Source organism: Hyla sarda, chromosome 4 (assembly GCF_029499605.1).
Source record: "Hyla sarda isolate aHylSar1 chromosome 4, aHylSar1.hap1, whole genome shotgun sequence".
In the NCBI taxonomy this organism is placed as follows: domain Eukaryota; kingdom Metazoa; phylum Chordata; class Amphibia; order Anura; family Hylidae; genus Hyla; species Hyla sarda.
Window position 1 is genome coordinate 212,509,165 of NC_079192.1, and position 288,358 is coordinate 212,797,522.

General features: G+C 41.8%; 1 protein-coding gene across 2 annotated transcripts; it reads left to right on the plus strand.

The window, feature by feature from the left end:
* The first annotated feature begins 17,134 nt into the window (after nt 1-17,134).
* Nucleotides 17,135-216,761, plus strand: SEMA3C (semaphorin 3C). 2 transcript variants are annotated; one of them, XM_056573422.1, is made up of 18 exons: nt 17,135-17,175; nt 47,921-48,071; nt 131,661-131,821; nt 138,280-138,342; nt 145,199-145,318; nt 158,326-158,416; nt 163,769-163,888; nt 166,041-166,183; nt 168,313-168,427; nt 169,745-169,814; nt 173,376-173,520; nt 177,006-177,228; nt 188,093-188,181; nt 189,923-189,964; nt 194,353-194,510; nt 197,060-197,127; nt 198,252-198,382; nt 215,013-216,761. In XM_056573422.1, the coding sequence occupies exons 2-18, from the start codon at nt 47,969-47,971 to the stop codon at nt 215,421-215,423; spliced, it is 2,253 nt and encodes a 750-aa protein (XP_056429397.1). In that variant the 5' UTR covers nt 17,135-17,175; nt 47,921-47,968; the 3' UTR covers nt 215,424-216,761. The 2 variants fall into 2 exon arrangements, with proteins under 2 accessions (XP_056429397.1, XP_056429395.1); XM_056573420.1 differs by lacking the exon at nt 17,135-17,175 and adding an exon at nt 41,039-41,299.
* Nucleotides 216,762-288,358: the final 71,597 nt, after the last annotated feature.

Here is a 288,358-nt window from a genome sequence, read left to right on the forward strand (position 1 = left end):
GGAAGGAATAAGAATTGAGTAATCTATAAGTAGGTTCAGAATTTGAGGGAACCAAACTTGGGACCAAGGAGTTATCAAGACTAGGGTCGATTGATGGTTGATTGTCTGGGATAAGACCCTCAAAATCATTGAAAATGTTGGGAATGCGTTTAGATCTCTGAGGGCCTTAATTGAAGGAATGCATCTACTCCCAGAGCCTCTGGATCTGGGTGCCAATGTAAAAAGAGAGGAAGTTGGTGGTTCAGTCGTGATGCAAAGAGATCCATATAGATGGGACCCCAATGAGAGTTGAGGGAATGAAAAATCGGAGGGTCTAACCTCCAGTCGCTGTGGTCCGTAGGGAACCGAGAGATCCAGTCTGCCACATTGTTGGACAGTCCAGGTAAGCATTCTGCCTTGAGAATAATAGTGTTGCCTAAACAAAAGTTCCACAAATTCTGACTAAGGTCTAACAAGGTCTTTGAAGTTGTACCTCCTAATTTGTTGATATATTGGACAGCAGGGATATTGTCCATACGTAGTAAAATACAGCAATGCGATCTGCACTTTGCAAAACTCCTGATGACAAAGAAACCTGCTAATAACGCCAAACAATTGATGTGAAGAAGTTTTTCTTCTTCTAACCATTTGCCACCTGTTGACAGAGTTTTGCAGCATGCTCCCCAACCTAGAAGGCTGGCATTGGATTCTATAATCAGATCCGGATTGCAAATGAAAATCGTCTTGCCATTCCAAAGTTGGATATAGTAAAGCCACCAAAGGAGTTCCTCCCTGGCTTCCGGACTGAGTTAGACTATGTCTGAATAGGATAAACCTTCTCTGAGGTGTTGGATTTTGAGGCGCTGTAAAGCCCTGTAATGCAATGGAGCGGGAAATATGGCTTGTATTGATGCGGACAATAGACCTAAAATGCAAGCAATAGTTCTTAGAAAAGGTTGTTGTTTGTTGAGAACAGACTTTATCTCCTTTCGAATTAGTTGTAATTTCTTGACAGGAAGACAGTGTAGTTAATCGGGTGTTTACAGTAAGACATATAAATACTTCCCTTGAAGGGATCAATAAATATTTTTTCAAGTTGATTGAGAAACCCAGACTGGTCAGAAGGGACAGGGTCCACTGGAGATGACAATTGAGAAGAGTCTGGGATTGAATCATAATAAGGTTATCATCTAAATATATATCATGAGGCGAACGCCTCTGCTCCTGAGTAGGGATACTACCGATTTTGTAGTTTGATGAAGCACCAAGTGGCGGATGAAAGGCTGAGTGGAAGGTAAGTAAATAGCCATTTCCGTTTTTTCCAAAAGAATTGGAGATAATGTTCATGAGAAGGATGAATTGGTACTGTGAGGTAGGCATCCTTCAGGTCTACCTTTACTAACCAGTCATTTTAGATTAAAAGATCGCGAAGAAGATGGATTCCTTCCATCTTGAAATGGTGGTATGCAATGAAGTTGTTGAGAAGTCTCAAATTGATGACTGGTCGATGACCGCCATCTTTTTCTTTACCAGGAAAATATTGCTGATAAAGCCGAAAAGTGAAGTGGGGCTGGAATAATGGCACCTTTTGGGGAAAGATCTCTTGTTTCTGAATCTATAAATTTTTCGTCTAGAGTTGAAAAACGAATTGGAAGAGGGAAAGAAGATTGAACTGGGGGCGATATGAATTCTATCATGTAACCTGAGACTGTGTTGAGAATACAGGAATCTGATGTTATGGACTCCCAGTTGTGGGCATAATGTTTGAGTCATCCTCCTAGAAGAAGAAGAGAAGAAAATAGAGGGATTAAACCTACCTGTAGAAGGTCTTGATCTGGTATAACCACATCCATCGCTAGGTCTCCAGGATCTTGATCTATTGGGGAATGTAGAAGCAGTGAACCTTGATCTGTCTGAGTCGAAGGAGCCTCTAGGATAACCTCTGAAAGAGGATGAGCGGCTGAGAAATTGACTCCGACTTTTCCCAGCCCTCTCAAAAACCTTAGGGGAAAAACTTTCCAAAGTGAGGTTTGTGCTTTGTCCAGAGATGTAAAAATTCCAACAAATTTACCAATTTCTTTAATAAAGCTATCTCTAAAAAGGAGACCTTCAATAGAAGCTTCAAATTCAGCTGTGACTAAGTTAGCCAGCTGGGGGTCCAATTTCATAAGAATAGTTCTCCGCCTTTTGGTCAGAGCGGCATTAGCATTGTCGAAGACGCAAATAGCTCTTTGAGCCCATCCATGTAATACTGATGTGTCAATTGGTTGACCAGAGGATAAAGAGTCTTCAGAAATATCTAGAATCTTGGAAAGCGGGCCCAAAGCATCCAGAAATTTATCCTGGACACTTCTTAGAGATTGATCTAGACCCTTCTTGGGGTTCTTACCCATTTTTAATAAGTATTTGACAAAAATCTGATCTAATTCTGGTGTATATGCAGCTTTATCTGGGAGAACAGGTCTTGGACATTCCGCACAGAGTTGGCTCTGTGAATTCTTATCTAGTGCTTTCTTTATCCTTACTAAAAGATATTTAGCAATTTAAGGGTGAAGGATCCATCCAGAGGATCTAGGATGGGTTATATGGTCTGGATCAAAACATGGTTTACCTTGACTGTCAAGGACTATTGAACTTGAGTTATCAAAGGATACAGGTTCATTTGGGGTATCAGAAATTTCACCCTCTTCATAATCCTTATCATACCAGTCATAATCTGAATCATCAGATTGAGCGTCAGAAGATGAAGACATTACGTGAGAGTCCAGTTTTGCCCTTATATGGACTTTCTTAACCCGACTTTTGGGATCCTCCTCCCTGGTAGAGGGTATAGGCTGCTTGTGTAAAATAGCAGAATTAGGGCCACAAGACTTATGTGGCAATTCACAATAATCTTGACCTACCCTGTCCTGTGAGGGAATGTTCTTAAGGGTATATTGGTTGTCCAAACAAAAACAAAAAAATTATTTTATAGCACATTTACCGGCTCTAAAACCCTTAGCCATTTGTTTAGTGGATTCTGTTGATGACAAAAATTGGTCAGACGGGGTTGAAGGGTTAATATTGGAAGACTGGTTTGGGGACATGGCCAAATTAATAGACTTTGAAATAGTCATTTAAAGTAGACATAGCTTATTTGAGGGCATGTTGTATGGATTTTGACACTGACTTATCTACTATGGATTGAATTTGGGCAGTGTCTAGAACGTTATACTCAGCAGACACCGAAGGGTTAATATCCAGAGCAGTCATATTGGAGTCCATGAAGGAAAAATGATATAGTAGGGAATAATATGTAAAGTATTAAATTAGGCACTGACTTAATTTAGGCACTGAACAATAACTGTATGAATACTGTAAAATATAACCTGATATAGCAAAATAATATGAACTGTCACTGCTTTGTTTTTCAGGAGAGCGAAATGCTGCCGGAGTTTGTGAGGTGAAGGACAGACTGCAGTAATGATAGAGACGCGAGTGAACGCATTAACGTTGAGGTGAGAGGAAATCTAGCGAGAGGCGAGAGTTGAGACGGAACGGAGTTACTGTGTATACAGGCGCCGGGTTACGGTATAGAAGGTGGGCGCGTGGACAAGGAGTTAAACACAGGAACTGGACTGAGAGATACGTTGGGAAAAAAAAGGTGGGGGGGGAGAAGAAAAGATATACTGGAAAGTAATGTGGTGGAATGGGGAAAGGAAGGGGGGATGAGGAAATGGACGTGAATAAGAAGAGTGGGGAAAATATATACTGATAATGATGAAGATATTAAATAATAAACAACGTACTGTATACAATGTACTAGGTATGAATATAGCAGTAAATTATCAAAATACAATAATAATAATAATGCAGAGCACAAATACGCATCCTTTATCATGCAGGAGCAGCGAGAAGGAAAGAAGTGTTCACTGATTACAGATTTTTTAAGGACTATCCCACATTCTGATTGGATACTCTTCCTCACTCATGTTTGGTTGTCATACAAAGTTTTTTCTTTTGATGTATTAACTGTTTCACTTCTGGGAGTTAGTAAAGAGAAATAATTGCATTATATTAGGAGCCTCCTGTCGGAAATAAAAGCTGTAGTTTTAATCGGTACTGTTTTGATGGGACATTTTGATCGGTTTTTACAAAAAAAAATTCTGAGCTTTGGGGGACATGTATCAAAGAGTTTACCCCTGTTTTGTGTGTATTTTTTTGCGCAAAATTTTGCGCAAGCCCTTTTTTTTGCGCATTTTTTTGCGCACGTTTTGGTAGAGCATGTCCTCCAGATGTGGCTGAATCAGGGTACCTTGGAGTGACATCTATAGTACACATGGATTTATTACCTGCGTTTTTTTCCTTTGCACCAAAAATTTTGACGCACATGCGTCTTTTTCCCCATAAATACAAGCCAACTTTAACTGCACGTAGCGATCCTTTCTATTTCTGAAGGAAAGTTCTACTAAGGAACCACCAGAATGTTTTTACTTTCCTATCTCAATTCCTCATTTGGTTTGCTTTATATTGCTTTTTACTCCTTGGTTATTCCAAAGCACTTTTAAAATAATTAGCATATAGAATATTTGTTTACAGTTCAGTTATTCATTAGATCACTTGTATATTGTTATTGTTATTTTATGATCCAATAATTTAATACATTTATATAGGAAATGTTTGATAACTTATCATTGAACAAGCTCCGTCACATTAAAATAGCTTTGTAATCCACTTAACATTGTAGATCATTCTCCTTTTATTTTTACAATTTACTGCTTTCCGTTATACTTTTCCCCAGCGCCCGGTAAGATGGTGGCTATCACTGATAGCCACCATATTACCATGTGACCACGGGGGGTTTCATCCCCCCCCCCCCCCCCAGCTGACAGCAGCGTTTCGCTATCAGAATACTTAGCAGCGCGGTGTGTGAGTCCGGATCACGGGGATCGGGACACACACCGCTCTGCTAAGTGTCCCTTACCCGTCCCCCGGCGTCACTTACCCGGCCATGAGGTGTCCTGAGCAGTCCCAGTGCGAGCGGCGTCCTCCAGGCGGTCCCGGGGGGGGGGGGGGTGCGTCCCCGCGGTGAGTTTGCAGCAGCAGGGCGGCATCTTCATTGGCAGCAGTGAGATCGCCGTAAAGCGATCTCACTGCTGCCTCTGGGAGTTTCAAAACTGCAACTCCCAGCATGCCCAGACAGCCTTTGGCTTTCTGGGCATGCTGGGAGTTGTAGTTTTGCAACATCTGGAGGGCCACAGTTTGGAGACCACTGTATAATGGTCTCCAATCTGTGCTCTTCCAGATGTTCCAAAATTACAAATCTCAGCATGCCCACTCTGTCGAGGCATGCTGGGAGTTGTAGTTCTGTAACATCTGGAAGACCACAGATTGCAGACCATTATACAGTGGTCTACAAACACTGTTTCCAAAATGGAGCCTCCAGCTGTTGCAAAACAACAACTCCCAGTATTGCCGGACAGCCATTGACTGTCCAGGCATGTTGGGAGTTTTGCAACAGCTGGAGGCACCCTGTTTGGGAAACACTGGCATAGAATACCCCTATGTCCACCCCTATGCAAAACCCTAATTTAGGCCTCAAATGCGCATGGCGCTCTCACTTTGGAGCCCTGTCGTATTTCAAGGCAACATTTTAGGGTCACATATGGGGTATCGCCGTACTCGGGAGAAATTGCCTTACAGATTTTGGGGGGCTTTTTCTCCTTTTACCCATTATGAAAAGGAACAGTTGGAGTCTACACCAGTATGTTAGTGTATAAAAATAAAATTATTTACACTGAAATGCAGGTGTTGCCGCATACTTTACATTTTCACAAGAGGTAAATGGGAAAAAAGATCCCCATTTTTTGGGACACAATTTAGCCAGAGTACGGAGATACCACATATGTGGGCGCAAAGTGCTCTGCAGGCGCACAACAAGGCCCATAAGGTAGAGTGCACCATGTACATTTGAGGTGATTTGCACAGGGGTGTCACAGATGTTAAATGAAGAATAAGGACATTGGTATAATTGATGTGTTATAATTGGGTGCAAAAAGTGGTATTATTGTGAGATTAAAACCCTACATAATGAAGAAAAAAAATTATAAAACTAATAACGAGGACACACTTACTGTTTAGGTGCAGATACGCTGCAGACAAAGCTCCTACTAAATAGAGCTGCGGTGTAAATTTATGCTTTGAGGAGAATTCTAAATTTAAACGCAATTCAAGAAAGTAGCTGCACAAGAATGATAAATTTAACGCAGCTGCACCAAATTTACACAACAAGCAGAGGGGTAAAAAACTTCTATTATACACTGGAAATGATACATGTCCCCCTTTGTGTTTTTTTTTTTTTTTACACCATTCACCATGCATTTTCACCATGCATTTTAGATTTTAATAGATATGCCCTAGGCGTAGCATTGATCAGTGTTATCGGTGCTTGACCAAAGCAGCCTGGAGAAGCAGAGAGGAGATCAAATAGCACAGAGGCAGGTAATGACCCTCTTGCCATCATGTCAGCTGATCAGGACCCAGTGATTACCCCACGGGGGGGTCCCCAATCAGCCCTGTCAAAAGTGATTGCCACTGCAGGCTATTTGCTGCGTCCCCTGGTTACTGATATCAGCCAGGGGCCACCCACTCCAAAGCAGGATAAAGAGAATGTGACATTGCAAAGTGATGTGTCATCTACTGTAGACACCAGTCATCATATGTGCTAATAATAAAAGGGCATGTGCCGAGCAAATATTGCACTTGTATATTAGAAAGTTATACAACTTAAGCATGTTCAGCTATATAAAGGTAATTTCATTTGGTTAAGTGCTATTTTAATAGAATCTGTCAAACCCTTTTGCATAAAATACACTTATATGTAATATGTAAATCAGCTGCAAGTGTCCATAGGACTGGGCTAATCATGACAACTTCTCTTCTCTATCCCAGCCCTGTGTCTCCTCCTTTGACTTAATTTAAAACCCTATTTGCGGTTAGGGCATTACTGGCTGTCAGTAATAAAATAAGCAATCTCTTAGGCTGTGTCTTTGATATACAGTCGTGGTAGGTGGAGGGCTTTGGCAGGTTGAGGAGGCAACCTCCTCCATTTGTCTAACTTTGTTGCATTTAAGGAGCCCAGTTTTCAGTTACCGTCAACTTCTGCTGTGATTGTGCGGGTACATGTGCCCATGTAATCAGAATTACATATACATGCATGATTCTGCAGGACATATACCCTATCAATGATGTATATGTACAGCATGTTGATAATCCAAATATATCAATGCTTGTTTGATCTGCTGAAGTGCGATGCTGCTTTTTCCTCTTACTTAAACTAATGTTGGATAACTCCTTTAACCCCTTAAGGACTCAGGGTTTTTCAGTTTTTGCACTTCGTTTTTTCCTCCTTACCTTTTAAAAATCATAACCCTTTTTAATTTTCCACCTAAAAATCAGTATTATGGCTTATTTTTTGCGTCACCAATTCTACTTTGCAGTGACATTAGTCATTTTACCCAAAAATTCACAGCGAAATGGAAAAAAAATCATTGTGCGACAAAATCGAAGAAAAAACGCCATTTTGTAACTTTTGGGGGCTTCCGTTTCTACGCAGTGCATATTTTGGTAAAAATGACACCTTATCATTATTCTGTAGGTCAATACGGTTACAATGATACCCTACTTATATAGGTTTGATTTTGTAGTACTTCTGGAAAAAATCATAACTACATGCAGGAAAATGTATACGTTTAAAAATGTCATCTTCTGACCCCTATAACTTTTTTATTTTTCCACATCAGGGGACTCATTTTTGCGCCATGATCTGAAGTTTTTATCGGTATGATTTTTGTTTTGATCAGACTTTTTGATCACTTTTTATTCATTTTTTAATGGTATAAAAAGTGACCAAAAATACTTTTTTTGACTTTGGAATTTTTTTGCGCATACGCCATTGACCGTGCGGTTTAATTAATGATATATTTTTAGAGTTCGGACAGTTACGCACGCGGCGATACCACATATGTTTATTTTATTTTTTTTACACTGTTTTATTTTTTTTATGGGAAAAGGGGGTGATTCAAACTTTTATTAGGGAAGGGGTTAAATGACCTTTATTAACACTTTTTTTTTGCAGTGTTATAGGTCCCATAGAGACCTATAACACTGCACACACTGATCTCTTGCACAGATCACTGGCGTGTATTAACACGCCTGTGATCAGTGTTATCGGCGCTTGACTGCTCCTGCCTGGATCTCAGGCACGGAGCAGTCATTCGTCGATCGGACACCGAGGAGGCAGGCAAGGGCCCTCCCGGTGTCCTGTAAGCTGTTTGGTCCCGAACAGCCTGACTGAGCAGCCGGGTCAATCTCACTTACACTTTAGAAGCGGCGGTCAGCTTTGACCGCCGCTTCTAAAGGGTTAATACCGCGCATTGCCGCGCTTAGCAATGTGTGGTATTAGCCACGGGTCCTGGCCGTTGTTGAGTGCTGGGACCGACGCGATATGATGCGGGATCGCGGCGCGATCCCGCTTCATATCGCAGGAGCCGGCGCAGGACGTAAATATATGTCCTGCGTCGTTAAGGGGGTAAAACATAAACGACAACGTAGAAATGTGAAGCCCCATTCACATTACATGTGTCATGCACTTTTTACCATATACATTGGAAACATTTCTTGAAATTATTGGCAGCATGCCCAGTGTTCAATAATGAAATGTATGAAACAACAATGTCCTTTTGTCATTTGTGTGGTCAGTATAATAATTTATCTGTATATCTATATATATCTATATATATATATATATATATATATATATATATATATATATATATATATATATATATATATATAAAACTCAATGGGGGAGATTCATCAAAACCTGTGCAGAGGAAAACTTGCCCAGTTGCCCATAGCAACCAATCAGCTTGCTTCTTTCATTTTTATGGAGGCCTGTGAAAAAATGAAAGAAGCGATCTGATTGGTTGCTATGGGCAACTGGGCAAGTTTTCCTCTGCACAGGTTTTGATAAATCTCCCCCAATGTGTGTATGCATGTCATGTATGTGTGTATATTTGTAGGTGTGTATGTTCCAGCATCACGTCCAAATGATTAACGATATTAACATGAAACTTGGCACACATGTTACTTATATGTCAACAACAAACATAGGATAGGTGATTTAACCCTTACTCACCCCCATTTGCCAGGGTTGGGGGTTTTCATTTAAAGTCCCTTACAAGTCTATGGGAAATATGTGTTACTGCATAGCTTCCAAAGGCTGGAGATATTTTGATAATACTTGGCCACATGTTACTTATATGTCCACTTAAAATATAGGATAGTTAATTTAACCCCTAACTACCCCCATTTGTGAGGATTGGGGTTTTTGTTTAAAGTCCCATGCAAGTCAATGGGAAATGTATATAACTTCCATATGGCTGGAGATATTTCAATAATACCTGGTACACATATTACCTATATATCAAATAAAAAGATATGATAGTTAAATTAACCCTTACCTACACTCTTATGTAAAAGATGGGTTTTTGTTTCAAGTCCCATGCAAGTATATGGGACTTCCAGTACATTACTCCACAAGCTCCGCTCTGCATCTCCTGTGAATGTGTCAATCCGGCTTGAAAGCCAAGCCCCATCTCACAAAGACAAGCCCACATTTTAAGCCCCACCCCTTTTATTATATGCCCTTTTTGTGCATCGGTCTGGCTTGCAAATCAAACCCAGTCCCACAAAGCCATGCCCCCTTCTATTTTCAGCTTACAATATCTTCATCACAAATCAATCCCACCTGAGGACAGCATATAAAGATGGGACATAAGGAGGGGATATGAGGTCGGGATATGAGGATGGGATATGATGACGGTATATGAGGTCGGGATATGAAGACAGGATGTGAGGATGGGATATGAGGTCGGGATATGAGGACGAGATATGAGGTCAAGATTGGAGGACAGGATATGAGGTCGGAATAGGAGGTCGAGATATGAGGACTGTTACGCCTAGCGCTCCGGGTCCCCGCTCCTCCCCGGAGCGCTCACGGCGTCTTTCTCCCTGCAGCGCCCCGGTCAGTCCCGCTGACCGGGAGCGCCGCACTGTCATGGCCGTTGGGGATGCGATTCGCTCAGCGGGACGCGCCCGCTCGCGAATCGCATCCCAGGTCACTTACCCGTCCCGGTCCCCTGCTGTCATGTGCTGGCGCGCGCGGCTCCGCTCTCTAGGGCGCGCGCGCGCCAGCTCTCTGAGATTTAAAGGGCCAGTGCACCAATGATTGGTGCCTGGCCCAATTAGCTTAATTGGTTCCCACCTGTTCCCTGGATATATCTAGTCTCCTCCCTTGCACTCCCTTGCCGGATCTTGTTGCCTTAGTGCCAGTGAAAGCGTTTAGTGTGTCCAAAGCCTGTGTACCTGAACTTTGCTACCCATCCTGACTACGAACCTTGCCGCCTGCCCCCGACCTTCTGCTACGTCTGACCTTGCTTCTGCCTACTCCCTTGTACCGCGCCCATCTTCAGCAGCCAGAGAGGTGAGCCGTTGCTAGTGGATACGACCTGGTCACTACCGCCGCAGCAAGACCATCCCGCTTTGCGGCGGGCTCTGGTGAAAACCAGTAGTGGCTTAGAACCGGTCCACTAGCACGGTCCACGCCAATCCCTCTCTGGCACAGAGGATCCACTACCTGGAAGCCGAATCGTGACAGTAGATCCGGCCATGGATCCCGCTGAGGTGCCGCTGCCAAGTCTCGCTGACCTTACCACGGTGGTCGCTCAGCAATCGCAGCAGATTGCCCAACAAGGACAGCAGCTGTCGCAGTTGACCGCCACGTTACAGCAACTTCTGCCTCTGCTACAGCAGCAACCATCTCCTCCGCCAGCTCCTGCACCTCCTCCGCAGCGAGTGGCCGCTCCTAGCCTCCGCTTGTCCCTGCCGGACAAATTTGATGGGGACTCCAGACTCTGCCGTGGATTTTTGTCTCAGTGTTCCCTGCATATGGAGATGATGTCGGACTTGTTTCCTTCAGAACGGTCTAAGGTGGCGTTCGTAGTAAGCCTTCTCTCAGGAAAGGCCTTGTCTTGGGCCACACCGCTCTGGGACCGCAATGATCCTGCCACAGCCACAGTCCAGGCCTTCTTCACTGAACTCCGGAGTGTCTTCGAGGAGCCAGCCCGAGCTTCTTCTGCCGAGACTGCCCTGCTGAACCTGGTCCAGGGTAATTCTTCCGTTGGCGAGTATGCCGTACAATTCCGTACTCTTGCTTCAGAATTATCCTGGAATAACGAGGCTCTCTGCGCGACCTTTAAAAAAGGCCTATCCAGTCGCATCAAGGATGTGCTGGCCGCACGAGAGATTCCTGCCAATCTGCAAGAACTCATCCATCTAGCTACCCGCATTGACATGCGTTTTTCTGAGCGACACCAAGAGCTCCGCCAGGAAAAAGACTTAGATCTCTGGGCACCTCTCCCACAGTATCCGTTGCAATCTACGCCTGGGCCTCCCGCCGAGGAGGCCATGCAAGTGGATAAGTCTCGCCTGACCCAGGAAGAGAGGAATCGCCGCAGGGAAGAAAATCTCTGTCTTTACTGTGCCAGTACCGAGCATTTCTTGGTGGATTGCCCTATCCGTCCTCCACGCCTGGGAAACGCACGCACGCACCCAGCTCACGTGGGTGTGGCGTCTCTTGGTTCCAAGTCTGCTCCTCCACGTCTCACGGTACCCGTGCGGATTTCTGCTTCAGCCAGCTCTTCTCTCTCAGCCGTGGCCTGCCTGGACTCTGGAGCTTCTGGAAATTTTATTCGAGAGTCCCTAGTGAATAAATTCCGCATTCCGGTGACCCGTCTTGTCAAGCCACTCCACGTTTCCGCGGTCAACGGAGCCAAGTTGGATTGCACCATACGTTTCCGCACGGAGCCCCTTCTTATGAGCATCGGATCTCATCATGAGAGGATTGAACTTTTGGTCCTCCCCAATTGCACCTCGGAAATTCTCCTTGGACTTCCCTGGCTTCAACTTCATTCCCCTACCCTGGATTGGTCCACTGGGGAGATCAGGAGTTGGGGGTCCTCTTGTTCCAAGAACTGTCTAAAACCGGTTCCCAGTACTCCCTGCCGTGACCCTGTGGTTCCTTCTGTATCCGGTCCCCCTAAGGTCATTAAGGACTCTGCCTGCCACAGGAAATGCCCTTCCCCCCCTCCCAGTCCCGTCAGCCAAGCCTCTGTGCCACCCCATGGCCCCCGTCCTGGTGTCACACTGCCCCATGCCAGGCCTCGCCCTCTGCCCTCCCTCCCCATTCCCACTCCTGCTGTACTGCCTGCCGTTGAGGAAACCCTCCATTCTTTCCAGGTGTCCTCATCCCAGGGGAGGCAGTTACCGGGCAAAGAGAAGGGGAGACCTAAGGGGGGGGGTACTGTTACGCCTAGCGCTCCGGGTCCCCGCTCCTCCCCGGAGCGCTCACGGCGTCTTTCTCCCTGCAGCGCCCCGGTCAGTCCCGCTGACCGGGAGCGCCGCACTGTCATGGCCGTTGGGGATGCGATTCGCTCAGCGGGACGCGCCCGCTCGCGAATCGCATCCCAGGTCACTTACCCGTCCCGGTCCCCTGCTGTCATGTGCTGGCGCGCGCGGCTCCGCTCTCTAGGGCGCGCGCGCGCCAGCTCTCTGAGATTTAAAGGGCCAGTGCACCAATGATTGGTGCCTGGCCCAATTAGCTTAATTGGTTCCCACCTGTTCCCTGGATATATCTAGTCTCCTCCCTTGCACTCCCTTGCCGGATCTTGTTGCCTTAGTGCCAGTGAAAGCGTTTAGTGTGTCCAAAGCCTGTGTACCTGAACTTTGCTACCCATCCTGACTACGAACCTTGCCGCCTGCCCCCGACCTTCTGCTACGTCTGACCTTGCTTCTGCCTACTCCCTTGTACCGCGCCCATCTTCAGCAGCCAGAGAGGTGAGCCGTTGCTAGTGGATACGACCTGGTCACTACCGCCGCAGCAAGACCATCCCGCTTTGCGGCGGGCTCTGGTGAAAACCAGTAGTGGCTTAGAACCGGTCCACTAGCACGGTCCACGCCAATCCCTCTCTGGCACAGAGGATCCACTACCTGGAAGCCGAATCGTGACAAGGACAGGATATGAGGTTGAGATAGTAGGACGGGATAGGAGGTCAGGATATGAGGATGGGATATGAGGTCGAGATAGGAGGTCTGGATATGAGGATAGGATAGGAGGAAGGATATGAGGTCGAGATATGAGGATGGGATAGGAGGTCAAGATATGAGGTTGAGATATGAGGATGGGATATGACAACAATATATGAGGACAGGGTATGAATAGTGTTGAGTGGCGAATATTCGCAAATATATGGCCGAATATTCGTAATATATTCGCGAATATTGGCATATTCGTAATATTCTCGCTTTATTTTCGCATATGCGAATATTCGCGTATTCCAAAGTTAACACATGCGAAAATTAGCGTATGTAAAAATTTGCATATGCAAATTTTCGCATATGCGAAAATTCGCACACCAGTCTCACACAGTAGTATTAGAGCCTTCTTTACACCACACAAGCTGGAAGCAGAGAGGGAGGATCACTGTGATTTGTACTGTGAAAAAAAAATTCGCGAATATGCGATATTCGCGAATAAAATTTGCATTGCGAATATTCGCGAGCAACACTAGATATGAAGTCAAAAGCTTCCACCTTTGTTGATTTTCCTCCCCAACAAGGATTAGGAAGGAAAAACCGGGCAACGCCGGGTACTCAGCTAGTAATATAATAAAACCATATTAAAACTTGTTTTAATGTTTAACCCCTTCTCGCTATAGGACGTATGGGTATGTCCTGGGAAAGGGGAACAGGCATCGGAGCCCGATTGTGGCATCATCCTGCTCCGTACTGTGCGGCCCAGAGCTGGAATCCTTTAGATCCCCCGATAAAAGTTAATCGTTAGGCTATTAACCCTTTCTAAATACTTTGATCGTGGGACCAAAAAGTCGGTCACTGTGTGTAAGCGGTTGGTGGAGGTTGCTGATCGGGACCACCCCGAAGTAACAGCTTACATGACAGCCATAAGGTTCCTACTGGCCTCTGTGCCTTCTGATGTCTTCTCTGCTTTGGCAGGCTAGAGCAGCAAATCACAGATAACGCTGATCAATGCTGTGCAATAGTACAGCACTAAACAGTGTTAGCAATCTAATGATTGCATCTTATAGTCCCCTATGGGTACTAAAAAAAAGTGTAAAAAATAATAAAAATAAAAATAATGAATGTGAATAAATCGCCCCCTTAAAAAAAAGTTTGAATCACACCCATGTAAACATGGTAATGCCACATGAGCAAATGTTCAGACTAGTAAAATAATAATGTTAATTGACTAGCACAGTGAATAGCATAAATGTAAAAAAAATGCCAACGTCAAGAAGTGCATATTTTTGGTCACTTCATAAATCCGAAAAAATAAACAAAATGCAATCAAAAAGTCCCATCAAAGCAAAAATGGCAAAAACTCCAGATCCTGATGCATAAAATGAGCAATCATACATCCCCATATACAGAAAAATAAAAGAGTTTTAGGGGTCAGAAGAGGATAATTTTAAGCATACTAAGTTCCTTACAAAAAGTTATCATTTTTTCACTAGTAAAATAAAACAAAACCTATATAAAGCATTGTAATTGTGTGGACCTACAGAATAAAGATAACTTGATAATGTTACCCTAAAGTGCACTGCATAGAAACTAAACCCCCTAAAAATTGCAACATGATGAGGTTTTTTTTGTTTAGTTTTGATTTTTTCAATTTTGTTCCACATATTTTTATTTGGCTTCACCATACATTATATGGTAAAATAAGTGATGTATCGTATATACTCGAGTATAAGCCGACCCGAGTATAAGCCGAGACCCCTAATTTCAACCCAAAATCCCAGGAAAAGTTATTGACTCGAGTATAAGCCTAGGGTGGGAAATACCTCATCCCCCCCTGTCATCATCCAGACCCGTCATTAACATCCTCATCATCCCCTTGTCATCATCCCACACATCCCCCCTTCATCATCCCCTTGTCATCATCCCACACATCCCCTTATCATCCCACACATCCCCCCTTCATCATCCCCTTGTCATCATCCCACACATCCCCTTATCATCCCACACATCCCCCCTTCATCATCCCCTTGTCATCATCCCACACATCTCCCCTTCATCATCCCCTTGTCATCATCCCACACATCCCCTTATCATCCCACACATCCCCCCTTCATCATCCCCTTGTCATCATCCCACACATCCCCTTATCATCCCACACATCCCCCCTTCATCATCCCTTTGTAATCATCCCACACCCCCCCCTTCATCATCCCCACCCCCCTTCATCATCCCCACCCCCCCCCCCTTCATCATCCTCTTCTCATCATTCGCCCTCAGTGGTCTTCAACCTGCGGACCTCCAGAGGTTTCAAAACTACAACTCCCAGCAAGCCCGGGCAGCCATCGGCTGTCCGGGCTTGCTGGGAGTTGTAGTTTTGAAACCTCCGGAGGTCCGCAGGTTGAAGACCACTGCGGCCTTCAACATGCGGACCTCCAGAGGTTTCAAAACTACAACTCCCAGCAAGCCCGGGCAGCCATCGGCTGTCCGGGCTTGCTGGGAGTTGTAGTTTTGAAACCTCCGGAGGTCCGCAGGTTGAAGACCACTGCGGCCTTCAACATGCGGACCTCCAGAGGTTTCAAAACTACAACTCCCAGCAAGCCCGGGCAGCCATCGGCTGTCCGGGCTTGCTGGGAGTTGTAGTTTTGAAACCTCCGGAGGTCCGCAGGTTGAAGACCACTGCGGCCTTCAACATCATCCAGCCCCCTCTCACCCCCTTTAGTTCTGAGTACTCACCTCCGCTCGGCGCTGGTCCGGTCCTGCAGGGCTGTCCGGTAAGGAGGTGGTCCGGTGAGGAGGTGGTCCGGGCTGCTATCTTCACCGGGGGCGCCTCTTCTCCGCGCTTCCGGCCCGGAATAGAGCCGTTGCCTTGACAACGACGCATCTGCGTCGTTGTCAAGGCAACGTGACTATTCTGAGGCCGGGCCCGAAGCGCTTAGAAGAGGCCTCCCCGGTGAAGATAGCAGCCCGGACCACCTCCTCACCGGACCACCTCCTTACCGGACAGCCCTGCAGGACCGGACCAGCGCCGAGCGGAGGTGAGTACTCAGAACTAAAGGGGGTGAGAGGGGGCTGGATGATGTTGAAGGCCGCAGTGGTCTTCAACCTGCGGACCTCCGGAGGTTTCAAAACTACAACTCCCAGCAAGCCCGGACAGCCGATGGCTGCCCTGGCTTGCTGGGAGTTGTAGTTTTGAAACCTCTGGAAGTCCGCAGGTTGAAGACCACTGCGGGTGGGGGAGTTCACTCGAGTATAAGCCGAGGGGGGTGTTTTCAGCACGAAAAATCGTGCTGAAAAACTCGGCTTATACTCGAGTATATACGGTAATTATAAAGTAATTAGTCTCACAAACAACAAGCCATATAGATGTAAAATTGATGGAAGATTGGAAGAGTTATGGGTTTTAAAAGGTGGCGATAAAAAAAAAAATCGAGGGATTAACACAATTTTAGACAATAATTCTGATTGCTTCAAATGTAAAGGGAATGAAGCTAAAACATCATTATATGTATATATTTTCCAATATATGTGTTTTTTTTTTTTTACTATTTTTGTAAATCCCTCTAAATCAAGATGAATTGTCACTGGCAATAAAAAAAAAATATATAAGAGAAAGGAATTTGGAGACAATAGCAAACACCCCAATACTTGAGAGCTGAAATAGGTATAGTCCTGTTCCTTAAGTGATAGGAATTAGATTTAGAGAAAACATTCTACAGGAAGCTAAAAAAACACTAAAAAACAATACAAGGCAATAAGTATTCTTGTGAAGGATGCACTTCTTCTTTGTCTTGTTACTTTAACATTTATTTAAGGAAACCTTTCTTTCAAGTGGCTTGTACTGAATGACACATCTATTCATTAAATGATGAAATTATCCTGGGAGCACGTCATGCTTCAATGAGTCGGGGTTCAATAGAGCTGTTAGGTTTAAAGCTATGTAAAGCCATTTAATAGACAACCTACATTGTTCAGTTGTAAAGGAGCTGTCTTCTTTTTTTTCCTTAGGGGGAATGTCATTGAGAGAACAATGTGTTTATGAGGAGACCTATTGATTTAGAGGTAAAAATGCTCAGTAAAGGAGTTTTCTAGAATTTCGACTTGTCCTTACTCTTAACTAGTTTTTAAGGTTACATAGTTAAGGTTCAGGAGTCCTGATACTCTTGGCCAAAATTGTGAATATAAATGTATTCAATTTTTCAGTCATCAATCTACTAAAGAGAGTTAAGCAATATAAAAATATACTAGTAGTCAATGAAATGTAAGGTGACTATGCTTGCTAGATCAGATTTTTAAGAGTAGGGTCATACAAGCTGTATTTCGCTGCATATTTGCTGCTGCATATGTTCCTACCCAATGATGTCAATGGGTAGTACAATACACCGCAGCAAATACGCAGCAAAATATGGCACGTGTGACTCTACCCTTAAATAGAATGCAAAGACATCAGAACAAGCATGTTTTTTTTTTAAAGTAAACCCAAAAATCTGAGTATGCAAGACTGTAATTGGAAGAAGGTTGACATAACAAGATTATAAAAGATACAGTTTGAAGCAACCAGCATGATATGATTGCCTTGATAAAACTTTTAAAACTTACATTTAAGGAAAAAATCCTACCTGCATGTTATACGCCGATAAGTGGCTGGTCACTGATTTAAAGTGGCCGCAGCGCCGGAGTTAAATTGTACCCGTCAGATCCAACAAAAATTTTTTTTTTATGTATCACTCAGTACCTAATCCTGACCATGTACATCTAATTTTTGTGTCTAGCACCTTTATTTATTTTTGTATTATACTTTTAATTTAGCTTACTAGTCTGAATTCCTCTCAAAAGGGGGGGGGGGGGGTGGCCTCACTGTGCATGTCTCCACCCCCTCCCTCAGTATGCTGTCTGCTCACATCTCCCCTAGCATTACCAAAACTACAACTCCCAGCTTGTCCTCACTGACAGTAGCGGGACACAAGCTGACAGTGGGAGGATTTTTCCTCCAGCTGTGAGCCCTGAACTCACAGCTGTCAATCAAGGAAGTGTGTCCATGACATAGGTGATGACGCATGGACACAGCAGGACTAGTATGTGTCCAAGCAGGCAGGGTGGGCAGTTGTTTGACTGTCTTTTTCAGTATGAAATACTGAAAATTTTCTAATGAAAGCAATTGCGTAAACCTATTGGTTTTGCATGCTTTACAACATATCAAAAGTTTTTGTATCTGACAGTGACCATTTAAAGATCAGCACTTTAAAACTGTAAAAGTGACCAGCAGTGGCTGCTGCGGGCCAACACTTCTCTCCTGCTTTTTATATTTTCTTATTTTCCTTACCTGGCCGCGCTTTTGCAGGCTCAGGTCAGGTGGCGGGTTTTGCGGACTGTGCGGCCAGTAAAGAATGTCGAGTGACAGCCCCTGCCGGTGTGAGTCGCAGAACTGTGTCCTATGCAGTTCTGCATTCGCCCCTCCCCTCAGCTGCCTGGAGATTTCTGAACATACAGCGAGAGGAGGGAAGGCAGAGCTGGGCAGGAAACTCTTCACCTCCCTCAGCCCCGTACACACTTCCCTCCTCACACCTCCCTCAGCAGGAGGAACGTAGATTTTCACAGCCCCTGTAACACTCACTTTTCAGAAGACAGGAACCTCGGTGGATGTGGATCCGCTGGACCTGTGTGGCAGATAACTTGGACCGTACCAGGGAGCCGAGTCTAAGGTGCCGCTGGTCTTCACTAGAGTCTGCTACAAAGCGGGATGGACTTGCTGCGGCAGGTGGCACCCAGGTCGCTACCCCTGGCACGGCTCTACCACACAGGCGGCTGAGGAAATGCGTGGCACCAGAGGGATAAGACAGCTCGTAGTCAGGATAGCAGCAGGTCAGGGCAGGCAGCACAGTAGCGTAGTCAGGAATGTAGCAAATGGTCAGTAGGCAGGTGGCCAGCGTGTCTGGCCGGAGTGCATAACGTAACAGTACCCCCCTTTGGTCTCCCCCTCCTTTTACTAGTCATAAAACTCATGAGAAGATCACGGTCCAGCATATTCTCCTCAGGCTCCCAAGATTTCTCCTCAGGACCATAACCCTCCCAATTAACCAAAAAAAAATTGTTTACCTCCTACAGTTTTTGTAGCAAGAATCTCTTTAACCTTGAAGATGTCAGAAGAGGCGGAGACAGGTGTGGGGACAAGATTCTTCTGAGAAAAATGGTTTATGACAAGAGGCTTGAGGAGAAAAATGTGGAAGGAATTGGGAATACAGAACATAGCAGGTAGACAGAGTTTGTAGGAGACAAGGTTGATTTTTTGTAGAACCTGGAAGGGATCAAGGTAGTGTACTTGGATGAAAGCCACACCATGTCACCAGAAGAGAAGGACGGAGGCAGTCTTCAACTTTTATCTGCTTGCGCCTTCATGCATGAAGAAGCCTGGGATAATGACTGTCAGGTCTGTTGCAAGATGGTAGAGGAGTCACGGACCAGCTCATCAACAGCAGGCACACCGCAGGTAACTGGGAGAGGAAGAGGAGGACGGAGATGGAGTTCGTAGACAACAAAATAGGGGGACGACCTTTTGGAAACGGAATCCTTATGCTTATATGAGAATTCAGCCCAGGGGAGAAGGTCAACCCAATCATCTTGGCGAGCTGAAACAAAATGCCGAAGATAAGCCTCTAGGATTTGATTAACCCTCTCCACCTGACTCTTGGACTGAGGGTGGTAGGCCGAGAAGATGTCCAGATTGATGTCCAGATGGTTACAAAGGGCTCGCCAGAACTTAGAGACAAAGTTCACACCTTGATCCGAAACGATATGCTGAGAAAGATCATGTAAACTAAAGACATGCAACAAGAAGTACTTCGCCAGCTGCGGAGCAGAAGGAAGACCTGGTAGAGGAATGAAATAAGCCATCTTGGAAAACCGTTCTACAAGGACCCAGATGACAGTGTTATTATGAGATGGAGGCAAATCGGTGATGAAATTCATGGCGATATGGGACCAGGGAGTCTCTGGAAAGGGTAAAGGCTGTAAGAGTCCTGCAGGTCTCTGTTGAGGAGTTTTGTCACAGGCACAAGTTTCACAGGAACTAAAAAAATCTGAAACATCACATTCAAGATGGGGCTACGAATAGTGCCGGGAGATAAGAAGTAGAGTCTTGCGTATTCCAGGATGCCCTGCTGTCAAGGAAGAATGGCCCCATTTCAGGACCTTGCATCTCAATCTGGTGGGCACAAAGGATTTTCCTGGAGGAACTTGCTGAATCTCGGCAGGTGTGGCAGAAATCAACTATAAGGAGGAATAATATGCCTAGGCGTGGAGTCCAAACAAATTACGTCAGAGGACCTGGAGAGAGCATCAGCCCCGATGTCCTTGTCTGCTGGACAGAAGTGAATGAAGAAGTTGAACCTAGAAAAGAACAGTGACCACCTTGCCTGGCAGGGGTTCAAACGCTGAGCAGACTGAAGGTATAGAAGATTTTTATGGTCGGAGTAGATGCTGACCAGATGAGAAGAACCTTCCAATAAATGTCGCCATTCCTCCAAAGCTAGCTTGATAGCAAAGAGTTCACGATGTACAACGGAGTAATCCTCTCAGCAGGAGAGAAGGTCTTGGTGAAGAACCCACAAGTAAAAGTCTTGCCCTTGGCATTTTTCTGAGTAAGAACGGCACCCGCTCCAGTAGATGAGGCATCAACTTCCAAAGCAAAGGGCCTCTCTGGATCATGGTCTTGTAAGCACGGGAGCAGAGGCAAATACAGACTTTAAATGGGAGAAGGCATATTCAGCCTCTTGAGGCCAAGACTTAGGATTAGATGCATTCTTAGTGAGAGCCACAATTGGAGCAACCAAGGATGAAAAATGTGGGATAAATTGACGATAACAGTTTGCGAATCCCAGAAAGCGTTTTATAGCACGTAGACCTGAAGGACGAGGCCAATCCAATACTGCAGACAATTTATCTGGATCCATCTGCAGGCCCTGATGAGAGACAATGTAGAAACAGAAGACTAGATTTCTCGAACAGGCATTTCTCCAGTTTGGCATAGAGATGATTCTTCTTGCAGAAAATATTAAAGAAATCTTGGTAAAGTGGTGGCAGGCCATGTAAAGGAGGAGTACAAAAAACTATTTTAGACTGAACTGATTGGAGGCAAAGCTTTTCACAGGATTGTCCCCAACGAATAATCTCTCCAGTTCTCCAATCTAGTTGCGGAGAATGGCGGTGCAGCAAAGGAAGGCCAAGAAGAATCTCTGAAGTACAGTGTGGCAGAACATAGAATTCAATCTTTTCTTTGTGCAATACTCCCACTTGCATGATGAGAGATTCTGCACGGAAGTGAACCATACAGTCCAGATTTTGTCCATTAACAGAGGAGATGAACAACGGCTTGACAAGCGAAGTGACAGGAAGAAGCATCAATAAAGTCACCTGCTGATCCATAATCCAAAAATGCTGTAGCGCTGAAGGAAGACTTGGCTGAAGTGAAGACTGGTACAGAAATAGTTAAGCTTGGAGAGGAAGTATTCACACCCAGGGACGCCTCTCCCACGTACCCTAGGTGAGAGCATTTCCCGGACGCTGTGGGCGAGTTGTACAGTCCTTGAGGCAGTGCTCCGGGCTAGCACAATACAAGCACAAATTCTCACTACGTCATTGTGACTTCTGTTGCGTAAGACAAGAATGATCCACTTGAATAGCCTCTTCGGCAAGAGGCGCATGAAACGGAAGAGGTGAACGTTGAAACACAGGTGCTAGACGAGGATATGTCCTTGTTCGGGCAGGTTCCCTCTCTGAGTGCAGTTCTTCCTGTCTCCCAGCAAAATGCACTTCAATGCGAGTGGAAAAGTGGATACGTTCAGTCAAAGAAGATGGAGGATTACATGTTGCGAGGGCATCTTTAATCCTGCTTGACAGTCCTTTTTTGAATGTGGCACACAAGGCCTCATCATTCCATGAAAGTTCAGAGGCAAGAGTGCGGAATTAAGCTGCGTAGTCACCAAAGGAAGAATTCCCTTGACAGAGGTTCACCAAAGCCGTCTCAGCAGAAAAGGCACGTTCGCGTTCCTCAAAGACACTGCAAAATTCTGCCAAGAAGGCCGACAAATTGGAGGATGCCAGATCACTACGGTCTCAAAGGGGAGTAGCCCAGGCCAGGGCTTGTCCGGGCAGTAGACTAATGACAAAGGCCACCTTAGCACGTTCCGTCAGAAACTGTTCAGACATGAGCTCCAAGTTCATGGAGCACTGTGTAAGGAAGCGTCTGCATGACTTGGAATCCCCATCATACTTGCAAGGTAACGGAAGACGTAGCTCAAAGCCAGAAGACACTGCAGGAACTGGTGGTGGGAGTGGGCCGGGTTGCAGTACCTGCTGCTGTTGTAAGGCAAAAAACTGTTGCATCATAGCAGAAAGTTGAGAAAGTTGCTGCACCGGTCGGGCCAACTGCTGCGACTGAGGTACCACAATGGAGGGAAGATCCGCGACTTCAGGGGTTTGTCAGCGGGATCCATATCCGGAGCTTACTGTAACGCTCACGTTTCAGAAGACAGGAACCCAGATGGATGTGAATCTGCTGGACCTGTGTGGTAGAAGACTCGAACCGTACCAGGGAGCGGAGTCTAAGGTGTCGCTGGTTTTCACCAGAGCCCGCCACAAAGTGGGATGGACTTGCTGTGGCAGGCGGCACCCAGGTTGCTACCCCTGGCATGGCTCGACCACATAGGTGGCTGAGGAGGGAAGTGTGTACGGAGCTGAGGGAGGTGCAGAGTTGCGTTTTGCCCAGCTCTGCCTTCCCCTCAGCTGTTCTGAGATTTCCAAAGATACAGCGAGGGGAGGGGTGAACACAGAACTGCATAGGACACAGTTCTGCACCTCACAAAGGCTCCAGCTGGTGATTGTTCTAAAGTGGCCGCGGCCAGGCTGCTGAACTTTAATAAGCAGCCGGTGCTGTGGCCACTCTTACCAGCGGCGGCTGCAGAGAATGATGAGTGATGTCCCTGATGTAGCTCAGAGGAGCAGGCAGGGGACATCATTCGTCATTCTTTACTGGCCACACAGCCCACAAGACCTGCCGCCTGACCTGAATCTGACGGAGTGAGGCCAGGTAAAGGAATTGAAAAAAATATTTAAAAAAGCAGGGGGGCAATGATGAGGCAGAGGGTTAGTGATATGCAAGGGGGAAATGATGTGCAAGGGGGAATGATGAGCAGGGGGAGAATGATGAGCAAGTTGGGAATGATGAGCAGGATGCACAAAGGGAAAATAATGAGGCACACAGGGGCTGATAAAAGGAGAGGAACGATGTGGCACTGGTGGGGGTGGAGGACCAAACTGAGAAGCAGGGGGAATCAAAGTTTGGGGGATGATGAGGCATGTAGTTCAGAGCTTCCTGTTTTTCCCTGTTAAAATAAGGGTGCGTGTTATACGCCAGTGCGTATTATACACTGATAAATATGGTAGACAGGTATTGTGTGATTAAACACTAGACTACTTTTGTGTAGTGTTCCACATGGTCACAGATCATTGACTGCTATACAATGGGTGGGAAGGGGGACAATGCCACTGTCAGAGTTTTTAAAAGGAGTCAGGTGGCTTAAAAAAAATAGGAGATACTCACCTGCACAATTGTCTATCATTAAAGACCCATGATGCTCACTGAGTCTTAGTGACATGTCCCCAGCAGTGACGGTAACCCGCGCTGTGTCAAGACATTTTGATTTTGAGTTTTGAGTCATTTGCAAATTGAAATCTGAAGGAAGATATGAAGGAAGCTAAGGGGCTAAGGGGCTGTTCACAATACTTTTCATCCCTTATATTTGAGGTATACATTGGCATCCTGTCAAAAAGGGATGTGGACGTATACCAGCAGTGTACTGGCAGCAGTCGAACACTTTTCAGTCCTTCAATGTAAACATATACATAAAGGTTATGGGCAGAATGTAGTTAACAGTTGACTACGTTTGGGCTAATGAAGTGAATAGGACTACTGAGAACATGTCATGACATATGTTGTCATCCCTGATGCCAGAGTATATCCTGAATACAAATGGAAAAAAAACATGATGTGAACAGCTCCTAAATCGGAATAATCACTTTCAATTATAGCTTAACTCATTCTCCAGATACTCTCAAAATACTAAAAACAGGATGCTCAAGTACATGGAAGAGGTTTGCAAATCTTACATTTCAACACTCAACAACCAAAGCAGTTTTTTATTCTATTTTAGTCTACTGTTATAATAGTAAGCTAAGCAGATGTGTTTTCATATATAAATGCTTTAAAACAGCTACATACCTGCTAAGTAAATCTATAAAAATTTACAAGATTTGAATTTATCTTTCAAGTGTCTCCACAATAATAAATTAGTTATACCCCAGACATGTATGGCATATCCAGAGGTGGATCCTTACCTATCAGGAGAAAGAGGTATATGTGGCCACAACCTCTCCATTGTTTTCTGCGGTAAATAACTGCTAACCTTGGTTAGAAGACCCCCTCTGCTACTTATATATGTGTGTCTGAGGTGTTGCCCTCAAATATCAGGCATATGTGGCATTCCCAATTGGCAATATGAAATTAAAATTTAAAATAGCACCACTAACTTTACATAAACTAATAATGTGAACACATTACCGTATTTTTTGCCCTATAGGACGCACCGGCATATAAGACGCACCCAATTTTAAAGGTGCAAAATCTAGAAAAAAAAGATTCTGAACCCAACAGTGATCTTCAACCTGCGGACCTCGAGATGTTGCAAAACTACAACTCCCAGCCGTTGGCTGTCCGGGCATTCTGGGAGTTGTAGTTTTGCAACATCTAGAGGTCCGCAGGTTGAAGACCACTGGTATAGGAGGTAGTACTCACGTGTCCTCGCCGCTCCGGACCCATCACCGCTGCCCTGGATGTCGCTCCATCGCTGTCGCCGCGTCCCCGTGGTGTACCCGACGCTCCGGACGTCTTCTTTCCCGGGATCCCCGCTCTCCGTCGCCGTCATCACGTCGCTACACACGCCACTCCTATTGGATGACGGGACGGCGTGCGCGACGACGTGATGACGTCAAAGGAGAGCTCTGGCCATGCAGGGGATCCCGGCACGGAGCAGACACCGAGGAGGCAGGTAAGTTCCCTCCCGGTGTCTTGTAAGCTGTTCGGGATGCCGCAATTACACCGCGGCGGTCCCGAACAGACCGACTGAGCAGCCGGGTTAGTGTCACTTTCCCTTCAGACGCGGCGGTCAGCTTTGATAGCCGCATCTGAAGGGTTAATACAGGGCATCACCACGATCGGTGATGTCCTGTATTAGCCGCAGGTCCCGGCCGTTGATGGCCGCAGGGACCGCCGCGACAGGTGTGTGTATTCGCCTATAAGGCGCACCAACTTCCCCCCCCCCAGAAGAAAAAGTGCGTCTTATACGGCGAAAAATACGGTATATATTTTTTTATACAACAATCACCACCATTTTTGTCTAAAAGCAATGTTGAAATCAGGGCTTGTATCCATAATATAGGAAGACAATATCTATATGCTACTAGTAAATTCAAGCCCCTATGTGTGCCTTATTTTGGACACATAACTTTTGTATCTGTGTTCCGATCTGTTAGACACGGTTATCAGACAGATAAGTAAAGCATCTGTTCCAAACAAGGTCTTCTGACATGTAAGAAAAAGCTGTCTGTGGTCTACTGCGCTAACACATGAATTAGGATGCACTCACACAGTGTTTTGGTTTTTTTGGGGGCAGTTTTACTGGTTACAAAAATACAGTGTAACCATAAGGAAAAGCATGAATCTTAAAATTAAAAAAAGTCAAGTGGTTAAACCGTGAATACACTATATTCTGTAAATACTGCTCCTTAAAATGGAATCCCAGAAAATTGATAACAATGACAACATAACAAGAAATGTTCATTCAATTTTGCTTTTTAAAAGCAATTGCTGATAAATGGATTGGATCAATAGAAGGATCTTCAGTGTTCCTGAGGGACATCCAGTTGCAACCAACCAAGTGAATGATATTGATCTAGAAAAGAGTTCATTAATTTAACAATTGTATACAGGGTTATTTTGACTTGATAAAATACTACTAATAACAGCACTTCAAGATCCTGATATGATATAAAAAATATTTTTTATTTATTTGCTTGATAAAGATGTGTGCTGGTGAATAAACTTTCCAAATGAACAGCTAACCAGAACTTAGTTATTTCTATGTAAATTGGAGGACATCTGGAAACATGGTTGTAAAGATATATAGGGAGAAGGTCTGAGCATATATTGACTTTACAGTCAAAATTCGACAGCTTTTAGAAGTAACTTAATGGGATACATAATAATGACCAAGATTATTATAACAAAACAGAAATAATCACTTTCAAAATAATCAAATAACCAGGTTTTCTTCTTCTACAGCAAGGTTCATATGTGTAAGATTGGTCTTACTTTTTCTGCAGAAACACAGTGTTTACTGTACATGCATCCAATATAATATAACAAAATTAAGTGCAAAAAATTAAAGGGGTACTCCATCCTTAGACATCTTATCCTCTATCCAAAGGATAGGGGATAAGATGTCTGATCGTGGGGGTCCCACCGCTGGGGATCGCCGCAATATAGCACGCAGCACCCTCCTGTTACTGCTCCGGAAGCGCTGGCGGGTCAAGCTCCCGACCACAGGGACGGAAGATCGTGATGCCATGACTCCGCCCCCGTGTGATGTCATGCCCCGCCCTCTCAATGCAAGTCCATGGGAGGGGGCATGACAGCAGTCACACCAGCATACCGCTCATCCCAACAGGCATAGTCACTGGGTTACCTTTGTTCCATGAGCTGTGATCCATGCCCTTCACAGTTTCCATTACCAACCCCTGCCTGGTAGTCCTGGCTCTGCCCATAGGATATGCACATGGTCTTTCTCTGCCACTTAATGGGCCAGCATGCACACCTAAACCTGTCACCAGCAACCTGTAACAAAATCCTCTCTACCTGGCCCTTTACACCCCAATAAAGGTCCTGAAGGCCATCAGGGACCTATACCAGGATTCCGCCAAGATTAGCAACCTGGTAGAGCCCTGAATTAAAGTTGAGATCCCTGTATGGGGATTAAACGGTGAAAAGAAGGGGGTACATAGATACAGTAGGGATCAAAAGTTTGGGCACCCCAGGTAAAAATTTATATTAATGTGCATAAAGAAGCCAAGGAAAGATGGAAAAATCTCCAAAAGGCATCAAATTACAGATTAGACATTGTTATAATATGTCAACAAAAGTTAGATTTTATTTCCATCATTTACACTTTCAAAATAACAGAAAACAAAAAAATGGTGTCTGCAAAAGTTTGGGCACCCTGCAGAATTTATAGCATACACTGCCCCATTTGCAAAGCTGAGACCTGCCAGTGTCATGGATTGTTCTCAATCATCATCTGGCAAGACCAGGTGATGCCAATCTCAAAGGTTTTAAATGCCCAGACTCATCTGACCTTGCCCCAACAATCAGCACCATGGGTTCTTCTAAGCAGTTGTCTAGAAATCTGGAACTGAAAATAGTTGATGCTCGCAAAGCTGGAGAAGGCTATAAGAAGATAGCAAAACGTTCTCAGATGTCAATATCCTCTGTTCTGAATGTAATTAAGAAATGGCAGTCATCAGGAACAGTGGAAGTTAAAGCAAGATCTGGAAAACCAAGAAAAATATCACACCGAACAGCTCGCAGGATTGTGTGAAAAACAATTCAAAACCCACGTTTGACTGCACAATCCCTCCAGAAAGATCTGGCAGACACTGGAGTTGTGGTACACTATTCCACTATAAAGAGATACTTGTACAAATATGGTCTTCATGGAAGAGTCATCAGAAGAAAACCTCTTCTACGTCCTCACCACAAAAATCAGTGTTTGAACTTTGCAAATGAATATATAGACAAGCCTGATGCATTTTGGAAACAAGTTCTGTGGACCGATGAGGTTAAAATTGAACTGTTTGGCCGGAATGAGCAAAGGTACGTTTGGAGAAGAAGGGGAACAGAATTTAATGAAAAGAACCTTTGTCCAACTGTTAAGCATGGGGGTGGATCAATCATGCTTTGGGGTTGTATTGCAGCCAGTGACACAGGGAACGTCTCACGAGTAGAAGGAAAAATGGATTCAATAAAATTTCAGCAAATTTTGGATGCTAACTTGATGCCATCTGTGAAAAAGATGAAGTTAAAGCGAGGATGGCTTCTACAAACGGATAATGATCCTAAACACACCTCGAAATCCACAGGGGATTACATCAAGAGACGTAAACTGAAGGTTTTGCCATGGCCTTCACAATCTCCTGACCTCAACATAATTGAAAATCTATGGATAGACCTTAAAAGAGCAGTGCGTGACAGACAGCCCAGAAATCTCAAAGAACTGGAAGACTTTTGTAAGGAAGAATGGGCAAATATACCTCAAACAATAAATAACTATACAGCTAAATATATACCAAAGGGGAACAAATATAAACGATTAAAACTAAATCCTACATGGCTGACAAATGATGTTAAAAGAGCAATAAACAACAAAAAAAATAGCCTTCAAAAAATTCTAATCTGATGGGTCAGCTATAAAATTTAAACAGTACAAGGAGCTTAATAAAATCTGTAAAAATGTAATAAAAACAGCAAAAATTGTAAATGAAAGACAGGTGGCCAAAGAAAGCAAAACTAATCTTAAATATTTTTTTAGATATATAAATACAAAAAAAACAAGGACAGAGCATGTAGGACCCCTTAATAATGATAATGGGGAGGTTGTCACGGGCGATCAAGAGAAGGCGGAGCTACTGAATGGGTTCTTTAGTTCTGTATATACTATGGAAGAAGGAGCTGACATTGGACAGGTCAGTGCTGGTAACACATCATGTAATGTACTAAACTGGCTTAATGTAGAGATGGTACAAGGTAAGTTAAGTAAAGTAAATGTAAGCAAATCTCCAGGACCGGATGGACTACACCCAAGAGTTCTTAGAGAGGTAAGTTCAGTAATATCTGTACCCTTGTTCATGATATTTAGAGATTCTCTGGTGTCTGGTATTGTGCCAAGGGACTGGCGCAAGGCGAATGTGGTGCCAATCTTCAAAAAGGGCTCTAGGTCTTCACCAGGCAATTATAGACCGGTAAGTTTAACGTGCATTGTGGGTAAATTGTTTGAAGGACTTATACGGGATTACATACAGGAATACATAGGGGATAATAGTATTATAAGTGATAGCCAGCATGGGTTTATTAAGGATAGAAGTTGTCAAACCAATCTAATTTGCTTTTATGAAGAGGTGAGTAGAAGCCTTGACAAAGGAATGGCTGTGGATATAATGTTTCTGGATTTTGCTAAAGCATTTGATACTGTCCCTCATAGACGTCTGACAGGTAAGTTAAGGTCTTTGGGCTTGGAAAATTTGGTTTGTAACTGGATTGAACACTGGCTCATGGATCGTACCCAGAGAGTGGTGGTGAATAATTCGTACTCTGATTGGTCCACGGTTATTAGTGGTGTACCCCAAGGTTCTGTACTGGGCCCGCTGTTGTTTAATTTATTTATCAATGATATAGAGGATGGCATTAACAGCTCTGTTTCTATCTTTGCAGATGACACCAAGCTTTGTAGCACGGTACAGAGGATGTGCAGAAGTTACAAGATGACTTGGATAGACTAAGTGTCTGGACATCCACTTGGCAAATGAGGTTCAATGTGCCAAGTGGATGCTCAGACACGTTTTTGATCAAAAAAGTGCGCTAAGAGCCTCATTCTTTAGGACCAATGTGTGCTGCTGCAATCTTCTTTTTTGTATACTCTGTATCTGCCACAGCAGTGTGCACCCGCGTATTAGGTTGTTGTGCTGGCTATTTTTCTTTTTGCTTGTATTTACTACACAGGGGGAATGGCACCCTCTTTAGCTGTGCACCCCTCCCCCTTTCTCCCAGGTGGTGTTTTAAATTGTATATGGATCCAGCATGTCACCCAGTCAGAGGCTATATGCCCAGCAGAGGTGAGTTGGTATCTGAGTGTTAGGCTCAGAATGTGTGTTAGGGTCCCATCCTAAATGAGGCCACCTCCCCGTGGTGGATGGGGGACGCATTTTTGATCAAAAAAGTGCGCTAAGAGCCTCAATTTTTTGACCAATGTGTGCTGCTGCAATCTTCTTTTTTGTATACTCAATGTGGATAAATGTAAAGTTATGCATCTGGGTACTAATAACATACATGCGTTGTATGTCTTAGGGGGATTAAACTGGCAGAGTCACTGGTAGAGAAGGATCTGGGTGTACTTGTAGATCACAGACTACAGAATAGCATGCAATGTCAGGCTGCTGCTTCCAAAGCCGGCAGGATATTGTCATGTATCAAAAGAGGTATGGACTCAAGGGACAGGGACATAATACTCCCCCTTTATAAAGCATTGGTACAGCCTCACCTGGAATATGCTGTTCAGTTTTGGGCACCAGTCCATAAAAGGGACACTGCGGAGCTGGAAAGGGTGCAGAGATGTGCAACTAAAATAATATGGGGCATGGAACATCTTAGCTATGAGGAGCGATTAAAGGAGTTACAATTGTTCAGTCTTGAGAAGAGACGTTTAAGGGGGAATATGATAAACATATATAAGTATAAGGGTTTGGGTTCATGGAGAACTGGGCTGACTTCGCTGTCGGTTACCGGCTCTACCGTAGGGACGGGCTGCACCTCAATGGGGAGGGTGCAGCTTTGCTTGGGGAGAAGATGGCTAGAAGGGTGGAGGAGTGTTTAAACTAGGGACTTGGGGGGAGGGAACCTACAGCAAAGAGGGGGAAGATAGTGTAGATAGAGAGGTGGGAATTATAAATGTACCTGGGGGTGGAGCGGAGGGAGGGGTTAGAATAGTTAATAGGAATAGGCTTCATAGGAAAATAAAACTTACACCCTTGAATCCCATTAACCCCAATAACATAAAGGATGGAAATGTAAAGTGTATGTTCACAAATGCCAGAAGCCTAGCAAATAAAATGGGGGAGCTTGAGGCCTTGATACTGGAGGAACATATTGATATAGTTGGGGTCACTGAGACATGGCTGGACTCCTCGCATGACTGGGCTGTCAATCTGCAGGGGTTTACATTGTTTCGCAAGGACAGAACGAACAGAAAAGGTGGTGGAGTCTGTCTGTATGTAAGAAGTGGTATGAAAGTCAGTGTGAACGATGCCATAGTGTGTGATGATTCTGAGGATGTGGAATCATTGTGGGTAGAATTACAAAAGGAGGGAAATACTGAAAAAATAATATTTGGTGTAATCTACAGACCCCCTAATATCACTGAAGAGATAGAAGTTCGGCTTCATAAACAAATAGAGAGGGCCGCCCGGGCAGGTACAGTGGTAATAATGGGAGATTTTAACTATCCAGATATAGATTGGGGTCCGGGGTTGGCTAAAACTACAAAGGGGCGACAATTCCTAAATTTATTGCAGGATAATTTTATGGGCCAGTTTGTGGAGGACCCAACAAGAAGTGATGCCTTGTTGGATCTGATCATTTCCAACAACGCAGAGCTGGTTGGTAATGTAACTGTGCGGGAAAACCTTGGTAATAGCGACCACAATATAGTTACTTTTGACTTAAAATGTAGAAAACAAAGACAGGCGGGGAAGGCAAAAACATATAACTTTAAAAAGGCAAATTTCCCTGGGCTGAGGGCTGCACTACAGGACATAGACTGGGGGGAGGTGTTCTCAAATACTGATACAGAAGGTAAATGGGACATCTTTAAATTAACTCTAAATAACTATACAGCTAAATATATACCAAAGGGGAACAAATATAAACGATTGAAACTAAATCCTACATGGCTGACACATGATGTTAAAAGAGCAATAAACAGCAAAAAAATAGCCTTCAAAAAATACAAATCTGATGGGTCAGCGATAACATTTAAACAGTACAAGGAGCTTAATAAAATCTGTAAAAATGTAATAAAAACAGCAAAAATTCAAAATGAGAGACAGGTGGCCAAAGAAAGCAAAACTAATCCTAAATATTTTTTTAGATATATAAATGCAAAAAAACCAAGGACAGAGCATGTGGGACCCCTTAATAATGATAATGGGGAGGTTGTCACAGGCGATCAAGAGAAGGCGGAGCTACTGAATGGGTTCTTTAGTTCTGTATACACTATGGAAGAAGGAGCTGACATTGGCCAGGTCAGTGCTGGTAACACATCATGTAATGTACTGAACTGGCTTAATGTAGAGATGGTACAAGGTAAGTTAAGTGATATAAATGTAAGCAAATCCCCAGGACCGGATGGACTACACCCAAGAGTTCTTAGAGAGGTAAGTTCAGTAATATCTGTACCCCTGTTCATGATATTTAGAGATTCTCTGGTGTCTGGTATTGTGCCAAGGGACTGGCGCAAGGCGAATGTGGTGCCAATCTTCAAAAAGGGCTCTAGGTCTTCCCCAGGAAACTATAGACCGGTAAGTTTAACGTGCATTGTGGGTAAATTGTTTGAAGGACTTATAAGGGATTACATACAGGAATACATAGGGGATAATTGTATTATAAGTGATAGCCAGCATGGGTTTACTAAGGATAGAAGTTGTCAAACCAATCTAATTTGCTTTTATGAAGAGGTGAGTAGAAGCCTTGACAGAGGAATGGCTGTGGATATAGTGTTTCTGGATTTTGCTAAAGCATTTGATACTGTCCCTCATAGACGTCTGACAGGTAAGTTAAGGTCTTTGGGTTTGGAAATTTTAGTTTGTAACTGGATTGAACACTGGCTCATGGATCGTACCCAGAGAGTGGTGGTCAATGATTCGTACTCTGATTGGTCCCCGGTTATTAGTGGTGTACCCCAAGGTTCAGTACTGGGACCGCTGTTGTTTAATTTATTTATCAATGATATAGAGGATGGTATTAACAGCTCTGTTTCTATCTTTGCAGATGACACCAAGCTTTGTAGCACAGTACAGTCTATAGAGGATGTGCATAAGTTACAAGATGACTTGGATAGACTAAGTGTCTGGGCATCCACTTGGCAAATGAGGTTCAATGTGGATAAATGTAAAGTTATGCATCTGGGTACTAATAACCTGCATGCATCGTATGTCTTAGGGGGGATTAAACTGGCAGAGTCACTGGTAGAGAAGGATCTGGGTGTACTTGTAGATCACAGACTACAGAATAGCATGCAATGTCAGGCTGCTGCTTCCAAAGCCGGCAGGATATTGTCATGTATCAAAAGAGGCATGGACTCAAGGGACAGGGACATAATACTCCCCCTTTATAAAGCATTGGTACGGCCTCACCTGGAATATGCTGTTCAGTTTTGGTCACCTGTCCATAAAAGGGACACTGCGGAGTTGGAAAGGGTGCAGAGACGCGCGACTAAACTAATATGGGGCATGGAACATCTTAGCTATGAGGAGCGATTAAAGGAGTTACAATTGTTTAGTCTTGAGAAGAGACGTTTAAGGGGGGATATGATAAACGTATATAAGTATATTAATGGCCCATACAAAAAATATGGAGAAAAACTGTTCCAGGTTAAACCCCCCCAAAGGACGAGGGGGCACTCCCTCCGTCTGGAGAAAAAAAAGTTTAGTCTCAAGGGGCGACACGCCTTCTTTACCGTGAGGACTGTGAATTTATGGAACGGTCTACCTCAGGAACTGGTCACAGCAGGAACAATTAACAGCTTTAAAACAGGATTAGATACATTCCTGGAACAAAATAAGATTAATGCTTATGAAGAAATATAAAATCTCATCCCTTCCCCAATATCGCGCCACACCCCTACCCCTTAATTCCCTGGTTGAACTTGATGGACATATGTCTTTTTTCGACCGTACTAACTATGTAACTATGTATGTAAGTATATAAATGGCCCATACAAAAAATATGGAGAAAAACTGTTCCAGGTTAACCCCCCCCCCCCCCCCAAAGGACGAGGGGGCACTCCCTCCGTCTGGAGAAGAAAATATTTAGTCTCAAGGGGCGACATGCCATCTTTACCATAAGAACTGTGAATTTATGGAACAGTCTACCTCAGGAACTGGTCACAGCAGGAACAATTAATAGCTTTAAAAGAGGGTTAGATACATTCCTGGAACAAAATAACATTAATGCTTATGCAGAATTATAAAACTACATGCCTTCCCCTTATCCCCTTACACTCTTCCCTTCAACCCCCTGGTTGAACTTGATGAACGTATGTCTTTTTCAACCATACTAACTATGTAACTATGTAACAAGAATTGAAAGACTCTTGGCTGGCTACAAAAAATGTTTACAAGCTCTGATACTTGCCAAAGGGGCCAGTACAAGATATTAACTCTGCAGGGTGCCCAAACTTTTGCAGACACCATTTTTTTTGTTTTCTGTTATTTTGAAAGTGTAAATGATGGAAATAAAATCTAACTTTTGTTGACATAATATAAGAATGTCTAATCTGTAATTTGATGACTTTTGGAGATTTTTCCATCTTTCTTTATGCACATTAATACAAATTTTTACCTGGGGTGGCCAAACTTTTGATCCCCACTGTAAGACTGATAAAATCATACTGGTTAGGTGGAACAGGAGTTCCACATTAGCTAGTCATTACAGGAACTTCAGGTTTGTTAATATTTCCCCTAGAAGTGGGTGCCTTGTTAATATCATTACAAAAACACAACAAACAAACCAAGGGTGACCGCAAACAACCAACAGAAAACTTCAAAAACATTTACTCTGGTGTTCACTGTTAGAAAACAAATAAACAAGAATGATGTTGTGGTGTCCCGGTACTGTATTGCAGTACCTAGTGTAGTCAGAGTAACTACGCTCAGGTAGGGTCCCTCAGGTTGGACAGCCCCTAGTCGCCTCTCCTCAATTCTAATTCTCTAATGTTAATACATGTATATATATTTAATAATAATGTATATCTAATATAATGTATAGTACTTACCTTGTTTAGCATCGCAGGACCTTCGGTCATGTGACCATGTTAATATGCTCTATGGTATGTTGGAGGACCTTTGGAGGTCCTTGGGTCACATGTTGCCCACAAGCCTTTGTAATGGTGATTGACACAAGTATGGACCAATTAGCACTAGTCCAGCCCTTGCCCATATAAGGGAGCTGTAGCCAATTATCGCTCTCTTGGGTTGCTGCTCTCGTGGATGCCGGACTAGCAGGATGGATCTGCGCAACTTGCAAAGACACGCTAGGCCTGAAAACCTACCGGCCTCAGCTGAACTAAAACTGATAGTTTTAAACTACCCCCGCTAAAGCTAGCATGACTACTGGACCGCAACTAAATCCCCTAAAGCCAGTGGAACAGCACATAATACCTTAAAGACTCTAAATTGCTTAAGTCCCAACCTTTGTCAATCTCCAAAGAAAGCAGTTGTATGCATAGAGACTGTTCCGTTTATGAAGTTTGCAGAAAATCTTCAGTAAAAGTTACAATTGTTTCAGAAAACTCTCCGGTTGTGGATATTCTATTATTATCTACCTCCCTATCGCTCTTGGGAAGGGTGGAGGTATGACAAGCATTACTGAGGAACCCTCACCCTGGCATCACAAATAGCAAGGGTTAACAAGCACCCTTTTAATCACTGCACAGCTACACTCCCCATACCCTGCACCCCCCAGGCTGTCACATAGCCGATAGACGGACACTGCAATAAAAACGAAATATTGAACCTAAAATTCACATGGTAATAAAAAGTAGATATTCACTTGCTGGACTTCACTAATCCATGTGTTCGATTGCTAAAGAGGGAGTACATATCTGTAGAGGTGTCTGAGTGGCTGTTAAAAGGGTACTCCACTGCTCCGCATTTGGAACAAACTGTTCCGAACGCTGGAGCTGGCACCGGGAGCTTTTGACGACATAGCCCCACCCCCTCATAACTTCACGCCCCGTGCCCCAAACGCTGAGCAGTTTAAGTACAAAAGTCCAAAAGCTGATGGCTTTATATATTGCTCAAAGCAGGCAGGATAATGCCTTAATATCTCCACACTTGAGTACTACAAGTAATATTTGGGGAAGGGGTTTAGGGCTTCGGCCTCCTTCTGGCCAAAACCTAATTTTAATGGTTTATTTACTTGTGGAGTCTCTTCTGCTTGATATGACATGATATATGACGTCAATAATTGTATTTAGAAAAAAATATCAGACTGCATTGTGTACACTGTTGCCAAAGAATGCAGCATCCAGCACATAGCAGGTTCATCATAGCTACTCATTTAATTCAATTCTCCGTCACCATTGCATGAGATTTCCATAAACAACACAAAGACAATTTAATAGAAAATTCAGAGGCGACAGTCTGGTGTCTGGAGGTAATATAAACCTGTGTGACGTGAGATATGTTATAGTAGACTGCGAGACAAGAGGAGTTCAATGTCACAGAGTTCTTAAGTATGTAAAAGAGATTACCTGCACTATGCGTATTCAGGAGACTTTTTGTTAACAGTGTGAGCTATGGAAAATATGTAAGAGATAAGCCAAGAGTTACTTTAAAATATTACTCATATTGTACAGTATAACAAATCGGAGAAAAAAATGGATAAAATAAAATCACCTAGCTGTTACACTGTCACTCCTGACCTTATAAGTCAGTATACAACCCATTGTTTCATAATCAGTGTGTTTCCCGTTGTTGCAAACCAACAACTCCAAGCAGGTTGTTCTGGCAATTGAAGTCACATTGGTTGGAAAAAATACTATAAGGTTGTGTTGACATGTTGCAGTAAATTAGCGGTACTGCAACTAATTGCCGCATGTTTTGCCGCGAATGACCGAAATTTGGCACCTGCACATTTTACTGTGAAATTGTAAATTTACTGTAATCGTGTACATTTTTGTAAAATGCAATATTTTTACTGCGATTTTGGATATTTGCAGCAAAAACTCATGTGGTAATTAGTTGTGGTACCACTAATTTATTGCAACGTGTGAACATAGCCTAAGCTTTAGTCAGAAATGTTATTTCTTCCAAATATTTAAAGCCCTGGTTTCAAGTCACTGTAATTATTATATAAAAGGTTTGCACATATAGTTGTTCTATAAAATAATAGGATTACTGGGCTACTATTTATTTGAAATGGCTAAAATTCTGTAGCACCGCCATATTTCACACACTGGGTCGTTTTGTCAAAGCATCTGTCTTAAGGCCAGGTTCACACTGCAGAATGTCCGCACGGATAATCTCAGGAAACGGGAATGTGCCGCTTCCATGAGGAGTCCACAGAAAGAATGGACAGGACATCGAATTCAATGGAATTCTGTGCTGCACAATCTGCCATGTGAACATAGCCTAAGGCTCTTTTACACAAGATGTTTATCGGGCAAATGAGCATTCCTAGAAGTGTCCATTCCCTGTAATTGGCTTGTGTAAGAGGGCGAGTGATCAGCTGACATAAGAACAAACATTTAAATTATTGTTGGCCACACATCACCCTGGGTACACAGGATATATACGGCCAACAGTGATGCATTGAATTGTGTGGTTTAGACCTATAAAGTTTCTGCAGATGAGTGCAGATCAGTGAGATAACACACTATCCTGTGCCAGTCAGCCCATGTAAAAGGCCCTTAGCCATTCAACCCCCTAGGACTTCTATCAGGAAAGAATAGGTGTCACTGAGGCTTCAGTATGTATTGTTCCTATGCTTGATAACTAGCCTTAATCAAGAGATTGATGGGTTTGTATTTTTCTTCATTTTTTAAACATTGTGTAATAAAGGTTAAAACTTAGGACCTTCCCTCTTTGTTGAACATATTTCACACCTCATCTGCAGAGCCTATGATGACAGCATTCATGGGGTAGATAGGTCGCCACTAGGTTGGTAATCCCCCCCCCCCCCAATTAGAAAGGTGCCCCCAATAGGTAGGTAAGTTCATAGCTGTATGTGTGACATGTACAGTGCAGAGCTGTGTGTGAGTTGTGCAGAGCTGTGTGTGTGACATGTACAGTGCAGAGCTGTGTGTGAGTTGTGCAGAGCTGTGTGTGACATGTACAGTGCAGAGCTGTGTGTGAGTTGTGCAGAGCTGTGTGTGTGACATGTACAGTGCAGAGCTGTGTGTGAGTTGTGCAGTGCTGTGTGTGTGACATGTACAGTGCAGAGCTGTGTGTGAGTTGTGCAGAGATGTGTGTGTGTGACATGTTCAGTGCAGAGCTGTGTGTGAGTTGTGCAGAGATGTGTGTGTGTGACATGTTCGGTGCAGAGCCGTGTGTGAGTTGTGCAGAGATGTGTGTGACATGTTCAGTGCAGAGCTGTGTGTGAGTTGTGCAGAGATGTGTGTGACATGTTCAATGCAGAGCTGTGTGTGAGTTGTGCAGAGATGTGTGTGACATGTACAGTGCAGAGCTGTGTATGAGTTGTGCAGAGATGTGTGTGTGTGACATGTTCGGTGCAGAGCTGTGTGTGAGTTGTGCAGAGATGTGTGTGACATGTTCAGTGCAGAGCTGTGTGTGAGTTGTGCAGAGCTGTGTGTGTGACATGTACAGTGCAGAGCTGTGTGTGAGTTGTGCAGAGATGTGTGTGTGTGACATGTTCGGTGCAGAGCTGTGTGTGAGTTGTGCAGAGATGTGTGTGACATGTTCAGTGCAGAGCTGTGTGTGAGTTGTGCAGAGATGTGTGTGACATGTTCAATGCAGAGCTGTGTGTGAGTTGTGCAGAGCTGTGTGTGTGACATGTACAGTGCAGAGCTGTGTGTGAGTTGTGCAGAGCTGTGTGTGTGACATGTACAGTGCAGAGCTGTGTGTGAGTTGTGCAGAGATGTGTGTGACATGTACAGTGCAGAGCTGTGTGTGAGTTGTGCAGAGATGTGTGTGTGACATGTACAGTGCAGAGCTGTGTATGAGTTGTGCAGAGATGTGTGTGAGTTGTGCAGAGATGTGTGACATGTACAGTGCAGAGCTGTGTGTGAGTTGTGCAGAGCTGTGTGTGTGACATGTACAGTGCAGAGCTGTGTGTGAGTTGTGCAGTGCTGTGTGTGTGACATGTACAGTGCAGAGCTGTGTGTGAGTTGTGCAGAGATGTGTGTGTGTGACATGTTCGGTGCAGAGCTGTGTGTGAGTTGTGCAGAGATGTGTGTGTGTGACATGTTCAGTGCAGAGCTGTGTGTGAGTTGTGCAGAGATGTGTGTGTGACATGTTCGGTGCAGAGCCGTGTGTGAGTTGTGCAGAGATGTGTGTGACATGTTCAGTGCAGAGCTGTGTGTGAGTTGTGCAGAGATGTGTGTGACATGTTCAATGCAGAGCTGTGTGTGAGTTGTGCAGAGATGTGTGTGACATGTACAGTGCAGAGCTGTGTATGAGTTGTGCAGAGATGTGTGTGTGTGACATGTTCGGTGCAGAGCTGTGTGTGAGTTGTGCAGAGATGTGTGTGACATGTTCAGTGCAGAGCTGTGTGTGAGTTGTGCAGAGCTGTGTGTGTGACATGTACAGTGCAGAGCTGTGTGTGAGTTGTGCAGAGATGTGTGTGTGTGACATGTTCGGTGCAGAGCTGTGTGTGAGTTGTGCAGAGATGTGTGTGACATGTTCAGTGCAGAGCTGTGTGTGAGTTGTGCAGAGATGTGTGTGACATGTTCAATGCAGAGCTGTGTGTGAGTTGTGCAGAGCTGTGTGTGTGACATGTACAGTGCAGAGCTGTGTGTGAGTTGTGCAGAGCTGTGTGTGTGACATGTACAGTGCAGAGCTGTGTGTGAGTTGTGCAGAGATGTGTGTGACATGTACAGTGCAGAGCTGTGTGTGAGTTGTGCAGAGATGTGTGTGTGACATGTACAGTGCAGAGCTGTGTATGAGTTGTGCAGAGATGTGTGTGAGTTGTGCAGAGCTGTGTGACATGTACAGTGCAGAGCTGTGTGTGAGTTGTGCAGAGATGTGTGTGTGACATGTACAGTGCAGAGCTGTGTATGAGTTGTGCAGAGATGTGTGTGAGTTGTGCAGAGATGTGTGACATGTACAGTGCAGAGCTGTGTGTGAGTTGTGCAGAGCTGTGTGTGACATGTACAGTGCAGAGCTGTGTGTGAGTTGTGCAGAGCTGTGTGTGTGACATGTACAGTGCAGAGCTGTGTGTGAGTTGTGCAGAGATGTGTGTGTGACATGTACAGTGCAGAGCTGTGTATGAGTTGTGCAGAGATGTGTGTGAGTTGCGCAGAGATGTGTGACATGTACAGTGCAGAGCTGTGTGACATGTTCAGTGCAGAGCTGTGTGTGACATGTACAGTGCAGAGCTGTGTGTGAGTAGTGCAGAGCTGTGTGTGAGTTGTGCAGAGCTGTGTGTGAGTAGTGCAGAGCTGTGTGTGAGTTGTGCAGAGCTGTGTGTGAGTTGTGCAGAGCTGTGTGACATGTACAGTGCAGAGCTGTGTGACATGTACAGTGCAGAGCTGTGTGTGAGTTGTGCAGAGCTGTGTGTGAGTTGTGCAGAGCTGTGTGTGAGTTGTGCAGAGCTGTGTGACATGTACAGTGCAGAGCTGTGTGTGAGTTGTGCAGAGCTGTGTGACATGTACAGTGCAGAGCTGTGTGTGAGTTGTGCAGAGCTGTGTGTGTGACATGTACAGTGCAGAGCTGTGTGACATGTACAGTGCAGAGCTGTGTGTGAGTAGTGCAGAGCTGTGTGTGAGTAGTGCAGAGCTGTGTGTGAGTTGTGCAGAGCTGTGTGACATGTACAGTGCAGAGCTGTGTGTGACATGTACAGTGCAGAGCTGTGTGACATGTACAGTGCAGAGCTGTGTGTGAGTTGTGCAGAGCTGTGTGTGAGTTGTGCAGAGCAGCCAGCAATGATGTATTTTGTAGGCTCCACCATGCAGACAGCCCTCGCACCTGTCTATAAGGCCATGTTCACATACTCAGACTTCCCTCATGAACAGAGAGCCCCTGAACCTGGTGTAAGGACAGCAGCCTGTGTCCCTACAGGTCGTGCAGTCCTACAGGCAGCAGCATCCAGTCCTCCTCCTCGGTGTCACCCGGCGCTGGGTGTGGCTGACACTCTCCTCAGCAGCCAGAGGGCAGCACTTCTCCCCCACTGACTGACACGGCTCCACGCGCTGTGAGCCTCACCACACACTGCAGGCTGAATAGAGTCGTCCTGTGAGCCGGGATTACAGGAGCTCTGCTAGAAGAGAGTGTCTGTGATGGGAAGGATCAGCGGCTGTGCCCCATGAGCTGTGCAGGCTGCCTGAGCCCCCGCCATCCCCTCCAGAGTTTGGTAAGTTACTCTCCATGTGCAGCAGTGACAGCTGTGGGGCTGAACTTGTGTCAGGATAGTCCTGGATGTGTAGAGAGGGCACCTGCCCCTGCCCCTCTACAGCCCCGGGGGAGACCCCCTACCTGTGCAGCACGTTACTCACAGAGCATTGCTCACTGCTGGGTTACACATTGTAGAACCTGTGAGGCGAGATGGCTATACTAGTGACTTCTATGCTTCCTATGAACAGTAGCAGATATGGGGGATGAATTAGTATAGCAGTGGAATAGATACAGTAGAGAGATTTCCATGTGCTCTGGCAGATGTAGGGTTAAGCTGGCTACACATGTTGCAGTTTTGTGGAAACATAGTATTAGACTTGTGGTTTAGTATCTAGTTCATATATAGTTTATTATAGTCCTAGTGATGGTAGAGGGACTGCTGGAGATCTTGTCAGTGATCAGTGTTTCCCAACCAGGGTGCCTCCAGCTGTTGCAAAACTACAACTCCCAGCATGCCCGGACAGCCTTCGGCTGTCCGGGCATGCTGGGAGTTGTAGTTTTTCAACAGCTGGAGGCACCCTGGTTGGAAAACACTGCTAGCTCATTGTTTTATCACTGCAGACAATAGGCATTCTAACAATGTCTGGGACATAGAGACATGTGACACGTGCAGAAGATGTGACATTATTTATGGATCCTTTGTGACATTCTATAGTAAGTTTCTTCATCCTAGGAACCAGTTGTGTCACTAATGTAGTAAATAAAATGATGGGTTATAGCAGTGGTCTCCAAACTGTGGACCTCCAGATGTTGCAAAACTGCAACTTCCAGCATGCCCAAACACCCAGCTGTCTGGGCATGATGGGAGTTGTAGTTTTGCAACATCTGGAGGTCCACAGTTTGGAGCCGGTTGGGTTATAGCAGAGAAAGCTATGGAATTGTGTATTATATGCTGTACTTTCAGCTGGTAGGTCTCAGCTATATACTTTCCTTATCACTTTGTTCTCCAACATGACATTTTGGATCTTTATTTTGTCCATTCAGACACTTGTATCAATAGGTCCATAAGGATAGTGATGCAATATGTCATTTAGAAACCACCTGCACTGTTCTTATTTGTATAATGCAGTGTTTCCCAACCAGGGTGCCTCCAGCTGTGGCAAAACTACAACTCCAAGCATGCCCGGACAGCTTCGGCTGTCCGGGCATGCTGGGAGTTGTAGTTTTGCAACAGCTGGAGGCACCCTGGTTGGGAAACAATGGTATAATGTATGGGCTACAGCAGTTATGGAAAATAATGCATGCATGTGACCAAAATTTGCTTCAAAATGAAAGTGTGCCAATATAAAAAATGGGTGTGTTTCTATAGCAGCTATAAAATGGGGCATGGAGGAAAGGTCTGGCTATTTTCTGCATGTCACTGAAAAAAAATCCGATGAATGACATGTAATGTAAAGTGTAATTTTTACAATGTTAAAGATCAATGTGCCTCCTGCGGAGTGTACCCACTGTGTGTATATTGAAGTTTATGCAAATGCTTGTGTATTCTCATTAACCTGATACTGACCCAGCTAGGGTCCCCTGTGAGATTTGGCATAGTGGGGGCTTGGAAGTGGAGCTTATTCAGAAGTGATAATCCAGTGTCCCTTTGCTCATACCAGTGTTTCCTAACCAGGGTGCCTCCAGCTGTTGCAAAAGTACAACTCCCAGCATGCTGGGAGTTGTAGTTTTGCAACAGCTGGAGGCACCCTTTTTGGGAAACACTGGTTCATACAGTGATATAAAGAAGGATCTCAGATGGGGAATCTACTGGGCACATCAGCATTATTGCATTTATTTAACATAGAAAACCCCCTTTGAATAGATCATTGTACATAATGATGACAGGTAAAAAGGCTGCACATTAAAGAAAAATTTTTAAAGGAAAACTGTCACATATTTTCTCCCGCACTGATTAAAATTAGCCCTACCTTGGTCTGATCCACGCTGCCGTTCGCCCGCACTTGTAGTTTTAATCTCTGTGTATATCCGGCTGTAACTGGCAAAGGCGGGGCATCTGCGGGCGCTGACGTCAGTGTCCGTTAGCCTGCAGAAGCATCGCCTTTGCCAGTTACAGCCGGATATACACAGAGATTAAAACTACAAGTGCGGGCGAACGGCGGCACGGATCAGACCAAGGTAGGGCTAGTTTTAATCAGCGTCTCCCGCACTATCCATCAATACCGGTGGATAGTGCGGGAGAAAATATGTGACAGTTTTCCTTTAATATAAAAAAAACTGTTAAAAAAAATGTCTGCACATATCACTAGTTCTACATTTCCATTTCAGCATCAATCACGTGTGACATACAGTATGTCCTTTTATTTGTTGCCTTTATATAGTGTTACTTTGGGGTTTGCTCCTCAGTAACACCTGTTTGAAGAGGGCTGGTGTTTGCTTTCTTTTAGCTTACGGTATGTGACTTATGGATGATGAGACTTGAATGTCTTTGTGCTGTTTGAAGAGAAGTCCCCACAATGGGGGTTATTTATCAATAACGGTCTTGTCTAGATAATTTTTGTAGTTTGTCTAGATGTGTTTTTTTTTTTTTTTTGGGGGGGGGGGGGGGGCGGTGCTGCTCCAAATTTATCATATTGTCGCAGATCTGCACCCAGATCATTTTCTACCGCTGCTTTCAGATCATGTCTACCCTGCTCTTTAGAAGCTTGTTTGTCTCTGTGTTTGGCTTTATTTGTTTTAGTTTTAATTTTAAGGCAAATTAATGTCTAAAAGAAGGTCTACAAAGAGAGTCTCACATTTTTAGTAGTGGTTTATCCTGCCGCAGGCCAGGAAAACATTAAAAATTATTGTTCGAGAGATGGAGGTTTTAGTTGAACCAGTGGCGTTGCTAGGGTTGGTGTCACCCGGTGCGGTAGAAAATGGTGTCACCCCATACCTCCCCCCCCCCCCCCCCGAGTAAGTTTTTAGCCTGTTGTGACAGACACCACTGTTGTAGCGCATTGTGAGAAATTCCAGTATAATAATCAGATATACCAGTTGCCTCAGAATGGGAAAGTGTTAAAGAAGTTTTCACCATTTAAATATACAGCTCCCAGAATTACTTAAAGGGGTACTCCACTGGAAAATATTTACTTTTATATCAACTGGTGCCAGAAAGTTAAACAGATTTTTAAATTACTTCTATTTAAAATCTTAATCCTTACAGTACTTATAAGCTGTTGTATTCTCCACAGGAAGTTGTGTAGTTCTTTCCAGTCTGTCCACAGTGCTCTGTCTGTCCATGTTAGGAACTGTCCAGAGCAGGAGAGGTTTGCAATGGGGATTTGCTCCTACTATGGACAGTTCTTGACATGGACAGAGGTGTCAGCACAGAGCACTGTGGTCAGACAGAAAATAAATTAAAAAAGAAAAGAACTTCCTGTGAATCACGTATACAGCAGCTAATAAGTACTGGAAGGATTAAGATTTTTAAGTAGAAGTAATTTATAAATCTGTTTAACTTTGTAGCACCAGTTGATTAAAAAAATTTTTTTCCAGTAGAGTACCCCTTTATGCAGTGGTGAGGTTATGCTGGGAGTTGTAGTTTCACTCATCATAACTGTAGAACTGACAAGTGACTCCAGCTCTGATAGGACATAGTGAGGAGAATGTACAACGATATCAGTGACTACAGGTGACGTCTTCTCTATAGTCTTCCCTTATCTAATTCAGATGGTACATACCGCCTGGTCCAGCTAAAACTTCTGTCTGCAGAATGTGACGCCCAGACGTCTCCTCACTATGTCAGCGCATTCTCATCCTCTATATGAAAATAATAATTATTATAAACCTGCCAGACACTGTATCCTCTAAATATAATACTACTATACACTATACTCTTTGATTATAAACCTTCCATACACCGTACCCACTGAATATAATACTACCACACACTGTACATTCTAAATATAATACCAACATATACTGTACCCTCTGAATATAAATCTGCCACATACTGTACCCCTGAATATAATACCGCCACACACTGTACCCACTGAATATAATACTACCACATACTGTACATTCTGAATATAATACCATCACATACTGTACACTCTGAATATAAATCTGCCACATACTGTACCCTCTGAATATAATACTATCACATACTGTACCCTCTGAATATAAATCTGCCACATACTGTACCCTCTGAATATAAATCTGGTGGTGTTGCTAGTTGATGATGGGGGTGCTAGTACTGGGGAGGTGTTGCTGGAGGATGATGAGGGTGCTACTGGCCATCCCCCCTGGCAGTATCACCCCCATCGTCCATCGGCAGGATCATCCTCCTGGCAGGAGCACCCCCATCATCCACCATCAGGATCTGCTGATGGAGGTGCTGCTGCTGGGGGGGGGTTGCTGGTGGATGATGAGGGTGCTACTGCCAGGGGGGGGGGGAGCATTAGGTAGGCAGCAGTTCCCCCACTTAAGGTAGGTAGCAGTTCCCCCACATTAGGTAGGTAGCAGTTCTCCACATTAGGTAGGTAGCAGTTCCCCCACATTAGGTAGGTAGCAGTTTCCCCACATTAGGTAGCATAGATTCCCCACATTTGGTACCAGTTACCCCACATTAGGTAGTAATTTCCCCACATTAAGTAGCACAGATTCCACACATTAGGTAGCACAAATTCCACACATTAGGTAGCACAGATTCCACCTATTAGGTAGAAGTTTCCCCACATTAGGTAGCACAGAATCCCCACATTAGGTAGCAGTTTTCTCACATTATGTAGCAGCCTTCGCACATTAGGTAGCAATTTTCCAACATTAGGTAGCAGTTTCCCCACATTAGGTAGCATAGATTCCCCACATTTGGTAGTAGTTTCCCCACATTAGGCCGCAGGTTCCCTTGCATGTTCCCCACAATAAGTCAAAGTCTCCCCACATTAGATCGCTGGTTCAAACAAACCCCCCCTTCCCCCACACAAAAAAAACACACACACACAACATAGACACACACACACACACACACACACAGATAGATAGAGAGAGACACACACACACACAGTCAGAGAGACACACACTCACAGAGAGACACACACAGAGTCACACACACACAGAGTCACACAAAGACAGAGAGTCACACACAGACAGAGAGCCACACACAGACAGAGATTGCGACAGACACACACAGTCACACACACACAGAGACACACACTCACAGACACACACACAGTCACACACAGACAGTCACACACAGACAGAGAGAGACAGACACTCACTCACCCATCCAGCGCAGCGCTCCTTCTCTCCGGTCGCTCTGCGAGTGACGTCACGTCCTCCTGCGCCGGCCCTGCGGAGGGACGTCGGACCGGCGCAACAGAAGACGTGGGGGCGCAGGCCGCTTCACTGTGCAGGTGACGGGGGGGGGGGGTGCTAGTACATTGACGCAACAAGTGAGGACCGGGGGGAATGCTCTTACAGAGGCAGCGCAAGTGGGGGCCGTGGGGGGCTGCTAGTATGGAGACAGGCAGCGCAACTGAGGACCGGCGGCGTACCTGGTGTCACCCCATCAGGATGGTGTCACCCGGTGCGGGCCGCACCCCCCGCACCCCGGTCGCAACGCCACTGAGTTGAACATATATATATTTTTATTTTTTTTTACCTTTCACTTTTTTTATCTTGTTATCATCACTTTGTCAGATATTTTTTTAAACTTGGGCACATGAAATTATTAGATTTTGGCCATTGCTAACAATCTTGTTGTTTCTTACGTCTTTTCCATTCCATTTTTGCTCCTTAAAAAATATATCTGATTGTTTCGTATGGAAAATTGCTTTACCTTTCATTTGCACGTTTCTTAAATTTTTTCTTTTTGTGTCTTAAAACGTTCTTATTCTCTGCCTTATTCCCTCTCTCTCTCTCTCTCTCTCTCTCTCTCTCTCTCTCTCTCTCTCTCTCTCTCTCTCTCTCTATCTCTCTCTCTCTCTCTCTCTTTCACTCTTTCTGATGATTTTTTATTTTTTGCAAACAGACAGGAGTAGTAATGTAGTAATCTTTTTTAGACCTGGTCGGGAGGTGGTCTAGATATGCAGGTTTTTCTGCACCAGTTGTGGCAAAATTTGAGCAAAAATCAAAATCAGATAATAAATTTATGACCACTGCATCCGTCACTTTAAAAAAGGGTCTAGCAACACCAAAAGGTCAAAATGATGGATTTTAGAACTTTGAAAGAAAAAAATAACAAAAATTTGCAAATGTAGACCAAAATAAAGCAATAGAAGACAAAGATAAATAACCCCCTGTGTTATCACAGCTGAGAAAGTGTGGGAGAAGCTCATGGTGTTTTGTTTTTTTTTAGCGTATAATTCAGTTCCAGGCAGGAGAAGGCCTGTTCAGACTATATGTGAGACAGGTACTTCTGTAGTACCTGCTTATTTACAGCGATAGGGACATCCTGTGATAACACCTGCTGACTATTGGGGAATGTAGGCACAGCGGACATAGCCTTCACATTCTAACTTGGCTGCGCTCCATGGTTCTCCCTCTAGCAGGTGGAGTTGCTATTCACATGATACAACTGTTCTGTTTCCTGTCTCGAAGTATCTTAATACAATGGATGATGTGAGCGATCTAATGGGATAATCTTCTCCTCTTACAGGTTACACGGACTGGATTTAAATATAGAAATACATAACATTCAAGCAGCATGGCATCTGTGGCCCTCCATGTTCTCATTGGGCTAGCTGTATATATCAGCTGTACCACAGGATCTTCACAGCCGCAGGCAAGGGTGTCTTTGACATTCGATGGTAAGAAATCTATTCTTTATCACATAAACTTAATAGCACCAGCCATTTATTTTGAATGCTTTATGCACATGTCAGTTCTGGAACCGAAGCTAATCTGTGAAGAATGAGGATATGAGATATGAAATTGAGCTATAGATTTATGTATAAATCACTATGAGGGTAAAAGTGCAGAGCACCATGCCAGCCGCACAGGCTTAGTCATTGTTCTGTCTGGGCCTGATTGATTCATCTGCTACTGCATGCTGGACTGTAGTCAAGCTTAGATCTGGTTGTATAGTTTACATACTATGAAAGACATATGAGAACCTAGTGCAGACTTGGCAGCGTTTAGACTTATTAAAACCAAACGTATTCTTCTGAATGATCAAAAATTCCTTGCAGAATAAATGCATAATGGAAAATAGCATGATGTGTAAGACTGAAGAATAGTGATACGGTTGTAAATACTGAATGGAAAAATATATTCATGTTTGTGTCTGAAAACACCTAATAAAGTAATGAAGACTATTATATTTGGGGATTCGGCACTTTACCGTATATACTTGAGTATAAGCCTAGTCTATGCTGCAGGGACCGTCTGGTGGGGAGGGTTAGTCGTTCCAGGCTGTCCATTTTCTCCACATTCCAGGCCGGCCCCGGACTAGTGACGTTGCCTTGACAACGACGCACAGGGACGTTCATGCGCTTTCACCCCCCAGTGAAAATGGACATCCCGGAATGACTAATCCTCCCACCGGACGGTCCCTGCAGCATAGATGGCACGGACTAGCTCACCTTTCCTTCCCACCGAGGGGAGGTGAATAGAAAACTAAAGGGGGTGTCTGGATGATGACGAAGGCTGCAGTGGTCTTCAACCTGCGGATCTCCAGAGGTTACAAAACTACAACTCCCAGCATGCCCGGATAGCCGATGGCTCTCCAGGCATGCTGGGAGTTGTAGTTTTGCAACTTCTGGAGGTCCGCAGGTTGAAGATCAATGATGAAGGGATTGACAGGCGGTGATGATGAAGGGCGGGGGCATGATGATGGGGGTCTGGATGATGACGAAGGCCGCAGTGGTTTTCAACCTGCGGACCTCCAGAGGTTACAAAATTACAACTCCCAGCATGCACGGACAGCCGATGGCTATCTGGGCATGCTGGGGGTTGTAGTTTTGCAACATCTGGAGGTCCGCTGGTTGAAGACCACTGATGAAGGGATTGACAGGCGGTGATGATGAAGGGGGGGATGATGATGGGGGTCTGGATGATGACAGGGGGGGATGATGTATTTCCCACCCTAGGCTTATAGTCGAGTCAATAACTTTTCCTGTGTTTTTGGGGTGAAATTAGGGGCCTCGGCTTATATTCGGGTCGGCTTATACTCGAGTATATACAGTACTTAAATGTGACCCATATGCAGCAGATGTAGCGCATGGCTTCACAATATTATGGGATTTTGTGTGTTAGTTCATTTCTAGTATTCTGTAGAAAGTGTTGTTTTCTGGGTAAGAATACCAAGAAGTGTTTATTATTGATTTATTTGTATTGTAATTATTTACTATAGAATGATGATGTTTTCTATGCTTTCCACTATAGTCCAAAGCTGATATCTGTTTCCATCAATGCTGTATATTCTCTTGTAAATGAATAACCCAGCATGTGGTGGGAGTGATAGATGTGAAGATGGAAAACCCCTATGATCCAACGTATTGGCTCAGCTGGGTCAATGTGCACCTTTCTCTTCTTTTAAATGAATGTGACTTGGCAGACACACACAAATCCACATGCACATCCACACATAAGGTTTATAGGAAAAATAATCATCTCACGGTCTGAGGATATAATGGAAGAATCTATTTCAGTGAAAGGGTCTTCTAATGCTGCTGAGTCATTTGACCTTGTGGTTTTACTGTAAAATATGTATGTGTAATTTGCTACCATTTACTGCTATTGTGCTTTTCGATATTCACGTGAGTCTGGGGAAGGACTAGAGCCAATGCCAGGTTGGTTGCCAAAAAGAAGAATTTTTCTCTACATTCTGAGCTGAAGAGTGCAGCCATGCACAGCAGAATAGTAGACTAATAGACAGGACTATATATTTAAGGTGGCTTCTACACGCAGCAGGATAGGAAGCTGTTATTTAGGGCGTGAATGTCTTAGTGACTGCCATATAGGGCCTGTATTCAAATCCTCATGCACAGTGAAATATCTGGTTGTCACAAGAGCCAGGCTGTATGTTTAATGATAGTCCAATACATGCATAGCTGGATAAATAGCTTTTTATACAGGATCAAACTGATGCACTAAATGCACAATGGGGACTTTTACATAAGAAAGTATATTTAATGATGGATACCATGCACAGTGGGATTGGTGCTTGTTGTCAAATCTAAACATTTCTTTTTGCTTTTGGCTGATTGATAGTAGTCGAGCAAGTGCTTAGGTCTTGCTTTCTGAACGGAATGTATTTCCCAGGACATTGAACTCTTAAAGGGGTTCTCCACTGCTCAGCGCTTGGAAGAAACCATTTCGAACGCTGGAGCCGGTGCCGGGAGCATGTGATGTCACAGCCCCGCCCTCCTGATGTCACGCCCCGCCCCCTCAATGCAAGTCTATGGGAGGGGGCGTGACGGCTGTCACGCCCCCTCCCATATATTGCATTGAGGGGGCGGGGTGTGACATCATGAGGAGGTGGGGCTATGACATCATGAGCTCCAGGCACCTGCTCCAGCGTTCGGAACAGTTTGTTCCAAACGCTGAGCATCGGAGTGCCCCTTTAAGTCTAGTCCCTTGCTAAATATAATATTCTCCAAGTAAAGGTTATGTACCATTTAGGGTATGTACAGAATAGCTTTTATGTTTTCCGCCAGTCAAGTCCTATTGATATTTTAAAGCCTATAGTTTTCTATTCATTCTATTACTGCCTTAGCAGCATCAAAGCTGCCATAAAAACGTCATTTTAGCTTTTTTTTCCATGAAAATAAGCTCAGTGGTTCCCCTCTGGTTCATGCATTTATGAGCTGCAAAGTCTGCTACCACATAAGGTGAGGTGAGAATAGTAACACAGGTTATTATTTTAGGAGCTTAAATAATTGTATCATTCTGTCTTTGTTATAGTACAGCTTGTAGGACAAAGCTATATTTGGAGCGTACATTGATGCACTCTAAATCAATTTGGTTTGTTGTTAGGAAAATAAGAGAGAAGACTAATGGGAAAAATAACTATAAAGCTTATGTTTGCTCCATCATGTTCATACTGTACCATAGTCGGATGTGACTCACTGCTCCAGAATCTATTGCCCTTGTCATGTGTACTTTTCTCTTTGTCTTCAAATCCTATCATATGGATTGTATTAAGAGCACCTGGAGGAGATCCCAAACTTTCTTTTCTATATAGTAGTCCTTGTTTTTGTATCTCTAGTCACAGTTCTGTTTACACAGCTTTGTGCCTTTAAATCTATTGCCACAGCATATATTCATGTGTTATTGACAGACTGCATAAAATTCTATGTAGTTAAATGTAGTTCTTACCATCAGTTTCCGTTCAAGGTTTTTATGTGAAGTTTTGTAACATTGAATGGTGGTGTACATTGGTGGTGTGAATTTGCAAGAATCTGGCGATACAATACATATCATGATACACATATGACAATACAATATATCCCGATATATCATTGATCTGACTTTTTCATCTCTTAACTTTTTTTTCTAGGATATTATACAAATTGCAATTCTGTTTTTTTTTTAAATTATTATTACATTTACATCATTTATCATACAGGATACATAATGTTATATTTTAATAGGTTGTACAATTACGCACGCAGTGATACCAAATATGTTTATTTTTATTATGTTTACATGTTTTTATATAGGAACAGGGGGTGATTTGAACTTTTAATATGGAAGGAGTTAATGTGTGTCTTTTAAACTTTAATTAGAACATTTTTATTATTATAATTTTTTTTTACACTTTATTAGTCCCTTAGGGGACTTTTAGGAGGAATCATTAGATTCCTCATACAGATCAATAGAGTTCTATTGAACTCTATTGATCTGTGTGCTCTGCGATCCATTGATAGAGCCTAGTCCAGCCAGGCTCTATCAATGACAGAGCCACGGACACCAAGGAAGCAGAGGTAAGCCCTCCTGCTACCTCTATACCTGCTACCCCACTGGCCCACTAGGGAGCATTCACAGGTCCCTTTAGACGCCACTGTCAGCTTTGACAGCGGCGATCTAAACGGTTAATAGCCAGCCGCAATGATCTTCGCATGCTGGCCATGAGCGACGGCCTGGTAACTGCCGGGGGCTGCAGAGTAGGAGCGGGCGGGAGTCCAGAGCCCGCTCCATACAGACTGCTGAGCGCTGCCGCGCTTGTCAGATCCGGCCCTACTTGCCCAAAGCCGGGCTAAGGGCCGGAGAAATTCACCTGCCCAGCACCCGAAACTGCAGGTCCCCGGCGTCGGGAGATAGGAATTCCACATCCCTAGAAAGATCGATTAGAAAATATTTTGAATTAATACAGTATTGTCAAATGAAATATCGCAATACTTGACTGAATCTATTTTTTTTCTTACACCCCTAGTGTACCTGCATGTAGTGAAGTTTAGTACAGTCCAACAATATTGTGCCTGACATGTTTATTTTGGAAATACATATGGTGGACAATTGGTCTCATGATCTCAGGTATTGCCCGGATTGCATTGAGTTTTATCTTATATATAGATTAAAATTAAATAGTTTTTGCTGCTAATGTGCCAGTAGAATTTCTTGCACTACAGTATACAGTGTCCAAGGTTGGACAGATCTCTCTCTAACTGGTGATGTTGGTTAGATATCTCTCTGTCTATGACCATCCTCGGATTATATGGATCAGCAGCCAATCAGTAAATGACTCAAATTTAGAGTTAAAGCCTCTCACCCATATATCCCACCCTAAACTGTTTTATTCTAATCTGGTGGAATTTTTGAAAAGGTAGGACAAATGAATCAATGGCATAGTCTGAAACTGATAACTTTTATGGGCAGATCTCTAAATATACCCCAACATTTAACGTTACAGGAAAAGTAAGGTAACTCTTTAGAATTACCTGAATTTATGAAGTCTAATTGTTGTCTTAGCCACAAAAATAGATACGCAGATGCAGTGTAACTAAACTAATAACATGCAACTAGAGTAAACATCCATAGTGCAGGGGGGTAAACTAACAGGAGCTCTATGATAAAGATTTCTCCCGGGGGCTAATTTGCAAAAAGTGTTTCAGTTAAAGAGTACCTATCATCAAACCATATTTTCTAAACTAACTAAGATTACTACTCCTAACACCTCTCCTGCCCTTAAAAATTTTTTCCGAACTTTAAAAATCTCCGTATCATACCTTTCCCCTTGCTCACATTGTGTGAGCTTCCGGAAGGAGAAAGCAGAAGTTCCCGAGCAGGCTCAACGTTACTGAAGCCTGTGAGAGCTGTGTCTTGTTAAGCCCCGCATGCACTTCCTGAGTTTGGTCTCCTGCCTGGATTCATTGGTTACATTGCTGAGACCCCCACTGATAAGAAGTATAATTAGGGAGAAAAATGTGGTTCACTTCACTCCCCGGCCAATAGATCACTCTGCAAACTTTAAAGGAAAAACTTTGAAGAGAAGAATGGTATTCAAGACGTTTACAAGAGAGGCCACTATTGTCCAAAAAGAACAGTTTGTCACATCTCAAGCTTATTGGAGACCACCTGGATGTTCCACAGTTCTGCACAGAGAAGACAAAAGGGGAGCTGTTTAACACTAATACATATTGCTTTGCTTAAAAACATAAGAAACAATGTACATCAACACGAATCCCAACTTATCCCAACTGTGAAGCATGGTGGAAGGAACATCATGTATTGGGGCTGCTTTGGTGCCTTAGGGCCTGTTCACCTGGCAATCATTGAGGAAACAATGAATTCCAAGGTGTATCATAACATTTTATAAGAGAATGTAAGGGCAACAGCACATGACCTCAAGCTGAAGAGACATTGGGTTATCCAACAAAAGTGCAAGTAAATCAGTAAATCAACTAAAGAATGTCTGACAAAGATGTGGCCAAGTCAGAGTCCTGACCTTAACCCTAAGGTGGCATGACCTTAACAGGACTGATATTTGTGAACTGAACTGATATTTGTGAACTGAAACACGTTTGCAGGAAAGAATAGTCCAAAACCCTTTCTGTTATGCAACTCTGGTTGGCAGCTACAATAAATGTTTGGTGGAAGTTGTTAACAATTTATGAAATTCACAGCTTTATTTCCTTTTTTTGCTGGTTGTTTATAGTACAACTGTTTGATTTATTGGATCGTTTTTATTTATAACTGTGACATAGCTTAATCAAACCCCATTTTATTTGCAATCACTGTAGAAGCCCATAGGGTAATTCCAAAGGGTTCACTTTCTCTTGGAAATATATTGGTGCAAAGAGCTTAAAACCTGCTAATAAAGATTTAGATCTGATAGAGATTGTCCTAGATTTTTTATGTCTGTGCTTGTTATAGGAAAAAGACTATGAGCGAGACTAAGAACAGATAGTGATGCATTGACAACAATATAAATATTAATAAGAATCTATGTAAAATGCACCTAAATGTTATTAATTAAGTAAATGCTGCACAGTAGATGACTGACACAAGTATCTGAGTTTAGAGGTCTGAATAGGTAGAACTTGAGATCCTAGCTACAAATTGGATTATGGGTTTGAACAATTCTTTGGCACAGCTATTGAATACAGAAATCTGGGATGCTGCTTTTCCAATGAAGAGAAAGGAAGACAAAGGCTTTTAATTTAAAAGTTGCTTTAGTGTCAGAATGGTATTCTATCTATAATTCACTATGACTTGGGGAAATTCAGATTTTGTAAGATCAGACCTTGAATATTTCATAAATCATTTTAAGCCTTTCTGCTCAAATTATATTGGCAACATTTCTAATGAGAGTCAGCAGCCCCATAAGTGATATGTGTGTTCTGTAGCTGCAGAGAACAAGCGATGGGGGAAAGGTCAGCCATATCTGCTACTGCTATTATGCTGAGTAAGTTGGGCATTACTAATTCTAGCAGGAACTGTCTTCCTTTCTTCTTGTTTCCAGGCTTTTTTAGTGATCAGGGTTATCTTGGGGTCTATTCATCATTGTCATCTAGGCATAAAATTGGTGCTTCAGTTTTCAAGGTTTTAGTTGAAGAAACGGCACAGCATTTTCATGGTTAATTGCCTGAAATATATAGTTAAGTGCACATTTAAATAGGTCACTGCATATTGTTCACTTCTCCCGCTGGTCTGTAAATTTCTTCAGTTTAAAGAATCTTTCACGAAAGAAAATGTCTGTTCCTGCAGTGATTTCCGAGTAGGAGTGATTACTTACTATTGTTACCATTCTGAGTAGTAAAACACCAGGGGGAGAGCTTAGAATTGTGTGTATTTACCTAATAAAAACTAATGTTTTCCAAATGATATTGACACATAAAGCTGCAGTGGATGTGGGCAGAATAACTGAACGGATTAATTCCGTGTAGTGTATCTGTATGCATAGTACACTGTGAATGAAAGGAGAATTCTGCATTTCATTACATTAATTTCTCCCCTCTTGTTGATCTTTCCCACATAAGTATAATTAAAGGAATTAGCACTTGCATAATTTCACATAGCAAAATTTCATTAAATTCTTCTAAGCAGAGGGAGAATACACTTGATCTGTGGCCTTTCCTAAGCCTGGGTGTGTGAGCAGTATGTGGAATCAGCAACCGGGTGGGTGTCTAGGCCCAAATGCCACTCTGTAATATTTACTTTATGTATTAGGTGCACTATGGACTTGGCTGTGTGCCATAACATCCTGAATGTATGCCTCTCTGCTTAGCAATAGTGCTATTTATTTCAGCTTCACTTCTTATCAAAACCTATAAAAGGTTGCATCCTAGGTATAATAGTTCAATGCACAAGGGGTTGTATCAATGTGTGGAGCATGTGAATTGGCTTTTAATAAAGAATACCATGTATTACTGGCAGTTAAAGGAGTACTGCAGTGAAAAATTACTTATCCCCTATCCAAAGGACGGAGAATGGGGTCCCAGCAGTCTGCCGGAAGAGGCTGTAACGATGCCGCAGAAAGCCGCAGTCGACACGCCCCTTCCATGTATCTCTACAGGATACATGGAGGTGAGTATAGCAGATTATTGCACCAAAAGCCGTAGACTCAGGATCTTGATGGGATGTAACTTTATTAGCTCCCCAGTGTGCAGTATTTCAGTAACAAACTGCATTTCTCAAGGCTACATGGAGGTGGCGTGTAGGCCACCACTCCGTGCGGGGGCCGGCACGCCCCCTTACAGCAGACTGCTGGGCCCCATTCAAGAGATCGTGGGAGTCCTAGCGGTTGGACCCTCCATGATCTTTAACTTAATCCCTATGCTTTGAATAGGGATAAGTTATCTTTCATTATAGAACTCCTTTACTATTTGACATAATAGTGACTTAGAATGAGGAGGTAAGGAGAACATCTGGTTAGTTAAGGGTAGAGATGGTAAATTGGGAAGATTTTCAGAAGAGTACCTTGGACACGTGACTTCAGCATCTGTTAACCTGGGAATTTAGCAGGTCTCCACCATTCACCCTTGCTGATGACCATTCATTGTTCCTTGATCCTTAGCAACCAACAAGACATAAGGGCTGACCATGTATGTTTGAGTCCCAAGGGACTTTCTGACTCTGCTGTCCCTTCAACACCCATAGACTTTATAGTTCCTTTAATAATAATTATGTCTTTATTTATATTGCACCAGCATATTCTGCAGCACTGTACAGAGATTGTCATCATTCACATTGTAAGCTTCATTTGTAAAGAAATCAATCTAAATTCCAAATTAATCTGGAGAGAACTGAAGCACAAAAACAGGCAGAATATACAAACTCTTTGAACCCAAGATTTCAGAGGTGCAAGGCAACAGTACTAACCACTGAGCCGCCAAGTAACTAAATGGTAGCTCAGTGGTTAGCACTCTAATAGAGGGTGAGGTGTACACCTGGCCATCTATCTTACATGTGGCTACAATAAGGAATCAGGTGGTATCCAGGTCTGAGAGATGACACAAGTGTTCCCACCATCCATAATACAACCATATGGGTAGGCAGGGATTTCTTGTCGTGGATTGACTTTGTTAGTTTATGAACGGTGTAATTGCACACTTCCTATGTGGCTGTATTGTGCCATGTATATCAGATATGAGGTCACTGACCTTCAGTGCATGCTGCTCTTACCTCTCTTACCCCTGTCTCTATAGAGCAGACAGTCAGTTGTCTCAGTGCAGCTGCTATCACACAACTCCAGCAATACTCTCACTATAAGGTTTCAGGAAACATTTGTTGATTTCATAAGAGCCTGTACTGGGAGCCCGTACTGTCCCCCGGGGCTGGTAGCCACAGTATTTTGTCAAATATTACATTTTGTGGTCTACATTACACATGGGGTTTGTGCTTTCTTTTATTTACTTTTTATCTTACTGCCAATTTCTAGAACTGCTATGCAGCATGAATGGAGTGTCTATTCACATGGAATACTATTTAATATTTCACTTTTTTTTAGCACAGTAATAAAATGCCTACATGTGTGCACGCAAGATATGTTTCCTCACTGCTGAGTTCTTAGATGTCTGGAAAGTAAAAATACTGTATATAACAATGTTATTTCAAGAACCTTCTTAACTGTCTGCCATATCCATAACGTGGGCTTTGTTCTTTGATTCCTGGGATTGACGTTGTACTGAGATGTCTGGAAAATAAATAAAAAATACTGTATATAACATTGTTACCTCCAAGATTTTCATAACTTTATGCCATATACATAATGTAAATTTATGTTAAATGCCCAGGAGTGACATTGAAGAAATTATGATGCCAATATTTAAAGTAGATAGTGGGGGAGGGGTTGGGCACCCAGTATATTTATCTTTATTTTCCACTCACCTCTAAAATGTTTACCAATGTATTCATATTTGGAACCATGGCTGCAGGACTATAGGTACTTCTTGGCTGTATGTTAATGTGGGTCTATGAATGAATCCTACATCCATAGATAAGCAGATGGATCTGTCACATGGGTTAAGCAAACAAAACTGCCGACATAGTGAAATAACTATTAGAGTAAGGATGCATGCCATACCTTTATATTTGGTATTGGTGTTTTTATTAAACAGAAAAAAAACTATGGGGATCAAAATGTCAAAGAGGTGAATCCCTGAGTACACAGTGGGTTCGGGCTTTAACGCCTCTCCTCTGTGATTTCACCTCTGTGATTTCATACCTGTTTGATTGATACACGGCTTACTGACAGTGACAAGCCGTATGCAGAGCCTGTGCATCCATGGTGAATGTGGCAGGTTAGGAATTGGATTCACACACCCACCATGCATAGTCAACAATCCTCATTGATGGCACATGCATGGAAACTCCACAGGAGTATGCCAATCAAACAGGTATTGGGCCTGACTTCATAGGGGAAAGATATTGGAACTTTTTGACACAAGAACATACATAAAGGTATGTCATAAAAATTAACTCTAACAGCTATTCCACTGTGTTGGCAGTTAAATTTGCTTAACCTATGTGATAGATGCACTTTAAAGTGCATCTCTCATCTGTGTATGCTTCCCAATGCAAGGGCAACATATAATAACTACGGGTCCATGCTCGTGATAGCCAAAAGAGCATACAAACTAGTTCTGTTTAAGTAATAGGAGCGTTAAAAGAATACAGCAGATTTATGGTTATGGTGTATTTAGGAAGGGATTGCTTACCTGCCTCCCCCTACCTCCTTCTACCTCCCTCAGCCCCTTCATACTGCTCTGTACACAAGTGTACACCGTTCCATAACTCGGAGTCCCCTGTATTCTTTCAGCACTTCAATTGGCACAACATTTTTTTCACCGTTTTGCCCCTAGAAGCAATGATGTGTTGCGGTGATATGCTTCCCCTACATAAAGAAGCATATATAGCAGACAGATCTGGTTAGGTAACCCTAACAACCCATGTATTTTAAATTAAAAAAACTTGCATTTTTCATTATGCTTTATACTACAAAACTTTTGCGGAAAAACATTTCCATTGAAATTCAGAATTTTTGTTGTCCAAATTGTGATGCTGATCATTTGGTTGCTGTAGCTGGCCATACTTTTATCTTGCTTAAAGGGGTATTTCGGGCAAAAATATTTTATCCCCTATCCAAAGGATAGGGATAAGATGTCTGATCGTGGGGGGCCCGCTACTGAGACCCCCCGCGACCTTCCTGCAGCACCCGCACTCTATGCGGGGACTGCGTCTCTAGTTTCGGAAACCTCCGGGTTTCTGGGACTGGGGACGTGACGTCACGCCACACCCCCTCCATTCATGTCTATGGGAGGGGGCGTGTCGGCCAACACAAAACTACCTGTGCCTCCATAAATCTCATAGAAGAACTTTGATTTTGCCATAAGTGTATGCTAACATTGTGGCCTGTGGATAATATTTCCTTTGGCGCTGTACAGTCAGCCACAGTTATTTATCAATCTAGATAAGAATACAAACATGGTTATTGTTGCCTCACCCAAAGCTAGAATCAGAAGAGTAACATCATGTGCTTCCAAGCCACAAACATTTATGTATGATAAGAACTACTTAATTGCTGTATTATGTAAAGGCCATAGCCTAGAGCTGAATCTGTACTACATCGAGATGGGATCAAAGTACACTTCTTTAAAAGGTGGATTTTTTATTTGATATATGACGCCAGTACACACTTGGAAAAGATCTAATAAGGACCAGTCACTGTTTATGTCTTTGCCATATAGCAATTTTAAGGGTAGACACACTTTCTATAGTTCCAAAGTCTCTTGCCTTTCATAAAGTCAGATTGAAGCCCCCATGAACCAGAACATGATGAATACATAATGTGACAATATGGATCTATTTATTTAATCACTGCTTTTACAAGCAACAGCCATTGCTGGGGATGGCAGCTACAAGGAGGTCAAATTCCCTGTGGCTGCTCTCCTGACACCATCAACAAATTTCAGTCACCATTTACATTACATTCTATGAATGGGGACAGCAGAGGGGTTTCTCATTCTATTCACAAGATGCACCTGCGGCTATGGATAAGTCTGCTGTGGTTGAAAAATCCTTTTCAGGGAATTTGAGATCCCTGTAGCTTCTCCTCTAGTACCCGTATTGCCTCATAAAGGATAAACACACACACACACACACACACACACACACATATATTAGTGAACTGAAGAAAATATTGTTCTTACTACTTTTTTTTTTACTTATAATTGGTTAGACTAAATATATCCAGGGGATATCCAGCTAAATAATATTAATGTTATTTATATTACATTTTTAAGTGTCTTTCTGATTATTATAGAAAACAACTCACATATAGCTAAAAATTCACCTTTATTAGTTCCAAAAAAAAAAAGTAGCAATATAATCAACAATTACTATAATAAAAAGACAATATACCAGGAATAACCCTGAGTATGATAAATCTCTTGATACACTTCTAACCCTCACTTTCCAACGTGTTTCCCTGTGTATCAAATCCAATGACATGGTCCATCAGAGGACTACAGGTAGGATAACAGACAAGTTAGGGAAATACACATTTATGCATACACATTTTCAGACAGATATTAATACATATAAAGCAGCATGAATACTAGTGCAGTTAGTGCTTCACATAGATCAAACACGTAGAGTAAGCAAATTGCTTGAAGTCTCTTATTTGCAGATATTAAATATAGACCTTCAGTGATCAGTGGTTTGGTAAGAGGTGATGAAGAGAGGAATAGATATAGCAGATAATGACCCATAAATTGAGCACAGTGGTCAGCACAAGGCATATTTCATAGTTCATAAATCCAAAAATGGAAATAGAGACTGTATAAAGGGTCTCCAGATATCATGTATAGCCCCCCAGCAGGCATGCATCTACCATCTAAAGGTAAACAAATCATCTTCCAAATGCGATTCTCATATTCCGGGATATTACTGGTTCTGTCGCTGATAGACAAATCCACTCATTAGGAGGAGACTATAAATATATTCCCTATGAAGCTATAAATCCAGATGTAACTGCACATATGCACAGCTCACTAGTACAAAGATATTCACAATAGCTTCTTTCATTTTCATTCCAGTGCAAAATTCCCCATGTCTACATCCATAGAGATATCCAGAAGTGCAGCTGCCGATCCACTCGCTTTTTTTTACACAGTACACATCATTGTTGTGATGTGTACTGTGAAGAAACAAAACAACGAATATTCGTCATTACGAATGTATATATCGCTGTATTCTAAATATCCTCAAAATCGCGAAGTGCCGATATTGGTGGTAAAAATTAGCATTTCTAATATTCATGCTGTAAGTGGATACATGATAAAGGGAATCTATGGTACATTTAAATTGCTATCTTACCTTCCAAGATTTCTTCATTTTGAGGACACTCATCCTATTGTTACTACAAATCTATTCTAAGTGATGAGTATTTGTGTAGAAAAAGAAACTAAGGGAACTCTTCCAATAATGTCATCTGTTTACTTTTAAGGCTCTTTAAATTTGCATGAAGATTTTCACCAGGGATTCTAATGCATTTAGTTCTTTTTCTTACAGAACATTATGTTATGTAGTAATTGAATTACACACTTCCATGGAATGTGTATCCTTAAAGTCAAGCTTTCTTTCTGTGTTTTCTAAGCATATTTTTTAGTGATTTGTTGTTTAGATGTTTGGGATAATGTTAGCGTAAACAGTTCCACATATAATAAGGTTCAGAGACATCTGTGTGGAGTGTAAATAAAATATATTGTTCAGCTGTTAGACAAATGAGCGTGTCAGGTCAAGTCCAGCTTTCTTCCTTTGGGAGAAGTGTTCATTTGCATTCCATTGACTTAAGAAACATCATATTTTGTGCATACCTGATGGAAAATGATGTGATGCATAGCTTCCATTTTTTGGCATATCTGAAGTATGTGAGCCAGACCCTTTTTCATCTTAACTGACAGTCGAGTACTCCCTCAAAGACATTATTACATTTTTATGTTGTCATTACATTAAGGTGTCAAACAGAGATCCACTGGATTGCTCATTTTACTTGTCATTATAATTTGCCTGGAGTATAACTTGATAGCTATGGAGAATTTTGCACAGATTTTTCTTTACTGTAGAGTTTCCTGAATACACAATGAGGCAACTTTCCAAATAGTCTTCATTAAAGATTTATACCCATTTTGCTGCTACTCAGACAAAGATAAGCCAATCAGATGGCAAACTTTCTGCTGTCTAAGTGTTAGAGACAGCAGCACAGAGGGGAGATGAGTTACACACCAGCTCAAAGAAAGGACAGAGGAAGAGGAACCTTGGAGGACAGCTCACACAGGCAGGAGAAAGAGAGAGTGGATAGCTTACAAAAGACAGATTGCAGGGGAGTATTACCGTATATACTCGAGTATAAGCCGACCCGAGTATAAGCCGAGACCCCTAATTTCAACCCAAAATCCCAGGAAAAGTTATTGACTCGAGTATAAGCCTAGGGTGGGAAATACCTCATCCCCCCCTGTCATCATCCAGACCCGTCATTAACATCCTCATCATCATCCCCTTGTCATCATCCCACACATCCCCCCTTCATCATCCCCTTATCATCCCACACATCCCCCCTTCATCATCCCCTTATCATCCCACACATCCCCCCTTCATCATCCCCTTGTCATCATCCCACACATCCCCCCTTGTCATCATCCCACACATACCCCCCCTTCATCATCCCCTTATCATCCCACACATCCCCCCTTCATCATCCCCTTATCATCCCGCACATCCCCCCTTCAACATCCCCTTATCATCCCACACATCCCCCCTTCATCATCCCCTTATCATCCCGCACATCCCCCCTTCATCATCCCCTTATCATCCCACACATCCCCCCTTCATCATCCCCTTGTAATCATCCCCACACCCCTTCATCATCCCCACACCCCCCCTTCATCATCCTCTTCTCATCATTCGCCCTCAGTGGTCTTCAACCTGCGGACCTCCAGAGGTTTCAAAACTACAACTCCCAGCAAGCCCAGGCAGCCATCGGCTGTCCGGGCTTGCTGGGAGTTGTAGTTTTGAAACCTCCGGAGGTCCGCAGGTTGAAGACCACTGCGGCCTTCAACATCATCCAGCCCCCTCTCACCCCCTTTAGTTCTGAGTACTCACCTCCGCTCGGCGCTGGTCCGGTCCTGCAGGACTTTCCGGTGAGGAGGTGGTCCGGGCTGCTATCTTCACCGGGGGCGCCTCTTCTCCGCGCTTCCGGCCCGGAATAGAGGCGTTGCCTTGACAATGACGCAGAAGTACGTTGGCAATGAACGCACCTCTGCGTCGTTGTCACGGCAACGTGACTATTCTGAGGCCAGGCCCGAAGCGCTTAGAAGAGGCCTCCCCGGTGAAGATAGCAGCCCGGAACCAGTATCCCACCGGACCACCTCCTCACCGGACAGTCCTGCCGCACCAGACCAGCGCCGAGCGGAGGTGAGTACTCAGAACTAAAGGGGGTGAGAGGGGGCTGGATGATGTTGAAGGCCGCAATTGTCTTCAACCTGCGGACCTCCGGAGGTTTCAAAACTACAACTCCCAGCAAGCCCGGACAGCCGATGGCTGCCCGGGCTTGCTGGGAGATGTAGTTTTGAAACCTCTGGAGGTCTGCAGGTTGAAGACCACTGCGAGTGGGGGAGTTCACTCGAGTATAAGCCGAGGGGGTGTTTTCAGCACGAAAAATCGTGCTGAAAAACTCGGCTTATACTCGAGTATATATAGGCTGTGTAAGGTATAGAGCAAAATAAAAATTGACACAACTGTAGAGGCTGTGAATGAAAAAGTAAGCAAAATTAACATAACATAACTACAAAGCAAGAATAAAAAGAAAAAGGTTTTTTAAAAGTATCCATAGCCTCAAGACTTCCATTGTCAACATAGGTATTACATGCATACTTGGGGTGAGACAAACAGGAATGAATTCTAATAGAATACATGAGGTAAACAGAATAGGAATTCTAATTTGATGATTGTAATAAAAAAATATTTTTGTACATTATTATGGTGGCTGCCATCTTGCATTTTTTAACAGCATTTAGTGATATCCTTTACAGCAAGCCCCATGGACATAGGTGCAATGAACATTTCCAGACCCTATCTTTCCAGTAGCCATCTTCTTATCATCACAGACAGAACAGGAAGGCTCAGTTTAGTTTAGCCTCTTGGGAACGCAGGGCGTATGCATACGCCCTGCATCCCCGATCCTTAAGGACTCAGGGCGTACGTGTACACTCTGGTCCAGTTTAACGGGTTTAAACCGTTCTCACCGACGGCAGCCAGAACCCACAGCTAATGCCAGGTACGGCCGATCAGGCCGATGCCCGGCATTAACCCTTTAGATGCCGCGATCAAAGTTGATTGCGGTGTCTAAAGCGAAAGTAAAAGAATTCCCAGCAGCTCAGTGGAGCTAATCATGACTATCGTGACAAAATTGCGATGTCCCGATCAGCTTAACGGATGATGGGAGGGTCCTCACTTGCCTTTCCGTTGTCTGATCAGTGATCTACTGGTCCATGCCTACGCAGCAGGATAGAGCAGCAGATCGCCAGTTACACTGAGCAGTGCTTTGCAAGGGTATAACACTGATCAGTGTATGCAATCAGAAGATTGCATGTTTTAGCCCCCTATGGGCTAAAAAAAGTGTAGCATTTTTTTTCAATAAAAGTTTATTAAACCCTTCCCTATTAAAAGTTTAAATCACCCCCTTTTCCTATTTAAAAAATAAAATAAAATAATGTAATAAAGAATAAAAATAATCATATGTGGTACCACCGCGTGCGTAAATGTCCAAACTATTAAAATATAGGATTAGCTAAACCACACGGTTGAGTCCAAAATTGTGACTTTTTGGTCACTTCATATACCATAAAAATATTAATAAAAAGCGATCAAAAAGTCCCATCAAAACTAAAATGGTACTGATAAAAACTACAGATGGCGGCGCAAAAAATTTGCCCTCATACCTCCCCATACATGAAAAAAATAAAAAAGTTATAGGGCTCAGAAGATGCCAGTTTTAAATACTAATTTTGGTGCATGTAATTTATAATTTTTTTAAGTAGTAAAATAAAGTAAAACCTATATAAATTGGGTATCCTTGTAACCATATGGACCTACAGAATAAAGAGAAGGTGTCAGTTTCACCAAAAAGTTTACTGCGTGGAAACAGGAGCCCTCAAAAGTTAAAAAATGCTGTTCTTTTTTTATTTCACCGCACAAAAAAAAATTGTTGGTTTCGCCGCAGGTTATATTATAAAATAAGTGATGTAATTACAAGCCCTTATATGAGTCTATAGGTGCAAAATTGAAAGTGTTATGATTTTTAGAAGGGAAGGAGGCAAAAACAAAAATGAAAATATGCTGAGTCCTTAAGGTGAAAATAGGCCCTAAGGGGTTAAAGGGGTACTCCGGTGGAAACCTTTTTTTTTTTTTTTTTTTTTTAATCAACTGGGGCCAGAATGTTAAACAGATTTGTATATTACTTCTATTTAAAAATATTAATCCTTCCAGTACTTATCAGCTGCTGTATACTACAAAGGAAGTTCTTTTCTTTTTGAATTTCTTTCCTGTCTGACCACAGTGCTGTCTGCTGGCACCTCTGTCCATGTCAGGAACTTTCCAGAGAATAAGCAAATCCCCATAGCAAACCTCTCCTGCTCTGGATAGTTCCTGACATGGACAGAGGTGTCAGCAGAGAGCACTGTGGTCAGAAAGAAAAGAAATACACAACCTTCTCTGTAGCATACAGCAGCTGATAAGTACTAGAAGGATTAATATTGTTAAATAGAAATCATTTACAAATCTGTTTAACTTTCTGGCACCAGTTCATTTAAGAAAAAAAAAAAAAAAAAAAAAGCGCATCTTTAGTGGCCAGACTGAAAACTGCACAATTTCTGAATTATTTTAAAATATACATACCGTATATACTCGAGTATAAGCCGACCCGAGTATAAGCCGAGACCCCTAATTTCAACCCAAAATCCAAGGAAAAGTTATTGACTTGAGTATAAGCCTAGGGTGGGAAATACATCATCCCCCCCCTGTCATCATCCAGACCCGTCATTAACATCCTCATCATCATCACCGCCTGTCATCATCCAGACCCTCATCATCATCACCTGTCATCATCCCCTTGTCATCATCCCACACCCCCCCTTCATCATCCCCTTGTCATCATCCCCACCCCCCTTCATTATCCCCTTGTAATCATCCCACACCCCCCCCTTCATCATCCCCTTGTCATCATCACCACCCCCCTTCATCATCCCACACCCCCCCTTCATCATCCTCTTGTCATCATCCCACACCCCCCCTTCATCATCCTCTTGTCATCATCCGCCCTCAGTGGTCTTCAACCTGCGGACCTCCAGAGGTTTCAAAACTACAACTCCCAGCAAGCCCGGGCAGCCTCCGCTCGGCGCTGGTCCGGTGCTGCAGGGCTGTCCGGTGAGTAGGTCGTCCGGTGGGATAGTGGTTCCGGGCTGCTATCTTCACTGGGGGCGCCTGTTCTCCGCGCTTCGGGCCCAGAATAGAGGTGTTGCCTTGACGATGACGCAGAAGTACGTTGGCAATGAACGTACCTCTGCGTCGTTGTCAAGGCAACGTGACTATTCTGGGGCCAGGCCCGAAGCGCTTAGAAGAGGCCTCCCCGGTGAAGATAGCAGCCCGGAACCACTATCCCACCGGACGACCTCCTCTCCGGACAGTCCTGCAGCACCGGACCAGCGCCGAGCGGAGGCGAGTACTGTACAGAACTAAAGGGGGTGAGAGGGGGCTGGATGATGTCGAAGGCCGCAGTGGTCTTCAACCTGGGGACCTCCGGAGGTTTCAAAACTACAACTCCCAGCAAGCCCGGACAGCCGATGGCTGCCCGGGCTTGCTGGGAGTTGTAGTTTTGAAACCTCTGGAGGTCCGCAGGTTGAAGACCACTGCGGGTGGAGAGTTCACTCGAGTATAAGCCGAGGGGGGTGTTTTCAGCACGAAAAATCGTGCTGAAAAACTTGGCTTATACTCGAGTATATACGGTAGTAAAATGAAAAATTTGAAAAAATAACAGCAAAAATTATTTAACATAAAGAAATAGATCATTTTCGGATGATCTTTGTGTGATGCAGGAGAAGAGGGGGTGTTGGTTTAGTAACTTCTACAGTACAGCCCAGAAGCATGCCGCAGTAGTTGTAATTGCATCTGGTGTCAGGGACCTGTAGTGTTCATAGCACCTTAAATAAACAAATTAATAGCTTTATTATGTAATGTGACCCTAATGTGACCCTAATAGGCTTATTTTACTGATTCTGAAAAATGTCCAATAAGTAATTACCGTATTTTTTATCTTTCACTGCATGTGATCCTGCCATTGTATGGTAATCTTGAATAAGTTAGAGATGTGCTTTTTATGATGATGGAAAATTTCTAAAAAATCTAATGATACCCAAGATGTTAGATCCAGAAAAGAATTACAGGGGTATCACTAGTGAAAAATAACAATGTCTTGAATAAGGATATGCTTTTATAGCTGTATTTACAGGATGGTTAAAACAAATAATAATGTTTGTATGTTTAGCTGGGATTCCTTGATTTTACTGTTTATAGTTTACTCTATATGTGATGTTTAAATTGTTTGCCGTGTAGATGGTTATAATAAAAAGTTATTGTCAAACTGGAAGGATTCAACGGTCTCACATTGCTGGAAGACGGAAATAATTTTCACAGCCTGTGACGCGTGACAACAAAACCAGCTTTCCATCATAAACAGATAACCAGAACAATAATAAAATCCCTAACAATTACAAGTACTTTCCCATGGAAACATGAGCAAATGAGCACAGTGTGTATAGGCAGGGTTCTATCGAACTAAGTATAGAGATAATAGAGCGGCTGCAGCAAGGTCTTATGGAAAATACATTTAGTTTTATTTTCTTAAATAATGATATAAAATTGCAGACCATACAGCTTTATGTAAAGATGTTCAGTAATCCTCTGAAAATATGTTGTGCTATTTTAAAATAAAAATATATTTTCATTTTAGTTGGATATCTGTCTTATGAACACATGTAACTGTTTATTGTATACATCTTCAGACAAGAATAAACTTGGAATGTGTACAGATCAGAGATTGTTTGAAGGTAATCCATGAATTCTTATGGTTCATTGCAATAGGATATATACAGTGTGCTAGGCTCATTTCAATAAAATATGTTGTAATAAATGATTTCTTCCTGTTGTCTATTTGCAAATGTATCTTTTTTTTATTCTAGATTTCATTTCATCACACCTTTTAGGCTGGGTATTTTGGTCAGAATTTTGATCAGTATATAATACCAAAACCAGAAGTGAAACAGATATAGATAAAACTATAATGTAAAGATTTGTGTACAGACAGGCTAAAAAGACTAACCAGAATACTGACCAAAATACTGTGTGTTAACCCAGTCTTAAAGTTTAGTATCAGGCTGGTGCCACAGCTAAGGCTTCACACTTTTTAAATGCAGAAAGTGTGCAGAGGAAGGAGCTATACATGACATGCTCAACTTTGACTACGTGGAGCACTGTTGGAAGAAGTGTCGGTCCAGACTGTATAGAGCAGAGGTCACTACCAGAACATCCAAGCAAAGACACAAGTCCAGTCAAAAAGTAGGAAGGTTGTGTGGGGTATTGCAGCTCAGTTCCATTGAGGGGAATGGAGCCAAGTTGTAATACCCCGGACAATGTGAGAACAGGGGTGGTGCTTTCAATAAGTCCCCTTCGTGATATCACTCAGACTGTAGTGACAAGTTTAATGCATAAGCTTAATTAGGTTCTTAACTCGTTAAGGAGGCAGGGTGTACCTGCCCCTTCTATGTCGCAGGTGCAGGAGCTGACCCCGTGTCATAGCTGGGTGGTCCCAGCCCAGACATAACCAATCGCGGTGATGCCCAGTATTGATTGCGGAGTCTAAAATAAAAATAAAAAACAGTCCTGGCAGCTCAGCAAGGCTGATCGGGACCACCGCGGTAAACCGTGGTGTCCCGATCAGCTGAGGGGACCGCAGCTGAGAGGACATACCCCCTCGTTGTCTAATTGATTATCTGATGCTCCAGCCAGCCATGGCAGGCTGGAGCAGTAGAGCACCGATAACATTGATCAATTCTATGCTGTGGCAATCTGAAGATTACATTTAATTGTCCCCAGTGGGGACTAAAAATTAGTCTAAAAAAGGTCAAAAAAAAGTTAATAAATGTGAATTAACCCCTTCCCTAATAAAAGTTTGAATCAACCCCTTTTCCCATTAAAAAAAAATGTAAACAAAAATAAACATATGTGGTATCGCCACAAAATATAATGTTAATGAAACCAAACGGTCAACCAAATGGTCAGTTTTTAAACAACAGTAAAACATAATCAAACCTATATGAATTGGGTATCATTTTACTTGTATGGCCCTACAGAATAAAGATAAGGTGTCATTTTTACCGAAAAAGTGCACTGTGTAGAAATGGAAGCCACCAAAATTTTCTAAATGGTGTAATTTTTTTTTTCTTCAATTTTGTCCCACAAATAATATTTTTTCGGTTTCACTGCTGATTTTGTGGTAAAATGATTGATGTCAGTACAAAGTTAAATTGGTAACACAAAAAAAGCCCTCATATAGGTCTGTAAGTGGAAATCTAAAAGCGTTATAATTTTTAGAAGGTGAAGAGGAAAAAAGGAAAGTGTCCTTAAGGGGTTAATATATTAATACATACCTAATGAATGCTCCTAGCTTGAGCACCATATTACGATATCGAGAAGGATATCAGTGTGTAAAAGTTAAAACTGAACAACTATTTGTTGTGGCGTTCCTAATGGAGTTTCACAAGAAGAAAGATAGTAAAGGTGTTGGGTATAGCAACCTGCACGGAAAACAGTTTCCTAATCAATTCCTATAGGCAACACCTCCCATCACTGTTTGCAGTTGTCTCATATATGAGGCCTTCAGAGCATAGTACAAGCCAGTTGTCTTGGCAAGTTCATGGCCTTTATGTAACTGTTGTTTCTTATCCAATGCATGTGTGATAGATGAGAATGTGTTGAATGTATGCGAACATGCTTGTCATTAGCACACAACATCAACATTGTCAGGCTGTAAAATCCCCAGCTTGTTAAAATATCAGCTTCTGTACAATGTATCTTACCTAAATCCCTGCTAGAACTCTAGAAATGCTTATTTCCTCACAGTAGACTAGCACTGTGCTTTAGATTTCACTACTATATATATATATATATATATATATATATATATATATATATATATATATATATATATATATATATACATATACATACACACAGTCATGGCTGTAAATGTTGGCACCCCTGCAATTTTTCTATAAAATGAAGTATTTCTCACAGAAAAGGATTGCAGTGACACATAAAATAAGATTGTTTCAAGCATGTGATGTTCCATTAAAATCACCTGTGGAAAATAACAGGTGTGGGCGATATAAAAATCAAACCTGAAAGCAGATAAAAAGGAGAGAGGTTCACTTAGTCTTTGCATTGTGTGTCTGTGTGTGCCACACTAAGCATGGACAACAGAAAGAGAAGAAGAGAACTGTCTGAGGACTTGAGAACTAAAATTGTGGAAAAATATCAACAATCTCAAGGTTACAAGTCCATCTCCAGAGATCTAGATTTGCCTTTGTCCACAGTGTGCAACATTATCAAGAAGTTTGCAACCCATGACACTGTAGCTTATCTCCCTGGGCGTGGACGGAAGATGATAGTCCGGATGGTGGATAAGCAGCCCCAAACAAGTTCCAAAGATATTCAAGCTGTTCTGCAGGCTCAGGGAGCATCAGTGTCAGCGCGAACTATCTGTCAACATTTTAATGAAATGAAAAGCTATGGCAGGAGACCCAGGAGGACCCCACTGCTGACACAGAGAGCCACAGATGAACTTGAGTAAGCTAAAATCCTTCTGGGAAAACGTCTTATGGACAGATGAGACTTTGATAGAGTTTTTTTGTAAAGCACATCATTTTACTGTTTACCGAAAACGAAATCAGGCCTACAAAGAAAAGAACACAGTACCTACAGTGAAATATGGTGGAGGTTCAATGATGTTTTGGGGTTGTTTTGCTGCCTCTGGCACTGGGTGCCTTGAATGTGTGCAAGGCATCATGAAATCTGAGGATTACCAACGAATTTTGGGTCGCATTGTACAGCCCAGGGTCAGAAAGCTGGGTTTGCGTCAGAGATCTTGGGTCTTCCAGCAGGACAAGGACCCCAAACATATGTCAAAAAGCACCCAGAAATGGATGGCAACAAAGCGCTGGAAAGTTCTGAAGTGGCCAGCACTGAGTCCAGATCTAAATCCCATTGAACACCTGTGGAGAGATCTTAAAATTGCTGTTGGGAAAAGGCGCCCTTCCAATAAGAGAGACCTGGAGCAGTTTGCAAACGAAGAGTGGTCCAACATTCTGGCTGAGAGGTGCAAGAAGCTTATTGATGGTTATAGGAAGCAACTTATATCAGTTATTTTTTCCAAAGGGTGTGCCACCACATATTAAGTTAAGGGTGCCAATAATTTTTTCCAAAGCTTAGAAGATGAGGGTTGCAGGGTCGGATTAAGAAACATGTTAGTTTTAGATCATAGACAGAGAGTAGAACCAAAGTGTGGTGGTAGACAGAGATGAGGATAAAGATGGGGGAGGGGTGCAGTACTAAATTATTAACCCCTTTAGGACTGACCCATTTTTTACCTCTATGACCAGGCTAAGTTTTTTTAAATTGGACATGTATCTCTTTAAATGGTAATAACTTTAGAATGCTTTTTCTGAGTTGAGCGATTCTAAGATAGTTTTTTTTGTGACATATTGAACTTTATATAACTGGTGCATTTTTGTTGACACATGAAGCATTTTTTGTGAAAAACTTCAAAATATTGTGAAAAACTGGAAAATTTCTGTCGTTTTATTTTTTATGGTGTACACTGTGCCATAAAAGTGATGTTATATTTATTCTGTGAGTCAGTACGATTATGGCTATACCAATTTTATATAGCTTTCTATGTTCTTTTTCCTTTTCTGAGCAAAATTATTTTTCTGCCATTCAATTTCCAACAGCCGTAACTTCTTTATTTTTCGTCCGACGCCATTGAGTAAGGGCTTATTTTTTGCGGGATGAGCTGTACTTTTTATTGGTATCATTTTTGTGCTACTTGCTACCTTTTGATCTTTTTTATTCCACTATTTGTACCAAAATTGACGAATTTTGCGCTTTTTTTTAATGTTTTTTTTTACAGCGTTCACCGTGCAGGATAATTTACATCATAGTTTTATAGTACACATCATTACGGACGTGGCAATACCTATTATGTATATGATTTGTGTTTTTGATCTTTTTTGGCGGCTCCGGCAGCTGCAGCGGGACAGCCGAGTCCCGTCACCGATCTCCTGTGCTGCCCGCGGCAGTGCCAGAGATCGCTAGGACGTATGCATACGTCCAATTGCACGAACGTGTCAGATGTCCTATAGCGGGAAGGGGTTAAAGATTATGCTAACTTTCACACCATGTACAGTAAGGTTGGCATTAGGGAACCAGTAGACTGAAGTTTACTTATGCCACACTTCATTGTCCCAGAGAACTTCAGACTCTTAGCACCATGCATGGTCTCAAAATCAATAGTGTCCTTTGTTTTGTACCATAAAAATTATTGGCAAAAAGGAAGAACAGTATAGACATTCAATTTTAAAGATGTTTTTTGTTTTAATCTTGAATATAAATAAAATTTAATTTCAACAGGCTAGAAGAATATGGTGTTACCATAGAACTAGACCCTATTCATACCATGTTTTTGCATCTTGTTGACAAGTACTATATTTTTCAAGAGGTGCATTAAATCAGGATGCCTATGATGTTCCATCCTGTTGCCATTCACTTCTATCTTACAAAAAAAAAAAAAAAAAACACAGAATTCAAATGGATCTTAATCTTAAACAAGCAGAAAAAATTAACCAGAATCATTATTGGTAAGCAAACATAGGAAGTGTTATGCCTTATCCATAGGATAGGGGATATGTTGCTGATTGGTGGCTTTCCAACTTCTCTGATCCCACCTTTTAGAAGAACAGAGGTAAAATGTCCTCCATAATGAAAAGAGTATATTTTGCATGCGATGGCAGTGCTCCATTCATTATCATAGGGCTCCCATGGGGATCAGACACCCACCAATCAGCTAGTTGTCCCCTATCCTATACATAACGGATAACTTTGAATTGGGATAACCCCTTTAACCTAGCCTTACACAAATGCTATGGCCAATGTCATATGATTCCAAGTAACCTATAAGTATGTTGTTGGAATGTCAGAAGAAGTCAGAGCACGTGGAGGAAACTGACACCATAACAATTGTGAAAATAAAGGTCATGTAATAAGTTACTTACAAATCAATAGTCAACCACATTCCTTGGATTTTAGCATCTATATGGATTTACAAAGTGAATGAACTTTAAAGGGTAACTCCACCAAAGTGAGTTCTTCACAACTGTCTGTTCTATTTCCATTGGCAATAGTCTCTCATGGAAATAAAATGGATCACTTTAAACACTCATCCTTTGTGTTTATCTAAATAGATAAGAAAGTTTTGTCTGTGGTTTTTTCATAGTAGAGCTAACATCCTAGAAGGAGATTTATCAAGCTCAGTAGTAGTTTTTTTTTTTTTTTTTGCTTAAAAAAATTGCACGTATTGCACACGTGCAACTTTTCTATACATGCTGCATCTTTTTGATTTTTGTTTATTCCAAAGCACATCTCTGAAATCTGCTCACGTAGTGTAGTGGTCATGTATTTATCATATGCGATAGTCGCTATTTATGAAGAAAAAAAGTTGCATCTCCATTTAAAAGTCTCATATGTATTCCAGGTCCAACCTGGCTTACAGAAAGTGCATACCCTATCGCGGCGATTTCACCGCGGCGGTCCCGAACAGCCCGACTGAATAGTCGGGTTAGTGCTTACAGGACACCGGGAGGGACCTTACCTGCCTCCTCTGTGTCTTCTCCATTCAGGGATCCCCTGTATGGCCAGCGCTCTCCTTCCTCGTCATCACGTCGTCGCGTACGTGCGTCGGCGTGCGTAACGACATGATGGTGGCGACGGAGAGCGAGGATACCCGGGCCGGCAGCAGAGACGTTCCAGAGCGACGGGGACACGGCAAGCAATGGAGCGACATCCAGGGCAGCGGTGACGGGTCCGGAGCGATGGGGACACGTGAGTATTACCTCCTATGCAGTGGTCTTCAATCTGCGGACCTCCAGATGTTGCAAAACTACAACTCCCGGCATGCCCGGACAGCCAACGGCTGCCCGGGCATGCATGGAGTTGTAGTTTTGCAACATCTGGAGGTCCTCAGGTTGAAGACCACTATTGGGTTCATAATCTTTATTTTTTTAGATTTTGCACCTATAAATTTGGTGCGTCTTATACGCCGGTGCATCCTATAGGGCGAAAAATACGGTATGTCTTTAGAAAAGGACATTAACACTTTAACAACTGTTCTTGTTTTGCATCATGAAACAAAGCTACTACATTAATGTTAATGTTCATTATAGAAAAAATTAATTAAATAACTAATAACTCCATTCATTTTAAGATTGAAAATACACACTACACACCTTGTTAAATTTAGGACACGTACATACTGGTGTACCCATTAAATTGAAAAATTGATGTTGTGTTAAAATAGAACAAGGCACAAAATAATTGTGTAAGAATTTTTACAGACTACGTAAATAACCCATATGTGGCACTAAAATTTTTCCTTAAAAAAAAAAAAAAAACATAAATAGTAATGAGCCGTTTTTTTTTTGTGTGGCTTCACTATTATGTGCCTGTTGGTGCTGCGCTGTCTTCCTTCCTGACGTAAACTCCGGCTTCAGCGCAGCAACACAAGACTCCGCCCACCAATGTCACAAAATGCGGGCTCAAAATAAAACAAAAAAGCCTCCAGAGTACAGATATTCATGGAGCGGCATAGGATGTTTTTAATATTTTTCAATTTCTGAGGATGGTGAATGGGTTGTTGCGGGATAGTTGGAGTGCAGCTATTTGGTGCCAGGCAGGCCAATCGGGATGTCACCCGATGCGGTACGCCCTCCCCTCCCCATCACTCTCTAGCAACGATACTGGTAATAAAGAATTTCGGCTATTAACATAAGGGAAAACTTTTCTGCTTTAAAATATGCTTTTGTAAGCGGGTTTCCCAGGTTTTGCAATTTATTCATGAAGTTTGTGCGACTATTTGATAAATAGGTCGCATGTAAGCAAAGTAAGTAAAAAAATAATTGTCATATAAAAGCCATACGTTTGAAAAGAATGATAAATCTCCTTCCTAGTCATTTAGATATGAGGGAAAGCTACTTGAAGTGCCATCACTGTAACAGGACCCAGAGAACATTGAGGCTGGAGTATTCACATTTTTGCAACCTCACCCACCAATGATTTACAGCATCTCACATTCTTGTAGAACATTTTTTTCATTGATGTTGCCGATGGTGATATCTTTTTTGTCACCAACAGACCATACTTTGTGAGTGTAATTTACATCCGCAGCATTATATTAACATTGTGCCTTGTGAGTCCTGGTTCCCGAATTCTTTTCTTCTCTAAATCCAGATCTTATTTAGATGCTTTCTAGATGTGTTTGTTTCTTGCAAAGAAAGATGACTATTAAAGTGGGCTCCATTATAGCTCCCTAGCTCTGGCACATGGCATACATGTGAAGTTATGCAATGATTCATGCGTTCCTTATAGCTACATTACTAACGTGTCAGTCTGGTAATGGTGAAGAAAGAAAGGGAGGGGGGCTCAGCTAGAAAAATATAAATGAACCTGGGTGCTTAACCAACATTATATAGAACCAACACTGCAACAAACCCAGAAATAATGTACAAATGGAAGCACACCAAAGATTTTCAATTAATGCAAAATCTAACAATCTTTATTAGGAGCACATGATTGACATAGCAGAAAAAACAATAATGACAGACACAGAAAAAATGAATTAAAACCACTTAAAAAGGCCCATATCGGGCCACACCACACAGATGAGACATGGTATGTGTCTCATCCAGACCAGGGCTAAAAAAATTTAGCCCTGGTCCGGATGAGACATACACCATGTCTCATCTGTGTGGTGTGGCCCGATATGGGCCTTTTTAAGTGGTTTTAATTCATTTTTTCTGTGTCTGTCATTATTGTTTTTTCTGCTATGTCAATCATGTGCTCCTAATAAAGATTGTTATATTTTGCATTAACCCCTTCCCGACCTATGACATACCTGTACGTCATGGGTGGCAAGGTGTTCCCGACCCATGACATACAGGTACGTCATGGACATTACTGCCGCTACTCGCGGCATCCCGCAGCGCCCGGAAAGATGGTGGCTATCACTGATAGCCAGCCATCTTACCGTGCGACCACGGGGGGTTTCGTCCCCCACCCCCCCCAGCGATCGCTGCTATCAGCTGGTCAAATCTGACTAGCTGATAGCAGCGTTCCGCTATCAGAATACTTAGCAGCGCGGTGTGTGAGTCCCGATCACGGGGATCGGGACACACACCGCTCTGCTAAGTGTCCCTGTCCCGTCCCCCGGCGTCACTTACCCGTCGGAGCGGTGTCCCGAGCGGTCCCGGCGTCCTCCGTGCGGTCCCGACGTCCTCCGTGCGGTCCCGGCTGCGCTGCGTCCCGGAGGTGAGTTTCCGGCAGCATTGCAGCATCTTCATTGGCAGCAGTGAGATCGCCGTAAAGCGATCTCACTGCTGCCTCTGAGAGTTTCAAAACTGCAACTCCCAGCATGCCCAGACAGCCTTTGGCTTTCTGGGCATGCTGGGAGTTGTAGTTTTGCAACATCTGGAGGTCCACAGTTTGGAGACCACTGTATAATGGTCTCCAATCTGTGCTCTTCCAGATGTTGCAAAACTACAAATCTCAGCATGCTCAGTCTGTCCAGGCATGCTGGGAGTTGTAGTTCTCTAACATCTGGAAGAGCACAGATTGGAGACCATTATACAGTGGTCTCCAAACTGTGGACCTCCAGATGTTGCAAAACTACAACTCCCAGCATGCCCAGACTGCCCAGGCATGCTGGAAGTTGTAGTTCGGCAACATCTGATCCTTCAGATATTGCCGAACTACAACTTCCAGCATGCCTTGGCAGTCTGGGCATGCTGGGAGTTGTAGTTTTGCAACAACTGGAGGCACACTAGTTGGGAAACATTGTCCGTTTCCTACCTCAGTGCCTCCAGCTGTTGCAATTGTTGCAAAACTATAACTCCCAGCATGCACTGACAGACCATGCATGCTGGGAGTTGTAGTTTTGCAACAGCTGGAGGCACACTGGTTTGGAAACACTAAGTTTGGTTGCAAAACACTTGAAAGTTTATTACTTAACTTAGTGTTTCCAAACCAGTGTTCCTCCAGCTGTTGCAAAACTACAACTCCCAGCATGCACGGACAGCCAAAGGGCATGCTCGGAGTTTGCAACAGCTGGATGTTTGCCCCCTCCCCCCAATGTGAATGTACAGGGTACACTCACATGAGCGGAGGTTTACAGTGAGTGCTGCAAGTTTGAGATGGCGCAAATTTTGCGCTGCAGCTCAAACTTCCAGCGGCAAACTTGCTGTGAACCTCTGCCCATGTGACTGTACCCTAAAAACACTACACTACACTGACACTAACCTAAAATAAAAAGTAAAAAACACTACATATACACATACCCCTACACAGCCCCCCTCCCCCCAAAAAATGAAAAACGTCTGGTACGCTACTGTTTCCAAAACGGAGCCTCCAGCTGTTGCAAAATAATAACTCCCAGTATTGCCGGACAGCCATTGACTGTCCAGGCATGCTGGGAGTTTTGCAACAGCTGGAGGCACCCTGTTTGGGAATCACTGGCGTAGAATACCCCTATGTCCACCCCTATGCAAATCCCTAATTCAGGCCTCAAATGCGCATGGCGCTCTCTCACTTTGGAGCCCTGTCGTATTTCAGGGCAACAGTTTTGGGACACATATGGGGTATCGCCGTACTCACGGAATGTAATAAGGGGTGCAGTGAGCATTTACACCCCACTGGCGTATGACAGATTTTTGGAACAGTGGTCTGTGAAAATGAAAAATAAAATTTTTGATTTGCACAGTCCACCGTTTCAAATATCTGTCAAACGCCAGTGGGGTGTAAATGCTCACTGCACCCCTTATTACATTCCATGAGGGGTATAGTTTCCAAAATGGGGTCACATGTGGGGGGGTCCACTGTTCTGGCACCATAGGGGCTTCCTAAATGGGACATGCCCCCCAAAAACCCTTTCAGAAAAACTCACTCTCCAAAATCCCATTGTCGCTCCTTCCCTTCAGAGCCCTCTACTGCGCCCGCCGAACACTTTACATACGCATATGAGGTATTTCCTTACTCGAGAGAAATTGGGTTACAAATTTTAGGGTGATTTCTCTCCTTTTACCCCTTGTAAAAATAAAAAAATTGGGTCTACAAGAAAATGCGAGTGTAAAAAATGAAGATTTAGAATTTTCTCCTTCACTTTGCTGCTATTCCTGTGAAACACCTAAAGGGTTAAAACACTTACTGAATGTCATTTTGAATACTTTGGGGGGTGCAGTTTTTATAATGGGGTCATTTATGGGGTATTTCTAATATGAAGATCCTTAAAATCCACTTCCAACCTGAACTGGGCCCTGAAAAATTAAGATTTTGAAAATCTTGAGAAAAATTGGAAAATTGCTGCGGAACTTTGAAGCCCTCTGATGTCTTCCAAAAGTAAAAACTTGTCAATTTTTTAATGCAAACACAAAGTAGACATATTTTATATGTGAATCAATATGTAATTTATTTGGAATATCCATTTTCCTTTCAAGCAGAGACTTTCAAAGTTAGAAAAATGCAAAATTTTCAAAATTTTCATGAAATTTTTAGATTTTTTACCAAGAAAGGATACAAATATCAGTGAAATTTTACCGATAAAATAAAGTAGAATATGTCACGAAAAAACAATCTCGGAATCAGAATGATAAGTAAAAGCATTCCAAAGTTATTAATGTTTAAAGTGACAGTGGTCAGATTTTCAAAAAATGCCCAGGTCATGAAGGTGAAAATGGGCTGGGTCATGAAGGGGTTAATTAAAAATCTTTGGTGTGCTTCCATTTGTACATTATTTCTGGGTTTGTTGCAGTCTGGTAATGGTGGGCGTCAGTCCCTGTAAGAAATGGTAGTGGTGGGTGACAGTCTATACTGATACTTTGATTAGATTTGGTATGAAAACTTGGCACTATAATAACCAATGTATTTTGGGACACTATTATAAACAGCTTATTATTAAGGAAACTGATTTTTAAAAGAAAACGGAATCATAGAAGATCCTTGCATGCTATACATTTGTTGATTTTTTTTATATTTAACCTAATTTTATCTATATGATTTATTTATTTATTATATAAGGTATAAGCAGTGTAAGGAATGCATATTTAACTATCTTGCTTTCTGCGCTGAAAGCCATCTGCTGCATTGTCTTCATGCCAGTAAAAGAGGCTGCCAACAGGGTGGGACAGAAGCTGACTGCACCAAGTATACATGTAATTGTTTGGCTGCTTTCTTAGATGATGATCACTGCACTTTATTCCTCTTGAGATGCACTCCTGGTATCCAAGATTCTTATATCACAGATAGTATGTAATACAGCAAGGACTCTTCAACATGTGCCTTTCTGAAAAGGAATATTTTGTGGTAATTCTAGCATTTTGTAGCCATTAATCTTGTATGGTTGTTTCTTTGGTATAAGTCACTCTAAGTAAACACTTTTCTACTTCAATTTCCAGAAAGCTTTGTTTTCCAGTAACTTTGTTTTTTAAATGGAGAAATCACTTACATCTATGAAAACTATTTAAAAACTGTGTCATCAATTTTATTCTGCCCAAACCACAGGCAGCATGACACAGGGAACAGTTCCCTTATTAGAATGATAAAAGATTTACTCTGAAATACTGTGACATTTGAGAGGAATCATAGTTACACTGAGAAGAGAAAATCCACTCAGAAAATCCAGAGCAACAGCCTCCTATTATCTTCAATGGCATTCTGCTGCACAGGGCAAACTGCAGAATATCACATTCACATTATTTCAGTAAAAATGTTTGCAGACTGCATTGCCCTCAATAGTAACAGTACATGCCCAATGCTTCAGGAAATTCCATAGTGCCAGCTGACGATGGGCCTCTGTATCACCAGGGCAGTCCTCAAGGGCCGCTCTCCATCCCACTGGTCTAAAATGATAGATCACTCTTCATTTGGTTATAGGGAGAAATCTATCAATCAAAGCCCATGGGGAGGAAAGAAGAGGTAGAACACTGTCCTATTAGTCCTAGACTCTTATATAACTATAATTCTTCAAAAGTGATGTAGCACTTCAGAGTGAATCTTACATCATTATAAGAAGAAAACCTGCTCCTGTCTCATGCTGAGTGTGGTTCAGAAACGGATGGCAGGTTCCCTTTAAAGGGGTACTCTGCCCTAGACATCTTATCCCCTATCCACAGGGGATAAGATGTATCATCATGGGGGACTCCCACGATCTGTGTGCAACACCCGGCGTTCGTTTAGAGCTCTGGGTGCGCCTGGTGGGGGTCATGACGTCACAAGGGGGCATGGCAATGATGTCACGACTCCCGCCGCACGCACCCGGCGTTTGGAATAAAATGTTCTGAACACCGGGACAGTGGAGTACCCTTTTAAACAATTTGCTGGTGTGTTCAGGCAAAAAAAATAAAAGCCTTAAAGGTAATCTTCCCAATGCATATAATATTTTAGTTTAACCTTAGTTTACCTGTGACATTTTATCCAATGTTGATGAGATTGACCATGTTAATGAACTAATTGTACTATTCTTCCTAAAATAGCAAGATTGAAAATGGCAGAGGGAGAGATTGGGAAGGGGGATATAAAATGTATACTCTCCCATTTTGGGCTCCAATTCCGGCTTCAAAGTCCCCAGTGGAAATGCCCTAGGTGACATTATTGTACACCGTGCATGGGAGGCAGCAGCCAGTGACTATTTCAGTATCATGTACAAGATGCCGTGCCTATGAAAGCTGAGGCCTGTGATTGACTGCAGCGTTCAGCATTATTTTACTTAGATTTTTTTTTGTATATAGTTTACAAGTGATCTATTTTTTGTGCTATACACATCTGTTGTATGCATGAATACCTCTGATACATTTAATAAAAATATTTACAATAACAATAATGATATCTTATAATAGCTTGGTATAGCATGGAAAAATGTAGCATAAGTGGAAAGAGCCTTAAAATATTTACATACATTTTATAACCACTATATTTTCAGCTTATTGTTGTCTTCTTATTATGGATTCTCAAGAGGTCATCTAGATTACAGATCTTGGATCATACGGACATCATATGGTCTATTTCTTAAAATGCATTATGTGATACAGTAATAATGTTTGACTGTTGTAGAAAGATGAATTCTCCCAGAATACAGTAGAGAAGATCACCTTACATTGTAGGGGCTCAGCTGTTGGGCATCTGTCTGTCAACAAGCTGCTGACTGATTCCAATAGCAATTAGCACATTTCTAAATGTAGTTGTGGGTTATAATACAGTCTGTGCTAAACCAGTGCAGATCATGTACGGCAATGAACTGTTATAAAAAATGGCAACTTTTAGGTAGATGGGGGGAAATTTTTCAAAACCTGTGCAGAGGAAAAATTAACCAGTTGCCCAAAGCAACTGATCCCGTAATGGCGGACATCCGCGATTGCACGGATGTCCGCCATTAACCCCTCAGATGCCGTGATCAATACAGATCACGGCATCTGAAGCATTGCGGTACTTTGAATGGATGATCGGATCGCCCGCAGCGCTGCCGCGGTGATCCGATGATCCAGCATGGTAGCCGGAGGTCCCCTCATCTGCCTCCGCTGCCTTCCACGGGTCTCAGTGCTATGTCCTATGCAAAGCACTGAACAGTATTAGCAATGGAATGATTGCTATAAATAGTCCCCTATGGGGACTATTAAAGTGTAAAAATAAAAGTAAAAAAATGTAAAATTAAAAGTAAAAAAAAAATGTGAAAAACCCCCTCCCCCAATAAAAACGTAAAGTTTCCCTATTTCACCCCCAAAAAGTGTAAAAAAATTTATATTTATATACATATTTGGTATCGCCGCATGTGTAAAATTCCCAACTATTAAAATAAAATGTTAATGATACCGTACGGTGAACGGAGTGAACGTTAAAAAAAAAAATTTCCAAAATAGCTGCATTTTTATAACATTTTATTCCAATTTTTTTTATAAAAAAAAGTATTAAAAGTTATATTTATAAGCAATTATGGTATCAATACAATACAGATCAAAGTACAGATCACGGCGCAAAAAATGAGCCCTCATACCACCGCTTATACGGAAAAATGAAAAAGTTATAGGTCTTCAAAATAGGGGGATTTTAAATGTACTAATTTAAACAGTTTGCGATTTTTTTTTAACCGCAACAGTAATAGAAAAGTAAATTATTATGGGTATCATTTTAATCATATTGACCCAAAGAATAAAGAACACATTTTTACTGTAAATTGTACGGCGTGAAAACAAAACCTTCCAAAATGTGCTAAAATGCAGTTTTCTTTTTAATTTCCCCACACAAATAGTATTTTTTTGGTTGCACCATACATTTTATGGTGAAGTGGGTGATGGCATTACAACGGACAACAGGTCGCGCAAAAAACAAGCCCTCATACTTGTCTGTGGATGAAGATATAAAAAAGTTATGATTTTTTTGAATGTGAGGAGGAAAAAAACGAAAATGTAAAAATGTTATTGTCTGAGTCCTTAAGGCCCAAATGGGCTGAGTCTTTAAAGGGGTACTCCACCCCTAGACATCTTATCCCCTATCCAAAGGATAGGGGATAAGATGTCAGATCGCCGCGGTCCCGCTGCTGGGGACCCTGGGGATCGCCACTGCGGCACCACGCTATCATTGCTGCATAGAGCAAGTTCGCTCTGTGCGTAATGACGGGCGATATAGGGGACGGAGCAGCGCGACGTCATGGCTTCGCCCCTCGTGACATCACGGCCCGTCCCCTTAATCCGTCTATGGCATGGGGCGTGATGACCGCCACGCCCCCTCCCATAGACTTGTATTGAGGGGAGCGGGCCATGACGTCGTGAGGGGCGGAGCCGTGATGTAACGATGCTCTGGCCCCTGTATTGCCCGTCATTACGTGCAGAGCGAACTCGCTCTGTGCAGCAATGTTAGCAGGGTGCTGCAGCGGCGCTCCCCGGGGTCCCCAGCAGCGGTACCGCGGTGATCTGATCTCTTATCCCCTATCCTTTGGATAGGGGATAAGATGTCTATGGGCGGAGTACCCCTTTGAGGGGTTAAAAATGAAAGAAGCGATCTGCAACTACACCACAAGGGCAACTACACCACTCTTACAGTTGCCCAGTCTACAGTCTGCCGAAAGGTATTTAACCCATCATCGTGATTTCTGGCAGTGGTGTTTATATTCGTTATTCCTTCCCTCGAAGAAGCATAACTTTTTTTTTCATCAACATTGCTGCATCACATTTATTTTTTATTTTTATGATACCATATAATATATTTGGAGACATTGAAACTATTATTTGTGGGCAGGATGTAGAAGACATGTGATTGTGCCATTGTGTTTTGTTTTTCGTTTTTACAGAAATTACCATGCCATATAAGTAACATTTTAACATGAACAGAAAAAAATGGTTTCTGTCACCATATTCTGACCCCCGTAACTTTTTCATTTTTCCAACAATGGCTTTTTTTGTTGTTGGCCAATCTGTAGTTTTTGTTGGTACCAGATTTAAACTTTTGTGAAGTATGTGAGATTTTATAGACTTTTGTGACTTTTTGATAAAGTTTTATTTGACTTAATCATGTTGGATAATAAACATGATATTGTAATAGTTTGGATCAGTTAGCAGAGGGGGCCCTCCCCATGTAATGATTTAAGTATTCATATTATCCGGAAATTTATATGTTATGCCATGTGCAGGGCTTGACCAAAATGATTTGTCTTGCTTGAGTGTTCAAGAGAATCTTTGTAAGGATTGCGTCAAGCTGCTCAGGATACCAGAACAATGGCATTGGAATAATGGACAGGGTGGTCTGTGAGGAAAGAATACATTCTAGGCAAAGCAACAATGCAGGAGTTTACTTCCTTACCAGTGGTTGGTCTGATCTCAGGACTGTCAGACAAAAGGGGAAGCAAATCGGATGCTCCTTGAGATACATAAAGAAAAGAATAATCCAATTGTCGGTCTTGCTAGTCATTCATGGTTTACTTAAGTATGACCAGAGGCCTAGCTAGGCTTTTCCGCACCCAGACCAATGATTCCGTTTAGTTCCCCCCTCCCATCTTAAACTTAACACTGTTAATACACTTACTTCATAATGATGGTAATTTATCCCTACATTTATTACTGCTGGCCTTAAAAATAATAAAACCAATATCTGGAAAAAATCCCCTGCACAGGCCAGTGTGATACATCGAAGCTGCAACCACCAGCAGAAACTACCTGGCTCACTTAGGCTGGGCTCACATATATCATGCATCTGGCATAGTTTCCCTCTGGCATGCATCGGCGGAAAACTGATGCAAGAAATGATCCCATTCATTTGAATGGGACAGTTCACAATCATCCAGCGTCTCAATTTTGATGCTGGATGGTTGGACACACCGGAGGGAACCGGACAGGGGAACGCAGCTTGCTACATTCCCCTGTCTGCCATCCAGAAACAATGGACACGGATGCCATACAACTGATGACAACTTGTCATCAGTTGTGGCATCAGTTGTGTCAAGATCTAGGTCGAGTTCATCTATGCTGGATGCTGGATATATGTGAACCCAGCCTTACAGATGGCTGTGCTAGCCCTGTTGGTGCATTTACAAATTAGTGTAGTGTAAGCGTGCCAGGTAGCTGCTGCATCTACTTGTTTCTTATACTGATGGCAAGTGCCCCCTAGCTTTCTTCAGTTAAACTTCACCCCGGCCACATGGACCCTCTACCCCCACTAGCTATGTCTCTTCTGTAACATTAAGCATCCCTTTACTTCTATTGGTTACAATATTTTGGTTAATGGCCCAATATATATACAGTACTTTGTGTACCCTATGAGAGGACAGATTGTTAAAGTGCTTGTAATGCATAAAATTATTAATACAGAAGAAATGCAGTAGAAAATAACATTTTATATATTCATGAGCAGGTGGCACAAACTTTGGCACAAACTCTTTTTATTTTATTGCTAATACTGTACTTGGCCAATAGCAGATGTATTCCAGATGTTCCCTCTCAGGCTGTATATCACACCTTGTCTGTGGATTGTAGGATCATTGTATTCAGAGTACTGCTTAGTTTAAATAGGTTACTCAATAATTTGTACTTTCTTTTAAAGTAAAATACCTTTTTATTAGGTGTATTTTAAATTCAACACTATTTGGACTCAACAGACTCAGCCAGTGACTTGTTTTTTCTGTTTTCTGATTCTGGCCATGTAAAATTGTAAGCTTAAAGAAGAAGTCCAGTGCTAAGAAATTTAAATGTCTGACCTCCGATACGAGGCCTCAACTTACTGAGCTGCTGTGTGTGACGTCTCGCACACAGCAGGTCAGCTGGTACAAGCACATCCCCTCCATTCATCTCTATGGGAATGGCGGAGAAACAGCATTCTTATTTCTCCGTCTCTTCCTTAGAGATGAATGGAGGGATGTTTCTCGACCAGCTTACATGCTAGGTATGAAACACGCTCTAGTAGCGCAGAGCTGGGGATGATCCGGGGCCCCTTACGGGGGCAGTTGGACCCCCTGGTGATCAGACATTTATCCCCTATTCTGCGGATAGGGAGTACATTTCTTAGCACTGGACTTCTTTAATAGTGGAACTCTAGTTTATCAATTGGGGATCAATTTGGTCAACCAATAAAGGATCTGAAAAATAAGGTGATGTTTCTGTATTGTCAACTGGGCAGATCATCAGTGTTTCATGGTTAGAGAATTGAAGAATAGAAACAAAAGGATTAAAAACAGAAAGAGTGTGTGTGTGGGTCTTATATCCCCATGTGTAGAAAGCAGTTTAGGGACATAACTATGGTGAGCTATTGTCCATATCTCTTTTTCCTCTTCATAATAAACATTTAACACACAGAAAGAGACACTAAAGATGAGATTTATCAAGGCTTGTGTAGAGGAAAAGTGAACCAGACTCCAACATTTGTTTTTATAAGGCATTTTTAAATATGAAAGCTGGAATCAGATTGGTTGCTATGGTCAACTCCAATGTTTCTGTTATATCCCTTTAAAACTTTTTATGTTGCTCACAAATGCTGACTTCGAGTGTTGTGCCTGGAATATAACATCTAGATAGAATATTCAGCCTTGTATTAAATTCTATGATTTTTCTCTTTATATTTTAGATGTGACAAGCATTAAAATGAAACTGTGATTGACTGATAGGGTGGGGCTTAGCCAAGGAGGTTGGGGCTTAAAGGGGTTGTCTGATGAGAAAACCTATCTTTAACTGTCTAAGGCTCCTTTCATACTACTGTTTTTGCCCAGTAGGTGACGTCCGTTAGGAAGATAGCGGGAGAAAAATTTGTGCATGACATGTCTGTTTCTCCCGCTATCTTTGGCAGGCAATAACGTGAGTTATAATGGACGTTAGAGGAATCCCATTCAAGTGAGTTGGATCCTCTTTGCCTGTTATGACTCCCGTTAGGCTCCGTTAAAATAGCGGACGTTAAGAGTGGTCAAAGTGAAAAAAAATAAAAATAAGAGCCCTTAACGTCCGTTTGTAATGGAGCAACTTTAACAGTGTGAAAGTAGCCTAATAATTAACATATATTGGTAAATAAGGTTATACCCAGCAGGTGTCGGCTGCTATCTTCAGCTAATACTTGCTAGTAATGACCGAAATCGGAGATCATTGGGACTTAACAGTTTAGTAGACAAGTGATCGCTGCATTTGAACAGTTTTTAGAGGTGTTATTGGTGGCTCAGTAGCCTCACATCTCCCCCCCCCCCCCCGCCCTAAGTGGGTTGCCAGGACTGCCAGAGGCCATAGCTAGGTCTTAAAGTCAGCTATGGCTCGGCTATTGATATATTAGCCAATAGTACGTAAGAAGAGGAAGAAAACATAAGCCAAAAATCTAAATTATGAGAAATCTTGGGCATCGGGAAGAGGTTAACAATCTCTATAGCTCTACAGAGCACCTGTTGCAGCCAGTTGTATCATAGCTTCATACACAACATTGAGGAGGAGGAGGGGAACATAGTTCTCAATTTTAATTGTAATATGAGACATGATAGGATCAAAGGCAAGAAGGAGATTAAGAAAGGTGGGATGCTTGTATTTTTTGTGTCTAGTGTTCCTTTAAGGGTTTTGATCTTGAAGGGTACTGCTGGATTGTTTTGCTTTTCTGCACACAGCCAGGGATTGTGAAAGCTTGTTTGACATGGAGCAGCATATATTATACTTGTGAAGTGAGCAGAACAGTGGGCATTATTGTCTATATACACTGGGAGATTATTAATGAGCCTGTAGAGAAATTCTATCTGCGGTGTCACAGTGTTTTTCTGACCATTCACACATCTGGAAAAACAGAAGCAATGGCCTGACATTCACACTGCAAACCTGGCCTCCTCACAAAGACCACCTGCAGACCACTCACATATACTACTTGTTACAACAAATGTGACAGATTTATAGGACACCAGTAAGAATCCAGACACTCGCGGACAGATTTTTCTTTTATTACATCCTTTTCAGTATATTTATTTAGCACAGTTCTTTTTTTTTTTTTTTTTTATTATTATACTGACTTCTACAATATAGATCATGTAAAGAACTCCAGTATAAAAGCAGAGGGGAAAGTTTTTCTCACAATGGAGCTTTTATATTTGTGTTGCCTTTCTCTATGCAGGTTATATTAAAACTGTTAACTTTTGCTCTGTTAATTCCAAAATCCTTGATACATGGATTTCTCAAAGTTCAAAGTGAAATGGAACTTTATTTTACTATCTTGAGGGGCTGTGGCTCACTCCCATGTGCTAGGTTATGTATAGGGATCTATAGGGCTTGAAACAGTTGAGAGAAGGGTATAGCATCATTGCACATGTAAAAAGACTGCTATGACTATAGTAAACTATAAAACTGAAACAGTATACACATCCCATTATTTGTGAGCTGGGATGAAAGCAGATAGTTCATGGGGGTGACCTTGGTATTGGTGGGTTATCTTTTTCAGCATCAAATGTTATGTTATGATGCAGTCTTAAATTTTTAGATTACATATTTTTTTTTTTGAAAACCCCAATAACTTCTTCAGTAATACAGCATGTAAAAGTACATCAAAGAGTGGGCCCTGTTTCGCCTAGATACAAATTAATATGACCACTTTGAGCTGAGGTTAGGAGCCCCAGAACATGTTTATCCTCAGAAAAGTCCATCAATATAGATTGGAGGGGTTTGGATCCAGTACCCCCACCAGTCCGTTATTTGTGGAAGCCATAATGCTTGGAAAAGGAACACAATTGCAGTACACAGTTCAGCCACTAGTGTGTGTTAGTATGAGCACATATAGACAGAGAAGAGCTGGCTGTGTTTAACTCAAGTAGCATTGCCTCTTCAAACAGCTTATCGGTGATGAAGGTTGAAGGGTGGCAGGGTTGGGGGGTTTAGACCCCCTCCTATTAAGTTTTGATGGTGGATAGGTCATCCATTTTTTTTATCCAGATACTCCTAAAATTGTAGAATATATTATTGATGACATACTTAATAATTAAGTTCTCTAGGAATAATAGGAACAGCACTAGGTCCTTAACTAGTTAAGCCTTAGTGAAGTGTTTTGGTTTTGTTATCATAGCTCTTGTCTTCCACAAGGCCTCTTCAGATAAATGCTATTTGTTTTAGCTTATGCCAAGTTATGATATACAAGACGGAGAACATTTAAAGCACCATAATCAGATTTCACTACCTACTAAGGAGTCACCGAATGCCTGAGCTAAGAGTCTTAGATGAGGTCATTGAATTCTATATATCTACACCAAGTGTCCATGCTGCTGAGTGTGACGGCACATTGGATCAAAGTTGAGTCAAAGTTTCCATAGAAGATAAAGTGTTCTATAAGACAGAAAATCCCTATGGAGCAAGGTGTTTGAAAGGTGAAGTGAAAGGAATGTAAACTGTGAGATTCCTTTTCACGTTTTGTGAAGAATTGACCTCTGGCATCATGAGATCCTCAAATTATCAACATTGATCTTAACCTAGTGCTGTCTAAAGATCTGTCATTCATGACATTCTTCAAAGACTTTCATGTCCTGCATTGCATTTATTCTTAGATACTGTTACCTTATTGAAGAACATGTATTCTGTAACTAAGGCTCTAAATAGTGACCTGAAGTAAGCACATTAAAAACAAAGGGGAGAACATCTAAATGTGCATGGTGCAGACCCCCACTATCAGTTTTGTGCAACATGGGAAATCCAAGCCAATAGTAATGCTGTTGGACTTATTCGATTAACCCCTTAAGGACTCAGCCCATTTTGGCCTTAAGGACTCAGACAATTTAATGTTTACGTTTTTATTTTTTCCTCCTCGCCTTCTAAAAATCATAACTCTTTTATATTTTCATCCACAGACTAGTATGAGGGCTTGTTTTTTGCGCGACCAGTTGTCCTTTGTAATGACATCACTCATTATATCATAAAATGTATGGCGCAACCAAAAAAACACTATTTTTGTGGGGAAATTAAAACGAAAAACGCAATTTTGCTAATTTTGGAAGGTTTCGTTTTCACGCCGTACAATTTATGGTAAAATTGACATGTGTTCTTTATTCTGAGGGTCAATACGATTAAAATGATACCAATTATTATATACTTTTATATTATTGTTGCGCTTAAAAAAAATCACAAACTTTTTAACCAAATTAGTACGTTTATAATCCCTTTATTTTGATGACCTCTAACTTTTTTATTTTTCCGTATAAGCGGCGGTATGGGGGCTCATTTTTTGTGCCATGATCTGTACTTTTTTTATACCACATTTGCATATAAAAAACTTTTAATACATTTTTTATTATTTTTTTTTAATAAAATGTATTAAAAAAGTAGGAATTTTGGACTTTTTTTTTTTTCGTTCACGCCGTTCACCGTACGGGATCATTAACATTTTATTTTAATAGTTCGGACATTTACGCACGCGGCGATACCAAATATGTCTATAAAAAATGTTTTTTACGCTTTTTGGGGGTAAAATAGGAAAAAACGGACGTTTTACTTTTTATTGGGGGAGGGGATTTTTCACTTTTTTTTTACTTTTACTTTTAATTTTTTTTACATTTTTTTTTACACTTGAATAGTCCCCATAGGGGACTATTCATAGCAATACCATGATTGCTAATACTGATCTGTTCTATGTATAGGACATAGAACAGATCAGTATTATCGGTCATCTTCTGCTCTGGTCTGCTCGATCACAGACCAGAGCAGGAGACGCCGGGAGCCGCACGGAGGAAGGAGAGGGGACCTCCGTGCGGCGTTATGAATGATCAGATCCCCGCGGCAGCGCTGCGGGCGATCCGATCGTTCATTTAAATCGCGCACTGCCGCAGATGCCGGGATCTGTATTGATCCCGGCACCTGAGGGGTTAATGGCAGACGCCCGGGAGATCGCGGGCGTCGGCCATTGCCGGCGGGTCCCTGGCGATCAGCAGCCGGGATCAGCCGCGCATGACACGGGCATCGATGCCCGCGGTTATGCACAGGACGTAAATGTACGTCCTGGTGCGTTAAGTACCACCTCACCAGGACGTACATTTACGTCCTGCGTCCTTAAGGGGTTAAGCTAAAGGTCTATAAAGAGCTTCTCACTTTCTTTTCTATGGTTGCTCTATGGTTGCTCTATGGTATTTCCAAACTTACTTCTGAGTGTTTCTATTACTTTATTGTTGTTCACCACTTTTAAGCATTATGTGACTGTGATATCAAATAAAAGTCAGTCTTTTAATGTCATGAGTCAATTTCAACAGTATCCATGTACATCCATCTTGTGGTTTATTGCACACCAAAAATCAATGCTGTCTATCTTTGTTCCTATGCTGGCAGCATTTTGGTCGGAATCTGGCAGATGCAATAGATATAAGAGGAGGTTAGATTACAGGAAACACAATCTGGGCAGTTATGGCTAGTATAAGACTCTTTAAAGGGGTATTACAGTGAGATAAAATTATTGTAAAATAAGTCCCATGTGCAAAGTTATTGTTACTGTATGATATACATGTATTTGAAAATAAAATAAAGCATGTGTGTGTGATCTCAGTGTATTCACCCTTTCCCCAGATCACCCTTCCGTGGGAAGCAGTGTACTTCCATCTTTTTATTGCATGTTGTACCTACTCTGCAACCTGTGCTCACTCCCTTTCCCTTCAGGTTTCCGCACATCATACATTGTTCAGCCTTGCTGTGCACACTGAGTCTCCTGAGCTAAAAAGGTGACATATTATCACCAAAGGGAGGAGGAGCAAGGAGTAACAGTAAAGCAGCTGGGATGACACAGAAAAAAATATATATAGTATATTACACCGTACAATAATTTTGGTCAAGGAACATATTTAATTATATTGTTATCTACCTAAAATACTAAATCTGGTGTTTCTTTGTAATCATCCTAAAAAAATTTAGTAAGTTTTTGGTTTGGCATTTATGATCTGTTTGTGTGTTACAATGGGAATTAAAGGGGTATTTTAATCCCAATTAAAATTGTTAAACCTGTAGGGCATGCCAAGTTAAATATTTTTGTTAATACATGAATTTAGTAAATTGGCCTTCTCCTTATATTTTTGCTCTTTTCCTTCTCTTGTTGACAGCGCGTTGGCTAGGTTACAGACCACTGCTCCACTCTAGTGGTGATCAGGCTGATAAGTGTGTGTGTGTTTGTATATGTATATACACACACACACACATACACACAAGCCTTACCACTGCTGCTAGAGTGGGGTAGTGGTTGGTAACCTAGACAATGACCTGTCGACAAGTGGAGGAGAAGAACAGGAATATCAGAAGAAGGCAAAATTGCTAAATAAATGTATTTGCAATTATATTTAACTTGGTGTGCCCTACAGGTTTAACTACATTGGTTAAGATTGTTATACACCTTAAAGGGGTAGTCCAGTGGTGAAAAACGTATCCCCTATCCTAAGGATAGGGGATATGTTTCAGATTGCGGGGGTCCGACCGTTGGGGCCCCCCATGATCTCTCTCTATGGGGCCCCAGCTCGCTGGCCAGATAGCAGGTGTTGACCACCGCACGAAGTGGCGGCCGACACGCCCCCCTCAATACAACTCTATGGCAGAGCCGGAGATTGCTGAAGGCAGTGCTCCTGCTCTGCCATAGAGTTGTATTGAGGGGGCGTGTCAGCTGCCACTTTGTGCGGGGGTCAACACACCCCCTTCCCACGGGTTGTCAGGGCCCCGTACAGGAGATTGCGAGGGGGGCCCAGCGGTCGGACCTCCGTGATCTGAAACTTATCCCCTATCCTTCGGATATCTTCTTTAAATGCTGCTGATGTTTAGAAAGTATTGTAATGAGAAAGGATGGTTTCTCTTTTAACATGTGTTAGGCTGTGATGCAAACAGGTTCTAGGACACTAGCACTAGTTGTTTTTTTTCCAAGTAATGCCCATTCTATTTATTTAAGTTTGGTCTTGCAGTTCCAAAAAATAATGTAAGAATAAATTCTGCTTAGCAGGACATCCTGCAGCAATAAATAAATAAATAATTTAATGCTCAAGTTACCTGGCTAAGAAAAAATAAGCGATTTGTTCGAAAGAAAAGAGAACTTAAGAGCGGCCAACTCCTCAGCTCCATGTAACCAATCACATATTTATTCTTCTAGCCTGATAAGTTATTGAGAATTATTTACACATAACTTTGCTTTTACATTGTTATGTATTAGATCCTGTTAAGCAATTTACTTGAATTTTCTGGCATATTAAAGACACATATATTGTTGCAAGTAACACCTGCTCATAGGTTGCACCACTTATTTGCACTTTTTATTTCTGCTTTCTTGGGCTGAAGACCAGACTGTGAAACACCAGTGAATTCCCTACTATGTTTTAAATATGTAATAAACTCTTTACTTCCCACAATTATACAGAATTTCACTAGCACCCCACCCCAGACCAAACTGATAAATTGTATACAGGTTTAAGAAAATAAAATAAAAAAAGAAATATAATGAAGTTACGCTGCATATATGACTTTGGCTCTGGAGCCTTATAACATTTCATAGGTCCAGGCCAGTCCTGTCCCTGCAGAGTGGTAGCTAGACTTTCCTTCACTCGAGAATAAATATTTAGCTTCTGCCCTAACCATGCATTTAACTTCATTTTTGGCAGAGTGACTTGTTGGTGCCAACTTTCATCATGGCACCCAGCACACCAGATTACCTCTAGCTAGGCCCCAGGTTTTCCCAGGTAAACATGCTATGGATAGAAACATGCACTTCACCTTACTTATTAAATTACACATAGCAGTATAAAAATTCCAGAAATTTCTGTGATCTATGAGTCTCTTATGATTCATTATCAGGGCTGCCAGATGATGCTTGTAAATGGGACTTCAAATGTGTCCTTTGTACCGTGGCCAACAATATAGACACAGAATAAAACTACATGAGTGGGAGATGATGTTAGTCTACTCTTTAAAGGGCTGTCCCATGATGTATATTATCTTTAAGTGCACAGGGCCAAGTTATTGGGAATTTCATTAGTGTTGCACCAAGAGGGAATTCATTTATTTAACAAGACCAATGAATAATGTGAAAAAGTAGCAAAATATTCTGCTTTAACTCATTTACAGCACACACTGGCGCGTGACTGGGTGTAACCCTGGAACCTAGTCACTAGGAACATTCTTTTGGACTCTCCAGAGGTTCCCGGCACACGTGGAATAACGCAATCCTTCTCCTTTGTTGGTCTTTGCTGGGAATTCATCTTCCAAGTACTTTAGCAGCAAGTGCTCTCTCGGTCTATTTCATACATGAAAGAGTGCCAGTGAAATAGCTCAGTGCCGTTGCTGCCTTTGTACATTTCCGATCCCTTTTGAAGACTTTGTATAGGGACATGACTGAAAGCTGTTGATAGAAAATAAACTGCATTCATAATTATTATGAAGGACTGCAGAGGCCATGTCTACATGTGTTCCCATATTCGACTAGTGCTGCCCAGCAAACACTTCAACATCCAGCTGTGAAGCAAGTCCTTTATTGTCGACACATTTGTCCTTTCACAGTTTATTTGTAGCTGTCACTAAAACATTAGCCCCTTTGACCAGGCAGATTTTGAGCTTAAGACTTCAGAGCCTTTTACCGTACATGTGAAAAAAACAGCAAGCTTGACAACCATATAGCCACTATCAGCTGACATGATGAATATTTACTTAAGAGCCGTTCTGTTGTAAAGTTATAATTTCATTTCCATTTGTTTAGAAAACTTTGATAGGGAGTAAGTACGATAAGCTAAGCTTATTGCTCAAGACTTTCACCTTTAAAGGCAAAGTTCAAAGACTGAGCAGAATGCCAAGTGAAATGAGTTTGATGGTATCAAGCTGACTTTTAATTAAATGTGCAGACATTTTAAGGAAGAAAAAATGGTCCAGCAAAGTCCAGCATGATAAAGCGGAGAGAAAAACACTGAGAACAGCCATAAAGCAAACTTCACTTGTTATTGATAGAGATACATAACCCATTTGTAGTCATTTACATTTTACAGGCCAATGGAATCACAATATCTGACACCAAATTGTTTATTTTGCACCAATAAACTTTATTAAATCATACACTTTGCAATAATCTTCTTTTATAGTCCGTATTGCAAAACTTGCAAAATATATTTGTTTTATATGTTTTATGTTTTATTATGGTTCTGTTTTCTTTTCTTTTTTTCTTTTTTTTTTTACTCTGACTTGTGTAACAATGGAGTGAAGTGATTTCATGTGATGTGATATAACAAATGTGAAATTATCCAGATCAGTATAGCCTAAAGAGAATGCATTTTAAATGCAGGATTTTGTGCTGCAGATCTCAATGTAAACTTAATGGATGAACACAGCTTCAAATCCTGTGCATCAAATCTGTGCAGAATACTGTACGTGTGAATAGGCCCTTACAGGGATAAAGTCACGCAGTAACACTAGGTTGTTCCTTACATATAATGAATTGTTTGGAGACTTCTAAGTGTCTGTTTTTCCTTTATGCCTAGTTTTTTGTTGAATGCACACCAGGATGAACCAAGAAGAGTAGGATGATTGATGTGTTTTAGGGTCCCACGTGGTCACAAGTCACAGGTCACTGACATGGGAGCTGGTCCCCTGGCACGCATACTTTCTAAAATCTTCTTAAAAACCATTAAGAAAAAAGTGGCCACTAAGGCTAAATGGCACCACCATTTGGCCTTAGTGGCCACTTTCTTCTTCATGTTTTTTTTTACAAGCATAGGAAAGCTAAGTAAAATAAAGAGCTAAATTCAATTTCCTATAATGCATTGCACCCAATGGCTACTAAATACCAATCAATTTCACCTCTTGGTTATGTATGTCTAAATACGCAGACACTGTCAGGTGTGTTATACATATCATATGTCATGTTGTACATAGGCCACCTAAAGCTGTCTCTTGGACTGCACATGCACAGTCTATATCAAGCACACATATGCTCTTAACCTGTAGCACTACAGCCATGTATGTGGCATCACACACATTGAGGAAACTGGGACAGATCACATGTATGATGCACCATTTTAAATGATGGTATAATTTACTGCAGAAATGCTTTGTACTGGCCACTCTGCCATAAGTGCTGGAGAAGTGCTGCATTGATGGTTGACCTTCTTAAAGGGGTAGTCCAGTGGTGAAAAACTTATCCCCTATCCTAAGGATAGGGGATAAGTTTGAGATCGCGGGGGGTCCGACCGCTGGGGCCCCCTGCGATCTCTCTGTACGGGGCCCCGGCTCTCGGCCCAGATAACGGGTGTCGACCCCCGCACGACCCCTCAATACATCTCAATGGCAGAGCCGGAGATTGCCGAAGGCAGCGCTTCGGCTCTGCCATAGAGTTGTATTGAGGGGACGTGTCGGCCGCCGCCTTGTGCGGAGGTGGACACGCCCCCTTCCCCTATCCTTAGGATAGGGGATAAGTTGCTCACCACTGAGTCACCACTGGACTACTCCTTTAATGTTTCTCCCATCTGCACACAGAGACTGTGTAGCCAGAGTGACCATTGGGTTCTTGTTCACCTCTTTTACAAAAGCCCTTCTCCTTGGATTACTTGGTTTGGTGAGGCGGGCAGTTTTTAGGAAGAGCCCTGTCCTTGTTGTTCCAAACTTCCCAGTTAAGGTGTAGAAACATTTTAAAGTTGAACATAAAAAAAAAGGAAGCCCTCCCCCCCCCCCCCAAAGCTTAATTTAAGGGTCAAAGCAGAGGGTCAAAATTTTAATGATGGGAAAAACATTTTTTATTTTAGCAAAAGGCCTCAAGATGACAAGATGTGAAAAAGTCAAAGGGTCCAAAACACATTCCAAATGTATTGTGTATGGTATGTCTAAATGAGAATCCAGCTTGATAGTGATCTTCAATACCCTTAGCAAAAAGTCAAAAACTCCATTGTTGGCCTTGTTGCTTATAGCAACCTATCATACTGCAGGTTTTATTTGTAACAGCTTAAGAAAATTTGAAAATGTTCTTCTTTGTTTTACTCGAATAGCTAGTCTCTGACTAGGTTCACGCATCATAAAATTACATAAAAAAATATGGCAAAAGTTATGGTAGGTATTAAAATGGCCATATTTGTGTGTAATTATATTTAATAATGTGTACTATTAAGTCTATGGATTAGCAACCATTATTGCACACACTGGCCCTGAATTACTTATAGTGTTGGGTTTTTATTAGTATTGAATGTTGTTTGAGACTTGCATGATTCCTATCTATTCACTATCAGGACACACAGGTCAGGAAAGTTCTAAACAGCTTTTTCTTGTTTGGAATTTACAGCCATTTATTCACAGGATTTTGTGTATAGTCAATAGTAATTAGGTCGGGTTGTTAGAATATGCTCCTTTTTCGGATGGGCATGACCCTTTTTTGAGTTTGTAGGTTTATTTTTGTACATTGGACCAGGAATTCTGGCACATACAGAGAAAGAGAGATTACAGTTGTTCTCTTAAGCAGACAATAAAGAGATAAATGAGCTTGTATCATGTATAAGGTATTCAGAATGGCTTAAAGTCTGTCTTCCTGTATATAATTTATTCTAAATATGTAGAGTGTAAATGTTGTTTGTACCATGGCACAATACAATATAAACAGAGTTAATGGGTTCTTTGAAAACAACAGAAATAAAATTCACTCCTCCATTTTTTTTTCATGTTAAGCATATTCTTGTGTTCGGTTCACATAGATAAATTTTGTTACTTAGTGAAAGATGACAGAGCAAAACCTTACAGGAAATCTGTCACCAGTGTCACCTGCACTAACCTGTTGGTACTGACAGATAGTGACACTGATGACAACGGTACTCACCTTGTCCCGTTCTGTGGTGGGGATCTACGGTAATCTCCTCTGTTAACTCCGCTCTGGGCACCCGGCTTGGGGCATGGGCAGAGCTTACTGATGTCATTGCTGCTGTTCTCTCACAGTGGGAACCAGCAGGAAGAAGCAGCAATGATGTCATTAAGTTCCACCCATGCCCTAAGCCGCTGCTGCTCTCTGCTGGGTCTCGCAGCAGCGGTGATGTCAGTAAGCTCCGCCCGTGCCCCAAGCCGGGTGCCCGGAGTGCAGCTAACAGAGGAGATTACCGGAGAATCCCGCCACGGAATGGGACAAGGTAAGTACCATTGTCATCAGTGTCACCTGCACTATCTGTTGGTACCGACAGGTTAGTGCAGGTGACACTGGTGAAGGATTTCATTTAAGCCTTCCGAGACTTGGCAAAAATATTAATTTTTTTAGCACTAAATATAGATATGAATAATGCCTCAATTTTTTTACACTTTCTAGTTATATCTACAGGTACCATGACATTAAGTTCTATGTGTTTTTCCAGTCACTGCCCTTACCGTCTTCCCCAAAATGAAGACCTGTGTAGCTTGTACTTTGATAATGGAAATTTAGAGTTTTAGACTGTAACATCATTTGAAGTGTTTTCTCTCTAAGGTCATATCCAGACCTACATCATAGCTCCAAAGAAAAGAAAATGTTTTTCTTCTGTTGTTTTAAAACAGGTTTTCGATTTATTCCAGCAATTTCTTTTTGTAAAGGTAACATTTTTCTAAAGAAGCACATGTGTTTTCTTCTGTTTCAGGATAAAGCTTTTGTTGTCTTAGCTCCAATTGTATTAATTACAAATGTGTTAAAAATGATATAGTGTCTCTAAGTAATCTGTCTGATACAGTCTGCCAGGCAATGTTAGGTTGGAATAAATTAATAATTAGGAAATATAATCAGTTACATGAATATTCAGAATCATGTCCGCAGTGAAAGAAAGGCTGATGATAAATATAGCACAGATTGTAAGGAAATGAAATCACATTATTCTCATCTTATCAGTTCAGTAATAAGAACTGTCTGGTCTGGGGAGATTGTTTAACAGTACTTTGCTAATCTTGCTCTAAAAATGTAAAAGTCCTTTTTTTACTTTGTGGTGGTGCGGTTTCAGAAAGGTTAAATCCCCTCTAAAAGAAACAAGCCACAATTTTCTAATACAGCAGGCAGTACATAGACTGGTTTCAGTCTTTGAATTTTATATCTTATACCAAGGGTGGACTTTCCCATTCTTAGTGTTATCTTTCCCTCACCATGGCTTTCCCATTCTTTAAGTGATTGTACTAGGCTAAGAAGACTTCAGTAATTAAAGCAAACCTGTAATTTTAAGTTACGTTTCCAGATGAGCTGCCCTGTGTGTGTGTGTGTGTGTGCTCATAAGGTGCATCACTATTTCTGGCCATTATATAACTTGTACCTGGCTTTTTTTCTGCAGAGTTTTGCTCTGCAGGCTTCATCTAAAAATTGCAGTTCTCCCAGAGCTGATGGGCAGAGCTCCCCCTCCTCACTCCATAGACTTGTATTGACTTGTCATGCAGACACAGGACAAAGCTTAGCTGGTTTTCTAGGTGGAGTACAGTCTCACAGTAGAGGGGAGGAAAGAAGCAAATACAAATAAAGAAATCACAAGGTGTTTTTTGCGGTATAAAATAGCTTTTTTCTTACTTGAGAAAGGGGGCGTGACCTCCGAAACGTCGGAAGTGTCCGGCACTCACTCAGCGGTTCCCCTTCGTGAGAGGAAGGTGTCTGTCCTCTGAACTCTGCATGCCCGAAGAACGGTGAAGATTGGTCGGAGTTCACATGGACTATGGCGGATATCAGTGAGCACATGTGGTGACTATTTTTGTAATTTGTCTATGCTTATTGCCTGAAGGCAGCTACTAAAGAAAGAAAAAAGCAATTTTATACTGCAAAAAACGCCTTGTGATTTATTTATTTGTATATGCATCTGAACATGGATTGAGCCTCCATTGCTGTATCACATTCACCCATGTGCGCTTTCAAGGTACCATTTTTTCTATATATGAGGAAAGGAGCAAGCCTGTCAACAGGACAAAGAAACATTTTGTATAATTAAATATAATACAAAGTTTGTTATATTCGCTTGTACAATTGATCTATCCAAAGTTTGTTCAAATGACATTGCCTATTTAACTAGTTGAAAATACATGAGAAAATTTCAGTCAGTATGTAGCGTATTTCTCCCATCCAGGGAAATGTATTAACACTCTTACAATTTATTTGTTTTTCCTTCAAAAAAGGTAAACATGGTTATGGAAACAGCATAGATCATGGTTGGTGCTAGACTTTTTGTGAAGCTACAATTAGGAGTTACATAAATCAGACGGTTTAGCTTGTTTAGAAAACTTAGCCACCTCTGAATGCCACAACCATGTGGCCCTTGTTCTAGAAATTGGGGCATGTTCAGAGGTGGAGACCGAGTCTTGTGAATGTCATTGTCATTGTTTGAATCAAGTTTATATGTTAACCATGTTTTTTAAAGATTTTTGTTAATGTCTTTTTCTAGTTTTCTATTTTACTACGTACTATGTATATTTTAAAATTATTCTGAAATTTGCAGTTCCAATTCTGGCCATTAGGCCTAAAATTAAGATGATATTTGCTGTACTGTACAAATCATTTCCCACCATGTCCTTCCCATCATCACAAACAGAAGTGCAGTAAACAGTGACACCATAACACTGGATTCACAGCAGAGATCAGCCTCCAGTAAAATGACCTCTGAAAAGGTCACAGAGATTGCCCAGTAACATTTCCAATTCACATGAATGGGACAGGTCCCATCTATTGTAGTCTATGGTCCAAACATTTCCTTTAAGTTACAATTTGTACTTCATGGAGTTTGTATGTTTTTCCTGTTTTTGTGTGGTTTTCTGCCATGTCACTGGTTTTCTGACACACATCAAAAACAGACAGATTGTGAGCCCCATTGAGGACAGACTGATGTGAGTAATGACAATTTCTGTACTTAGCATATGTTGGTGTAATATGAACAAACAAATTATTATTATGTAAGCTATAGATAATATTTTTTCTGAAGATCAAGATGCCTTTGGCATGATCAGTTGTTGATCTTATATTCACCATTAGATTGTCTGGCTGTCACTCGTTTCTGTCAAGAACGTGAGCATCAGCCGAATCATGAATTTGGTATAAATGAGAATTTATAGCCTAACACTGTAACAAGGCCCTACGTTTTGATTAGTCAGGGTCTGGATGTTCAGACTCCCACTAGAGCCAGCTATATGTTTTATGAAGGAGTTTACCCAGGGTGCAAAAAACATCTCATAAAGCTATCATACAAATAGTAGTGAACCAGGCTGATTAGCGTCCTATTGGTCATGCCCCTACTATGGCATCAGGTGGGTTGCCCAGCTCCTTCTAAGTTTACCGCAAGAGGCTATTACTAAGGACCCATTCCATTCACATGGCAGAATATCCAACCAGAACATTTCTGGATGGACATTCTGTGTGTGGCTGGTGGCAACAAATTAGTTGGCGCTTTGACCGTTCAGAAATGCGCTGTCTCTATAAACAGCAATGCATTTCCAAGAGGACTCCGCTGTTCTTTCTGCAAAGCCCATAATTTAAATTTGGAGACATCGAAAAATAGAACGTGTCGAAAGATAAGAACCATTCGGCCCATCTAGTTTGCCCAATATACTGAATACTGTCAATGGTCTGTGGCAGAGTTTTTATATGTATGTTATATCTGTGGCGTTCCCTTATGATATAGATTTCCTGGCAGGACCAGCATTCTGTATTCAAGCCCTGTAAAATATGGTTGATCACTATAAACAGATTTTTTAGTTTTACTAGTTAGCCATTTATAGCTGTCTTGTTGTTTTACACTAGCTTGGCTGGGTGTTCGGGAGATTTTATGAAGCTTTTACAATTTGAAGCATTGTGTTGTATAGAAATTATTCACTAGGGATAATTTAGGCTGAAATAGTTTGCAAACCAATTTTTTTTTACTTTTACCCGTCAACTAATCCATGAGATTGCTTTCTGAATGAACGCCAAGGGATTTACTCCTCCATTCTTATCAATACTATTAGATATTGATTTCCGGGTAATTGAATGTAGCAGTTTTGTTCTTGTTTGAATTGCTCTATTCTGCAGGGAATACTAAAACACTGGCAGCAGGTTTACATTGCCTTGGATCAATTGGAAAGGTTATCTGAGATATTTCATATTTAACTGCATGTCTTGAGAAAGAATTGGAACTTTTTCAGAATTGTTAAATAATAAAGAAATTTTTTTATATGAGTGGTAAGGTTAGCCAGTTTACCATCACCATTAAATGGCAGTTTGTGGAGCCAAACATGATTCCTTAGTTTTATTGCGAACAATAAGTCAAAGTGGTCACTTTCCATTTTGTTTCCTTTTTTGAATGGTGCTTTGTTATATATCGAAACAGACAGAGGTAGAGGATACAGATCCAAGAAGTAGAGGGAATTCAATGATTCCTACTGCCAGGAATGTACTGGAGAATCATTTATAGAACTTGCCTCCCCAGTAACCAGCCTATATGTTTCTCAATACCGTATGTACCCCAAATTGGTACAAATTACAATTTGAACCACAAAAACAAGCGCTTGTATTACAACATTAGTTGAATTCAAATATTTTGTCACCCAAAAGGCATTTATGTTACATTAAAGTCTATAGTGAAACGTAAAATGCACCACATATAATGAATATATATATATATAATATTTTATTTATTTATTTTTTTGATCAGTGGTGTTTTTTCTCTCAACCCAGCATGTTATGGATATGAATTTTGGCGGGTGTTTTTTCCTAAGGCACCTTTGTAGGAGGTTATTTCTCACTTACAGATGCATATACACTGCTCAAAAAAATAAAGGGAACACTTAAACAACACACTGAAACTCCAAGACAATCACACTTCTGTGAAATCAAACTGTCCAGGAAGCAACACTGATTGACAATCAATTTTACATGCTGTTGTGCAAATGGAACAGACAACAGGTGGAAATTATAGGCAATTAACAAGACACCCCCAATAAAGGAGTGGTTCTGCAGGTGGTAACTTCACTTCTCAGTTCCTGTGCTTCCTGGCTGATGTTTTGGTCACTTTTTGAATGTTGGCCGTGCTTTCACTCTAGTGGTAGCATGAGACGGAGTCTACAACCCACACAAGTGGCTCAGGTAGTGCAGCTCATCCAGAAAATTTGGCACCCTGTGCTCTTCACAGATGGAAGCAGGTTCACTCTGAGCATGTGACATAGTCTTGACACGCCATGAAGAATGTTCTGCTGCCTGCAACATTATCCAGCATAACCGATTTGGCGGTGGGTCAGTAAGAGGAGATCCTCAGACCCCTTGTGAGACCATATGTTGGTGCGGTTGGCCCTGGGTTCCTCGCAATGCAAGATCTCATGTGGCTGGAGTGTGTCAGAAGTTCCTGCAAGAGGATGGCATTGATACTATGGACTTGCCCGCCCGTTCCCTAGACCTGAATCCGATTGAGCACATCTAGGACATCATGTCTCGCTCCATCCACCAACGCCGCATTGCTCCACAGACTGTCTAGGAGTTGGCGGATGCCAACCTCATCAGGAGGATTCCCAGGCATTATAGGGAGGTCATACAGGCATGTGGAGGCCACACACACTACTGAGCCTCATTTTGATTTGTTTTAAGGACATTACATCAAAGTTTGATCAGCCTGTAGTGTGTTTTTCCATTTTGATTTTGAGTGTGACTCCATATCCAGACCTATATGGGTTGATAAATTTGATTTCCATTGATAATTTTTGTGTGACATTCCCATTATTACAGTCCTTTTTTCATTCAGTGTGTGCACGCATCCCCTAGGCCATAAGATGTCTATGGCCTTAATACCCCTTTAAGGGGGAGTCTCACATACTGGTCTAAATAAATGTCTACCAGTGCAGGAGTGCACTGGATTTAACAAGACTCATACACCTCTTGATAAATCTAGGTGCATGGGAGACAGGTGAAAATTTTGTGAAGGAGAATCTGACAGCTAATTCACCCACACTAAACCCAGAATATGCTATTAAACATCTTCACTCTCAGGTCCATGATGTGAGAGACTGCAAGGGATTGGTGGGGGTTATGAGCATGCTCTGCTCCTCACTACACATGACTTCAAGGTTAAGCATGGTAGCTCTCATGACATTGACGTGAGAGTGAAGATGTTTGATAGCATATTTAGTTAGGGGGCGGGCCGGAGGCAGCATAATGAGGCAGGGGAGCTGGGGGAGCCGACCCCCCGCCTCCATTGCAAACAGGAGCACAATAGCCATGGATAGATAAAGGTCCAGAACACAAAACATATCTAACTAATAAAAGTGACACCGTTTATTAAAGCTCTTCATCCGAACTATAACCTGGGTTTAGTGTGGGTGAATTAGCTGTCAGATTCTCTTTAAATCGGATGCACAGTATCGCCATGCCCCCATCAACCATAAGGCGCTTCCCCTCAATGAATGCAGGTGAAAACAGCTTAATATCACTATATTTTTAGCTAAGCTTAGCTGGATAAAGATATAGATTTTTTTTTTTTTTTTTTTTTGCAGTTTTTGGCCAATAGCAAAAAAAAATCTGCCTTGAGACTTCTTTTTTAAAATCCGTTCCTGGCTTCATATTCATTTGTTGCAATTAAAAACCTGACTGTGAAAACACAGCCTAAGATATTTGCCCTTTGAAGATTTAAATGTCTTGATTTTATCCTTTTATTTCACTCCCATGCAGTCATGCTTTGGAGGATCCTATGTAAAACTTGTCCACACATTCAGTAACACTCAGTAGTGTTCAGTACATGTAGAACAATCTTTTCTAGTGAACTTTACTGGCTCCCTTTTTGTTGCTTTGTATCAGATGAGTGAATAACAAGGGCGAGTCTTCAAAGGCCAGCAGAATCTTGAACTTAAACGCCTCTGGGAGCACAGCTGTTGGGAGGTCTCATGTTTTCACAAGAAATGCTTATTTACCGAGACTATATCTCATTTAGAATTAAAATAAATTACTGTTCCGCAGAATTATACTTTCTATTGTTTACTAACACTTCCTTTAGTTATATACTGATTGCATCAAGTTTTCATCCCTTTGCCCTGAAACTTGGTTGGGTTCACACAACGTAAATTTTTCTGCTCATATTTAATTTTGACTTCTGTCGCTGTTATCTAATGCTAATACAGAAATATATCTGCATGAATGGTTGATACATGTTATGCACAGTAAATATAATAGTCTAACATTTGCCTAGGCCAGTGTTTCCCAACCAGGGTGCCTCCAGATGTTGCAAAACTACAACTCCCAGCATGCAGGCTGTCCAGGCATGCTGGGAGTTGTAGTTTTGCAACACCTGGAGGCAGCCTGGTTGGGAAACACTGGCCTAGGCATAGGAAGTACTTTTTGAAATAGTTTTGTGTAAATGGAGGGGTGTCCCAAGTTCAGGACCCTCATCTATCAGCCGAAGTGAAAGGCAGCTAAAAAAAAGCATCTTATGCTCTTATGAAACTACCTCATATGTGCTATGGGGTACAGGTTCACTGCAAAATCTATATGTCTTATATGTAGTTTTACTTCATACATTGCAAAGGGGCAAATCATACATTGCAAAGCAAATCCACATCAAAATCTTAATGTAAAAGTATGGAAAGTGTAAATCACAACCACACAGACAGCTCATTGATGTAAGTGAAAATATATTCCCCTGACATCGGAGCACCGGCAGAACATGTTGGCACTAGGAATGCGCCATCTCATAGACGGCACTGCATTTCCATGTGCAGTCCGCAGAAAGAATAGACATGTCTATTCTTTCTGCCGACACCGGAATTTGATTGAGAGCAATGGGACTCTGCTGCTGCAGAATCTCCGTGCGGAATTCCTCATGGATTCCTCAAAAGTTACAAAATTCCTAAAAAATTACAAAATTGTATTGTTTCTCAATTTTCCCCACAAATAATATTTTTTGTGATTCACCATACATTTTATGTGAGGAGAAAAAACTTAAATGCCAAAAAATGAAAAGTGTCCACAAGGTCATAATATTGCAGTGTCCTTAAAGGGGTACTTTGCTGCCCCGGCGTTTGGAAAATTTTGTTCTGAATGCTGGGAGAGGGTTGTGATGTCACCGCCATGCCCTCTCATTACGTCATGACAAGCCCCCTCAATGCAAGTCTATGGGAGGGGGCATGATGGCTGTTTTTTTTTTTTTAAATCAACTGGTGCCAGAAAGTTAAACAGATTTTTAAATTACTTCTATTAAAAAATCTTAATCCTTCCAGTACTTGTTAGGGGTTGTATACTACAGAGGAAATGCTTTTCTTTTTAGCTTTCTCTTATGTCACGACCACAGTGCTCTCTGCTGCCCTCTGCTGTCCATTTTAGGAACTGTCCAGAGCAGCATATGTTTACTATGGGGATTTTCTCCTCCTCTGGACAGTTCCTAAAATGGACAGCAGAGCTTAGCAGAGAGCACTGTGGTCGTGATATAAGAGAAACCCAAAAAGAAAAGCATTTCCTCTGTAGTATATAGCCCCTAAAAAGTACTGGAAGGATTAAGATTTTTTAATAGCAGTAATTTACAAATCTGTTTAACTTTCTGGCACCAGTTGATAAAATAAAAAATAAAAAAGTTTTCCACGGGAGTACCCCTTTAAGGGGTGAAGGTGATACCTTGGGTTCGCAGCAGTGGGACTCAATGTAAAATCCTTTTGCACATCAGCAGCATTGTGCAATCTCCTAACAAGCTATTTGAGAGATCGTAAAAAAAAGGAAAAAGGTCACAAAATTTATTTAAAGGGGTACTCCGGCGCTTAGACATCTTGTCCCCTATCCAAAGGATAGGGGATAAGATGTCTGATCGTGGGGGTCCCGCCGCTGGGGACTCCCGTGATCTTGCACGCAGCACCCCAGTTAAAATCAGTCCCCGGAGCATGTTCGCTCCGGGTCTGATTACCAGCGACCAGAGGGCTGGTGGCATGTGACGTCACGCCTCCACCCCCGTGTGACGTCACGCTCCGCCCCTCAATGCAAGCCTATGGGAGGGGGTGTGACAGCTGCGACTGGGGACTGATTTTAACTGGGGTGCTGCATGCAAGATCATGGGGGTCTCCAGCGGCGGGACCCCCGCAATCAGGCATCTTATCCCCTATCCTTTGGATAGAGGATAAGATGTCTAAGAGCCGGAATACCCTTTAAGTACTTGGAAAGCTAATATAGTTCTTAGGGTCTTTGTAAGGATTGATAACATTGGGGGAAATTTATCAAAACCTGTCCAGAGGAAAAGATGCCCAGTTGCCTATAGCAACCAATCAGATTGCTTCTTTCATTTTTAATCTCTGCAAAATAAAAGAAGCAATCTGATTGGTTGCTATGGGCAACTGGGCAAGTTTGCCTTTACACAGGTTTGGACAAATCCCCCCCATTTTTCTTGGCTGAGATTTGTCTCTTTATATAATAGAAACATTGCTGTCAGCTATAAGAAACTATTGTGAGGGTGAAACCCCACATCCCCTAATACAAATCATGTATTTTGTATGAAAACAAAATAAAAGGAAATTTCACAGGAAAAAAAAGGATTTCCAGCAAAGCTAATAGGTCCCATTGCTTTAATAGAATTGTACATCGAAGAAATTAGTTTTCTAAAATGTATGGGTTTCCAAAGTCTATTGTTATTTTTTGTTTGTTTGCTGTAACCCTGTCTGTCCAATTGTATCCTTCTAGACAACAGTGTAAATTGAGTGTTTCAGTATCAGAATAGCAGTGTTCAAATCAGACAAATAGAATGTTCAAAGGACCCTCTACCACATAGGAAACAACTATGTATAAATGACACATGGTAGGTAGAGAGAGCTATTGCAGTCATGCATTGGAATAAATGAGATTCACGTTTCAGGCTAATAGAGCTGACTCAAATAGTTAGTTGGTACATCCATTCCACAGCGATGTTCCTAAAGGAGTATTTTATGTCATGATGATGATAATGCTGTCATTGTAAAGGCACGACATGGTAAGAAATAATGGCTTTAGGTAAGTACTGTACGCATAGAGATCTCATTAAAGGATATATCCCCTTCTAAATCCTTAAGCATTCGTGTAGTGTTAGTCCCTGTTTGCAGTTATAACAGTTTTCACTCCTATGAGAAGAATTTCTATAACCTTTGCCTGTGAGAGTTTTTGCTCATAGGTCCGGAGCAATGTTGTGAGGCCAGACACTGATGTTGGATGAGAAGGCCTGGCTTGCAGTCTTCATTTTAGTTCATTCCACAAGCGGTCAGTAGTATTGTGACCAGGGCTCTGTGCGAGCCTGTGAAGTTCTTTTACACCAAACTCACTCAACCTTTTTAGACCTTGCTTTGTGCACTGGGACGCAGTCATGCTGGAACAGGAAAGGGTCTTCCCTAAAGTTGGAAGAATGCAAATGTCCAAAATGTCTTGGTATACTGAAGAATCAAGATTTCTCTTAGCTGGAACTAAGTGGCCTAAACCATACCATAAAAAGCAACCACCATTATATCATAATTCCTCCAAACTTAACAGTTGGCACAGTGAAGTCAGGCAGGTAACGTTCTGGTATCCTCTAAACCCAGAATGAAACACCTGAATTTCTTGATTAAGAGGTGTACCCCAATACTTGTGGCTGTCTATCTATCTTTCTTTCTGTCTATCTAAAATACTATCTGTGTAAATTAAGATCTTCAACATTGTGGGCAGCAGTCGTGCACAGCATACATATTATCTTGAAGTAACTTGAACAGTTCGGCACATGTTGGTAACGCTTTATAGTGTTTCTTTTCCTACCATGTGAATGGAAAAGCCTGCTTGTCTGGACATGACATAACTCTATCTCAAGCTCTGTCACATAACCACTCATTCAGATCCTCTTCTGCTGTTTCTAGTATTTTTACACCATCAGACGTGTGAAAAAGATGGATGACTGTAGCTTACATTACATTTCTACATCAATTAGGGTACGATGTATTTTTCATTTCCATCCTTTGTGCAATCTCTCTAAGTCACAGCTTGGTTTGACAATCTTTAGGCATGATCTTTAACAAATGTGATGCTGTCACCGCCTGGACAGCTGTGTGTATGATATGTGTGACCATCAAGGTATGATGTAATCGCTGCTAATAATGAGACCAGACAGGACCTACACTGTAGTACATGAGCAGCTGGCATATTGCAACTCAAGAAATGGCATGAGCTGTATTCCACCTCATTTATAAGACATTTTCTCCAGCCTTAAATGGACTTAGATCAGAGGTTCTCAACCGGTGGTATGGTAACTGTGCTGGGGTACGCAATGCGCTGACAAATACAGCCATGCATTAGCCAATATTTGCCGGTGCATTGCGGGGAATGGCCGCGGCAGCTCTCAGTAAAGTAGAGCGTCCGCAGCTCCGGCCACAGCTACTTTACAGGAGCTGTGTGGTTGCTGGGGAGACATGTGACGTCCCCTGACGCCGCACGGAGGTGCCCCACAGCGCAGGAGGACGTTACCCTTCTGTGCGGCGCTGAACGGGACTCTGGTAGCAGTACCTGAACAAGACGGGTAATGTAAAAAAAAGTAAAAACTAAGTGTATGGGAGGGAGGGATTTTACATACATATATACAGTATATATATATATATATATATATATATATATATATATATATTAGCCCAGGGGGATCAGAGGGGGGATGGGGGGGAGAAAATTATGGCACAAGGGCTTTAAGATGGAGGTGGAGGGAGAGATGCATAATGGCAAAAGGGGATCAGAGGGAGGGGGGGATTATGGAACAGGGGGATTAAGGTGGAGGGGGGTTAATTATTACCCCCCCCCCTCCTCCATCCTTATCCCCTTGCACCATTATTCCCCCTCCCTCTCATTCCCTTTTGCCATATCGGATAATAATTGCACAAGGAGATTAAGAGGGAGGGGGGAATAATTGCACATGGGATGAAGATGGAGGGGAGAATAATGGCACAAAGGGATCAGAGGGAGGGGGGAATAATGGCACATGGGATTAAGATGGAGGGGAGAATAATGGCACAAAGGGATCAGAGGGAGGGGAGAATAAGGGCACAAGGGGATAAAGATGGAGGGGGGAATAATGGCACAGGGGATTAAGTATTGCAGTAGTATAAAGGTAAGTACACGCCTTTTGTCCGCGGGTGCCCCTTGCGTGTAAATTCCATGCAAATTTACAGACAAGGGGTACCCGCGGACATACTTTCAGCCTTTGGGGGTACAGTCGCCAAAAAGGTTAAGAACTACTGACTTAGATGATCTGTGGAAGTCACACTTTGTTATTGTCGCTGCCTCAGATGCATGTGTTTGTGTGGGAATAGAAGGAGGCAATTAAGGGAAAGTTATGGGGAAACCACTGGTGGCTTTGGAACACATCCGCGCCTGGAATCTAATTTAAATCCTTGGAATGATCCGCTATTTGAGGTTTTATAGATATCTTGTTAGTGCAAACAAAAAAGAGGTGACATGGTCCCAGCATGCAATATACCGGTGTACAGATAAAACAGTCTATATTTGCTTCTTAAGATCCATATTTTTCTCATCCCTTATCCTTCCTTCCTGGAGGTCTGAACAGAACAATAGTCACAAGTGTGACACAGATTAAAGTTCATCCACAATAGCTTCTTCAAATACTTTTTAGAGTTCTTTTTAATGCAAAAAAAAAAAAAAAAGAGGAGATTTTCCTTGGCTTGTTCGAGGAAAGAAAGAGATAGTGGTATAATCTGCTATATGGGGACCAGTCATCATCAGCAGAGTTTAGACACAGGATGTCACTGGAATCATTAAAACCCTATCCTAAAGACATATGTGTCTGGTGTGGTGCCCACCTTAAAAGACAATGTTCAGTTCCTGGTCTTTCAAGTATAGATTATGTCTGGCCATTTCTCTGTATTTGTGCTGAGATCACAGCCTTCATTTAAAGTCAGTGGATGCATTCATTGTGGAATTTAATAAAGACAAGTATAATAATTTTGGTTAATGGTCAAGGGCATCTAAAAAGTCAATGTAATATCTATAATAAGTTTAAGTTCCTGTGTGCTTGATAGACTGTGCAAACAGGAAATAGATTTATCAGTTGGTCCTTGCAGTAAATTTGTATCTTGTATTTAACCAATTAATGTATCTTTTTGTCACAAATCCAAATAGTGCAGCTCTATATAAATCAGATTTATGATGGATCATTCTCGGATTTTCCACAGAAGGAGGAAATGTGATAAGGACATCTTCACTCCCTTACGGAACAATGCCCAGATTTTAGCCTTCAGCAATTGTGTTGAAATTGCTTTTTGTACGCCTATCAAAAAATCTTTTTAACTTTCTTGTAGTCTATAAAAACTTTATTGTTCAAAAACTGTTTTCTTCTGTCACCAGCCAGCATATTAAAGGGGTATTCCAGGATTTTTTTTTTTATTTGACTATGCTACAGGGGCTGTAAAGTTAGTGTAGTTCATAATATAGTGTCTGTACCTGTATGTGATGGTTTTCTCACAATTCTTATGTGATTTTCACCCCAATATTTATTTTTAATAGCATACAAAATTACTGTTGTCTCAGATTTTTCCCTGGTTGTAATGCGGCCGAGACCTGACTCAGTAGTCAGCTGATGACAGGGAGCCTGTCTGCTTCAATGGGTGGAGAGAGCAATCTGCAAGTAATGCAACAGCTGTAGGCACCATGATTGAAAACCACAGGTCTTTGATGTGTGGTAAGTAGGAAAATGGAATTATGGGATTTGTAGTCAAAAAAGAAAAACTCAAACAGGAAATTCCAGTTCACAAAAAGATAGCAACAGTGTTATGGTAATATCACAACATAGCCATTTAGCCCCAAGACAAGCGCAGATCCTAAGCATGTCCATTACTGTCTGCTAGGTACGTACTAAACATACGGTGGATAACCCCTTTAACTCTTTCAGTGTCCTGACACTAAGGGGGACAATTACTAATAATAATAATAATAATATATATATATATATATATATATGTATATATATATATATATATATATATAACCCCTTCTCCCATTCTCACCTTAAGGACTTGTACTTTGTAATGACATTACTTATATTATAACATAATCTGCGGCAAAGCAACAAAAAAAAAACTATTTATGGGGTGAAATGAAAAAAAATGCAATTTTTTTACATTTTTAGGGCTTCCGTTTCTACGCAGTGCACTTTTCGGTAAAAATTACACATTATCTTTGTTTCGGAGGTCCATACGGTTACAGGGATAACCCATTTATATAGGTTTTATTTATTTTACTACTTTAAAAAAATTATAACTACATGCACCAAAATTTGTATGTTTAAAATTGGCATCTTCTGACCCCTATAACTTTTACATTTTTCCGTGTACGGGACTATATGAGGGCTAATTTTTTTGCACCATGGTCTGTAGTTTTTATCGATACTATTTTTGTTTTGATGGGACTTTTTGATCGCTTTTTATTAATATTTTATGGTATATAAAGTGACTAAAAATTCCCAATTTTGGACTTTGGCATTTGTTTACGTATACATCATCGACCGCGTGTTTTAGCTAACCTTATATTTTAATAGTTTGGACATTTATGCACACAGCAGTATCACATATGATAATTATTTTTATTATTACATTATTTTATTTAAAAAATAGATTCTGTCATGATAGTCCCAATTAGCTCCCCTGAGCTGCCGTGATTGTTTTACTTTCACTTTAGATTCCGCAATCAACTTTGATTGCGGCGTCTAAAGGGTTAATTCCGGGCAGCCGGGACCCACGGGGTTTAACCCATTCTCCGCTTGTGAGAATGGTTTAAACCCTGTTAGCGGGACTCAGGCCGTAGTGGGACGCCCTGAGTCCTTAACCCCTTAAGGACCCGGGCTTTTTCTGTTTTTTCATTTTCAATTTTTCCTCCTTAACTTTAAAAAACCATAACTCTTAAAAATCTTCACCTAAAATTATATATAATGGCTTAATTTTTGCGTCACTAATTCTACTTTGTAATGACATTAGTCATTTTACCCAAAAATCTACGGTGAAACGGAATAAAAAATCAATGTGCCAAAAAATTGATGAAAAAACACTATTTTGTAAGTTTTGGGGGCTTCTGTTTTTACGCAGTACATTTTTTGTCAAAAATGATACCTTATCTTTATTCTGTAGGTCCATACGGTTAAAATAATACCCTACTTGTATAGGTTTGAATTTGTATCACTTCCGAAAAAAATCATGAATACATGCAGGAAAATTTATACGTTTAAAATGGTCATCTTTTGACCCCTATAACTTTTTTATTTTTGTGTGTTTAGGGTGCTTTGAGGACTCATTTTTTGTGCCGTCATCTGAAGTTTTTAGCGGTACCATTTTTGTTCTGATCAGACTTTTTGATCACTTTTTATTCACTTTTTTGTGGTATAAAAAGTGATCAAAAATGCGCTATTTTGGACTTTGGAATTTTTTTGCGCGTACGCCATTGAACGAGCGGTTTAAAAAGCGGTATATTTTTATAATTCGGACATTTCCGCACGTGGCGATACCACATATGTTTATTTTTATTATTATTTACATAATGTTTTTTTTTTATTTTTGGAAATGCCGGGTGATTCAAACTTATTAGGGGAAGGGATAATTGAAAGGGTTAATGATTTTTTTACACTTTTCTTATGCAATATTATAGCTCCTATAGGGGGCTATAACATTGCATGTACTGATCTTTTACACTGATTGATCCATCTCCATAGGAATGGATCAATCAGTGTTTTCGGCAATTGAATGCTCAAGCCTGGATCTCAGGCTTGAAGCATCCATTCGGCGATCGGACAGCACAGGAGAAGGTAAGAAGACCTCCTCCTGTGCTACAGCTGTTCGGGATGCCGCGATTATACCGCGGCGATCCTGAACAGCTCCCTGAGCTAGCCGGGCACTTTTACTTTAGTTTTCAGCTTTGAGCGCGCGGCTAAAGGGTTAATAGCGCGCTGCACAGCGGTCAGTGCCGTGCGCTATTAGAGGCGGGTCCCGGCTTCACTATGATGCCGGGCCCGCCGCGATATGATGCGGGGTGACCCCGCGTTATATCGCAGGACCGGGACTCATGACGTACGCATACGTCATGGGTCCTTAAGAGGTTAAGGACTCTGGACCGGGGCGTACCTGTACACCCTGCATCCTTAAATGGATATACACAGGCTGTACTCACATTGTCAAACATTTTAAACCATGCCCCCTTTTTGGAAAAAAGGTAAAAAGGACAAAGTGGTCAGAAAGATAGGTATACTTAGGTCCATGTTTAGTACATGCCATTAATAATTATAGTTTTTAAGCTAAATTGACATGGAAATCCAATAGTTTATGAGGGCCTGAAATGTGCTCTGGCTAGCAGAGTACCCAGCATGGCCCGGTCTTCCTACCGAAGCCATGTGGAAGATGAAAAGCAACAATGTTCTTGTTCTTATATCCCATCCTCATATCCCGATCTCATGTCCCACCCTCATATCCTATCTTCATTCCCTGTTTTCATATCCTGTCCTCATATCCAGACCTCATATCTTGACCTCCAATCCCGTCCTCACATCCCGCTCTCATATCCCAACCTTATATACCGTACTGGCTTATATACTGGCTTCATATCTCGTCCTCATATCCTGTCTTCATATTCTGATCTGATTTCCTGTCCTCAGGTGGGGCTGAGCTGTGACAAAGAGAGTTTAGGCTGAAAATGGAATTGAGGGTGGTTTTTGGGAGGAAGCATGGCTTGCAAGATGGACCAGCACATTACCCAGTGATGCGGAGCTTGCAAAGGAAGGTGGGGCTGAGCTGTGATAAAGAGATTGGGGATATTTATCAAGGGATTTAGAGCTTTTTTTTTTTGCTTACAAAAGTCGCACAAAAAGTTGCACGTGCACCTAAGCAAATTTTTGTGAGACTTTTGGCTGTAAGCAAAAATGAACAAAAGAGCTTACCAAAGCAAATTTCAGCTTTCATTTTGCAGTGGTCAGGGATTTTTCAAGTGCAAAAGTCGCACAAAAAGTCGCAATCGCCTCCAAAGTAGCGTAAATGTAAGCAAGCCTGGAGCTGGCTTACAAAACTTGCTTTGGAGAGGGGGATTTCATATTTCCTGCCGGGAGCCAAGATCATGGGAAATATGAAATCACATCTGTACAAAGGAGCCCGGGCTGGCATCACTGCGCAGCTGCCGGGGCTCCGTTTACCTCCCACCCCAGGGTCATCTCCTGCCGACTCCCCCCCACCCCATATCTCCCCCTGGTCATCTCTCCCCCACCCCCGTTCATCTAACCCCCTGCCTGGTCATCTCCCACAACCCCCCCCCCCTTACACTTATCTTTCCTCCGCCGCCGGTCCCCCCTGCTCGTCTGCCCACTGCCTGGTAATCTCCCGCAACACCCCGCTTATCTTTCCGCCGTGACTTATCTTTCTTCTGCAGCTCATCTTTCCTCCACCACTGGTCAGCTTCATCTTACTGCCTGTACATCTTCCACCTCGCCGCTTGCTGTTACAGGACTACAACTCCCAGCATGTCCTTTCAGTGAGGACATCCTGGGAGATGTAGGTGCAGCAGTGAGCGGGCCGGTGGTAGATGCAGGCCGGCCGGCTCCCCGGAATATGAAACTACAGTGTAATCTCATACTTCCTGATCTGAGCTGTGATTGGCTGGTCGGTTTACTTGAGGTGGGGTGACAAAGGGCTGTTCTGAAGTAATTTATTGTTTTTTGCTTATGTGTGCTAAATTTTTTTATTCAAAAGTGATTTATTGGTTTTTGCTTATGTGAGCCAAATTCATCAACCCCCCTATGATAGTTTGATGTAGATGCATCGGGCGAAAATAATGTTTTTGACCTTTAGGGAAACAAAAAAATGGTGCTCTGTGTAATGACCATACAGCTTTCCTTACAGTTTTTCATCCAAACACTTGAATAACCCTTTAAATTTGTAGAGAAGAATGCTGCACTATCCATTCAGTGTTCATTTTTGTGTAAGCATTTACTTTAAATCTATTACTATGCAAATGTATTAAGTAAATGTACAATTAGTGTTGATGTATGTATAAAAACCTTAACATCATGGAATAATAACCCTTGATACTGCAATGGCAGTGATTAATAGTAGGATTTTAGACTTATGTGATGTTTAACATTCTTGATGAAAGGTATTTTCTCTAGATGTGGGACAATCATTGCAATGTGTCATCATGGTTGAGGTCCGGCTATCACCACATCCTCGGAGAGCGACAAAATAAACATGTGCTGATGTAGCTGTGAGCTGTGCTCCTTTACTTTCTTCACCAGGTGCTAAGGACACATCAGCAGACAGGGTTTAGTTTTTGACATCTTCTCTTCTAGTAAGATCAGGTTTGCCAAGTAAATATTGATCAGAATGTTTTAAGAGTAGATATTTTGATCAACATTTATTTGTGACTCCAATATACCTTCCTTAAAGGGGTACTCCACTGGAAAACATTATTTTTTTTTTAAAAAAATCAACTGATGACAGAAAGTTAAACAGATTTGTAAATTACTTGTATTAAAAAATCTTAATCCTTCTAGTACTTATAGGCTTCTGTATGCTCTAAAGGAAGTTCTATTCTTTTTGAATTTCTTTTCTGTCTGACCACAGTGTTCTCTGCTGACACCCCTGTCTGTCTCAGGACCAGGAGAGGTTTGCTATGGTCATTTTCTCCTACTCTGAACAGTTCCTAAAATGGACAGAGGTGTCAGCAGAGAGCGCTGTGGTCAGACAGAAAGAACATTTAAAAAGAAAAGAATTTCCTCTGGAGCATACATAAGCTTGTAAGTACTAGAAGGATTAAGATTTTTTTTAATAGAAGTAATTTCAAAATCTGTTTAACTTTCTGGCATCAGTTGATTTAAAAAAAATAATAATGTTTTCCAGCGGAGTACCCCTTTAAGTAATTTGATACAACCTTTTTTGTTCAGGCTCCTTCCATATCTTTTTTGGCTATATTGGAGGATACATTTTCTCCAGGGGATCAGGGGAGGAATATATGTCCCGGTCATGTGATAGACACAGGTGTAGGACTGGTTACAGTTACCATATGTTCAGGGCAGTGAAATGAGCTGTATACTTGTGTGTGGAACACCATAGCGAATTGATACAGAAAATATTTTGAACATTGTGTAACTTTTCTTTATACAACTAGTAACCTTTATTTGCTGAAAACAAAAATATATTTAAAGGAGTTGTCTGGGTGAAACATGTTTTTTTCTAAAAGCCTAGTCAGGGGTTAAGTTAAAAAAAAGAAAAGTCTCTTATATTCCTTGTTTTTGCGCCACTGGTATAACTGAGCTCTTTTTCCCGCCACCCGAAGCCTCTGGGTGTGGTGACAAGATGTCACACAACAGCTCATCCAATCAGCAGCCACAGCGGCTCAATCACTCTAAACCCTGAAGCGCCATCTGCAAACAGAGCTCTGTTATACTGGCAACAGTGTAGGGGCAGGGAAGGTACGAAACAGTTCTTTTTTTTATTGTACATCCTATACCAGGCTCTTATAAAAAAAAAATCTCCAGACAGACAACCACTTTAGGTTACTGTTCATTTGTATTTAATTTTTTTCTCAGTCTCCACTTGTCTAGCTGGTTAGATTCCAGCATGCACTTTCCAAAACAATGGGCCTCCACAAAAAAAGGTATACTGCACAGTGTACTGTTTTCCCCCTATCTATGTAGCCATTGGTTGGCATGTGGCTATACATTGGCATACACTACTGTATATGTCAGAGAATACTCCCAACATATAGATTTAAACAGAACCCATCCAATGAAATAATTAGGGGATATTCAGCCATGACTGGCATTGGAAGTTGGTGAAACTATACAAACTGTTTCAAAAGAAATCAGACATAGCAACTTGTGGCTTGGTTTACATTTGAGATGTTTTATTTATAGTTCCCAAAGGCCAAGAGTTAGAACGGAAACATACTTCTCTGACTTCTGACACAGTTTCAAAACTGAGGTGATTTAAGTTCACATTGTTCTAAATACTGAACCTATGAGCCAATTTAAAAGGTGATATCTAGGCACCATATAAAGTCATAGCCATGCATTTATAATCGACCATTTAGGAAAAATCTTCATTAACTTATATAACAAAGTCCTCTGACGCCCAGCTTAGATCATCAAATAATGCTAGAAACAAAAGGGAAATATAAATTGTGAGTTTTAACAACTTTACAACATTGTTCTGTTCATTAAAGGGATACTCCGGCCCTAAGACATCTTATCCCCTATCCAAAGGATAGGGGATAAGATGTCTGATCGCAGGGGTCCCGCCGTTGGGGACCCCAGGCAATCTCTCATGCAGACACCCTCCTGTGGCAGCTGCACAGAGCGATGTTCGCTCCGTGTCTGAAGGGTCACGACTACGGGGCAAGAGTTTTGTGACGTCATGACTCCACCCCTTTGTCAGGTCACTCCCCGCCCCTTCAATGCAAGTCTGTAGGAGGGGGCATGACGGCCATCACACCTCCTCACATAGGCTAGCATTGAGGGCGTGGGGCATGACGTCACAACGGGGTGGGGCCGTGAAGTCATGATATCCCATCCCCTGTATCGCCCATCATCAGCCACGGAACATACATAGCTCCAGGCTGCTGATGAATGGGGGTGCAGCAGTGGTGGGACCCCTGCGATCAGACACCTTATCCCCTATCATTTGGATAGGGGATAAGATGTCTGGGGCGGAGGACCACTTTAAGTAAAATTCACATATGGAAACATTATTAGGACATCAATGTTGACACTTAAGAAAAACTTGTTTACAAAACACATTAGGTGGAATTTACTAAGACTGGCATTTCATATACCATATGTTTTGAGTAAAACCCCGCTAGTGTAAGATCTCAAAGGATTTATCAGAAGGTGCATACCTCTTGATAAATTTGGGCGCATTTAAGGCTGCCTGTGCGGTAGCCTCAGAGATCTACCTCAGCTCAGAGCTTAGTTGTAAATTGTAAATTTGTCATGAGTGAGAAAGAAAATGGAGTCATGCACAGTGCAGGGACACGCCCCCTCCCTATGAGAAGATAAAAACGACAGTGAGAAGGTTTAATGTCATTTTTTTTTGTAAAATATGGATCATATAGACATAAAAATTAAATGTACATGATCAGGATTAGTTACTGAGTAACATATACCAGTTTTCTATACCTAGTGTAGAACAAATGTCTTGGCAACAAAGACCAGAAACATGCACGACATAAACACAATGGAAACCACTGCTCCAACTTCACTTCCAGAATTACCCATTCCACGATGCTCATATAACAATTTTGTTTTGTTGTGGGATATGACAGGTACGCTTTAAAGGGGTTATTCACCATAAGGTGATTATGGCACTTACCTGCCAGACAGTAATGGACATGCTTAGGGAAGATCTTTGCTTGTTAAATGGCTATGTTGTGAGATTACCATAACGCTGTGGCTTTCTTTTTGTCAACTGGCTTTTTCCTGTTGGATTTTTCTCTTTTTACTGCAAATCCCATAATTCCACTTTTCCCCCTCTCACACATAAGTCACCCCACCCAGTGAGCCAAAAACGAGCCGAAATCTATGCAAAAGATCAGTTCTTTCTAACCAGGGTGCCTCCAGCTGTTGCAAATTACCTGTGCTCGCTCCACCTATTGAAGCAGAACAGGCTCTCTGTCATCACCTGACTAGTGAGGTAGCGTCTCGGCTGCACTGCATCCTGGGAATACCTGAGACAGGAGTCATTTTGTACGCTGTTAAAAATGAACATCAAGAGCAAAGATCACATAAGAATGCGAGATCAGCCATCAGAGACAGGTACAGACACTATAATATGAACTACACTAAATTTGCAGCCCCTGTAGCATAGTCAAATAAAAAAGAAAAATTCCTGGCATACCCCTTTAACCAGTCCAGGACGAAGGGCGTACAAATATGCCCTTGCGTCCTGGTACTTAAGGATCGAGGGTATACCTGTACGCCCTGGTCCCGTTAACAGGGTTTAATCCATTCTCATGAGCGGAGAACGCTTTAAACCCGGTGGGTCCCGGTTGCTACGGGCAGCCAGGACCCACAGTTAATGCCTTAATGCATTAACCCTTTAGACGTCCCGATCAAAGTTGCGGAGTTAACGGTGCCAGTAGCTCAGTGGAGCTGATTGGGACATCCGGGGCAACATGGCGGGTCCCGATCAGCTGACTGGTCGGCGGGAGGGTCCTAATCTGCCTCCTCACCATCCGATCGGTCTTCTGCTGCTCCTAGCCTGCTATGCAGGCTGGAGCAGCAGAGCACCGATAACATGATCAATGCTATGCTATGGCAATCAGAAGATTGTATGGTATAGCCACCTATGAGCTTTGCCATACAAAAAAATAAAATAAAGTGTAAAAAAACGTTAATAAAAGTGAATTAACCCCTTGCCTATTAAAAGTTTGAATCACCCCCTTTCCCATTTTTTAAATAAAATAATGTTATAGAAATGAAAATAATCATATGTAGTACCGTCACGTGCGTAAATGTCCAAACTATTAAAATATAAACCACACGGTTGATGGCGTACACATAAAAAGATACCAAAGTCCAAAACTGTGGATTTTTGGTCACTTCATATACCATGAAAATTAATAAAAAGCGTTCAAAAAGTCCCATCAAAACAAAAATGGCACTGATAAAAACAACAGACTGCAAAGAATTAGTCAAAATATAGCCTCGTATACAGAAAAAGTTATAGGGGTCAGAAGAAAATTTTAAACATACTAATTTAATTTACAGAATAAAGAGAAGTGTTGTTTTTACCGAAAATGACACTGTGTAGAAACGGAATTCCCCAAAAGTTACAAAATTAAGTTTTTCAATTTCATCCCACAAATATATATTTTTTTGTTTTGCGGTAGATTTTGTTATTAAATGATTGATGTCATTACAAAGTACAATTGGTTGCACAAAAAACAAGCCCTTATATGGGTCTGTAGGTACATATTTGAATGCGTTATGATTTTTAAAAGGGGAAGAGGAAAAAACGAAAGTGCAATAACAAAAATTGGCGGGGTACTCCGGTGCTTAGACATCTTATCCACTATCCAAAGGATAGGGGATAAGATGCCTGATCACGGGGGTCCCGCCGCTGGGGACCCCAGTGATCTTGCACGCAGCACCCCAGTTAAAATCAGTCCTCGGAGCATGTTCGTTCCGAGTCTAATTACCGGGCATGCTCTGGGGACTGATTTTAACTGGGGTGCTGCGTACAAGATAACGGGGGTTCCAAGCGGCAGGACCCCTGCTATCAGGCATCTTATCCCCTATCCTTCTGATAGGGGATAAGATGTCTAAGCGCCGGATTACCCCTTTAACCCCTTAAGGACCCAGCCATTTTACACCTCAGGACCCGGCCATTTTTTGCACATCTGACCACTGTCACTTTAAACATTAATAACTCTGGAATGCTTTTAGTTATCATTCTGATTCCGAGATTGTTTTTTCGTGACATATTCTACTTAAACATAGTGGTAACATTTTGTGATATCTTGCATCCTTTCTTGGGGAAAAATCCCAAAATTTGATGAAAAATTGGAAAATTTAGCATTTTTCTAACTTTGAAGCTCTCTGCTTGTAAGGAAAATGGATATTCCAAAGAATTTTTTTTTTATTCACATATACAATATGTCTACTTTATGTTTGCATCATAAAATTTACGTGTTTTTACTTTTGGAAGACACCAGAGGGCTTCAAAGTTCAGCAGCAATTTTCCAATTTTTCTCAAAATTTCCAAACTCACAATTTTTCATGGACCAGTTCAGGTTTGAAGTGGATTTGAAGGGTCTTCATATTAGAAATACCCCACAAATGACCCCATTATAAAAACTGCACCCCCCAAAGTATACAAAATGATATTCAGTCAGCCTTTTAACCCTTTAGGTGTTTCACAGGAATAACAGCAAAGTGAAGGAGAAAATGTACAATCTCCATTTTTTACACTCGCATGTTCTTGTAGACCCAATTTTTGAATTTTTACAAGGGGAAAAAGGAGAAAATGTATACTTATATTTGTAGCCCAATTTCTCTCGAGTAAGCACATATGTCTATGTTAAGTGTTCGGCGGGCGCAGTAGAGGGCTCAGAAGCGAAGGAGCGACAAGGGGATTTTGTTGAGTACGTTTTTTTGAAATGGTTTTTGGGGGGCATGTTGCATTTAGGAAGCCCCTATGGTGCCAGAACAGCAAAAATCCCCCACATGGCACACCATTTTGAAAACTAGACCCCTTGAGGTACGTAGCAAGGAATAAAGTGAGCCTTAATACGAATTGTGCATATGTAAAAAAATAAAAATAAAATTTCACAAAAATGTGTTTTTCCCCCCAAATTTCACATTTTTGCAAGGGTTAATAGCAGAAAATACCCCCCAAACATTGTAACCCCATCTCTTCTGAGTATGAAGGTACCCATAAGTTGACCTGAGGTGTACTATGGGTGAACTACAATGCTCAGAAGAGAAGGAGTCATATTTGGTTTTTTGAGAGCAAATTTTGCTCGGGGGCATGTCGCATTTAGGAAGCCCCTATGGTGCCAGGACAGCAAAAAAAAAACACATGGTATACCATTTTGGAAACTAGACCCCTTGTGGAACGTAACAAGGAATAAAGTGAGCCTTAATACCCCACAGGGGTTTCACGACTTTTGCATACGTAAAAAAATAAAAATAAAATTTCACTAAAAGTTGTGTTTCCCCCCCAAATTTCACATTTTTGCAAGGGTTAATAGCAGAAAATACCCCCCAAAATTTGTAACCACATCTCTTCTGAGTATGGAGGTACCCCATAAGTTGACCTGAAGTGCATTACGGGCGAACTACAATGCTCAGAAGAGAAGGAGTCATATTTGGCTTTTTGAGAGCAAATTTTGCTCGGGGGGCATGTCGCATTTAGGAAGCCCATATGGTGCCAGGACAGCAAAATAACCCCCACATGGCATACCATTTTGGAAACTAGACCCCTTGCGGAATGTAACAAGGTTTAAAGTGAGCATTTACCCCCCACTGGTGTCTGTCATATCTTTGGAACAGTGGGCTGTACAACATTTTTAATTTGCACAGCCCACTCTTCCAAAGATCCGTCAGACACCTGTGGGGTGTAAATTCTCACTGCACCCCTCATTACATTCCGTGAGGGGTGTAGTTTCCGAAATGGGGTCACATGTGTTTTTTTTTTTTTTGCGTTTCTCAAAACCCCTGTAACAATCAGCCACCCCTGTGCAAATCACCTCAAATGTACATGGCGCACTCTCCCTTCTGGGCCTTGTTGTGCGCCCCCAGAGCACTTTACGCCCACATATGTGGTATCTCCGTACTCGGGAGAAATTGCGTTACAAATTTTGGGGGGCTTTTTTCCCCTTTACCTCTTGTCAAAATGAAAAGTATAGGGCAACACCAGCATGTTAGTGTAAAAAGTTTATTTTTTTACACTAATATGCTGGTGTAGACCCCAACTTCACCTTTTAATAAGGGGTGAAAGGAGAAAAAGACCCCCAAGATTTGTTAGTCAATTTCTCCCGAGTACGGCGATACCCCATATGTGGCCCTAAACTGTTGCCCTGAAATACGACAGGGCTCCGAATTGAGAGCGCCATGTGCATTTGAGGCCTGAATTAGGGATTTGCATAGGGGTGGACATAGGGGTATTCTACGCCAGTGATTCCCAAACAGGGTGCCTCCAGCTGTTGCAAAACTCCCAGCATGCCTGGACAGTCAACGGCTGTCCGGCAATACTGGGAGTTGTTGTTTTGCAACAGCTGGAGGCTCCATTTTGGAAAGAGTGGCATACCGGACGTTTTTCATTTTTATTGGGGAGGGGGGCTGTGTATGGGGTATGTGTATAGGTAGTGTTTTTTACTTTTTATTTTTATTTTGTGTTAGTGTAGTGTAGTGTTTTTAGGGTACAGTCACACGGGCCGGGGATTACACCCAGTTTCCCGCTGCATCGCAAACTTGCAGCCTGATAAGCTGTAAGCCCCCTGCCCATGTGAATGTACCCTGTACATTCACAGGGGGGGGGACCTCCAGCTGTTGCAAAACTACTACTCCCAGCATGCCTGAGAATGTTTGGGAGTTGTGGTTTTGCAACAGCTGGAGGCACACGGGTTGGGAAACACTGAGTTAGGAAACAATGTTTCCCAACCAGTGTGCCTCCAGCTGTTGCAAAACCACAACTCCCAAACATTCTCAGGCATGCTGGGAGTAGTAGTTCGGCAACATCTTTAGAGCCAGATGTTGCTGAACTACAACTCCCAGCATGCTTGGAGTTGTAGTTTTGCAACATCTGGAGGACTACAGTTTGCAGACCACTAATACAGTGGTTCCCAATCTGTGCCCTTCCAGATGTTGCAAAACTACAACTCCCAGTATGCCAAAACTGTCCAGGCATGCTGGGAGTTGTAGTTCTGCAACATCTGAAGGGCCAGATGTTACAGAACTACAACTCCCAGCATGCCTGGTCAGTAAGGACATGCTGAGGATGTGTAGTTTTGCAACATCTGGAAGGGCACAGTGGTCCAAAAACTGTGGACCTCCAGAAGTTGCAAAACTACAACAGGGTTTACAGGGTCCTATTACAGCAATGCATGTCGCTTTACGGCGACGTGCATTGCTGTAAAGAGCCCCACCGCGGCTGAAGATATACTCACCTGTTGCCGCCGCCGCCGCCGTCTTCATCGTCTGGATCCGGGTCTTCAGGGACGAGGTAAGTACCGGGGCCGGTCCCCAGCACTCCCCCGTCCCCCGCCGCGTCCTCCGGTCTTCCTCCCGTCCTCTCCGGACTTCAAGGGGCCGGGCAGGACGGGAGGAAGTAACCGCCCCCCCTCCTGCAATTGGTCGGTTAACTAACCGACGGATCGCAGGGAATAGGAGGAGGTGGCAGGCTTGCCACCTCGCTCCTATTCTTTAGCATGGTCCTGGCTGTCTGTGACAGCCGGGATCATGCGAAATGACCGGGTGGTCGGGTCCCAGAGACCCGATCAGCCCGGTATCACCGGAGATCGCAAGGGCCATTTCCCTTGCGAATTGGGGCAATCGCCGACATGGGGGGCCTACATGGCCCCCCTCGGCGTTTGCCCTGGATGCCTGCTGAAGGATTTCAGCAGGCATCCGGTTCCGATCTCTGCCCGGCGAGCGGCAGAGACCGGAAAACGCCAGGACGTACGGGGACGTCCTGGGTCCTTAAAGCCCAGGGTGCGAAGACGTCCCCGTACGTCCTGGGTCCTTAAGAGGTTAAGGCTAAAATGGGCTACGTCCTCAAGGGGTTAATGACTCCCCCCATTATATTAAAGGGGTTATCCAGCAAAATATTATTATTATATTAATTAATTAATTTATTCATTTTTATTAAAAGGGCCCAGACTGTGTGATAACTTAAATCATCCTGTACTTACCTACTTTGCTCCCCTGTAGTCTCAGGTATCATGGTGCCCGGTCTCCGCTGAACTCTGCAGTAAATCACTGGCTGAGGTGGGACACCTCACCAAGCAAGAAAGCGTGCAGGCTATGGCATTTAAACAGCTTTAGCAACCATCATCTCTTATTTAAATCTAATTTACAGTTTGCTTTTATACCCTACAGCTATCCAATGGTGTCTGCAGCTCTTAGTAGCACATAGAGCTGGCAGATTCCCAGTTTACCATTACTGTATTATGAGGATTGTCATGAACATATCCCCTTCCTGTGTGCCCAATTAAGGCATATGGATATCATAGAGTTGATGGCCAGATTAAGGAGTTATATGTATGAAACAGCCCTTGTAATACTGGTTTCCGAAAAAGGTGTTGAAAGGCCAGTGGCCATGGTTCTAGCAACTAGGTGTTAGACATACTGCAAAATGATTTACAGATTATTTGCACTATAAAATATGTGCACCTGAACACATCGATATGCTGCACATATTTCAGTTAACTTTCTGGAGATTAATAGTCACACTTTTCCAATGCTAAGGCAGCCAGTTATAGTTCAACTCCTTCTACTGGCAGGAAGACTAGAGCAGAATACCAGTACAGAAAATATAATCCTTCCCAGCTGCTGAGGGGATGCACATTAAAGTTGTGGTTACCCAAGACTGGAAATGCGTAAGTAGGAACACCTGACGGAGCAGAGTAAATGGAACATTGGGAACGTAAACAGATACTGTATCATTTTTAGTGTAAGGCATTGCTGACTTCATAGTGTAACTTAATGTGATAACGCTAAGACTCTGACCTTCTGATACTTGATGAGCATTTCTGTTAGTAACTATTTTATATTGTTCTGTACATTCTGATCTAGAAGACTTTGTGTTAGGAGAATGCACCTTTTAACATCATAAAAAAAAAATACTTATACTTAATAAAAATAATGCACTGTTTAAATGGGTACTCCACTGCCCCAGTGTTTGGAACATTTTGTTCTGAACGCTGGGTGCGTGCTGTGGGGGTTGCGACATCATGACCATGCCCCCTCAATGCAAGTCTATGGGAGGGGGCGTGGCTGCCGCCACGCCCCCTCCCATAGACTTGCATTGAGGGGGCGTGGCATAAAGAGGGATGTGGCTGTGACATCACGACCCTTGCAGCCCGCACCCAGCATTCAGAAAAAATGGCTGTATTTTCCGAACGCTGGAGTAGTGGAGTACCCCTTAAAGTGGTTTGTTTTTCTAGCTTTAGGAAAGATTTTAATTCTTCAAGCTGCTGGGATCATATTCAGTTATTACTACAAATAAAGAGGACTCATAGACTGAAAATACAGCCATTTTAAGAAGCCCTAAGGGCCAGAGTAGAAATATATACCTAAAGACCATTGTATGGATTATGTAACGACTAAAATTGTGCTGAGCACGTCTGACAGGCAGAGTGGATGTTAGGTGTCTCGTTATCTCTGTTAAAGGGGTTATCCAGTAATAGAAAACCAGAGTTAATTTCTGCAGTAACAATACCGGATTAAAAATAAATAAATAAAGAAGCACATAGGCCCAGATTTATCAAACTGTGTGAGAGGGAAAAAATGGAGAGATTGCCCCACAGCAACCAATCACAGATCAGCAAAGGAGCTCTGGTAAAGTGAAAGCTGAGCTGTGATTGGCTGCTGTGGGAAAATCACTCCACTTTTTCTCTCGCACAGTTTGATAAATCTGGGCCATAGAGATTTGCATTGTGTTTAAAACATTGCTAAAACCTATTTAAAAGAAATATCAGTAATTCATCAGTTTTTAATACATTTCTGTTATTTATGTTTTTTGAGTGAAAACCCCAACAATTTGTTATACGTTTAACTTTTTGTAAACATTTTGCAAACAAGAACTAGGGCCCAGATTTATCAAACTGTATGAGAGAAAAAGTGGAGAGATTTTCCCACAGCAACCAATCACAGCTCAGCTTTTACTTTACCAGAGCTTGTTAGCTGAGCTGTGATTGGTTGCTGTTGGAAAATCACTCCATTCTTTCTCTCACACAGTTTGATAAATCTGGGCCTAGATGTTTCATCCACATTCCTATTCGCTAACATCTGAATGTCGTCTTTTCTCACTTGGAATAAATATACAATAAAAAAAATTTACATGACTAAAATGTGATCTGTATGGGCCTAATATATGAAATTTGTATGTCAAATTGTACCACAATACACAACTGTGACCATACTATAGGCCTTAAATAAATGGAAACATGTTTAGGGTAAAGCTAAAAAGTTGATTGTTAAAGGGGTACTCCACTGGAAAAAAAAAAAATTTAAATCAACATATGCCAGAAAATTAAACAGGTTTGTAAATTACTTCTATTTAAAAAATCTTAATCCATATACTTATTAGCTGCTTTAGGCTCCACAGGAAGTTCTTTTCTTTTAGAATTTCATTTCTGTCTGACCAAAGTGCTCTCTACTGACACCTCTGTCCAGGTCAGGTACTGTTCAGTGCAGGATAGGTTTGCTCTGGGGAATTGCTCCTACTCTGGACAGTTCCTAAAATGGACAGAGGTGTCAGCAGAGAGCACTGTGGTCAGAAAGAAAGGAAATTCTAAAAGAAAAGAACTTCCTGTGGATCATACAGCAGTTGATAATTACTGGAAGGATTAAGATTTTTAGATAGAAGTAATTTACAAATCTGTTTATCTTTCTTGCACCAGTTGATTAAAAAAAATATTTTTTTTTTTCAGTGGAGTGCCTTTATAAGTTACAAACCCAAACATGTTGCTAAATGGTTCTTGGGAACCATGGTGCTCATCTTATCTAGAAAATATACAGGATGGAAAAATAACCATAGAGAGAAAAGTGTAGATATAACAGAAACCAGGCCTCGGCAGAGTGATGAGAACAGCTTCAAGTACAAAGGGAAATCTTTTGTGTGGTCTAAATAAGATCCAGAAACAAAGTTTTGCACTGCTGTGAAAAAATACATGAAGAGCTAACCTGTCAATCATGCACAGCTATACTAATACTGGCATGTAGCAAATATTTACCCAATCTTATATTGGCTGTTCATTACAGAATTATCTCAGAAATTGTTGACTTTTTAAAATCTTATTTCAATATAAATTATAACATTTTTTTTTTTTTTTTTTTTTTTTACTGTCATATGCAACCTACATAAGCAAATTGAGTATGGATAACTTGACAAGACTTGTCAAGTGCTGGGATACGAGTTGTAGTTTACAGTAGATCAACATACATTAGACCCTTGTTAAGTGCAATAAGCCTAAACAATAAATAAAAAAAACATTGTTGAGATTAAGTTAGGCAAACACTGCATTAAAGATGTACTCCACCTCTAGACATCTTATCCCCTATCTAAAGGATAGAGGATAAGATGTCTGATCACGGGGGTCCTGCCACTGGGGCCCCCCGGGATCTTGGCTGCAGCACCCCGCTGTCATCACTGCACAGAGCAAACCTGCTCTGTGCGTAATGATCGGCGATACAGGTGCCAGAGCATCGTGACATCACGGCTCCACCCCCTATTGATGTCACGACCCGCCCCCTCAGTACAAGTCTGTGGGGCCGTCACACCCCCTCTCATAGACCTGCATTAAGGGGGCAGACTGTGATGTCACAAGGGGGTGGAGCCATGACATCATAATGCTCCGGCCCCTGTATTGCCCATTATTACACACAGAGCAAGTTTGCTCTGTGCAGTGATGACAGCGGGGTGCCGCAGCCGAGATTCCGGGGGTCCCCAGTGGCGGAACCCCAGCGATCAAACATCTTATCCCCTATCCTTTGGATAGGGGATAAGATGTCTAGGGGTGGAGTACCCCTTTAATAATGTTTAGTAGGTGAGAAATGGAAGGATAATATAAGAATATATCGGTTGGCCAGGCAACCTTTGAATTGTTTTATAATAAGGCAAGTATAGGCCATTTCAGCCATTTGTTTTTCTTATCGGGATTCATTAAAGTGGTTGTCTGGGAAAAACAAAAATTTTCTCTACAGCTGTGGGAAGTAAAAATAATAAACATGCTATACATACAACCTCCTGTCCCTGCAGTGCCAGTGCTCCAGGTCCTTCACTGGTCTCCTTCAATTCCAGGTTCACCACTCTGTCCACTGATTGGCTGAGTGGGAAGGTCCTGTTGGATCAGGACGACAAAGAACCTTGGATAAGTGGAGACCATCAAAAGACTATGCGCATCAGCTGCAGGGGACCAGAATAGGTAAGAATAGCGTATTTATTGTTTTTACACTACCCCGAGCTGTGGAAAGGTGATGCAGTGGACAAAAGTGCCAGCTGGTTGGTGTAAAAAAAGTGTGACTGGGCTTGTTACTGCTTTTAAAAATAGGACAACAGTATTTGGCATGTGAGACTTTTGCGTTGTTCATAAATCACAATTTATTATAGAGTTGGATCAGTTCTGTGGCTATGGACCTGTCCAGAGAGCATTTGTGTGATTGATCTAGTGTGTGAACTTTACTGATAAACAGAGAGTGGAGGTGTGTTCCTTTTTGACATGGGAGCCAATACAGATAAGGAAGTATCTGATGTCGCATTTGTGGCGGATATCTATTATTACATTTGTTTAAAAAAAAAAAGAAAAAGCATAGGCAATTCTTAAAGTCTTTCTGTCATTAAAAATTATTTTTGAAATGTTGATCAGACATATCAAAAGTTATTGATCGCACCAGATCTCAGGGGATATTGCGCTTCCCTTCCTGGCCAGCCAAAAGACCAATTGATTTTCATCTACACTTCTATGGTTTTAATGACAGTTACAATTTAATTTTATTCAAGACTTTTGAGACTTGTCTTAAAAAGTACCTGTCACCAAACAAACTTTTCTAAACTAACTCAGGCTATAACTCAGGCTATGTTCCGTAATTACTCTTAACACTTCTCCCACCTTTTAAAATAGATTTCAGAGCTTTAAAAAGCTCTGTATCATACCTTTCTTCTTGCTCACATAGTGCAATCTCCCAGCAGGAGAAAGTTAGTGTTTGCCAGCAGGCATGACATCACTGAAGCCTGTTGGGGGACCACTTCTGCCCTCACATCACTGCAGTGCTGTGATGAATAGAAGACCTCAGGCTCTGTGCAGCTTTCAATGAGGCTCTATGCATGTTTCCAATATTTGATAGAATTAGATGGCACTCACGGTTACAATGCCGTCTAATTGACTTGGCTTGAAAAATGAAATAAATGGATTGCATTGTAACCGTGAGTGCCGTCTAATTCTATCAAATATTGGATTTCAGTTGTAATCCTTGGGATTGAGCACCACGTACGCATCAGTGTAGTTATAACAGGCAATGGTGTATGCTGCAGCACACATAGTGTGATATTGCCATGTGCAAGCAGTGCCAATGGTTTCCAATTTCTATTGGGACTTCTATGCATGTTTCAGTGAGGCTCTTTGCAGCTTTCAATTAGGCTCTCTGCAGCCTTCAGTGAGGCTCTGTGCATGTTTCAGTGAGGCTCATTGCAGCTGTCAATCAAGCTTAGTGCAGAGAAGCACTTCCTGAGTTTGGTCTCCTGCCAGGCCGGGAGGAAACCAAACTCACTGTATTAATTATTGCAGGGACAAGAACAGCTCCACCTAGTGGCCGTTTTTTCTATTCCATTAAAAATATTTATGTTGATAATTTTAACAGCAAGTGAATGGGAAAGTGTCTGGTAATCACACAAGGAACACTATATTAAAATTTTTATTTGGTGACAGGTACTCTTTAATGTTTCATTAAGGTGTTACTATCATTCACATGTAATAGAGACATGTCACAACTTTTGATCAGTCAAGGTTCGAGTCCTTAGACCTTCCCCCACCAATCTTTAGAACAACCAGTAAGAAACGCACAGCTACTTGCTCTATAGTCTTTCTATAGAATCTCTATCCTGCGGCAAGGAGACAGGCAGGGAGTGGAGCGTTCAGCTGAGCTCTTCTCCCCACTCATTCTAGCAATTAGTGTGTGTGTGTGTGGGGGGGGGGGGGGGGGGGGAGATGGTCTTAGCTTTCAAACCATGACACACCATGACATGTCACTTTAAACACCAATGATATTGTTAAGGTTGAGTGGATGGAATTATGATCATTATATGATCAGAGATTGACATGCAATCTATTGAAGATGTTGAGAGGGTTGAGAGCTGAAAGTGGTGAAGGAGGAAATAGTTAATGTAGGACAAGCAAGTAGTCTCTCATAGTTACATGAAGAAGGTGCCAATGTCTGTAAGTCGGTGTGTAATGAAAGTAGGGTATATAGGTTTGGTTGTTGAAATATTTTTTTTCCTAGTGTAAATATTTGCAATAGTAATCTCTTTCTTTTTTTCTTTCAGAGCTTCAGCAAACAAAGACATCAGAGTTTTACAGTATATCCCAGAGCCCCCTGGACTACAGGATTTTGTTCATGGATGAAGATCAGGACAGAATCTATGTCGGCAGCAAAGACCATATTCTGTCCCTGAACATTAACAACATAAGTCACAATCCTCTGACTGTAAGTGAACAAATATATTTGCTGCACTTACCCTTGACAACCTGCATAAACCTACCCTTTTATTGCTACATTAACAACTGCACTACACGTCCTTAAAGGGGTACTCCAGTGAGGGGGAAAAAATCATGTCAACTGGTTTGAGAAAGTTAAACAGATTTGTAAATTGCTTCTATTAAAACATTTTAAGTATTTCAGTACTTATCAGCTGCTGTATGCTCCAGAGGAAGTTGAGTTGCTCTTTTCTCTCTGACCACAGTGCTCTCTGCTGTCACCTCTGTCATTGTCAGGATCTGTCCAGAGTAGGAGCAAATCCCCATAGCAAACTTATCCTTCTCTGGACAGTTCCTGACATGGACAGAGGTGTCAGTAGAGAGCACTGTGATCAGACAGGAAAGAACTACACAACTTCCTCTGTAGTATACAGCAGCTGATAAGTCCTGGAAGGATTAGGATTTTTTAGTAGAAGTAATTTAAAAATCTGTTTAACTGTTGATTTCATTTTTTTTTCTACCCACGTACCCCTTTAACTCTTGGGGAGTCCAATATATGGGTATTTGCCATCCTAATACAGTGCTGCATATTACAGTGCTACAGTGTTGCAATAAAAAAAAAAGTATTCTGAGACCATAATGCCTCAGAAAACCAGAAATAGTTTGTGAACACTCCAAAATGTCGATAACTAAGCCAGATAAAGCAAGATCTTATGTATAACAGACAGAGCTGCTGAATGGGAGCAAAGCGGAGTGAAGGGGCACCTGGTAGTGGAGTAACAGCATGATGAAGGCGTTGGAGCCCCCTTCACCTAATTTTGGCTTAGGTAAAATAAGGGGCTTTAAGGGGTAGCTGGCCCTTTAAGGGGGAATTGTACATGAGGTGACATGAGGGGCATAAGGGGTCAAAAGTTTAAGGGTGTGAAGCCTGCAGTTTTCATCAGTGGCCAGAGGGGAGGAGAGCTCACTCCAGCGGGTGAATGAACAGAGTGAGGAACCCTGTGCCTGCTGTGCTTACCTGACTGACTATGTACGTGGAGGCTCTGATGAGGCAGCTCCGGGCTGCTGCGGAGAATTGTGGCGGGGACTGGCTTCAGGAGCGGGCAGTGCTGGCATCAGGGCAGCCGGCGGAATCTGAGCCTTGCGGACCTGCGGCATGGCTCTCAGCGCTCGCGGGCATCGGACCGGCTGAGCCCTGGCTCTGTACCCAGGTCTCAGTGGCACCTTAGAAGCCCCAGCAGGGACCCTCGGGAGCCTGTGGATGTTGTTCCTTCTCCCACGGTGCCGCGGGTGTCCTGGAGGAATTCTAATCGGCAGTCGAGTTCCAGCATGGAGGAGAGGCTTGCATCTGGGTCCCCTTCACTGGTTCTCCAGGGCAGCAGCAGTCTGATTTTGGCGGCCGGGGCTCCTGCTGATGTGCTGGGCAGGAGTGTGGCCTTGTGTGGGAACAGTTCTGTGACAAGGGGGGGCCAGTTCCAGCCGGTCAGCCCCCCTCCAGCATTAGGATGCCGGGGGAGAGTACAACGAGGCGGCGCTGTCGGTGGCGTTGGAGGTATGCTGTGGAGTCGGCTTTTGCCGGAAGTGCAGCTGCACGCTGCTTTGGATCGCCCTCCAGATGTGCGGGTAGAGCATTTGGGGGGGGGGACAATCTGGGGGTCCAGCCTTCAAGGGAACTGATTGGAGACATCAAGCTTGATTTTTTTGCATCTCTAGTCCACTTTTCCGGGGCTTGTGTTAGTCTGGCCGGACATGGTGGCGCGGAGGGTGTGGCACCATTCTCGGTCGATTTCTCGGTTGAATAAAGCTGAGGTAAAGGCGAATAAGGAGGTGGGGTGTTTTGTTTGTTGCACTGGGGGTTTTGTGGTTAGGCATCGTGAATTGGAGGGGGAGCCTAGGGAGTTCCTTCGGTGGCACGTTATCCACTTGAATGCCATTGGCATTGACTTGTGGGCTTTTGCTTTGCAGGAGGGTATTGAGAAGGCCATTCAGGTGTGGCGGGACGGAAGTGGGTGCGGTGTCAAACACTTCCATTCTGTGGCAGGTAAAAGGGGTCCTTGGTGGGAATAATTGCTGGATATTGCAGAGTTTGGATTAGATGAATGGTGTTGACACCTGTGGGGGACACAGCTGAATGCGCCTCCTGGTGGTGTGTCGGGGCCCCAGGAGTTGTTGGTAGCAGGCACTAACACTTGTGGGTTCCCCTGGGTCAGGCGAATGCGGCCAGGGGTAAATTGTTAGTGCCTAGGTTGGTGAAGAAAATGTTTTAAATAAATATTGGTTTATGATAATACTGTTATGTATATTTAAGTATTTGTTTATAAAGGGGCTTGACCGGCCCATTTTCACTACAGCCTGTGTTGGGTTTATTATGGGGAGAATGGTGGGTGGTGGAATGTTTGACGGGCTTGGGAGGTACTTTTAATAGGGAAGGGGGCGATTCTAACGTTCCTCCAGTCAAGCCAATGTATCACTTTCTGTGTTCTTCAGGACATTGTACAATGCACACCGTCTACAGCAGTCTTTCCCAACCAGTGTGCCTCCAGCTGTTGCAAAATTACAACTTCCAGCATGCTGGTAGTTGTAATTTTGCAACAGCTGGAGGCACACTGGTTAAAAAAGTATAGCAGTACAGCAGTAGAGCACAGTACATAATTTATGGTACAGGTGGTTGTACATGTACTTCCGCAATATAATACCTGATGAAAGGCCCCCATTAAGTGTATAACTGAATATGATCATTTATTTAAAAATGTCATTATTTTCCTTTGATAGTTATGAGAGATATTAAAAAAACAGGGAGCTCTGGGAGTGAACAAAGGGCTCCTTCAGTGATGCAGACTGCAGTATTTCATGTCTAAATGAGCCCTAGCACCAGGTTTCAATAAGGGCCTCTCCCTTTTGAAGATTTATGATGAGAGAATGTTACAGATGTTTTACAATAGAGTTTTACACTAAATGCTTGTACTCTTTTAGCTAGGTTCTACATGTCACATGGTATTGTCGGTTTCAGCAAAAAAAAAAAGAAGTTTTTACACCTGTTTATATTAATATTACATGGATAATGTACCATAGGTTTATGGGCTCTGCAATATAGTGTTAGCAGTAATGAAAGAGGATGGTAGGCAGGCAGGTAATACAATTATTATATTGTGCTGACTTGTGCAGTGAATGACAGTGTCACATAAATACTAATAAATGCATTTAAAAACACATTGGGGGTGAATAAATGAAAAATGTTGACCAGCCTATTTGTCGGCCCTACCTACATGTGGCATCTTTCAAATTAAAGCATTAAAAATTTTGTGCATTTTTTTGGTGCATCATGTACAGAATAGCCCATGCACCAACATTTTTTTTTACAGATTACCCAAAACACACCAAAAAATGTCGGACACAAAGGGTATACATTAGTTTCTATTTTAAATGTAAAATTTTGTATCAAATTTCAAAAAGTATATCTACAAAATCTATTATATGACATATAAATTCAACGTTAGACCAACTGAGTTTGGCTTTAGTTACATATTTTGTTTTTATTGTTATGCCTTCGCTCTGACATGGCTGAAAATATAGGGGGGGGGGGGATTTATCAATGCCTTTACCACAAAACGTCACACTTTGAAAAAGTCACACTTTTTGGAGCAAGACTCTCAGTTTTTGCACTAAACACAGCAAAATGAGACTTGCACAAAATGGTTTGACTTGATATCTTTTCCCCGTAAATCCTAAAGTGGCTGTCTAATTGTATGTACAATCGATTTATGCAACATTCTATTACTGTATATCTAAAGTGACCATCACGAAGCCTGAAGACAGACACATAACTGTTTCTGCATGGGAGGATGTAAAGGTGACACTGTGCAGACAATGTGCTAAATAAAAAATGCTGGGATATTAAATACAGTCATGGCTGTAAATGTTGGCACCCCTGAATTTTTTTCAAGAAAATGAAGTATTTCTCACAGAAAAGGATTGCAGTAACATATGTTTTGCTATACACATGTTTATTCCCTTTGTGTGTATTGGAACTAAACCAAAAAAGGGAGGAAAAAAGCAAATTGGACATAATGTCTCAGCATACTCCAAAAAAGGTCTGGACAAAAATTATTGGCACCCTTAACTTAACCCCTTAACGACAAAGGATGTATATGTACGTCCTGGTGACATGGTACTTAACGCACCAGGACGTACATTTACGCCCTAAGCATAACTGCGGGCATTGGAGCGTCCTTAAGGGGTTAATATTTGGTTGCACACCCTTTGGAAAAAATACCTGAAATCAGTCGCTTTCTATAACCATCAATAAGCTTCTTACACCTCTCAGCCAGAATGTTGGACCACTCTTCCTTTGCAAACTGCTCCAGGTCTCTCTTATTGGAAGGGCGCCTTTTCCCAACAGCAATTTTAAGATCTCTTCACAGGTGTTCAGTGGGATTTAGATCTGGACTCATTGCTGGACACTTCAGAACTCTCCAGTGCTTTGTTGCCATCCATTTCTGGGTGTTTATTGATGTATGTTTGGGTTATTGTCCTGCTGGAAGACCCAAGATCTCGAACGCAAACCCAGCTTTCTGACACTGGGCTGTACAGTGTGACCCAAAATCCATTGTTAATCCTCAGATTTCATGATGCCTTGCACACATTCAAGGTACCCAGTGCCAGAGGCAGCAAAACAAGCCCAAAACATCATTGAACCTCCACCATATTTCACTGTAGGTACTGTGTTCTTTTCTTTGTAGGCCTCATTCCATTTTCAGTAAACAGTAGAACGATGTGCTTTACCAAAAAACTCTATCTTGGCATCTGTCCACAAGACGTTTTCCCAGAAAGATTTTGGCTTACTCAAGTTCATTTTGGCAAAATGTAGTTTTGCTTTTTTATGTCTGTGTCAGCAGTGGGGTCCTCCTGGTTCTCCTGCCATAGTGTTTCATTTCATTTAAATGTCGATGGATAGTTCGTGCTGACACTGATACTCTCTGAGGCTGCAGGACAGCTTGAATATCTTTGGAACTTGTTTGGGGCTGCTTATCCCCCATCCGGACTATCCAGCGTTGACACCTTTCATCAATTTTTCTCTTCCGTCCACATCCAGGGAGATTAGCTACAGTGCCATGGGTTGCAAGCTTCTTGATAATGTTGCACACTGTGGACAAAGGCAAATCTAGATCTCTGGAGATGGACTTGTAACCTTGAGATTGTTGATATTTTTCCACAATTTTGGTTCTCAAATCCTCAGACAGTTCTCTTCTCCTCTTTCTGTTGTCCATGCTTAGTGTGGCACACAAAGACACACAATGCAAAGACTAAGTGAACTTTTCTCCTTTTTGTCTGCTTTCAGGTGTGATTTTATATTGCCCACACAAGTTACTTGCCCCAGGTGAGTTTAAAGGAGCATCACAGTCTTATTTTTCCACAATTTTGAAAGGGTGACAATAATTTTGTTTTGGAGTTTGGTGTGACATTATGTCCAATTTGCTTTTTTTGCTGCCCTTTTTTAGTTCCAATACACACAAAGGGAATAAACATGTGTATAGCAAAACATGTGTTACTGCAATACTTTTCGGTGAGAAATACTTCATTTTCTTGAAAAATTTAATGGGTGCCAACATTTACGGCCATGACTGTATTGTACAATTCTAAAAGCAGCTCTTAATAAAAACCAATGTGCAGGTTACAGTTTAATTCAAATTTTTTATCTAAGAATTCATATTTTTATGGTGGCCAAACAGGTCAACGGTTATTTCTCTTGACTTCCCTATACACATGAACAGCCGAATGTTCATGAAGTCCCATGTGTCCTGCCAGAAGAATAGGATCAGATAGTTAAAATTCAACATTCCAGACTGCCAGACCATTCCTTCCACCAATATCATCTGTCAAGGAAAAGTTGTGAGGCAGCCATATGATTTAGACAGTCGGCAGGTTCAGCTGACTTTTGTCTAAAGTGTATGGCCACCTTTAATGTTCTATGGGTCTTCAGTTGGCTAGGGAGTTAAAAGGGTTCCCTCCCTCACCTGCCACTCTTACCATTGACTAATGGCGTGCATTTCTACATGCAGATACATGGCTGCCCATAAATCACTAGTAAGAGGGAAAGGCTCTCTCCATGGAGACAGACGATTCCTACCATTTGAAATAGCTTTATTAGCCAGTCTGCACAATATATTTTGTGCTTTTTAGATAATAGTAGAATCTGCAATAATGATAAAAGTGCATTATACCACATATCTAAAATGCATTAAGATATTTTATGTCCATATGAAAGATTATCATTGACAATGCAGACCATATAGAGTACATATATAGACGTCTGTAACAAAATAAGGAATTTATGACATTCGTTTCATATGCTGTTCTCAAACTGTTATAAAAGCAACACCAAATTGCACCAAGACACATGTTGTTGATGCACAGTGCAGTTTTGTGTAATGATGTTGTGTGTGTTCTTTCTTTTTCGTTTGCAATCAGGTTTTCTGGCCGGCTTCTACAAACAAAGTTGAAGAGTGCAAGATGGCTGGCAAAGATCCCACAGTAAGTCAGTGAGGAAAATGCTTGTCCTGTGAGTCAGGTTGAGGCCAGTGCAGCCAAAGGAAAATTACATAAAGGGTGTAGTTTTTACTGGTTATCCCCTGTGGAGTGATAGCATTCGAGAACAACCTGTGGGTTAGGATGCCGTTCTGCACACATAATTGGTGAATTATTATGTACATATATCAGGCAGAACAGATGGCATTTTTTAATTCCTGAATTAATTCTCATAAAATGTATCCTAATCCTTATGAATATTAATGTGTAGGTATGTTAGCACATTTTATGTTACTGTTATAACATGTAAACTACACTGTTAAAAAAAAAAACTGCTACTTCAATATTTTCCTTTAGTAGGTGTCCTTTCCTTATTTGTAAAAGCAGCTCGGGATGTCACCCTGCAGAGACAATATGTTTTTTTTACATGAATAGATGTATGATAAACTACATATTTTCTACCAAGAGCGAAAAGCACACAGCCAAACAGATGGAAACCACTAAAGATCGTTGTACAATGAATTTATTATTTCCTCATTGTAAGGCTTTACTGTCAATCTGTCTCTATCACTGCATAGTCAGTTCTTGTAGGCCTATTGCATATGGATGGTAGCTGTACAATAGCACATAGTCCTATTCGGCTCTTTATACTGCTCAGTTATCACTAACTAATGGCTCAGGACTCCCCTCTATTTGGCTCTCCATAAAAGTTCCATGTTATAAACATTTGTACTTGCTGCATTATGAAATATACCTTAAAGGGATGATCCAGAGACCTAAGAAAAAGTCAGAAGGGGCGTGCCTTGAAGAGCTATGATAGAGAGGGGGTGGCTTGGTTGGACAATGTTAGAAAAGGAGCATAGCTTGTCGGCTTGATGTCAGAAAGGAGTGAGGACATTGAAAGCCAGTACAAAGTGACTTATTATCTCTGGTCCGGTGAAAAGGTTATTCCGCTGATTAGCGTTTGGAACAAACTGTTGGGCGCTCATAACAAACGCTGGGAGCTCATAACGTCATAGCCCTGCCCCTCATGATGTCACGCCCCACCCCCTCAATGCAAGTCTATGACAGCCATCACGCCCCCTCCCATAGACTTGCATTGAGGAGGCGGGGTGTGACATCATGAGGGAGTGGGGCTATGATGTCACGAGCCCCCGGCGCCGCCTCCAGTGTTCGGATCAGTTTGTTCCAAACGCTGAGCAGTGGAGTACCCCTTTAAGGGTGGGGGGGGGATCTGTTAACAAGGTGGACAGAGGATGGCAGGCTTTTTTTTCACTTATGCCTGTCACAGCATATTTTAACAGGGAAAGGTAATAAGTGTATATTACAATACAGTTGGTCTGGCCATGAGATGACAAAATATGTATAATTTTGTTACCCGGAGTACCCCTTTAACAATATTACGCATATACTGTATCTTATACCTAAAACATTGGCAATGTGGGTGGTATGATGCCAGTATGTCAGATTTCAAGGTAGAAAATATATCTGTTAATTGAAATGTCATAATCTTCAGTTTTTCCTTATTTAATATGTTTGAATATGTGACTTGAATGTGGCTTTTCATCATCCCTAAAGTTGAATATTGATCACAAAGTATAAAAGCTTCAATAGATGATGCCACCATTTGCTTTCTATGGAATATAGAAGATAAATGTATGTCCTCCAGAGAAATGCAGATTTAGAAGGGGTGCCATGCATTCTTAAAAGTGCACTATTGCGTATAAACAAAGCCACCATACAGTTTTATGGCACTGATATCAGTGCTTCTGTTGGGGGGGGGGGGGGCTGTTAGTAAAACGCATGCTGTCTAGATGTGTATGTTGCTACAGGTCACAAAACAGGATTTTAGTTGTATTCAGTAATTTCGGTGGCACATTTATAACTTCCCATTAATTTGTCATGGAGCACAGTTGTTACTACCAAACAAATACCTGTCAGTTCTGTAGCAGAAGTAGTAAATTTCACAAACACCTTGTAAAAACGCAAGTTATTAACCTTTAACTGTTTATGCTAATTTAAATGTTTGGAAGCTGGGAACATAAAGACCCTCATTTGTATATTGTATACCATTGATGTGCATGAAAATATCTGTAATCTTACCTGCAGGGATGTGTAGAATATGAAAACCTGCATTGCAGATCTCAGTATAGACAAGTTATTCATTACATATACAGGATAAACTGTTAAGGTTTTATGTCCCTATAAAGAACAAGCTTGAACAGTGCAGTGTTAGTAATAGCAGACAGCTTACCTCATATTACTGTAATGTCTGATTTAAGTCATTACTGTTTAACTTCAATGGAGCAATGTAAACAGGTCTGCCATTACACATACCTGCTTGACATAACACTGGAAGTCCCCAGTAATTCCGGACTACAACATATCCTCCTTCCAAAGTACTGTTCCTCTTATCTAATATCAACATCGGTATCAGAAAGAAATTATCAGTCAAAATTATAAAAAAGGGTGAATATTTCTTTGTTTGGGGGGGGAAGGAGACTTCAGAATCATTTACCGATATATCTTTGCTATAATGGGATAAATATATAGAAAGGGAACAGAAAAGGGAAGAGGCGCTTTGTAAGTGTAACAATTTCCCAAATAAATGTCAGATATGTGCTGTTGTATATACGGTGAGATTGCACACTCACCTTTCAGTGTTGCGCTGCAGGCACAACACTGTGATGTGCATGGATGAATATATATACTCAAGATAAGTCCTTGTGGCAGCCTTGCATCCTTGTCCCGGTCAACAAGGATGGCGGTCTGGCAATCAAAGGTGTGGATCTCAATTCGATGCTACAAGGTGGCTGCCTGTCACAAATGTATGGAGGGCAGCGGAGGTAAAACCAACAGATTTATTAAGTGTAAAAACATACAGAGACAACGCGTTTCGCAAGGAAGCCCTTGCTTCGTCAGGTCTCCTCCGCTGCATTTGTGACAGGCAGTCACCTTGCAGCGACAAATTGCGATCCACACCAGCGAGGGGTTTACACCTCTCCACCCCTTTGATCTTTGCTATAATGTCAGTTATACAATGTACAAAAGCATTTTGTTTGGGGATCGAAGTATGAGTTATCCAGACAAATATTTACACACTTGCCCATGAAACATTTCCAGGAATTTCACTGGAATTGAATTCTTGTTTTTTTTCTGTAGAAGGGCGGTGTCTAAGTAAAGAGTGACTGTAATGTGACCAATTTCCTGCCTGAACTCATTTACAAATTACACATGACATTTAGCAGAATAGTTATAAAGAAATGAAGTTATTTATCATGTTCTAATGTTGAAATCATCATAACAAAGCACCTAACTATGTGTTCAGTGACAGATTGGCAGAATGTGTTAATACCTTACAGTATATGGTCCTGCTGTGTGTCAACAGTGCATCTGAGATCCATGATGCATTGCAGGGAGAGATTTCCAGAAAACTCCATTACCCTTTTAATAGTTTCACTTATTTTCCAATTATTTTGTATTTCGTGCTATGTGGACATAATATGGAAACCATTAACAGCTCATTAGCACACAAGTGTTTGATAGCTATTAACTGATCCAAATAGTCTGGGTATGAATAACTAATAGGTAAATTACTATACATTAACAATGATCTGCAGGCGGTATTAGGGCCCATCCGCACTGCTGAATCTGTCTGCAGCATGTGCTGATAAAATCATCGCTGGTAGGACTGTGCGAACATGCTCCGTCTCCATAGACAGCAATGCAGTCTGGCAGAATTCCACCAAAAGAATGAACATGTCCTGAAACTTTAATTTCCTCTGTGAAAATTCTGCAAAATTCCCATTGAATACTGCTGCAAGAGGAATTCTGCAGCCAACATGATCCACAGCACATATGATGTAGTATACCAGTATGATTTCAAAGTGTTATAAGACATATAATAAGAAAAGCAGTTGAACAATGACAAGTGCAAAATATGCTAGTGCATGGCTATTATGAAAGAACAGTTTGCTACTGCACATTAGGCACTCAATAAGTCTGTATAGTAGGAGAAAGAAGCGGTATAACTGCATACTACAGAGCCATGTGCATGAGGCCTAACATAAACGTACAGTCAGTGTCCCCAGAGAAAAGACACAAGTCTCATTGCAAAGGCTTATGAAATGGCTGACCATGCCTGAAATCTGAGAGACACATTTTTTTAAAGGCTTAGCCTACAGTTTTTTGAAACAACATACACTACAATGTGTGAGGAAAAAAGAAAAAGGCCTTTTATACATCACTCATATGCCGCATACTGATTTCTTCTTGAAAACTGAAGGGGTGGTATTGCACGATAAGGAAACATGAACCTTAAAGGGATACTCCGGCACTAAACATTTCGTCCCCTATCAAAAACATAAGGGATAAGATGTTAGATCACGGGGATCCCGCCGCTGGGGATCCCACAATCTCTCCTGCAGCACCCCCATTTTTCAGCTTTACAGAGCAAGGATCGCTCTGTGGCTGATGACGGGTGGTGCAGGGGACGGAGTATCATGACGTGGAGGGGGCAGAGGTGGCATAGACTTGCATTGAGGGGGAGGAGCGGGATCCCCGCGATCTAACAACTTATCTTCTATCCTTTTAATAGGGGATAAGATGTTTAGCGCCGGAGTACCCCTTTAAAGAGTACCTCTCATGATCTTATTACATTTTATAATCCTCCCAGTTTCCTGCCCCCATCATGATAAACCACCCCCTGCCTTTATTTTTAAGTTTTTTTACCTTGATGTTGCTCTGTATTTTCTGCTCAGTCTCAGTCAAATTCACAGGCTGGGAAGGGGTGTTACCCAGCAGGCATGACATCATCTGAAGCCATACAGGGGAGAACTTCCTCCCTCTCTCTGCTACACACAGCCAACAGCAGTTCATTGTGTGATATGAGCTCTGATTGGATAAGGCTGCACACACCGCCCTTAGCATTTCCTGATTTTGGACTTCTGACAGGCCAGCAGGAGTCCAGAGTCTGTGCAAAAGATGGGGGGATATGTGCTCTGGACAAGTAGGGAGACTTAGTGGCAGCTTTTTTAAGCACAAATAAAACATAGAAAATTTCATTTTTTTTAAACAAAGTACATTAGAAAGATTTTTTTATTTACCGTAAGGTAAAGAGTGCCCATTTAAGTAATGAATTCTTAAAGGGATTATCCAGGAATAAAAAATAAAAAAAACATCTAGTTTGTTCCAAAACCAGCACCATATCTGTCCCCATGTTGTTTGTGGTATTACAACTTGGCTCCATTTACTTCAATGGACCTGAGCTGTAATACCACACACAACCTGAGGACAAATGTGGTGCTGTTTTTGGAAGAAATTAGATCATTTTTTTTTCTATTTCTGGATAACCCCTTTAACCATACATACTTTTACATGACCCCAAATGGGGATATCTTTAAAATGCAACAAAAACTGGACAACTGCACCAAAATGCTATATAAGTCTCTGGTAATAACATTTTTGGTACAGTTTTTGTTACAACTGGTGTCTAGGAAGAATTGCATAGTGTGATCTTCCAGTTTGATGGGGGTTTTCATAAATAGTGATGTAGGTGAATGTCTTTTTGCCTCATTAATTCATGTGGTGGAAACTGTGTACCTGCACCAGATTTATTACATGGTGCAGGGCAAGTGATAAATCTGGTGCTGATCACATTTCTTACTTCAGTACATCACTTTGTATGTTGGCCCACTGTGACTTTTTGTGCAACTTTTTATTCCGTGCAACAAAATGTGCTACATGCTGTTTGCCGTCAGTTTTGTAAGCCAAGTCAGGGCTGGTGTAGATTTGCACCTAATTTAGCGCAGTTGCAACAAAAGAAGTGACAAACTGAACAGTCGCATATCATGAATTCCTGACCACTGCATGATGTCAACTGAAATCATGACTTGGTATGTTCTGTTAGAAAAAACTTCTAAAGTAAAAGTCGCAATGAAAAGTCTCAAAACAGCATCTGAGACAAACTGTGAGACAAATGTACACCACAAAACCAGGGTAAACCAGTGATAAATTCCCCCCATGGTACCCTCTATTTTCCCCCTCCTTGATAACCTACGTTCTGTTAGGGGACAGAAGGGAAGGGGATATGACTGCAGAAACAGACTGTTACTATGAAGCTGTGGTTCTGTATAGTCTTTTATAAGATTTAGGTAGCAGAGCATTTAAGTAGCAGGGTTTGCGAGGCATATTGGCTGTGCACAGCTATTTAGGGGGGGGGGGCAGCAGGATTCTAGTTGTGTTTAGAGCTGTGGGATTACATAATGCTAGCACATTAACTGTATGATAGGGCTACATGTAATTATTTACCTAAAGGGTATTATGGCATTAGAAAAAAAGTTCTTTAAAGGAGGGGCTGTGCTTACAAAACAATAAACCATCCTCACTTGCCACTATCCCTAGCAGCTGCCGTTGCAATGACTTCCAGTCCATGCTGCTTTCTTCTTATTTGGATCATCATCGTGGCCGGTCATTGACTGAAAGGCATTACCTGCAGGGTTGTCACCAGAAGAAGGAACCAGAATGAAGCAGCTTGGATCGGGAGCTGTAAGAACGGCAGCTACAGGAGGTCAGGGCAGGTGAGTATGGTCATTTTGTAGGCATCCCCACTCCTTAACATTTTCTAATGCTTTTAACTACAGAGAATATTATTTACATTGCTTTGCTGTGTTGAGTTTAATGTAAACTCATTAAAATAAAATCTATTTACATTTGTATAAGCATTTAACCTATTATAACAGTGATTTGTATAAATCGGACCAAATGTAGTGTTATGTGGGTCATATTCACTTGTTTGTTCTGGATAGAATGCACTAGATATTCAATATAATCCTATAAATTATATTTCTTATCATTCTTTCAGCATGGCTGTGGCAATTTTGTACGTGTTATTCAAAGCTTCAATCGAACTCATTTGTACGTTTGTGGAAGTGGAGCCTTCAGTCCTATTTGTACATATGTGAACCGAGGCCGGAGGTCTGAGGTATAGTATATGCTATACTTTAATTATTAGCTATGATTAAGAAAATATTGTTTATTGAACTTTGGACATCTACGTTTTTAGGCGTTGTATAAATTATATATACATTTTTACAAAACTAAACTACTCATATAGGACAGTTTTAGATAAACTTAAAACAGTTGCATTTTGCATGCATATTGCAGCCACAAGTCCCAGTCTGACTGTGGCCCTAAGAGTAAAAACACACAGTCCATTGTGGTGCAGTTGCAGTTGTTCATATGCAGTAAGCACTTCTAAAATGCTGCATTTTTTATACTTGCCAGGTATAACAATTATACTCTAATTGCTAAGTATCTAAAACTGGAAAGTATTAAAATAAATTAAGTATTGCAACGCAATGCAACTGTACCGAAACTCTAATAAGGCCATGTTAATACCAGTAAAATTGGTCATTTTTTGAGCAGTAAACCTAGTGAATCTAGCTTTATGTTGACCTAGAAGGAGATTTATCATTCTTTTCAAACATATGGCTTTTATATGAAATGTTTTTTTACTTACTTTTGCTTACCTGCAACCTATTTATTAAATAGTCGCCCGAATTTGATAAATAAATCGCACGTAAGCAAAAACCGGGAAACCCACTTACAAAAGCATTTTTCCCTTATGTTAATAGCCAAAGTTCTTTATCAACCCTGTATGAATGTCTGTGTCTGAATGTATGACTACTACTACTACTCCCATCATGGCACAGACTCCTTTCCATGATGGGAGTAGTAGTTCCCTGGCTGCGGGAGTCTGCAGGTGGCTGGGGAGGCTACATTAGTGTTTGTACTACTACCCCCATCATGGAACAGAGTATGTTCCATGATGGGGGTTGTAGTACCGGGGATAAGGGACTGATCGCACAGTGTTTCACTTCTGAGACCCGATGCGATCAGCAGTTATAAAGCAGGAGAGCGGGCGGCATGCCCTGCCACATTGTGATGTATATACTACTGTGTAAACTTTCATTTTTAAATCCGCCGCCAGGAGCCCTGAATGGCCGGCACTGAGAAGCCATTCAGGGCTCTCGGCAGGGTTTTTAAACTACTACTTTGTCCCTCACATTTATGCCCACATGCATGTTTATAATAATTCATTGGCCCCAGTGTATTTATAATAATTCATTGGCCCCAGTGTGCTTATAATAATTCATTGGCCTCAGTGTGTTTATAATAATTAATTGGCCCCAGTGTGCTTATTCCCCCTCCCGCTCCCTGCTCCTCATAGTTACATAGTTACATAGTTAGTATGGTTGAAAAAAGACATACGTCCATCAAGTCCAACCAGGGAATTGAAGGGAAGGGTGTAAGGGGATAAGGGAAAGGGATGTAGTTTTATAATTCTGCATAAGCATTAATGTTATTTTGTTCCAGAAATGTATCTAACCCTGTTTTAAAGCTGTTAATTGTTCCTGCTGTGACCAGTTCCTGAGGTAGACCGTTCCATAAATTCACAGTCCTCACGGTAAAGAAGGCGTGTCGCCCCTTTAGACTAAACCTTTTCTTCTCCAAACGGAGGGAGTGCCCCCTCGTCCTTTGGGGGGGTTTAACCTGGAACAGTTTTTCTCCATATTTTTTGTATGGGCCATTTATATACTTATATACGTTTATCATATCCCCCCTTAAACGTCTCTTCTCAAGACTAAACAATTGTAACTCCTTTAATCGCTCCTCATAGCTAAGATGTTCCATGCCCCATATTAGTTTAGTTGCGCGTCTCTGCACCCTTTCCAACTCCGCAGTGTCCCTTTTATGAACAGGTGACCAAAACTGAACAGCATATTCCAGGTGAGGCCGTACCAATGCTTTACAGGGGGAGTATTATGTCCCTGTCCCTTGAGTCCATGCCTCTTTTGATACATGACAATATCCTGCCGGCTTTGGAAGCAGCAGCCTGACATTGCATGCTATTCTGTAGTCTGTGATCCACAAGTACACCCAGATCCTTCTCTACCAGTGACTCTGCCAGTTTAATCCCCCCTAAGACATACGACGCATGCAGGTTATTAGTACCCAGATGCATAACTTTACATTTATCCACATTAAACCTCATTTGCCAAGTGGTTGCCCAGACACTTAGTCTATCCAAGTCATCTTGTAACTTATGCACATCCTCTATAGACTGTACCGTGCTACAAAGCTTGGTGTCATCTGCAAAGATAGAAACAGAGCTGTTAATACCATCCTCTATATCATTGATAAATAAATTAAACAGCAGCGGGCCCAGTACTGAACCTTGGGGTACACCACTAATAACCGGGGACCAATCAGAGTATGAATCATTGACCACCACTCTCTGGGTACGATCCATGAGCCAGTGTTCAATCCAGTTACAAACTAAAGTTTCCAAGCCCAAGGACCTTAACTTACCTGTCAGACGTCTGTGAGGGACAGTATCAAACGCTTTGGCAAAATCCAGAAACACTATATCCACAGCCATTCCTCTGTCAAGGCTTCTACTCACCTCTTCATAAAAGCAAATTTGATTGGTTTGACAACTTCTATCCTTAGTAAACCCATGCTGGCTATCACTTATAATACTATTATCCCCTATGTATTCCTGTATGTAATCCCTTATAAGTCCTTCAAACAATTTACCCACAATGCACGTTAGACTTACCGGTCTATAATTGCCTGGCGAAGACCTAGAGCCCTTCTTGAAGATTGGTACCACATTCGCCTTGCGCCAGTCCCTTGGCACAATACCAGACACCAGAGAGTCTCTAAATATCATGAACAAGGGTACAGATATTACTGAACTTACCTTCCTAAGAACTCTTGGGTGTAGTCCATCTGGCCCTGGAGATTTGCTTACATTTACTTTACTTATCTTACCTTGTACCATCTCTACATTAAGCCAGTTCAATACATTATATGATGTGTTACCAGCACTGACCTGGCCAATGTCAGCTCCTTCTTCCATAGTATATATAGAACTAAAGAACCCACTCAGTAGCTCCGCCTTCTCTTGATCGCCCGTGACAACCTCCCCATTATCATTATTAAGGGGTCCTACATGCTCTGTCCTTGGTTTTTTTGTATTTATATATCTAAAAAAATATTTAGGATTAGTTTTGCTTTCTTTGGCCACCTGTCTCTCATTTTGAATTTTTGCTGTTTTTATTACATTTTTAAAGATTTTATTAAGCTCTTTGTACTGTTTAAATGCTATAGCTGACCCATCAGATTTGAATTTTTTGAAGGCTATTTTTTGGTTGTTTATTGCTCTTTTAACCTCATTTGTCAGCCATGTAGGATTTAGTTTTAATCGTTTATATTAGTTCCCCTTTGGTATATATTTAGCTGTATAGTTATTTAGAGTTGATTTAAAGATGTCCCATTTACCTTCTGTATCAGTATTTGAGAACACCTCCCCCCAGTCTATGCCTTGTAGTGCAGCTCTCAGCCCAAGGAAATTTGCCTTTTTAAAGTTATATGTTTTTGCTTTCCCCGTCTGTCTTTGTTTTCTACATTTTAAGTCAAAAGTAACTATATTGTGGTCGCTATTACCAAGGTTTTCCCGCACAGTTACATTACCAATCAGCTCTGCATTGTTGGAAATGATCAGATCCAACAAGGCATCACTTCTTGTTGGGTCCTCCACAAACTGGCCCATAAAATTATCCTGCAATAAATTTAGGAATTTTCTCCCCTTTGTAGTTTTAGCCAGCCCCCTGCCCCAATCTATATCTGGATAGTTAAAATCTCCCATTATTACCACTGTACCTGCCCGGGCGGCCCTCTCTATTTGTTTATACAGCCAACCTTCTATCTCTTCAGTGATATTAGGGGGTCTGTAGATTACACCAAATATTATTTTTTCAGTATTTCCCTCCTTTTGTATTTCTACCCATAGTGATTCCACATCCTCAGAATCATCACACACTATGGCATCGTTCACACTGACTTTCATACCACTTCTTACATACAGACAGACTCCACCACCTTTTCTGTTCATTCTATCCTTGCAAAACAATGTAAACCCCTGCAGATTAACAGCCCAGTCATGCGAGGAGTCCAGCCATGTCTCAGTGACCCCAACTATATCAATATGTTCCTCCAGTATCAAGGCCTCAAGCTCCCCAATTTTATTTGCCAGGCTTCTGGCATTTGTGAACATACACTTTACATTTCCCTTAAGTTTTACACATATAGTCTCACTAATGGGATTTTCAGAGTTATTGGGGTTAATGTTATTTTTTGAGTTATAAGGGCTAATTGTACTATTTAAGTTATTGGGGCTAATGGTATTTTTTGAGTTATTGGGTCTAACGTTATTATTTAAGTTATTGGGGCTAATGGGATTTTTTGCGTTATTGCGTCTAACTTTGTTATTTAAGTTATTGGGGCTAACGGTATTTTTTGAGTTAATGGGGCTTATTGTAGTTATTGAGTTATTGGGGCTAATGGAATTTTTTGAATTATTGGGATTACAATTTTTCGGGCTACATTTATTTTTACAGCTGGTTTGTAACGCATGAATCTCCTTATCCACTGCTCTTAACCTCCCCCCACAGGACTCCTCTCCACCCACCATTATGTCCTGACCCCTCTCTAACCTATCCATCCCACTGTCTGCTTTCTTTGCTTTATTATCCTCCCCCCACTCACCTAGTTTAAATACTCAGCCACCCCTTCCAGGATTCTCTCCCCCAGCACAGCAGACCCCCTTCCATTCAGGTGCAAATTATCCGTAGAATAGAGTTTGTACCCCAATGAAAAGTCAGCCCAGTGCTCTAAAAACCCAAACCCTTCCCCCTCACACCACGACTTAAGCCATGCATTTAAATCCCTAAGCTCCCGCTGTCTTTCCTGCGATGCGCATGGCACAGGAAGTATTCCAGAGAACACAACCTTAGAGGTCCTTCCCTTCAGCTTGGCACCTAGTTCCTTGTAATTATTCTTCAAGGACCTCCACCTCATCTTCTTAGAGCAGGGCAGCAGCGGGAACCGGCACAGTGAATGAATGAAGCCAACATTCCCGCATGTAGGCTTCATTCATTCACCACCGCCACCTTCCAATACATCCCCGCTGCTGCCCTGCTTCTAGCGCAATCAGCACACTGCTGGGACAAGTCTTTTCTCTGCTGCTAATCTCTGTACCCGACAGAGATGACCAGCAGAGAATAGACATGTTCCGGCAGTGTGCTGATTGCGCTAGGAGCAGGGCAGCTGCGAGACGCATCGGGCGGCTGAATAAATGAATGGATGAAGCCTACATGCGGGACATGTCGGCTTAATTCATTCACCATCCCTGGTTCCTGACATGTCCCGCTGCTACCCTGCTTCAAGAAGATGAGGAGCAGGCAGAAGGAGGGGGAATAAGCACACTGGGGCCAATGAATTATTATAAACACAATGAAGACAATGAATTATTATAAACACACTGGGGCCAATGAATTATTATAAACACACTGGGGCCAATGAATGGAATAATGAATAATGGGTTATTTTCGTAGTCTATCAAAATTCTTACACAATTATTTTGTGCCTTACTCTATTTTAACACAACATTAATTTTAAAAATTAGAGGGCACACCAGTATGTACGTGTCCTAAAATTAACAAGGTGTGCAGTGTGTATTTCCAATCTTAAAATTAATAGTTAATTAATATATATAATTAATATAATATAATTATAATTATATTAATATAATATAATAAACATGTTAACATTATGTAGTAGCTTTGTTTCATGATGCAGAACAAAAACAGTTATTTAAGTGGGTGTTAATTTCATTTTCTACGGACGTATGCACTTTCTGTAAGCCAGGTTGGACCTGGAATACATATGCAACTTTTAAATGTAGATGCAGCTTTTTTTCTTCATAAATAGCAACTATCGCATTTGATAAATACATGACCACTGCAAAGTAAAAAAAAATTAAAAATACTACGTGAACAGATTTCAGAGATGTGCTTTGGAATAAGCAAACATTTAAAAGTTGCAGTATGTATAGAAAAGTTGCATGTCCACAAGTACATGCGACTTTTTTACACAAACAAAATCTACTACGGAACTTGATAAATATCCTTCATAGTGTATTTTTATGTGTATGCTTCTGTATTTTTACCATTATTTGCTCTATGTGATTCTATTATGTGTTCTATGTGAGTCTATAGGAAAGAAAAAACTGACGTATTCTTCCATGTAACTTATTCACACATATGTACAAAATAAATCCATTTACTTTATATATTGTGTGCATAGACAACCATTAAGGGTGAAAACACACAATGTGGTTGCATTGCATAGTGATGCAGTTGCTTTGTGGTTAGCCATATGTAGTAAATACTTCTGAAATGCTGATGTTAATCTACATTTTTTAGAATTGCCAGTTTTTAGCAATAACATCCTAACAGTTAAATAGCAAAAACTGGCAGGTGATAAAAAAAAAAAAAAAAACAACAGGTTAACAGCAGCATTTCAGAAGTACTTACTGCATATGGCCATTCGCAACACAACAACAATGCAACCACATTGTCACGATGCCGGCTGGCAGGTGGTGGATCCTCTGTGCCAGAGAGGGATTGGCGTGGACCGTGCTAGAGGATCGGTTCTAAGTCACTACTGGTTTTCACCAGAGCCCGCCGCAAAGCGGGATGGTCTTGCTGCGGCGGTAGTGACCAGGTCGTATCCCCTAGCAACGGCTCAACCTCTCTGGCTGCTGAAGATAGGCGCGGTACAAGGGAGTAGACAGAAGCAAGGTCGGACGTAGCAGAAGGTCGGGGCAGGCAGCAAGGATCGTAGTCAGGGGCAACGGCAGAAGGTCTGGAATCACAGGCAAGGAACTCACAAGGAACGCTTTCACTGGCACTAGGGCAACAAGATCCGGCGAGGGAGTGAAGGGGAAGTGAGGTGATATAGGGAAGTGCACAGGTGTAAACACTAATTGGAACCACTGCACCAATCAGCGGTGCAGTGGCCCTTTAAATCGCAAAGACCCGGCGCGCGCGCGCCCTAGGGAGCGGGGCCGCGCGCGCCGGGACAGAACTGACGGGGAGCGAGTCAGGTACGGGAGCCGGGGTGCGCATCGCGAGCGGGCGCTACCCGCATCGCGAATCGCATCCCGGCCGGAGGTGGTAACGCAGCGCCCCGGGTCCGTGGAACCGACCGGGGCGCTGCAGTGAGGGAAGTGTAGCGAGCGCTCCGGGGAGGAGCGGGGACCCGGAGCGCTCGGCGTAACAGTACCCCCCCCCTTGGGTCTCCCCCTCTTCTTGGGGCCTGAGAACCTGAGGATCAGACTTTTGTCCAGGATATTGTCCTCAGGTTCCCAGGACCTCTCTTCTGGACCACAACCCTCCCAATCCACTAAAAAAAAAGTTTTTCCTCTGACTTTTTTAGAGGCCAAGATTTCTTTGACAGAGAAGATGTCCGAGGAGCCGGAAACAGGAGTGGGAGGAACAGATTTAGGAGAAAAACGGTTGAGGATGAGAGGTTTAAGAAGAGAGACGTGAAAGGCATTAGGGATACGAAGAGAAGGAGGAAGAAGAAGTTTGTAAGAGACAGGATTAATTTGAGACAAAACTTTAAAAGGACCAAGATAGCGTGGTCCCAACTTATAGCTCGGGACACGGAAACGGACATATTTAGCGGAGAGCCATACCTTGTCTCCAGGGGAAAAAATGGGAGGAGCTCTTCTTTTCTTATCTGCGAATCTCTTCATGCGAGAAGAAGCCTGTAAGAGAGAATTTTGGGTCTCTTTCCATATGGTGGAAAGATCACGAGAAATTTCATCCACAGCGGGCAGACCAGAGGGCAAGGGGGTAGGGAGGGGGGGAAGAGGGTGACGGCCGTACACCACGAAAAACGGAGATTTGGAGGAAGATTCAGAGATTCTGAAATTATACGAGAATTCGGCCCAAGGTAGAAGATCTGCCCAGTCATCCTGGCGGGAGGAAACAAAATGTCGTAAATAGTCACCCAAGATCTGGTTAATTCTCTCTACTTGTCCATTGGATTGAGGATGGTATGCAGAAGAAAAATTTAATTTAATCTTGAGTTGTTTACAGAGAGCCCTCCAGAATTTAGACACAAATTGGACGCCTCTATCCGAGACGATCTGTGTAGGCAACCCGTGAAGACGAAAAATGTGTACAAAAAATTGTTTAGCCAACTGAGGCGCTGAAGGAAGACCAGGAAGAGGGATGAAATGTGCCATTTTGGAGAATCGATCAACGACCACCCAAATAACAGTGTTGCCATGGGATGGGGGTAAGTCAGTAATAAAATCCATACCAATCAGAGACCAAGGTTGTTCGGGGACAGGTAGAGGATGAAGAAAACCAGCGGGCTTCTGGCGAGGAGTCTTATCCCGGGCACAGATAGTGCAGGCTCGCACAAAGTCCACCACATCAGTCTCTAGAGTCGGCCACCAATAGAAGCGAGAGATGAGTTGCACAGATTTCTTAATGCCCGCATGACCTGCGAGATGGGAGGAGTGACCCCATTTGAGGATCCCAAGGCGTTGGCGTGGAGAAACAAAGGTCTTTCCTGGAGGAGTTTGTCTGATGGAGGCTGGAGAAGTGGAAATCAGGCAGTCAGGAGGAATGATGTGTTGAGGAGAGAGTTCAATTTCAGAGGCATCTGAGGAACGAGAGAGAGCATCGGCCCTAATGTTCTTATCAGCAGGCCGAAAGTGAATTTCAAAATTAAATCGGGCAAAGAACAGAGACCACCTGGCCTGACGAGGATTCAGCCGTTGGGCAGACTGGAGGTAGGAGAGGTTCTTGTGATCGGTGTAAATAATAACTGGAAATCTTGATCCCTCCAGCAGATGCCTCCATTCCTCAAGTGCTAATTTAATGGCTAGAAGCTCTCGATCCCCGATGGAGTAGTTCCTCTCCGCCGGAGAGAAGGTCCTGGAAAAAAAACCACAAGTAACAGCATGCCCGGAAGAGTTTTTTTGTAGAAGGACAGCTCCAGCTCCCACTGAGGAGGCATCAACCTCCAATAGGAAGGGTTTAGATGGGTCAGGTCTGGAGAGCACGGGAGCCGAAGAAAAGGCAGACTTGAGTCGTTTAAAGGCGTCTTCCGCTTGAGGAGGCCAAGACTTGGGATCGGCATTTTTTTTGTTAAAGCCACAATAGGAGCCACAATGGTAGAAAAATGTGGAATAAATTGCCTGTAATAATTGGCGAACCCCAAAAAACGTTGGATGGCACGGAGTCCGGAGGGGCGTGGCCAATCTAAGACGGCAGAGAGTTTATCTGGGTCCATTTGTAGTCCCTGGCCAGAGACCAAGTATCCTAGAAAAGGAAGAGATTGGCATTCAAACAGACATTTCTCTATTTTGGCATAGAGTTGATTATCACGAAGTCTCTGAAGAACCATACGGACATGCTGGCGGTGTTCTTCAAGATTGGCAGAAAAAATCAGGATATCGTCCAGATATACAACAACACAGGAGTATAGGAGATCACGAAAAATTTCATTAACAAAGTCTTGGAAGACGGCAGGGGCGTTGCATAGACCAAAGGGCATGACCAGATACTCAAAGTGTCCATCTCTGGTGTTAAATGCCGTTTTCCATTCATCCCCCTCTCTGATGCGGATGAGATTATAAGCACCTCTTAAGTCCAGTTTGGTAAAAATATGGGCACCTTGGAGACGATCAAAGAGTTCAGAGATGAGGGGTAGGGGGTAGCGGTTCTTAACCGTGATTTTATTAAGACCGCGGTAGTCAATGCAAGGACGTAGAGAGCCATCTTTTTTGGACACAAAGAAAAATCCGGCTCCGGCAGGAGAGGAGGATTTACGGATAAAGCCCTTTTTTAAATTTTCTTGGACGTATTCAGACATGGCAAGAGTCTCTGGGACGGACAGAGGATAGATTCTGCCCCGGGGTGGAGTAGTGCCCGGGAGGAGGTCAATGGGACAATCATAAGGCCTGTGAGGAGGTAGAGTCTCAGCTTGTTTTTTGCAAAAAACGTCCGCAAAGTCCATATAGGCCTTAGGGAGACCGGTTACATGAGGAAGCACAGGGACACGGCAAGGTTTACTGGGAACCGGTTTTAAGCAGTCCTTGGAACAAGAGGGCCCCCAACTCTTGATCTCCCCAGTGGACCAATCCAGGATTGGGGAATGGAGTTGAAGCCAGGGAAGTCCAAGAAGGATTTCAGAAGTGCAATTGGGGAGGACCAACAGTTCAATCCTCTCGTGATGAGATCCGATGCGCATTAGAAGGGGCTCCGTGCGGAAACGTATAGTACAGTCCAATCTTTCATTGTTTACACAATTGATGTAGAGGGGTCTGGCGAGACTGGTCACCGGGATGTTGAACCTGTTGACGAGAGAGGCCAAGATAAAATTTCCTGCAGATCCAGAGTCCAAGAAGGCCACAGCAGAGAAGGAGAAGGCAGAGGCAGACATCCGCACAGGCACAGTAAGACGTGGAGAAGCAGAGTAGACATCAAGGACTGTCTCACCTTTGTGCGGAGTCAGCGGACGTCTTTCCAGGCGGGGAGGACGGATAGGACAATCCTTCAGGAAGTGTTCGGTACTAGCACAGTACAGGCAGAGATTCTCCATGCGGCGTCGTGTCCTCTCTTGGGGTGTCAGGCGAGACCGGTCGACCTGCATAGCCTCCACGGCGGGAGGCACAGGAACAGGTTGCAGGGGACCAGAGGAGAGAGGAGCCGGGGAGAAGAAACGCCTCGTGCGAACAGAGTCCATATCCTGGCGGAGCTCCTGACGCCGTTCGGAAAAACGCATGTCAATGCGAGTGGCAAGATGGATGAGTTCATGTAGGTTAGCAGGGATTTCTCGTGCGGCCAGAACATCTTTAATGTTGCTGGATAGGCCTTTTTTAAAGGTCGCGCAGAGTGCCTCATTATTCCAGGATAATTCTGAAGCAAGGGTACGGAACTGTACGGCATACTCGCCAACGGAAGAATTACCCTGGACCAGGTTCAACAGGGCAGTCTCAGCAGAAGAGGCTCGGGCAGGTTCCTCAAAGACACTTCGAATTTCCGAGAAGAAGGAGTGTACAGAGGCAGTGACGGGGTCATTGCGGTCCCAGAGCGGTGTGGCCCAAGCCAGGGCTTTTCCAGACAGCAGGCTGACTACGAAAGCCACCTTAGACCTTTCAGTGGGGAACTGGTCCGACATCATCTCCAAGTGTAATGAACATTGGGAAAGAAAGCCACGGCAAAACTTAGAGTCCCCATCAAATTTATCCGGCAAGGATAGTCGTATTCCAGAAGCGGCCACTCGCTGCGGAGGAGGTACAGGAGCTGGCGGAGGAGATGATTGCTGGAGGTGTGGTAGTAACTGTTGTAGCATAACAGTCAGTTGAGACAGCTGTTGGCCTTGTTGCGCAATCTGTTGTGACTGCTGGGCGACCACCGTGGTGAGGTCAGCGACAACTGGCAGAGGAACTTCAGCGGGATCCATGGCCGGATCTACTGTCACGATGCCGGCTGGCAGGTGGTGGATCCTCTGTGCCAGAGAGGGATTGGCGTGGACCGTGCTAGAGGATCGGTTCTAAGTCACTACTGGTTTTCACCAGAGCCCGCCGCAAAGCGGGATGGTCTTGCTGCGGCGGTAGTGACCAGGTCGTATCCCCTAGCAACGGCTCAACCTCTCTGGCTGCTGAAGATAGGCGCGGTACAAGGGAGTAGACAGAAGCAAGGTCGGACGTAGCAGAAGGTCGGGGCAGGCAGCAAGGATCGTAGTCAGGGGCAACGGCAGAAGGTCTGGAATCACAGGCAAGGAACTCACAAGGAACGCTTTCACTGGCACTAGGGCAACAAGATCCGGCGAGGGAGTGAAGGGGAAGTGAGGTGATATAGGGAAGTGCACAGGTGTAAACACTAATTGGAACCACTGCACCAATCAGCGGTGCAGTGGCCCTTTAAATCGCAAAGACCCGGCGCGCGCGCGCCCTAGGGAGCGGGGCCGCGCGCGCCGGGACAGAACTGACGGGGAGCGAGTCAGGTACGGGAGCCGGGGTGCGCATCGCGAGCGGGCGCTACCCGCATCGCGAATCGCATCCCGGCCGGAGGTGGTAACGCAGCGCCCCGGGTCCGTGGAACCGACCGGGGCGCTGCAGTGAGGGAAGTGTAGCGAGCGCTCCGGGGAGGAGCGGGGACCCGGAGCGCTCGGCGTAACACACATTGTGTATTTTCACTCTAAGAATTTAAACTGAAAGCATCATAGGGATATTGGGGGAGATTCAGAACCAATGGACGTTGGATGCCATACAACTGATGACAACTGATGCACGTTGTCATAAGTTGCAGCATCAGTTGTGTCGAGATTTAGGCTGAGTTCCCGGATGCCTGACATATGTGAACCCAGTCTAATACCACACACAAGCTGAGGCAGGTGTGTTTTTTTTTTTTTTTAATAAATTACCTCTGCTTTTCAATTCCTGAAAGACCCCTTTAAGTAAAGTTTAGGATTTTATTAATTTAATAAGCTGACTTTTATATATGTAGAAGCAGCAACATAGACCACAACATGGGTCACTACTATTCATTAAATAGGCTGTTATATAAAAAAACACATTTGGAATAGTGAAAACAACTTTACACACCACAGTTATTAGTTTTTACGCCTAGATTGATCTATACAAAAAAAATAAAAAAATACATACTGCCTGGTTAAATAATTCCATTAGGAGACATAGGAGGCATTTACCAGTTTGCCTTCGACAAGAATGTAAAAGGTCACAGGAAGCATTCTTTCTGCACAGTCACGCTAAAAATCAAAGACGCTATTCATAATTTCATGAACAAAAGCCTATTTAAAAGCATGTGCTGCAGATTTGTTGTCTACAAAGTAGCAAACGTAGTAATTCAGTGACGTTAAATCACTAGGGATTTCCATGTACTGATTCAGACGATCCGTTGACATATGGTTATTTGTGCTAAAAGGCAAGATAAGAATTGAAAGAAAGTTTCACAGCTCATGCCTTCTGGAGGTCAATGGTAACCACCCAACCTGTCTTCAGTACAGTAAAAAAGAAATTCTATCATTTTCTAGGATCAAATATTTGTCATTGATTCCAAGAATGAATCTGGAAAAGGGCGCTGTTCTTTTAACCCAAAAGTGAACACTGTTTCGGTTATGATCAGTGAGTATTCTTTTGATTTACATATTTACAGTATGCAGTACAGTATATTCGTACGTTTTAGTGCAAATGTATTTTAAGTTGTTTTGCTATAAAAAAAAAGTTGCCAAAATAGGAGAAACACAAGCAGTACCACCTATGATAAAAAACAAAAACTCTTTAAGATTACTCTAAGAGTGCCTGGTGATATGAGAAATCACTAGAAAATAGACCACCATGACAGGAATCTGGAAGCAGTGCATTATTATGCTTATGTTTTATTTCTGCTGCATATAGTAAATTAAAACAGTTGTCTAATATACCCTGAGATATGCCCTGGGTCTCCAACTGAGGACATCTACCACCACGTGCTCCATGAGCCACAGGAGATAAAATCTCACAACACGGGCTAGCTTGGCTAGCTGTAAAACATCATTATAAAAGGAAATAAATAAAAAAAATAGGGGATCACTTTGCATTAGGCAACTTTCTTTTTCCAGGCAGCTTCCACTATAGGGACCTGTTTACATAGACCTGTGTAAATGCTTCCCTAATGTACAGGCTATTCAGAAGTAAAAAAAAATACGTAAGTATGTAAATAAAGCTTAAAGGATATGAACACCTTTGAATGTTTTTATTTTTTATTATTGCATTGTACATATTCCGGTGTAAAATCATATTGCGGATAGGTCTTTACTAAATGTTTTCTTCATCAGCTTGCAAGTTTTTACATACAATATATTGCAGGTTGCTCTATCCCATTTAGAGTGAAATTCATCAGACGGACAATGGATAAATGTTACACCAAAGCAAATACAATGCAATACTAAAAAATACACTGCTCAAAAAAATTAAGAGAACACTAAGATAACACATCCTAGATCTAAATGAATGAACTAATCGTATGAAATAATTTCGTCTTTACATACTTCAATGTTGACAACAAAATCACACAAAAATTATCAATTTTATCAAATTTATCAACCCATGGAGGTCTGGATATGGAGTCACACTCAAAATCAAAGTGGAAAACCACACTACAGGCTGAAACAACTTTGATGTACTGTCCTTAAAACAAGTCAAAATGAGGCTCAGTAGTGTGTGTGGCCTCCACGTGCCCGTATGACCTCCCTACAATGCTTGGGCATGCTCCTGATGAGGTGGCATCCGCCAACTCCTAGACAGTCTGTGGTTCAACGTGGCGTTGGTGGATGGAGCGAGGTTGATGTCCCAGATGTGCTCAGTCGTATTCAGGTCTGGGGAACGGGCGGGCCAGTCCATAGCATCAATGCCTTCCTCTTACAGGAACTGCTGACACACTCCAGCCACTTGAGGTCTAGCATTGTCTTGCATTAGGAGGAACGCAGGACCAACCCCACCAGCATATGGTCTCACAAGGGGTCTGAGGATCTCATCTGGGTCATACACCAAAGAAAAACAGACAGTATCACAAAGGTCTGTCAGAATAACATGAAGTGAAATGTCATAATACACATAAAACCCCAAAACAAAAACACTATCACACAGTACTCCAAGAAAATATAGTAATCTTTATTGATGAATACATAATATATGAAAACAAGTAAAAGATGGCACCAATAACTACTCTATGCGTTATATGGCATGATAAAGCTACTAAAATATAAGTGGCATGATGTAAAGGGCATCACAGAGTCTATAGCAGCATAAATTAGCAGCACAATTGTAACAAGATGGAAGATAAACAATATAGCAGCATACACAAAGCATTAAAGAGTCCCCGCATTCATAGATTGAGCCTTACCAGACATATAACAGACCCCAACATATGTTTCGCTACATAAGCTTCCTCATCACGCCCCCCGAGGAAGCTTATGGTAGGGAAACATATATTGGGGTCTGTTATATGTCTGGTAAGGCTCAATCTATGAATGCTGGGACTCTAATGCTTTGTATATGCTGCTATATTGTTTATCTTCCATCTTGTTACAAGTGTGCTGCTAATATATGCTGCTATAGACTCTGTGATGACCTTTATATGTTGCCCTTATCTCTTGCTCTAATATAATTGAGTTGATATTATAAACTACTATAGACACTAGTTTACTTTCTTCACAGGCTGCTAGTGTTTTTTTTACCCTACTACTAATGGAGCACATTTAGGATATATATTATATAACAATTTTGCTGCTTAAGTGTCTGTATTACCTCATGCTGCTATTTGACCTGCTTGTACATGTACATTGAGTATGGTATGTATTACATCTTGCCACTTATATTTTAGTAGCCTTATGATGCCATATAACGCATAGAGTAGTTATTGGTGCCATCTTTTACTTGTTTTCATATATTATGTATTTATCAATAAAGATTACTATATTTTCTTGGAGTACTGTGTGACAGTGTTTTTGTTTTGGGGTCTTATATATATTATGACACTTCACTTCATGTTATTCTGACAGATCTTTGGGATACTGTCTGTTTTTCTTTGGTGTATGACCCAGATGAGATCCTCATTACTGACCCACCGCAAAACCGGTCATGCTGGAGGATGTTGCAGGCAGCAGAAAGTTCTCCTAGGTGTCTCCAGACTGTCATGTCTGTCACATGTGCTCAGTGTGAATCTGCTTTGATCTGTGAAGAGCACAGGTGCGCCAGTGGTGAATTTACTGACTGTTTGAGTGGACACATGCACATTTGTGGCCTGCTGAAGGTCATTTTCAGGGCTCTGGCAGTTCTCCTCCTGCTCCTTCTTGCACAAAGGCGGTCCTTGCCCTCCTACGGCCTCCTCCACGTCTCCTGATGTACTGGCCTGTCTCCTAATAGTACCTCCATGCTCTGGACACTACACTGACAGACACAGCAAACCTTCTTGCCACACCTCGCATTGATGTGCCATCCTGGATGAGCTGCACTACCTGAGCCACTTGTGTGGGTTGTAGACTCCATCTCATGCTACCACTAGAGTAAAAGCACCGCCAGCCTTCAAAAGTGACCAAACCATCAGCCAGGAAGCATAGTAACTGATAAGTGGTCTCTGGTTACAACCTTCAGAACCGCTCCTTTATTGGGAGGTGTCTTGCCAATTGCTTATAATGTCTGTTCCATTTGCACAACAGCATGTGAAATTTATTGTCAATCAGTGTTGCTTTCTGAGTGGACAGTGTGATTTCACAGAAGTGGGATTGACTTGGAGTTACATTGTGTTGTTTAAGTGTTCCCTTTATTTTTTTGAGCAGTGTACATTCAAAGCCTACAATCACCAAACATAAATAACTTATACCACTATATAGTACACTTTATGGGGGATAATTACTAAGCCATGCCATCGATTCACATCCTCAAAAGTTGCTAATTTTTGGTGCAGATATGGTGATTTTTGCTGAAAAAAAAATGCCATTTCTGTGCAAAATATGTAACTTTTGAGAATGTGACCATCTGTGCCAAGAGAGAGGGAAGAAGGCAGGAAGAGTACTTGACTTTGCATGGAGAGGGTGTGCAGGGGGGCGCTCCTCACATGAGCTGGGTATATTTCTGCAACTTAAAGGGGTACTCTGCCCCTAGACATCTTATCCCCAATCCAAGGATAGGGGATAAGATGTTTGATCGCAGGGGTCCCGCTGCTGGGGACCCCCGCTATCTCTCCTGCAGCACCCAGAGTCATCAGCTCTCCAGAGCTAGGTTTGCTCTGTGGCTGATGACTGACAATACAGGGACCGAAGGTTTGTGACGTCATGGCTCTGCCCCTAATGATGTCATGCCCCACCCCTTAATGCAAGTCTATGGGAGGGGGCGTGACTGTTACCACACCCCCTCCCATAGACTTGCATTAAGGGGGCAGGTGTGATGTTATGAGGGAGTGGAGCCATGACATCACACACCGCCGGCCCCTGTCATCAGCCACGGAGCAAACTTAGCTCCAGAAAGCTGATGACTCGGAGGGCTGCAGTAGAGATCGCGGGGGTCCCCAGCAGGGGGACCCCTGCGATCAGACATCCTATCCCCTATCCTTGGACCCCTTTAAGGTGTTGCAGGTCATCCCTAAGGTCACAGAAATATACACCAGCTCATATCGGCTGCCTCAGAGCCACTGGATTTATTAAGAGGGTGCCTTTTAGTAAATCCAGTGAACTAGATATCTGCAGAGATTTATCTACAAGCAGTGCACCAAAAAGCAGCACATAGTAAAACTTTTTTGTTATTTACAATAGTGTGGTCAGTTATGCGTTTACATACAGATAAATGAAGCCTAGCTGAGAGATTTGTGCAGCTGCTGCTGTATTTAGCTTAGATGGCATTGCCGAGACTGGATACAACTGTATCCATTTCTCATGTGAGAGCAGAACTAGCTATGCACAGGTTTGCAGCTTCTAAATCTAAACAAGAGTGTTTTTATTCACTTAATATAAAGAGAGTAATAATGTATTAAGCTGCGAGGCTTAAATCAAATAAATAAATAAATAAAATACAATGATACTCACCAGAACTCAGGCAGAAAAACTTTGTGGCTACAAGTTAACAGCCCCAGGATATGTTCTGTCTTGTTTTTGCATTCTGCAACAATCAGCATTAAAAATAGGAATAGATGCCTGGTACTTGTGCCAACTCTTTTGTTTCGGCATGACAGTATATTCATAAGTTTTAATTAATGTTGTGTAAAAGCAGTAATCTCTGGACAACATTCGGCAAGAGATTCATCCAGAACTGCCACAGGTAAAATGATAGCACATGTATAGTCAAACTTGTTGCTGTCGAATTTGGATGGCTTCCTGCCATCGTTCAACACTAGTAGTTATTAACTTAAAGTCAGATGTGTCAAAGTTGTGTTCTTATAAAATAGGACAACTTTCTATTAATTCTGTAGATTGGTGCTATATCTTACCTGTGATCGTGTGATGCCATGAGGGATTCTGAGAGTTGTAGTGGAACAGGCGGAGAGCCATTAAAATACAGTAAATTGGCTACTGCCCCGCATGAAACATTGATAATGATAAAAATGATAAAATCCACAGTAATGGCTATAAACACCTGTGCTATGGATCTCATCATTTTTTTTTATCTTTTTCAATGTTGCGAGAAGAGTATGTTTCATGCAGGGAAGTAGACAATTGTCTGTATTTACATGACTGTAGATTATTATGTCATAAGACAAATTACCAACATTAAATAGCAATTGAGAGTTAAAAACCATCAGCAAAACTTGCTGTTTTTCTTTTAACCATAGGTTGGGTTAGTAAAAAGGGAAATGTGTCTGTCGTGTATAGTCTAGATGAATAGTTTGAGTTTTGGATGATTTATGACATGTAGGATATATAGTTGTGTATTGTAAATCACTTCACATCTGCCCTCCTTTTTATGAGTGCTATTTCTTTTTTTTTATAACATACTATTCTTTAGATGAAGAGCTCTTTTCTGGTATGTATATTGATTTCATGGGCACTGATTCGGCCATTTTTCGCAGTCTTACAAAACATAATCCGGTGAGAACGGATCAGCACAACTCCAAGTGGCTAAGCGGTAAGGTTCTTTGGCATTTTCAGCCCATTTTAAATGCTTTTAATGTTACATGACACCTTAAGTTTACTACTGTGATTTTCCACAGTCTGAAATTTGTAACATAATATCAAGCAAGTACTAGGTAATATTTACACAAAGGTAAATACAGGCATTCATGTTACTGCGGAGAAGCAAAAATTCCATAATCACTTGCATAATTATGTAGAAAACCTGCAAGGGGTCCAATACTCCCAGCTTTTCAGAAAACAAAAAAGTACTAAACAAAAAAGTACAGGGGGGAGGTACCTAAAACTTAACTTTTAATGTCTATGGTAAAACACACCACACTGTGCTCTAAATTCCATACCAAAGAATAATCAAAACTTTCTAACTGACCGGGTTGTGTCAGTAAGTAATATAAATGATGTTGTTGCCCTTAGCAACCCATATACAGTAAGCACTAGGTTAATATCAGACACTATAATGGTCTTACATATGACCCATTAGTTTACAAAACGTATTATCATTATGTTGTCCTTAGCAACCAACTCAAATAGACACTGTTTATGTCAGGCTGCCGTCACCCATGGCAACCAACAAAGGATCATGATAACATGTCCATATTGTACCCAAATGGCATTTATCTCATGCACCCTTGCTTATTGTGTCCAATAAATAGGACTATAAAACAAATAAAGTGATTTACGTTGTCACAATAACACTTTCATTTATCTCACACACACTTGCTTATTATGTCCAATAAATAGGACTATAGAGCAAATAAGGTTTATGTTGTCATAGTAACACTCTCAACGCGTTTCTGTCACAATTATGTGACGTACTCAGGAGAGATTCAATTATTAATCACTGTTAAATATCACATATATAAACCATCATGCAAAGTACATAGGTAGCAAATTAGGTATATATATATATATATATATATATATATATATATATATATAAACTGAGCACAGATATATTGAACTTGGTCTTATAATCCGGCAGGAACCGTGTCTTCCTTCATTCAGGTTCCTTGCCCGGTCAGGATCCTCGGACGGAGCACAACCCGCAGTGGCGGGGAGCTGTCTGGTTACTGTGGCTTCCTGTGCTTCAGTTTACACAGCCTGACATAAACAGTGTCTATTTGAGTTGGTTGCTAAGGACAACATAATGATAACAATAAGTTTTGTAAACTAATGGGGGATATGTAAGACCATTATAGTGTCTGATATTCACCTAGTGCTTACTGTATATGGGTTGCTAAGGGCAACAACATTGTTTATATTACTTACTGACACAACCCATCAGTTTTAAAGTTTTGATGAATCTTTGGTATGGAATTTAGAGCACAGTGTGGTGTGTTTAACATTAAAAGTTAAGTTTTAGGCACCTCCCCCCTGTACTTTTTTGTTTAGTACTTTTTTGTTTTGTGGAAAAGCAAAGAAATGTGTTTACAACTTTTTTGAAATCTACAAATAAAATAGGCGTTTGAAATAAAATAGTTCACCTATAGGTTCCCCATTCTCTTGACCTTGATGGAGATTATGGGGTTCTGATGGTTCTAGAACTACAACCCAAGATTTTTCCAGAATTTTATTCTTTAAATGAACTGAGAAGATGCATGGCAATGTAAATGTCTCTACGCCATGTGGTTACCCATGATATTGGTGCTGAAAATGAAGTCTTGTGGTCTGTTAGTAAATGCTGGTCAAGGTCAATAATTAGAGGTACAAAATGATGTACAGAATTGACAAGATAGAAACAAGTTTCTGGGAGAATATTGGCAACACTCAGATAAACAACGTACCAGAGGGCTAGATGGTAAATGGTCAGGACCAGTCTAGGTCTGAAATTATAGGCCAAATAGTTAATACTCCGGCAAGCAAGAATACAAACAGGTAAACCACTTTATCTGCTGCCAAGTGGTCATTTTGTAGTGTATAAAACCTTACACTTTGTTACCTTATGGCATGTCACATGAATTCATGCAGGAAAGTGCCTTAAACACACAATGCATTATGTCTATTCACTATCTGAACTGCTGCAAGATACACTCCTTTGTGTACATGATCTTTTCAATACTTAATTATAGTTTATTCCACAGAACCTACAGTGGATATGTACATGTTAAGTAAATATCTTTGAATATCTAAAATATTTTGTGTTGTAGAACCAATTTTTGTGAATGCTCAGCTCCTGCCAGATGGAACAGATCCAAATGATGCAAAAGTTTATTTCTTTCTGAAAGAGAGGTTGACTGACAACAGTGGAAGCACCAAGCAAATCCATTCCATGATAGCCAGAGTGTGCCCTGTAAGACTTGCTTTCTTCCTCATCCTTAGCAGCGACAGATAATATATTCTAATAATTACATTTGTCCTAAGTGCATTTCCTGTTCATGACAAGGTCTAGAATGAAGGCATGGACAAGTACACCTAATGTGCTTCATAACTCTTCCTCAATGTCTAGTCATTTCCATCTGGACTATGTCCAATTTAATTACATTTAATATGAGATTATGAGAATTTTGCCAGATCCTGCTGTTCAGAGCATCAGAGCACTGGTATGTCATCTTCTGTCACACAGCTGACGTACTACAATTTTCCTGTTTTATTTAAATGGATACTGTTAGATACAAAAACTTTTGATATGCTGTAAAGCATTCAAAACCAATAAGTTTTGCAATTGCTTTCATTTGAAAATTTTCAGTATTTCATACTGAAGAAGCCAGTAAAACAACTGCCCCCCCCCCCCGCCTGCTTGGACACATACTAGTCCAGCTGTGTCCATGCGTCATCACCTATATCATGGACACACTTCCTTGATTCGCATCTCACAGCTGGAGGTAAAATCCTCCCACTGTCAGCTTGTGTCTCGCTACTGTCAGTGAGGACAAGCTGGGAGTTGTAGTTTTTCTAATTTTAGGGGAGATGTGAGCAGACAGCATTCTGAGGGAGGGGGTGGAGACCTGCACAGTGAGGCCACGCCCCCTCCCTTTGGGAGGAATTCAGACTAGTGAGCTAAATTAAAAGTGTAATAAAAAATAAATAAAGGTGCTATACACATAAAAATTAGATGTACATGGTCAGGATTGGTTGGATCTGACGGGTACACTTTAAGAAAGATTTCTTCAGTGCTAAACATAATGGCACAAAAATGTATTCTTCAGTTAATAAACCTTTATAAAATGCTTGCCACTATGCATGCAAGTTACTGCAAAAGTCAAGCAAATTTTAACATACAGAATTTTCTATATTTATACATAAGTTTGACTTAGTCTTAAAATTTGAAAAAGTCTTAAAAAAAAGGCAAATGAGTCAGAAATATTAGACTTGGCCATTTATTTATTGAGAAAAAGATGCAATATCACTTATCTGTGAGTGAATATGTGAAAAGCATTCCAACTTTATTCATAAATATAGAATATTCAGGAGGGTTCACAAACTTTCAAGCACCATTGTGGACATCTATTCCAGTCTAAGAATATCTACCATCTTTTTTCCAACTGTTTCCATGTCATAGTGATAGGTTTTGATTGGTTAGGGTCCGGGTGCTGAAACCAGTCACTTAAACAATGGAACTGGTTGTTTTGTCTCATAGACTTTGTATAAATCTGTATACTTCCTAAGGAAAGCTAAGCCTCGGTTCACAAATATCAGGCGTCCGGCATAGTTTCCCTCCGGTGCACGCTCGGTTCCCTCTGATGCTAGAACTGATCCCATTCATTTGAATAGGACACTTCACAATCATCCAGCATCTCAATTTTGACGCCAGATTGTTGGACATGCCAGAGAGCACGGGACAGGGGAACCCAGAAACAATGGTTGCCGGATGCTATACAACTCATGAAAACTTGTCATCAGTTGTGGAATCAGTTGAATCCAGATCTAGGCTTAGTTCACCTATGCCGGATGCTGGACATATGTGAACCCAGCCTAAGACACTGAGTTACAGTTTTCAGCAGAGCACTTCTGACCCTTCATTTTAGAGGTCAATGGGGGTCTCAGCACCCAAACTCCCACAGATTAGAATGAAGTCATAAAAAGGAGATGGTAAATGTACAGTGAAATGAAAACATGTTCGCTGCTGGGTGCGTATGACAGAAACTGTACTGTTTGATCATGGCAATACATTATATTTTTCCTGTTGATTCAAAGAGATTATGATTGAAATAATATCAGATAAGTTGTGTTCTACTAAAGGGATGTGTACTGTATTAAAAAAAAAAGATTAAATTAATGCTTCTTAGCTGCTGTATTGTAAATATTCACTAATGGTTTCCTTTTTAAGGTGGCTAGTCAGTCTTTTATAATATAGTATTTTTTATTTTATTTTTTACTAGGTTACTTTATACTGTTCTACTAATTTGTTGTGGTAAAACGTATTTTGCTCCAATCCAACCACCATCAGTTATCATGAAATATTATGACCTCTCTTTCTAGAATGATATTGGCGGACAAAGAAGCTTAGTTAACAAGTGGACAACATTTTTAAAGGCACGACTTGTGTGCTCAGTGATGGACGAAGATGGGACTGAGACTCATTTCGATGAGTTAGGTAGGTAATTTATTTGTGTGGTATAATAGATGTGCAATATCTGACAAAAACAGATTTTTTGGGAACCTATGCAATAATACCAAAGTAAATTGCACGCTTTCATTAGTGACTAAAGTTAATAATTTGATGAACAGTTTGTGTATATATATATATATATATATATATATATATATATATATATATATATGAATATGTTATCTTTATTTCTTTTTCTTATGCTGTCAATAATAGTTAAGGTATATTTTTCTTTAGTGATTATAGCATTTGTTCATAGGTCTGTATTAAAAGGGTATTCCGGCCAAAGACATCTTATCCCCTATCCAAAGGATAGGGGATAAGATGTCTGACCGCGGGGGGCCTGCCGTTGGGACCCCCCGCAATCTCACTACAGCACCCACATTCTATGCGGCGGGCAGGGCCCCCCACGATCAGACATCTTATACCCTATCCTTTGGATAGGGGATAAAATGTTTTTGCCAGGAATACCCCTTTAAAGCTCCGTAAGACTTGGAGCTTGTATGGAGCTGCTATATGGCAGCATGCATAAGCACTTATTATGGAATAAATGCAATGTACCCAGAGAATACTGTTTTTTTTTTTTTTTTTTTTTTAAGATGGCACTGAATAAAAAAATGCCAAAACAATACCACAATGCATTGTATGTAGATGTTAATGTAACATCTGCCCAGAGTGGTTTTAAAAAATACTTACAAAAAACACTGTGTGAGAATAAAGCCTAAACAGTAGGGCTGGGTTCACATATATCCGGCATCCGGCATAGGTGAACTCGGCCTAGATCTCGACACAACTGATGTCACAACTGATGACAAGTTATCATCAGTTGTATGGCATCCGGCGTCTATTGTTTCTGGACGGCGGACAGGGGAACGCAGCAAGCTGCATTCCCCTGTCCGGTGCCCTCCAGCATGTCCAACCATCTGGCATCAAAATTGAGACGCTGGATGATTGTGAACTGTGATTGAAATCAATAGGATCAGTTCTAGCATCAGTTTCCCTCCAGTGCACTCCAGAGGGAAACTGTGCCAAGCAAGTGATATATATGTGAACCCATCCTAAGTGCACCATTATATGTCCTAGCATATGTCTGCTTAACATTGAAAAACCCTGCTATTCTCTCTCAAGTACTTCCTTTGTTCACTGCACAGAGCTCTCCCCAAAAATGTTCTGTATTTGCATTTGCAGACAGAGAAAAGAGGAGATCTTTTTTTCTCTCTCTATCTCAGTCTCTATCTCAGTCTCTCTCTCAGTAATTTACAGATGTTTACATAAAAAATCTTTTTTGTTACTTTTTAATAGAGGATGTTTTTCTTATGGAAGCAGACAATCCTCGATCAAGCCTTGTCTATGGAATTTTCACAACTTCAAGGTATAACATCTTTTAGAGCGGCACATAGAATCTACAGTATTTACACATTTCTGTTATACCAACAAAACCACACATAGGTGAAGTGAATGACATCGATTATCCTGTGACAATAACATCTGTCAATGGATGAGATATACAGTATACTGTACCGTAGCAAATTACAAGTCAGTTCTTGTAGTTGATATGTTGGAAGCAGGAAAACGGGTGAGCATAAGAATCTGCGTGACTTTGACAAAGGCCAAATGGTAACAGTGAGACAACTGGGTCAGAGAATCTCCAAAATGTTTTGTTAAGTGTTCTCAGCATGCATTGGGTTGTGCTTACTAGATGCGTAGCTTTAGGGGGTGCAGAGGTCGCAGTAATTCCGGAGCCCTGGTGCATAAGGGGGCTCAAAATCACATCTGCCCCGTAAGAGACCAGTGTTCTAATTTGCACACGGGGCCCTGTTGCAGATTTTGCATTGGGCCCAGAAGTTACAAGTTACGCATCTGGTGCCTACCAAAAGTAGTCCAAGGAAATACAAATAATGAGCCAAGGCACATTGATGCTTGTGGAGGTGAGGAATACCTTATCAAGCCTAGTCCCACTGAAGTTGATGCAGACTGCTCAGAATGCCTATGATGACCCATGTCCATTGATAAAATGACTTGCAATGGACAAGTGAAGTTTAAAACTAAATCACGGGGTAGTAGAAGGAGGACTCCTGACCGAGGAGACATTGTGAAGTCTGGGTAGAGCTCATTTCTACAAAAAAATAGCACCACACCTGTCCTCAGGTTGTGTGTGGTATTGCAGCTTAATTTCTTTGAAGTAAATAGGACAGGTATGTTGCTTTTTTTTTTAAAGAAATTAGCTGTTTTTCTATTCCTGGACAACCTGGATTCAAAAGATCTGCATCTAATTTCTTGCCAGATACCAAAGAAGAAGTTCAAAAGTTTTATGTAGTCCATGCCTTAACAGGCAGAGCTGTCGTGTTGCCACAGGAGGAACTTACACAATGTTATGCAGCTAGTTTATTGTCCATTTAAAATGTACCATTTGCACATGTAAAACGATTGAGTAATATAACGTCTAGTGCCCTTATAACATTTTTAAAGATTGGGTAAAAATAAGGTTATTATAAAGCCATGGTCATATTGTTCACTAAATTGAGCTGTTCTAAAACAGTTTGGACTGAATCACAAGTGCAGCCAAACTACATTATTATCTCTTTTAGAGACAGGATGATTATTTTTAACTAACCTCCCGTTCTGTTTATGTCCAATTTGATATTCCTATTTATTCTATCAGTTCCAAATGTTAATCGGTAGAGAACTACCTTGTACTTGGAGGAGTAAAGAACTTTTAAAGGCCTTAAGAGCTTATTAGCACACATCGGATTTCCCAACATGTTGTCCAGCCTCACTGCTATGTACTTAATCTTTCTTTCACAAGAGTAAAAGAAAGAATGGCCTTCATGTCTCGTGCCCGTTGGTGTAATTGATCAAAATGCTTAGGGTGTTTGAGAACAGTCAGATATCGTATGAACCATATCTATCCATTTATTATCACAAACACATATAGATCAACTGATTACTCCGAGTCTGGAGCCCAGTACTGCCAGCAAAAAGCTGATTTTCCTAGGGAAAAATGCTTTTATCTCCTACCAGCTGACAAGGATAATGTAGAATTTTATGGTGGCCCCAAAGATGAACGGGACCCCCCCTCTATGATGTCCATGTGCAATAAGAAGAATGAGACCACACCTTTAACTTCTTAAGTCAAGTGTTTTGATAACTTTATATTTTATGTAATGTTTGGAGCTGGTTTATTGGTAAAGAAAATTTATTTTAGATATCTACACTTGCCAATCCTTCCTGGTCCTGTCATTTGTTTTATCTAACCATAAAATTCCTATACAAACATAATATACTTGACACTTGGTTTTCTTGTTGCGGTCCCAAAGAGAATATTTCACTTGTGGGAGAAGCAAAGCATTGAAGTATATCGTCCTAAGCAGTGGGTGGCTCGCACTGGCTGAAATGTCTTATATTATCTGACCACTATAATTAAGATGTTTCTGGGCAGAAATTCATACATTCCTAGGCTGATGATATTCAGAATTACTTGCCAGTTCCAACAGAAGTCTGTTAAAGTCAGAATTTATTATAAAGAGATAAGAAAGCAAAAAAAAAAGAGAGAGCAAAGTTTCAGGCAAGCAATTGCATATGGTATTAGTATTGGAAACAAATGTTCTCTTTAAAGGGGTACTCCACTGGAAAACATTTTTTTTTTTAATCAACTGGTGCCAGAAAGTTAACCAGATTTGTAAATTACTTCTATTAAAAAATCTTATTCCTTCCAGTACTTATGAGCAGCTGTTATGATCCACAGGAAGTTCTTTTCTTTTTGAATTTCCTGTCTGCCTGACCACAGTGCTCTCTGCTGACATCTCTGTCCATTTTAGGAACCATCCAGAGCAGAATAGGTTTTCTATGGGGATATGCTCCTACTCTGGACAGTTCCTAAAATGGACATAGGTGTCAGCAGAGAGCACTGTGGTCAGGCAGAAAGGAAACTCAAAAAGAAAAGAACTTCCTGTCGATCATAACAGCTGCAGAATGATTAAGATTTTTTTAATAGAAGTAATTTACAAATCTGGTTAACTTTTTTGCACCAGTTAATTAAAAAAAAAAAAGTTTTCCAGTGGAGTACCCCTTTAATTCTATGGAAATGATCTGAACTTTGGTTTAAATGACTTCTTACTAAAAAAAATCATAATGTTTTTCCTCCAACTACTTCACTTAAAAGCCTAAGTCATAAGGCACAGAACTCTTCAAGGCATTAGAAGGTCCATGTGGCACATTGCCAGCGATGTTATAGAAAATAGCTCAATAAATATATTTCTTCAATTAGCCTTTATCCTTCCACAGTTTTAAGTGTGTTTGGAAGTTTGTACAGGAAGCTTATCAAGTACACCAATAAAATATTAGCTATATGCCATTTGCAGCTGTGTGTGGCCTGGTTGAATAGATTATATAAAGCATATGATTTTTTTGTTATGGAATGTCTATTTGGAGCGCAGTGAGTGCTTTTCCAGTATATGCTCTAAAGTGAAGTTTATATAAGAAAGTCAACCTCCAAAGTCTGACAAATGTAAATAGAAACTGTTTTAAATGGAGAAAAGATGGAATTGTTAAGAATTACACATTGGTTTCTAGCCAGTAGGTAGGATTTCAGGTTTTGCTATATAATCCTTTAAACATGTGGATTGAAAGCTACAGGGAATTATAATGTGAATGAAACAAATGCAGAAAAGAGTAAAATGAGCTACTGTTTCCAGACACAAGTCTTGTGGCACTTTTGAAAAGTTGTCCTTGGAAACCTATAGAGCCAGTTGGAATAAATGACCTATTCTATGAATTTCCTCCTGTATCTGGAGTTATTGCTTATCGTTTCTTTGCTGCTTTCATTTTCTGATCAGTAACTTGGCATTCTTGGGGTAAAGGGTCTTATAAACTTGTGGTTTGTTTATCACTATTTGTTCATTTGTTTATAACTTATTGTTATATTGTTTTTCAGCTCGGTTTTCAAAGGATCTGCAGTATGTGTTTACCACATGTCGGACATTCAGACTGTTTTTAATGGTCCATTTGCTCACAGAGAAGGTCCGAATCACCAGCTAATTCCTTATCAGGGTAGAATTCCCTATCCAAGACCTGGAACGGTAAGTTACCAGAACTGCATTGTACCGTACTATGAATGTGTATATACTTGCTTGCCTTTTACGTGTGGTACTGTCTATGACTAAAAGAAGCTGTAGAATCACATACAGTGCTACATAATCCTTCTTAGTCAATCATTAGCAATAACAGAAATCTTATAATACCTGCAGTGACTCTACAATTCAGGCCCCCGTCTGGCAAATTAGGGTCTGTTAAGTGGGTGTAATTATTGCAACTAGAGATGAGTGAACTTACAGTAAATTTGATTCGTCACGAACTTCTCGGCTCGGCAGTTGATGACTTATCCTGCATAAATGAGTTCAGCATTCAGGTGCTCCGGTGGGCTGGAAAAGGTGGATACATTCCTAGGAAAGAGTCTCCTAGGACTGTATCCACCTTTTCCAGCCCACGGGAGCACCTGAAAGCTGAACTAATTTATGCAGGATAAGCCATCAACTGCCGAGCCGAGAAGTTTGTGACGAATCAAATTTACTGTAAGTTCGCTCATCTCTAATTGCAACTACTAGTATGTCTGTTAACCTGTTATATTTATATCAATAATTTAATAGGATTGTCACGGTAATAGCTTTTTTTAAATAGACACTTTGCTATTACTTTAAAGAAACAAAACTAATTTGATCTATTAAAGGGGTACTCCAGTGAAAAACATTTTTTTGTTAAATCAACTGGTACCACAAAGTTAAACAGATTTTTAAATGACTTCTATTTAAAAATCTTAATCCTTCCAGTATTTATCAGCTGCTGCATGCTCCAGAGGAAGTTGAGTTGTTCTTTTCTGTCTGACCACAGTGCTCTCTGCTGACACCTCTGTCCATGTCAAGAACTGTCCAGAGCAGGAGCCAATCCCCATAGCAAACCTATCCTGCTCTGAACAGCTCCTGACATGGACAGAGGTGTCAGCAGAGAGCACTGTGGTCAGACAGAAATTCAAACAGAAAATAACTGGAAGGATTAAGATTTTTAATAGAAGTCATTTACAAATCTGTATAACTTTCTGGAACCAGTTCATAAAAAAAAAAAAAATCCACCCCTTTAAGCCAATGCAGATCTTTGATGTATTTTGTTCACCTTATCACTTTTTATAGAAGTATATCTGGTAGGGCAGAATAGGCAGAAGTAAGCATTTTTTTTGCTCAGAGGAATTGATGTATTCAGACCAGTCCCAGTATTGGCCGCACATCTCTTCTGGATGCTGGGGCCCAATACATTATATTGCCGCTCAGCCAATCACTTGTTCAGGCAGAACACCACTGCGGCCAGTGATTGGCTGAGTGGCAATTGATGTATTGGGCCAAAGCACCTGGAAGAGAAGAGCACCAGAGACCAGGAGCAGTGCTACTGGAGTTAGTTGAGGAATGTGGGATTTATGTATAACTTTTTTATCTTATAGCAGACAGCCTGGGCATCTTGCTTTAAAAATAAAATAAAAACCCTTTCTGCCAGAGTACCCCATTAATGTTATGGCTTATTGCAAATATGGTGAAATATTCTAAAGCAGTTATTTGGGATGCATAGGGTCTATGTGACTAAGAAGCACATCATTGTAAACATTCATTATGCTCAGCAGGCATTTCTTTGGCTAAGGCAATAGAAGTCTGGCATACAAACTTGTGGTTTTTTGTTATTTTAAAATGTTTTGGACCTGAATATTAAATGAGCACTAAGGAAACCTCAGAGTGACGTGGGCTTGTATATCTTAAGGAGCAAATTACTAGCAGATTTTCTTTTCCAAAGTAATGTACTAAGGATGACCCTTTAGGTTGGTATGGAGGTACTATACTGAAGGTTTAAAGGGGTACTCCGTAGCTCAGCATTTGGAACAAACTGTTCCGAACGCTGGAGCCGGCACCGGAAGCTCATGACGTCATAGCCCCACCCCCTCATGACATCACTCCCCGTCCCCTCAATGCAAGTCTATGGGAGGGGGCGTGATAGACTTGCATTGAGGGGGCAGGGCATGATGTCATGAGGGGACAGGGCTATGACATCAGAGCTCCCGGCACCGGCTCCAGCATTCGGAACAGTTTGTTCCAAACACTGAGCAGCAGAGTACCCCTTTAACGGTTCAGCAATCTCCCTATGAATAGTCATAGTGAGAGTCCTCCTCATTGGAAGCAGGAGAGATTCAGATAAATAAGGATATACATCTGCATTATAAAGTGGCTCCAAGTAGATGGCATTTGGCAGGTCCCATCTGCTATCAGCAGTCAGGAACCTGCCTGTAATGGCAGACAACAGCGATCGCGCTGATGTCCACCATTAACCCCTCAGATGCTATGATTAATACAGATCATGGTATCTACGGCAATGTGGGCATTTAAATGGATGATCGAATCACCCGTGGCAAGGCAGTGAGGATCCGATCATCCAACATGTGAAAACTTTTTCTGTTTTTTATTCAGTGTTGTTGCACTAAGCAACCAGTCATATAACTTTAGAGAAATGTGGCGCAAAACTTTTAAATCCCTTAGCCCGGGCTGCAAAAACTAAAAAAACTAACTTTAACTCACCTTCCTACGTTCCCCTGTTGCACTGGTATTGGCATCCCATTCCTCTGGCACTCAGAACATCACACTGCAGTCGGCGTATGGCCAGCCGCATCGATGTCCTGCCTCGGCCAGTAATAGGTGTAAGGAGCTCGGGCCCCACCTTCTGCCTGCTGCATGGACTCCTTACATGACAGTGCACTCAGCCTATCACCGGCCGAGGCGGGGCACCACTGCAGCTGGCATTACGCTAAGCCTAAGAAGCAGGGCCCGAGCTACGCCGGAGGAACAAAAAACCAATACCATGGCAATGGGGGACATAGGAAGGTGAGTTAAAGGTTTTTTTAAGTTTTTGCAGCCCGGGCACAGGGAGACTTAAAAGTTTTGCGCTGCATTTCTCCTTTAAGAGTATTGATAAAATGAAATCAAGGAAATGACTGGAAAGTCGCTGAAAATTTGTTTTTCTTACATCCTTTATTGTCTTTTATAGCAGTCAATAATTTGTTAAGCTTGAAAGACCCAATTTAATGTTTAAACTATTGGAATTTATATTTCAATGGGGCATTTCTCCATCAGATAGCTGTCATTCATTTTATATTGTATAGTAAATAGCCATTCTTACTGGAATCTCTCCATAACCTTGGCAACCATATATTTCTAAAGTTTAATATGCAGTAAGATGGTCATCATAATGCAGCATCTACATACAGTACAAAAGCTGTCTATTCTGACTTTTAAAATACTATTCTGTTAATAGGAGAAACTAATGGATTGTGGTGACTTTCATCCAATTCATTCCGCTTTTTTCCGCTACATAAACTGTCCCCAGCCTTTTTGCTTTTGCATGAACTTACTTCCAGTCATTCCTTGTGCTTTGCGCACTTGCTGCCATAAGATCTCTGCCTAGATCTGTGTTAACATTATTCTCGATACCATATACAGCCAATATGCGGTAATATCATCTATCACTTTTCTTTTAGTGCCCAGGGGGTGCATTTACGCCAAATGTGCTCACAACTAAGGAATTCCCAGATGATGTTGTGACCTTCATAAGAAACCATCCACTTATGTTCAACTCGATTTATCCAGTGCATAAGAGACCGCTCCTGATAAGAACAGGCACTGACTACAAGTATACAAAAATAGTGGTGGACAGAGTAAATGCGGCAGATGGAAAGTACCATGTCTTGTTTCTTGGGACAGGTAAGAAGAATAAGTAAAATGTAATAAGTAAATTCAATTCATACAATACCAGAGTCCAACTGGACTACCTCGAGGCCGAAGAGCTGAGAGAACAGGTGCTTGCATCTCAAACTCTTCAGGACTTTTTAGGTCCATTATCATCATGGGCCAGACTAACTCTGTATAAAGTACTGTATAAACTCTGAGCTGGTGTAGATTTATGACTTTTGTGTGGCAAATCAGCCCTAAAGTTGCATGTGAGTAGCATGTGCCCCCTGCATGCCCCCCTCATGCAAAGTTGTGTCCTTTTCCAGACCCCTCTCTGCCTGCTTTTTACTTGTATATCCTTAAAAGTCCCACATTTTGCACAGAATCTGCACCTTTTAGGGATATATATGGACATTTATCAATGGGTTTAGTCAGGTTTTCTTTACTATAAGTGTCGCAAAATTGGCGCAACTGCGACTACGCGATCTTTCGTGCGACATTTTGACTGGAAAGCGAGAAAAGCAAGTTTTCCAAAAATTAACTACGTAGTAATAATTTTAAAATGGACTACGGGTAGTCAGGTAATTATTAACTGCGACAGTCGCAACTGCGCAAAAAAAAGTCGCAACAGGGTTAAAAATTGACTAAATTTACTCCAGCTCAAACATGGAGCAGAAAAAGCTACTACCAAAGTAAAAAAGGAAAAATTGCTTACGTGAAAGAAAATTATCAACAGGCTGAAACCAGTTGATAAATAAGTGACACATAAGCAAAAAAAAAGTAAGGAAAAAATTACTAAAAAAAAGAATACATAAGCAAACATTGATAAATGTCCCTCATAGGCTCCTGGCACAGCTTAGACGATGAGAATAAGGGGGACATTTACTATGTCGGTTTCTCTGTTTTAGCAACAATACATGGCAACTTTGACTTGTACAATGGCCTCCCATTCCTTTATGTGGGAGGACACAATACCTGTAGGAGGCGCTTTGTGTTTTGCAACTTTGGCTGACAAGTGACCTCCACCACCCTCTCCATAAGATATCTCTGTAAGATAAGACATTATACTAGTGTCCTGTCACTATGCTCTTGTATTCTATTATTGCTTTTAATGTACTATTTGTTATCCTTACAATTGCAGTGATAATCTTTACTTGTGTAATCAGACAATGATAGAAATTGTTGATAAAAAAAATGGGGCGCAGAAAATATTTAGATTATAACTCTCTAGCTAAGATGTGTATGGCCAGTGCATGAATGACTATGGAGTATGTTTAATTCTCTATGGCCCACTATTTAAAGTGATAATTTAGACCACATTCAGTAAAACAGTAGCTGGCTCAGAAATGATCCCATCTTTTACACACATGTAAAAGTTTCATTTTTGGACATATTTGTAAATGGGTGTGTGGTTTTAAGCACATCAGAGGATAAAAGTGTCTGTGATGTTTTGCCATCCAAAGCGTTTGATTCTGCATATCATTGTACATTGTAATCTGCAAAACCACTCTCTATTGTTAAGTAAAGCGTATTGCTGTTTATACACAGAATTATAGACAACAGAAACAAATGCATTCCTCTGGCATTCAAATATATGAGATGACAATGTCCTAGATTAACACTGAAAAGGAAAGGTATTTTAATAGTGAGGACCTACATAGATGTAATACATCTCTACAGCTGAGAGGGGGGCTACAATTGGATCATGTTAAAACAATTCTCTAGGGTCCAAATACATTAGGAGCACACATCTTTCCTTTTTGTTCTTTTCTCCTTCTCCCCGTATTAAGATACTGTAGATATTATAGTGTATTGATCCGACTTTGGATTCTGTTCCGGTAAGGTAGGTAAATGTAATACTGTATGTAGTGGGGGTACACTTTCCTCAAGTCTGGGCTTGATTAAAACCAATGTAAAAAAATATATATGATTATATATATATATATATATATATATATATATATATATATTAATGTAGATCCAGTAATACAACAATAGTGATATTTCTTGTGGTGTCCTTTGTAGGGCCCTTACATCGGACTTACCAAGATAAGACTGGTAGTAGATGTACATAAATTAGAAAATAAAAATAAAATAGGTATAACACAATAAAAAGTAATAAGTGCTGGTATCCCAGTTAGGCAAATAATAGGTAGAGCTATAGGTGCATGCACGGGGATCGTGCTATGCCGGATGGAATACAATGTCTTATGATCTGAGCATCGATGTCTCTGTGGCTCATATTTGCTAGAGATATTGCGCGTGGAAGCGTGCTGGTAAGCGAGTGAATTCAGTGCGCTATGCAGCGCTGGAGATTCCTTATATGTGTCCCACACTACCCTGACAGCACAGGGATAGAGATTAGTGAGTGAGATATAGATAGTCTGTTATTTGTAATCCTGTGGGTGCATCAAGCTGTGCTCTGCAGCGCTGGAGACCCCTCAAATGTGGACCACTCTACCCCTGCGGCATGGGGAAAGTTTGAGTGGGTTTAGTGGTTTGGCACACTATGCCTCTTACCAGCAATGTCCTGGAGCGAGGCCACCGGGCATACTTTTTTGTTGATTGACCGTTGCAAATTTATGTAGGTTTTTCTTCATTGCCTTCGGTGGGGAAGTAAAAATTCACAGTGTTTCTGGTTGTACTGCAAGACTGTGGAAAAGGACTGTAAATTAGAAAACTGTGCAGAAAATCGGAAAATCAGACAGTCATTGCCCTGATATGCTATTGTAAACCCAACCCGCTTTTATCAGATCGTGTGCCAAAATTTGGCAATGTGTCTGCACCACATTTTTGGCGCATTGCGCTAAAATAAACCTTCAAACCCGATAAAGGGTTAGGGCCAACCAGAAATGTGTGTAACTGGCGGCAAAAGGGGCATTTTCTCACAACCCAACCTATTTACTATTCTGTGATTCAGAAAATCCTGTGACTAAATGGCTGAAAATTTCCACCAAGAAAAAGCTTGTCAGAACTTTCCCGACCTCTGAATCTGTGAATCCACTTAGTAAATAGAGAGGAACCCTGAAAGTCTGAAACAACATTCCACACCAGTAAAAACCCAACACTCTTAGGCTGGGTTCACACTACAGACTTTCCAAGCGGAATTCCGTTTTGAAATTCCTCTCAAAAATTCTGGTGCAGCAGAGTCCCATTGTTAGTAATGGGATTCCACTGCACAGTGCACACTAGGGAATTTTATCAGCAGATATTCTGCAATCATAAGGATTGTCTCGTCCATTCTTTAGGCAGAATTTTTCCATTTAGAGCTTTGTAAGGGTGAACCTAACCTTGGTAAATTATGGCCATTATGCACAGATTTTGAGATTTTTTATATTTCCCTTTTTGAGAACTGCCATAGCAGTTTTTGAGCCATAGTCAGAAGTAAATTCTAAAGGAATAGGAAATATATAGATTGCATTTAGAAAAAAAAAAAAAACAACTGCCATGTGTGACCACAGCCTGACACTGCTTTTTCCATCTCCATCAGTCTAAGTAAGGCCGGGTCCAGTTGTCCGCCATAGTTTCCCTCTGGCGTGCACCGGAGGGAAACTGATCCTAGAACTGATCCCATTCGTTTGCGTTCCCATGTCTGGTGCCATAAACAATGGATGCCGGATGCCATAAATCAGATGACAACTGATGCATGTTGTCATCAGTTATGGCATCGGTTGCATTGAGATTTAGGCTGAGTTCACCTATGCCGGATGCCAGACATATGTGAACCCAGCCTAAATAGTTATGCTATGCTAATGAGGCATTGGTATGAGGGGAGGCAATTCAATTTACAGCCAAAGCCGAGTTGTCAGGATAATGTATTGTTGGTTGCCGGTTCCATTAGCACAATGTAATAGTACACATTGTAGGACAACTATTTAGTCTGCCTTTTCCCCCTCTCTGTCCTTAATGGTCGAGTCAAACAACCCTGACTGTTTAAAAAGAGTTACATCGAGGTAAAGTAGATCACATTACACTATATCAGTTCTTAGATAAAAAAAATACAAAGAAAACTGCCTGAGTGTGAATGGTGAGTATTTATTTTTACAGTGGATTGTTAATCACTGTGACACTTCTAGTTGTTTCTCTTGTAAAAGACATGACATAGTCACACTGAATAGATGGAAGAGAGTCGTTCCCATCTCAGTCTGCATTTGCTTTACAGCTAGTCACACATGTTTATTGCTGTGTCTGCCAAGGCATTATAGCTCTGCCAGGTTAACATTCTTATTGGATAGCTTTATAGTTCTGGGCTAGTGTTTAAGTTTTATGGAATTACTATCTCAGGGAGATTTTCACCAAAATAAGATTCATATAAACTCAGTATATGCTTATTTGACATAGATTTATCAAGTGCTGACAAACTCGCTGTTGTGAATAGATCTTCATAAGCTCTTTGTTCTAAGGAAGCTGCTTTCACACGCAATGCTTTTCACACAGACGCCTTATGGTGATGAATGTGTTTTACACAAATGAGTACAGTTTATCTCTGGAAATATATCATACTTGTATGCCAAACTTATGCAGTGGTATCTTTGATGTATGGCTAAAATTTACCAAAGAGACCAACAAAATGCCCAGTACTGAAACTGTAGTGAAAGTCCAGACTTTGTACAGTAGCAAAACACATCTTAGTACATGGTTTAGCACATCCGTGGTCTCCAAACGGTGGACCTTCAGCTGTTGCAGAACTACAATTTCAAGCATTCCCAAACAGCCAATGGCTAGTTTTGCAACAGCAGGAGGTCCACAGTTAGGATACCACTGGTCTACAGGGGGGAGAATTATCATTGTATTTAGAGTAGGTTTTTTGCTTACATTTGGCGCATGAAATGTTGCACATGCCCCTAAGCAACTTTTTTTTGCGACTTTTGTCTGTACGCCCCTAAATAAAAAACAAAGTCAATTTCAGTTTTTACTTTGCAGTGGTCATGTATTTATCAAGTGTGAATGTCACCCTGCCACAGGCCCCTACCCCCTTCCCCATTCCAACACTGTAATTTCATATTCCGCACCGTGAGCCGTGGTTGGCAGTGCCGACCCATCTTGGCTCCAAGAGGGGAATATGAAGTAACAGTGCCATGATTTCATACTCTCTTCTGGGAGCGATGATTGGTCGGTGCAGACTATCCTAGTACTGCAGAGTTTGTGCTATACATGCTACGGTCAGTAAGACCGCAGCATCTATAGGGTGACAGAGGGAAGAGACTCCCTCTGCTTTTCATTGGCTCCCTGCAAAATGATTGCAGGGTGCTGATGGTAGCCATGGCAACAAGAGGTCAGACAATGGCCTCCGTAGTCATGGTTTTCAAAAGCCAATCAGACTTTTTTGTGAAAAAAAAAGAAAGAAAAATGTAAAAAAAAATCAAAACATTGGAAAAAAAATAGAAATTTAGAAAAATGGAAAAAAGGACAAAAGGGACAAAAATATGAAAAATGGTATTTACCTTTGGTTTTCAGCACATAAAAATACATTAAATGGGGCATACTACTATTTACTGAAATGCCAGTATTACAATTTACAAAAAATCTCACTCCCATTGATTTGCAAACTGCAGTTTTCTGAATGATACAAAAAAGCAAAACGCAGCCTGAATTTAGCCTAATATGTAAGGAAAAGTTTGCTTTTATGGTATGTTCACACGTACGCAGTTTTGATGCACAGGATTTGATGCACAGGATTTTCTGCTGCAGGTTCTAATGTAAATTAAATGACAGAGCACAGCTTCTAATCTGCAGTTACAAATCCTGCACATCAAATCTGCACAGGATAATGTATGTGTGAACATACCCTTAATGGGATAAAAAGTAAGGATTTCATGAAGGACATTCCAAATTCTGACAGTTGCTTCATAGAAACTGGCCATAAAGCTCCAGCTTGTAGCCAGGAGCCCTTGTGGTTGAAGTGGCAGTTGACAGTCTGTTGTTGGAAGACGAGGGAAAAACACACTTATGTTACAAAGGACACTGTTCACACTGCCCTTAATGGGAATCTGCCAGGACAGTCTCTTTTATGTCTAAATAAAATAAGTCAGCATGAACGACGGCCTATGACATGACATGAAGTGCTGCTATTTCTGTGAGTTAAATAATTACAGTAATTAAGTTGAAGGAAATGGTTTAAATAGATTTGACTCTGTTATAGAGAAAGAAACTGTACAAAGTTGCCAACTACTATTTGGACTTGAACTGCCTTGCAGGGGACCGCACTCTATATCCTAGTTATTCAGTAAAAGAAAATTGCAAAGAGTGTGCATTTATAGACCTGCGAGTTCTCTGCAGGGCATGAAATGACTATCGTGTGGATTCCCCTGTGTAAGACTAGATTATATTTGTCTCTCTGGGCCCAAGTTGTCATTTTTCAATGAGTGATAACTTATTAAAGGGGTATTCCAGGCAAACACTTTTTTATATATATCAACTGGCTCCAGAAAGTTAAACAGATTTGTAAATTACCTCTGTCTGTTTCAGGAACTGTCCAGAGCAGGAGAAAATCCACATAGCAAACTTATCCTGCTCTGCACAGTTCCTCTTGACAGTTCCTGACATGGACAGAGGTGTCAATAGAGAGCACTGTGGTCATACAGAAAAAAAATTCAAAAAGAAAATAACTTCCTGTGGAGCATACATCAGCTGATAAGTACTGGAAGGATTATTATTTTTAAATAGAAGTGATTTACAAAAAATGTTTAACTTTCTGGCACCAGTTGATTAAAAAAAAAATGTTTATTTTCCACCGGAGTACCCCTTTAACACAAAAAGCCAGGGAAAGTCTCCCAAAAACAAGCGCACTAAGTTTACTGAAACAAACTTCATTGTGCCGGTTAAATGTGTAGTAATATAGTGGAGAGATCATATTACTTTTGTACATAGTAAAAAGTAATAATCTGATTTTAAATTAACAATCCAAAATATCCTAAATTAGATTGTTCATTTTTTATGTACTTATATGGTAAAAACTGTAAAAAATCTCATAAAGAATGTATCCATGCTTTTAATCCTACATGCGATTTTAGTTTAACCAATTTGTTACTTTTGATTTAGCAGAAATAAAGCTTGATGTACAAAATAATGAACCAAACACCAGGTTTCTAGTGACCTTACAAATACTGTTGCCATATTATCAATTAAGATTCCAAGATTATAATATGTCATATATGTTTTTTAATGATCTAATACATATATTTTAAGGACCCTTTCTGAATTAGTGTCTGTGTAGGAGGTTTACCAAAATGGGTTCAAAGAAATAGAGAGCTGGAATCTAATCTATTTGGCTACTGGTCCACTTTTCCTTTACTTTTTTTTTGCTAAATCTATTTCTGTGTTTCATAAATGAAAATGTTGCCATAAGTATATTCATGATGGTTTCTGTCCTGTAATAATTTAACAGTTTCTTATAGTTATTGGCAGACTGGCCATCTCTATAACCTCTTGAAAAGTAGTTTATGTGATTCCTCAAAACTGAATAAGTCTATAAGCTCCACCTCATAGACTTTTTCAGGAGTTGTCAAATCCCTTAGACTTAAAGGAAATTTGTCAGTAGTATCACCCGCACTAAACCTGTCACACAGACTTGTAGTGCAGGTGATGCTGATTAAAATGGTACTCAAATTGTCCAGATTTGCACAGCCGTTCCGCCGCAAATCACGTTTTTCAATTTATGCTAATGAGGGGCATGGGTAGAGCTCCGATCCGAGCTTGGGGCATGCTGACGTTATCTTCGCCGAGCTGCAGCTCCGCCCAGCTCATCAAAACTCATAACCCCCCTCCCTGCTCCTTCGCCCGTGTTAGTGTATGGTGCATGCACCGCTTACTGTGTACTCCCGGAAGCATTGTTCCCCTTGGCTTTACTGCCGCAACCATCTTTGATAAGAAAGAAGCCTGGGGGGGATGCCGCTTCCAGGGGGCACACAGTAAGCAGCGCATGCACTGTACACTAACACGGGCGAAGGAGCAGGGAGGGGGGTTATGAATATTGATGAGCTGGGCAGAGCGAAGAGGACGCCAGCGTGCCCCAAGCTCGTATCGGAGCTCCACCCATGCCCCAAGGCCCTCATTAGCATAAATAGAACAACGTGATTTGCTGCAGAACGGTTGTGTGAATCTGGACAATGTGAGTACCGTTTTAATCAGCATCACCCGCACTACAAGCCTGTGTGACATGTTTAATGGGGGTGATACTACTGACAGATTTCCTTTAAGTGTTTGTTATAGAAAAATGTTACAGACTGTTAAATTGTGTAAAACATAACTATTGACGTAATTTGATTATTTACAAAATAATGTTCCTGTTGCTGTTACACACTTGCTATGGTGCCTCTGTTTTTTTTTTTTTTTTTGGATTCCCTCTTAGAATGTCCACCTAATGCATCTAGTAATTTAGGAAGAGGCACCTTCACTTTGACACCATGCACAAGAGGACCTAGGGGTGGGACTAAGATATTCGATATCAGGGGTGGACTGACAACTCATGGGGCCCCCGGGCAATAGAGCATCATGGGGCCCATGCATCTTTCTATGTATAAGCCACACCCATATAGTTTAACCCCTTAAGGATGCGTGGCGTACATGTACATCCTGTGACAGCTCCCCTTCATTGTTGTGCACTCAAGAGCTGAGACCTAAGTTATTTTATTTTACTAATTTTAAAACATTATAAAACCTATTTAAATTGAGTAATATTTTAACCAAATGGACCTACAGAATAAAGATAAGGTGTTATTTTTACCAAAAAGTGCACTGCATAGAAACGGAAGCCCCCAAAACTTACAAAATGGCGTTTTTGTTTTGTTGGTTTGTTTTAAAATTTTATAAATGATAACTTTTTGTAAGGCATTTAATCTGCTTAAAATTGTAAATTTCTGACCCTTATAACACTTTCATTTTTCCGTATCTGTGTGATCTGTATTTTTTATCACCACGATTATTGTTTTCCTGGGGCTTTGTGATTGATTTTTATTAATTTAGATTTTTTTTTTGCATATGAACTGACCAAAAATCAGCAATTCTGGACTTTTTTTATGTTTACACCATTGACATGCAATTTCATTAACATTACATTTTAATAGTTCAGACATTATGCACGCGGCAACACCTCATTTATTTTTGTTAACTTTTGGGTCCCAGCATGTTGCACCATAACCTTTACTGTTCTACTATATAGTGCAACACACTGGGAGTTTTATGTTTGGTTTGGGTTCAGCTGCAGAACCATAAGCTGTGTCAGGGCATGATGGGAGTTGCAGTTAGTTCCTAACTACAGCTCCCAGCATGCCCTAATACAGTCTGGGGATCTGCAGCTGAATCCAAACCAAACTTAAAACTCCCAGCGTGTTGCACTATATATAGTAGAACAGTAAAGGTTATGGTGCAACATGCTGGGAGTTGTAGTTTTAGGTCAGCTGCAGAGCCGTAGGCTGTGTTAAGGAATGCTCGGTGTTGCAGCTACTAAGTACAACACCCAGCATGCCCTGATACTGTGTATGGCTCTGCTGCTCATCCAAGCTAAAACTAAAACTCCCAGCATTGCAGGGCCATAGGCTATGTCAAGGAATGCTGGGAGTTGCAGTTACTAACTACAACACCCAGCATGCCCTGATACAGCCTAGGCAGAAAGTCATTTGCAGGCATTATTTCCCCTTACTCACATTTGGCAGCAGGCAAGAACTCCCCCGGGCTCCTCTTCAGTAGGAACTTCATGAGGTCTCTCTTCCTGGTAACAGACGTGCCTGCACGGGGAGCACACATGTCAGTTACCAGTAGCCCTGCACTAATGTTTTAAAGAGTCCTGCCCGGCATATAGGCTCTTTAACTGCTGGGGGGGGGGGGGGATTTCGGTCTGATGATGCTGCAGTGGCTAGGTTGCAATTCAGGTCTACAGGGGATGGGCCTAATGTGAAAAAAAAAGAAAATGGTCCATGCGGCCCCCCCCTGAGACCCGAGCCCTCGGGCAATGTCTGGGTGCCCGACCTGTCAGTCCGCCCCTGTTCAACATGTGTGACCATCAACAATAGACACAGATGGATGTTCTTCAAGGGCATTAGCGCTCAGTGTGAGAGGTCGACGGTTATGCCCTCTCCTGGCCCTGTCCCCATACAGTTCTATGGGAGAGGCGGGGAGGCAGCGAACGCTGCCTCCCCGCCTCTTCCAGAGAATTACATGGAGGAGGAGTGTCGGCCGCCGCGTCATGCTGCAGCCCGCATGCCTCCTGCACGGAAAAGCTGTGGCGGAGCCGTGACCCCGTGCAGGATATCGTGGGGGGGTCCCAGCATTCGGACCCCCCGCGATCAAACACTTACACTTATAAGTGTTTTCCGCTGCAGATGTCCTTTAACAGTATCTACAGAGGAACATTTTTACCAACTCCAGGAAATAATGCTTGACATCCTCAAAGTATTTTTTGTCACTTAAAAACTTTTAACACATCACACAGGCTTTGAATCAGTCGAGATCTGGGTGCTGAAACCCCCCACCAATCGCTAGATAGAGAGGGGAGAAGTGAACGGCTCAGTGCTTCTGTTGTTGTGACATTAGTTGCATTGAGATCTAGGCTGAGTTCACCTATGCCGGATCCTGGACTTATGTGAACCCAGCCTAAGTCTGTGGTGTCCATCATATGCAATGAGTCAGGGCACGTCGGAGTGAGCCAAGGAAAGAAATGCTCAGCCATGCTCTTCTCCCAGATCTAGTGATCAGTGGAAGACTGAACACACAGAGCCCAAATGGTCAAAACTTTGACATGTCTATGTGAGGTGTGAACATTTTGTAAAAATAAATACAATACATCTACTGAGAATATGTATATATATATATATATATATATATATATATATATATATATATATATATATATATATATAGTTTTAAATAAATAAGAACATTTTTTGTATGTTTTTTCCAGATAAGGGGATTGTACAGAAAGTGGTCGTCCTCCCTGGTAACAGCTCCACAAGTGGAGAGCTCATCTTAGAAGAACTGGAAGTCTTTAAGGTTTGGCACCATCATCTACTTTCCAGAAGTGAACATGTTTACATACAGTTTTGATCTGACAGACTTGGCAATATAAATAAAACTATAGATAAAAGATCTGGTGTTGTAATGTGTATTTGGGTTAGCTGGGACTAGCACTGAAATAACGTAATGTTTGGTGAACTCTGTAATTTCAGTGACTTCACATCAGACGTGATAAATATAGCTGGCAGCAGACATAGACGGGTAACTAGCATTGAAAGTAAACAGAAGTTTGCTTGTTTTCCTACTATAGTAAAGGGATGATCTCGCTATATTGTATTGTTGCCAGCATTTCAAAACCATTTCCAAGGACACGTTTGTATAAGAGTAAATTTATATTCAAGAAAAGAGCCAAACTTTTTTTAGGAAATTGAAGACTAAATCAGGACATTCATGCTGAGATTTTTAATTATAACACATACAGAAATATGTAAACAAAAATAAAATAGAAAAATAATAATAATAGAAAAAAAAAGAAGTGATTCTTGTTACAAATACTCCAGAGGGGGCATTATTACTCCTTTGAGGAAAGTCATGTTTTTTCCTAAGGCAATGAATGAACAATTCCCGGAAGTAATCTGTCACTAGTCACAAGTCACTAGACATAACGGATTGCTGTCTGTATACTAGTCCTTTTCAGCTTGTAGCATTGAGCTGATTCTTTAAAGCATTGACAGTTACCACAACAAATATCTCGGTAGCAACTCTCAAGTGCATGAGGAACAGAAGCCTGTAGAGCAATTGGCTACTTGCCAACTCTCCTCTTAAGGAGACCAAATGTTTCAATGGATGGGCAAAATGTAAAATGCGCTGCAAATTAAGTAATGGTACTTGAGATGGAAGCACTAGATTTTAGTTTTCAGATCTAATATAGACAATCTTTAGTAATATCAGTGACATTTTTATTTAACATTTTTCGATTTCTATCCTATTTCTAGGCTTTTTGATGATAATGTTGTTATGGCAATGTTGAAAGGTTATAATAAATTACAAGAAAGTAAACACAGCATTTAAAGGGGTACTCCGGCGCTTAGACATCTTATCCCCTATCCAAAAGATAGGGGATAAGATGCCTGATCGCGGGGGTCCCGCGGCTGGGGACCCCTGTGATCTTGCATGCCGCACCCCGTTAGAATCAGTCCCCGGACTGATTACTGTCGATCACGGGGATGGAGCACTGCGACATCATGGCCCCGCCCCCATGTCATATCACGCCCCGCCCCCTCAATGCAAGCCTATGGGAGGGGGCGTGTCACGCCCCCTCCCATAGGCTTACATTGAGGGGGCGGAGCATGATGTCACATGGGGGCGGAGCCGTGACATCACAATGCTCCGTCCCCGTGATCGAACAGTAATCAGACCCGGAGCGAACACGCTCCGCTCCAGGGACTGATTCTAACGGGGTGCGGCATGCAGGATCACGGGGGTCCCCAGCGGCGGGACCCCGGCAATCAGGCATCTTATCCCCTATCCTTTGGATAGGGGATAAGATGTCTAAGCGCCGGAGTACCCCTTTAAGAATCTGCATTCAAATACCACATGTATCACAGTCCGTGATAGACCCCACAGTTGTCCTATACTGTTACATTTAGAGATAGACTGTCTAAAACCTTACTTTGATGTAGTTCAGGTTTTAATTAAGCGATTCATAGCTTTACTGAAGATTTTATTAAATGTAACATAGGTATTTAATTTTCCTGTTTGTGTTTCCTTGGTTTAGAGTCATGCTGCTATAAAGTCAATGAAGATTTCTTCAAAAAAGGTAATAAGCTTTACCTTGCATGGGTTACAAAAAAATGTACAATCTGAAAATTGTATTTCGACTTATCAATGTTTGGAGTTTGATAAGATAAAGACATTTTTGAGGCACTTGTACCATCATTTAGGCACAAACAAGATTTAAAGTGCCCTTGTCATTTGCAAAAACATTTATATAATGTAAATAATAGCATTATATGTATATTTGTAATATACATTGGTTAGAACATTTGTATATTTTTGGGTGAAAAATTGCCTGTGTGTCTTTGTGTGGGCAGCACAAGCAGGGCACCTGTAAGTGTGAATATATTGTTAGGGTTAATATCCTTCAAAACTATATTTTAGGTTTGGTTTGAAATTAGGCTTTAAGACAGAACATGGAGATCAAATAACTTGTTTGTAGGTAGCCTTACTTCAAGGGGTTATTCATGTATAAAAAACATAGTTGCTTTATTCCAGAAACAGCACCACACCTGTCCACAGGTTGTGTATGGTATTTCATCTTGGCCTCATTCACTTTAACAAAACGAAGCTGCAATGTCACACACAACCTGAGGATAAGAGTGGTGCTGTTTCTGGAAAAAAAGCTACTATGTTTTCTAATTCCATATAACCGCTTTATATAAAGTATACCATATAATATATATTATATATATATATATATAATTGCAGGTTGCTGAACAATAACATTGTATTTATCTACCTAGTGTTAAAGGGGTATTCCGGCTTTATACATCTTATCCTCTACCCAAAGGATAGGGGATACTGTAAGATGTATGATCACAGGGGTCCCGCTGCTGGGGACCCCTTCAATCTTGGTGCAACCCCCAGAATTCTATGCCGAGTGCTGCCTCCGAGACGGGGACGTGACGTCAAGCCACTCCCCCTCCATTCATGTCTATGGGAGGGGGCGTGATATGAATGGATATGAATGGAGGGGGCATGACACGTCCCCATCTCAGAGGTAGCACCCGGCACATAATTTCAGGGGCTGCGGCAGCACTCTTGCGATAGTTAATTTTATCCCTATCCTTTGGATAGGGGATAAGATGTATAAAGCCGGAATACCCCTTTAAATGTTTCTCAGTTCCTTGTATGGCTCTTTCATTAAAACTTAATCTAATTTTATATGCTTGTAGCTGAAGTTATACCCAGAAGCTTAGCATTACGCAACTATACGTTTCAGTACTTACTGAATGAAGATCATTGCCAGATTAAACTAATTTTTTCCAGCCGCTGTAATGACTGTAATTACACTTTGCACTCCAAAAATTAATTCCCTAATCCATGAATAAAATCGCAAAAATGCGTCTCACGGCAGGCATGTAATTTCAGTTTCCTTAAGTGACATTTTAAAACCTTGTCTCTAGTTACTTATAAATCCCTTCTAGGAGGAGGACTGTAGGGGAGCTAGAGATTACGTTCATTAGTAATAGCACGCTTAGAATCAATTGAGTAGACACATCCTATCGCTCTGATTATATTATACTACATTAACATTCAGAAATTGCACAGAGCCTGAATACTCATTCATTTATGGAAAGTCAAGTATCAAAAAAAAAAGTCAGAATTTAAAAAAAGGATTAATTTGAAAAAGTAGAGAACATGCATCATTTGCAACTGAATAAACAGTATAGTAAGTAAAGTAGTTAGACCTACAGTATAATATGCAGCAGGGTTCCAGAGGTTTATAAAATAGATTATTTAGCAATTAACAAATGTATAGATGAATAAGATTATTTAAAGGAAATCTGTCTGCTTTATGTATAATGACCTCTGGTACCCTGAGATACAGTCATGGCCATAAATGTTAGCACCCCTGACATTTTTCTTGAAGTATTTCTCACAGAAAAGGATTGCAGTAACACATGTTTTGCTATACACATGTGTATTCCCTTTGTGTGTATTGTAACTAAACCAAAAAAGGGAGGAAAAAAAGCAAACTGGACATAATGTCACACCAGACTCCAAAAATGGGCTGGACAAAATTATTGGCACCCTTAACTTAATATTTGGTTGCACACCCTTTGGAAAAAATAATTGAAATCAGTCACTTCCTATTACCATTAATAAGCTTCTTACACCTCTCAGCCGGAATGTTTGACCACTCTTCCTTTGCAAACTGCTCCAGGTCTCTCTTATTGGAAGGGCGCCTTTTCCCAACAGCAATTTTAAGATCTCTCCACAGGTGTTCAATGTGATTTAGGGTCATTGTCCTGCTGGAAGACCCAAGATTTTGGCCGTAAATCCAGCTTTCTGACACTGGGCTGTACAGTGCTACCCAAAATCTATTGGTAATCTTCAGATTTCATGATGCCTTGCACACATTCAAGGTACCCAGTGCCGGAGGCAGCAAAACAACCCCAAAACATCATTGAACCTTCACCATATGTCACTGTAGGTACTGTGTTCTTTTCTTTGTAGGGCTCATTCCATTTTCGGTAAACAGTAGAATGATGTGCTTTACCAAAAAGCTCTATCTTGGTCTCACCTGTCCACAAGATGTTTTCCCAGAAGGATTTTGGCTTACTCAATTTCATTTTGGCAAAATGTAGTCTTGCTTTTTTATGTCTCTGTGTCAGTAGTGGGGCCCTCCTGGGACTCCTGCCATAGTGTTTCATTTCATTTAAATGTCGACGGATAGTTTGCGCTGACACTGATGCTCCCTGAGCCTGCAGGACAGCGTGAATATCTTTGGAACTTGTTTGGGGCTGCTTATCCACCATCTGGACTATCTTGCGTAGACACCTTTCATCAATTTTTCTCTCCCGTCCTCGCCCAGGGAGATTAGCTACAGTGCCACGGGTTGCAAACTTCTTGATAATGTTGCGAACTGTGGACAAAGGCAAATCTAGATCTCTGGAGATGGACTTGTAACCTTGAGATTGTTGATATTTTTCCACAATTTTGGTTCTCAAGTCCTCAGACAGTTCTCTTCTCTTTCTGTTGTCCATGCTTAGTGTGGCATGCATAGACATACAATGCAAAGACTAAGTCAACTTCTCTCCTTTTTTATCTGCTTTCAGGTGTGATTTTTATATTGCCCACACCTGTTACTTGCCCCAGATGAGTTTAAAGGAGCATTATATGCTTGAAACAATCTTATTTTTCCATAATTGCAGGGATGCTAATAATTTTGTCCAGCCCATTTTTGGAGTTTAGTGAGACATTATGTCCAATTTTTTTTTCCCTCCCTTTTTTGGTTTAGTTCCAATACACACAAAGGGAATAAACATGTGTATAGCAAAACATGTGTTACTGCAATCCTTTTCTGTGAGAATCTGTAGAGAAAAGAAAAGAAAGGACCGACGGACGGCGCCTCGTGTATTTACCCTCAATAGATCGGGTGGTGGGTGGGGGGCAACCCCACGGGGCTTATAGATGGCCGCTCAACTTGAGATCTATGCAAAAAAGCATATCACCCACGATATAATCGGGGTACTGTAGTGTGAGTCGCTGCTATGCCGATGGGTTGCAGGAGGAAACAAGTCGTCCTGGTAATCAATATTAGAAGTAGAGCAGGAAAAAACCCTCAGGTATGGCGCTGCAGACTCTTGTAGACAGATGTGGCGGATGCCAAAGGTAACAGGAAAGTCCTCAGCAGGACATTTTATTAGAAAAAACAATAAAACGGACAAGATTACGCGTTTTGGTAGGATCCCTCCCTTCCTCAGATCAGGATAAGGACAGTACAATAATAGCAGTTTTATATGGCCCAATAATGGGCGCCAAAAACACATGGGAGGAGTAACAATCCAAACTTGAAAATCAAAGTACAGGAACAGAAACAGCACTTACATATAATATACAGTATGAATATGCATTAGGAAGCAATACAATTGCAAATTGTGGTAATATAAGGTCAGGTTATGTGTTGGACCGTGGCTGGCAACTTCTGGAGAACCGCAGTGGGCAGCTGCAGCATGTGAACAGTTTGGATTGTTACTCCTCCCATGTGTTTTTGGCGCCCATTATTGGGCCATATAAACCTGCTATTGTTGTACTGTCCTTATTCTGATCTGAGGAAGGGAGGGATCCTCCCAAAACATGTAATCTTGTCCGTTTTATTGTTTTTTTTTAAATAAAATGTCCTGCTTAGGACTTTCCTATTACCTTTGTCATCCACCTCATCTGTCTACAAGAGTCTGCAGCGCCATACCTGAGGGTTTTTTCCTGCTCTACTTCTAATATTTTCTGTGAGAAATACTTCATTTTCAAGAAAAATTTCAGGGGTGCCAACATTTACAGCCATGACTGTATTTATCTTAGTCTTTATGTATACTTTCTATGCATAGGGTGTAGTGCCAATGAAGTACTACTATTATTATTGCTAACTTGCTAGTCCTAGCTAAAAAAAAAAACCTGTTTGTTCACTAAGTTGTTATTTTACAGCAACAATTGTATGTTAGCTCAGAGGAAGGAGTCACCCAGCTCTCTCTACACCGATGTCACATATATGGACCTGCATGTGCAGACTGCTGTCTGGCGAGGGACCCCTATTGTGCTTGGGATGGAAACTTATGTTCTAAGTTTTACCCATCTGGGAAAAGGTAAAGCATTTTTATGTTGTGACTTAGGTTTTATAAGTTAATGCTTTGTCCTAATGCTTCTGCCTTCAGGCTGTTGTTAGGAAACCCTTTGACATCAGTAATGACATCACAGGGAATCCTTAGGCTGAAGAAGCTTAAAGGAATGTGATGTGATCTGCTTTTTCTGTGTGTACAGATCACTGATCTAATGGGTTGTTACCACTGCTAACAATCATCTCTATAATGTTTCCCCTGCACACCTGTGCCCCATAGAATAAGAAAAAATAAGTAATGAATAAATAAATAGATATAGCAAAAAATAAATAGAGAAAGTTAAAAGAAGTGAACTTTGCACGCTCAAATTCTCGTGGCTCGGCAATTGCTGACTTTAGCCTCCATAAATTATTTCAGCTTTCAGGTGCTCCGGTGGGCTGGAAAAGCTGGATACAGTCCTAGGAGACTCTATCCTAACTGTATCCACCTTTTCCAACCCACCGGAGCACCTGAAAGCTGAACTAATTTATGCAAGCTAAAGTCAGCAACCGCTGAGCCGAGCAGTTCGCGACGAATCGAATCACTGTAACTTCGCTCATCTCTAATACACACATACATATATACGTATATATATATATATATATATATATATATATATACAGTGGTCCCTCAACATATGATATTAATTGGTTCCAGGAGAACCATCATATGTTGAAACCATCATATGTCGAGTACATATGTCTATGTAAAAATGGTAATTGGTTCTGGGGCCTCGGAACCATTGTATGTTGAATACATATCTCTATGGGAAACTGCTAATTGGTTCTGGGATGACCATTGTATGTGGAGTGTATGGGGAGTGTTTAACAAACCACGGTGCCTCCAGCTGTTGCCCAACTACAACTCCCAGCATGCATGTACAGCCATTGACTGTCTGGGCATGCTGGGAGTTATAGTTTTGCAACAGCAGGAGGCACACTGATAGGGAAACATTGATGTATGGGGTGTATAGTGTGTATATGTATTGTATGTGATGTGTGACATCGCATACATTACTGTACAGTTCTTTAAATACCTTCAGGGGGGACAGAATGTCCTCCATTACGATCCTGCCGACTACAGCTCTATAGGAAAGGAAGGGGAGGGCAGCCAGCAGCTCATTGGATGCCTGCAGCAAGATGCTACAGGCTATTGGCTATGGCTGCACTGGGGGGCGGGGCTTACACGGAGTTCACAGTGGAAGCCTGCGTGAGGTAGCAGGACAGCATGTGAGTAACAGGAGGCAGAATGGGGCACACGGGCACATTAAACAGCTATCTGTCAGTTGCTGAAGTTGTCAGCGCTGTCAGATAGCTGTTTGTATGATGGCCCCGACACACAGCAGCATCATATGTCGATGCTGCCTTCAACATACGATGGGCTCTGCGAGGCCATCATATGTTGAAATGATAATATGTCGAGGCCATCATAAGTCGGGGGGTCACTGTATATATATATATATATATATATATATATATATATATATATATAATGTATATGTATGTATATATATATATATATATATATACATATAAATGCAATCTCCACCACAGCACAAATAATCAGAGGTCCAGGATCAAGTGGAAAGGCTTCCAAGTTTATTCACACCATAAATGTGATAGCGGTGCAACGTTTCGGCAAACTGCCTTTGTCAAGCATGCTTGACAAAGGCAGTTTGCCGAAACGTTGCACCGCTATCACATTTATGGTGTGAATAAACTTGGAAGCCTTTCCACTTGATCCTGGACCTCTGATTATTTGTGCTGTGGTGGAGATTGCATTTTTATGGACTGCTGACCTGCCAGTTGGCTGACCACGTGCACTTACAGAGGGGGTCTTTGCTGGCTCTTTCGCTTGGAGTTATATATACATATATATATATATATATATATATATATATATATATATATATATATTATTTATAATTTTATCTTCTGTACAACAGCTCCCCCTAGTGTCTGCCTTGCCAAGCACAAGATGCAGTAGCAGGTTTAGGACACTAGGGGGAGCTGTTGTACAACTAAACAGCTCATTTACAAAAAAAAATTACTGCACTCGCTTCACCCGGAAGTGAAGCATGCAGAAGGGCACAGCTGCGGGAGCTCGGGACAGGTAAGGGACATCAGAGAAGGGGGACGGGACATTGGGGAAGGGGGACAGGACACTAAACAGAGAAGTGTGTGTGTGTGTCCCAATCCCCGTGGTCGGGACACACACACTGCTCTGCTCAGGATTTTCATTGCGAAACGCTGCCATCGGCTAGTCAGATTTGACTAGCTGATAGTAGCGATTGCGGTAGGGGGGACCGGGACGAAACCCCCTAGGTCCCAAGGCAAGATGGCTGGCTATTAGTGATAGCCACCATCTTACCGGGCACGGCGGGATGCCGCGAGTAGCTGCCAGTATCTGCATGACGTACATGTACTTCATAGGTCGGGAAAACCTTCCCAGTCATGACGTACGTGTATGTCATGGGTCAGGAAGGGGTAAAACTGTTGACAGATACATTTATATTTGTTTTTTTTCTGATTTGATAGGAGAAGCAGAAGACAAGATATAAAACATGGAAATCCAGTCACTCAGTGCCGTGGATTTAATCTGAAAGGTATTTATAAGCACCATTTTATATATATATATATATATATATATATATATATATATATATATTTATATTTATAATTTTAATACTATGTAGTATATGGATCAGCTTGAGCTGTGCTATAAGACAGATATAAAAATACATATTTTAATGCAATAACATTTGTTGTTATAATTACAAATAAAAAAAACAACTTTTGATTTTTTATACATTTTGTCTATTGGAATTAGGAATTATGGCAGTTTTTTCCGCTGTGTGTGTGCACCGACAGCCACTTTCCCATAGACTTTCATAGTGAACATTATTAGATTAGATTTAAAATATGGCTGTATTTTATTCCTATTTTATGGCCTTATTTTGCTATTCTTTTTTTAATGTGTGAACATAGCCTTGTATACTTGCAATGCATTAACTGTCTTATCGCAGCATGCAAGACTTCTATCCTGTCATGGCCAGAACAGCAAGATTAGTAATTACTAGTTTATTTTTACCCGTTCTAATTTAAGATGCGAGCTGACATGTCACTTGTGCTCACAGCTTCTTTCCTTCCATGCTGTACCTTTCAAGAGAAATTGACAAGACTAGTTTGCATGTGGACACACTTACTAAACAAATATACTTCTGGTTAATGTAATAAGAACATGTCAGTAGCATCTTTTTATTTATTTTTTCTCTATATATTTGAAGATACCATATATATCATGATAGGAGGTTAGTTCCTTATTGAAATACAAAATGACTAGTCCTGCAATGATTAAACAACTACAGAGAACATACTGATATACAGTCTTCCAAGTGACCACAAGATATTTCCTTTTTCAGATGATGTAATATAAAAAAATATATGGAGCTCCACATTTCTCTGTTACTTGATTGTGTTTCCAATTTACAGTGCTGGTTTCAGTTATAGATGTTTCCAGTGTAAACTCATGGTTTACTAATAATTGGTGATTTATATCCTTGAAACCAGTGGCTATGTAAGCCGTGGTGGCACAAAACCTGTGATGTGGCTTTAGTACGTTGACTTTTCTTCCATTTGGCTCAGATTTAGGTAGCTAAATATATTTAGCAGTTTTGGAAATATTGGTGTTTTGGCACAGTTTACAGGCCCTTCCTTTCTTCCCTTGCAGAGTATAGGAACACTGAAGAGATTATTCAGTATGGAGTCAGAAATAACACCACTTTCTTGGAGTGCATCGCAAAATCTCCACAGGCTTCTGTCAAATGGCTCCTGCAGAAAGATAAAGATCGAAGGAAAGAGGTGAGTTATAGTTCGGACCTAAAAGCCAAGCAAAAAAGCACATTATTAAAACAATCATCAGTATTGCTACAGAACAATCATCAGTATTTCTAAAGAAGATTCTTGACACAACTTCTACAACAGGGATCTCCAACTTCTTTCTCTAGCTGTCCAAAACTACAATTTCCCAGCATTCCCCAGGGGCCATGATAGGTGTAGTTCTGCAACAACTAAAGAGCCAAAAGATACTGGTTCCTGCCATAAGGTCTTAAGTTATACAAAATACAAGTATATCTTTAGACAAACAGAATCTTTGTAAGGCTGGGTTCACATATGTCCGGCATTCGGCATAGTTTCCCTCCGGCGTGCACCGTAGGGAAACTGATGCTAGATCTGATTACATTCATTCGAGTGGGACAGTTCACAATCATCCAGCTTCTTAATTTGACAATGGACACTGGATGCCATACAACTGATGACAACTTGTCATCAATTGAGGCATCAGTTCCTTAGAGATCTAGGCTGAGATCACCTATGCCAGATGCCGGACATATGTGAACCCAGCCTTAGTTGGCTCTCGTTTTGCAATATATAGTTTGAAATGTCCTTATAATATTTGGCTTAGTGTCTCACTTGGGACTTTAGAGGTAGTGGTAAACAAAAAAAATCTTGGCATATTCCACAGTATAAAATACAGTATGGAGCAGTACTTCTGGTGGACTTGTATTACCAACTTTTCTTATCTACTTTTCTTGCAAACACATAATTGCAACATGGTTGTCTACTAAGAAGAATATGTCCTACCTGTTCTGCTCCCCAGTGCTCCACTTCCGTGCCCTTGTCGTCTTGGAAGCATGGTGACAAGAGTTTTCTAATGTGGCAGGGTGGTCTTTAGGGCCACTCCGATATTCAAGCCCAGGTGATTTTTTTCCTTGCAAAGGGTTTGTTTGTAGTCTGTAACCATTGAGACACCTAGATTTGCATAGTAGCTGTGCACACAAAGCAATGGCACAATTTTCAATTAGGCAAGTTTTTTTTAAAATCTTTTGCTATTTTTGCAAAGCATTGAAAAAGCATTGAAGTACTGAAAGTTGTAAATGTGGTCAGATTTTGATTCCAAATGCTCCAGATTTCTGACTTGATTTGTGCCAAAAATTTGGCGGCATACATACTTTGGACCTTGTTTTAAACACTTTTTGGACTTTGCTTTACAAAAGGTGTTGTTTAGGAGCATGTCTTAACATGTATTATGGTCGACAAAAATAAAAGTACAAAATAATATTGTAAGGCATACCAACCAATTATAAAGTTAGACAACATTTTCTATGTATACTTTAAAATGTACTAAATGTAAAGGGGTACTCCGGTGGAAAACAATTGTTTTCTAATTAACTGGTGCCAGAAAGTTAGACAGATTTGTAAGTTACTTGTATTTAAAACTTGTAATCCTTCCACTACTTATCAGCTACTGTATGCTCCAGAGGAAGTTGTGTAGTTCTTACCAGTCCTATCTCACTGCTCTCTGCTGACACCTCTGTCCGTGTCAGGAACTGTCCAGAGTAGAAGCTAATTCCCATAGCAAACCTCACCTGCTCTGGGCCACCAGTTGATTTGAAAACATTTTGTTTTTTTCCCACTGGAGTACCCCTTTAACATACAGCATGAGCTTCAGTGATAAATATGGACATTTTAATTTTCATTTTATACCATACATTAATGATGTCTAAATGTTAGACAGGACAAGTAAATATAGCAATATTAAAGGACTTATACCAGGATTTAAAGGATAGGGGAAAGCTTGCTAATCAGTTGGGAACGGGTCACTGGGTCTGACCGATCATGAGAACGGAGGCCCCTGTAGAAAGGGGATGCATTTAATTTTAAGAATAACCCCTTTAAGAGTCAGTTCCCTTCAATCCTTTCTCTTGTTGGTTCAGTTGGTTCAGTAGATCAGATGGATTTGTCATTTTCTGGAAAAACAATCCATAAAGTATTATAAAGGTAAATATTGTACTCAGCACTCACAGCTAATGGTGTATTGGATATTTGTTTTTCCTCATGGCACTCTTCTGACGTCTGGAACTATTGACAGTGTTTCCAGCAAGCTGCATTTCTTTCTCTATAAATAGACATTTTGGCTGGCATTCATCATTGTGTTTAGAGAGTTTTTTGTGTCTACGTTTGGCGCTAGTTTGGTGCTCATACTGAAGTTTGCACCTTTTGTGTTCCTTTTGATTTATACGCTACACTCCGCTTTTTTTTTATTTTGCGATGTAGTATTCATGATTTTATCAACTACGCGTTTTGCGGAAAGGTGCAGACATATGCGCATTAGCCTGTTTAGAGCATAAAACCTACACCATCTCGAATGTGCTGTGGGAAAACTTCCATAATGTAGCTTCACATCTCCTGAGTCAAGGGCGCCATGCACTTTTCTGCTCCTATATATTCTCCATGCTTGCGACATTGCATTTGCCATCCCCCCCCTCAGCATGCTAGTGACATTTCTTTATCCATTCAACATGCTTGTTCCATTTCATTACAACCCTCCCCCCTTTCCCACTGTGCCATTTCCTTCCCCACCCCCTTCCCCCCTTGTTCCCTTAACCCCCCTTTCCCCCTTGGTCCTTTTCCTTAAACCCCTTTTTCTACCCCCTTGGTCCTTTTCCTTAACACCCCCTCCCCCTCTTCCTTAAAACCCTAAATCCATTGTGAAATTTACTTTCCCCCACAAAGAAAAATCACAAACTCTGTCCATTTCATTAATCCTACCACTCCTCCCCATGTAACATTTTTAAAAACAGCCTTAATCGGCAGACTCACCTGCACACGCCTGGTCCCATTTACACACAGCCGCCATCTCATCTTTTTTCTGCTGGCGGGCTTCGGAAAGTTAAGTGACGTACCCATGCACAATCTGAGGGGCATCACACGTTATCTGGATTCAACCAGCCACAGGCCATCACGGCGGAGAGTTAAAACGGTGGGTGAATCTGCAATGCGCAGGGATGGGGTAGGGGGTGGTTGTTGAAGGGAAATGACTGTAACATTGACTCCCAGTGGGAGTAGTGGGAACATTTTTTCAGTACATTATATTGACACATCATGATTCATAACCATGATGGGGTAATACAAAGTGCAGCATCTGAAAATTGGCCCACCGGGACATGATATAAAAATATACTCAGACAAAATTATAAAGGAAAATAATTACCATATCAACTATTATTTCGGTCTCTCTTTCTGAAAATTGCCTATGTTTTAAACCTCTATGTCGCCCTCTGGTAGCCCTGGGAGAGGTATCTGTAAGGTCATCCTAGACTTCATCCTCACAATTCTCGTCAGCAAATGAGTCAATCTCCATACTATCATGGTTAGGATTTGCAATTGAGGTTGACGGTGTCGGCTGTGTACGTCTTGTTCCAGACTGTGCCATAACCTTTTCAACAGTAACTAATATATTCACTAAGAAGATCCTAGGTAAACTTGCGGGCACTAATTTTATTAAAGAAAAAAAAACAAAAAACGTGAAGAACAGGAAAAAAGTTGGTGTGAAGGACACTTTCCCAGCCAGACGTGTGGTGCAGAAAATCAAACAATTTTGTTGCGCCATAGTGATAAATTTGGCGCACGGTGCACAAAAAGAATAGCGCCAAAAAGGTGTAAAAGAAAGAGTAGTAGAAATTCTGCTTGATAAATGCCAGCCATTATCTTCATAATAATGGGCCATTATGAAACATTGTTTATAATGAAGCAGACTAAGCCTTTTGAAATACATTAGTGCTTGTAAGGGCTCACTGTGTTTACATATCTTCCTAAGCATTATTATAATCATTTTTAGTACATTTTTTTTGTTTACCTTTTGTAAAATCTGGAAGGTAAATAGTTGGTTCTTCTTTGTTTGGAACATACTTTTCCCTATTAGCTGATCTGTTTTATATAATGTAATAAAGGTTAAATGATCATAATCTAGTAATTGACAAGTCCAAACTCACAACAGTTTGGTGCATGTACCATTCTGGTCATTGTAGATGTTTTCTGCAGTTGGCAAATCATAGGTGCCTGCCATTGCTGAACTGACCTGACAAAGAAATACAGAAAAAGGTGTTCCTATTTATTTATGTACAATACTTTATGCACATAGGGCCATACTCTACAGTGCTGTAGAGAGATAATCATCATTCACATCAGTCCCTGTCCCTTCCCAATGTGGCTCAGTTTCTAACTTACCTATCTCAATGACACACACACATTAGGGTAAACATCATGAGACATTAATAAACCTATCACCATGATTTTAGACTGTTGGAGTTAAAATAGCAAGCAAAAATGGGGAGAACAAACTCAAAGCAAGTATTGTCCTTGGTTAGATTTGACCCTGGTGTCTGAAGTGTTTGTGCTTACTCTTGAGCCTTATATGTTGAACATAAAAAACTATAAGATTATATGCATACACCTTGCATCCAGAGTCCTTAAGGACGTAGGACGTATGGATATGCCCGTGGAAATTCCAGTCCCTGCCGCTAGCCGGTCAGGGACCGGGATGCCTGCTGAAATCATTCAGCAGGCATCCCGGCACATCCCGTCAATTCAGACATGCAATTTTCTGCTATTTCGGGCTGATCGGGTCTCTGGTGACCCAATCGCCTGGAAAATAGGGATGATTGGAGCTGTCAGTGACAGCCCCAATCATCCTAAGGGATAGGAGCGAGGTTGCAGTGGTGCCACCCCCTCCTATCCCCTGCCATTAGTCAGCAATGAGTACTGACCAATGGCAGTTGAAGATGGGGGGTTGCCATGGAAACCCCCGCTCTGCCCACCCCTGGATGTCGGGCAGAACGGGGGGAGAAGATGGCGGCCGGTACCTGTGAAGAAGATGCGGTGGGGACTGGTGATCATCGGTGGCATCAGCGGAGATCAGCGGCGCAGGTAGGGAGGTGACGGCGTGGAGCATCAAGGAAGGTGGCAGTAAAGCGATCTTTACTGCTGCCTTCCTAGTGGTTGCCAAACTGCAACTCCCAGCATGCTCAGGCAGCCAAAGGCTGTCTGGGCATGCTGGGAGTTGTAGTTTTGCAGCATCTGGAGGGTCACAGTTTGGAGACCACTATTACAGTGGTGCACAAATGGTAGCCCTCCAGATGTTGCAAAACTTCAACTCTCAGCATGCCTAGACTGCCCAAGCAGCTGGGAGTTGTAGTTCTGTAACATCTGTCCCTTCAGCTTTTGCAATTTTCATGAAAATGTTGAAAATTGCTGCTATACTTTGAAGCCCTCTAATGTTTTCAAAAAGTTAAAATATGTCCATTTTATGATGCCAACATAAAGTAGACATATTGTATTTGTGAATGAATATATAATTTATTAGGAATATCAATTTTCCTTACAAGCAGAGAGCTTCAAATTTAGAAAAATGCTAAATTTTCAAAATTTTCATGAAATTTGGGGATTTTTCACCTAGAAATGATGCAAGTAACGATGAAAATTTACCACTAAAATAAAGTAGGATATGTCACGAAAAAAAAGCATCCCAGAGTTATGAATGCATAAAGTGACAGTGGTCAGAATTGCAAAACATGGCTCTGTCCTTAAGGTGAAAATGAGATGCGTCCTTAAGGGGTTAAGAAAAAAAAAAGAAAGAAAATACTGCCGGTCACTTCAAACCTATGGAAAGTGACATATACATATGTGGCCTTGGAGTCAGTAGAGGTTTATATCTGCTCCTGTGTGGTGATCGGCCATCTGAGACCAAATGGAAAAGTGAGCTTGTGTGTTTTGTTCACTAGCCAGTAGCCATGTGTTTTGTTGCTGTAGTGCTGTTTCTGTTAGGTGGGGTGGCCCAGTGCGAAGGGGGCTAAGCCTGGTAGCAGGGGCGCTGGGATGCTGGGTTGCTCCCTCTGCAGGTGATGTCTTGTGGCTGTGGTGGTCAGCAAGCAGTTGAAGAGTTTGCTATTAAAGGGGGTACTCCGGTGAAAACCTTTTTTCTTTTAAATCAACTGGTGGCAGAAAGATAAACATTTTTGTAAATGACTTCTATTAAAAAATCTTAATCCTTCCTGTACTTATTAGCTGCTGAATACTACAGGGGAAATTATTTTCTTTTTGGAATGCTCTCTGATGACATCACGACCACAATTCTCTCTGCTGACGTTATTATAATAATAATAACGCTTTATTTATTGTTGTCCTTAGTGGGATTTGAACCCAAGTGCCCAGCACTGCAAGGCAGCAGTGCTAACCACTGAGCCACCATGCTGCCCTTAGCGTACATCTGCTATGCATGGTTACTAAAATGGACAGAGATGTCAGCAGAGAGCACTGTGTTCGTGATGTCATCAGTGTTCCAAAAAAGAAAGGGATTTCCTCTGTAGCATTCAGCAGCTAATAAGTACTGGAAGGATTAAGATTTTTTAATAGAAGTAATTTACAAATATGCTTTTAGTAAGAAACAGCGTTCGGCACAGCCAACCATGCAGCCTGATATTCGCTCTTGATGGAACAGGTGTGTATGTATGTCGCTGCTTGTGGGGTGCTCAGCCAGGACAGAGTCATGAAACAAACATTTGAGAGAGCATGGAAAATAAGCGGCACTCACCACAAACAGCTAGCGACAACTTCTTTATTTCTTAGGCGTGCAGTAAAACATGCAGGTGCAGGGAGACAAGGACCCCGGGGAATCCGGCTGACTGGTCACAGCCGTATCGTGCTTCCGCACTTCGTCAGACCCTTCGTCAGAGGTCTGACGAAGTGCGGAAGCACGATACGGCTGTGACCAGTCAGCCGGATTCCCCGGCGTCCTTGTGTCCCTGCACCTGCATGTTTTACTGCACGCCTAAGAAATAAAGAAGTTGTCGCTAGCTGTCTGTGGTGAGTGCCGCTTATTTTCCATGCTCTCTCAAATGTTTAATTTACAAATATGTTTAACTTTCTGCCACCAGTTGATTTAAAAGAAAAAAAGGTTTTCACCAGAGTACCCCTTTAAGTGGCATGTGGACTAACACAGTTTGATAAAAATGCTCACTTTTAAAAATCTTTGTCCTGTTTATGTCTTTTTTTTCTACAGTTGTGTCCCATTCATAAATAGCTTGCATATGAATATTGCCTTTCGTTGTTTGCAACATCATTTAAACATATAGAAAACACACAGGAAAAAAAGTTTTATTTTCAGGATTCAAAGCTACAGTACTTGTTCCGGCTTCTTATTTGTGTTCAATGTTTTAGCTGAGAATGAGACCTATGCTTTAAACGCGCCTAGAAATTGCTCACTTCTCAGGAAAGTAGTTCCTCTTGTGTAGATTTCAGTGATTCTTTACAATTTGGAACTGCTTTAACCTTCACAGCATGACCAAGATTACCAGCTGTGGAGCTTTGCTTCTAGACAATACCGGCATCATTGTCTGGAAATGAGTCTTCCGATTGCCAAGAAGCAAATGTTACTTGGGCTTATTTTACAGTGAAGAATATTTCCAAGTATGTTTTGGTCTTTGGAGTGAATATTCAGATAAGGGATTTTTCAGAACCAGTTATAGTGATGAAGCTGACCATATTAGAGCCTTTTCTTATACAATGAAGTCATTGTATAGAACAGACAGAAACACATGGCATTAAAACAGTTAACCATTGAATTATTTCTCTACCATAAGTCCTGAAATGCTTTTAAAGTTTGAGTTAATGTACAGTGTTTCTAGCTTGAAAAATATCTTTTTCATTATGTTTTGCTTCAATATGCCCCCCTTGGTGCCACTGCTAATCCATGCTTCTGGGGGGTAGCACTGAACAGAATCAGCCTTGTTCCTTCACTGGCAGCAGACAATATAGTTCCTTTTTACCATCCAATCCAGCTTTACAATCCTTACAGACATAGAAGCAGAAGCAGCTTTCTCAAGTTTACTGCCAAGTAGAAGACGTAGAAGCAGAAGTAGCTTACACCACTATACTGCCAAGTCACTGCAGCGGCTCTGGTTCTTCCCAGACAAGATATTTCTCTTGGCTGTTCTGCAGTGAATAGAGGATCAGTATGCAGAGACCAAACTGTAGGTAAACTGACATAGTGCCCTTTATGTGGGCACTGAGGAGAGCTGTTCTTAGTGATCTGCAATTGTTTGTTGAGCTCACAAAATCAGGCACTCAAACAATTTCTGAATCATATGTGTAGCCCATTAAATTAATCTCTGTTAGCCACACATCCCCTGCTTACACAGGAGATGTGGGTCTGTTAGCGATAATTTAAATGGCTGCAAAAAGATCCAGTCAGATGACAAATGAAGCTGATCGCTGTCTCTTTTATACCGTCGATTTTTGCAAACCAGCATTCTAAGGAATGCTCATTTCATGATAATGGCCTGTAGGAAAGAGGCTTAAAGGGGTACTCTGGTGGAAAACCATTTTTTTTAATCAACTGGTCCCAGAAAGTTAAACAGATCTGTTAAAAAATCTTAATCCTTCCAGGACTTATCAGCTGCTGTATTTTCCAGAGGAAGTTCCTTTCTTTTTGAATTTCCTTTCTGTCTGACCACAGTGCTCTCTGCTGACACCTCTAGCCATGTCAGGAACTGTCCAGAGCAGCATAGGTTTACTATGGGGATTTGCTCCTGCTCTGGACAGTTCCTGTGCATGTTGCTATACAATTTGATCACCAGCTGGCACTATATACCAGGAGGCAGTCTGCTCAAAATTGTGCTACTGTAAAAAGCAAAATACGCAACATACAGTGGGGCAAAAAAAGTATTTAGTCAGCCACCAATTGTGCAAGTTCTCCCACTTAAAAAGATGAGAGAGGCCTGTAATTTTCATCATATCAGGTATATTTCAACTATGAGAGACATAATAAGTAAAAAAAAATCCATAAAATCACATTGTCTGATTTTTAAAGAATTTATTTGCAAATTATGGGGGAACATAAGAATTTGGTCACCTACAAACAAGAAAGATTTCTGGCTTTCACAGACCTGTAACTTCTTCTCCTCTGTCCTCCACTCATTACCTGTATTAATGGCACCTGTTTGAACATGTTATCAGTATAAAAGACACCTGTCCACAACCTCAAAGAGTAACAGTCCAAACTCCACTATGACCAAGATCAAAAAGCTGTCGAAGGACACCAGAAACAAAATTGTAGACCTGCACCAGACTGGGAAGACGGAATCTGCAATAGGCAAGCAGCTTGGTGTGAAGAAATCAACTGTTGGCGCAATTATTAGAAAATGGAAGACATACAAGACCCCTGATAATCTCCCCCGATCTGGGGCTCCATGCAAGATCTCACCCCATGATGTCAAAATGATCACAAGAAGGGTGAGCAAAAATCACAGAACCACACAGGGGGGGGGGGGAAGGGGTCCTAGTGAATGACCTGCAGAGAGCTGGGACCAAAGTAACAAAGACTACCATCAGTAACACACTGTGCCACCAGGGACTCAAATCATGCAGTGCCAGAATTAAAGGGGTACTCCGCTGCTCAGCATTTGGAACAAACTGTTCCAAACGCTGGAGCCGGCACTGGGAGCTCGTGACTTGCATTGAGGGGGCAGGGCGTGATGTCATGAGGGGCGTGGCTATGACATCACGAGCTCCCGGCGCCGGCTCCAGTGTTCGGAACAGTTTGTTCCAAATGCTGAGCAGTGGAGTACCCCTTTCAGCCCTGCTTAAGCCAGTGCATGTCTGGGCCCATCTGAAGTTTGCTAGAGAGATCCAGAAGAGGATTGGGAGAATGTCATATGGTCAGATAAAACCAAAGTAGAACTTTTTGGTAAAACCTCAACTCATCGTGTTTGGAGGAAAAAGAATGCTGAGTTGCATCCAAAGAACACCATACCTACTGTGAAGTATGGGGGTGGAAACATGCTTTGGGGCTGTTTTTCTGCTAAGGGACCAGGACGACTGATCCGTGTAAAGGAAAGAATGAATGGGGCCATGTATCGTTAGATTTTGAGTGAAAACCTCCTTCCATCTGCAAGGGCATTGAAGATGAAAAGTGGCTGGGTCTTTCAGCATGACAATGATCCCAAACACACTGCCCAGGCAACAAAAGAGTGGCTTCGTAAGAAGTATTTCAAGGTCCTGGAGTGGCCTAGCCAGTCAACCCCATAGAAAACCTTTGGAGGGAGTTGAAAGTCTGTGTTGCCCAGCGTCAGCCTCAAAACATCACTGCTCTAGAGGAGATCTGCATGGAGGAATGGGCCAAAATACCAGCAACAGTGTGTGAAATGTTTGATCTCTGTCATTGCCAACAAAGGGTAATAACAAAGTATTGAGATGCACCTTGTTATTTACCAAATACTTATTTTCCACCATAATTTGCAAACAAATTCTTAAAAAATCAGACAATGTGATTGTATGGATTTTTATTTCTCATTATGTCTCTCATAGTTGACGTATACCTATTATGAAAATTACAGGCCTCTCTCATCTCTTTAAGTGGGAGAACTTGCACGATTGGTGGCTGACTAAATACCTTTTTCCCCACTGTATATCAATGATAAATTTCCCCAAATGTATTTATAATCTAGTGCTTTATTTTTTTTTTTTAACTGATTTGCTATAGTAACACCTTCCCACTGCAGCAATTTTCTTTTTTCATTTCCACTTTTTTTTTATTCTGAGCATTCCAAGAGTCTTAATTTTTCCATAGACAGAATCATATGGGGGGTTATGGGGGGAAAAGTTGTGATTATTTATTTCCCCATTTTTCTTCCAAACCTTTTAAGACCAATTTTTCTTTCAAATGAGCCATATGAGGTTTTTTTTTTTTCATGATAAGTTGTACTTTTTAATTGCACCCTTCATGCTACTATATAATATATTGTGAAACCGAGGAAAATAATTTGTGGGGTAAAAATTGGAAAAGAACCCACCATTGCGCATTTTGGTTTTGCGTTTTGTTTTTCTGAGTTCACTGTATAGTAAAAAAGAATGTATTATCTTTATTCTGCAGGCCAGGATGATTACAATCATACAATCGTTTTCGTTATTCTGTACTATTTCAAAAGGTGGAAAGGCAGGAAAAAAGACCGAGTTTCAGGCGCGTGCCGCAGGAACAGACAGGCATCCAGTTATGGATATAGATTCTTTATTAGCCAATTCAGACGCGTTTCGAGGCTGCTGCCTCTTTTTCAGTGAACAGTGGCTTCTAACTCACATGAACATGCAGGTGCTATATCAAACAGTAAAAGCCTGACCCGTTCGCCTGTCTGTTCCTGCGGAACGCGCCTGAAACCCGGTCTATTTTCCTGCCTTTCTACCTGATGTTCCAAGATAGCTGGGGGAACCCTACCCTGATCCCCGGAAGGCAGCTCCGCATCCTATACCATACAGTTCTCCTTGGTGGTTGTGTCTGGCACACAACCCTGCAGGGTGAGCTCACATCTAATTGGTGCAACCTCTGTATTTGCCTCACACCTCCACGGATATACTGCCCTTAAAGGAAGCTCTGCTCTATCATTTTCTGCATTAGATTGTACTATTTCAAAAAAATTTGCAAATGGGTTTGCTGAAGTTTTTTTTGGTATTATTTGGGATTTGTTGGGAGATTTTGATCACCTTGTAGCCATTTGGGGGGAATGTAAGGCAGTCCTGGCATGATGACTTTTACATGTGGTGTAAGTAACATTATATATTTATAGGCCAGCCACAATATCAATTATGTCAATTTTTAGTAGTATGCATTTATTTTTTTTTTTTATAAAATAGGGGGGTGTTTAGAATTCTTAATATGAGGAATTTTTTTCCAGATCCTTGGCTATCATGATAACCAGTGATAGGTGGAGGACCGTAAGGGACCAGCACACAGTTTCTAACTGACTAGATGTTGCAGTCACTATTGACTGCAGCATCTAGAGCAGTGGTCTCAAACTGTGGCCCTCCAGATGTTGCAAAGCTTCAAGTCCCAGCATGCTGGGAGTTGACTTTTTGCAACATCTGGAGGGCCACAGTTTGAGACCACTGATCTAGGGAATTAAGCAGTTGAGATTACTAGTTATTAGTTATCTCTGATCCTGGCTGCTGATGTTAGCACATTGCAGCTGGCACCCGCTCTGTATGGAACAGGCTCAGCTCCTGACTACATCATCATTAACATAATTGGCTTTACTTTGACTTATTTTGCACTGATTAGTTAGATCTCTCCAGGCTTAACTGTACTATGTGTGTCTTTCCTGGCCAAATACTTAGCATAATAATTCCTGCCTGGTGATGTATAGATATAATACTTTTCCCAACTCATTCTCAGTTCCCAGTGCAGTACTAGATTGAAGGGTTTCCTAGTGATTTTAAGTGATTTGCCCACTGCTTTGCATAGTGTAAAATAAGAGCTATATTCACCAGTTCAGTCCTCAGCTGCATTCATCCCCACTGGCTTTGTTCACGTGACTGCAGCCATAATCTATCTGTGTACCCATGTCACAGCTTTAGCTGATCATTGGACATTGGTGGTATAAGGCACATGACCACAGAAGCCAATAATGGGTGTCAGCAATGATGTTAATTTACTGGTATAGCATTACTGGAGCCAGGGGAACAAATCCATGCTGGAAGAATTGCTGGTGGAGCTAAGAGCAGGGAGAGTAGTCGCCAGTTTTTTCATTTAAATTTATTTGAACAGCAAGAAAAAAAATGTGGTTTCAAATGGCAGGAAATGCTCAACCCCAAATGCAGTTGTGCATTTATGCTGGGGGAGCAGATTGCTGCGCTTGTGATCCATTGCTAAGGGCGATCCCCAGCATAAAATGCTTACAATGGGGGATGCCTGCAGCAGACTACAAGTTACAAAATGGCATCCTACACCAGATAAAAGGTGTGGATGTGTAACATATAGAATAATACATAAATTTAGGTGCACTACTGTGGTAGATGAAGACAGTAACATACAGTCATGGCCGTAAATGTTGGCACCCCTCACAGAAAAGGATTGCAGTAACACATGTTTTGCTATACACATGTTTATTCCCTTTGTGTGTATTGGAACTAAACCAAAAAAGGAGGAAAAAAAGCAAATTGGACATAATGTCACACCAACCTCCAAAAACGGACCGGACAGAATAATTGGCATCCTTTCAAAATTGTGGAAAAATAAGTTTGTTTCAAGCATGTGATGCTCCTTTAAACTCACCTGGGGAAAGTAACAGGTGTGGGCAATATAAAAATCAGACCTGAAAGCAGAAAAAAGGAGAGAAGTTCACTTATTCTTTGCATTGTGTGTTTGTGTGTGCCACACTAAGCATGGACGGCAGAAAGAGGAGAAGAGAACTGTCTGAGGACTTGAGAACCAAAATCGTCCACAGTGCGCAACATTATCAAGAAGTTTGCAACCCATGGTACTGTAGCTAATCTCCCTGGGCATGAACAGAAGAGAAAAATTGATGAAAGGTGTCAATGCAGAATAGTCCGGATGGTGGATAAGCAGCCCCAAACAAGTTCCAAAGATATTCATGCTGTCCTGCAGGCTCAGGGAGCATCAGTGTCAGCACGAACTATCCGTCAACATTTAAATGAAATTAAACGCTATGGCAGGAGACCCAGGAGGACCCCACTGGTGACACAGAGACCTAAAAAAGCAAGACTAGAGAGATTTTACCAAAATGAATTTGAGTAATCCAAATTCCTTCTGGGAAAACATCTTGTGGACAGATGAGACCAAGATAGAACTTTTTGGCAAAGCACATCATTCTACTGTTTACCGAAAATGGAATGAGGCCTACAAAGAAAAGAATACAGTACCTACGGTAAAATATGGTAGAGGTTCAATGATGTTTTGGGGTTGTTTTGCTGCCTCTGGCACTGGGTGCCTTGAATGTGTGCAAGGCATCATGAAATCTGAGGATTACCAATGGATTTTGGGTCGCACTGTACAGCCCAGTGTCAGAAAGCTGGATTTGCATCTGAGATCTTGGGTCTTCCAGGAGGACAATGACCCCAAACATACATCAAAAAGTCCCCAGAAATGGATGGCAACAAAGCGTTGGAGAGTTCTGAAGTGGCCAGCAATGAGTCCAGATCTAAATCCCATTGAATACCTGTGGAGAGATCTTAAAATTGCTGTTGGGAAAAGGTGCCCTTCCAAAAAGAGAGACCTGGAGCAGTTTGCAAAGGAAGAGTGGTCCAACATGCCGGCTGTGAGATGTAAGAAGCTTATTGATGTTTATAGGAAGTGACTGATTTCAGTTATTTTTTCCAAAGGGTGTGCAGCCAAATATCAAGTTAAGGGTGCCAATAATTTTTTGTCCAGCCCATTTTTGGAGTTTGATGGGAAATTATGTCCAATTAGCTTTTTTTCCTCCCTTTTTTGGTTTAGTTCCAATACACACAACGGGAATAAACGTGTATAGAAAAACATTTGTTACTGCAATCCTTTTCTGTGAGAAATACTTAATTTTCTAGAAAAATTTCAGGGGTGCCAACATTTACAGACATGACTGTCAAAATGATGTTAAAACTGAGACATTAGCCAGTATATCCTTATATGAAGGACATACCTGAGCCTGCACACCAACGCCAAGGTTTCTCAAGTAGCACGGGACCTAACACTAACCTACCTGTGCCATATGGGCAATACCAGGAGCCAGTAGGCAATTACAACAGCATTAGGTCCGACTCTCATAGCCTGCTCCCAGTTCACTTCAGTGTGGCTAAGCACACATACAGTGGGAGGAGGGAGGAAGGCTATGAGCCCCACCCAAGTTGGCTGATATGTTGCCGGCCTCACAGGTGCACCAAAATGCTGCCTATAATAGTGATTAAGGTGCAATAAATTTGGAGTTTATACACCTCCAAATATAAGATTTGAATGACAAGAAAAAAAAACATCATCTCTCAAATGGCAGGAAATGCTCAACCCCAAATGCATTTGTGCATTTATGCTGGGGGAGCAGATCCTGCGCTTGTGGTCTGTTGGTAAGGGCAATCCCCAGCATAAAATGCATACAATGGGGGATGACTGCAGCAGATTACAAGTGCCACAATGGCATCCTACACCCGATGAAAAGTGTGGAAGTGTAATATATAGAATAATACATACATTTAGGTGCACTACTATAGTAGATGTAGACAATAACAAACCCTCAAACTGATGTTAAAATTGAGACATTAGCCAGAATATCCTTATATAAAAGACATACCTGAACCTGCACACCAACGCCAAGGTTTCTCAAGTGGCATGGAACCTAACACTAAACCAACCTGTGCCGTATGGGCAATACCAGGGGCCAGTGGGCAATTACAGCGGCATTAAGGATATACTGGCTAATGTCTACATTTATACATCATTCTGGGGTTAGTCATGTGTTATTGTCTACATCTACCACAGTAGTGCACTTAATTTATGTATCATTTAAATTTATAAAAGTAATAATTACTCATAAGCAGTCATTTACATCAGTAAATTAATAAATTAATAAAAACTGTTGACTTATCCCGGGAACATGTCAAATGTTTGAATTGGTCGGGGTCTGAGTGTTTAGACCCTAACCAATGACAAGAACGAGCAAGGAGCCACACTGCCATGTCTCCTCCCTGTCCTGACCTGCTCCCAGCATGGAACCCAGTATATCAATCATGCAGGGCAAGGCAGTGAAAGAGACGTACCGCTGCATTTCAGCTGACCTTTCCAACTATTTGGCTGGATTAGAAAACAGACGCGATATAAGTTTACAAACTGCAGTCACAGTCAAGTTACCTTCTGTCCCATCTCCTTATGCCCTAACTGTTGAGTTTTGCAGCCTTGTACCTAATACATGGGTGACAGCTACACTATAAGAGACTGGTTGAATTCAGATGCCTCTTTATCCCGGATCACTGGAACTGGAAACCAGTTGTTTTTTGAATATTTATAGTAAATAACTTTTTGTCAAGACTGATACAAACACAATCACACTAATAGGGATAAGGGAACTGTAGTGTAGAGGACCGGGCACTGCAGGACTAGGGTATGATACAGGAGCGCGGACTAATGACAGTGCAGGTGCGGCATAGGTGTGGACATCGGTGGTGCAGCTCAATGTAAGTAGCAAAATCCACAAAGAAGAGTCAAAGAGAGATTGCACTCACCATCCACAGATTTTATTCACTGGAGTACAGGCATGTATAGCGGAGGCAGGGGCACAATGGAACAAGTTGTTTCGCGCTAGTATGCGCTTCTTCTAGCCATACCCCAAAAAAACTTTAACTAAAGACTCCCCTAACAAAGTTAAAACTAAACTTTGTTTCTATAAAATAACTGAAAAAGAATGTGAGTGCAAGTGAATGTTAAAACTACGTACACTGTGTGATATTGTAATCTCTTTGATTATCATGTATCTCAAAAGTAATATTGTTTTGTGATTATAGCTGTGATCAGAGTTTGACGCTAGTGACAATCTAAAACTTTAACATTATTCTCCGTGATGTTTCGCCAGTATATTATTTTTAAATATATATTATATTATTTATCAAAGGCTTTAGTCAAGGTGTTTTTGGGGGGTTTATCCCTATTAGTGTGAATATGTTGAGCCCTAGGAACGTCTGGGGAATTTGTGGTAAGATGTTACAAACACATGCACAGTCTAGTGAAACAGCCTAGTATTGCAATAATGAAGAACCAAATGGACCAGAGCAAATATGTAACTCTATGATGTTATATACCCAGTTTGCTTATGTGCTTACTTACATTTTTTTTCACACACAGGTAAAACTGAATGAAAGAATCATTTCTACTGGTCAAGGACTGCTTATCCGCTCTGTTCAGGACAGTGACCAAGGATTGTATCACTGCATAGCAACAGAGAATGCATTTAAGCAAACGGTAGCAAAAATTAATTTAAAAATCTTGGAACCGGAGCTTGTGACTTTCATGACTGATAAATCTCAGTGGATCTGGGCCAGCACATTAAGTGGACTTCAGTTTCACCCCAAGGACCTCACTGGATCATTCAGTCACTCCGAGATGCAGATAATAAACCAATACTGCAAAGAGAGTAGGCAGAAGAAAACCCCCGTTCAAGAAATTCCCAAGCACAAAGGAGAATATAGCAAGTTAAAACTCCTTATGAATACCAGAAAAAGCAGGAACCGAAGAAATCAGTTTCCTGGTTCTTAAGGATTTGCTGCCCTTCTAACTATAGATATGAGTTGTGTTACATGCCACCTAGGTGCAAACAATATGCAGAAACAAAATTAATCACAATTGGCCTGTTTAACCATAACATCAAGTGAACTAATAATATTGAAGTCCTTTTCTAACAACAACTATATGTCTGAGCAATTTAGCATATTCCACCGAAAATGAGTTGGTTGGTGGTAGATGCCTTCACCTTATTTTTTTGTTTTTTTGTTCGTGTTAACATACATAAGTCAGATTTTTTATTATTAAACCTTATTTATTAGATTTTTATTCAGACAGTAATTAAAATAAACATAACAGATGAGGTTCTGTGTTGTCACTCACCGTTGGTCCAGTAGAAATGTAGAGCATACTTACTAAATGTAACAGAGTGATCCAGGAACATGTCTTAATACATTAGCTAATGGAGGACATATAAATCCACCGAGCTTTTGACAAGATATAGCAATAGAGAGTTTTCAGCCAATGTTGTAATTATCTTGATACATACACAAGGCTCCATTTAAAGATATTGGAGCCCATATCCAACGTATGAGTAAGAAGGAAATATGAAAGTAGCTTTAATCATGGTTGGGAAAGCATAGAGATGGTTTTAAAGAAGGGACTAATGTTAGAAGATATTTATAGGCTTCCATTTCAAAGAAAATGCTGAAGTCCTTTAAACCAACTGTTTTAGTATCAAAAAGGGAAAATATGAAGTTGTAAAAGTATTCTAAATAATTGGAGAGGTTTCCTAAAGGGGTACTCCAATATTTTAACACTTGTCCCCTATATACTGAATAGAAGATAAGTGTCTGACCGCAGGAGGTCCAACCTCTAAACCTCTAGGACCCCCACAACCTACTGAATGGTTCCCCGGCTCTCCTCGCACATGGATTTTCCTCTCCATGCATTCTCTATGTGAGCTATGTGGACTCAGCCAAGAGACACTTATCTGTGGATAAGTGTCTCTTTAGGGGTTAAGTGTTAAAATGCTATAGTACCCCTTTAAGAATTCTTTTTTTTATTTTTTTTATTCTAGGGACAGGAGCTCAGTTTGCCATGCACTTGTCTTAGTTGGAGAACCTATTGTAATTATGTTATTTTAGTACATTGTTTAAATCAAACAGCAAATCCTTAAGCTAAAGTGTAAAGATGATGATGTGTGGTTAGATATGTGAAAATCCAAATTTGTTATTTTTATATTTCGCAGTTTTTTAACACATATTTAAAACCTGTACATTGGAACATAGTTATTGTAACTTAAAAATAAACATGTTACATTTTTGTTTTTATTTTTTTTACATTTTGACAGTAAAATAAGTTTCAAGTTTGCTTACAGAGTATCATTTTAAGGAAGCTTACTTTTATATAAACCTTTGCTTTCATCATATTAAGGCCTTATATTTATATGATAATATTTGGGTTATCTATAAGTTCTGTACTCCAATGAATGATCACTTCAAATTGGAAGATTTAAAGGAGTATTCTGGTGAAAAACATCTTATCCCCTATCAAAAGGATAGGGGATAAGATGTCTGATCGTGGGGGTCCCGCCGATGGGGACCCTTGCGATTTCCGGACCAGCAACGGTGGCATCTGGAACACGGAAGCTTGGAGCTTCTGTGTTCATGACATCACACCACGACCCCTCCATTCACGTCTATGGGAGGGGGCATGAAGGCTAGTATGTAGCCATCACGCCTCTTCCCATAGACATGAATGGGGGTGGCGTGGCGGCTCTAGTTGCCAGTAATCCTGCACAGAGCAGAGTTCGCTCTGTACCGGGATACCGCTCCGGAGATTGCTGGGGTCCCCAGCGGCTGGACCCCGCCATCAGACATCTTATCCCCAATCCTTCAGATAGGGGATAAGATGTTTTCGCCAGAGTACCCCTTTGATATAGTTCTTTCTTCTAATTTTCTACGTAGAAGCCACTGGACCCTGAACATATCCATATTTTACATCCCTATTACGTCTGAATTTAAACCATGTTTTTATCTAAAATATGGAAGAATATGTGTTTCAAAGTACAGAAAAAGATGCATAAAAAGAAACAACATGTATGTCAAGACATATGTTAGATATGTGATGTATGTGTATGCCACTTATTTTAACCATACTTAATGACTCTACAATACATTGTTGACCCATCCATAAAATGATCGCCATGGCATCAGCTGCATCTACCGCTAAAGTGTGCACTTTGTCAAAGGTAGGTGCAGCATCAGATAGGTTATTCTATAAAGACCAATCCACAGTGTCATCACAAACTATGGAGCACCACAGCCCCTTCAGTGTTTATCTAGACACAGTGGTTCAACCAATGGTCCAGCCACTTTTTTTCCTATATGGCGGGGTTCCTGGGGTTTGGAAGATCATGTAAGGAGAGGTTCATCCCTGGAAATCTCTTTACAGGCCCACTCATTGCAACCTGTTTAATTTTTTTTCTTAAATGAATGTTATGAAAAGCAATTCTCATATGTGGATACTGTTTATAGACTGTGGTATCTATTGAATATTGTGGTGTGTATCATTTCATTGTCACTTGAGTTAATTCAATAATATCAAGGATTTGAATAATATCCACAATTATACTGTGCATTTTTAGTGTTATTTATTGCAGCTATGTTGCCCACATGCATACTTTATCGATAATATTAGCCATAATGAAAAAAAGCCATATTTACTATAAGCAACCAGTGGCTTGTCTAATTCTTCTTGCTTCTAAAATGCCTTTCATTTAATATAAAACCAACAGTCTTAATTCTGGGTCAATATTATTATGTAATGAAGAGATTTCATAGCTGATCTGTAGGATTTGCCCATTACTTACACTACCGCACTGTCATTGGGATTGTAGGTTTCAGCAATGCATTAGAAAAGCCTCATAAATTACACATTGCCATAGATTCTCCTTTTACTTGTCTTTTTTTAACTAATATTTTCAAGTCTGTTTCCGAAACGGTAAGATCATTTCATTTTTGCTATCTCAGTAACAGAGTTTTATAACAATTTTGATACATTACCTGCTAATTATTGCATAAATAATGTTTGATGTAGTAATAAGGCAATTTCAGGGAGGTGAAGCTGCCTTTTAATGTTTAATATGGACCATTTTGCCTAAAATATACACAAGGGAAGCCACAATATCTCTAATACATTGACTGTCACAATTGGAAATCGAAAATTTATGGGAGTGTAAGGCTGTTATATGGTATGACATATTGGGTCTCAGCAAAAGAAAGTGCAGTGTGGGGGAGACCAGAAGCAAAAATACTAGAGGCAACTTTTTTTGTTTGTTTTTTGTAGCCTGGGCATGTTTTTAGAAAAACCTTTTTTGACAGATAAACCCTTAAAGGGGTACTCTAGACATCTTATTGCCTATCCATAGGCGGCACCCCGCCCTCATCACAGCACAGAGTAAAATCTCTGTGCATGATGACGGGGCAATACAGGGGCTGGAGAACCGTGACGTCACGGCTCCGGCCCCTCGTGCCATCACGTCCCGCCCCCTCAATACAGGTCTATGGGAGGGGGCGGGGTGGCTGTCATGTCCCCTCCCATAGACTTCCATTAAGAGGGAGGGGCATGGCATCAGGAGGGGCCAGAGCCGTGTCGTCACAGTTCTCCCACCCCTGTATTGCCTGGTCGTCACACACAGAGGAAAATTTTCCTCTGTGCTGTGATGATGGCGGGGGTCCCCAGCAGAGGGACCTCGCGATCAGCCATCTTATCCCCTATCCTTTGGATAGGGGATAAGATGTCTAGGGGCAGAGTACCCCTTTAAGCATATTTTGAAAATGCAAGTAACTACCATGAAAATTCATTTCTGGTCCAGATAAATTCTTAGTTTGTCATTTTTACAAAACAGCAAAATGAAGACCATTGTCATATAACTTCTAAAATAAGCTGCAGCATAATATCAAGATTGACATCTATTACTACAGTTTTTTATTTTTTATAGCATTTGTTTTAGCAATTTCTAAGCAAACATGCCATTCATGTTAAGCATATTAAAAAAAATTTCAGTTGCAGAAATTTCAGCAACGAAACTGCTTCATGTGAAGTCTGGATTAAACACTTTTAGGATGTGTTTACGCGCTGGAAATTAGCAGCGGGTTTCCCGTTGTGGGAAACCCACTACGAGTTCTGCTACCATTCATTTCAATGGGATCACATTCATTTCAATGGGTTCGCAAATCTGACACTATTGCGAACTGTCCGCGGAGCGATTCAAATGAATGGTAGCGTAACAACCTTAAAGGGGTACTCCGGTGCTTAGACATCTTATCGCCTATCCAAAGGATAGGGGATAAGATGCCTGATCGTGGGAGTCTCGCCGCTGGGGACCCCTGTGATCTTGCACGCGGCACCCCGTTTGTAATCAGTCCCCGGAGCGTGTTCGCTCCATGTCTGATTACCGGCGACTACAGGGCGGGCAGCGTGTGACGTCTTGCCTCCGCCCCTGTGTGATGTCACGCTCCACCCCTCAATGCAAGTCTATGGGAAGGGGCATGACAGCTATCACGCCCCCTCCCGTAGGCTTGCATTGAGGGGCAGAGCGTGACGTCACAGGGGGCGGAGGCGTGACGTCACACGCCGCCCGCCCTGTAGTCACCGGTAATCAGACTGATTACAAATGGGGTGCTACGTGCAAGATCACGGGGGTCCCCAGCGGCGGGACTCCCACGATCAGGCATCTTATTCCCTATCTTTTGGATAGGGGATAAGATATCTAAGCACCGGAGTACCCCTTTAAGTTTTTATTAAATTTAATTCTTTAACTACAAAGTCATTCAGATTCATTGTCCTACAACCCAGATCATTTTTAAGTTCATTTTTAAAACATATAACAGGATAAAAAAAAAAAAAAATGTTGGCTAAATTTTTATTAGTTAATTTGTTTTGGTATAAAGAACATCTAATAGCTCTTCTAGGTTAATGCCCCAATTAACTCATACATTTCCAGGGAGAACAACATTCGCATGGCAAAATATCCGCCCAAGTGGATATTCTGTGCCGGCGCTAGGACTGCCCGGACATGCACCGTCTCCATTGATGGCAATGCTTGTGCGAGCGGATTCCACTGATAGAATAAACATGTTCATTTTTTCAGTGGAATCTGGAATTAGAATTTCTGTGGCAGAATTTTCAGCCGAAATACTGCTATGTACACATTGCAGCAGATTTCCAATAATAGGAGGCTGCTGTATCAGAGTTTGTAAGGGGAATTTTCCCATTGGATTCCACTTGGAAATTCCACTGTGTGAATAGCCTCTTAGGGTACTCAGGCATAGCCACTTTAAGTATCGTTTTAAATAGACAGGAGATTTGACATGTTATTTTAAATAAAAACAGTGTATCTCCCTTATCCATATTGTGAGGCTTCTTTCCAAATAAAGGAAAATTGTGCTAGAAATTAAAATATGTATACCATACGCTGCGGAATCTGTAGGCGCTATATAAATAAAATTATTATTATTATTACCACACACAGTCCCTGTGTCACAATTCCAATACGAGATAACATTTTGTCTTAATAACAGACCATTCTTGCATGAAGACCTGTTAAACCACCTGGATGTTATTGTATTTGTGCTATGCACATGTGAAATAAGCTCACATACCGTAAGCCACATTTTGCCCTAACTTAGGTAAGAATTTCGCACTGACTATTTCTTCAATGTTAGCAGAGAAGGAACAAAACGTGTTGTCTGTCTTTTATTTTTTTTTCTTTCAGTTCGATATATTTCATATTGTAATATAATTGTTTTTGTTAATGCTATTTAATTTGTCTGTTTCACATTTTAATTGATGTACATAGATTTATGGTTTTTATTGCATAACATCTACCAAATACAGATATTATGCTGTTGGTTATATTATATTTCTACACTAGGTACTTAAGGTTTTGCTTGTTGTTTGTCTACACTGTCTCTTCATGTTGTATATACACTATCTACAGAATGGAAATGTATAGCCATTAGCATGATGAAACTGTTACTACGGTGAATATGAATGTGTTTACAGTATATATAGCAATTCAATATTTAATAATGGTATTCATTGCTAGTCTTAATAAAAGGTAGTTACATTTATTACATTGTTTAATTTTTTTCTACCAAAAATGTGTTAATGCTTATGTTTAACTTCTGTTTCCAGTTTTAAGACCACTTTGGTAGTAGAATTGCTGGTCTTGTCAATATTGGCATGTTTGGCTGACACAAGTGTAATGTGTATGGCCAGCTTAAAGGGGTACTCCACTGCTCAGCATTTGGAACAAACTGTTCCAAATGCTGGAGCCGGCACCGGGAGCTTGTGACCTCATAGCCCTGCCCCCTCATGATGTCACACCCTGCCCCTTCTATGCAAGTCTATGGGAAGGAGCGTGATGGCCGCCACGCCCACTCCCATAGACTTGCATTGAGGGGGCGTGGCTATGACATCACAAGCTCACGGTTCGGATGAGTACCGATTAAAAGCAAAATGTGTTAAAACAATAGGCTGGAAAGCTTTTAGTGAAGTTTTCCAAAAAGATACATATAGGGAAGATAGTATAAACAATGAGAAAAAACTTTGGAAATACAAATGGGAGAAATCAGCTAAAGTTAATTTAAAAATACTGGCACAGATAGTACCAAAACACTTATAGCAGGTGTCAAAATTGCATCAAAATTGTGGTATAAAGTAAGCCAACCACTAGTTGAGATAAGTTTAAACAGTAGTGCCTAAAAAGTCTCTTAATATGCACCAAATCATACAGTATGAAACACTGTGAAAATTTGAGTGCATCTTAACCTCTTAAGGACCCAGGACGTATGGGTACGTCCTGGGTCCCGGTCCTGCGATATAACGCATCATATCACGGCGGGCCCGGGGTCATAGTGAAGCCGGGATCCGCCTCTAATAGCGCGCGGCACTGATCGCGGTGCCGCGCACTATTAACCCTTTAGCCGCGCGCTCAAAGCTGAGCCGCGCGGCTAAAAACTAAAGTGAAAGTTGCCGGTTAGCTCAGGGAGCTGTTCGGGATCGCCGCGGTATAATTGCGGCATCCCGAACAGCTGTAGCACAGGAGGAAGGTCTCTTACCTTCCTTCCTGCAGTCCGTACGCCGATTGAATGCTTCAAGCCTGAGATCCAGGCTTGAGCATTCAATCGCCGAAAACACTGATTGATGCCGGGTGATTCAAAAGTTTGAATCACCCGGCATTTCCAAGAATAAAAAAAACACAGTGTAAATAAAAATAAACATATGTGGTATTGCTGCGTGCGGAAATGTCCGAATTATAAAAATATACCACTTTTTAAACCGCACAGTCAGTGGCGTACGCGCAAAAAAATTCCAAAGTCCAAAATAGCGCATTTTTGATCACTTTTTATACCACAAAAAAGTGAATAAAAAGTGATCAAAAAGTCTGATCAGAACAAAAATGGTACCGCTAAAAACTTCAGATCACGGCGCAAAAAATGAGCTTTCATAGCATCCTGAACACAGAAAAATAAAAAAGTTCTAGGGTCAGAAGATGACCATTTTAAACATATACATTTTCCTGCATGTATTCATGATTTTTTTCTGAGGTGATACAAAATCAAACCTATACAAGTAGGGTATCATTTTAACCGTATGGACCTACAGAATAAAGATAAGGTATCATTTTTGCCAAAAAATGTACTGCGTAAAAACGAAAGCCCCCAAAACTTACAAAATAGTGTTTTTTCATCAATTTTGTCGCACATAGATTTTTTTTCCCGTTTCACCGTAGATTTTTGGGTAAAATTACTAATTTCATTACAAAGTAGAATTAATGACGCAAAAAATAAGCCATCATATAGAATTTTAGGTGAAAATTTTAAAGAGTTATGATTTTTTAAAGTTAAGGAGGAAAAATTGAAAATGAAAAAACGGAAAAAGCCTGGGTCCTTAAGGGGTTAAAGGGATATTCCGGGATTTTTTTTTATTTAACTATGCTATAGGGGCTGTAAAGTTAGTGTAGTTCATATTATAGTGTATGTACCTTTTTATGGTGGTCTTGCAATTCTCCTGTGATTTTTGCCCCAAAGTTTACTTTTAACAGCATACAGAATGAATGTCGTCTCAGGTTTTCCCAGGTTTCAGTGCAGCCTGAGACATTACATCACTAGTCAGGTGATCAAAGGGAGCCTGCCTTTGCTTCAATGGGTGAAGCGACCGCTGGGTGGTAGGAAGATCATTCTGCAAGAATGATGGGAATTGTAGTTTGAGGGAACAAACTCCAACAGGAAATAGCCAGTTCACAAAAAGATAGCGTCATGGTAATCTCACTGTCACGATGCCGGCTGGCAGGTGGTGGATCCTCTGTGCCAGAGAGGGATTGGCGTGGACCGTGCTAGAGGATCGGTTCTAAGTCACTACTGGTTTTCACCAGAGCCCGCCGCAAAGCGGGATGGTCTTGCTGCGGCGGTAGTGACCAGGTCGTATCCCCTAGCAACGGCTCAACCTCTCTGGCTGCTGAAGATAGGCGCGGTACAAGGGAGTAGACAGAAGCAAGGTCGGACGTAGCAGAAGGTCGGGGCAGGCAGCAAGGATCGTAGTCAGGGGCAACGGCAGAAGGTCTGGAATCACAGGCAAGGAACACACAAGGAACGCTTTCACTGGCACTAGGGCAACAAGATCCGGCGAGGGAGTGAAGGGGAAGTGAGGTGATATAGGGAAGTGCACAGGTGTAAACACTAATTGGAACCACTGCACCAATCAGCGGTGCAGTGGCCCTTTAAATCGCAAAGACCCGGCGCGCGCGCGCCCTAGGGAGCGGGGCCGCGCGCGCCGGGACAGAACTGACGGGGAGCGAGTAAGGTACGGGAGCCGGGGTGCGCATCGCGAGCGGGCGCTACCCGCATCGCGAATCGCATCCCGGCCGGAGGTGGTAATGCAGCGCCCCGGGTCCGTGGAACCGACCGGGGCGCTGCAGTGAGGGAAGTGTAGCGAGCGCTCCGGGGAGGAGCGGGGACCCGGAGCGCTCGGCGTAACAGTACCCCCCCCCTTGGGTCTCCCCCTCTTCTTGGGGCCTGAGAACCTGAGGATCAGACTTTTGTCCAGGATATTGTCCTCAGGTTCCCAGGACCTCTCTTCTGGACCACAACCCTCCCAATCCACTAAAAAAAAAGTTCTTCCCCTGACCTTTTTAGAGGCCAAAATCTCTTTGACAGAGAAGATGTCCGAGGAGCCGGAAACAGGAGTGGGAGGAACAGATTTAGGAGAAAAACGGTTGAGGATGAGAGGTTTAAGAAGAGAGACGTGAAAGGCATTAGGGATACGAAGAGAAGGAGGAAGAAGAAGTTTGTAAGAGACAGGATTAATTTGACACAAAACTTTAAAAGGACCAAGATAGCGTGGTCCCAACTTATAGCTCGGGACACGGAAACGGACATATTTAGCGGAGAGCCATACCTTGTCTCCAGGGGAAAAAATGGGAGGAGCTCTTCTTTTCTTATCTGCGAATCTCTTCATGCGAGAAGAAGCCTGTAAGAGAGAATTTTGGGTCTCTTTCCATATGGTGGAAAGATCACGAGAAATTTCATCCACAGCGGGCAGACCAGAGGGCAAGGGGGTAGGGAGGGGGGGAAGAGGGTGACGGCCGTACACCACGAAAAACGGAGATTTGGAGGAAGATTCAGAGATTCTGAAATTATACGAGAATTCGGCCCAAGGTAGAAGATCTGCCCAGTCATCCTGGCGGGAGGAAACAAAATGTCGTAAATAGTCACCCAAGATCTGGTTAATTCTCTCTACTTGTCCATTGGATTGAGGATGGTATGCAGAAGAAAAATTTAATTTAATCTTGAGTTGTTTACAGAGAGCCCTCCAGAATTTAGACACAAATTGGACGCCTCTATCCGAGACGATCTGTGTAGGCAACCCGTGAAGACGAAAAATGTGTACAAAAAATTGTTTAGCCAACTGAGGCGCTGAAGGAAGACCAGGAAGAGGGATGAAATGTGCCATTTTGGAGAATCGATCAACGACCACCCAAATAACAGTGTTGCCATGGGATGGGGGTAAGTCAGTAATAAAATCCATACCAATCAGAGACCAAGGTTGTTCGGGGACAGGTAGAGGATGAAGAAAACCAGCGGGCTTCTGGCGAGGAGTCTTATCCCGGGCACAGATAGTGCAGGCTCGCACAAAGTCCACCACATCAGTCTCTAGAGTCGGCCACCAATAGAAGCGAGAGATGAGTTGCACAGATTTCTTGATGCCCGCATGACCTGCGAGATGGGAGGAGTGACCCCATTTGAGGATCCCAAGGCGTTGGCGTGGAGAAACAAAGGTCTTTCCTGGAGGAGTTTGCCTGATGGAGGCTGGAGAAGTGGAAATCAGGCAGTCAGGAGGAATGATGTGTTGAGGAGAGAGTTCAATTTCAGAGGCATCTGAGGAACGAGAGAGAGCATCGGCCCTAATGTTCTTATCAGCAGGCCGAAAGTGAATTTCAAAATTAAATCGGGCAAAGAACAGAGACCACCTGGCCTGACGAGGATTCAGCCGTTGGGCAGACTGGAGGTAGGAGAGGTTCTTGTGATCGGTGTAAATAATAACTGGAAATCTTGATCCCTCCAGCAGATGCCTCCATTCCTCAAGTGCTAATTTAATGGCTAGAAGCTCTCGATCCCCGATGGAGTAGTTCCTCTCCGCCGGAGAGAAGGTCCTGGAAAAAAAACCACAAGTAACAGCATGCCCGGAAGAGTTTTTTTGTAGAAGGACAGCTCCAGCTCCCACTGAGGAGGCATCAACCTCCAATAGGAAGGGTTTAGATGGGTCAGGTCTGGAGAGCACGGGAGCCGAAGAAAAGGCAGACTTGAGTCGTTTAAAGGCGTCTTCCGCTTGAGGAGGCCAAGACTTGGGATCGGCATTTTTTTTTGTTAAAGCCACAATAGGAGCCACAATGGTAGAAAAATGTGGAATAAATTGCCTGTAATAATTGGCGAACCCCAAAAAACGTTGGATGGCACGGAGTCCGGAGGGGCGTGGCCAATCTAAGACGGCAGAGAGTTTATCTGGGTCCATTTGTAGTCCCTGGCCAGAGACCAAGTATCCTAGAAAAGGAAGAGATTGGCATTCAAACAGACATTTCTCTATTTTGGCATAGAGTTGATTATCACGAAGTCTCTGAAGAACCATACGGACATGCTGGCGGTGTTCTTCAAGATTGGCAGAAAAAATCAGGATATCGTCCAGATATACAACAACACAGGAGTATAGGAGATCACGAAAAATTTCATTAACAAAGTCTTGGAAGACGGCAGGGGCGTTGCATAGACCAAAGGGCATGACCAGATACTCAAAGTGTCCATCTCTGGTGTTAAATGCCGTTTTCCATTCATCCCCCTCTCTGATGCGGATGAGATTATAAGCACCTCTTAAGTCCAGTTTGGTAAAAATATGGGCACCTTGGAGACGATCAAAGAGTTCAGAGATGAGGGGTAGGGGGTAGCGGTTCTTAACCGTGATTTTATTAAGACCGCGGTAGTCAATGCAAGGACGTAGAGAGCCATCTTTTTTGGACACAAAGAAAAATCCGGCTCCGGCAGGAGAGGAGGATTTACGGATAAAGCCCTTTTTTAAATTTTCTTGGACGTATTCAGACATGGCAAGAGTCTCTGGGACGGACAGAGGATAGATTCTGCCCCGGGGTGGAGTAGTGCCCGGGAGGAGGTCAATGGGACAATCATAAGGCCTGTGAGGAGGTAGAGTCTCAGCTTGTTTTTTGCAAAAAACGTCCGCAAAGTCCATATAGGCCTTAGGGAGACCGGTTACATGAGGAAGCACAGGGACACGGCAAGGTTTACTGGGAACCGGTTTTAAGCAGTCCTTGGAACAAGAGGGCCCCCAACTCTTGATCTCCCCAGTGGACCAATCCAGGATTGGGGAATGGAGTTGAAGCCAGGGAAGTCCAAGAAGGATTTCAGAAGTGCAATTGGGGAGGACCAACAGTTCAATCCTCTCGTGATGAGATCCGATGCACATTAGAAGGGGCTCCGTGCGGAAACGTATAGTACAGTCCAATCTTTCATTGTTTACACAATTGATGTAGAGGGGTCTGGCGAGACTGGTCACCGGGATGTTGAACCTGTTGACGAGAGAGGCTAAGATAAAATTTCCTGCAGATCCAGAGTCCAAGAAGGCCACAGCAGAGAAGGAGAAGGCAGAGGCAGACATCCGCACAGGTACAGTAAGACGTGGAGAAGCAGAGTAGACATCAAGGACTGTCTCACTTTTGTGCGGAGTCAGCGGACGTCTTTCCAGGCGGGGAGGACGGATAGGACAATCCTTCAGGAAGTGTTCGGTACTAGCACAGTACAGGCAGAGATTCTCCATGCGGCGTCGTGTCCTCTCTTGGGGTGTCAGGCGAGACCGGTCGACCTGCATAGCCTCCACGGCGGGAGGCACAGGAACAGATTGCAGGGGACCAGAGGAGAGAGGAGCCGGGGAGAAGAAACGCCTCGTGCGAACAGAGTCCATATCCTGGCGGAGCTCCTGACGCCGTTCGGAAAAACGCATGTCAATGCGAGTGGCAAGATGGATGAGTTCATGTAGGTTAGCAGGGATTTCTCGTGCGGCCAGAACATCTTTAATGTTGCTGGATAGGCCTTTTTTAAAGGTCGCGCAGAGTGCCTCATTATTCCAGGATAATTCTGAAGCAAGGGTACGGAACTGTACGGCATACTCGCCAACGGAAGAATTACCCTGGACCAGGTTCAACAGGGCAGTCTCAGCAGAAGAGGCTCGGGCAGGTTCCTCAAAGACACTTCGAATTTCCGAGAAGAAGGAGTGTACAGAGGCAGTGACGGGGTCATTGCGGTCCCAGAGCGGTGTGGCCCAAGCCAGGGCTTTTCCAGACAGCAGGCTGACTACGAAAGCCACCTTAGACCTTTCAGTGGGGAACTGGTCCGACATCATCTCCAAGTGTAATGAACATTGGGAAAGAAAGCCACGGCAAAACTTAGAGTCCCCATCAAATTTATCCGGCAAGGATAGTCGTATTCCAGAAGCGGCCACTCGCTGCGGAGGAGGTACAGGAGCTGGCGGAGGAGATGATTGCTGGAGCTGTGGTAGTAACTGTTGTAGCATAACAGTCAGTTGAGACAGCTGTTGGCCTTGTTGCGCAATCTGTTGTGACTGCTGGGCGACCACCGTGGTGAGGTCAGCGACAACTGGCAGAGGAACTTCAGCGGGATCCATGGCCGGATCTACTGTCACGATGCCGGCTGGCAGGTGGTGGATCCTCTGTGCCAGAGAGGGATTGGCGTGGACCGTGCTAGAGGATCGGTTCTAAGTCACTACTGGTTTTCACCAGAGCCCGCCGCAAAGCGGGATGGTCTTGCTGCGGCGGTAGTGACCAGGTCGTATCCCCTAGCAACGGCTCAACCTCTCTGGCTGCTGAAGATAGGCGCGGTACAAGGGAGTAGACAGAAGCAAGGTCGGACGTAGCAGAAGGTCGGGGCAGGCAGCAAGGATCGTAGTCAGGGGCAACGGCAGAAGGTCTGGAATCACAGGCAAGGAACACACAAGGAACGCTTTCACTGGCACTAGGGCAACAAGATCCGGCGAGGGAGTGAAGGGGAAGTGAGGTGATATAGGGAAGTGCACAGGTGTAAACACTAATTGGAACCACTGCACCAATCAGCGGTGCAGTGGCCCTTTAAATCGCAAAGACCCGGCGCGCGCGCGCCCTAGGGAGCGGGGCCGCGCGCGCCGGGACAGAACTGACGGGGAGCGAGTAAGGTACGGGAGCCGGGGTGCGCATCGCGAGCGGGCGCTACCCGCATCGCGAATCGCATCCCGGCCGGAGGTGGTAATGCAGCGCCCCGGGTCCGTGGAACCGACCGGGGCGCTGCAGTGAGGGAAGTGTAGCGAGCGCTCCGGGGAGGAGCGGGGACCCGGAGCGCTCGGCGTAACACTCACAGTCACTCTAAACACAGGCATTTAGCTCCAAGACAAGTGTGGATCCTTCCTAAGCATGTCCATTCCTGTCTGGCAGGTATGTATTAAAATCACCTGATGGTGGATAACCCCTTTTAGACTACATGGTTGAAGTTTTTGCTCTCAAAGTTTTATACAAGAGCATTAAATCTGACCCAATTTATCAGTAAGATGACATATGCTACCTTTACACTAGGGCGACCTCTAACAATGAATACTACTTCAGAGTTAGGTAACCACTATCCTTTGGCATGGGGCAACTCTACTGTGGGCTAGTAAAATCTATCCACCAAAGCTCCAACTGGGATGCTTCTGCTGTTCTCCTTAAAAAAGAGGCAGAATCGAAATCCAAAATGTTGCACCCATACAAGCAGGATACAATTTTGCAATCAAATCACAAGGACTTTAGGAGCATGGATAGACTCTCAAGTATTTATTGACAATCATACAACATGTTTCATCCAGGGGCGGACATATCACTTGTTCAGCCGGTTCGGCTGCACAGGGGCCCAGCGTGTTAGGGGGCCCACCTAGTAGCCCAGGTCACAGCCTGGGCCTCACAGTCTGGGCCCCTGTAGGGCCCCCTTCCAGTACTTCATACTAAATGCTGCAGCAACAGGTCCCGGACCTGCCGCTGACAGCAGTAATTTACCTTTAAACCGGCCGGGCCAGGGGCTGATGGGAACAGACGTGCCCCGCGTAGGCACGCACGTCTGTTCCAAGCCCCTGACGTCACGTGTCATGGTCTCTGACCCCGGCAGAAGCGACAGGAGCAGAAAACCCTCCCGTCTCACAGCCGCATCGCTGAGCAGATAAGGTGAGGAGAGCGACGGTCGGGTGCAGGGCGGGAGGGGGGGGGGGGTTGGGGGGGAAGGGATTGTAATGATGATGAAGAGGACAGGAGGGGTGTTGAAGAGGTTGGTGGTGTAATGATAAGGAGGATTGGGGGTCTGGGAGAGCGTAGTGTTGATAAGGAGGACCAGAAGGGGGGTCAGGGGTGTAGTGATTAGGGGGTTTAATGTTGATGAGAAGGACTGGGGGAGTGTCAGCTGTGTAATAATGATGAGGTGCTTAAGGTATATGAGGTGATGAGGAGACTGAGGATGGAGTGCATGGGGTGATGAGGAGACTGAGGATGGAGTGCATGGGGTGATGAGGAGACTGAGGATGGAGTGCATGGGGTGTATGAGGTGATAAGGAGACTGAGGATGGAGTGCATAGGGTGATGAGACTGAGGATGGAGTGCATAGGGTGATGAGGAGACTGAAGATGGAGTGCATGGGGTGATGAGGAGACTGAGGATGGAGTGCATAGGGTGATGAGGAGACTGAGGATGGAGTGCATGGGGTGTATGGGGTGATGAGGAGACTGAGGATGGGGTGATGAGGAGACTGAGGATGGAGTGCATAGGGTGATGAGGAGACTGAAGATGGAGTGCATGGGGTGATGAGGAGACTGAGGATGGAGTGCATAGGGTGATGAGGAGACTGAGGATGGGGTGCATGGGGTGTATGGGATGATGAGGAGAATGAGGATGGAGTGCGTGGGGTGTATGGGGTGATGAGGAGACTGAGGATGGAGTGCATGGGGTGATGAGGAGACTGAGGATGGAGTGCATAGGGTGATGAGACTGAGGATGGAGTGCATGGGGTGAGGAGGAGACTGAGGATGGAGTGCATGGGGTGATGAGGAGACTGAGGATGGAGTGCATGGGGTGAGGAGGAGACTGAGGATGGAGTGCATGGGGTGATGAGGAGACTGAGGATGGGGTGATGAGGAGACTGAGGATGGGGTGCATGGGGTGATGAGAAGACTGAGGATGGGGTGATGAGGAGACTGAGGATGGGGTGCGTGGGGTGTATGGGGTGATGAGGAGACTGAGGATGGAGTGCATGGGGTGATGAGGAGACTGAGGATGGAGTGCATGGGGTGATGAGGAGACTGAGGATGGAGTGCATGGGGTGCATGGGGTGATGAGAAGACTGAGGATGGGGTGATGAGGAGACTGAGGATGGGGTGCGTGGGGTGTATGGGGTGATGAGGAGACTGAGGATGGGGTGTATGGGGTGATGAGGAGACCGAGGATGGGTTGTGCGGGGTGTATGGGGTGATGAGACTGAAGATGGGGTGCGTGGGGTGTATGGGGTGATGAGGAGACTGAGGTTGGGGTATATGGGGGTGATGAGGAGACCGAGGATGGAGTGCATGGGGTGATGAGGAGACTGAGGATGGAGTGTGTGGGGTGTATGGGGTGATGAGAAGACCGAGGATGGGTTGTGTGGGGTGTATGGGGGGATGAGACTGAGGATGGGGTGCGTGGGGTGTATGGGGGAGATAAGGAGACTGAGGATGGGTTGCGTGGGGTGTATGGGGTGATTCAGTGGTGTATAGTGGTTGGCAGTATTAAATTAATAGAATACAGTGGTTGGCAGTATTATATTCATGGAGTACAGTGGTTGGCAGTATTATATTCAGGGTACAGTGGTTGGCAGTATTATAGTCAGGGTACAGTGGTTGGCAGTATTATATTCATGAAGTACAGTGGTTGGCAGTATTATATTCAGGGGTACAGTATTTGGCAGTATTATATTCAGGGGTACAGTGGTTGGCAGTATTCAGGGGGTACAGTGGTTGGCAGTATTATATTCAGGGGGTACAGTGGTTGGCAGTATTATATTCAGGGGTACAGTATTTGGCAGTATTATATTCAGGGGTACAGTGGTTGGCAGTATTCAGGGGGTACAGTGGTTGGCAGTATTATATTCAGGGGGTACAGTATTTGGCAAGGTTATAATGATTATTGTCATCATACAGAGGATGAGGATCTACTGACAAATTAAGGAACCAATTATGTCCAGGTGTCAGACTCTGCAGAGAAGATGGAAGAAATCCTGGTGTCTGGACCAGATGAAGAAGAAAAGTAAAGACAACAGAGAAGACGTCACTCAGGTCAGTGATATCATTGTGTATTCTCCTGACTGTCCCATCAGAGCTGTAGTCACTGATATCATTGTGTAGTCTCCTGACTGTCCCATCAGCTGTAGTCACTTCAGACATGATGGGAGTTTTAGCTTTCCAACATCTGGGGAGCCACTTGAACCAAGGTGATTGGTGGGGGTCCCATGAGTCAGACCCCCACCATAAAAATGGGCTGTTTATTTTAAAATGCCTGGGCCTATTTTTGGTCCCAGTCTGGCCCTGTCTGTAAGTCACTTCTATCACTAAGGATAAGAAGCCAAGGAACCAGGGGGTGCCAAGGGGTGTCGTGCTAAGTCCAGGGGTGCGAATGTAAAGGGGAGCACTGCCCTCTGCCTCCCAGCTAGATACGGGTCAGGCTGACCTGGGGGAGTACTCACGGGTCCTGGGCCGCACACTGAGAGGGACAGGGCCACCCGGAGCCCACCTCAGGAGCCGTTCCATCCACCTGTGCTGGACAAGGCAAGTGGCGACACTACACGGGCGGGGTAAGTGGAGGCACTCCGGTGGGGTCTAGGTACATGAGGGGGCACAGTGCTGGGGGGGGGGGGCCCAGGCACATTCTTTGCACAGGGGCCCTCTGCTGTCTGTGTCCGCCCCTGATTTCATCCCCCCAACTGGGACCTTTATCAGACATGAATTAGTTTTGTGAGGCAAAACCAAAAGTGAATTTAAGAGAAATTGCTTGATCCACTTCTTGTTTTGGCATTAAAAAAATGGATAACAATTTGTCGTAAAAGCTGTGTGTGTGAAATCACTCTTAGGGTGATGCAGTTTTTGTGGAAGTGTTTTTGTTTGAAAATTTTTCTTTCTTTAATCCACTCCTGACTTTAAATTAAAACGCTGTCTCAAAAACTTCCACAAAAACTGTGTTTCCATCCTGTTTGCTGATCCACCCTCTTAAATTAAGGTTGGATGACTTTCACTCTCTCAATTTGGTAGCAGGCCAGAGAATAAGAAGATTGAAAGGAATCATGTGCATCAACAAGAAAAACAATAACAGCCACTGAGACCAACACATTTGGAATTCATTTTGCAAATCTAACAAACCCAGGTGTCTAACTAGTGTTCTGCCTCAACAAAAACTGTGTCATACGAGACAGACAGAATAAGGAATACAAATACAAGATAATTCAACTTGTATGACATTCTGAGGAAGTTTACAGGACAGGAAAATATCAATGGTGAGCAAGGAGTGGGCGACAATCTCCAGCTCCTACTAAGATCACTAACCACATCTGAACATCAAACTAACCCATAGTGGTCCTGTTGCTTTTAAGGCTTATCATTTACCTCATCTTCTTTCATCTTTTCCCTTGAGTTTTACGTTCCAGCCATGTTTATTATCCTGGAGGAAGCATAAATAAACCTCAAGAGGATGTGTTTCTGACAATGAGATAATGACAGGGGGTTCTAAGCCCAAGAACTTGGCATCTTAGTTTTGGAAATCCTGTATACATACACAACATATACCTATCATCTTAAGCCAAAATGATGTCACCAACATGTGCAGTGGATACGTTCATTATCATCCTAATTTGTCTATCGCAGGATGTCCAAGAAAAACAATATCTTGCCATATCAGAACCAGACGTAACAGAACATGGGATAAACAAATTATCTGCCTCATAAATTGTAAAGATGCTTGTTTTACAAATGTTCCCTTAGACCAAATATCAGAAAAAAACATATCAGATGACAATGATTTACTGGTGCATTTCAAATTTGCAATGTAATAATCCTACAGATTAATAAAATGTAAATAGCTTTAACCACTTAAGGACCCATGATGGACTGGTACGTCATGAGTCCGCTCCCGTTCTATAATGCGGGGCCCCGCGTCATAGCGGGTCGGGCCTGGCCTCTAACAACGGCCGGGACCCATAGCTAATAGTGTGTGGCACTGATCGCGGTGCAGCGCGCTATTAACCCTTTAGACGTGGTGTTCAAAGTTGATCTACAGGGAAACTAAACTAATGACGGTAAGCTCAGTGGGCTGTTCGGGATCGCCGCAGTGAAATTGCAGCATCCCGAACAGCTGTAGGACACAAGGAGGGTCCCCTTACCGGCCTCCTGATGTCCGATCACCGAATGACTGCTCAGTGCCTGAGATCCAGGCATGAGCAATCAAGCAACAGAATCATCAATCAATGGTTTCCTATGCGAAACCATTGATCAATGTAAAAGATCAGTGTGAGCAGTGTTATAGCCCCCTATGGGAGCTATAACATTGCAAAAAAAAGTGGAAAAAAAAAAAGTTAATGAAGATCATTTAACCCCTTCCCTAATAAAAGTTTGAATCACCCCCCTTTTCCCATTAATAAAATGAAAAAAAACTGTGTAAATAAAAATAAAATTAAACATATGTGGTATCACTGCATGCTGATAATAAAATATATATCATTAATTTAACCGCACGGTCAATGGCGTATGCGCCAAAAAATTGCAAAGTCCAAAATAGCGTAATTTTTGGTCACTTTTTTTTCAATGTAACATTTTATTAAGTTTTAAGGCAAGAACAGAACATACAATGTGCTACGGGTAAGTCAAGAATGTACGAGTGGCAAGCACTCTTAGAACTAGAACACTCATGATTTTGGTCACTTTTTATATCATGAAAAAATGAATGAATAAAAAGTGTTCAATAAGTCGGATCAATACAAAAATGATACCACTAAAAACTTCAGATCACAGCACAAAAAATGAGCCCTCACACTGCCCCATAAGCGGAAAAGTAAAAAAGTTATAGGGGTCAGAAGATGACAATTTTAAACGTATAAATTTTCATGCATGTAGTTATGATTTTTTTCAGAAGTACGACAAAATCAAACCTATATAAGTAGGGTATCATTTTAATCGTATGGACCTATAGAATAAAGATAATTTTTTACCGAAAAATTTACTGTGTAGAAACGGAAGCCCCCAAAAGTTAAAAAATTGCGTTTTTTCTTCAATTTTGTTGCACAATGATTTTTTTTTCTGTTTTGCTGTAGATTCTTGGGTAAATGTCATTACAAAGTAGAATTGATGGTGCAAAGAATAAGCCATCATATGGATTTTTAGGTGCAAAATTGAAAGAGTTATGATTTTTAGAAGGTAAGGAGGAAAAAACTAAAGTGCAAAAACTGAAAAACCCTTCATCCTTAAGGGGTTAAAATTGTCAGTGTCAGTTATTACTGGTACAGTATATAACTATGTACTTTAATATTCAACAACCGGTCTCATAGTTAGGTTGGCACCTATACATAAGGAAGACATAGCACTAGTAGGGTTGCTAAGGAATACTGCAGTACCAAGACAGGTTAGTTTTACCATCATCACGGATGTAGACTCTTTACTGGTCTGCTTCTTAGACAGTGAGTAATGGCTGCTATCAGCTCACACTCAATGATTGACATCAGCCAATGACTGACATTACCAGCTGGAAGAAGTGCCTTCCAACACAAAAAAGCCATAGCCTTGTTACACCTCTGTTGAGTACAACATTATTCAGTCCTGCACTACTTCGGACAAAATGGATTATGCCTTGGCTGAGTGCTGTAATTTCTCTTTTTCATATTTGTTTTTCTACCATCCCCTGGGCAATTTTTATTTCTCTGGCCAAAGGTGTGTGCCCCTATGCAGTCAGCACTTATTGTACACTGTCAGAATGTAAAAGGATACCACCGAACTTTTTCATTTATATCTAGGTGAAATTACTTTAATGGCTTTAATGTCCGGTGTCCCATCTGTGCCCCATTTTGCTGGGATTTTTGGTGCTGCATCTCACACATGCCCTGACTCCTACTTAGTGTAAACCAAGGCACCTTTACTCCAGCTATGGCTCAGTCCCCCATTTTCCTAAGTCTGAGCAATAAGGTCCAATAGGTTCCTGACATGTGCTAAGGTGTTTGCTATTCTTGGTGTTGACCCAGCTTGTCCTTTGACCACATTTCTCTGTCTGTTGCCTGCCCTGACCTTCCGCTTGTATACTTTACTGTAATAGCTCTTCCTGCCCTTCTGTCTGCATATAATTTTACGGTGAAGTCCACCAGCCCTAACCTCTACTTGCCTGACTACAGCTTTCATCTTCTGCCTTGGTAGAGTGTATTGGTGTCTTCTGTCCATTCAAACATTATACAACTCCAATCACATAGGAGAATTTTACACTAATTTTGGCACCAAATCCATTGTCTTCATGGCACCTATGTAAATCTAGCTACAAAAAAGTAGAGCTGTGTACCAAAAACAGTTCAATTCATAAATCAATATAAAGGGGGGGGGGAGAGACATACCTGATATAAAACTTAACTTTTAATAAATCTAAATAAGAACCATGTATAAACACCCCACAGACATCAATATGTCCAGTAATGGCCGGTAACTAGCCAAACTGCTAATACCAGGGGTAAACAGGGAATAAATGAAGTCACAGTAGCACACAAAGTGATAAACTATATAAGTAAATGTGGAGAGCCACGGGTGTAGTGAGGTAGATACAGGGCACATGTTAATGCCCAAAGGCTAGATGGTATTAACCACCTTCGTGTTCATGACGCCAGGGCGTGGTTTTCTTATATAACCACCCGAATGTAGTACTGCTAGTCCTATGTCAGGCAGGGGCAATAAAGAGTCCAGGTTAAGGGTAACAGTAGCTTTTACTGAGGTTAGACAGATTGTACAGTCTATGCAGTTCAGTCAATATCCCAGAGAGGTGGCCAGTGACACAGGGGGACCTCGCAGGCTTTTTGGGACTTGCAGTGACTTGACAGACTATATTGCAGGCCACGTTGAATAGGCAATAGACTTGACTTGACTGACTTGATGACTGACAATTAGATGACTTTGGCTTACTTGCAATTGATAGGTGGCTGCAGACTTTAGGCTTGAGGCCTCCAATGCTCTGGACACTGATACTGGAACACTGGTTTGGACTTGACCTCAGTAGAAGTAGCAATTAGCTAAGAGAAAAAGAGAGAGAGAGAGATTGCAGCTCCTCACCATCTTATATAGGGGGCCGTGCAAGGAGCCCATAGGTCACTAGAGAGTCACCTGGTCACTGGGTTCTCTGAGTAATAATAATCATATGACTTAAACATGTGACTTAAACACAATCATGTGACTAACAATAAAGTTCCTTTGCTCATTATTTGAAAACCCTTTATGGGAAACCTATATACACAAGGGGAGATACTGCAGGAGAGCCGGGGGACAGACAGGGACTCAACCTGATGGGACAGAAGGACCATACAGGACCATATCCGTACTGGGACACCACATAAACCAGTGCTCAAGTAGGAAAGCGTTGGTCTTTACTAGTGTTGGGCGCGAATATTCGCATTTCGAATTTTTATTGCGAATATCGCAAATTTACGAATTTGCAAATATTGCAAATATATTCACTATACATTCAAAATTAAGAATATTCACTGTTTTCCGCATATGCGCATATCCTTCTTTTCACTTGTGGGCCAATTAGAATGATGCAAATACACTTGTCAGAGGTTATCTTATCAACGACATCTCTAGCAACCAATAGTAAAGTTGCCCACCCCCTCACTGTTTTCTTCCTCGAATACGTGAAATTGGCGAATATAAGATGAATATTCTTCTATTTATATCACAAATTCGAATATGGAAAATGCCGTTCATCACTAGTCTTTACCTATTGGGGTTACTACATCACGTCACAAGTTGTCCCTGGTGCGCATCCCCAAGTCAGAGAGTCCACCGACAAGTTGATAGGTACGAGTTATGGGGAGGAAAAATAATATCCTTGAAAATCCCTGCATGTAGAGTAGTGTAGGCTAAGCCCTATTCGCAAGGGAACCAGTGGAGCACCCGCCCTAATAAGGGCGACCCCTGCCCCAATCTCCCCTTGGAGAGAACACCCTAAAGTGTGATTGACCCTATGGCACCTAACAGAAACTATTCCAGTGGCAAGGACTAGGGGATTCCCTTTAGCAAAAGTCCACATTTCTGTGCATGGTGTTAAGGGTGAAAAGTTAAAGGGGGGGAATTCATCAAAAGTGATGTAGGTGAATGTCTTTTTACCCCATTAATTCATGTGGTGGAAACTGTGTACCTGCACCAGATTTATTACATGGTGCAGAGCAAGTGATAAATCTGGTGCTGATCACATTTCTTAGTTCAGTACATTACTTTGTATGGTGATTCCTCTGTGACTTTTTGTGTGACTTTTTATTCCGTGAGACAAAATGTGCGACTTTTTAAAAATGCTGTCCACAGTCAGTTCTGTGAACTAAGTTAGGGCTGGTGTAGATTTTCGCCTAATTTAGCACAGTTGCGACAAAAGATGCGACAAACTGAAAAGTCGCGCATCATAAATTCCTGACCCACTGCATGATATCAACTGAAATCATGACTTGGTAGATTCTTTTTGAAAAACCTTCTAAAGTAAAAGTCGCAATGAAAAGTCTCTAAACAGCATCTGAGACAAATTGTGAGACAAATGTACACCACAAAACCAGGGTAAACCAATAATAAATCCCCCCCCAAAGTCTTTTAGGCTCCGATTCCTGGTTTAGTCTAATATGAAAACTCTGGCAAAGTACACTTGAAAACTTGAATATCAAATGTTCCTATATCATAAGTGTCATGGATAGTGTTGAGCGCGAATATTTGCATTTCAAATTTTATCGCAAATATCGCAAATTCGTGAATTTGCGAATATATTCGCTTTATATTCAAAATTACGAATATTCACTTTTTTCCGCATATGCGCATATTCGCATATGTAAATATTTGCATATGTGCAATATTCGCATATGTGAATATTCGCATATTCATTCTTTTCACTTGTGGACCAATTAGAATGATGCAAATACACTTGTCAGAGGTTATCAACAACATCCCTAGCAACCAATAGTAAAGTTGCCCACTCCCTCACTGTTTTCTACCTCGAATACGCGAATATGGGAATATTCACATATGCGAATATAATGAATACGCAAAATTCGCAAATATAGGACGAATATTTGTCTATATATTCGCGAAATATCGCAAATTCGAATATGGCCAATGTTGCTCATCACTAGTCATGGACTATCCATGCTTCCACATGGCAACCCATCATTTAAATTTGGTGTACAGGACCATTGTTTATTTTTATGAGGGAGATTTATCAAAATCTGTGTAGGGGAAGAGTGGTACAGCCCATATCAGCCAATCAGATTGCTTCTTTTAAAAATGAAAGAAGCGATCTGATAGGTTGCTATGGGCAACTGGTCCACTTTTCTTTGCACAGGGTGTGGTAAATCTCCCCCACCAAATTTAAATGATGGGTTGCCATGTGGAAGCATATACTATTCAATAAGGATAGTCCATGACACTCATACAGGCAAATTTGATATTTTATTTGCACATCTACATAAAAAGTAGGAAAAACAGAAGACACACGTAGTAACACAATTGATTGGTTTTATAATATTCCTTTTCCTCTAAAGTGCGTGCAACTGTAGTGCACAACTATATTCCCTTTCCCTATATAGTGTTTCAGGTAAACACCTAGGAAGTTTATCAAAACATACTGTATCTGTAGGCAGCATCAGAGGAATAGTATGGACACCAGTTGGAAAGAAGTACACGTTATACCAAGTCGCTACTAAGACATGAAGATAAAAATGTAATCTTAAAGGAAAGGTTGTGTTGTGCTGCCATCTGCTGTTCACTGTTTGTTCTAAGCATCTACCATAGCCATTCCTATTATCCAATGCACTCACAGTAGGTTACTGTAAAAGGCTTTGAAAGTTGATGATTTATGTTAAAATTATCATAATAAGATTTTAACATAGAAAGCAGTAACAAATATTTAAATAGTTGATGCTTTTATTGTCATTTACGGTGTTCATCAGGCCTATATGTAAGCCAACTTGAATCTATATCCATATATTGTAGAAATAATCTGTAGAAACAGGATAGGTGGAAATTTTAATTGAAATATGAACACCATAGAGAGTGCCCAAACTCCTACCCCTGTATGTTTTTGGTGGATGTGTAGACTAACATATTCTTTCCTGTGTTATTTTAGTCTTTTAGGTTTTTGCTCTCCTCTCTAATCATCTAAAATCCATAATGTCATTTTTTTCATTGACTTTGCATTGAGTTGTTTGAGGGATTGTTTTTGTAAAACTGATTCTTTTTAAATGACATCCTTCAGTTTATCATAAAATGTAACACAAACCAGAGTCTGCCATCATGTTGGTAGGAATGCTACTACAGGGTACTGTGGCCTTTGGACCTGCCCGATGCCTCTGTGATCCAGACAAATGTATGTGAACAATGATGCCTACACTGTCTGCTCATTTTACACTCTACAGGCCGGGAAATCTAGTACCCGGCCAGCAAAAGCTCAAAAGAGTAGCCAGTAGCTACATAAGCAGGTGAGTGCGGAGCTAGAAAGGAGTCCCTGCTCCTGTACACACTTGCATACTAGTATTGCTCACAAATATTCGCAATGCGAATTTTATTTGCGAATATCGCATATTCGTGAATTCTCGAATATTCGCGAATATAGCACTATATATTTGTAATTACGAATATTCGTTTTTTTTTTGTTTTTGTTTTTTCACAGTACACATCACAGTGATCATCCCTCTCTGCTTCCAGCTTATGTGGTGTAAAGAAGACTCTAATACTACTGTGTGAGACTGGGGCGCAAATTTTCGTATATGCACGGCTCGACCACACAGGTGGCTGAGGAGATGCGAGGCACAGGAGGGATAAGGCAGCTCATAGTCTGGATAGCAGAAGGTCAGGGCAGGCGGCACAGTAGCGTAGTCAAGACGTAGCAGGAGTTCAGTAGGCAGGCGGCAGAGGAGCAAGGTCAAAGTCACCAAGCAAGGGATTAGATACACGGCAAGGCAATACTGAGGAACGCTATCTCTAAGGCATAAGGCAACAAAGATCCGGCAGGGGAGTGAGGAGGGTGGAGGAATTTATAAATGAGCCACAGGTGAATTACACTAATGAGCGTACTGGCCCTTTAAATTTTAAAGCTCCGGCACTCGCGCCGGAGCAGAGATGTAGAGGCAGAGGCAGGAGAAACACCCGGAGAGTGATGGACTGGGGCTCGCATGCGGGTGCATCCCGCAATGCATGAAAAAAACTTCCAGAGGAGGATAACAGTTGGATGGCGGTGTACCTATCACCAGGGGTGGACTGACAGGCCGATCTGTCCACCGCCTGTCATATAAAATCTCCCAGACAGCCACTGTAGCGGTGGCCCTTTAAGAAAACCACAGTGGCTGCCTGGGAGTGCTGGAGTTCACTGCTGCTGCCGAAGACCAGTGAGCCCGGCCTGCTTGTCCTCAGTGTACGGAGCTCTGCTTGTCCTCAGTGTAAAGAGCCCTGCTTGTCCTCAGTGTAAAGAGCCCTGCTTGTCTTCAGTGTACGGGAGTCCTGCTTGTCCTCAGTGTAAGGAGCCCTGCTTGTCCTCAGTGTACAGGAGTCCTGCATGTCCTCAATGTAAAAAGCCCTGCTTGTTGCCAGTGTACAGAGCCCCCTCAGTGTACAGAGCCCTGGTTGTCCTCAGTGTACAGAGCCCTGATTGTCCTCAATGTAAAGAGCCCTGCTTGTTGTCAGTGTACGGAGCCCTGCTTGTCCTCAGTGTACAGAGTCCTGCTTGTCCTCAGTGTAAAGAGCCCTGCTTGTCTTCAGTGTATGGGAGTCCTGCTTGTCCTCAGTGTACCGAGCCCTGCTAGTCCTCAATGTAAAGAGCCCTGTTTGTCCTCAATGTAAAGAGCCCAGCTTGTTGTCAGTGTACGGAGCCCCCTCAGTGTACAAAGCCCTGCTTGTCCTCAATATACAGAGCCCTGCTTGTCCTCAATGTAAAGAGCCCTGATTGTTGTCAGTGTACGGAGCCCCCTCAGTGTACAGAGCCCTGCTTGTCCTCAGTGTACAGAGCCCTGTGTGGTGTCCCGGTACAGGACCTTGTCCTGTCCCTGTCTAAAGTCCCTACATTCCACAGGGCTTTCCTGCAGGGCTTCCCCCTTGATCACCTCATATAAATGTATTTCTGTATAGTGTACAAATGTATAGGACCTACCTAGGTCATGTGATATATTATAATGGTTCTACAGATAAATAGGACCTTCCCGGGTCATGTGATGTACCCAGAGTTCTCTGGGTTCAGGACTTACAGGTTTGCAGCCAATGGGATTAGTCCAGTCCACCTAGTATATAAGGGGCTGTAGTCTCCAAATTTGCTCTCTTGTTCCTGCTCTCTTGTTCCTGCTCTCTTGTTCATGACACTCAAGCAAGCAAAATCAGCAATACCAATTCAAGCACAATTGCAACTAGGCAAAAGCCTAAAGATCTAGCAGCCACTAAAACCGGGAGTCATAAGCTCTATCTACAAATTCCTTGTGACTACAATTCAACTCAAATACTACAATTAGTAGCACAGTGGCCTGTTTAAAGCTCAAGACTATTAGTCCCAGCAAAGCCTGTGAGGAACCTGCATCCCGGTCACCTCAAGAGAAACTGTTTAATTGTAAAGACTGTTTGGATAAGAAGTTCGGTAAAAGTTCCAGTTATCTCATAAATTCTGCTGTGGACATTCCGTTTATTATCCTGCCGTTTGTGGACCTGTTGTCGGCAGGGCCTTCTATAAAAAACAACCGTACCCTTCCATCACGACAAACTAAGGGTTAATACCACCAGACCCTGTAGCATCATTGCAACACCCCTATATCACTACCCTTCTGGCTTACCACACCTGCTTGTCCTCAATGTAAAGGGCCCTGCTTGTTGTCAGTGTACGAAGCCCTGCTTGTCCTCAGTGCACAGAGCCCTGCTTGTTCTCAGTGTACAGAGCTCTTCTTGTCCTCAGTGTACAGAGCCCTGCTTGTCCTAAGTGTACAGAGCCCTGCCTGTCCTCAGTGTACAGAGGCCTGCTTGTCCTCAGTGTATGGAGCCCTGCTTGTCCTCAGTGTAAAGAGCCCCGCTTGTCTTCATTATACGGGGGTCCTGCTTGTCCTCAGTGTAAGGAGCCCCTCTTGTCTTCAGTGTATGGGAGTCCTGCTTGTCCTCAGTGTAAGGAGCGCTGCTTGTCCTCAGTGTACGGGAGTCCTGCTTGTCCTGAATGTAAAGAGCCCTGCTTGTTGTCAGTGTACGGAGCTCCCTCAGTGTCCAGAGCCCTGCTTGTCCTCAGTGTACAGAGCCCTGCTTGTCCTCAATGTAAAGAGCCCGCCTTGTTGTCAGTGTACGGAGCCCAGCTTGTCCTCAGTGTACAGAGTCCTGCTTGTCGTTAGTGTACAGAGCCCATCTTGTCCTATGTGTACAGAGCCCTGCCTGTCCTCAGTGTACAGAGGCCTGCTTGTCCTCAGTGTATGGAGCCCTGCTTGTCCTCAGTGTAAAGAGCCCCGCTTGTCTTCATTATACGGGGGTCCTGCTTGTCCTCAGTGTAAGGAGCCCCTCTTGTCTTCAGTGTATGGGAGTCCTGCTTGTCATCAGTTTAAGGAGTGCTGCTTGTCCTCAGTGTACGGGAGTCCTGCTTGTCCTCAGTGTACAGAGTCCTGCTTGTCGTTAGTGTACAGAGCCCATCTTGTCCTCAGTGTAAAGAGCCCCGCTTGTCTTCAGTGTACGGGAGTCCTGCTTGTCCTCAGTGTACAGAGCCCTGCTTGTCCTCAGTGTAAGGAGCCCCGCTAGTCCTCAATGTAAAGAGCCCTGCTTGTCCTCAATGTAAAGAGCCCTGCTTGTTGTCAGTGTACGGAGCCCCTCAGTGTACAAAGCCCTGCTTGTCCTCAGTGTACAGAGTGCTGCTTGTCCTCAATGTAAAGAGCCCTGATTGTTGTCAGTGTACAGAGCCCCCTCAGTGTACAGAGCCCTGCTAGTCCTCAGTGTACAGGGCCCTGCTTGTCCTCAGTGTACAGAGCCCTGCTTGTCCTCAGTGTACAGAGCCCTGCTTGTCCTCAGTGTACAGGGCCCTGCTTGTACTCAGTATAAAGAGCCCTGCTTGTCCTCAGTGTACAGAGCCCAGGGGGTCCTCAATGTACAGAGCCCTGCCTGTCCTCGGGGTACAGAGCCCTGCCGAAGAAGTGGCCTGATCTCTCTGTCGGCTTTCTCAGTCGGCATCTGCATGGACACATAAACAGGCTAGCCTGGCCAGGCAGGTGGGTGGCTTATGAATTGTATAGTTGTATATATCTTCTACCTGCCTTTCACCACTCCCTACATGATGGCACAGTCTGAGATATAAGTTATATGTGAAATATAACTTATATCTCTGACTGTACCATCATGTAGGGGGCGGTGAAAGGCAGGTAGAAGAATTTCCTCTGTAGTATACAGCAGCTAATAGGTACTGGAATGATTAAGAATTTTTAATAGAAGTAATTTACAAATCTGTTTATCTTTCTGGCACCAGTTGATTTAAAAAAAAAAAAAAAAGTTTTCCACCGGAGTACCCCTTTAACCCCTTAAGGACTCAGGATTTTTCCGTTTTTGCACTTTCGTTTTTTCCTCCTTACCTTTTAAAAATCATAACCCTTTCAATTTTCCACCTAAAAATCCATATTATGGCTTATTTTTTGCGTCGTCAATTCTACTTTGCAGTGACATTAGTCATTTTACCCAAAAATGCACGGCGAAACGGAAAAAAAAATCATTGTGCGACAAAATCGAAAAAAAAAACGCCATTTTGTAACTTTTGGGGGCTTCCGTTTCTACGCAGTGCATATTTCGGTAAAAATTATGCCTTATCTTTATTCTGTAGGTCCATACGGTTAAAATTATACCCTACTTATATAGGTTTGATTTTGTCGCACTTCTGGAAAAAATCATAACTACATGCAGGAAAATTTATACGTTTAAAAATGTCATCTTCTGACCCCTATAACTTTTTTATTTTTCCACGTATGGGGCGGTATGAGGACTCATTTTTTGCGCCCTGATCTGAAGTTTTTATCGGTATGATTTTTGTTTTGATCGGACTTTTTGATCACTTTTTATAAATTTTTTAATGTTATAAAAAGTGACCAAAATACGCTTTTTTGGACTTTGGGATTTTTTTGCACGTACGCCATTGACCGTACGGCTTAATTAATGATATATTTTTATAGTTTGGACATTTACGCACGCGGCGATACCACATATGTTTATTTATTAATTTTTTTGCACTGTTTTATTTTTTTTATGGGAAAAGGGGGGTGATTCAAACTTTTATTAGGGAAGGGGTTAAATGACCTTTATTAACACTTTTTTTTTACTTTTTTTTTGCAGTGTTATAGGTCCCATAGGGACCTATAACACTGCACACACTGATCTCCTCTGCTGATCACTGGCGTGTATTAACACGCCTGTGATCAGCATTATCGGCGCTTGACTGCTCCTGCCTGGATCTCAGGCACGGAGCAGTCATTCGTCGATCGGACACCGAGGTGGCAGGTAAGAGCCCTCCCGGTGTCCGATCAGCTGTTCGGGACGCCGCGATTTCACCACGGCGGTCCCGAACAGCCCGACTGAGCAGCCGGGATACTTTCAGTTTCACTTTAGAAGCGGCAGTCAGCTTTGACCGCCGCTTCTAAAGGGTTAATACCGCACATCGCCGCGATCGGCGATGTGTGGTATTAGCCGCGGGTCCCGGCCGTTGATTAGCGCCGGGACCCACGCGATATGATGCGGGATCGCGGCGCGATCCCGCTTCATATCGCGGGAGCCGGAGCAGGACGTAAATATACGTCCTGCGTCGTTAAGGGGTTAAAGGTGAGTGGAGGCTGGAGCTAAGTTTGGCTGGGTATCACAGACAGAGATCCCAAGTTGGCACAAAAAGGAGGAGTTCAGTATTTTAAGGCACTTGGTGTAGTTAAGGTGATTGGCATTGCCATCCCTCAAAGTACCCCATAGCCTCAAGCACACTGCACCCCCTAATCCTTTCTATGGCAAATATTCATATACATACTGGGTGGGAATAGGGGCGGGGCAGAGGTGGGGCAAGGAGTGGAGTCTTGCTGAGGGCCCTTGCTTTATTTGGTCCGGGGCCCTGAGTGGTGTCAGTCCACCCCTGCCTATCACTGACCTGTTCTCCTCCTCTATCCCATCAGTTATCTATTGGGGGAATCTATATCATACAGACAACAGTATTTACCCAGTCATCCTATTGTAGTACGGCTTAATTTACACCTAGACAAGTTGTTGGTGGTGCAGGCACTACTGTACTATCTTGTTGACTGCACAACCTTAAATCAACTAATTGGGTGGCCAAGCACAGGTGGTGCTTACCTAGTTGCCATTAGTTTGCCATAAAAAAGTCCCTGCTTTGCACATCATGTGGCATAGAGGATGGGCCACTATATGCAGTTGTCGGTGTGCAGCACAGAGCATGCCACGGTGGATACTTGGGGTAGAAGAAGCTATGGCCAAGGCCAATAAATGTCTTTTACACCCCATTGGGTCAACAGCTTGCAGAATGAGGCTTTAACGCAAACAAGCAAGGAAATAGTAGTAATACCTCCAGTTCAACTTCTGACACCTGCCATCTATCTTTATACTCCTTCCCCTTATACAGGTCCTCCTTCATGGACATCTTGCAGTACCCTGCAGGGCTTTCTCCCTCCTTTCATTGGTGCAAAGTCAAACTTAGCCTAAAACCGCTTTAATACTACTAGAATGCAATCCTAGGTGACCCTAGCAGTGTTCTACATGCCTTAAGAACTTTTAGGCAGAGTTATACATGTGTTTTAAGGGTGATTGAGTTGTGGGTTCAGTTAGAACTAATGTGCCATAAACTGAACCTTTTTAAAACTGTCTGCAATCCGGGCAAAAAAAGAGGGTGGTAGTGAAAATACGATGTGTCGTAAAAAAAATAAGCCCTCATATGACTCTGTCAGTGGAACAATTAAAATGTCTTATAAGGTGAATAGTGTTGAGCCCGAATATTTGAAATGCTAATTTTTACCGTGAATGTTGGCACTTTGCGATTTCACGAATATTTAGAATATAGCTATACATATTCGTAACAAATATGACAAATATTTGTTTTGTTTTTTTCTTCACAGTACACATCACAACAATGATCATCCCACCTTGAGTCAGTGTGGAGCACGAATATTTTGCATATGCGAATATGCAAATATCGCATCAGTGTCGCATCTGTGTCCTTCCGGAGGACACTTATCCCTCCCTTCGTTTAGGTGAAAGATATAATCGCGCATGTGTACTATGCAAATTTCATAACGCATTTTCACATGAAAAAAATGGGAATGAACATAGAGAATATGCAAATTTCGTGAACATAGAAGGAATATTTCGTGTCCATATATTCATGAAATATCGCAAATTTGAATATGGCCCCTGCTGCTCATCACTTAAGGTGAGGAGGAAGAAACATAAGCAAAATTTAGAGAAAAAGAATATAGAAGTATTCACCCCCCTTGACTTTTTTCATATTTTGGTACATTACAGCCTTAAATTCAATGTTTTGTTAATCTGAATTTTGATGTGATGGATTAGAACACAATAGTCTAAGAAGTTAAATGAGAAAAATGTATAAATAAAACTGTTGTTTAGAAATAGAAAACAGAAAAAAGGCATGTGCGTATGTATTCACCCCCTTTGTTAGGAAGCCCATAAAAAGCTCTGATGCAACCAATTACTTTCAGAAGTCACATAATTAGTGAAATGATGTCCACCTGTGTGCAATCTAAGTGTCACATGATCTTTCATTACATATACACACCTTTTTTGAAAGGCCCCAGAGGCATCAGGAGCAAAACCAGTACCACTCTGTGCATGATTTGAGGCTAGGATGGAGGTTCACCTTCCAGCAGGACAATGACCTCAAACACACTGCTAAAGCGACACTTGAGTGGTTTAAGGGGAAACATGCAAATGTGTTGGAATGGCCTAGTTAAAGCCCAGATCTCAATCCAATCGAAAATTTGTGGTCAGACTTAACCCCTTAAGGACCGGAGGTTTTTCCGTTTTTGCATTTTCGTTTTTTGCTCCTTGCCTTTAAAAAATCATAACTCTTTCAAATTTACACCTAAAAATCCATATGATGGCTTATTTTTTGCGCCACCAATTCTACTTTGTAATGACGTCAGTCATTTTGCCCAAAAATCTATGGTGAAGCGGGAAAAAAAATCATTGTGCGACAAAATTTTAAAAAAAACGCTGTTTTGTAACTTTTGGGGGCTTCCGTTTCTACGTAGTACATTTTTCGGTAAAAATGACACCTGATATGTATTCTGTAGGTCCATACGATTAAAATGATACCCTACTTATATAGGTTTCATTTTGTCGGACTTCTGGAAAAAATCATAACTACATGCAGGAAAATTAATACGTTTAAAATTGTCATCTTCTGACCCCTATAACTTTTTTATTTTTCCGTGTATGGGGCGGTATGAGGGCTCATTTTTTGCGCCGTGATCTGAAGTTTTTAACGGTACCATTTTTGCATTGATAGGACTTATTGATCGCTTTTTATTCATTTTTTCATGATATAAAAAGTGACCAAAAATGCACTATTTTGGACTTTGGAATTTTTTTGCGCGCACGCCATTGACCGTGCGGTTTAATTAACGATATATTTTTATAATTCGGACATTTCCGCACGCGGCGATACCATTTATGTTTATTTTTATTTTTATTTACACTGTGTTTTTTCTTTTATGGGAAAAGGGGGGTGATTCAAACTTTTAATAGGGAAGGGGTTAAATGATGTTTATTCACTTTTTTTTTGCACTTTTTTTTTGCAGTGTTATAGGTCCCATAGGGACCTATAACACTGCACACACTGATCTTTTACATTGATCACTGGTTTCTCATAAGAAACCAGTGATCGATGATTCTGCCGCATGACTGCTCAGGCCTGGATCTCAGGCACTGAGCAGTCATTCGGCGATCGGACAGCGAGGAGGCAGGTAGGGGCCCTCCCGCTGTCCTGTCAGCTGTTCGGGATGCCGCGATTTCACCGCGGCTATCCCGAACAGCCCACTGAGCTAGCCGGCATGCTTTCGGTTTCACTTTAGGGGTTAATAGCGCGCGGCACAGCGATCAATGCCGCGCGCTATTAGCCACGGGTCCCGGCCGTTGTTAGAGGCCGGGCCCGACCCGCTATGACGCGGGGCCACGCCGTGGCCCCGCGTTATAGATCGGGAGTGGACACATGACGTTCCAGTACGTCATGTGTCCTTAAGGGGTTAAAGGGGTTATCCAGCAAAATTTTTTTTTTTATATATATATATATCAACTGGCTCCAGAAAGTTAAACAGATTTGTAAATTACTTCTATTAAAAAATCTTAATCCTTTCAGTACTTATGAGCTTCTGAAGTTTAGGTTGTTCTTTTCTGTCTAAGTAATCTCTGATGACACATGTCTCGGGAACCGCCCAGTTTAGAAGAGGTTTGCTATGGGAATTTGCTTCTAAACTGGGCGTTTCTCGAGACACGTGTCATCAGAGATTACTTAGACAGAAAAGAACAACCTTAACTTCAGAAGCTCATAAGTACTGAAAGGATTAAGATTTTTTAATAGAAGTAATTTACAAATCTGTTTAACTTTCTGGAACCAGTTAATATATATATATATATATATATATATATATATATATATATATAAAAGTTTTTTTCCTTGAATACCCCTTTAACCCCTTAAAGACGCAGGATGTAAATGTACGTCCTGGTGAGGTGGTACTTAACGCACCAGGACGTACGTTTACGTCCTGTGCATAACCGAGGGCATCGGAGCGATGCCCGTGTCATGCGCGGCTGATCCCGGCTGCTGATTGCAGCCAGGGACCCGCCGGCAATGGCCGACGCCCGCGATCTCGCGGGCGTCCGCCATTAACCCCTCAGGTGCCGGGATCAATACAGATCCCGGCATCTGCGGCAGTGCGCGATTTGAATGAATGATCGGATCGCCCGCAGCGCTGCTGCGGGGATCCGATCATTCATAACGCCGCACGGAGGTCCCCTCTCCTTCCTCCGTCCGGCTCCCGGCGTCTCCTGCTCTGGTCTGAGATCGAGCAGACCAGAGCAGAAGATCGCCGAAAACACTGATCTGTTCTATGTCCTATACATAGAACAGATCAGTATTAGCAATCATGGTATTGCTATGAATAGTCCCCTATGGGGACTATTCAAGTGTAAAAAAAAATGTAAAAAAATGTAAAAGTAAAAGTAAAAAAAAAGTGAAAAATCCCCTCCCCCAATAAAAAAGTAAAACGTCAGTTTTTTCCTATTTTACCCCCAAAAAGCGTAAATTTTTTTTTTATAGACATATTTGGTATCGCCGTGTGCGTAAATGTCCGAACTATTAAAATAAAATGTTAATGATCCTGTTCGGTGAACGGCGTGAACAAAAAAAAAAAAAGTCCAAAATTCCTACTTTTTTAATACATTTTATTTAAAAAATATTATAAAAAATGTATTAAAAGTTTTTTATATACAAATGTGGTATCAAAAAAAAGTAAAGATCATGGCGCAAAAAATGAGCCCCCATACCGCCGCTTATACGGAAAAATAAAAAAGTTAGAGGTCATCAAAATAAAGGGATTATAAACGTACTAATTTGGTTTAAAAGTTTGTGATTTTTTTTAAGCGCAACAATAATATAAAAGTATATAATAATGGGTATCATTTTAATCGTATTGACCCTCAGAATAAAGAACACTTGTCATTTTTACCATAAATTGTACGGCGTGAAAACAAAACCTTCCAAAATTATCAAAATTGCGTTTTTCGTTTTAATTTCCCCACAAAAATAGTGTTTTTTGGTTGCGCCATACATTTTATGATATAATGAGTGATGTCATTACAAAGGACAACTGGTCGCGCAAAAAACAAGCCCTCATACTAGTCTGTGGATGAAAATATAAAAGAGTTATGATTTTTAGAAAGCGAGGAGGAAAAAATGAAAACGTAAAAATTAAATTGTCTGGGTCCTTAAGGCCAAAATGGGCTGAGTCCTTAAGGGGTTAAAGATTGCTGTTCGCAAGTGCAAACCATCCAACTTGAAGGAGCTGGATTAGTTTTGCAAGGAGGAATGGGCAAAAATCCCAGTGCCAAGATGTGGCAAACTCATAGAGACTTAAACAAAGTGACTTGGAGATGTGATTGCCACAAAAGGTGGCTCTAGAAAGTATTGACTTTAACCCCTTAAGGACTCAGCCCATTTTGGCCTTAAGGACTCAGACAATTTAATTTTAACGTTTTCATTTTTTCCTCCTCGCCTTCTAAAAATCATAACTCTTTTATATTTTCATCCACAGACTAGTATGAGGGCTTGTTTTTTGCGCGACCAGTTTTCCTTTGTAATGACATCACTCATTATATCATAAAATGTATGGCGCAACCAAAAAACACTATTTTTGTGGGGAAATTAAAACAAAAAACGCAATTTTGCTAATTTTGGAAGGTTTTGTTTTCACGCCGTACAATTTATGGTAAAAATGACATGTGTTCTTTATTCTGAGGGTCAATACGATTAAAATGATACCTATTTTTACATACTTTTATATTATTGTTGCGCTTAAAAAAAATCACAAACTTTTTAACCAAATTAGTACGTTTATAATCCCTTTATTTTGATGACCTCTAACTTTTTTATTTTTCCGTATAAGTGGCAGTATGGGGGCTCATTTTTTGCGCCATGATCTGTACTTTTTTTTGATACCATATTTGCATATAAAAAACTTTTAATACATTTTTTATAAAAAAATTTTTAATAAAATGTATTAAAAAAGCAGGAATTTTGGACTTTTTTTTTTTTCCGTTCACGCCGTTCACCGTACGGGTTCATTAACATTTTATTTTAATAGTTCGGACATTTACGCACGCGTCGATACCAAATATGTCTATAAAAAATGTTTTTTACGCTTTTTGGGGGTAAAATAGGAAAAAACGGACGTTTTACTTTTTTATTGGGGGAGGGGATTTTTCACTTTTTTTTTACTGTTACTTTTACATTTTTTTACATTTTTTTTTACACTTGAATAGTCCCCATAGGGGACTATTCATAGCAATACCATGATTGCTAATACTGATCTGTTCTATGTATAGGACATAGAACAGATCAGTATTATCGGTCATCTCCTGCTCTGGTCTGCTCGATCACAGACCAGAGCAGGAGACGCCGGGAGCCGGACAGAGGAAGGAGAGGGGACCTCCGTCCGGCGTTCTGAATGATCGGATCCCCGCAGCAGCGCTGCGGGCGATCCGATCGTTCATTTAAATCGCGAACTGCCGCAGATGCCGGGATCTGTATTGATCCCGGCACCTGAGGGGTTAATGGCGGACGCCCGCGAGATCGCGGGCGTCGGCCATTGCCGGCGGGTCCCTGGCTGCGATCAGCAGCCGGGATCAGCCGCGCATGACACGGGCATCGCTCCGATGCCCGCGGTTATGCACAGGACGTAAATGTACGTCCTGGTGCGTTAAGTACCACCTCACCAGGACGTACATTTACGTCCTGCGTCCTTAAGGGGTTAAGGGCTTGAATTGTTGTGCACATTGACTTTTTCTGTTCTTTTGTCCTATTTGTTGTTTGCTTCACAATAATAAAAAAAATCTTCATAGTTGTGGGTATTTTCTGTAAATTAAAGGGGTTATCGAGGAAAAAACTTTTTTTTATATATCAACTGGCTCCGGAAAGTTAAAAAGATTTGTAAAATACTTCTATTAAAAAAATATTCATGCTTTCAGTACTTGTGAGCTTCTGAAGCTGAGTTGTTCTTTTCTGTCTAAGTGCTCTCTGATGACACGTGTCTCGGGAACCGCCCAGATTAGAAGCAAATCCCCATAGCAAACCTCTTCAACTCTGGGCAGTTCCCGAGACAAGCAGAGATGTCAGTAGAGAGCACTGTTGCCAGGCAGAAAACAACAACTCAGCAGCTGATAATTATTGAAAGGATTAAGATTTTTTAATAGTAGTAATTTACAAATTTGTTTAACTTTCTGGAGGCAGTTGATATAAAGAAAAACGTTTTTTTCCTGGCGTACCCCTTTAAATGTTCAAAATCCTCAAACAATGCATTTTAATTCCAGGTTGTGTGGTACCAAAATACAAAAAAAAGTCAAGGGGGTGAATACTTTTGCAAGGCACCGTATATAGAGGTCTATGGGAGGAAAACTCCTCAAAGTGGGTGAAAATATGCCATAGCTAGCATTTTGACAAAACTGCCTCTAGTTAAAAATAATAATAATAAAAATAAAATAAAAAATAAAACACAAAGAAAAAGCATTGTAGGTATAGTTTATATTACCCTTCTAACTTCCAGCAAACATCTGGCCACAGTGTTTGTTCACAAAAAATTCTGTATTGTAAAACTGCCCTAAAAGATGAAATCTGTGATATCGATAACAAGCTGTAGATCAATAACAAGCAATACAACCTGGAAAGATTTCCTGCTCATCTTATCTGACACAGGATTCCAGCAGACTTACATTAAATCTTCTATAACCACAATAAAAGAAATATGCATACATTTGGACAGAACTCTTAATAACATCCAAAGAAATAAGTACCTGAAAGGTAATGATTGATAACAGAAAACAAACAAAACTAAAAACAACAAAACATAAAAATGTAAATAAAATACAAATGCAAATAAAATAAATTATGTTTATGCACAAAATCTGTATATGAAGCCATACATTTAATCATATTTGCACAAGGTAGCACAAATGTATTTAGTTATGTCTGGTATTACAGAGCAACAGTCTGACAAGCAAAGGTATTCCTGTTAAAGGGGTACGCCGGTGGAAAACCTTTTTTTTTTTTTTAATGAACTGGTGCCAGAAAGTTAAACAGACATGTTAATAATTTCTTTACCCTTCCAGTACTTATTAGCAGCTGTATGCTACAGAGGAAATTCTATTATTTTTGAATTTCTTTTTTGTCTTGTCCACAGTGCTCTCTGCTGAACTGTCCAGAGCAGCATAGGTTTGCTATGGGGATTTTCTCCTGCTCTGGACAGTTCCTGATACGGGCATCAGGTGTCAGCAGAGAGCACTGTGGACAAGACAAAAAAGAAATTTAAAAAGAAAAGAATTTCCTCTGTAGTATACAGCTGCTAATAAGTACTGGAAGGGGTAAAGATTTTTGAATAGAAGTAATTTACAAATCTGTTTAACTTTCTGGCACCAGTTTATTTAAAAAAAAAAATGTTTTCCACTGGAGTACCCCTTTAAGGATGCAGGAGTAGGGCTGCTCTCTTTGAACCTCCAACTTTCTTTCAAGTTCCCCTATGCTATGGAAGCAAATCTATCTATCTATCTATATATTTTATTTCTAAGGTACCCTGTGTCTCCTTGTCCTTACAGCTATCCAATAGTGTCAGCAGTTTGAAACATGAATTGTAGCTGACAGCTTCCTTTTTAGAACAGTTGTAGTTCTGCTGCAGATCATTGGAGAAAATCTGCAGCAGATCTGCAGTGTGGGGCTGTATCTTTAGGGCATGCTCACAGATACTCAATCTGCTGTGGATTTCACACTGCAGATTTATTATATATATATATATATATATATATATATATATATATATATATATACATATATATATATATACATATATATATATATATATATATATATATATATATATATATGTATTAAACAACTACATTGACGAGGTGTGAAATGGCAGGAGGTGCTCAACCCCAAGTGCAGCTGTGCACCTACGCTAGGGTGGAGATCCTGCACTTGGGGTCCGTTGCTATGGGCAATTCCCAGCATAATGTGCATACAATGGAGGATGCCTGCAGACGGTCACAGGTACCTCAATGACATCCTACACCAGATAAATGTGTGGATGTGTAACACTCATAATTTTACAAAAGAACAGGAATATAGGTATACTACTGTGGTAGATGTAAACTGTTGCATATGGCCAACCCTCAAACTGATGTAAAATTGAGACATTAGCCAGTATATCCTTATATGAAGGACATACCTGAGCCTGCACACCAACGCCAAGGTTTCTCAGGTGGTACCAATTGTTACAATTGTTACAATTGTTTAGTCTTGAGAAGAGACGTTTAAGGGGGGATATGATAAACGTATATATAAGTATATTAATGGCCCATACAAAAAATATGGAGAAAAACTGTTCCAGGTTAAACCCCCCCAAAGGACGAGGGGGCACTCCCTCCGTCTGGAGAAGAAAAAGTTTAGTCTCAAGGGGCGACACGCCTTCTTTACCGTGAGGACTGTGAATTTATGGAACGGTCTACCTCAGGAACTGGTCACAGCAGGAACAATTAACAGCTTTAAAACAGGATTAGATACATTCCTGGAACAAAATAAGATTAATGCTTATGAAGAAATATAAAATCTCATCCCTTCCCCAATATCGCGCCACACCCCTACCCTTTAATTCCCTGGTTGAACTTGATGGACATATGTCTTTTTTCGACCGTACTAACTATGTAACTATGTAACTATGTAACCTTGGCATTGGTGTGCAGGCTCAGGTATGTCCTTCATATAAGGATATACTGGCTAATGTCTCAATTTTACATCAGTGTTGAGGGATAGTCAATGTCATTGTTTACATCCACCACAGTAGCATACCTATATTCATGTTCTTTTGTATATATATATATATATATATATATATATATATATATATATATATATGATTTTCACAGTATCAAATTCACAGCATGAAATACACAGCAGATTAAGTATGTGTAAGGGAAAATGACATACTATCCTAACTATATATATATATATATATATATATATATGTATATATATGTATATATATATTTTTTTTTTCTTTTTTTTTCTTTTTTAGTTTCACACTAACCCCTGTAGCTCAATACATTGGCCCAGATTTATCAAACTTACCACAACAACCAATCCCAGCTCAGCTTTCACTTTACCAGAGCTGGTTAAGATAGGAAAGCTGAGCTGTGATTGGTTAATGTGGTAACATCACTACAGTTTTTCTCTTACAAATTTGATAAATCTGAGCTATTGACTTTATTCATTTTCTACATTCCACTTGTCAGCGTTGTTGTAGAGACTGGGAAAAAATGAGAAGTCCTATTATACAGTATGTAGAGGGCAGGGATTTGAAGGGGTTATCCATAGATAGAAAAACAGAGTGGATTTCTTTCCCAAACAACACCTTACATCTCCTAAAGTTGTTTATGGTATTACATCTTGACTCCATTCACTTCAATGGAACTGAGCTTCAATACTACACGCAACCTCGTGTTATTTTGATAAAAAAAATGTAAAAACATTTGCTTTTTTTATTCTAATCCTGGATAACCCTTTTAATGATATTCATCTGAAAGTCTAGATAAGACAGTATTATAACACTACAAATACGCACAAATAATACTCTATGGGGGAGATTTATCAAAACCTGTGCAGAGGAAGAGTGGTGCAGTTGCCCATAGCAACCAATCAGATTGCTTCTTTCATTTTCCACAGGCCTCTTTAGATACATAGGAGCTGTCCTATTATCTCTTGCAACGCTTTCTATTTACATACTGTAAATACATAGGAGCGTCCTATTATCTCTTGCAACGCTTTCTGTCGCTAAATATTTTTTATTTGTGGCTGATGTATGACCCTGTGTACACTGTGTCTGTTTAACAAGATTTAATGTTGTGGTCGTCTCTCAAATTCGCCTGAAAATTGCCTTTGTGTTTTCGAAGCTTGCAATTCAAAGTTTTTCCGGTTGGCCAATGAAATGATCACTATTTGCCATACCTCCAACAGACATATCTAACAAAGCTTGAAAAAAACTGATTTCATATCAGTTTTATTGTTGCAGATATCTAGGTATTTTGAAAGAGCCAAGGACATTGATGTCATATCTTCAGACATTAGTGCTTCAGATAAGTCTCTAGATGACTGTGACACAACATGTGATATTATGTTTGTTTGTTTCTTTTCTTTTTTGTTAAAAGGAAAAATGTGTTTTCCTATTTACATGCATTCAAAGGCAACAAAGATGCATTTGTGGATAAAAAAACAAAAAACACATTCATAGTAAAGATGAGCAAACCGAACCCATGGAACCTGAGTTTGGTCAGAACTTTGCTAAAATGCCAATCCTACAGCTGTACCCTAAAATGGAAGTAATTTTTCAAAGCTTGTCGGAAGCCTCTGTTTCTTTACTTTCCAGGAACAAAACCTGTTGTAACTCGCAAAAGGGATAGTTGTTAGGAGTAGTGCTGCTGACCATGAGCGCACTCCTGCCCCGTCCTCCCGTGCTTGCTCTGCTGCGGTTCACGTTGCGGGACGCTTCAGCATGCGAACGCCTGGCTGTCACTCACCTCCCCACATCTTTGTCCCCTTCACTGTCCCTGGCCGCCCGTGGTATGTGTCCCTGCCTCCTAGGGTGCACGCACGCCGGCTTCCTGTGATTTAAAGGGCCATTGATTGGTGCTTGTCTGGTCCTGACCTTTTTTAACCCTGCACTTCCTCTTGACCTGGATCTTTGTGTCATTTCAGCCTAAGAGAAAGCATTCTGTTTGTGTCTTGCCTTGCCGTGTATCTGACCCCATTGCTACATATCCTGACCTTGCTCCTGTGCCGCCTGCCCTCTGACCTCTTGCTACTTATCCTGACCTTGCTACAGTGCCGCCAGTCCTGACCACCTGCCAGTCCCTCACTATGACTCCGTCTCATTCCTTCTGTGCCACGCATCTCCTCAGCAGCCTTTGTGGATGAGTCGTGCCAGGGGTAACGACCTGGGAGCCACCTGGTGAAAACCAGCAGCTCCTTAGACTCCGCTCCCTGGTGCGGCTCACACCATCGTCTACAACAGGTATGGTGGATCCACATCACCTGCCGTTACAATAGTTTTTGGAACATTTAGAAAAAGCCATTGTGTCTTCTCCTAACTCTGTTTACATATAAACCTAGACAGCCATCTTCCACAAAAAAAGAATAATTTCTGGACATTAATTTTAGCAATCATAAAAAAAATCTGCAAGTGAATTGTTTATATTCAGTCTGTTAGGTACCACCAGGTACCATCCATTTATCCATAGCCTTTCATGTAGCAAATTACCTTTTCCTTAAAGGTGTACTTTATCCTTAACATCTTATCCACTATCTCCGGCCCAGCACCCCAGTAATCTGGATCAGCACCCGAGTAATCCACTGCATGGGGATAAAAGGATTAAATATTTAGGGGCTTAGTACCCCCTTTAAATAAGCTCAGAAATAGATAAATATACTCCTTGGTGACCTAACAGTGTAATTGAAGGCTTTTGGGGCTCTTAGTATTATATACACATTCAGCGCACCGTCAGAACCGAACTGTAGAAAGTTCGTTCATCTCTAATTTTGGTACTAAATTGAGAACAAACCCTAGTTATTCAATGTATAAATTGAAGATTTATACAACAAAAAAAGAAAACATAATATTGTGAGGAAAAAATTAAGAACAGCAAGGTGATTATGTTTAATGTAACATAATAAAATATAGGCAAAGGTGCAAAGGCTTAAATCAGTATTCCACCCTAGACAACCTATGCCATAAAATGTATGTTCAAAACGCCAGTTTCGGGAAGCCTTGGTCATGACGTCAAGCCCCTTCATTCATGTCTATGGGAGGGGAGGTGACGGCTGTGTGCGTCAGGCTGGAGATCTGGCCGCTTTTTACCCCCCAGCCCCCCCCCCCCCCTCGCGATCAGACATCTTATCCCTTTTCCTTTGGATAGGGGATACGCCGCCTAGTGGCAGAGTAACCCTTTAATAGCACAACCCAAAACAACCATTATGGACCAAACTATTTGCAAATATAGTAGTAATGTAATTTAAAATTATTGACATATTTATTATTTATATAAACAAAAAATGAAAAGAATCTAAAAGGTTTTAATATACTTACATAACATTATGTCCTGTGCTTGATGTAGCTTCCATGGTAATGAAATGTCACATGTTGTCCATATACTTTTAAAAGATGTCATGACACTAGGAGTAAAATGTCATCACAAATCACATGATGTTAAAGCACGTCACAAATTTTGTGTCACAGAGGCCTTGCTTATACATACAGGAGGACGTTTGGGAACTTAATGGCACATCTAATCTAGGTACATAAGAAAGCTTTTCATTTTCCTATTTGTAGCAGGTTTCTGCTATTATGAGCACAATTTTCATAAACATGTATAGAGGCAAGAACATATTGGGGCAGATTTAATAATACTGACTAATATTTAGACTAATATTTAGACTAGGCAGTCTGAGACTAGGTTTAAAGAGTGTAAAAGCAAAACAAAAACATCATTAAAATAGTTATAAAAAGTGGATATGAAACCAGATTCTGCAACATTAAGCCTATCCATTATCCATTAGCATTCTGTTGTTGTGTACAAAAAAAACAGACCTGTCGGGAAACTGTACAATGGGACAAAAAAATTAGACAGTCTGTTTGTCCTGTGTAAAAAAGTGAAGACTAGCCTAATTTCCCCACAAGCCTACTACTATAAGCCTACACTTTGTTTCCTATATAATAAATATTTGCAAATATACATGATATATAGAGCCTTCATATTTAGATTTTAAATGGGCACTGTCAGAATCAAAACATTTTTATATGTTGTACATATTTGCAAAACATTAACGTTTCTAGTATAGTATGGCTTATAAAAAAGACTACTAGGGGTCCTTATATCATCCAGAACATAATTTTGTCTGGCTGCAGCATCACCTTTGTCCAAGCAGAAGCACAGGAAGGGGCAAAGGAAGTGAGGGCTGGACTAGCACTCCTCTGCGCTCACTCCTGTCCTATCAATCTGCTGTCTGAAAACAGAGAGGAGGGGTTATAGAGCAGCCTGCAGTGATTCGATGAAGAGGCCCAGCACATCACAGTAGACTCATGGAGGAAGTGGATACATAGTGAGTGAGGGCAGGGTCAGTGCTTGCCTAGGACACCTCGCTTCTGGAGCAGTGGATGTCAGAATGAGTGAGCAGCAGAACAGAGGGATTTGTGAGCCAATAAAAGAAGCTAGACACATAAAAGACATGTAAAGCATCTGCATTAGCGAGCGAGTACCATATAAAAGCATTATTATTTTTTGAATGTGACACGCTTTAATATTTTTTTTTTTAACGTACCATGAACTTCAAGAAGCTATACTGTACAAAGGTTGTTTCATATGGCACACACACATCATATGTATGCAGTACTTTGATTTTTGTTTTTGAAGGCACTGCTAGAGTCTAGTTTTGCATTAAAAAGCAACATGAAAATTGCAATAATATGGCTGTTAGGCTATGTTCACATGCATTTTCATTTTTTGCATTTTCATGCATATTTTATTAAAAAAAAAAAAGTGTCTTTAACCTCTTCAGGACACAGGGCGTATGGATACGCCCTGCATTCCGAGTCCTTAAGGACCAAGGGCGTATCCATACGCCCGTGGGAAATCCGTCCCCACCGCTAGCCGGTTGGGGACCGGAGCCGGATGCCTGCTGAAATCATTCAGCAGGCACCCTGGCTCATCGCCCAGGGGGGTCCTGAGACCCCCCCCCATGTCGGCGATCGGAGAAAATCGCATGTCAATTTAGACATGCGATTTTCTCCAATTCCGGGCTGATCGGGTCTCTGGTGACCCGATCACCCGGAAAATAGGGCTGATCGGAGTTGTCAGCAACAGCCCCGATCAGCCTAAAGGATTAGAGTGAGGTCGCAAAGCTGCGATCTACTCCTATCCCCTGGCATTAGTCAGAACGGAGTTCTGACCAATGGCAGCGCAGGACAGGGGGTTGCCATGGCAACCCCCCGTTCTGCCCACCCCTGGATGTCGTGGGGCTCTGGGAAGAAGATGGAGGCCGTACCTGCAGGAGAAGATGCCTGGGATCTTCGCTGGAGCCTGCTGGATCCTGATCAGGTAGGGAATCGACAGTGGGGGGGGGGGGGAATTGAAAGTGAAAGTAAATTGATCTTTACTGTGGCAACCACTAGGGGGGGCCAAACTGCAACTCCCAGCATGCCCAGACAGCCAAAGGCAGTCTGGGCATGCTGGGAGTTGTAGTTTTGCAACATCTGGAGGGTCACAGTTTGGAGACCACTGTTACAGTGGTGCCCAAACAGTAGCCCTCCAGATGTTGCCAAACTACAACTCTCAGCATGCCTCGACTGCCCAGGCATGCTGGGAGTTGTAGTTCTGTAACATCTGTCCCTTCAGATTTATCAATTTTCATGACATTTTTGAAAATTGCTGCTCTACTTTGAAGCCCTCTAATTTTTTCAAAAAGCAAAAGTATGTCCATTTTATGATGCCAACATAAAGTGGACATATTGTGTTTGTGAAGAAAAATAAAATGTATTTGGAATATCCATTTTCCTTACAATTAGAGAGATTCAAAGTTAGAAAAATGCTAAATTTTCAAAATTTTCATGAAATTTTGGGATTTTTCACCAAAAAAGGTTGCAATTAACGCCGAAAATTTACCACCAAAATAAAGTAGAATATGTCACGAAAAAACTATCTCAGAATCAAAATATTCGGTAAAAGTGTTTTCGCGTTATTAATTCGTAAAGTGACGGTGGTCATAATTGCGAAAAAGGGCTCAGTCCTTAAGGTGAAAAAGGGCTGCATCCTTAAGGAGTTAAAATCAATTTGCACCCATATTTGCAAAATGAATGCAAGTCTATGGGAAAGTTGTCTGAGCACACAGTATATAAAAACGGTTATATTTTACCATTTGCATTAAAAGTGATGTTATTTATTTACACAGAGTCTGTGTAAATAAATAACATTACAGACTGTCACAGACTGTTTATATATATATATATATATATATATATATATATATATATATATATATATATATATATATATATTGGGTACGCAACCACTTTCCACACACTTACATAGAGCAGATTAGCTTGGCAAATATGGATGCAAATTTTCAGCATTTTACTTAACAGATTAAAAAAATATATATAATATTCCTAAACATACACTGTGTGAACATAGCCGTAGGCTAGTTTCTTTTTACAAAAACAGATGATTTTTGTGCTGCTAGAAAAAATAACTAAAACTGTGTGAACATAGCCTTATGGTAAGTTAAAAGTGATTTATCTATCTTATTAGGTCATCTTGTAGGTAGCCGATAACAAGCAGATCGGTGGGGGTCCAACCATTGTGACCCCCACCAATCCAGAGAACCATATTTGAATGGTTAAGACCACGCCTGCACTGCCACTGCTCCATTCACTTTCTATGGGGCCACCGAACATTTCCATGTTAAACGTTTTTTTTTCCAAATTTTTCCTTAAAATGTAATGTGTGAAAACTGCGTAAAGAAATAGTAATGCTTCACTGATTATTTCATTCCTACACATGCAGAACCCACTAAGTTATTCTTTATCACAATGCTCTGGATGCTTAGTTTTGCAATTCTAGGCAATATGGTAGATTAGATATTCATACATAGATAATTTATCATAAATATATAGTATTTTTACAAAGTATTCAAGTTTGGAAAATTGTAATTAATAATAGTAATAATCGGAACCCCTGGCCCTCCTCATCAAGCAGGACTCTCAGTATGTGGGAATGAGCTTAGGTGGTGGTGAAAAGAGAATTGGTTTGTATGCCGATGATACATCCTCATTATGTCACGCCCTGCGACCACCCTGCCATATGTTATCCAGGTCATGTATTGCTTTGGGTTTTTCTTGGGCCTCCGGATAAACTGGACTAAGTCAGTATTCATGCTGCTACTGGACAAAGACTGACCCACGACCAGGGCCGCCATCAGGGGGGTAACAGCCAGTACTCCAGTAAGGGGCCCCCCGCTGCACCCCCCTGCAGCCGCCACAGCACAGAAGCAGAGGACCGCTGTTTATACAGCAGTCTCCTGCTTCCATGGCCGGCCGGTCCAGGACGCATTAAACTATAAGCACGTCTTACAGACGCTCCTGTAGTTTAATGCGGCACTCGGTCTTGGCCGATTGACAGTGCGAAGAGCCATTGGCTCCTCGCCCTATTAATCACTCTTGTGGCCCGCCTACAATATGATGCCCGGGCGTCAGTCCTCTGCACTCCGGCACATAAATGACATCATCATCATGTGCTGGAGCACAGACCAGAGAAGTAGACAGAAGGGAAGAGGCCATGGACCACACTGGAGCCAGGTAAATATGTTTTTTTTTTAAATCTATTGTTACATAAGGGGGCTACTGATTCCTACCTATTGGGGCTACTGATTACTTCCTAAGGGGGCTACTGATTACTACCTGAGGGGGCTACTGCTATTACTACCTAAGGGGACTGCTGACTGTCACTATCTAAGGGGGCTGCTCATTACTACTGTTGAACGGCATAGGCCATATTCGAATTTGCAATATGTTGCAAATATTCGTCATATATTCGCAAAACTCGCATATTCGCAATACTTGTGGCCTTTTTTTTACTATGCGCCATAAAATTTTCCTGCGCATTAAGTTTGCATGTGCTATATCGCATGATAAAAGCGCTAAAAGAAGGGAGGGATCAATATGCGCAAAAATTTGCATATGCAAATTTTCGGGCGAATGCCAGTCTGACACAGTAACTAGTATTGGAGCCTTGTTTACACAACAAGCTGTAAGCAGGGAGGGTTGACCACTGTGATGTGTACTGTGAAAAAAGAATGTGAATATTCGTAATTGTGAATATTTAGCGCTATATTCACAATATTAGCGAATTCGCGAATATGCAATATTCGCATTGTGAATATTCGCGCCCAACACTACTCTTTAATACCCAAGGGGGCTACTACTATCATTACCTTAGGGGAATTCTACTACTACCTAAAGGGGGGGGGCTGCAACTATATACAGGGGGACCTACCTACAGGGAGTATCCCCTACTTATAGGGTGCTGCTACTGAATACAGGGAGTAACTATCTACAGGGGGCAGTTATCTACACAGGGACCTACCTACAGGTGGTACCTCCCTACTCTGGGCACCTGTAATGGGGTTTAAGCTATGTAAGGGGTCCCAAATCTGATGGCAGCCCTGCCCACGACCATGTGTGGCCTACCAGTGGTGTCCAAATTTAAATATCTGGGTATGTAAATAAAATGAGATGTTACCTTAGATTTGTCCTCCAATGTCCTTCCTTTGCTTCCCTATGTCCATGAGAAATTTATGATATGGAGCTTTCTGCCCTTAGCTGTTACAGGGTGCATCAATTTAATTAAACTCATCATTCTCCCCATGTGTTTATATGTTTTTGAGAATTACTCTGTCCTGGTACCTAAAACGACCTTTGATGGCATTCAGTCCCTGTTTTATATGGGGCCCGACTAGTCCCAATGTCCGTTTGTCTATTTTGAAATGTCCAAAGGCACACACGGAAACAGCCCTGCCCGATCTCCACCTCTATTATTAGTAAATTCTGGTACATTCTTCACTGGTTGCTGACAAAGCCCTTACCGGGTGCGGAACAAGCCCTTGCTAGATTAGCTAATTTTGCTTCCTTACAGCCTCTATTGGAAGGCACTCCTGTGGGTGGTGGCGGACTTCTTCCTCTTCACAAACTGGCTATCCAGGTCTGGAGGGTGACTAAACATGTCCACGCATATAATGATGTCCCCTCAGATCTCCCACTTTGGTATAACCATTATCTTTCCCTCTTTATGGATCCTCTGGACTTGCAGTTCTGGATAGAGTCTGAGGTGTTGACTTTAGGGAACTAATATTCTGATAACGTGGGTAAACTGTTCCTCCAGCTCCAAACAGAGTTTGCTATCACTAGGGAGGCACTTTTTAAATACTTACAGTTAAAGAGTACCTCTTATGATCTTGTTTAATTCCCAGTTGACTGCCCCCATCATGATAAACCACCCACTGCCTTTATTTTTATTATTTTTCAGTTTTCTACCTGGATATTTCTCTGTATTTTCTGCTCAGATTCACAGACTGGGAAGGGGCGTTACCCTGCAGGCGTTACATCATCTGAAGCCATACGGGGGAGAACTTCATATTCCAACTCTCACTGGAGAGGACTGGGAAAAAGTGATGGCATTTCACACTAGTGTTTTGCCCTTCCGCCACCAATAATAAATGAATCCAACTCTATATTATCCATTCCAGTTATATTACCCCCATTAGAATACATAGAATGGGACTTTCCCTCTCTAATGCATTACATAGGTGTTACCTAGAGCAGATTTCTGGCATCTTATCTGGGCCTGCCCCTTTTTGCGCCCTTTTGGACTGAAGTCCAACAATTGGTGTCCACCATAGTGCACCCTAGCCCTCCATTGGAACCCCCGATTTATCTTTTTGGGGTCCTGTCAGAGGAGATCTGGCCTCATCATGTTCAGATATTTCTCCGGGAGTATTCTTTCTGGCCTGAAAGGTTATTGATGTAAGGTGGATGGACCCGAGACCTCCAACTTTTGCCAAATGGAGGAAATTGGTTAATTTTGTTCTCTCATTTTCCTAAATTCTAAATGCCCTGCTAAGTTTAAAAAAGTATGGGGCCTCTGGGTTCTCCAAACCCCCCCCCCCCCCCCGAACACTTTTCCCTCTCTTTAGTTAGTTGTCTGGGCCTGCCTTCCCCTCATAACCTACTTTCACTTGTTGAGGGGAAATTACTGGCTGTTTGGGCGGTCCTCCACTAATGACGGCTCTCACCCTTCGTCTACTTCTAATTTTTGTGCTTGTGAAGTGCTGGAGATTAGCACTGCTGTATGTTTGATGTATTGTTTATGTTTTTGAGTTCTATTGTCTCGGCAGATGCAAGTTCGGATATCAGGCGCAGTCTTTCATGTGAAGCGTGTTGCTTTCTTTGCAATGTATATGTCACTCAGTTTATCATCAGAGGAAATGTCTCCCTTTTGTTACTTGGCTTCTCTTATATGCTTGTACTGCCGACTGTTACTTTTTTCAATAAATCAAATAAAAATAAAAATAATAATAATAATCAAAGTAGCAACTCACATTCTATAGTGTGGGCTGGGGACATTACCATGGAGCCAAGACTGCCATCTAGTCTAGCCCAGTTTTTCTCAAGCGCAGTCCTCAAGTACACCCAACAGGTCATGTTTCCAGTATTTCCTTAGTCTTTCACAGGTGATATAATTATGGTCAGTGAATCAGGCATCCCCACAGTTATATCACCTGTGAAAGACTTTAGAAAGAGGTCTAAGTCTTGGCCTGTAGAAAAAGCAGGACTGTTCCACAATGGTCAAGCTTGTGTCTCTCCAATCCAGCTCAGTCTGCTCCTTGCTGCCGCCCTACCCATAAACCAGATAAAACTGTCCTCTCTCCTACTAATGTGCTTCCACTCTGCATAGTGCATGCTCATAGCTGGCATTTGTGTGCTGTGTTCCACTTAGTTCCCTGTGCACATTGTGATGTCTCTGCATGACATACAAAACAATGTTCTGTTTATAGCATGATAGTATTCAGTTTTACGTATAGGTCTGTTATGCAGAGCAATAGAAAGCTGCAATTGCTCCAGTCTTTGCATATAACTCTGTACTGATAAATGTCAGATTTGTGTAGATAAGTGTTAAGATATAAGTTAATAAATAATGGACTAGACTATTGTCAAGTATCAGAGTCACTTGGGGTAATATGAGTGTGATTTACGTACAACTTGTATTAACCCCTAAGAACCAAACCAGTTTTGCCTTGAGAAACACATAATTTTTTTGGTTATGTGTTCCTCTATTTTACTGTACTATTTGTGGCTTTGTTTTTGTGGAGCAAGTTAAAGATTTTCAGCCATATATTTTTTTCCCACTCTTTTAAACACCATAATTGACATTATATATTTATTGAAGGGATTGTAAGAAACATGAGGATATCAAATATGTTGATATTTAGTGTAATATTTGTATTCATTTTTTATTAATTCATTTAAAAAAAATTTTTTTTTTAAAGGGGTACTCCCCTGTAAACATCTTATCCCTATCCACTGCTGCACCACAGTCAATCGGTGCATGGAGCGAAATCTGCTCTGTGCCCGATGATTGGCGATGCAGGCCGCCCCCCCCCCCCCCCACACACATTCACCTCCATGAGAGGAGGCATGACGGCTATGCACTAGGCGTCATGCCCCCTCCCATAGACATGAATGGAGGGGGCATGATGTGACATCACGAACGCAGAAGCTGCCAGCTTTTATGTTCCAGACGCCACTGCTGCTGGCCCTGAGATTGCGGGGGTCCCCACACTTTGAATAGGGCATAAGATGTTTACAATGGAGTAACCCTTTAACCACTGTGATGACTCGCTCTTGCAGATAGGTGCGATTGCAGCATAGAGGTAAGGAGACAGTGTTATTAAATCAAAGTCCAGTGTTTTATTCACACTCAGCATACAACAAAACAATCTTTCAACGCAGAGAGAGGAAAAACATAATAACAGTCCACCTGTATTTCCTTAGGTGTTTGTTCACACCTGCGTTCATTCCACACAGCATCAGCAAGTTTTTCCAGGCCTCAGCTATGCTGTCCAGCAGCTTCCATTCTTGAAGCTTTCCTGGGGAAGACTCCACAAACAGCCCTCTCAGGTACTGTGTGCTACAACTAGCAAACTCCCCTCAGCTGGTGAGACAACCTAGCTTTAAGGCCAACAAAAGCTGGCCTGGATTGTGGGGAATGACCCCCCACCCTGCACTTGGTCATTCCCAGTAAGAGCCGCCTTACAGCCATACTACGGGCACAGTATTGGGCTGCACCATAGCACAGATACTGGAAAATACCGGCTCATACCTCACCAAGGCCAGGAACCTTGTTGACACATACCGTCCATCAATAATGACACCTTTCAACTTCTCACATACCCCCCCCCCCCCTGTTCAAACCTGAGGGGGTGAACACCTGTGCCTAACATCTCAATAAGCTCATCAACTCAGGGCATGGGATAAGCATCAAACTTGGAAACTTCATACAGTTTCCGGAAATCGTTATAGAACCATAACGTACCGTCTGGTTTGGGTATTAAGGCTATCGGACTAGCCCAGTCACTTTTCGATTCTTCGATATCATCTAATTTTATCAATTGATGCACTTCTTCCAAAATGGCTTGTCACCGTGACTCAGGTACCCAGTATAGTTTCAACTGTACTTTCACCTGGGGTTCAGTGACAATGTAATGGTGGATGACAGAAGTACGTCCAGGAAGATCTGAGAACACATCGATGTTCCTACTGACGAACTACCTGGCCTCCTGAGTCTGTGCAGAGGAAAGGCTATCAGCATTCTTTACTGTGGCAACCGCATCCCTCACACCAGACTGAGGGACAGGAAACACCACCCCTAACAAACCTGGCCAAGGGCTGTCATCCATACCATCCATCCCACAGGTGTTTGACAGACTTTTGAAACAATGGGCTGTGCAAATTAAAAATTTTATTTTTTATTTTCATGGACCACTGTTCCAAAAATCTGTCAAACACCTGTGGGGTGTGAATGCTTATTACATTCTGTGAGGGGTGTAGTTTCCAAAATGGGGTCACATGTGGGGGGATTCCACCATTCTGGCACCATGGGGGCAAATTCTTTCTCAAAAAGCCAAATGGTGCTCCTTCTCTTCTGAGCCCTGTAGTTCACCCACAGAGCACTTTACATCCACATGTGGGGTATTTATATTTTATTATTATTATAATTTTGGGGGCTTTTTTCCTATTACCCCTTTTGAAAATGAAAAATGTGGGATAACACCAGCATTTTAGCGAAAAAATAAAAAATTTTCATTTTCAACGAAAATTCTTCAATCACCTGTGGGTAGTTAAGGCTCACTATACCCCTTGTTACGTCTTAAGGGGTGTAGTTTCCAAAATGGGGTCATATGTGGGTGTTTTTTTTATTGCGTTTATGTCAGAACCGTTGTAGTGGTCAGTCACCCCTGTGCAAATCAGCTCAAATATACATGGCGCTCTCACTCCTGAGCCTTGTTGTGCGCAGGCAGAGCATTTTACGTCCACATACAGTGACCCCCCCGACCTACGATTGCCCCGACATATGATGAAATTGACATACGATGGCCTCTCAGAGGCCATCGCATGTCGATGTCAGCATCGACATACGATACTTTTTTATGTCGGGGCCATCGCATTAAGTGCTATCCGGCAACGCCAAATGCTTAAGCTGCTGCCGGATAGCAGCTTAATGTTCCCCGTGTGGTGCGGTAAGTATTACTTACCCCTCCACGATGCTCCGGGGTGCCCTCCGGGTCCAGCGCTGGTCTTCCGGCGTCTTCTCGGCCCTCTCCGATGACGTCAATACGCTGCTGCGCACGCCATCCAATAGGAATGGCATACGCAGCGGCGTAATGACGTCGCTACGCAGGCCCAGTAAGGCCTTGCGGAAGACAGAAGAGGACCGAAGAAGACAAAAGAGGACCGGAGAAGACAGCGGAGGACCGGAGAAGACAGCGGAGAGCCCAGCGGAGGCCCAGGATCACCATCGGGAGTGGCAGGGACACCATCTCGAGCGGCGGGGACAGGTGAGTACAGCTTCCTATACTTTACATTGCACGGATCCCTCAACATACGATGGATTCGACGAACGATGGCTCATTTGGAACGAATTACCATCGTATGTTGGGGGACCACTGTATAGGGTATTTCCGTACTCATGAGAAATGACGTTACAAATTTTGGGGGTCTTTTTTCCCTTTTACCTTTTGTGAAAATAAAAAGTATGGGGCAACACCAGCAAGTTACTGTAAAAAATATAATTTTTTACAATAACATGCTGGAGTAGACCCCAACTTTACCTTTTCATAAAGGGTAAAAGGAGAAAAAGCCCCCCAAAATTTGTTAGGCAATTTTTCCCGAGCACGGAAAAACCCCATATGTGATCCTAAACTGTTGCCTTGAAATACGACAGGGCTCCGAAGTGAGAAAGCACCATGCATATTTGAGGCCTAAATTAGGGATTTGCATAGGGATGGCATTTTACGCCAGTGATTCCCAAACAGGGTGCCTCCAGCTGTTGCAAAACTCCAAGCCTGCTAGAACAGTCAATGGCTGTCCGAAAATGCTGGGAGTTGTTGTTTTGCAAGAGCTGGAGGCTCCATTTTGGAGACAGTGCCGTACCTGATGTTTTTAATTTTTATTGGGGGGGGGGGGGGGGGTTGGGTGGTTGGGGACTGTGTAGGGGTATGTGTATATGTAGTGTTTTACATTTAATTTTGTGTAGTGTAGTGTTTTTAGGGTACATTCACATTGGCGGGTTTACAGCGAGTTTCCTGCTGGGAGTTTGAGCTGCTGCAAAAAATTTGCTGCATCTCAAACTTGCAGCGTGAGACTCGCTGTAAACCCACCCATGTGAATGTACCCTGTGCAAACCTGTTGCAAAACTACAACTCCCAGCATGCCCTTTGGCTGTCCATGCATGCTGGGAGTTGGAGTTTTGCAACATCTGGAGGGCCGAAGTTTGGCGACCACTGTGCAGTGGTCTTCAATCTGCGCTATTCCATATGTTGCAAAACGACAACTCCCAGCATGCCCAGACAGTCCAGGAATGCTGGGAGTTGTAGTTTTGTAACAGCTGGCCCTTCAGGTGTTGCCAAACTACAACTCCAAGCATGCCTGGGCAGTCTGGTCATGCCTATAGTTGAAGTTTTGCAACATCTGAAGGGCTACAGTTTGGACACCACTACTTAGCGGTCTCCCCACTGTTCTCCTCCAGTTGTTGCAAAACTACAATTCCCAGCATGCCCTTCGGCTGTCTAGGCATGCTGAGAGTTGTAGTTTTGCAACAACTGGAGGCACACTGCTTAGGAAACATTGTTTCCTAACTCAGTGTTTCCCAACCCGTGTGCCTCCAGCTGTTGCAAAACTTCAACTCCAAGCATGCCCAGACAGCCAAAGGCTGTCTGGGCATGCTGGGAGTTGTAGTTTTGAAACTCCTAGAAGCAACAGTGAATATCACTTTACGGCGATCTTCACTGCTGCTTCCACTTGCCTGCCGCCGCTGCCTTCTAGACTTGCCTGCTGCCGCTGCCTACACGTGTGCCTGCCGCCGGTCCCTGGTCCTTCCTGCCGTGCCGTCCCTGCCGGTCCCCCCGCAGGTAAGTGACTTCTAGGGGCGGGCAGAGCGGGGGATCTGAACTTTAACCCCCCCCAGGTCCACAGGAACCAATCACAGTGATCGCTTACCAAGACCATCCACAGATGGTCATGGTGGGGCTTGCAGAAGATGTCCCCCGCTGGTAACAACGGGACTTCTGCCAGTTAACCCGTGCAATGCCGCGCATCACCGGGTTAACTGCATGACATATATAAATGTCATGATGCACGAACTACCTGTACATCATGACATTCTTCAGGAAAGGGCTAATTACACGATTTAGGCGGCCGCGAGGCCCCTTTTAGCGCGAGGCCTTAGGCGGCGGCCTAAATCGCCTTATTAGAGAGCCGCCTCTGCTCATACCTCACCAAGGCCAGGAACCTTGGTGACACATACCGTCCATCAATGACAACACCTTCACCTTCTCACACCACATTGAGAGATATTCACTTTTAAACATCTTTTTAAATGCTATACTGCAATGCCATAATTCTGTATCATATTAACCTATTAAGGACCCAGGGCGTACCTGTACGTCCTGAGTCCGCTCCCGTTCTATAACGGGGGGCCACGGTGTGGCCCCGCGTCATAGTGGGTCGGGCCCGGCCTCTAAGAATGGCCGGGACCCGTGGCTAATAGCGCGCGGCATTGATCAGGGTGCCGCGCGCTATTGACCCTTTAATCTTTATTCACTTATTTTTTTGCAGTGTTATAGCTACCATAGGGGGCTATAACACTGCATACACTGATCTTTTACATTGATCAGTGGTTTCTCATAATAAACCACTGATCGATGATTCTGCCACTTGATTGCTCATGCCTGGATCTCAGGCACTGAGCAGTCATTCGGCGATCGGACAGCGAGGAGGCAAGTAGGGATCCTCCGACTGTCATATAAGCTGTTCGGGATGCCGCGATTTCGCCGCAGCGATCCCCAACAGCTCCCTGAGCTAATCGGCATGGTTTCAATTTCAATTTAGACGCGGCGTTCAACTTTGAACGCCGCATCTAAAATGAAAGTGAAACCATGTCGATCAATGTAAAAGATCTGTGTGTGCAGTGTTATAGCCCCCTATGGTAGCTATAAGACTGCAAAAAAAAGTGGAAAAAAAAGTGATTAAAGATCATTTAACCCCTCCCCTCATAAAAGTTTGAATCACCCCCCTTTTCCCATAAAAAAAAATCAGTGTAAATAAAAATAAACATATGTGGTATTGCCATGTGCGAAAATGTCCGAATTATAAAAATATATCATTAATTAAACCGCACGGTCAATGGCGTACATGCAAAAAAATTCCAAAATTCAGAATAATGCATTTTTGGTCACTTTTTATATCATGAAAAAATGAATAAAAAGCGATCAATAAGTCCTATCAATGCAAAAATGGTACCGATAAAAACTTCAGATCACGTCGCAAAAAATGAGCCCTCATACCTCCCCATACACGGAAAAATAAAAAAAGTTATAGGGGTCAGAAGAGGACAATTTTAAACGTATACATTTTCCTGCATGTAGTTTTGATTTTTTCAAAAGTATGACAAAATCAAACCTACATAGGTAGGGTATCATTTTAACCGTATGGACCTACAGAATAAAGTGAAGGTGTCATTTTTACCGAAAAATGTACTGTGTAGAAACGGAAGCCCCCAAAATTACAAAATGGCGTGTTTTTTTTTTCAATTTTGTCTCACAATAATTTTTTTTCCCGTTTCGCCATAGATTTTTAGGTAAAATGACTGATGTCATTACAAAGTAGAATTGGAGGCGCAAAAAATAAGCCATCATATGGATTTTTAAGTGAAAAATTGAAAGAGTTATGATTTTTTAAAGGTAAGGAGGAAAAAACGAAAATGCAAAAACGGAAAAACCCCGGGTCCTTAAGGGGTTAAATTGATGTCTCTGCATACAGTATTTTATTTTCAGGCATTTATTAATGTATGTCCTACCATACAATATTTTTGGTTAGCCTTGGAGACCCAGTTTGCATAAAGGTTGACCCTGACAGGCAAGTAACAAAAAGAGACCCTCTCCATTTGTTAGGACCTTTATTTTCATTGAAGAGGTAAATCAGAGTTAAAACAGGTTGGTTCCAAGTCAATTGGTTCAAGTATTACTGGGCATGTGCCAATGCTGATCTCAGTAGCAAAAAGACAAGAAAAAAATAGCATCAGAATGTCATGGGAGGATGAACAGGAAATGGTTCTCCAAGTCCTTGCAGATGTGAAGCATTAATGCACTGGCAACAAGTGGTTAATGACTTATGGAACTTAGGCCACCTGTGCTTAATGTCCTTGGGTTTTGATATATTAATTATAGATAAAATTATTTCATTTTTTTTATTGCGCAGAGAACAAAGTTCCCTCAACAGCTAAAGCAGCATGTAACTGAACTATTTCTTCATCTTACTTCAATGTAATGTGATGTTAAGTAATTGCTATTTAAGACTCAGATAATGCCCTCTAACAAGAGTTGATAAATATATTTTTATGAGAAAAAATACAAACTTGCTATGCCAAAATTCAATAAGGAGTTAAGCTAAATTTTGATGCAATCAAGAACAAAGACAGCCTCATATGCACTACATTATGAACATTTGAAATTGTTTCAATTATTGATAGACAGATGATAAAAGGTGAAAGGAAAAAAGTACTGTAAGTGATCCCCTTAAATTCAATGGGGGGGTTTTCTGATTTTTTAAAAAGATGTGCGGTTGGGTTACATGCAGTAAGAAAAGTCTCTTACTAATGTACTGTCTGTTGCTAAGATGCTGTGTAAGCCAGCCTTACATGCAGAAATGTGCTTCAGGTGTTTATCGCCTGCTTGTGGGACCACCGAACATTGTTTATCTCTCACTTATGTGGTTTACTGGCGTTACCTACCACACTCAAAGGTTTAGACAGTTCTCCTGGGCCAAGACCTGGGGACAATAATGACCACAGATGCAGGGTTATGGAAAACTATCTTTTACTAAGGCAGGAATGATGATAATATCCTTTACAGTACAGATCAGAGCTGGGGAGATACAGAGTAACCCTTGGGAGCCTGTTGCCTTGCTAGGACTTGTAGTTAATTTTGCTTGACTGTATTATAGTTGCTGCAGACTTTATACTTCAGCTTTAGACTTGTGACAACCCATGCTGACTTTAGACTGACAGAAGATTATTCCCCCGAAGCTTATAACCAGGCTTGGAACTGTACCTGTGCGATGGGTTCTTGGAGATTGCGTAGCTGTAGATTTTAGACTTCTCCCAACTCTAACTCCTAACTCACTATCCCAACTTCAACTTCTAACTGAACAACTCCTCACCCCCTACACTACCTAAGGATTGAGGTGAGGGCATCCTATTGGGGCACCAGGATCACATGATTTACTCTGCAAGACTTCCATTAAAGATATAGTAACACTGATAAAAATATGTGTAACACAAAATCACAAAATAGCATAAAGCAATATACCCTAGAGTAGTGGGCCCAGAACAGTGACACCAGAAGTGCTCAAGGTAACATTTACCTGACAGGACAACATCCTGTACTGGGTCACCACACTTTCACCCAGAAAATTGTAATTGAGGGGCATGCAGACAGCTGAATATTTAGACAATGTGGGAGAGGAAATAAATTGTGGGAACTACTGTATAATCCTTTACATTGATAATTCCAAAAGCAAGCTCTTGTAGTATGAAAACAAAGGTGCTGCACAGAGATGGAAAACATAATAAAAAAATAATAATTATGTAGTGCGTACTCAGACACATATAGATACTTTTGTAACACCTGTAACATCTGCTAGTATCACCATCTGTAGCAACAGCTACAAACAAAATGCTTCCAGTTACTGGAGATCAGTCTTTTTATAATTGCGGAAATTATGGCTATGTATACATTTTGGCTTTAATCCATTCCAGCAGCATATTGCACATACAGTGTGGCTTATGGCATCTCCTCCACCTCGAACTCCTCCGATTCTTTAAGATGCAATGTCACAGGTTAGTCAGGGGTAGGAATTGGTCAATATTCAATATCCTGAACCAAAATAACATCCAGTCCAGTTCATTAAAGAAAAGTGGCTCACATATGAATAAATACATACCCAGTATAGAAACAAATGATAAACATGGAGATCCACAGAATGGAGAACTGTACGGCTGTGGCGAGGTCTGGTCCTGCGCGGTTCTCGACTGCTGGCTACGCTGGTTGGAGTTTCTTGAAATTCCATAGTACCGCTCCCTCTCCTTGGAAACTTAGGTGCTGAATTCAAAGCTCTGCCCTCCTGTGAGGCTCTCTTTCAGACTTTGATGGCTGGGCTGGTGGTTTCCTTTTCCCATCCTGTTTTCCCCCTTCCCTCCCCCACACTACTGTTCTCTCTCCCCCTCTGGTCTCTTTTTCCTTCTTTTCTGTTTTACTTAAGTTTACTTTTACTATTGTAGAATTGTTATGTTATAGAAACAAGTAAATGACCATCCATATAGCTGTTTTGTTTTTTTTAGTTCTAAATTGTATTATAAATTGCAATTAAATTTAGACAGCAACACCTGCATAGACAGAAATATATCACTGCAGAAAACAATGCAATACAAACATAAACTATACACAGTGATGAAGGAAAAAAAATCAAGCATTATGGCCTCATCCACATATTCCAGTCTGTGGAAAGGGCCAGAGCAGGTAGAAGAGAATAGGAAGACAATTAAAAAAGGTCTATTGGAACATGGTGGATTTGTATTTCTCATGATCCAGAAATGTGGTCCAGTAGAATCACATTCTGAATAATTGATCATGGCAATTGTGCAAATTAGCAGTCAGTTCCTCCATATGGTTTCTATTATTTAGGAATTCAATGCTTCAGACAGATGGGTTCCAGGCCAGGGGCGGACAAACCATATGTGCAGCAGGTTTAACTGCATAAGGGCCCAGCAAGTAAGGGGGCCCACCACCAGTGGCATAGCTATAGAGGTATCTGTACGCCTGGCCCAGGCCTTGAGAGGGAGCCCCCCGTAAGTGTAACTGCCGCTTTAACCCCTTAAGGACCGGGGGTTTTTCCATTTTTGTTTTTTGCTCCTTGCCTTTAAAAAATCATAACTCTTTTAATTTTGCACCTACGGTGAAACGGAAAAAAAATCATTGTGCGACAAAATTTTTAAAAAAATGCAGTTTTGTAACTTTTGGGGGCTTCCGTTTCTACGTAGTACATTTTTCGGTAAAAATGACACCTTATCTTTATTCTGTAGGTCCATACGATTAAAATGATACCCTACTTATATAGGTTTAATTTTGTCGGACTTCTGGAAAAAATCCTAACTACATGAAGGAAAATTAATACGTTTAAAATTGTCATCTTCTGACCCCTATAACTTTTTTTTATTTTTCTGTGTATGGGGCAGTATGAGGGCTCATTTTTTGCGCCGTGATCAGAAGTTTTTAACGGTACCATTTTTGCATTGATAGGACTTATTTATCGCTTTTTATTCATTTTTAAATTATATAAAAAGTGACCAAAAATGCACTATTTCGGACTTTGGAATTTTTTTGCGCGCACGCCATTGACCGAGCGGTTTAATTAATGATATATTTTTATAATTCGGACATTTCCGCACGCTGTGATACCATATATGTTTATTTTTATTTACACTGTGTTTTTTTTTTATTGGAATAGGGGGGTGATTCAAACTTTTAATATGGGAGGAGTTAAATGATCTTTATTCACATTTTTTTTTTCACTTTTTTTTGCAGTGTTATAGGTCCCATAGGGACCTATAACACTGCACACACTGATCTTCATCATTGATCACTGGTTTCTCATAGGAAACCAGTGATCGACGATTCTGCCGCATGACTGCTCATGCCTGGATCTCAGGCACTGAGCAGTCATTCGGCGATCGGACAGTGAGGAGGCAGGTAGGGGCCCTCCCGCTGTCCTGTCAGCTGTTCGGGATGCCGCGATTAGCCGCGGCTATTCGGAACAGCCCGACTGAGCTAGCCGGCAACTTTCACTTTTAGCCGCGCGGCTCAGCTCTGAGCGCGCGCTATTAGAGGCGGGTCCTGGCTTCACTATGACACCGGGCCCGCCATGATATGACGCGGGGTTACTGTGTAACCCCGCGTTATATCAGGAGAGCAGGACCAAGGACGTACCGGTACGTCCTTGGTCCTTAAGGGGTTAAGAGCAGAGGGGCTGGTGGGAGTAGACGTGCCCCGCACAGGCAGGAAGTCAGCTCCAAGCCCTCTGAACTGTCCCTGCATCAGGCCGTGCTTCATCTCCCGATAACTTCATGAGGAACGACTGCCTCAGCGCCTCTTCATCCCCGGCATCATGTGGCCCCTGTCTCGGATTACACTGCATCCCCGGTGAGTTGAGGGGGTTAGGGCTTTGCAAGTTTGCAGTATTTCTCAACAAAAGTGCCTACATGTTGCAAGACTACAACTCCCAGCATGCCCCACTCCAGGCATGCTGGGAGTTGTAGTTTTGCAACAGCTGGAGACACACTGGTTGGTAAACACTGTGATATATAGATAGATAGGTAGGCTGGGCATAGATCAATGTTTCCCTACAATGGTGCCTCCAGCAAAACTACAGTCCAGACATGCTGGGAGTTGTAGTTTTGCAACAGCTGGAGACACCCTGGTTGGAAAACACTGATCTATGTCCTATCTATCTATCTAAATCCAAATAGAAGCAGCACATCAAGTAATATTAGCTGGTAGTAGATACGGGGTGCTGGCATAGTTGGAGCCTGGGTCCACCGGTTCTTTAGTCCAGATATGCAAAATAGAATGCAGCACACCACGAATGCAGTCAAAAGTGATGGTTTATTCCATAACGTGCAAAAGACAACGTTTCGCCAGCCTCACACTGGCTTTTTCAAGTACTATTTTGCATATCTATCTATCTCATATCTATCTATTTATCTATCCCATATCTATCTATCTATCCCATATCTATCTATCTATCTCATATCTATCTATCTATCTATCTATCTACCTAAATTATAGGAGCAGGGGGTTAATGGAAGCAGGGGAGGGATTGTAATGAAAGCAGGGGGGGTTAATGGAAATGGGTGTGTGTGTAATTGAAGCGCAGGGGGAGAGAATGGAAAGAGGGGCACGACGGGGTGAATGGAACGAGCAGGGGGGGTTAATGGAAGCAGGGGGGTTAAGGGAAGTGGGGGTGTATGTGTAATGGAAGCATGGGGAGGGGGTTAATGGAAGCAGGGGGAGGGGGTTACTGGAAGCAGGGGGTTAATGGAAGCAGGGGGGGGTTAATGGAAGCAGGGAGGGTAATGGAATGAGGGGCAGGATGGGGTGAATGAAAGAAGCAGGGGGTTAATGGAAGCGCAGTGGGGGGAATGGAAGCGCAGGGGGGGGAGGAAGGAGGGGCAGAATGGGGTGAATGGAAGGAGCAGGAGGGGTTAATGGGTGCAGGGGGGTAGTGGAAGCATGGGGGTGAATGGAAGGATGGGCAGGATGGGGAGAATGGAACGAGCAGGGGGTAATGGAAGCAATGGAAGTGGGGGGTGAATGGAAGCAAGGGGGGGTGAATGGAAGTCGGGGCAGGAGGGGTGAATGGAAGAAAGAGCAGGGAGGGTCAATGGAAGCAGTGAGGGGGGGAATGGAAGCATGAGGGGGGGTAATAGAAGTGGAGGGTGAATGGAAGGAGGAGCAGAATGAGGTGAATGCAAGGAGCAGGGGGTTAATGGAAGCGGGGGGGGCTTAATAGCAGTGGGAGGGGGGTTCCTGATCAATAGACATATGGGGGGGGCAGGCACATTCTTTGCACAGGGACCCTCTGCTCTCTGTGTCCGCCCCTGTTCCAGGCATATCCACAGTGTCAGGATTTAGGCTCTGGCAGCCTTCCTGATACAATATTTCTCAGTATGGACTATCGGTAAGCTATAAAGTGTATATCAGAGTGGTGTAATAGAAATAATTAAGGTGAAAAGGGGATTGGGAAGTCAGTGAAGGAGAATGACAGTCCCCACACTTCCCTCCAGAAGCTCCAGAAAATGTAAAGGGAAGAATCCTCTATGCCTCTTGCCCTCCAACACAATAATGTAGTGATTGGGATCAATTTATGGACCCGGTACCATCTAGAGATTAGCAAATGTCCAGATCCATGAAATCATCTGAAGATAGAAAGGTGGGCAAGCCTTGTTCTATGTGGATCTATAACATATAATTGGGGCACAATAAGACCCAGCATCCTGAGATTTGAATATGACCTAGAGGCCAAACTGTCAGGTGCAGAAAAATAAACTAAAAACTGTGAGCATTAAATGGACAGAAATATAGTTTAAATCTTATCTCAACTTTGTAAAATGCTAAATTTAGTTAAAATTCAATTAAGAAAATGTTCTGGTTAATGCTCTATTTTATATAAAGCAAACCTATTGATGAGATTTTCTCTTTAAGATCCCATTTACTCTAGCACAGTTTACAGTCGGTAATGTAGAAATGAATAATGTTTTAAGATTGATATCTACTCGTTTTATCTATAATTATAGTTGAATCCAAGGTGAGTGCAATGTGACTTCAGATAGTGGTTTAGCCCTTGACTCCTCCTGATATGAGGCAGACTTGTGACATTTTATAAGCTTTGCAGTACTTCGATCTAGGAAAGCTGCATTTTTCATACATGTATGGATATAAGTTTTAGCTTAACTGTATTAAATAAAACATTAATTCAGAGGCATGTTCATACATAAAGCGTTATTTGCACTATATCCATTGGTCCTACTAAACAGTGGATATAGTGCTTAGAAAGCAACAGGAGAGGATATGCCTTACTAACTTCTGATGGCCTTTCCTTTCATCACCCTTCATATTTGGTTACCCCAGAACATGTTCTGCTACAGTATGTTGAATGAGCACACTGGTTGTAGATTTGCTATAGCTCATTATACTTTTCTTTGATTGTATTTATAAAGTTTTATATTATTTTATTTTAGTAAGTGAACTGATTGATATAACCTCTATCTAACTGATAAGCATAGTTGTATCTATCTTGCTTGTCCAATGGACTCCGAAGGTGTAGATGCTTGATTTGCTGACTGCAAGGGAATGGTCTTTAAAGGGGTACTCCAGTGGAAAAAATGTTTTTCTAATTAACTGGTGCCAGAAAGTTAAACAGATTTGTAAATTACGAATTCAGGTAGAAGAAACAGACATGGTAGCACATCTACATATTGTATTTTGATCTAATTGCTTCTCAGCATAAATTAAAAAACTGACAGGTTGTTAGTATACATTTTGATCAAAAGGTACGAGCCCACTTGCCACGTCAAGGCCACCTAATTTGAGTGGGTCCCTAACGTCCCTAGCATGAAATGGCATAGCACTGGGTGGCGACCACCACCGCCGCGACACCAGTGCCTATAGGGGGAACGACCCACTGGCAGAGCGGCCCCAATGCCACTCAAACCAGTCCATGGGTCGCACCTCCCCACAGACACGGCGCCACGGCAGCAACGGATGCCGATTAGCACCACACCAGTGTGAACAGGGTGTAAAAGCTCACTTATCAAGTGCTCCCAGTCAGACTGGGAGGCTGCTAGGAAAGAAAAGGCCCTTGTGTAGCTAACTACTACTTACATGGGGTGGGGCAGAGTGCAGATACATGTTAAAAAAAAAAGGAGGGGATAGAAAACACAATGTGAGTTCAGGTAGAAGAAACAGACATGGTTGCACATTTACATATTGTATTTTGATCTAATTGCTTCTCAGCATAAATTCAAAAGCTAACAGGTTGTTAGTATGCATTTTGATCAAAAGGTAAGATTTGTAAATTGCTTCTATATAAAAATCTTATTTCTTCCAGAGCTGATAAGTACAGGAAGAAATAAAAGTTTGGCACCCAGGGCGGACAATTTTTTCGGCAACCCTTAATTACACCCCTCCCTCCCCCCAATTACACCCCCTCACCCCCCCCCTTAATTACACCCCCTCCCTCCCCTTTAACCCCTTAAGGACCCGAGGTTTTTCCGTTTTTGCATTTCCGTTTTTTCCTTCTTACCTTTAAAAAATCATAACTCTTTCAATTTTGCACCTAAAAATCCATATGATGGCTTATTTACAGTGAAACAGAAAAAAATTATTGAAAAAAAACACAATTTTTTCCATTTCTACACAGTAAATTTTTCAGTAAAAATGACACCTTCTCTTTATTCTGTAGGTCCATACGATTAAAATGATACCCTCATGTATGTTGATTTTGTTGTACTTCTGGAAAAAATCATAACTACATGCAGGAAAATGTATACCTTTAAAATTGTCATATTCTGACCACTATAACTTTTTTATTTTTCCGCATATGGGGCGGAATGGGGACTCATTTTTTGCGCCATGATCTGAAGTTTTTAGTGGTATCATTTTTGCACTGATAGGACTTATTGATTGCTTTTTATTCATTTTTTTATTATATAAAAAGTGACCAAAAATGCACTATTTTGGATTTTGGAATTTTTTTGCGCGTACGCCATTGACCGTGCGGTTTAATTTATGATACATTTTTATAATTCAGACATTTCCGCACACGGCGATACCACATATGTTTATTTTTATTTACACTGTTTGTTTTTTTATGGGAAAGGGGGGTGATTCAAACTTTTATTAGGGGAGGTGATAAATAATCTTTATTCACTTTTTTTTTTTGCAGTGTTATAGCTCCCATAGGGACCTATAACACTGCACACACTGATCTTTTACATTGATCAGTGTTATCTCATAAGAAACCACTGATCGATGATTCTGCCGCTTGACTGCTCATGCCTGGATCTCAGGCACTGAGCAGTCATTTGGCGATCAGACAGCGAGGAGGCAGGTAGGGATCCTCTGGCTGTCATGTAAGCTGTTCGGGATGCCGAGATTTTGTCGCGGCGATCCCGAACAGCTCCCTGAGCTAACTGGCATGGTTTCACTTTCACTTTAGACGCGGCGTTCAACTTTGAACGCCGCGTCTAAAGAGTTAATAGCGCACGGCACCGCAATCAATGTTGCGCGCTATTAGCCGTGGTCCCAGCCGTTGTTAGAGGCCAGGCCCGACCCGCTGTGACGCCGTGGCCCCGCATTATAGATCTGGAGTGGACTCATGATGTGCGGGTACGTCATGGGTCTTTAAGAGGATAATTACACCCCCTCCTTCAGTTCATTTTTATCCTCTGTGTGAAAAAAATTTATATTATAACCCTGCCAGACACTGCTCTCTCTGAATATAATACTGCCACACACTGTGCTCTCTGAATATAACACTACCATACACGGTGCCCTTTTAACATAATACTACCACACACTGTACCCTATGTATATAATAATACCACACACTGTACCCTATAAATATAATACTACCACACACTGTACCCTCTGAATATAATGCTACACACTGTACCCTCTGAATATACAACTACACACTGTATCCTTTGAATATAATACTACACACTGTACCCTCTGAATATAATACTACCACACACTGTACCATCTGAATATAATACTACCACACACTGTACCCTCTGAATATAATACCACACACTGTACCCTCTGAATATAATAATACCACACATTGTACCCTCTGAATATAATACTACAATACACTGTACCCTATGAATATAATACTACCACACACTGTACCCTATGGATATTATACTACTGCACACTGTATCCTCTGAATATAATACTACCACATACTGTATCCTCTGAATATAATAATACCACAAACTGTACCCTATGAATATAAAAATACCATACAATGTGACCTATGAAAATAATACTACTACACACTGCACTCTCTGACTATAATAATACCACACACTGTACCCTATGAATATAATACTACCACACACAGTACCATCTGAATATAATACTACCACACACTGTACCCTCTGAATATAATACCACACACTGTACCCTCTGAATATAATAATACCACACATTGTACCCTCTGAATATAATACTACCACACACTGTACCCTATGGATATTATACTACTACACACTGTATCCTCTGAATATAATACTACCACATACTGTACCCTCTGAATATAATAATACCACACACTGTACCCTATGAATATAATAATACCATACAATGTAACCTATGAATATAATACTACTACACACTGTACCCTCTGAATAGAATACTACTACACACTGGACAATCTGAATATAATACTACTACACACTGTACCCTCTGAATATAATAATACCACACACTGTACCCTATAAATATAATAATACCACACACTGTACCCTATGAATATAACACTACTACACACTTTACCCTCTGAATATAATAATACCACTCCCTGTACCCTCTGAATATAATAATACCACTCCCTGTACCCTATGAATATAATAATACCACACACTGTGCTCTCTGAATATAACACTACCATACACGGTGCCCTTTTAACATAATACTACCACACACTGTACCCTATGAATATAATAATACCACACACTGTACCATCTGAATATAATACTACCACACACTGTACCCTCTGAATATAATACCACACACTGTACCCTCTGAATATAATAATACCACACATTGTACCCTCTGAATATAATACTACCACACACTGTACCCTATGAATATAATACTACCACACACTGTACCCTATGAATATTATATTACTATACACTGTACCCTCTGAATATAATACTGCCACATACTGTACCCTCTGAATATAATAATATCACACACTGTACCCTATGAATATAATAATACCACACAATGTAACCTATGAATATAATACTACTACACACTGTACCCTATGAATATAATACTACCACATACTGTACCCTATTAATATAATACTACTACACACTGTACCCTCTGAATATAATACTACTACACACTACAATCTGAATATAATACTATTACACACTGTACCCTCTGAATATAATAATACCACACACTGTACCCTATAAATATAATAATACCACACACTGTACCCTATGAATATAACACTACTACACACTTTACCCTCTGAATATAATAATACCACTCACTGTACCCTATGAATATAATACTACCACATACTGTACCCTATTAATATAATACTACTACACACTGTAACCTCTGAATATAATACTACTACACACTACAATCTGAATATAATACTATTACACACTGTACCCTCTGAATATAATAATACCACACACTGTACCCTATGAATATAATAATACCACACACTGTACCCTATGAATATAATACTACTACACACTGTACCCTCTGAATATAATAATACCACACACTGTACCCTATGAATATAATAGTACTACACACTTTACCCTCTGAATATAATAATACCACTCACTGTACCCTATAAATATAATAATACCACACACTGTACCATCTGAATATAATACTACCACACACTGTACCCTCTGAATATAATACCACACACTGTACCCTCTGAATATAATAATACCACACATTGTACCCTCTGAATATAATACTACCACACACTGTACCCTATGAATATAATACTACCACACACTGTACCCTATGGATATTATACTACTACACACTGTATCCTCTGAATATAATACTACCACATACTGTACCCTCTGAATATAATAATACCACACACTGTACCCTATGAATATAATAATACCATACAATGTAACCTATGAATATAAAACTACTACACACTGCACTCTCTGACTATAATAATACCACACACTGTACCCTATGAATATAATACTACCACACACTGTACCCTATTAATATAATACTACTACACACTGTACCCTCTGAATATAATACCACTACACACTGGACAATCTGAATATAATACTACTACACACTGTACCCTCTGAATATAATAATACCACACACTGTACCCTATAAATATAATAATACCACACACTGTACCCTATGAATATAATACTACTACACACTGTACCCTCTGAATATAATAATACCACACACTGTACCCTATGAATATAACACTACTACACACTTTACCCTCTGAATATAATAATACCACTCACTGTACCCTATGAATATAATAATACTACACACTGTGCTCTCTGAATATAACACTACCATACACGGTGCCCTTTTAACATAATACTACCACACACTGTACCCTCTGAATATATTAATACCACACACTGTACCCTGTGTGATCACCGAGGAAGAGCGTTCGCGCTTGAAACATGTCTGACTAGTGTGCTTTTAATGCTTGCTCCTCACATAATAAAGCTGCCTTCACTGCAGTGCTGGACTCCTTCTTCATTTCTAGTATCCGGGGCGCCTGGCCGGGCACCGATCCTTGCATAGCACGACACGGTAGGTGAGCTGGACTCTCTTCATTCCTTTGCTGTTTACTACACACTGTACCCTCTGAATATAATAATACCACACACTGTACCCTATGAATATAATAATACCACACACTGTACCCTATGAATATAATACTACTACACACTGAACCCCCTGAATATAATAATACCACACACTGTACCCTATGAATATAATACCACTACACACTTTACCCTCTGAATATAATAATACCACTCACTGTACCCTATGAATATAATAATACCACACACTGTACCATCTGAATATAATACTACCACACACTGTACCCTCTGAATATAATACCACACACTGTACCCTCTGAATATAATAATACCACACATTATACCCTCTGAATATAATACTATCACACACTGTACCCTCTGAATATATTAATACCACACACTGTACCCTATAAATATAATAATACCACACACTGTACCCTATGAATATAACACTACTACACACTTTACCCTCTGAATATAATAATACCACTCACTGTACCCTATGAATATAATACTACCACATACTGTACCCTATTAATATAATACTACTACACACTGTAACCTCTGAATATAATACTACTACACACTACAATCTGAATATAATACTATTACACACTGTACCCTCTGGATATAATAATACCACACACTGTACCCTATGAATATAATAATACCACACACTGTACCCTATGAATATAATACTACTACACACTGTACCCTCTGAATATAATAATACCACACACTGTACCCTATGAATATAATACTACTACACACTTTACCCTCTGAATATAATAATACCACTCACTGTACCCTATAAATATAATAATACCACACACTGTACCATCTGAATATAATACTACCACACACTGTACCCTCTGAATATAATACCACACACTGTACCCTCTGAATATAATAATACCACACATTGTACCCTCTGAATATAATACTACCACACACTGTACCCTATGATTATAATACTACCACACACTGTACCCTATGAATATTATACTACTACACACTGTACCCTCTGAATATAATACTACCACATACTGTACCCTATTAATATAATACTACTACACACTGTACCCTCTGAATATAACACTACTACACACTGTACAATCTGAATATAACACTACTGCACACTGTACCCTATGAATATAATACTACCACATACTGTACCCTATTAATATAATACTACTACACACTGTACCCTCTGAATATAATACTACTACACACTGTGCAATCTGAATATAATACTACTACACACTGTACCCTCTGAATATAATAATACCACGCACTGTACCCTATGAATATAATAATACCACACACTGTACCCTATGAATATAATACTACTACACACTGTACCCTCTGAATATAATAATACCACACATTGTACTCTATGAATATAATACTACTACACACTTTACCCTCTGAATATAATAATACCACTCACTGTACCCTATGAATATAATAATACCACACACTGTACCTATGAATATAATACTACTACACACTTTACCCTCTGAATATAATAATACCACTCACTGTACCCTATGAATATAATAATACCACACACTGTGCTCTCTGAATATAACACTACCATACACGGTGCCCTTTTAACATAATACTACCACACACTGTACCCTCTGAATATATTAATACCACACACTGTACCCTATAAATATAATACTACCACACACTGTACCCTCTGAATATAATGCTACACACTGTACCCTCTGAATATACAACTACACACTGTATCCTTTGAATATAATACCACACACTGTACCCTCTGAATATAATACTACCACACACTGTACCATCTGAATATAATACTACCACACACTGTACCCTCTGAATATAATACCACACACTGTACCCTCTGAATATAATACTACCACATACTGTACCCTCTGAATATAATAATACCACACACTGTACCCTATGAATATAATAATACCACACAATGTAACCTATGAATATAATACTACCACATACTGTACCCTATTAATATAATACTACTACACACTGTACCCTCTGAATATAATACTACTACACACTGTACCCTATGAATATTATACTACTACACACTGTACCCTCTGAATATAATACTACCACATACTGTACCCTCTGAATATAATAATACCACACACTGTACCCTATGAATATAATAATACCACACAATGTAACCTATGAATATAATACTACTACACACTGTACCCTATGAATATAATACTACCACATACTGTACCCTATTAACCCCTTAAGGACCGGAGGTTTTTCCGTTTTTGCATTTTCGTTTTTTGCTCCTTGCCTTTAAAAAATCATAACTCTTTCAAATTTACACCTAAAAATCCATATGATGGCTTATTTTTTGCGCCACCAATTCTACTTTGTAATGACGTCAGTCATTTTGCCCAAAAATCTATGGTGAAGCGGGAAAAAAAATCATTGTGCGACAAAATTGAAAAAAAAACGCTGTTTTGTAACTTTTGGGGGCTTCCGTTTCTACGTAGTACATTTTTCGGTAAAAATGACACCTGATATGTATTCTGTAGGTCCATACGATTAAAATGATACCCTACTTATATAGGTTTGATTTTGTCGGACTTCTGGAAAAAATCATAACTACATGCAGGAAAATTAATACGTTTAAAATTGTCATCTTCTGACCCCTATAACTTTTTTATTTTTCCGTGTATGGGGCGGTATGAGGGCTCATTTTTTGCGCCGTGATCTGAAGTTTT

Excerpts from the sequence above, each read along its gene's own strand:
- SEMA3C (XM_056573422.1), top strand. The coding sequence starts at position 47,969 with ATGGCATCTGTGGCCCTCCATGTTCTCATTGGGCTAGCTGTATATATC. Across the intron at positions 188,182-189,922 it reads AAGAACTGGAAGTCTTTAAG|AGTCATGCTGCTATAAAGTC; the intron begins GTTTGGCACCAT and ends TCCTTGGTTTAG. Across the intron at positions 198,383-215,012 it reads ATAAAGATCGAAGGAAAGAG|GTAAAACTGAATGAAAGAAT; the intron begins GTGAGTTATAGT and ends TTTCACACACAG.